Source organism: Lethenteron reissneri, chromosome 9, assembly GCF_015708825.2.
Source record: "Lethenteron reissneri isolate LAM-NWPU_2019-01 chromosome 9, ASM1570882v1, whole genome shotgun sequence".
Classification (NCBI taxonomy): domain Eukaryota; kingdom Metazoa; phylum Chordata; class Hyperoartia; order Petromyzontiformes; family Petromyzontidae; genus Lethenteron; species Lethenteron reissneri.
Window position 1 is genome coordinate 3,964,968 of NC_083787.1, and position 288,358 is coordinate 4,253,325.

Genomic DNA, 288,358 nt, shown 5'->3' on the forward strand with positions numbered 1-288,358 from the left:
TTGGCGTGGTGAGTGAGCGTGGTGAGCGAGCGTGGTGAGCGAGCGTGGTGAGTTGACGTGGTGAGCGAGCGTGGTGAGCGAGCGGTGAGTGAGCGTGGTGAGCGAGCGTGGTGAGTTGGTGTGGTGAGCGAGCGTGGTGAGTGAGCGGTGAGCGAGCGTGGTGAGTGAGCGGGGTGAGTGAGCGTGAGTTGGCGTGGTGAGCGAGCGTGGTGAGTTGGCGTGGTGAGCGAGCGTGGTGAGGGAGCGGTGAGTGAGCGTGGTGAGTTGGCGTGGTGAGCGAGCGTGGTGAGTTGGCGTGGTGAGCGAGCGTGGTGAGGGAGCGGTGAGTGAGCGTGGTGAGTTGGCGTGGTGAGTTAGCGTGGTGAGTGAGCGTGGTGAGTTAGCGGTGAGTGAGCGAGCAGCTATTGATGCCCCAAACGGAGGGGGCCGTTGCGTGGCCTGGCCCCCAAAGTCTACCAACGTGACAACAGCGGGAATGACGACGTCGACGCCGCTTAAAACATCCCAAACCACAGAAATGTTGCCTTTTTTATTTCTTTATTAAGCCTCCAGAGAGACGCGTTTGGTCTTCGCTGCACATACCGCTCGCGTCCAGCCCAGGCGGGCAAGTTCGCAATGCAACGCGATGCACTGCCCGTCACTTGATGGACTGGACTCTTAAAGAGTGCAGCGCGATATCGAATGCTCCGACTCTCTTTCTTGCTTGTGCTCACGATTTCATCGGAGTGAACGGGCGGTGTTGTTGGTTCACGTTGCGTCTGTGTCTGTCCGTCCAATTGCTGAGCAAATATTCTGGACGCCGGCTCCGTTGTTTGCTGGTTTATGGTCTCAAGAATAGCTAAGCGACTGAATGGCAAGGTCGAGGACGTTATACATCACAAGGTAAGAACTCTTAAGCTCGTTTGACGCGTACGTGCCATTGAGTGGAGCAGCGTGGTTGGCACTGAACCTGTGAACTTGATTAATTGAGTTCCATTCCTGGCCACCTGAGTGATACCTGGACCGGTGCTGCCCAGCCTTCAACTTTCACTCACCAGCATGGTGAAGTATAGTCAAAGAACCCTGTTGATTAGTATGGCATGGGAAGGTCTTCACATCTAGCAGGGAATTTACAAAGGGCTGTGAATTATAGGGTTAATTTTGACATTTTACACGACATTTTTCTTCTGCTGAGAGAAGATATTCTTTATGATGCGTTGCTTGTGGTGTGAGTGTGCGTTTGTGCCAGATTTGATTTAACCTCCGATTTTGAATAATTTCTCTGTCACACCGTGGATTACAAGTATTCTTTTTATGATCATGGAAAGCGTCCTTACAATTAATCTGGAGGTATTAGACTAACGAGTATATGTCTGGAGGTATTAGACTCACGAGTTTCTATTTGACCCTATGGACCCTTAATGTCCGAGGCGACTTGGGGCTTAAATTCGAACCTATGAAGCCTAACCATCACCGGTGGCCTTATACAAACGTCGTATATGCGCGTCGCAAATGTGACCGTCGTAAACCGAGTGTAACATTTCCCCAAACTTTAAATCAACATCTTTTTATACTGACATTTAAAAATACCGTACGTAAAATCAGTGCTTAATTGAATATACATTTTTCACAAATGTTATGCGCTCCAAGAATGGGCGTTTTAATAACAACAACAACAAAATCCGGACAGACGAGAAACAAACTCGCACGTGCTCCATTATAGCATCGAAAATGTTGTAATGAATAATAATTCGTGAGACGTGAGATGACATGATGATTCTGCAGACAAGATGAATAAAAACAAATACGGTGTACATATTCCACCGATCGATTGTACTTTCGCGGGGCTAATTGTTGTTTTAAGAAAGGAAGTTACGTTATTTCTCACACAAAAAAAACTTGCGTATAACCAGCGCGTGGCATCGTATCTGGTTCATGTTATGAGCACAGGACACAGAGAGAAGGGGGCGCTTTTCTGGCATGAAGGAAGATCAAACGAACTTGCTTTGCACATTTTTGTGCACTGCCTCTGTACAGCCCATGTGTGGCCAATTGAGATAACATGGAACCCATGGTCCTATCAGATTGGCTTTAATGGATTAGCTCTCGTACATCACACACGGAAACAACAGCGGCAGTACAACAACATCCACACTACGGTAGATAAGACGACGGTGTACAACAAAGCCCAAAGTTAGTGAAGATGTTTTTTTGCATTTCTATTATGGAGCTGAAGCTTTACGTTAAGGCTTTTCTAGTTGTATGGCATTCCAGTGTTTTACTGGTAGGTCAAATTTGATTGCTTAAAGTTAACGGTGTGGCCTAACTTTAAACAAAACTGTGCAAAACCGCTCCCCCCCCCCCCCCCCTCCATAAATACCATGTGGTCTTTCTTTCTAACCATGAACTCAGTTAGTGACAAACAGAAGGGGCACACCGAGCTAATAACGTCGCAGAGCTGAAACTAATACAGTACAGGCAGTCCCCGAGATACGAACACCCAACTCACGAACATCCGCACTTACGAACACATCCGCACTTACGAACGAACCGCCATATCGATGCTATAATTCGTAACCATCCGACTTACGCACCGAACCACGGAACTATTTCGTGGAGTCACCAACTTTCACAAGCGGAGTTCACATTGTGCTCAACCAGGGATGCTCCGCTTGCCTCATTACATCCTCCGCGAGATGTAATGACTGCCAGCCTCCCACGTGATGCACGGTCCTTCTGACAGGTAAGCCAGCATCAGGACTCAAGGGGAAGTGAGAATAAAACAGATACATTTTCTTGGTCCATTTTCAACCATAAACACATTTGTTCAACACTCACCGTACGCACAGTCTATGCAATTACATATTGAATTCCGAGATACGAGCAAAAAAATCGACTTACGAACGGGGTCTCGGAAAACGCGAGCCGTTCGTAAGTAGGAACCTGCCCGTGACTGGTTCAGCAGCTCCACTGCTCGATTATTTTTTCCGCCTGCGCACGACCGCTTCTGTTGCGATCAAAACATCGTGATATATTATTTTTTGCTGCATTTCCTTTTTCTACCCACGTGACTTTACCGAAAAAACCCAAGAGTATGGATTCCTGCAGTCACGAAAGCTTCAACTCAAGATTGCCCGTGACTCTAAAGCGGTCCCACCGCGGACGGTGCTTGACGGTGCAAACATGACCCTTGACACCAGGATGCGCAGCCCAGCAGCGGCGGTGGCTCTCAGATCTCTCGTGGCGCTGGGGGCCGTCGTGCTTCTGCTGCTGCTTCTGCTCGGGGCCACGTGGCTTTGGCGTCCTGCGAGTGACCCGCTGCCGGGCCTCAGCCGGCCCAAGCGGGCCCCCCTCACCGCGCCCGTGCCCATCGCCGATGATGAGCGACGAGCGCTCACCGAGTACCACAACCGCCTGCGAGCCAGCGTGCACCCACAGGCGGCTGACATGGAGCACATGGTAAGCGCGCGCTGCGGAGTGGCAGATGCGGTTAGGCCCTCGAAGCTTCGAGCTCTGTCATTGGCATTACAACAACAGCAAACAAAACAAAAAAAGTAAACCCGTAAAAACAAAGTTTTTCACTATAAATCCTTTATATGCGTGGCGGCTAGAGTCTTCTCGTCCTCTGGCTTAAATTCCCTAAACAGTGTAACATTTTGGAAAAAAAAATTCACGAAACTTTATTGTCACGCACAACGAGTCTGTATGGGTCAGATGATTGTCTGCCAGTATTAAGCAATTGGTAATTAAATATTTAATTTGTTTTCCCTAAACAGTGTAAAATTTTGGAAAAAAAATTTCACGAACATTAATTGTCTTGCACAACGAGTCTGTGTGCAAAATGTCAGCTCGATTGGATCACGGGAAGTGGGTTAAAAAACGACCGAAAGATTTGCACGGTCGTAAGCAAGCAAGCAAGCACGCAAGCAAGCAAGCACGCAAGCAAGCAAGCGAACTTAATATAAAGGATGTAAAAAGCCAACCACTTTTGACGGTATTATCTTATTTGACTTATGATTGGCGCAATTACGACTTGTTTGCAAGAAGAAAAAAAACCGTACTCAATTGGGATTGCTGTGTGCCAGTGTTCTTCATTGCAAGGCCCACGGGGCCACTGGTGGCCTGTAGTGCGGCCACTGACAATACACAAATAGTGAAAACACCCCCACCATCATCGTGCACCCTCGCACTGACGATGTCTTATAGCTCCCCCTTCGAAGAATTCGTGAAGAACGCTGCTCTATACAAAGCAAACATCGCCCCCTATTGGAAAAGCAAACTTGACAGGACCATCCTGAAAGAAAGTCGTCAGCCTCTTGCCTCTCTCGCCTCCTTCTTCCATGGCCCCTTCTTGTCCACTTCCTTACCAATCTTCTGTCTCTCTCTGTCCCTCCTTCTCCCTGTGTCCAATCGCGTTTCTGGCCATCCCCAGTCCTTGCACCCCTCCACTTCCCCTGTACATTGAACAGCACTGCCCACAGACTCAACACTGCCCATAGACTCAATTCTGCCCATAGACTCAATTCTGCCCATAGACTCAACACTGCCCATAGACTCAACACTACCCATAGACTCAACACTGCCCATTGATTCAACACTGCCCATAGACTCAACACAGCCCCTGTCCGTTAAGCGGTCCCCCTCGTTAGCCACCTTCCACTCCTCTCTGAACGCCTCACCTCTTACCCATTGCCAATCTCTCTTCCCTCCCCATCGCCCCTCAATGTCTTCCCTCCCATTGCACCCGTTGCTCACCCCTTGCACGTCCCTCACCCCATCTCCATCATCCTTGCTTATACCGGGTTTTTTGTTTTTAAATCCTTTATATCAAGTTCACTTGCTTGCTTGCTTGCGCGCTTACGACCGTGCAAATCTTTCGGTCGTTTTTAACCCACTTCCCGTGATCCAATCGAGCTGACATTTTGCACACAGACTCGTTGTGCGTGACAATTTATTTTCGTGAAATTTTTTTCAAAAATGTTCCACTTTTTAGGGAAAAAAATATTTCATTTTTTATTTAAAATACCAATGTGATAAAAATGAAACTCTTACTCAAGAAAAACAGAAATGAATAATAAAATAAAACCGATGCCACGCATATAAAGGATTTATAGTGAAAAACGTTGTTTTTACCGTTTTTTTTTTATTGAACGATGTCGGGACCGTGTGTGTGTGTCCTGCAGTCGTGGGACTGGAAGCTCGCCGAGATGGCCGAGGCGTGGGCCAAGCAGTGCAAGTGGGGACACGGGCCCACTGATGAGATCGACGCCATCGGCCAGAATCTCGCCGTCTACGTCGGCAGGTGACCTCGACCTTATCACGGCGGCGCAGAGAGAGAGAGAGAGGGCCCTTTCACAGGGGCCATTTTGGAGTGATCCTCCCCAAAAAACCGTCAACTCACGCACTCAGCATGCTCGTCAGAGCACTGAAACGTAACTCTTTTTTTTGAGAAGCTACTTGGCCACGTCGCATGGAAATGTATAGCGGGCAAACACTCGATACGTGTGTTTCTAAATGTGGAGGGAGGGCCCGGGGAGAACGTGGAAACTCCAAATATCACGGTCGGTTCGAACCCACGACATCCTGCATACCAGGCAAGGGAGCCAGCATCGTCGGGATCCTGGGTCTGATTATCATTTTATTTGAACGGGGTTTTAAAGTGCGGCGAGTTGATGGCCTAAACCCAAACTCAGACGAGGGAACGAGGGAACGAGTTGTAAGTACCCCTTATATAAGCACAGGTTCTGATATAAGTGGCACATCCTCACATTGCACTGGCTACCTGAGTTCGATTCCCGCTCACGGTCAACATTAAGTGACGAATATCTCAACCGGTCCTGCGCCTTACCTGGGTCGATTCAGCCTTAAATGAGTACTTGGTGCTGTGTGTAAACATCACGAATGGGGAGACAAAGGCAGTCGGGCGTGGCATGAGCCACATACCACCTTCATCTACCGTGTTGGTCGTCATAGGTGCTCGCTCACAGCACTTTCCCCAACAGCCCGTGTCGGCTACATGGGTAATCTCTGTCGCAGGTCTACACGTGTTATGCAATTTCACTTGTGTGGGCGTATGTGAAGCAGCATCTTTGACTTAAAAACAGACTCACCACGTGCCGTGGGGGGCCATAGCCTGCTGCTTGAAATGAATTCCGGATTTTTCTCGCTAAGGTCTGGATTTGATAACGATCCCCACTGATGTACAGATACCCACAGCAACTCACATCCCTTTATCTCACCCCCCCCCCCACCCCTCTTCACCACATACACAGCGACCGTCCACTCGCCTACCACGTGCAAGCGTGGTTCGACGAGGAGGAGTGGTACCAGTACCCCGAGGAGAAGGAATGCAGCCCCGAGTGCCCTCACACCTGCAGGGGCCCCATCTGCACTCACTACACGCAGGTGCACGTGGGGGGTTCACGCACATCGCCACTCCGTCTGTTTCATGGGCAGCAACGCCGCAAGTGGTTATCCAGTGGCCGCTGACTCGTGTCTCGCCGGCGTAGCCGCTGAGACGTTGGTGCAAAGTTGTTTCATTCCTCCGCCTCTGTCCATCCGGCAGCATCAACTGGGTTGACCACAGTCAGTCGAGCTGCAGGTCACCAGTGGCGCAGTGGAGTCTGGGTACTCCCAAATCTTCCGGGACGTCTGGCAAACGTGGACGAGTAGGGACACTTTTACCCTCTGACTGTGGCCTTTCTAGAGCTCCCGTCGAGGTGAGGTCCTTCCGCCAAGTGCTTGCATAAAGCAAGCACTTGCAGGGCTTGCACCTTTAACCTTACCTTTTGTGTAATCGCGTGAGAGCCCATTGCTAGATGTACTGTGCCAGACGTGTGTGGTTGTGCACACCTGTAAGGATCCGCAATGCATTGTTGTGGAGGATCACACCGATTGCCGTCATCGTGAGCACGAGATGAACTTCCAACACGCCGGGATATGAGGATGATTCTGGTGGTCACTAATGTCTGCACAAACAAACCCGAGTCTTTTCGTTGTAAGTCAATGATTGTGCTCGTTTTGTCACTGAGAATAGAAACATTCTGTTTGATTGACATGGGAAACGCGCTCTTTGCACGACATATACACAGCGTCTGCTTGCGTTGGGTAAACAGCCTTTCTTTATTGCAGTGCCTTCAGAAGTAGTTCTGTGACGTTACCTTCCCGGGCTGTTTTCTGACACGGGGTGGTCCACTGCTGTCTGCCAGAGTTCTGAATGGAAATGCATTTGTATGAAGACACAGCACCACATGCCCTTGCTGCACTCGTTATTTTCTGTTGTAGTGGGTTTTCTTGTCGTTGACAAATTATAATTTATCGTTGCTTTTAAGATAGCTGTTGGGTCTCCACATTGTAAAGGAAACCCATCTGTATATATTGGGGCTGCTAGCGGCATATGACAGCAGAGAACACGAAAAACGGTAGTGTGCTGATGAGCTCTAGTGAAGACGAAACCGGTCTGCAGTTGTCTCTTTGCCTCGCGAACGCCTGCTGGGAGGGCCACGCTCTTGAGTCGGTGTTCCAGATGACAACAGAAATTGCCACACTCGTTCATTCGCTTCCTTACAGCTGGTGGTCTGAATAAGGCTTTGAGATCTTTTGTACGTGGAATATAATTTGGGAGTGTGCAAAAATATGAAGGAAAAACACACGTTGGCAAGGGATATCCACGTACTATGAATGCATACACGATATCTTAAAGGCAACGATCATTCTAATTTGTAACCGAAAAGAAACCCCATTATAACAGTAAAAAATTAGTGCAAAAAGAAAAAACAAACGGGCGTTGTGTCTTCAGATAAGTGCATCGAGCTATAGACACACGTTCGCTAAGCTTGAAGTTTGCATTATCTGTCAACCCCTTATCAGTGCCCCACCTGATTACAGACCAATTCAGACCTCATCGGTCACCCCGTGTCCCTTATAAACTTTGATTTAAATTTTTATTGAAAGCTTTCGTGACTGCAGGGATTCATCTTCTTGGTTCTTTCGGTATAGTTACGTAGAAGGGAAATAATAAAATAATAAAAGTAAAACATAATAAAATTATTTTCGATTTAAAGCTTTCGTGACTGCAGGGATTCGATCTTCTTGGTTCTTTCGGTATAGTCACGTAGAAGGGAAATAATAAAATAATAAAAATAAAACATTTTAAAATAAAATTCTCACGACGTTTCGGTCACAACGCAAGCAGCCGTCCTCCCTTATAAACTTCAACGTTCATCCTACAAAGTCCCATCACGAGGGAGAAACACAAACAAATAGACAAAAATACATTTTTTGTGCCCCTATTGAAACGGCTGTACGCCGTATGGCCCTGAAAACTCAAATGTCCCCTGTCACAAGAATACGGGGCGGACCGTGCGGGGGTTGACAGCGATGAGTTTCTTCGGCGTCGCTCAGGAGGCCACGAGTGGTTGATGACCGAGTGCTCGTGGCGTGCCGTGGCCAGCTAGTGTGGGCAGAGAGCAGCCGCGTGGGCTGCGCGGCGCACACCTGCCTGGACATCTCCGTGTGGGACGCCGTGTGGCCTTACGCCCTCTACCTCGTCTGCAACTACTCCCCCAAGTGAGTGTCTACTGCCCCCCCCCCCCATCCTCACCTACGATTACGCCGCCAGGCTGTGTCGCACCGATCGTGCGTGTGCTAGGGACCCGGCGAGCACGAGTTTCAGTCAGTTTAACACGTAGGCTTTCGCGACCAATATTATTCATAATCAACGTTTTAGGGTTAGATCGCGTTATTTATAAATGTGTCGTAAGCCTCCACCACCCGACACGGCCAATCAGTAAAAAAGCGTGAAACCACAACATTTACAATTTGAGTACGACGTTTCGCTGGTAATTGCATCATCGGGCAATTCGCCAGAATGGTGAATTGCCCGATGATGCTGGATGCAATTACCAGCGAAACGTCGTACTCAAATTGTAAATGTTGTGGTTTCACGCTTCAACACACCGGTGGGCTAAAGCAGTGAACTATTTGTCTTTAGTCAACGTGACACTTTTTTACTGATTGGCCGTGTCGGGTGGTGGAGGGTTACGACACATTTATAAATAACGCGATCTTAACCCAAAAACGTTGCTTACGAGTTTCAGTGTCAGCGAATAATTGAAGCGGTCCTTGGGGCCCCCTCGAGGTCTACTCGGCCTCGAGATTAATAACCGCGGTGCGATGTCTGAGCGTCGCCAATGGGGAGACAAAGGCGGCCGGGCGTGGTGCTGGCCACTCGTACCCTTACGCCGCGCGTCGTGCCGACCTCCACAGGGTGCGACTCACTCGTGGCACTTTGCCCACGATGGTCTGTCAAGGCTGCGCGGCGCGGCGGCGGGGATGGGATCTTTGTCCTTGTACGAGCGTGGTGGCGTGAACTCGGCTTGTGAGAGTCGTGTCTCTCGATTTAAAGCTTTCGTGACTGCAGGGATTCATCTTCTTGGTTCTTTCGGTAATGCTCCAAGCATGGTGCTGCTTCATTCAGACGCTGTCGCCTCGACAGACCTGGTTTTCACCTGAGGACGGCTGCTTGCGTTGTGGCCGAAACGTCGTGAGAATTATTGTATTGTTTTATTTGTATTATTTTATTACTTCCCTTCTACGTGACTTTACCGAAAGAACCAAGAAGATGAGTCGTGTCTCTGTGTGCCAGGGACGTGCGGTCAGGGGAGGCAGGGGAGGCAGAGCCTCACCTGTTATACTCCAATGAAAACAGCTGTTACGAAAAGTAGAAAAAAGAATAATCAAATAAAAAAATATATTAAGATTTTTTACTGATCGGTGTTATAAATGTCATTTCTGTACGATTCCAATCATTTTTATAGTCAAAATCGCCAAATTTGCGGAGCTCTGCTGCGAATACAGGAAGAGACGAGAGGTGAGGCAGCGACGAGCTCAGCCTCCCTTCTGATTGCGCAACCCCTCAGTAACTGGATGGAGCGCGGGCAACAAGCGCGTGCCTGTTACTATCACAGTATGTCACCAATGTAATGTTTGTAGACCCCTTCATTTCATGTTCTCGCCTTCCATACTCCTGGTAACTTATTTCACGTATGTGTATAAAGATATTTAGGCTCGCTGATCTCGTCATGAAACTGCAATGAAAAAGCACCAGGGGAGGCAGCTATCACATCTGCCTCACTGAGGGGGTGTGTCTAACACGCCCCCCTCAGTGAGGACACGCCCCCCCTCAGTGTGTGAATCTGGCTCTGACGCTAGCCAGTGCCTCCCCAGCCATTGACCTCACCGCACGTCACTGCTGTGTGTGTCTGTGTGTCTCTCCCTACCTCCTACACGCACGCACGCGTGTGTGCGTGATTGTCGCCCACAGGGGCAACTGGATAGGCGAGGCCCCATACCGCCAGGGCACGCCATGCTCCCGGTGTCCGCCGCGGTTTGGCGGCTCCTGCCGTGGCGGCCTCTGCTACCAGGGTACGGGCGATTCTCTCCCGGTGCTGTCTCCACTAACGCGGCACGTCCAATGGGGAATTGGGGGGGGGGGGGCAGTGCCGGATTATCGTCGTAGCAAAAGTAGCTACACGAACTTTGAAGTGCCCCACGCTAAATGCTTTCAAGCTTTCAATACTGAATTTCGATTTAAAGCTTTCGTGACTGCAGGGATTCATCTTCTTGGTTCTTTCGGTAAAGTCACGTACGTGTATAAAGATATGTGACTTTACTTTCAATACTGGTTCAATGATTCTGCACTTGCTCTATTACTATAGTACTATACCGTCTTCAACTTTTATGCACGACAGGGTGTTTTAAGTTATCGATTTGTCGTATTATCTGGCTGTGTAACAAATGAAAAAATACAATCACTTTACTGTGCAAGTTAAACATTAGTGTTTTAATATTTATGCGTTATTTTTTATCTAGGGCCTCTTTATAGCATATGCTACAGGCCCCGCACTAGCTTAATCCGGCACTCTGGGGGTGGTGGGATGAGGTTTGCGGACTCTGAAACGACGGAGAAAGTAGCGGATGTCTCTGACTGTGCCATGTGGCCGAGGAGGTCTCTGCCTGGCGCGTAAGGTGTCAGACAGGGACGACATGCCCAAGCGAACAGTCGTGGGAGGGTGGTCACTACTGTCAACAATGACAATCGCCTTGCGACTCGATGAATTGTCACAATTTGGGGTCGCGATTTTATTCGAGAACCAAAACATTTCCGTGATTGTGGTAAACATAAAGCCTCTCGTGGCCGCAGTGTTTACATGACCCAATTATATACGAGTTGTACAATAACAAACTAAATTGATTCTTCCCTGTGCGATGCAATGCATATATTGCGAGTGTGAGAATCGATTTTAACCTGTTTATCGATGCATCATTACACGCCCATTTTATATGCGCTAATCCCCTTGGTCGAACTGCATGGCCCCCATCAATGGGAGAATGTGTTCAAATCCCAGCCAGAGTCATCTTATCCCTTCGTTGATGTCCGATCATCGCATTCAGGAGCCGTCCATAAATGACGTCACGCGATTTTGGACGATTTTTGACCCTCCCCCCCCTTCGTCACACGGCGAAGTCAGACCCCCCCCTCAAATATGATGTCAAAAAGCTCTACCCCCCCCCCCAAAAAAAAAAAAACCATGCTTCAAATCGCTTTAAACGATTGTCATTGTGATGCGTATTTAATGTGGCGCTGCACTCTGATGTTGTAGGAGAAAACATTTATTTAAAAGTATATTTAATTAAGTAGAACGTGTTGTCTATATTTATTTAAAGTTGCGCATTTTGATGTGACGTCACATTTCTCACCCCCCCCCCCCCTCGTCACACATCGTCACAAATGTCTGACCCCCCCCCCAGGAGGTGCGTGACGTCATTTATGGACGGCCCCTCATCATATCCTACCCTCTGTGTCTCTCATAGCCCCGAATACCACAGCCCAGAACTGGGACCTTGACGAGACTCAACTTGGTGAGAGACGCCCCAAGATCCCGTTGATCGAGACTCCACGAGCCCCTGTCCTGATCCCCGGTCCCAACAGGTCACTGGAGGTCAGAAATCTCGAGCGAACCAAGCCACGGAATCAGGCGATTGCTAAAGCCATAGGTGAGGCCATGGTGGAGAGTGGTCACCCCTCTCCCATGTGGTGTCGACTACAAGTAGAATTCCTGACTGTGCATTAAAAGTTTATACGCTGCAGAGTTAACTATGTATGCATGCATGTTGAACTTCTTTCGCGCCGTACGTAGCCGACCTTGCTGATCGGAGGTCCGGGGGAAGGACAACAAACGTAACACAACAAGTGTAACCCGTAAAAACAAAGTTTTTCACTATAAATCTTTTATATGCGTGGCGGCTAGAGTCCTCTCGTCCTCTGGCTTGAGATGGCTGCCACCTATGGGTCAGATGATTGCATGGCACCATTAAGCAATTGGTAATTAAATATAATATTTTTGTCCTAAAAAGTGTAAAATTTTGGGAAATTTTTTTCACGAACATTAATTGTCACGCACAACGAGTCTGTGTGCAAAATGTCAGCTCGATTGGATCACGGGAAGTGGGTTAAAACACGACCGAAATATTTGCACGGTCGTAAGCAAGCAAGCAAGCGTGCAAGTGAACTTAATATAAAGGATTTAAAAAGCGGTTCCCATCAAATGAGTTCTCGATCTAGAATGTAAAAGTGCTGCGAGCGAGCGCCTATTAACCCCGTCCGTGACATCCACTGACTGCCGTTGAATGTTCCTGCAGGTCGCCGGGTGACGTGCAGAGCGAAGATGCGAGAAGTCTGCAAGGGGTTTGCCTCCTTCAGGTGGGACACGAACTCGCGTATTCCTCCCAAGCGGTGAAGTGATGAATGCCCGATTTCAGGGACACATTTGTACCCGTACACAGTGGTTGGTGCGTGATTCGTGATGATGGTGATTGAGGTGGCAGTGATGATTGTGATGTGCGTGCCTCCAGGTTCTTGTGCCCAGAAAATTGCTCCCAAAGCACAGCGAATGTCATTGGGACGCACGTTTACGATGTGGTAAGCAACGTGTGCGTTAACATACACACACATTGACGCATTTGCTTTTTCTTATTCAGTATTAATATAGTTTTAGCCTTTTTGTATTTACGTATGCACAACTGGGCATACTGGGCCCCGATGTGGTAATGAGGAATTTCCACCATTACGACCACCAACAGAGATGAAAGAGCATCGACCCACTGTGTGAGCCGTGACGTTGACTGTCATTTGTGTAACACTTATCAAGCAGCGGTAGGTGGCAGGCTTTTCTCACTGTCGGGATTCGCGGTGAATGTCTGTTCGCTCGTGATGGATGATGTGAGACCTTAAACAAACGGTCAACTTTTTATTTGGCTGACTCTGCCCTATAAGTGAAACAAATACTATTGCAAGATGCAACTTTCGGAAGCCCAGTTAAAGAAATGTTTTTACCATCTGTCTAGTTATAAGCACACACCTGATTCACCCGTAATGTGTGTGCATATATATTTATTATACACCTGTCGAAGGCCGGAACGGCGCACAAAGGGGTGGGTGGCCAGCACCACACCCGGCTGCCTTTGTCTCCCAAGTGGTGATGATGACACCACACCAGGTACTCATTTGAGGCTGAGTCTACCTAAGGGAGGCCCAGGACGGGTTCAGATCATTGTCACTGGTGCTGGTGGCCATGAGCGGGAATCAAACTCGGGTCGCCGGGTTCATAGAGCAGCGCGCAAACCGCTACACTACCGCTTCCGTTTATACACACGCACACACATATATGTGAATATACCGTTGCCACTTGTGTCTGCAGGAGTCGGGGCTGTGCCGATCAGCTCAACACACAGGGGCCCTGGGTCCTGGGGGCGGCTGGATCGACGTGAAGAGACGGGGTCGCATATATATATGTGAATATACCGTTGCCACTTGTGTCTGCAGGAGTCGGGGCTGTGCCGATCGGCTCAACACACAGGGGCCCTGGGTCCTGGGGGCGGCTGGATCGACGTGAAGAGACGGGGTCGCACACATACCTTCAACGGTTCCGCACGGAATGGGGTTCGATCCCTCGGGTACGGATTGCGTGCGCAGGAGAACTCCTCTTATCGGCGGTGATGTGTCGGATACGTAAATATATTCACGGGTCATTGACCTGGGGCTGATCCAGCTGAAATCCATCGGTCCTGAGAAGGTCTAACGATGAGATGGTTGGAACAGCCCTGGTCAAAAAAAATCTATTCACATTTCCTGGTCCTCTATATCATTCTCCATAGACATTTGATAATTTCTCCATGGTCGATGAGATGAGGGCCACTTTGTGGGAAGGCATTGACCGTTCTCCTACGAGGCCCTCATGAGATAATTCACCTTCAATATTAGACCCGATAAGTATTATTATGATGATTTTGACATGTTGACTGCTGGTGTTGCCTAATTTGTGAAACTCACCCACACACGGGAAAAAGAGCGGTTGATACAGTATTAATGTTCCTTGTTCCACAGGAAGAGGCGCCCAGCCAACTCATTCTCCGTCTCTGCATCACCAGGTCGGCACAGCCGTGCACTGCGCGTATCACACGCTACGTCACCGGCGTGTGCTTGACTCATCAATGTGGCCGATTAGCCCAATGTTTAAACACACGCATTTGGTAACATTTACGAGTGGGCCCATCATAATCTCCATACACATGTGATTCGTGCCATAGCATCATTGGGCCTGGTTGTAGAGTATGTCCGATGCATAGATGGAGCGATGAGTCCAGCTTGTTTGCATTTTCAATGTGATAGATCGTGGCTAATGATGACGATCGATGATGGCTTGGTTATCTTTGTGAGCTGTGTGTGAACAGTGAGGGAGGTGAGCTGTAAAGACACATTGAGGGATATCTGCCCGCTCAAATTCCCACCACCTCCTCGCTGTCCCCGGTGAGATTACCCGGCTCTCCGGCGGACCCCGCGGGGTACCACTCACAGTCTCAAATGTACTTCTATTGAATGTGCCTTGATTGTTCCGTGATTTGTTTCTACGCCAGGTTTGTTTGTCCGCCGAGATGCACGCAAGCCCACGGGATTGTGGTGGGAACGGGCATTTACTCGGACGTAAGTTCATCAACGTCGCCACCGTTTGTGAATGCGTGCATGTTGAATTTATTTCGCACCGTACGTAGCCAACCGTGCTAATCAGAGGTTCGGGGGAAGGACAACAAACTAATCGCAAAAATCAGTTAAAACTAATTTCTGATTATTTATGGCATTGATTCAATGTATTTGTTTTGTATGTTATAGAGTGTACGGTTGCAACAGAAACCTCAACTCCCAAGCTACCCACACCCGCGTGCGCACCACCCCCACCACCCCCCCACAGACTTCCAGCGTGTGCCTGGCGGCCGTGCACGCGGGCGCTGTGACCGCGCACGGCGGTGGCCCCGTGGACGTGGTCCCTGCCCAGCAACGGAAAGTTTTCAACGCCTCCCTGCGGCACGGCTTGCGGTCCTTCGGGTGGGTCTCGGCGTTCGTCAAAGCAGAGGTGGCCGGGAAGGCCCCCACGGTTGACTGTGTGGTGCTGCTAAGGCGGTGCTCGAGGAGAGACGCTGTTTCCGCCACTCCTGATGGGATCCTGGGTTGGCGCTCACGGCCAACACCCAGTGACGATTTATCTGAGCCGGTCCTGGGCGTCCCATTAGGTCGGCTCAGCCTCAAATGGGTAGCTGGTGCAGTGTGTAAACATCGCCACTGGGGAGACGAAGGGTGGTCGGGCGTGGTGCTGGCCACCCAACTCCTCCACCCACCGTGTGCTGTGCCGGCCTTCATCGGTGCTCGCTAACAGCACTTGCCGTAAAAGTCTAGCAGGGCTGTACGTGGGATCTTTGTCTTTGTATGAAGGCTCATTGCCACGGTGTGTCATCCACAGGGGGACCCGGACGGAGGCTGCCCGGGCGTTCTACGTGTTCCGCGTGCTCTGAGGCTGGACAGGTCAAAAACTGCATCGCATTTTATGTTCTTGTTCGAAATCAACCGATTGAAAAAGAAAAACATTTATCGTGACCAAATATTCCTTACGACCAGAACTAAACTATGGAGTATTCTCAGATCCATATGGCAGAGAAGCCTACAACGTAGCTCGTGAATGTATCCTTCATGATTCAGTTTTTTGCCAAACAAATGTGGTGCAGTGGTTATCGCACTGTGCCCTAAATAACAAATATAGCAAAAACCATAACGCAAACTCCGGTCATCCTCGCAGGAGCGGCTTTTGGCTAACCATTGAACAAAGACGGTGACTGCATCGCGCGCTTTCAGATGCGCTTCTGCGGCCGTCTGGAACGCTCTTCCTTCCGATATCAGGAAGCCACTGGAGCTACGCACTTTTAAATCTAGATTGAAGACTCATTTCTTTAGGAACTGCTTCTTGTGTTGAGTTTGTTGTCCTTCCCCCAGACCTCTGATTAGCACGGTTGGCTATACGTAGCTGCTGGTCACTCACCGCATGACCCCATTGCACTGAATCGGGCACGAATCGATGCATCGATGACCATCGATCATTAAGGTCGCAATACTGCACACGCTTCAAATCATGTCCGCAGGAATCGGTTCCTTACATTACATGCAACTTACATGCAATTTACATGTAAGTTGTATGGCATACATTCAATTGATGGGCTGGGGTCAACAAAGTTATTTGGGACCTGGGCATTAATAAAAAAAATGTGGATGTAGCCTGATCCTAGCCATAAGTATTACACTAACGTTTGATGAATTTAGTCAAGTCCACATCCACGGTAACGAACAATTTCGACTTGTAATGCTCTGCACAGTGTCCGCTCACTCTCGAAGACAGCGCACTGCTCGGAGGAGCGAGGGGGAACCGGTGACACGCGGGGGAAGGCAACCACGCCGTGAGCCGGTGCCAACAATTGCCTGAGCTCTGGGGTTCTCTGTCTATTAAGGTGTTGTTGGCCAAATGAATAAGTGTTGATGAATGTGGGAGGAAATCGGAGCACCCAGAGAAGAAAAATAGATTGCAGTTAGACTTTTAACCCTAACCTCGTAGTGGCTGCAGTCCTTACGATTAAATTATGTCACTTGTTTTGTTATGCTACATCGCTCTATCGTATTGAGGAGAGTGCAGCCGTACCGATCCAGCTTTCCATGTTGACCAATATTGTACAATGCTCTTTGAATGCGATACACTTGTCAGATGAACGTAATGTTGTCCCAACACATGCAATATTAAACCTTGTTAAATATATTCATCTCTGAATGAATGGGTGAATATATTCTGCACTTGTACGAACGGCTAAAATCCCTCACTCTGTAAGATTCTGTAAACATCATCAGAAATACATGTCGACAACATAAAATGTATTCCATGTCATTTGCATGCGTTTAGTCCACTGTGTACAGGGACTCCTCTACTTACGAACGAGTTGGGTTCCAGAGGTCTGTTCGTAAGTCGATTTGTTCGTAAGTCCAACTTTACTCCTGTCGATTCCAAACATGTTGTACGGCGTGTACACTTAATACGGGGAATAGCCTTAAACGTTGTATAATCTCCTGTAGATGTAGATGCCACTGGTTCTTCATGTTCTGCAGATGTAGATGCCACTGGTTCTTCACGTTCTGCAGATGTAGATGCCACTGATTCTTCATGTTCTACAGATGTAGATGCCACTGGTTCTTCATGTTCTGCAGACGTAGATGCCACTGGTTCTTCATGTTCTGCAGATGTAGATGCCACGCGTTCTTCATGTTCTGCAGATGTAGATGCCACTGGTTCTTCACGTTCTGCAGATGTAGATGCCACCACCGCCATCTGTTGCGTGGCGGTTGAACTTACGACTCTCGGTCCGAACAGGCAACTCGACATACGGACAGGTTTTTTGTATCTCTGAAAGTTCGTAAATCGAATGTTCGTAAGTAGAGGAGTCCCTTTAACACTTAGGCTTTCGTGACCAATATGATCCATAATACAGTTTTTTGGGGGTTAGATTCCGTAAATATAAATGTGTCGTTAAACCCGCCACCACCCGACACAGCCAATTAGTAAGGTTTGTCACGTAAACAGAACATGCCAATTCGTTACTCGTACAGCAGTATATATTTACGCGATTTAACCCAAAAAACCTGTATTATAGAGGAGTCCCTGTATACTGTACAGTATTACATTGGGCTGCAAGTTTGCCAGATGACAGTATAGCAATGTATTGCATCCAACTCCATGGAGCTCTGTTATTTCTTTGTATGTATGGGCCTTCTCTGGGGACTGAAGTTCACGTGCCTCACTCACGCACTGATTTTAGGCCAAGTTAACCTAGAATAGGCTCAGGCCAGGTTTGTAAGGACATTATATTTACAGTCCTGCACAACGATGCACATACACGATTGATGTGTGGAAATGTGAACAGTTTTATTGAACAAATACCAACTTTTAAACACACTTTCATCTTTCGCGATTTTTCTTTTAAATACCACGTGTACAACCCTTTACCAGTCCACTGCTGGATGAGTGGCTCCCCACGCCCTTCAGGTCGTGAGGGTTATTCGACCATACTTCACCACACTGGTCAGTGCGAGTTGATGGCAAGGAAGCAGATGTGGAAGCATATATGTGCAGTACAACGATGCATTTTCCTGCACTGCCCATGCTGCCGTAGCCTCGAAGCAGCCTATAGCACCTGCAATACGTGTTGGTCACCCCTGCAAGCACTATCCAGGCCATGCACCTGCTTAGCTTCCAAAGTGTGAGAATATTTGGGCACACTGCGAGTACTGTGCCTTTGAATTGTGAATTACTCAAGAAAAATTGAAACCAAACATTTTCACACGTTCCCTCATACGCAGTTGCTTAGCTTGCTAAAGGCGTGTTGCTACTTTTACTTTCTCAGTTTCTGAATATTGTTAAGTACAGTATTGGTGTGTCACCCTATCACCAAAGTGAGTTTAAAATAAAATAAAAAATGTTGTCTTTATCTACAATTTCAAGCCGAGTGTTGTAACCAGTGATGTTTTGAATCGATAGGGCAGGGGTCGGGAACCTTTTTGACTGGGAGAGCCATAAAAGCCAAATATTTATAAATATATTTCATTGAGAGCCATATAGTATTTTTAACGTATAATAAATTAAATATGTCTTACTTTTAATGCGACTTCTGGTGCTGCATGGTTTTGCTGATGGCCTTGTAGTCTGGTTCATACGTGGTGAGGTTGAGCTTCATGCAGGCGTGACCCGTGAAATTTATCTTCAAAACGAATTTCTGTTTACTTTAAAATGACACAGTATTATTAAGCAATATCACAAGTATTTTAAAATCAGTTCCAAACTGATTTTTTTATTATTATTTTTTTCAACTCCAAATTGCCTGGGAGCCATATGCCGTCACCAGAAGAGCCATATATGGCTCGTGAGCCATAGGTTCCCGACTGCTGCGATAGAGAAACCTATCGGTAACCGTCCAACGCAAGAGAGTTCCACGGAAGTGGATATCACTGAAATACTTCTCAAGTGACAAGTTGATTCGCACAGTCGGGCGCAGCGCTCTCCCACATGCCAACGCTTATTACCTGACGGTCAAACCAATATTTCAGCACTTAATTTGAGCGAATGAAATGCGTAACCAACTGTTAATATCCGACCGCAGGTATTGTGGTCAATGCAAACATGACTCCTTGTAAAAAAATAGGTGTCAGTTTTGTTGCCAGATAAAAGGGTAAAAAACGATTATCATATTTTGCTACTGGCAAAGGAGGTTCCAATTGTGTAAATGCTTTACCCCGAGCTCTTATACTCTGATGGTGCATTGTCTTTGAGTTGTGCGCCTTTTGGTGTCATCTGGTCCAACACCATGTGAGACTAGGCTCTAAGGAAAGCTGTCTCGGGTGTGGACCAATCGATCTCAAGGACAGTGCATACATTATCAGAGTTGTGTTTTTTGTTTGCATTCCGACCGCAGGTATTGTGGTCAATGCAAACATGACTCCTTGTAAAAAAAGCTGTCAGTTTTGTTGCCAGATAAAACTGTTAATATGATGAGTGGGGGGGAGAAGAGGGGGAGGTTTGCTGTAGTCATTGGTGACCGGGCTGAGATCGGTAACTCACTCAACTTGAGAACCCCGTTTAACCAGAGGGGCCGGTCATCCGCAATCCCATCCAGGATCTGAGCGTGGCGGGCGGAGTGCTCTGACCTCCGCGCCACCTGTCCACGTCACGAGTGCGCGTCGCGAGCGCTCATCAGCGCCAGCAGGAGGGAGGGCAGCACCAGCAGCAGCTGATGGGCGCCGTGGCCTCGGGATGCACGTGACCTGGAGGGCACCATCTGTGGGTGCCCGTATGCCGTGCGGCACTTTAGCTCGGGCCCCAGCTCATCCACTGGAATCAGATCTTCTTGCACGTTCTCCGAGTGATTGCGGCTCACCTGCATGTGCCACGGTTAAGAGCAGAAGAACGCACACGCTCGTCGATGTTGTTAGTCGTCATGTTCCGTCCACTGCTGGATGAAGGCCACCACACGCTGTCGCCATCGCACACGGTCCCGCGATGATGCCACAGTCCTTAAATTTCGATGTAAAGCTTTCGTGACTGCAGGGATTCATCTTCTTGGTTCTTTCGGTAAAGTCACGTAGAAGGGAAGTAATAAAATAATAAAAATAAAACATAATAAAATAATTCTCACGACGTTTCGGCCACAACGCAAGCAGCCGTCCTCAGGTGAAGAGGACGGCTGCTTGCATTGTGGCCGTCCTCAGGTGAAGAGGACGGCTGCTTGCGTTGTGGCCGAAACGTCGTGAGAATTATTTTATTATGTTTTATTTTTATTATTGTATTACTTCCCTTCTACGTGACTTTACCGAAAGAACCAAGAAGATGAAGCCACAGTCCTTCTCACGCTCGTGCTTATGGACCGATCTCACGGTGCTGCTGCTGCTGTATGTCGGGAGTGTTAATTGAATCAGCTCGGGTGCCAGGTGCCAGGTGCATTACTGCACTGCTGCAGCATTGTGAGAGAAGGCGGAAGCTTGGGGAGGCCCTCATCTAGCAGTGGATTAATCATTGCTGACGATGATGTTTAATTGCAGGACAGTGTTGAAGAACGCTGAGTTACCAAGACTCAAGACGGCCGTTATTATGAATGCAAATCAAATGAATGACAGTTCTAACATTTTAAAATTAATCTTCGTTAGCCTTTTTAATTATTGCATGGCTGGATTTTTTCTGGACCCTCTTGTTTCATCCAAAACACAAAGACATCTCAAAATTACATTTTGAGGACCCACTCTCGCAAAGCCACATTTACATGAAACAATAAAGAGCATTATAGCTCAAATCTTTAACTGAGAAAAAAAGCTATTATCACGAGTTGACGTATTATCTGCTGAGTTTGTTTATAATATGGCTACTGTTTGTGAGACATGAACACTATATTCAATATCATTCTTCAATCTACAGTTTAATAAAATAAAAAGATGGGAAGAAATCAGAGGCCAACCGAAAGTTAACTCTTGAAAGACGTCCACCCCGATTAAACTGTTCACACTTCCTTTATCAATCTAAACAAATCACTTGGTGATGCTGATGCGTTGGCAGTGGGGCACAAGCACAAATAACAAAAACACCCTCAATGCATTTGCCAATTTAGACTTCCAGGCAACATTTGATTTTGGCATCAGTGCATTTTAACCCACTTCCCGTGATCCAATCGAGCTGACATTTTCCACACAGACTCGTAGTGCGTGACAATTAATGTTCGTGAAATTTTTTTTCCAAAATTTTACACTTTTTATGACAAAAATATTATATTTAATTACCAATTGCTTAATGGTGCAATGCAATCATCTGACCCATAGGTGGCAGCCATCTCAAGCCAGAGGACGAGAGGACTCTAGCCGCCACGCATATAAAGGATTTATAGTGAAAAACTTTGTTTTTACGGGTTATACTTAGTCTCATCATTACCTCCTCCACTTGCTCCATCACGCGCAGGAGGTTGCCCCCGAGCGCAGCCTTCAGCTCGGTGTCGTTCCAACGTCTCCGCACGAGTTCGGCCACCAGTAATGGGAAGCCAGAGGGGTCCTTGAGACCATCGGGAAAGCTGGGGGGGGCGGGGTGTGGGGGGGGGGGGCGCACAGGGAGCAAGAAACGAGGGCTGAGTGAGTCGGAGCGAGGTTCTACTTCAACGTCTATCGTGCGACAATCCGCACCGTGAACGTTCTCCCTGATAACAGAAAAGAGACTCCCTGGTCTGCCAAATGGGCCGTTCATAAACACGTTCCTTCGGAGTGCGCAGGTAGGAACTTGGTTGGACAGCGCATTCGTGCACGACAGACAAATAATCCCTGGTGGGCAGTGTGGAAGCTGTTGTTCCTACCTGTGTACAAGATCACGTGACTTGAGGTAGCCAGGCAGCCAGCCAGGTAGCCAGCCACCTTAACTATCGGCCCCTCCCCCTTGCTTAGGCCCCTCCCCTTACCCTCCTCCCTCCCTTAGGCCCCTCCTCTGACCCTCCTCCCTTAGGCCCCTCCCCTCTCCGTACCCGGCAGTAGGTCTCCACCAATCAAAGAGCTGTTTATATAATATATTTATTTATGCACGACAGACAGACAGACAAATAATCCCTGGTGGGCAGTGTGGAACATTGTTCCTACCTGTATCAATGAATGTAACCGCCCATTGTCGGGCCACTTTTAGAAGTCCTCCCCATTCCCCTTTTCGTCACGAGAGTTGTTAGGACCATAATTCACCACGCTGGTCAGAGGCGGGCTGGTGAAGGTGGTGGGATGTTGTTACATAGTGCAGAAACAACAAATTACTTTTCTGCACTGCTCCGTATTAAAAACGTAGCCCCACGCTGCAGCTTACAATGCCTGTATCATGCTTGGTGGTTGCCCATTCCAGGTGATTTGGTCATAAGCCTACCTCCGCACACTGCGTCTCTACATATCTGATTACAATTCTCTGCGACGTATCATCCGTGAGTCGTTGTACCTCATTACTCCATCAAAGTCTGACCCGAATCCCACTGCCGTGTATCCCGCGACGCTCTTGACGTGGTCGAAATGATCTGCGGTGGGTGAAACGCGATGATGACCGTTAGTTCGCACGTAAATCGTTATCATCGCAGACGACTTGAAATCTTTGTTCGTAACGTCGTGTTAAGCCCCGGAAGCGTGGGAAGCGTGGGGGGAAAAATTGTTTCGCCGAATTAAAATGTACCCAATTGTATTCTTAGGTTTTTTCGGTAAAGTCACGTAGGTAAAACATTAAAATTAATAAAAGTAAAATAAAATAAAAATCACGACGTTTCGGAGGCAACACAAGCTTCCGTCTTCAGGTGGAACCGTCACAGCCCGACAGCTGTATCAAGTAAATGAGAGATTACAGGAGATACCACTCCGTATATATAATGGTTGAGGGGGGGGGGAAGGGGCAGGAATGGCCCACTTTTTATTATTATGGTAAGGTGCGGTTTGAGACCATGAATAGACTGCACAACAAAAGACTGTACCCAATTGCTCCTGGTCTTCCACCGGTTTGCAACAGGTCGGGATAGAGATCTACTGGGTGTCCCAAAAAGTCTGGACACACGCAGGGTTAATTCATTTATTTAAAATGTTTTATTTGTTCTTCTTTAAGTTGATACGTAATCTAGTATCATTCTTGACATCTATATTTTTTCTTCCGTTTCAGCTGACATTTTAACTAAAGAAGAACGAGTTCAATTAGTTGTAATCTTTTTAACAAAGTCCTCAATTAATTTTTTTATTCATACGTGCATTAACGTTAATGGCAATCAGTTTGAACATTTGCTAAAAAAAAAACCTTTATAAAAAATATTATAATAATCATCCTACGCGTTCTGACTTTTCCGAAACCCGGCGTAACTACGAGGAATGTACCGATGCAGCGATACACAACTTGAAGCCGATTCTGAAGCTCGCGATGCACGCATCGACTCGTGCTTTGTCGGCTAATTTTAATCAATTTAAGTTGCCCACGATTCATCTTCTTGGTTCTTTCGGTAAAGTCACGTAGAATGGAAATAATAAAGTAATTAAAATAAAACACAACAAAATAATTCTCACAACGTTTCGGCCACAACGCAAGACCAGGTCTGTCGGGGAGACAGCGTCTGAATGATGCCGTCTCCCCGACAGACCTGGTCTTCACCTGAGGACGGCTACTTGCGTTGTGGCCGAAACGTCATGAGAATAATTTCATTATGTTTTATTATTTCCATTCTACGTGACTTTACCGAAAGAACCAAGAAGATGAATCCCTGCAGTCACGAAAGCTTTAAATCGAAATTGCCCACGATTGTTTTCACGTTAACGCTGCAGCGGCTATAGACGCGGCATTCGCCACGTTACCAATCGATGCCCGAATCGAAGCGTGACCTTTAAATCATCCGCTACGTGCTGTTTAACTGCCAACAGGGCGATGATGCTCTTGTCCAAAAGTACTGATGTGCAGACAGTCGTTTAGCGATCCACTGCTGATTGAAAGCCATCCATCCGCACAGCGGAGTAGACGCGAGGGTTGTCTTTTTTTGACCGCACACTTCACGAGGTCAGGTTGGTAAATCTCATGAAGCGCGTGTATTGACTTTGGAGCCAAGCCGAATGTGCGCCGTCGTTTCTGAACGGTCGCTGCACCGCTGATGCCTTACCAGCCACGGTGGCGATGCTGGGCGCGCCTCCGCATGAAGTGAACTTGTTGTAGAAGTTGATCATCACGATGCCTCCGTTGGAGGCCTAGAAGGAGAGGTGTGATCGTTTAGCCAGACCGCTGCGAGTTGTGTGCGAGTGACTGCACAGGTGCTCACGGACAGCGCTTGCTCAAATTGTTTCGAAAGCTAAAAGGGGAGATTTTATTCATGTGTAGTGTTGTGGGCTGGTACTGCAGCCCCTCCCCTGGCGTCTACCACTGCCGGTAAACGCGGCCCATCTACGGCACTACACATGTGTCGGACTTGCAAATCGACGAAATTTTACACGTATAGCAATAGATATACCAGGAATGAGAATGGGTATGATTATGTTCTGACAATGACGATTATGGTGATGGTTATGATGATGACAATGATGGCATTGTTGATGATCATCATGACTCAGGCGATCATTTAATGATGATGAGAGTTGTCATGATGGCACTATTTGTGATGATGATTATGTTGTTTGTAATGATGATGGCAATAGTCATCTTGCCTGTAATGGCGGTGATAATGAAGGTGACACCAATTGTGATGACGATGACATACATTTTATGTTGATAATGAAGATGACAACTTTTGGTGATAACGTGCGTGGCCATGATGATGACAACTTTTGGTGATAACGTGCGTGGCCATGATGATGACAATCGCGGATGAAAATGTCGAATGCGTGACGCCTGCCTGCCTGCCTGCCGGCTGCATTGGCCGTGAACTCGTGCGCACACAGACCAGCGCCTTGAGCAATTCGTCCGGCACGTTGCGCCCGTGGTCACACAGCTGCTTGGCCGCCGAGTGGCTGAAAATGACGGGGGCTTTCGAAACGCCGAGGGCAGCATGCGCGGTGGCCAAGGACGTGTGCGACAGGTCCACCATCATGCCCAGACGATTCATCTCCCGCACCACCGCCTGCAGCAGCGTGCACAGGGGCGGCAATGTGGCACACGCTGACCCAAGACGAAAACTCCCCTGTACAGCATTTGAAAAACTCTTTTCTTTAGAACTGTTTGCTGTGCTCGGTTGTGTTGTCCTTCCCCCGGAACCTCCGATTAGCACGGTTAGGCTATTAAAATTAATAAAAGTAAAATAAAATAAAAATCACGACGTTTCGGAGGCAACACAAGCTTCCGTCTTCAGGTGGAACCGTCACAGCACGATAGCTCTCACTTGATACAGCTATCGTGCTGTGACGGTTCCTCCTGAAGACGCAAGCTTGTGTTGCCTCCGAAACGTTGTGATTTTTATTTTATTTTACTTTTATTTATTTTATTTTTTTACCTACGTGACTTTACCGAGTCACGAAAGCTTCAAATCTAGAACGGTTAGGCTACGTACGGTGCGAAAGAAGTTCAACATACGCAACAGACTGGTTGGGCAAGTGCGGTTAGCGAGCACCTATGAAGACCGCCACGGCATACGATGGGGTGGGTGGCCATCACCACGCTGTATGGGGCCGATATTTACACACAGTACTAGGTACTCACATAAGGCTGAGACAACCTAGGGGAGGCTCACGACCAATTCATATATTCGCCTCTGTTATTGACCGTGAGGGAGAATCGAATTCAGGGTTTGTCACGCTGTGCGCTAACCACGAGAAACTCTCTTCTGCTCCTCACGACATCCACTGAGGACGCAACACACACCGGAATCAACACCTGACATTTGACTTGCGGTTTACTTTGGGGCCGTCCATAAATGACGTCACGCGATTTTTGACCCCCCCCCCTTCGTCACGCGGCGTCACAAAAAGTCAAACCCCCCCTCAAATATGACGTCACAAAGCTCTGTTCCCCCCCCCCAAAACCATATTTCCATTTTGAAAATAAAACACGCTTCAAATCGCTTTAAACTATTGTCATTGTCGTGCGTATTCAATGTGGCGCTGCACTCTGATGTTGTAGGAGTGTTGTTATAACAATTAGTGTTGTTATAACAATTATATATTTATTTAAAGTTGCGAATTTTGATGTGACGTCACACATCGTCACAAATGTCTGACCACCCACCCCCCTAGGTGCGTGACGTCATTTATGGACGGCTCCTTAGGGCTGCAAGAAGGTGGCCAGCAGATGGCATTTGCAGCCATGGATTGCCTCAATCGTCTGAACAACGTAACGTGTTCCTCCAACGCGTGCGTAGCTTTTATCCAGGCACCCTGGTTTACAGGATTTCCTCCCACATGCCAAACGCTCATTGACTAACAATAAAAACAGTGGCCAAACATCCTAAAGCAGGACGCTTTTTAAAAAAAAAAGAGAGTTGATCTTTTATTCGGTGTTGTTGTGATTACAGGGGTCATGGCTGTCAGACCTACCTTTCCAAAAGTTGACAATCCATGGCTCCTTGGCTGCACCTTTCCAACATCCACAAGCCACGTGTCAGCCCTGTAATCAACATCTGCAGGGTTAGTAAGTGGCTCACAGATAAAGACCGCCCGTGTATGCCCTGAACAGACTGTCGGGGCAAGTGCTGTTAACCAGCACCTATGAAGGCCGGCGCGGCACACGAGGGGGTGGGTGGCCAACACCACGCCCGGCCGCCTTTGTCTCCCCAGTGGCGATGTTTACTACACACCGCTACACCAGGTACTCATTTGAAGCTGAGTCCACCTAGGGGAGGCCCGTGACCGGTTCAGATCATCGTCACCGGCCGTGGGCGGGAATCGAACTCGCGTCGCCGGGTTCGTAGCGCAGCGTAGCGCTAACCGCTGCACCACCGCTCCCCCGGTGTGGCAAGTGTGTACACGCACACACACAGAGTGGAAACACGCGCAGTTCCTCCATTGCTGATCTGTTATCACGCACACTGCGTTGCTTCACCATTTTGCGACAATATAATTGTTGATGAATTTTTCAAGAACAACGAGCAGGCAGACAGGGAGGTAGCCGAGCAAAATATTAACACGTAGGAAGCTTTCGCGACCAATATCATCCATAATAGAGGGTTTTTGGGGGGTTAGATCACGTAAATATATAAATGTGTCGTTAAACCCGCCACTACTCAACTGTCTGTCGCCTGATGAAGCTAGTTGTAATTACTGGCGAAACGTCGTGCTCAGATTGTAAATGTTGTGGCTTGGCTCTCCAACACACAACCGGTGTTACTGTACTCGTGACGAATTGGCCACGTTCTCTTTACGTGACAACCCTAACTAGTTGGCTGTGTCGGGCGGTGGCTCGTTTAACGACACATTTACATATTTACGCGACCCCCCACCCCTCTATTAAGCGAACTATTCATCTTCTTGGTTCTTTCGGTAAAGTCACGTAGAAGGGAAGTAATAAAATAATAAAAATAAAACATGATAAAATAAAAAAATAAAACATAATAAAATAAAATAATATTTTATTATGTTTTATTTTTATAATAAAAAAAAAATAAAACATAAAAAAAATAAAAAAATATTTTATTATGTTGTATTTTTATTATTTTATTACTTCCCTTCTACGTGACGTCACGTAGAAGGGAAGTAATAAAATAATAAAAAATGAAACATAATAAAATAAAAAAATATTTTATTATGTTTTATTTTTATATTTTTTTAAAAATAAAACATAATAAAATAAAAACATATTTTATTATGTTGCATTTTTATTATTTTATTACTTCCCTTCTACGTGACTTTACCGAAAGAACCAAGAATATGAATCCCTGCAGTCACGAAAGCTTCACATCGAAATTTAAGCGAGGTATTATTTATCCAAAGTCTTACGCGAGCCCCCATTGAGACTGCGCGCGTATTTGCGCAATGAGGAGCCTGCAGACGCACGGCGGAGTGGCGCGACCCTCACCACTCACCAGGGAGTGTTGCAGTCGTGAGTAAGCGACATGTAACGCGCACCGAGGCGGTGCAGCGTGCGCAGGGCGCCCAGGCTGCTGTCGATGGAGTGGCCGCCCTCGACTCCGATGAGGCTCGACACTTTGCCGGCTCGCCACGCCGCGCGAATGTCTGAGCAGGCGCACAAAGGTCGAGCGGGGCATCACCCCAACACCACCACCACCACCGATACAAGTTCAAGTTCATTTATTAGGTATAGCCCTGTGAGCCATTCGACTCTTGAATCGGGTGCAACCGCAACAAACAAAAACAAAAAACATCTTAAAGTGAATATGTGACTAAGTGCAAACAGAAAATCCAAGAAAAGACAGCAAAATATTGCAGAAAAAAATCAACCCCCACCGACACGCTCCCCCCCCCCCCCCCACTGCACACACGTTGAGCTTCGGCGGTCTGACAAGCACGAGTTGGCGTGCGAACACAGGTTTTTTTTTTTTTAAAGATCGTTCAATAAAATCGCCACAAAACGTCACTTGACGTCAGATTCCACCAAAAATTTGACGGAGAAAATATTTCTGAAATTGTCCTCAAAAGTTTACCCCAACGCCTTTCGTGACTCCCAGCACTTTTTTTTTGTTTATCAGAAGGTCTTCTGCGTTGCACCGCTTTAGATCAATTCCACGTTATAAAAGAGCGTTTGGCTCGTGCGAAGAAACTGGCGCGGTGTTTCGGGAGAACGCCTCCGCACGAGGGGACTTAAAACAACCCCGGCTGTCCCTCTGCCGTGGGTCGAGCGGACCACGCGTAGCCGTGACTCACCTTGTGCGGTCAACGCCAAGCGCAGGATCGCCGAGTTCTCCACCACGCGATGGATGAGGTCGATCTGCTCCAGGGTGAGCCTCACGGCATCCAAGCTCTGCGTGCTGCACATGGTGTATGCTGACCAGAACTGCGGCGGGTATGGACGGCCGCTCAGAATAAAAAAACAGAAGTTATATTTAAAAAAAACTTTTTTTTAAACACGCTTTTATGAAATGTACTAGTAATGGAATAACTCCACGACTCCAGGAAGTGGCCCCGAAGCTTGACACAGCGTAAGGGACCGTGGAGATTTACAGGCAATGGTCAGTTGACCGTGGACAATTACACCCAAGCCGAAGCATCACATATAAAAAATAATGTTTTAAAAATATTTTTTTCTTTTTTATGATGGAATATAGTATTGTCATCAGTATGACGTAAGTATACCAAGTTTGCAGTCGATACCACATTGGGAAGTGGGTTAAAATTGAGTTACAAGATTTGAGGATACAACAACGATGACAACAACAACAGACAGAGTGAGTTAAATGAAAGCGTGTTATAATAATAATAAAAGAAGGCAGCTCGCTCATATTGGGGCCACCGGTTGGCAGAGCGCCGATCGCAGTGGCACAGGTCCGTGATTTGGCATTCGAGAGGCAAGTGGTCAACATTTGGCTGCAGGGTTTTTGGTAGTACATGTTGTTTATGCCATTTATTGTGAAAATTCCGTCACTGTTCCTATGATCACTGTTTCATTGCTTTCATGGATTTATTTTGGTGATTTCGAAAAGTGTATTGGTTTAGCCATATTTGTTTGTTGTAGTACAGAGTTAGACTGATGGCCTTAATCTAAGTTGTCTTGTGGTTGTTGTTAGTTGTTTCACTTGCATCCCACTGGGATTTTTGCACACAGCCTTGGTGTAACGGTGTTTTTTCTGCAATATTTTGCTGTCTTTTCTTGGATTTTCTCTTTGCACTCAGTCACATATTCATTTTAAGATGTTTTTTGTTCATGTTTTTTGTTTGTTGCGGTTGCACCCGATTCAAGAGCCGAATGGCTCACAGAGCTATACCTAATAAATGACCTTGAAATGAACTTGAACTTGATTTCTAAGTGCCCTTTTCTCGCTCGGCGGTCGTTGCTGGCGGAAGCGCAGGTCATCGTATGACAACTGCCTGATGATGCCGGTTGTAATCTCCAGCACGGCGTCGTTGGAGATTACAACCAGCATTGCTTTTCAACATCCCAGTTTTGCTGAAAAAACCCCAAACTAATTGGGGGACATATTATCATTGTCTCGCTCGGTTGGTTGAGGGTTATAACTAAACATTGGCAATGCACCGACACAATCTAACAAGCCCACTCTAAAGAAACGAATAATTAATTGGAATAAACCTGTTTAACGAAACCCACTTACTCTCTCGTGGTCGCTTCACACAATTGCACAAATTCTACGGAGGTGACTTGTTTGGGAGTGGGGCTATCCACCTATGAAGGGCCTTCACCGGCAGGAGCTCCAGAGAGCCCTTCAAGGAAGTATTTGGCCTACTCTTCCACACTGGCCGGGTGTCTTTGAAGAGGTGTGGGAGTATTCACACTTCACCACGTGCGATCTGGTGATTGACTTACTCTGGTGTACCCATTCATGCTACTGGGAAGGCAGAGGTGGGTGGGTGGGGGGGGGGTTAGGAGACTTGCACTATTGTTTCAACTGCCACGCCAAGAGATCGACCTAACAAAAATCCTTACAATTTAATTAGCCATGATGATGAAAGATCATTTTACGTACAGGGGACTTAGTTTAAAGTAAGGCGCCTTTAAAGATGTAACATTCGATGCTCCTCGTTTCGTACGGCTGATGGAGATGCAAAGCAACAAATGCCGAAGCAGCGGAGTGTGTCGCTGCGATGTCTCATTCGTGCATCGAACATTGCGCCGTTTAGATGTTGCACGGTCTCGTTCCAGATGACCGCAGTCGCACACTGGAGAGTTTTTTTTTATATCTCGATTGACATTGAGGGATGCCGTGTGAGGTCATCGTCGACGTGAGTGAGATCCTCCCGCGGTGAGAGATCACTGATTGCCAAGTGTCCTGCAGATGTGAGAGGTGGGTTGGCAGTGGCGCGCGCACGCACGCACCTGGGCTGAGACATTTCCGCGCCGAATTCGCTCCAGGTTGGTCTGCGTCGAGTTGATGGAGGTCAGGTTGACACCGCGAATGCCACCTGGGTGCAGTCGACGCAACTGTAGTGGCCAGTCGTTGTGCCTGTGTGTGTGTGTGGGGAGCGGTTGTGGGGAGCGGTGGTGTAGCGGTTAGCGCGCTGCGCTATGAACCTAGCGACCCGGGTTCGATTCCCGCTCACGGCCAACACCAGTGACGATTATCTGAACCGGTTCTGGACCTCCCCTAGGTCGACTCAGCCTGAAATGAGTACCTGGTGTGGTGTGTAAACATCGCCACTGGGGAGACAAAGAAGGTCGGGCGTGGTGCTGGCCACCCATCCCCTCGTGTACCGTTCCGGCCTTCATAGGTGCTCGCTAACAGCACTTGCCCCTACAGTCTGTTAAGGCTATATGGGGGTTCTGTGTGTGTGTGTAGGGAGCGGTGATGCGACCCGGTTTAACCGAGTTCTATTCATTACCAGCCACGTTTAACGTCAGTGGCGAGTGGTACACGAATCGTCGCTGATTGACAATTGCATATTGTGTAACGTGCGTTTGATTGAGGTTTGGTCCTCCGAGGCTCAAGCGTTTCCAACGAAACGTCACGATATCCTGATAAATGATTTACAAATACTGTATTGCAGATTGTAATACGTAGGAAGTTAAGAGAAAAGGGGCCGTCCATAAATGACGTCACGCGATTTTGGACGATTTTTGACCCCCCTCCCTCGTCACACGGCGTCACAAAATATCAGACCCCCCCTCAAATATGACGTTACAAAGCTAAGCCCCCCCCCCCCCAAAAAAATGCTTCAAATCGCTTTAAACTATTGTCATTGTAGTGCGTATTTAATGTGGCGCTGCACTCTGATGTTGTAGGAGAAAACATTTATTAAAAAGTCTATTTTATTAAGTAGAACGTGTTGTCTATTTTTATAAGTTGCGCATTTTGATGTGACGTCACATTTCTCAACCCCCCCCCCCCCCCCTCGTCACACATCGTCACAAATGTCTGACCCCCCCCCCTCCCCTAGGTGCGTGACGTCATTTATGGACGGCCCCAAAGTGTAAGTTTCTTAAATCCGCTCGCCTCAGTCAACGCAACAGTGGTCACAACTCAGCAGTACACACTACAGGAGGTCGCCAGAACGCGTGCGATGGGCTAAAGTGTGGGGTCGTTCCCAGCTCTCCCCCCAGCGACGTCTGGCCAGCGTAGAAGAATAGGCCAAAACATCCCTCGAGAGGTCCTCAACAAGAGCTCCCCTTTAGTGGAAACCCTTCCGCCTGAAACTGCGGTTGAGGAAACAACTGCAGGCCCTTCGACCCCACGCTATCGTTTCATTGTCATCGTTTCATCAACTCTCAAAAATTAACCCGTAAAAACAAAGTTCTTCACTATGAATCCTTTATATGCGTGGCATCGGGGCGGCTAGAGTCCTCTCGTCCTCTGGCTTGAGATGGCTGCCACCTATGAAGAAACAGAGCTGTCGGAAAGACAGCGTCCCAATGAATTGAGACAATGCTTTTCATGAATTGGGACGCTGTCTTTCCGACAGCTCTGTTTCTTCACCTGAGGACGGCTGCTTGTGTTGTGACTGAAACGTGAGAATTTTTATTTTACTATGTTTTATTTTTATTATTGTATTATTTCCCTTCTACGTGACTTTACCGAAAGAACCAAGAAGATGAATTCCAGAGATGTTAGCGTTGCAGGGTGAAAACTAATGGAAGGTGCAATAAAGGGGTAGAGAAGCGCTCACCCATCTATGAGAGGAGCTTCGCTTAGTATTCTCAGCGCTGTCGCCATCGCGTCGGTGTCTCTGGTAGTTGGCGTTGAATCGGCCCGCTTGACCAGCAAGGTCAGCAGCAAGGCGAGGAGCTTGAGAAGTCGTGCCATGCGTTCACCCACAGGGGTCGCGAGCGAGAACAGCCGCGTCTGCACTGGGATAGCATGGATCAAGCATGGCTATGATATTTTGAATACATGTGCCTATGTGTTCGAGCATGGATCAAGCATGACTATGATATTTTGAATACATGTGCCTATGTGTTCGAGCATGGATCAAGCATGACTATGATATTTTGAATACATGTGCCTATGTGTTCGAGCATGGATCAAGCATGACTATGATATTTTGAATACATGTGCCTATGTGTTCGAGCATGGGTCAAGCATGACTATGATATTTTAATACATGTGCCTATGTGTTCGAGCATGGGTCAAGCATGACTATGATATTTTGAATACATGTGCCTATGTGTTCGGCATGGGTCAAGCATGACTATGATATTTTGAATACATGTGCCTATGTGTTCGAGCATGGATCAAGCATGACTATGATATTTTGAATACATGTGCCTATGTGTTCGAGCATGGATCAAGCATGACTATGCTATTTTGAATACATGTGCCTATGTGTTCGAGCATGGGTCAAGCATGACTATGATATTTTAATACATGTGCCTATGTGTTCGAGCATGGGTCAAGCATGACTATGATATTTTGAATACATGTGCCTATGTGTTCGGCATGGGTCAAGCATGACTATGATATTTTGAATACATGTGCCCATGTGTTCGAGCATGGGTCAAGCATGACGATGATATTTTGAATACATGTGCCTATGTGTTCGAGCATGGGTCAAGCATGACGATGATATTTTGAATACATGTGCCTATGTGTTCGAGCATGGGTCAAGCATGACTATGATATTTTGAATACATGTGCCTATGTGTTCGAGCATGGGTCAAGCATGACTATGCTATTTTGAATACATGTGCCTATGTGTTCGAGCATGGATCAAGCATGACTATGATATTTTGAATACATGTGCCTATGTGTTCGGCATGGGTCAAGCATGACTATGATATTTTGAATACATGTGCCCATGTGTTCGAGCATGGGTCAAGCATGACGATGATATTTTGAATACATGTGCCTATGTGTTCGAGCATAGATCAAGCATGGATCAAGCATGACTATTATATTTTTAATACATGTGCCTATGTGTTCGAGCATGGATCAAGCATGACTATGATATTTTGAATACATGTGCCTATGTGTTCGAGCATGGGTCAAGCATGACTATGCTATTTTGAATACATGTGCCTATGTGTTCGAGCATGGATCAAGCATGACTATTATATTTTTAATACATGTGCCTATGTGTTCGAGCATGGATCAAGCATGACTATGATATTTTGAATACATGTGCCTATGTGTTCGAGCATGGGTCAAGCATGACTATGCTATTTTGAATACATGTGCCTATGTGTTCGAGCATGGATCAAGCATGACTATGATATTTTAATACATGTGCCTATGTGTTCGAGCATAGATCAAGCATGACTATGATATTTTGAATACATGTGCCTATGTGTTCGAGCATGGGTCAAGCATGACTATGATATTTTGAATACATGTGCCTATGTGTTCGAGCATGGATCAAGCATGACTATGATATTTTGAATACATGTGCCTATGTGTTCGAGCATGGATCAAGCATGACTATGATATTTTGAATACATGTGCCTATGTGTTCGAGCATGGGTCAAGCATGACTATGCTATTTTGAATACATGTGCCTATGTGTTCGAGCATGGGTCAAGCATGACGATGATATTTTGAATACATGTGCCCATGTGTTCGAGCATGGGTCAAGCATGACGATGATATTTTGAATACATGTGCCTATGTGTTCGAGCATGGGTCAAGCATGACGATGATATTTTGAATACATGTGCCTATGTGTTCGAGCATGGGTCAAGCATGACGATGATATTTTGAATACATGTGCCTATGTGTTCGAGCATGGACCAAGCATAGATCAAGCTGTGATATTTTGAATACAACATTTTTAATCGTTAAAGTGACTCCTTTCACGTGATTTCAAGATTAAAACCGACGATTTGTGGATCGCACATGATTTCTGCATGTAAAAAGACGATTTGTGGATCGAAAAAACCCATATTAGGCCGCTTCTTGACGCTGATTAACTTCCTTCTAGATTCACACAATTTACCATTCATTCCGTCGCGGATTCATTCGATCCTGTTACAGCGCGAATTGGTTTCCTGGGGAAGCTCCCCCAGCGCGTTCAGCGATGCGCTGACGATCGTGCCGAACAACGCGAGGTAACAGCCCTCGAGTGGACAATCGATGTTTATAATGTGACTCAGTGTGTGCAGTTGTGACGCTGCCTACATAATCCACAACCTTCGTCCAAAAGCGGTTGGCATAAAGGCTGTAAATGTGATAAACCACAACCGGTAAACACTGTAGACTATGTGCAATGACCACGGATTCTTCTTCAACGTTGATATTTTCTCGTCTTTCCCCAACTTTAGTGACATGGTGTTATTTCATAAGCCAAGGTATCCATTCAGAAACTTGCAGAGCAAGCAGTGTTAGATAATATACGCATTGTTTTTTAAACTGATTGGCCTACACTAGAGACAACCTTCTTCAAAGAGAATGCGTATATTATCAGAGCATGTTTGTTTGCATTTTCAACACAATTACGTGTGGTTAATGCAAACTTGATCCCTTGCAAAAGATATCTATTTGGTGTTTGAACATCTTAATACCTGATAATTGTTTTTTTACCCTTATATCTGGCAACAAAACTGACACCTTTTTTACATGTGAGACTAGGCTCTTAGGAAAGCTGTCTCGGGTGTGGACCAATCAACTTCAAGGACAGTGCATACATTATCAAAGTTGTGTTTTTTGTTTGCATTATGTCTGCAGGTATTGTGGTCTATGCAAACATGACTCCTTGTAAAAAAGTGTCAGTTTTGTTGCCATATAGAAGGGTAAAAAAACAATTATCATATTTTTTACTGGCAAATGAGGTTCCAATGGTGTAAATTTTAACACCGATTTTTTTATTGCCAGAAAGGGTAAATCCTATTCTTATTTTTCATACTTTGAAACTGCCAAAAAAAGTTGAGGCTAAGTTTTACATTGCGTCAACTGTTGAGGCAAAGATGAGGAGTTGAAAAGCGCTGAGGATTAAATCACGAGACAATACCGGGCAGTTATTCATGACGGAGGAGACGAGGCAGAGCTGGAGAAAGATCTGGAACTGAGGGGGAGAGTCAATGGGGACCGAGTGAGCGAGAGATTTTCCAGACACCGGTGAAACGTCACGCCAAGGGTGTGTGTGCGAGCCAGAAACTCACTCCACACGTTCATTGCACGCCAACCATCGCCTCGGCCGACACATGACAAAGCCAATGATTGTGGCTCATAATTAGTCTGATATGGGTGATACCGTGTAAGAATGATGTCATCATTCTCGTTATTTTTGTAACCCTCCACCATCCGACAGAGCCAATGAAACCAAGTTGTCACGTGGGCAACAGCGCAGGTCTCGCATGAGAACTGCGCTTTGTTAAACCCTGATGATGCTGGAAATTACAACCAGCATTGCTTTTCAACATCCCAGTTTAGCTGAAAAAAAACCAAACTAATTGGGGGACACACTTTGATTGTCTCGCTCGGTTGGTTGAGGGTTATAAATAAACATTGGCAATGCACCGACACAATCGAACAACTCCACCCTCAATAAACGAATAATTAATTGGAATAAACCTTGATTTTCAAGCTTTCGGTAAAGTCACGTAGGTATAAAATAAAATAAATCACGACGTTTCGGGCGCAACATAAGCGTCCTTCATCAGGTGGGAAAGCATGGTCTGCTGCTGCTGAGGCAGACTGTTTTAAAAGGTTTGAAATGGGTGTAGCTCAAGGGTCATAAAGAAGTGACCGGGGCTGGTGATGTTAATGTGAGAAATTAGCATGTAACTGTAACATAGGAGAGCGGCCTCCTAGACGAGGGCACGTCGTGATTTATTTGATTTTATACCTACGTGACTTTACCGAAAGAACCAAAGAGTATGGAATAAACCTGTTTAACGAAACCCACTTACTCTCTCGTGGTCGCTTCACACAATTGCACAAATTCAACGGAGGTGACTTTTTAAATCCTTTATATTAAGTTCACTTGCTTGCTTGCTTGCGCGCTTACGACCGTGCAAATCTTTCGGTCGTTTTTTAACCCAGTTCCCGTGATCCAATCGAGCTGACATTTTGCACACAGACTCGTTGTGCGTGACAATTTCTTTTCGTGAAATTTTTTTCCCAAAATTTTACACTTTTTAGGTAAAAAAAAATTATATTTAATTACCAATTGCTTAATGGTGGCAGGCAATCATCTGACCCATAGGTGGCAGCCATCTCAAGCCAGAGGACGAGAGGACTCTAGCCGCCCGTTTCAAAGACCAATGTGGGCTGGGTTGTGGCCCATTGAACACGCATATAAAGGATTTATAATGAAAAACTTTGTTTTTACGAGTTAATTTTTTTGGGAGTGGGGCTATCCCCCAGTGCGTCTTGCTGTCATCCATTCCGCGCGACTGTTTTTAAGTATAAATTCACTCACCTGAACGTGGAAGTTGATTGAACGTTCTTGTAGATACCGCCGGTTAATATTAACAGCCCACCCACCCCTTTTTTCTTTTAACGCCGAGCACGGATGGACCTTTGCTCTTTTATAGAAATAAAAAAAATTGAGATGCACTTAGTGACTTATGGCTGGCGTTGCTGCGTCGGCGTGACATCGGCGACAGAAAACAAAAATGCGAGCGCACAATGAAGCAACCGCGCTTGGTGAAGTGAAGTCTTCCACCCGTGCCGATCCGCTTCTTATAACGCCACCTCCCTGGGGGCGGGAGGGGGGATAATGTTGCAACATACCGTGTGGTTTATCGCGAACTGTGCACTTCCTCGTCAACGACTCGTTGAAGTTCCTTGTCCAAAGAAATCGCATGCGTGCAGGAACTGGAAAGATGGGGTCGAGAAGTGCCGGCTCTCGTTTGTTTCATGTCACCCAAAAATGTTGTTGTTGTTGTTTAAATCCCATCCCCTGTAAACATTCGTACGGCTTGGTGAAGAAATTGCGAGGGTACTATACTCACGAAGGCTGTGGAAGGCTCGTCACCCGAAACGTTACGTGTCAGTCAGCCACGTTCACAGTTTGTCTTCCCGTACCCGCTCGTGTGGCTTTCTGTACGCGAAGAGTCGTTCCAGAGCAACCCCATGTATGTGTTTTATCTCGAGTGGCAAGTAACTTGACTCACACGTCAAGTCCGCCTTTCTCTGAAGAGATGCTCCGACGTGCCCGTGTGCATGAACGCGGAGAGAATTATCACGAGGCAGCGATGAGGGGACATGGGTTGTAGGTTGAGCGTTAAGGTGTAACGCGACTATGATTCAGAGTTTTTTTCTATATATATACATTACAGTGTAATAAAGTAATTACCTGTGCATCATTGTGTGAGACAGCCCAGCATGACCCCGCAATTAAGTTGTGTAATTACTGTATTTCCATTTTTTTATGGGATGCAACTCCAGTTTTAGAATAACTGACATCAAAATGCAGCAGTCTCGATGGAAATGTTTGAATAGCAACGGTCGAGTCAAAGTTCACGTTTTTTTTCAACAACAATTTGACCAAATTTGACTCTCCAAGTGCCCTACAAAGAAGAAAATATATAAAATATAGAGGACTATGGGCATTTATGTCATTATACAGCAACATGCATGGTACGAATTGGCGAACACGAGTCAAAGGTGTAATTGAATCACAGAAGTGCATTTTCTGCGATGAATCACAGTGCTGACGTTTACATGCCAGGCATTTTATCCCCGTGCAGTTGAGTTAGAAATAAAGTTTGCGTCACCCGCTGTTAAGTGGCGTTTGTGGAGATGTAATGAGCACAAAGGCGAGCCATTCAGTGACTGGTATATTCACGACCGTGTCGTAGCCCAGACAGGAATAATGCTTTTGTCGTCTCGACGGCGAAACTTGATGTAAAAAAGGAACGACTCAACACGCGTTGGATTCTTTCAACAGATTTGCATTGGGAAATGTGTAGGTTTGTAAGACATGCCAGCAAATGCAGATGTGTGGATTATGACAAAGTCGAAAATATTTTATTTGACTTTTCAAGTAATATTGTATAAATACGTACGGAGATCTTCAGTTCATACATCCTTGGGGAAATACTGTTCATAAGGAAGTAGAGTATTAATACTGATACCATTATGAGGGTGGTGTGGCTAGAACCATGCAAGCCTAGCCACCTTTGTCTCCCCAGTGCTGATGTTGTCACACTGCACTAGGTATATAAGTTACACCAAAGTTTACCGAAGGATAGCCCAACATGGTTTAGGATAAAAAATTGCCATGATATAACAATAATATTCTTGGATTTTTCGGTAAAGTCACGTAGAAGGGAAATAATAAAATAATAAACATAAAACATTATAAAATTCTCACGACGTTTCGGCCACAACACAAGCAGCCGTCCTCAGGTGAAGAAACAGAGCTGTCGGAAAGACAGCGTCCTAATGAACACTGCTAAGCTTGGCAGAGTATTTTAAGCTGGGTGGGAGGAGCAGAGCGCCTTGACAAAGGAGTTTACATATCAACAGAGGAATTAAGCATATAGACGCTAAAGAACTGCAATAAACTGATGTGAAAAAACTAAGTATAAACTAACTCTAGATTTGAAGCTTTCGTGACTGCAAGGATTCATACTCTTAGGTTTATTTTTACCTACGTGACCGAAGAAACCTAATAGTAAGTATAAACTACATCAATATGATCAATGTACTCAATATACTCTCCAATAAGCTGAGCTATCAACATTAAGTATTCGATTTATTGTATGGTAGTAGGGTAGAATCAGTTCTTTAGCGTCAACATTCTAAATTCTTCTGTTGATATGTAAACTCCTTTGTCAAGGCGCTCTGCTCCTCCCACCCAGCTTAAAATACGCTACCAAGCTTAGCAGTGTTCATTGGAGCGCTGTCTTTCCGACAGCTCTGTTCTTTCTAGATTTGAAGCTTTCGTGGCTGCAAGGATTCATATTCTTAGATTTTTTCGGTAAAGTCACGTAGGTAAAAAATTTAAATTAATAATAAAAGTAAAATAAAACAAATTAAAAAATTCACGACGTTTCGGAAGCAACACAAGCCTCCGTCTTCAGGTGGAACCGTCACAGCCACGACAGCTGTATCATGAGGACGGCTGCTTGTGTTGTGGCCGAAACGTCGTGAGAATTTTATTATGTTAAATTTTTATTATTTCATTATTTCCCTTCTACGTGACTTTACCGAAAGATCCAAGAATATGAATCCCTGCAGTCACGAAAGCTTTACATCGAAATGATAATAATAAACAACCATTTGTCAATCTACTACTAGCTGAAGGCCAGGCCATATCAGTCATGGAAATTGATTTGCCACACTTAACCGGGCTGGTCAGTGTGGCTTGGTGAAGAGGTAGGATCAGGGCAGGTTCAGATACCACTTGCCACTCATGTTGACCATGATCAGGAATTGAACTCGGATGACTCGTTTCAAAGCACAACGTGCTAACCACTGTACAAACACCCCCCACCCTCTAATATATACACAATACCCATACAAACTTTGCAATATATATAATTGATGTAAATTTATATATAGTACTGTATCTATTCAATGAAGGCATAAGTGTAACCATAATGTTTAACTGACATTCAAATGATTCCTTTAATACACTTCATTGAGCTGAATAAAGTTCACTAACTTCATATGAGACTGTCTTCTAGGTTTACTCTCTGTGAATTCTACCTTCATTCAATATCTGCCGATTATTTTTTGTAGATCCCAACGCAAAATAGACTCATTCTGAATGTTTACTTAAAATATTTACGACCTACTGTGCTCTTGGTATTATGGAATTTAGGCAAACATAAAAAAACACTAAACAGACAAAATACCATCACATTCAATATATTATCTTACAGCAATCATGACGCCAATTCTGCCTTGCGCACCTCTTAATTTGATCGGGCTGTGTTGTTCGGAGCAACCAAGATACAAACACCGTGCAACAATTTTGATTTAAAGCTTCATGATGATTGCTTGTGTTGCAGTCAAAACGTCGTGATAATTTTATTCTTTTATATTTTTATTATTTCCCTTCTACGTGACTTTACTGAAAGAACCACGAATACTGTGCAACAAGTTTCTCTCACCCCTAAAATCAATATTCACACATTTCTCTTTACAGCAGCCTCCGTTGGGTCTGCCGTGGCCCATATCGTGACCCATATCGTGGCCCATATCGTGACCCATATCGTGGCCCATATCGTGACCCATATCGTGACCCACTTGGGGTGCTTTTCGTATTATCTATCGCCTGACGCCCCCGCTCCTTCCACCGCTGCTACGTGTGGATGAGCCGTGCCCTCAATTGGTGTTGTCTTGCAATGTTTACTGTCGCCTCCCACACAACCACAGACGCTAAATGCACACAGGCATGCTGCATGGGTCCTGCACGGAGTACGGAGGAGGAAGCTTCGGCGTGGTTGGTGTTGTCGTAGAGACGTGCGCTGCAGGGAACGGCGACCTGGGCAGTTCCAGCTGACCGCTGATGGTGAAGACGCTCATGTGCTGAAGGCTGCTCCTTTGGGAGATGTCTTCGATGGAGATGTGGCCTCTCTGCTCTCTCCTCCATGTCACCTCTCTCCCCCAACCCATTTCTCTCTGGGCTCTATGCATGTCCGATTCTACTTGGTACCTGTGGCACAATCGAAGACGGTCACAAGCAAGCATTAGAGGCGGATGTTTTTAAAGTTGAAGTTTGCCGAGTGATCCATTGTATGAGTGTTGTATTTCTCCACATTGCTGACTGCTACTGCAATGAATAAGAGTTTGTTGGCGGTTGTTCTTTGTATTTAGTCATTAATTTAATAAGTTAGAACAACTTGGCATCAGGTATCTAAGAAACATTTCGGACTCCAATTGACACGTGGAGTTCTTATTGACGCATCACAACACGATTCAATATGAGTAATAGTGTGCATTGAATACAAATCCGTGATCATGAAAAACAGTTTTTTAAGGCTTTTAATTCTACACTTGCTGGTTGCAGAGGAGGTAGTGGCCACAGTGGAGATACTTTTTTAACGAGCATAGCTCAGTTTATACACAAGTGGGGATCCACTTTTATTAAAATAATAGCGACAGTCCTCCAATGTGGGTCGATAAATCACACATGGGACTGCGAGGATGACTGTCGTGTCTGCTTTGTGCGCATAAGCCAGGTCGAAAGGTTCACTCAATGTACCTGCTTGATGTACTGATGCTAACTTAGTGCAGTACATTGCACAATTATTAATTCTATTAGTCATTATTACAGTGAGTTTCAAACAACAAATCTACTTGTCAAAGCACTCAGTCTGTGTGCATTATGCAAAACAAATAAGCGAATTCCTGAATAATTGCGCTTGTGGCTCTCACAACGACAACTAATTATGCTATTTGTATGATGGGATCGCAAATTAGGGTAAATAAATATAGTAAACAATGGCAGACCTTGTTTAAACTTGCATGCTATACATGTTAAAAATACGCAATACAAAGAAAAAAGTGTCAATTTCCTTATCTGGCATTTGTGGCGTCAATGGTTACCAAAATGACGAGGGAAAACTGGTATGTGAATGAACCAACATATTAACCGCATGATCCAAATCGAAATGCCATTTCGTCTAATTCCCCCTGTGAGTCACGGGGGGAATGGGAAGGGGGGAAGACAGCGCTCGTGTTGATACTCACGGTGGCGGCGGAGGGCTGAGCAGTGAAGACGGAGGATTTGGTTCGCAGTGAATCGACGCGAAGTCAGGAGAGGATCGTCCAAATCCTGAGATGGTGGTAAAAGTCAGACGTGAAAGGCAGCAGTGTTGTTATTAATACCGACAGAGAACGAGCTTAGAGGCGGGTTGAAGTGACATTCGACGTGAATCCCGAACGGGGTTTAAAGCGTGATCTCCACGATTATGTGCGGTCTTCATTGTTTAAATATATACAGACATCTTCTTGGTTCTTTCGGTAAAGTCACGTAGAAGGGAAATAATAATATAATAATAAATTAATTATAATAAAGAAAACATACATATGTTTAATTTATTTTATTTTATTATTTCCCTTCTACGTGACTTTACCGAAAGAACCAAGAAGATGAATCCCTGCAGTCACGAAAGCTTTAAATCGAAATATACACAGACAGTCCCCCCCCCCCGGCTGTGGAAGACCACGACTTACGGAAAATCGGACCTTACGGGAATGCTCCCGTAAATCGCGTAAAAAAATCAACACCCGGAAATGTTTGCGTTAGTTACGCGAGCGCAAATAGTACAGCGAGGTGAGGTTGCGAGGCGTAAGGTGTTGCACTAGGGTTAAGGTGAATGGAATTTATCGTTGAGTTTAGGAGGAAATTGTTCAGTTTCCGACATACGGAAAATTCGAGTTACGGATCGTTCTCGGGAACATAACCCTTCTGTAACCCGGGGACTGTCTGTATTATAGTCTTATGGTTGTCATTGTTCCAGTTTAGTTGTCTTTTGTAAGCCGCATGAAGATTTACCAAACGTAGCATACAGTGTAACAATTTGGCCTTGTTTTTATGTTCACAAATTTGACGTGCAGATTGACGCAAAATTATTGCAAAACATGTCTTATTGACACACAACGCAGGTGTATACGTTACTCATGGGCAATATGTCAGTAACTTTTACCATGAATTTTACTTATGGAAGGTGGTGATCGAATAGGACTACAGACAGACCTTTTCCACTCATGATGGAATTTTTGCTGATGATACAGATACTGCTGGTAATGATGATGATGGTACTTAAGATGATCAAGAATATGTTGATACAACGAGCATTTATAAGCAAACGCATCTCAAGATGTTGTACAAAGAAGGCATGTAATGTTATTCTTGGTTCTTTCGGTAAAGTCACGTAGAAGGGAAATAATAAATAATAAAAATAAAACATAATAAAATACAATTCTCACGACGTTTCGGCCACAACGCAAGCAGCCGTACTCAGGTGAAGAACAGGGCTGTGTTCGGCCACAACGCAAGCAGCCGTCCTCAGGTGAAGAACAGGGCTGTGTTCTTCACCTGAGGACGGCTGCTTGCGTTGTGGCCGAAACGTCGTGAGAATTGTATTTAATTATGTTTTAGTTTTATTATTGTATTATTTCCCTTCTACTTGACTTTACTGAAAGAACCAAGAAGATGAATCCCTGCAGTCACGAAAGCTTTAAATCGAAACATGTACATGTTGTTGGGGCTATCGCTTGCAAATGACAATTGAATAGTTTCACTCCGAATTCCTTGCAAAAGACATGAGCCATTCTGTTTGAGAGACGATGCTGAGTTCAACCCCAATTAAGAATGGCGAGCTGAATGGAGTTCAAAAGAACTCACAATCAAACCCCTTGTGAAAGACCCGACGCAAAAGATCCCTGGTTTTGATCTTTCATGAAGCTCATAGTCCACCCTGAAATCGCATCCGTAGAAATTATGGCAGATGAAGATACCTGATGCACAAATGGAAAATAAAATGTAAAAACTTTCCAATTTGCAACTGTGGTCATCCAGAACAGGCCGTGCAAACATATAACGATGCAATGCCCGATCCACAAATACAAAGGAGACATCACGGCGATACACTCAGCTGCTCCTGCCTCGGTTATCCAACTTGACCATCTGATTGTGAAATTGTAGTTGTCGCTGCTGCACCTGCATCAGCCGTATTAAAGAAGAAGAACAAGAAGTGAGTGGCTCACGTACCATGTGGCCCCTGATGGGGCATGCCCTCCACCTGCTGCTGCAGGAGCCTCTGGTCCTTGCCCACACCTCCCGCAATCTTGATGGCGCACGACAAGGCGAGCAGCAGCAACAGCACCAGAGTCACCACGGCGATGGCGATGGGTCCGCTCTGCCCGCTGCCCTTGTTCGTCTGCCCCTCGTCCCCGGTAATCGGCACGCGTGGGGTCCAGCTCGGAGCTGTGGCCGTGTCGGCCGCGTCTGCGTGTGCACAGGTCGGCAAGGTCGAATCAGAATCTGTATTTATGATTCTGAAATCCGATGAGCTGTGAAGCGCTTTTTTTCACAGATGTCCAGTAGAGGCGGGTCAGAATGTTACAACAGCAGACAATGCAAGAAATTGTGGCCATGGGTTCTTGCAAGGCTTTAGAATGAATTTGTGGGAGTTACCAAGGTACATTTCACTGTTTTCAATTATATAAATCAGATTTTTCGATTTAAAGCTTTCGTGACTGCAGGGATTCATCTTCTTGGTTCTTTCGGTAAAGTCACGTAGAAGGGAAATAATAAAATAATAAACATAAAACATAATAAAATAATTCTCACGACGTTTCGGCCACAACGCAAGCAGCCGTCCTCAGGTGAAGAACAGGAAACGTCGTGATAATTATTTTATTATGTTTTATTTTTATTATTTTATTATTTCCCTTCTTCGTGACTTTACCGAAAGAACCAAGAAGATATATAAATCTGCTATTCGTGTCAGTATTACTTTTTTGTTTTCCATGAAATTAATAAATCGTGCGTGATTAACACACATAATTTGAGTGTGTTCAGCTCTGGGCCACTACTCCCCTACTTAAATATAATGCTGTTTAATATATATACACACCATACATTAAAACAAGAAAATGTCTTACCTGCTTTAGGGAAAGGCAGTTCATTTGAAAGAGATGGCAAACATAGCAGAGCTGCAACAACACAATGCATAGTTTGATAGTTAGTAGTTAAACAGCAAACAGTTTAATGTTGAGTAAATACGAACACACTATAAAAATGGAACTTAATGGCACCTGTTATGAAATTTAATTCAGTCAGAGGTAACATATGGTGAAAAATGTGTAATACTACATACCGTACAAAGTGTCGAAAATGAATAAGAGACGAAAAGTTGCCATGCTCTTGCCAATTCCTAATTTCAGCGGTCAGATTTTACTATACACCTGCACCCAGAATATGACGAGCAAGCATTAGTGTCCTTATATAATACTTTGCATGTCCATCTATCTATGCACAATTATTAGACACGTAAAACAAAAACAAAGAGAGCTCTGGTGAGGAACGAGATTACTGCAGTAGTAAGACACCTGCCTATGACGATTTCAACTAAGATATGTTCACATGATTCCTTAGTTGCTGTGAAAAGCGATAATCAGTGTCACCGCCCATTATATATAACCTATTAGACCACGTGTCAAACTTGATACACGAGCAAGATTAATTATTTCTGAAAATAGGCAGCCAAACGCGTAAACAGGTCCACATCCCCAACTCTCAATCCAGGAATTTATTTTGATGCAAGCGTTTCTGTTTACTTGTTTATGGCGTGAACATGTCTGTGCCTTAATCTGGTACTTATACACTACTTATCAGGAATTCAGCCTATCATTATTCTTGGGAGTGCGTAAAATGAGTATATCCTTGTAAGAATTTGCGCGCAGGAACATTCCAAACTCGTCTTCCCATTTCCACTGCAGTCATCTTTAAACATCTGCTGTATGTAGCATCATTATTATCATCAATTCGTGAACCGTCGTTATATTTCATAATTCGATTTAATTAATGACAATTAGATTTTTATCTAAATATTTGAAAAAGCCAAGGGTCACGTCATATACATGTAGATGACTGTGATTGAATGACTGACGTATATTATAATTATATTATACAATTAATGGGTAATTTGCCTAAAACTATAAAATCTTCAAAGCAAGTTTTTTAAATGTTGACTCCAAAAATTACAACCCAATGTTTTACTGGTTCTACCCATAGGCACAGAGTCTGCTTAAAAGCCTACATTGCTTTGAGATGTATGTTTAACGCTTCATAAAACATACCCCCCATAATCAGTAAACCAATTAACCTCCTGTGGAGTGTGATGGTAAAAGCTGATAGCAAACAGAATGCGCTTCCGCGTTACTTACAGAGTAGACACTACCGATCCCCTTTCCACATTTCAGAATCTGTATTTAGACGGGAGCAATCAGATGAGCTATGAAGTTCTTTCTTCACAGATGTCCACTATATCTATGAAGCACTGAGCCAAATAGACGCTTGGATAATGATTCCAGGCACCTGACGCCTTACTCTGTAACACACACCAGTGCGTAGCAGGGGGTGTGTCGTTCTAAAGTGCAAAGTCTTAAGTTTTGTTTTAATCTTGACTTGGCTGCTATAGCTTTTCCAACACTACCCCCCGCCCCCATCAAAGTGGTTTTCCACGCAATGTCGTCTCGCAAGGCCACACACCATACACTAGTTACGTATATTCCACATTCCTGTGACGGTGGAAAGTCTTCATCTAGTCCTGCCGTTGTCTTTGCTCGCACAGTGGCACTCGTTTCTATCGTGCCAGGGTGGATGAGGGTTGAACGGACCCCAAACGGCATGTGAATCTGGAACATTCATCTTGCATGCTGCTTGTTCTATAAATTGAGCAGCCCAACTACAAGATTCATCCTTACCAAAGTGTAACATTGAACAGCGTAAAGTGACTTAAAACTAAACATGACAAATTGTAACTTCGAGTGTCTCAGCTGTATGGAAAATTGCTCACTCACAGAAATACAAATAACAACACAGGCATATGTACATATCACAAAGGGTTATGGCATTGTTTTCTGTGCCTGTTAACACCACAAGTGATGTTAGTGTCAAAGTACTGTGATCTCAGTGATATTCTATCATATTACCTGCCCATTCGATTATCTCCGTCCCAAACTGATCTGCCATTCGTGCGCCGATTAATATTTTCCATTATCCACACTTATCTACGGAGAAGATAAATAATTTTGAAGTGGTGTAACATTCTTACTATTAGCATTTAAAGAGTATCTGTGGATAACAGAACAGTGATCTCCAGGAGGTGCTTATCCACAGATAAGGGGTTGATATATATCTAGTAGTGTATAGTAGTGTAGTGTATAGTGTAGTGTATAGTTTAGTGTATAGTGTAATGTATAGTGGAGTGTATAGTAGTGTAATGTATAGTGTAGTGTGTAGTAGTGTAGTGTATAGTGTAGTGTATAGTGTAATGTATTGTGTAGTGTATAGTCGTGTAGTGTATAGTGTAGTGTATAGTGTAGTGTGTAGTGTATAGTGTGTAGTGTATAGTGTAGTGTATAGTGTAGTGTGTAGTGTACAGTGTAGTGTATAGTGTAGTGTATAGTGTAGTGTGTCGTGTATAGTGTAGTGTATAGTGTAGTGTATAGTGTAGTAGTGTAGTGTGTAGTGTAGTGTGTAGTGTAGTGTGTAGTGTAGTGTATAGTAGTGTAATGTATAGTGTAGTGTATAGTTTAGTGTATAGTGTAGTGTATAGTGTAGTGTATAGTATAGTGTATAGTGTAATGTATAGTGGAGTGTATAGTTTAATGTAGTGTATAGTGAAGGGTATAGTAGTGTAATGTATAGTAGTGTAGTGTATAGTAGTGTATAGTAGTGTAGTGTATAGTGTATAGTAGTGTAGTGTATAGTAGTGTAGTGTATAGTGTATAGTTTAGTGTATAGTGTAATGTATAGTGTAGTGTATAGTGTAGTGTAATGTATAGTGTAGTGTATAGTGTAGTGTATAGTGTAGTGTGTAGTGTGTAGTGTAGTGTATAGTGTAGTGTATAGTAGTGTAGAGAATAGTGTATAGTATAATGTATAGTGTAGTGTAATGTATAGTGTAGTGTATAGTGTAGTGTATAGCGTAATGTATAGTGTAGTGTATAGTGTAGTGTATAGTGTAGTGTATAGTGTAGTGTATTGTATAGTTTAGTGTATTGTATAGTTTAGTGTATAGGATGAATGTTGAGATTTATAAGGGCACTGGGGTGACCAACGAGGTCTGAAATGATCTATATCAAGGTAGGGCACTGATCAGGGGTTGATCGATATCTAGTAGTGTATAGTAGTGTAGTGTATAGTAGTGCAGTGTATAGTGTAGTGTTTAGTGTAATGTAGTGTATAGTAGTGTAGTGTATAGTGTAACGTATAGTGTAATGTAGAATGTAGTGTGTAGTGTATAGTGCAGTGTATAGTGTAGTGTATAGTGGTGTAGTGTATAGTGTATGGTAGTATAGTGTATAGTGTAATGTATAGTGTAGTGTATAGTATAGTGTATAGTTGAGTGTAGTGTATAGTATAGTGTATAGTATAAACGTTGCTATTTATAAAGCCTTTGGGGTGACCAACGAGGTCTGAATTGGTCTATAACAAGGTCGGGAGGGCACTGATCAGGGGGGTTGATCGATATCTAGTAGTGTATAGTGTAGTGTATACTAGTGTATAGTGTAGTGTATAGTGTAGTGTATAGGAGTGTAGTGTATAGTGTAGTGTATAATGTAGTGTGTAGTGTAGTGTATAGTAGTGTAGTGTATAGTCTAGTGTATAGTAGTGTAGTGTATAGTGTAATGTATAGTATAGTGTAGAGTATAGTGTAGTGTATAGTGTAGTGTATACTAGTGTATAGTGTAGTGTATAGTGTAGTGTATAGTATAGGAGTGTAGTGTATAATGTAGTGTATAATGTAGTGTGTAGTGTAGTGTATAGTAGTGTATAGTCTAGTGTATAGTAGTGTAGTGTATAGTGTAATGTATAGTATAGTGTAGAGTATAGTGTAGTGTATAGTGTAGTGTATACTAGTGTATAGTGTAGTGTATAGTGTAGTGTATAGTAGTGTAGTGTATAGTAGTGTAGTGTATAATGTAGTGTATAGTGTAGTGTATAGTTTAGTGTATAGTGTAATGTATAGTATAGTGTAGTGTATAGAATGAACGTTGCTATTTATAAAGCCATTGGGGTGACCAACGAGGTATGAATTGGTCTATAACAAGGTCGGGAGGGCATTGATCAGGGGGGTTGATCGATGCGTGGGATCGATCTCACGACCTCCTGCGCACGTGGCGAGGGCGTTGACATCTCGCTCGAGCGCTGTGGGGGTCGTCAACGCAACGTCAACCTTCAAACGTTTCCCACGGGGAGATTACGGACTTTTTATCAACATAATTCGAGTTCACAGCCCGTAATTTAATTAAGGTAATCGATTAAAGTTTGTTTTTGGAGTTAAAAGTTTAATACATTTTGGCGAAGTTTGCCGGTGTTGGCGGGCCCCGTGCGTGGCGGGACGCGGAGTTTTCACGGCAAACATTTTTTACTTGGGCCGCTGACGTTGATATATAAAATAAGCGGTATGTAAAACATATTAAAGCATCTGTAACGTGCGTTTAACGACGTAAAGCCACGACGGGAGTTGTAATAAGATAATTAGTTTAATGCAATTTGTTGGTATTTACCTCAGCGGCAATTGAGGCCTGTGGTTGATGTTGCCGTACCCGCGCGGTCGCTCCGTATTAAAGGTGATCGCACTTTTCTTATTGAAATAAACAAACATATTATTGAATAATTTATATTTATAGACGTATATACTCTGTTCGTGTTAAAATTGTACTTAAATGTGAGATAATTACTGTACAGTACGTTCCTTCGCGGCTACTGTATTGCTGCGACTTTGGATTATTATACAATCTGCTAAATGTAAATATCCCTCCGTAATTTAATACTAATAGTCTACATTTCATCCGAAGTTAATTTAGTGTTAGCGAATGAACTACAATGTTGTAAACTAAAATGTTGGATGTAACAGTATCCTATGAAGTACTGTACCAAACGTACGTATTTGGGTTTTTGTAATGTTATTACAATACAGTAATTGTTATTAAAGTCACAAATATACATTAAAGTATTCGCCTTCATGATCAATATCGTTGGGTGGTCGTCACGTCCAACAGTGTTATGAGTGGACACTCCACATTCTTGTGACGGGGAGGGGAGAGGGCCCATGCCACACACCCAATGCTGGCCACCAAATTCTTTATTGATTCTCTTCTTAAACTACAACTATCCTGACTGTGTACGTGGTGTGCCACTCTGTAGTGTAACCTTTCTTGTTATCACGATGTATAAGGAGGAATCTATGAAATCTGCAGGATTTGGGAACCAAAAAGCCACCCTTGGACATGGACAAACACGGCGGGACCGACGCTGAAAAGACCATACGTAGTGGTGAAAATATCATTTTACACCACAAAGCTGGGCATTTAACCATTTGTTTTTAATAATTCATGATACAGTATACGAAGTGTTGAAGCTGTTGCCAATGCCACGGTCATAAATGATGATTTTCTGCACCGTCTTGTTTAATTGCTTGAATTCTGAAATGTATCACTGATTTTTCCCCATAGAGTATCTGTTTATACGTCCGCGTATACCATGGCATGCGTGCGTCTTTGTAATGTTATGCGACATTTCTATAGTGCAGTGTTAGAGGGTTGTAAATGTTTCCTTAAATTTAACTGCAAAAAAAAGCTCTCAAAATGTTTATGCAATCCATCCCTCCCCCCCCTCATTTTTAAACATTTGAACCATTACAGAATAGATGTATCGTGTAATGTCATGATGTACTTGACAAGTGTTCGTATTTTTCTATTAATTCTCAGAGATGAAGACGGACGTTGACCTTTTGTTGGAGTGTCTCAAGTTTCAGAACGAGGACTCGTCCACGCATAAGCAGGCGGTGATCACTCTTTCTTCCATCTGCTCATACAACGGTTGGTCCTTGGATTATCTTCATTTACTTTTGCACAAGTTTGAAATATATTTGAAAGGAATAACAAAGAAGGCGTATTTATTCTGATTCTGAAAAACTGTGTTTAAACACAGTACAATATTTTATACATTTCAACTATAGCAGAAGTCTTCTTGGTTCTTTCGGTAAAGTCACGTAGAATGGAAATAATAATAAAAAGACAGAGTCAACAGACCTGTTCTCCACCTGAGGACGGCTGCTTGCGTTGTGGCCGAAACGTCTTGAGAATTATTTTATTATGTTTTATTTTTATTATTTTATTATTTCCATTCTACGTGACTTTACCGAAAGAACCAAGAAGATGAATCCCTGCAGTCATGAAAGCTTTAAATAGAAATATAGCAGAAGTCCAATAATTAGCGATCCATTAATCCGCGAATCTCTCTATACGGTTATTGGCGGATTATTGGCAGTTCTGCTCCATCGTAATTTACAGAAGACTGGGGCAGATTGAAAAATACTTTGCGGATCGCAAACCGCGATTTCTGAAGGTGGGCGAGGGCTGGAAAGCAGAACAATACGGAGTATGATGTTGTTTATTTTCTTCGCAATTTAGTTTTTATTGTGCACACCACAGACTGGCTCATCTCACGTGATTATGCATTTTGTGGACTTGGATATCGAGTACATAAAACATGCAAATGTTATAACATATACCCATATGGGAGATTTTCACGCGTTGGGTCTTAGAAAAAGTTGTAGCCTTAAAAACCCCAGATTTATTGTGGATTTCATCACGAGTCATATGCTGCAATTCCCTTCTAATTTGATATTTTTTAACGGATTAATGGATTCACGCAACCATTTGTTTCCACAATCTACAGCACACTACATCAGTCCAAACATTTTTTCACGGATTACAAGTCGTGCGCCACAGATTATAGGATCTGCAATATGGGTCCCCCCATATCAACGCGGATTATTGGATTTCTGCTATACTGTTTGGTGTCACAGTTCCTATGATTACTGTTTTTACATAGTTTTTTATTTTGGTGATTTCGAAAACATGGTTAAGCCATGAAGTGCGGAGTTTGCCTGATTACTTGAATCTAAATTGTCTTATGGTTGTTATTGTTTGACTTGCATCACACTGGGATTTTTGCACACAGCGTTGGAATACGGTTTTTTTTTTCTGAAAGATTTGCTGGTTTATTACGGATGTTTCTGTTGCATGTCGTCGCTTTAAGATGTTCTCTGTTCATATTTTATTTGATGCGGTTGCACCCGACTCAACAGCCGCATGGCTCACAGGGCTATACCTAATAAATTAAAACTTGAAATGAAAACTTGTGTTACAATATGCATATTCATAGCACATGGGAGACTTAATCAGAGTTGTACTTATTTATTCTAGATTTGAAGCTTTCGTGACTGCAAGGATTCATATTCTTAGGTTTTTCGGTAAAGTCACGTAGGTAAAAAATTAAAATTAATAAAAGTACGTGACTTTAACGAAAAAACCTAAGAATTTGTACTTTTTTAGTTTGGATTCTCTGTTTTCCATTGCTGTTTATTATGGATGATTGTCAGTATTGCAGTTTGTTTTATTTATTTTTTATATTAGTTGGTTGTTGTAGCCAACCTATTTCGACGGCCAAATTTGAGAATCAGAATAAGTTGTGTAACAGTAGTGTATACACTAGAAGGGAGAATAAATTCTTGAACTGTAACCCACTTAAGATTAACAGTATTTTTGTAATATCCACTTTTTCAGTATTTCACATGAACCCTGCACAGCCAATTTATGAAACTACATTTCAATGTATTTTTTTTTTACAATATTTGAGGATGACTTTACCAGCTGTGGAACTATTAGTTAAAAATGATCTCTTTGGTAAGCTATAAATAATTACACAGGTGTATTTACTTGTGCAGCTGCAGCATGCAAGTACCTCAAGGAGTGTGGTGGATTATACTTCATACAGCAGCTTGCCTGGTCTAACCCTCACAAAGATGTCACAGAAGTCATCTTGTTTTTTCTGGGGAGGCTGGTGGAGAACAACGGTATGTGTAGAAGTTGATTCGGTCTGATACAACGGGGCCTTATGGCACAAAGTATTGACAAATGCATCAACTAGGCATTTCCTGTATTTGTAACACTGCAAGTTGGAGACGTGAAACCTCAGGAAAGTTGTTTGAATACTCCACGGGCTCATGACCTTTGCATAGTTCTTGTTTTTAGAGTAATTTGGTTTATGGTATGTGTATATGCCCTTTCAGCATCCGCTTTTGTATATATCCTCCAATGTGTTAATATAAGCCACAGGTACTAAAAACAACTTGATGCTCGTATTTTAATGATGTACCCCTACCATACATACGTTGTTGCGATATGACATAGCCATTAAGACAATATGTGGCAGTTTAACACGTAGGCAATTACCAGCGAAACGTTGTAATCAAAAATAGTAAATGTTGTGGTTTCACTCTTCAACACACCGGTGGGCTAAAGTAGTGAACTATTTGTCTTTTGTCAACGTGACACTTTTTGCTGATTGGCCGTGTCGGGTGGTGGAGGGTTACGACACATTTATAAATAACACGATCTAACCCTAAAACGTTTATTATGAACAATATGTGGCATTGAAAAACACTTATTTAGTGCTGCTGAAATGTGTAAAAAAGTTTTTGTGTCATTTAAAGTTTAATTTTCGTTATTAAACTTTAACATTCGTGTTTCTTTCTCCTTCCAGTTTTCTGTAAGCAGTGGCTCTGCACATCCTCTCTGCTCACTCGAGCTAGCTCACTTTTAAAAGACTCGAAATCGTCGAGAATTCTTAAAAAAAGTGCCTCCTATCTACTCCTTGCACTACTCACAAATAATAGTAAGATTACAGGTTTGCTTGTGAGCTCTGTGGTGGCACATCTTTTCATATCTAGTATTTCGGTGGTCATTAATAATTGTGAAAATATGGAGGCTTTTTCGTGACTTTGTTTTTCACATTTACATGCTCTTTTTGGAATTTGGTTCCAAAATTAACCAATATGGAGGGCGAAAGCTGGTTATTTCATGATGTGACCTAAACATTAGATTGTTTTTACTTGTTTAATTTGAGGTGTGTATACAACATTTCCTGTATAATGTTTACCTGATAAAATATTAGTTAAATAAAGTAGTCAACATATTAAACGGGAGTGTATGGTATTATACGTGGCATAATAAATATTAATGAAAGCCCACGTAATATTGAAAATATGCTGAAAGCAAATTCACTGGTGCACTTTTTTGCATGTGTATATCACCTAGGTCTACTTAGTAATGCCATTATTAGGCTCATTGTAAATACTCTAATACTCGTTGATTTGTACAAGCATTTCAATGGAGATATTTGATACAACACAGAGTGGATATCTTTGGCAATTTTATTTTTTATTGAAAACAAAGCATGTTTTTTTGGTGTTCACAGACCGAGGGCAGAGCCTTGCTCGGACATCTAACTGTCTAAACACAATGCTTAGCGTTTTCAGGTAAATGATTAACTACTTTTTAATTCTGCTGCACTCACCTAATTTTACCACCTATTTGGTGTATATGGTAAGAAGCTAAAATATTTTACAAAAATATGATGAACTTGATCAAAAGTACAACTCTTAAATGGAACTTGGGGATATAATTTAGCACTTAAGAATATTGGCCCTGAACATCACTGAGGAACTTTAAATGGTGAATTCAGCATTTTAAAATGCAAGATGGAATGTGTATAAATGTACCTACAATGTTTCCGCTGATGTTGTATTTGTCGTCTTTTTGCTGGTAAAAGAAGTGGTCTCCCAAGTGAAATTCCGAGACATGGCAACAGGGATTCTGAAGAGGAACTCTCACACTGGTCTGATCTTGCCAGGGCCTTATGCGCAAGTGTAAACAATCCTCAGCATGGTATTGAAAATCTTTTAGGAAAAAATATTTTTTTTTTTGAGTCAGGGTTGCACATTTTTTGCAAACACTTGAAGCGGTGTTACAGATAAAAAAAACACATAGGAGGGATATAATTTTGGTCAAAATCATTTGGATATTGGAATCATATTTATATGAAACTGATATTTTTCTTTATTTATGTGAAAAGGTTGAAACGTCACGTAAATCGAAGTTTACACATACGTTCATGTAAATGATGTACAATAACTTACATTTTAAAAAGCTACAGGAAGTAATAAAAATTAGTTTCTTGAGCAATCGTGAGAATGTTCTCTGTTGCAGAGGAAAATCAAAATATGTGTGCATCAGTCTTGCCGAGTGTAGCTGAGAGTCTCACTCTGAGCTCATCGCCTGGTATCGTCGCCTCCCAATGTTCATTTATCACTGGAGTCGTTTCCAACAATGGTAAGCTTACATTTTTCTTGTAAATTTCAATGCAACCACATTCTTACACGTGTGGTACTGTCAACTTAAAAGCGACCATTTCAAATTATTTCTGCTGTTTTTATTTACAATGTCTGGTGGAGTAGACAAACACGTTCTGTTACATTTCGTAAGCCACTCTTGCCATGTTGAAAGTCACATGCCCACTGGTAGATTGTTTTCAAGCCAGTTTCACATTTCAGTTTAGTTGGTGATTTATATGCACACAGAAATATTCTGACAAGTAAGTGGGTCAGCAAATAGGTAACAAAAATTTAACAAAACTGAAAAATGTTTTACAGTATTAAACTATTATGTCACTGTTGAGTTGCTGACATCACATGATTTGTGTACAAGGTTCTTTTTTAGTGGTCACAAGTGGTTAAACTGGCACCAGGAACATTTAAATTGAATTTCTAGTTGAGGAAAGTACTGTATGCTGTTTATATACAATATATTTGGGAGCGGTCTGATATGGCTCTAGATATAGAGAACATTTATTTTGATTCTTCACATTTCACTTGTAACAGTTACCCATCGATTGTGATTTTGGGCCATTGGGTTCTCATTTCCCGATTGAGGCTGCAACCTGTTGATAAAAATATCACTTTTATTTATAACACTGATGTCCTGTACAGTATTGATGAACGTGCGGAGAAACAGAACATAGAAGTGGTGGCTATCTTGTTAAATTATGTTCAGTGGTAAGGCCCAGTGGATCCTGTTAATTTAACCCATGGGTGGGCTGCTGTGCCGAGTGGTGAATGATTAACGGTTAATTGTATGCACATTTGCAATTGCAAAGTCATGTTCGGTTCGCAAAAATGTGAAGGTAAAGTTCGGTTACATTTGTAAAGTAAACTCATGCATGGTAGTGATGGTACACATGGAATGTGTACTTTTTTATTTAGCACAAAGCCAACCTTTTTTAAAAGCAGTTTTAGGGGGAGTGATCTCAGGATTGCAGCCCAGGTTCTCAATAAAACTGTTGTAGTAGATGTTCTTTGTAATTTTTCTACGTGTGCCAGTGATCTGCTCGGTTTGTGTTGTGTGTGTGCGCACTTTGCTGAGTGTGCAGCATTTTGCCAAGAGCAATTTGCACGGAGTGGAGGCCTCAGTGCTCTGGCCCAAGTTCTCTCCAGATTTACACTGGAAAACAACTTTGGCCCCACTAACTTTCCATTGGCAGTGACCATCACGAAGACTATTGACGTCTGTGTTACCGACCAAAGTAAGACTTTTGTCATCCACTGTTTTGGGCCAACTACTTTTAATCATACCAAATAACTTATGATAACTTTCAAGTGTACGCATATATGTAAAGTTCAAAAGAGAGACGATATAGGGGAGAGTGGTGGTGAAGTGGTTAGTGCACTGCACTTTGTACCAGGCAATATGAATTATATTTTCGACCATGGCAAACATCAATGGCAAGTGATATCTGAACTAGTCCTGGTGCCTCTCCTTCATCAACCTACAACGACCAGCATGGAGAAGTATAAGCGTATAATCTCAATGACGGACATATCTTGAGGAGGCCTTCATGCATTGGATTCATAAAGGGATGTGAATTATTATATTTTATATGATGGGAAATGGCCAGGGGCAATTATACTTTAAAAACTGTGTTCTATAATTGACTTATCCACCAAGACAGACATTCATACGGGTAACATTACTGGATGATTAGTGACAACTGTGCAGTGGTGGTTATAATAGACTGAACTACACATAACCGACCAAATGCCTTTGCTTACTACAATTTTAACATTACACTCTCACAAAATACATTACGGTGCAGAGAATATGTACATGAAACTAGTTAACCTTCACATTGTGGTGACAATTCTGTTTCATGCATTTTTCTAGCCAAGTTGGCATTTCAGCTGTCGAAGCACTGCGTGGTGCCCCACATGGTCGCACTGTTGCTGAAGAAACCCCACGATGTGAATAGCAAATTGGCAATCCTGATAACCATTGGGCATGCCACTGAAGAGTGTGGTCAGTAGAAATGTTGGTTTATAGCACAGCGCATTTCTATGAACTTGTTTATTCAACATAAAAAGTACTTTTAAAATATTTTAAGTTAAAAGCTACTTTAAATATTTTAAGTTAAAAGCTACTTTAAATAATTTACTTAATAGGAGCACAACTAAACTTCGATAAATGCCAGTCAAATGAAATGCACATATTTTTTTGTTACAAGGTGACAACAGTTCATTGAGGTCTGTTTTGCCTTTAAATTTCGAGAACAAAACAATGGTTGCTTTATTTTTGTGATGTGTTACTTGTTTGAAGTTACCTTTGTTATTGTGCTTGTAATGGGCAAATGACTGTGAAAGGAGTTGTTGCAGTCGTCTTAGTGTCTTCTCAGAAACATGTTAATGTTTGGTGTTCTTCACTCCCTGGGAATCTCATGTAAATAGTCTCCACGCATACTTTGGGTTTTTACCTTTGTCCTCACAGTGGAGAACCAGAGGCAGCTCCTTGAGAGCCATGGCCTTCCCTTGCTGGTGCAGATGATGGTTGAGGCGCAGGATGAAGAGATAAGCAAGGCCGCCACGTTCATCCTGCAGAGCTGCATTAAACTGAGTGAGCATCGATGCATACGAAACGGGATCATGTGAGAGTGAGCAATTTTAGTGGAGCTCTTACTTTGCCAATTTTTTCCATGCAGTACTGACATTCTGTTTACATTTTCATGGCGTTTGAGCATTTAGGAATAAAAAAATAATGATGCTTTTTAATGTTTATTTAAAATTATCATACTGTAATGTGCATTTTTTTGCTTTATGATGGATAGACTGTATGTGATTTCTGCAGATATACAACATTAAGGAAATGTTGTAGTAGAATTTGTTCTTGAGTGTTGCCTGATTGATGTTCCCACCCAATGGTGGTCTTTTTCTTTAAAAAAAATGCATGTCGCCTTGTGTTTGTATAAAATGTCCACTTCAAATGTGTTCATGTTGTGCCACTCTTTTCAGCAAACACCTATGTGAAGAGTGCCATGAACGAGTTGATTGAACGCAATGTCGCTGGAAATTCACAGCTCAGGACCCATACTATGCCTCATTACATGGTGGACATGCTGAAGGAGATGAAAACGAGGAAAGAGCAAATGTTTCAAGAACAGGTGCAGTATATAGCCTAACTTTTTTAATTGTTGCAAGTATTAGTGAGGCAAACCAATTAACGTGTTTGATGTACTTTATATAAAGTGTTATTAAATGCATTTCAGTAAGTATTTTTTCTTTTGATTGGTTTTTGATAAATGTCTAAGCTTAATGAGTAACTAAGACTCGTTTTAGAAAACTCGTTTTAGTTACTAGAGCAAAATATAATGGAACCAATATGTAATTAATATGTAGCACGACTTAACCAAATATAACAGACTTTGGGATAGTATTCAACATATCTTCTTGGTTCTTTCGGTAAAGTCACGTAGAAGGGAAATAATAAAATATTAAAAATAAAACATAATAAAATATGTATTCAACATAGTTATTATGCAGGTGCTATGACCCATGAGATGTATTCTGAAAGAGGCACTGTGGATTATTTGAAGTTGTATATTCTATCAACTTTTTTGCATCTAGTTTTTACAATTTTTACAAGGATGCAAATATAGCATACAAAGGATAATTATCGATACCACATTATAACATCTTAATTTATTTTATTTGAACAACAATACAAATGCACATGCAGTGAAGTTGTCTCTTGGGCATCTGATCATGTTTCAGGGTTCCAGTGAGGGAGACTTGGCCTCATTGCAAATGGTGAAGGATGTCATTGACTCGAAGTTGCTGCAATGGCAATCCACTCTCACCACAAAGCAGTCACCGACCAGGAACAATATGAAAAAGGTATTGCTATCCGTAAAGAAAATGTCAAATCAACAAGAGCAAAATAAAAATATTGTGTCTTTATTAGGCCAGCAACACCCATGCCAAAGTGAAGAATCGTCTGCGAAAGTTAACCAAACTGCATATGTTGGACAGCCCAATGGTATCGCAGAGCGACGAGGAGCAGTCTTGTTGACTCGGTGGGAAGAGCCCTGCATGGAAGCCCAGCATAAAATACCGGTCGATGGCGTAAAGGCAGCGCTGCCTGTACAACAAGACACTGGTGGGTTTGTGAAGCCCATGCTGCCCTTGAGATCTGTTGGGCAGAGGGCTGAGAGGGAGACGCCTCGTAGGTTACCCCAAAGTGCCTCTTTTAAAAGGAAACTTCAATTTGAGAAACAACACGCGGATGAAGAGAATGTACCTCTTCCTGTGAAGAAACAGAGGTTTGTGCTACTTATTGGGCTTTGTGGTTAAGCTGAGTGGAAGTTTGTCGTTCCTGTTGAATCAAGGATTTAATAATAATTTCAATAGTTCACGAGGAAAACGTATTATGTTTTGTACAATTTCACGTACACACCTGGTATGTACTCATATTAATAAAAACCCCACTTGCTTACAGAGTTGAACAACACCAAGAGAAGGAAGATAACAACTTAAGGGAATACTCTGAATGCTCAAGGAATTACGAGAATGATGTTGAACATTCAAACTCACAACTTGGTAACTTGACAACGTAGATTTTCCCTTTCTCTGTATACTGTTTGCACATTCCTTGTAGAGGTGACACTCACACTTGTTGAAATTAATAGGATTTTAAAATAGATATTTGTAAAAGTACTAGATATGTACCACTAAAAGTAGTAACATTTGTAATCAGTATATTAACAGGCATAACAATTTAGCTTCGTATTTAAATCATCCATGCATTGTTATTTCACATGTAAACTAAAATGCTAAATGTGATAATTTAAAAAAATGTGTTTTAACTTTAACCTGGTAAAAGCTTTGTTTTGCACAATGTAGATGCACTTGCAACCCTTTGTTTGTCTTGTTACAGACCTTATGGCAATTTGTAAGGAAGCCTTTGATGAGGAGATTTCAAGCAAAAATAGAAGCCCCATTCTGTCTTGTAGTCAGCGTTGTGCAGGTTTGTATTAACACAATAAGAAGGCTAGGCCAGAATGACTTTACCGAAAGAACCAAAGAGTATGGATTCCTGCAGTTACGAAAGCTTTCAAATCAAGACCGTAAATGTAGTTTGCTGCACTGACCTCTGCTACCCACAACGTAGCCCTACACTCCACCAGTTAGGCACAGTGATCAGCACTTCCAAGCTCAAGCCAGCTTAACTTACGACATCTGATAAGATCATACTGCATGGCAGGATATACTCTGTCATGTAGTATGTGCGCAGATCGAGTTAGTAAAAAAAAATCTGAAATAATGTATTATTTTTCTACCTAGGTGACTTTACCGAAAGAACCAAATTGTATACATTTACAGTGTTTTTATGCATCCGTGTTTATGCTCCTTTTGCCTACACAAACCCACATTGACCAATGTGGTGAAGTATGGTCAAATAACCCAGAAAGTGTGGAGGCCTAAACGGTAATGTATGTGACAATAGAATACATGCACTGGCATATTCAGCCAGATGGAATGGTGGTACACAATTTTTATACCATTACAGAGCATTTACAAGTATTTCACAAGTTTCAGGCGGTTTCATTATTGTGTAGTTGAAAACTTACTTGGCTAGGTAGATTGTGGTTTAAGTGACTTTGTTGCATAGGAATGTTTATGGTTGTGTGTGTCAGGGTATGTCGGAGTATCACCCGATATATGTATAGTTCGTTTAAACGTTGTGGTATGTTCACCAGCGTATATCTGTGGGCACATTGTGCAATGCGCACGCATGTTTTCCGATGCACGTGTGCATCCAGGGTGCATCACAGACTCCTCTTTGAATAGCAAAAGCTACCATTCAATCGTGCAGAAATGCGGGAGCTTATGCACGCGCCATCACATCACCATGGAGTTGGAGAAGAGATACAAAGTGAACCACAGCAAGGCCTGTGCTATGCATCGATCCAGGCCCTACAACAGTGAGCCTCACAGTAGCCTCACAGTAGACTGACACCAGGATATGTGGCAGGTTAAGTGGCAGATTAGTGACTTAGCTGAAATTGTACGTGTCCGGTTATTGTGTTTCTTTTCTTGTCTGCCATGTTCTCTGCACTGCTGGATGAATGCCGATTTAATCATCAGCTCACGTTGCAAAATCCATCTCGCTGCTGCACACGAGTGATTGTATTACTCATTGTTCCTTGGTAAATGTCCTTTTAGTCCTGTTCCTTGCTTTGGTTGCCATTTAATTATTGTTCGTGATCACCGACCATCCTTTATAGTGACGTGTTCTGCCCAAGCCCACGTATCTTAACAATATATAAGCTTAACAATATATAAGCAGTATTATCCGATCATTGTGTTTCTCTTCATATCTTTCATTGTTATTCCAAGCATGAAGTATGCATTTGGATCTCTCCAGGGTAGTGCGAACCTTCGTGTTAAAGAATGGCCCATCGTAGTAGATATGAGCTAATTCTGAGATCATTTCAGGTGACCTGGTCCATAAAGTAGAAGGCAGAACTTTCCCAGTCACTCAGTCATATGAGAGTTATTGTATTTACATGACAATGGAAATTTTCGTTTTTATTATCACCGATTAATTTATGAAATTTAATGTAATTATTTTTTTGCGTGCAATCATTGATGAATACACTTGGGAACAGATTATATTCACAGGGTGGCTGCCTAAATAATAAAAACCTTAAGAAATGTACTTAAACTAGCTAATTGTGTAATGTAAAAAAAAATACTTTTCTTAAGGAATTAAGATAGTTTTTTTAAAGTCAATATTTCGGTGGAGTGACACCCAAATGCCCCATACAGACCAGGTACAACTGGGTGGCATTAACATTTTACGGACTATGCAACCCCCCATGCCAGATACTGTCCTGTACCATCATCACAGTCCTCTTCACTCGATCAGTACTCCTTATCCCCCGTGCAGAAAAATACAATGAACCCTCATCTTTAAAGTGTGGTTTCATTTAAGTTTGAAGCCAAAAGGGATTCATGGCTGTGCTTTCCATGTTCACAGATATCACATTGACCCCACGCATAAAACGGCCAGAACGATCGGACCTGGTGGTCACACCTCAGAAAACGATTCAAACTGAGAGCAGCTTCCACCAAGTCAAAGCCACGACTGAAGGTATTCTAGAGACTCAATATGCAGGAGCACTTAATTTAATGTTTCATTCACTGCAGTACAGAGTTCCATAGTTGCACGTTCGTTTGTTCGTTACTCAACCCGCTTGTCCTGGTGAGGGTCACGGCGGCAGCATATTGAGTAGGGCGGTCCAGACCTCGCACGTATCAATCGAATTTGCATTCATGTACAGTACTCTTTTTGAAAGTATATAATTTGAAGAACTGCTGATTAGAGACATTTACTGTTAGCATTACAGTTGATGTAGTTTTGATGCAGCTCAGAATTATATAAATGGCATGCGCATCTTTTTCTTGAATGTATATTTTTCCAGTGTAATATTAAATTCACGGATGCATTTAAATAAATAAAAAATGTTTATACCGTAGCATCACTCTAAATTCCTGTACCGTAGGTGGTGTGAAACGGTCACCGAGCAAAAACAAAATGGATGCATATTACTTCAGCTCCAGTGACTCTGTAAGTAGACATCAAGCTGATGAAACGTTACCATACTCTTACACAGAGCGTGGAACAAGTAGAAAATGTATAAAATGCAATGCGCATGTTTTCAAATTTCAAACATGTCATAACTGTATTGTTCCACCATTGACCGAGTTTCATTGTATAAAAGCTCATGCTCAAGTGCCGAGTTTTGATGGTACCCAATGATGGTACTCGTATTTCATGAAATTTCACCAAATGTAGGCTGTTAAGACTTATCTCTACAATTCTGCTTTGTTGCAATACTTCTAAAAATACACCAGTTGCGATAGGAACATACGTTTTTGTAGAAGTGGCCAACAAGATGTAGTTTACCACCAGTCAGTTTTTACAGGAAATGAAAGTATTGTGCAACTTTTTAAAAACTTCCAGTCCACTTTGTGGTAATCGACAGTTACATTTCTTTGAACACATTCTTGCGGAGGGAGCTGATAGGAACGTTGGGTTGCTCGGTCAATGGCCAGGGTCAACGGCGGCGTGGTGTATTCCGCAAATATGCCCGACTGTGAGGGCGGGCACAAGCCGGCGTGAGTAGGTTAAACGTTGAGTTTTATAGGGAAACCACGGGGTGACCAGCCCCACCCCACCCAGCCCCACTCCTCCCACCCCCCCACCCAGCCCCACCCTCCCCACCCAGCCCCTCCCCTCCCTTCCCACCCAGCCCCTCCTTCCCCAACCAGCCCCTCCCTGCACGAAGGACGGACACAATAATCCCCTGTGGGCTGGTGTAACCAGGAGGTTCCTACCAGTATAAAGATTTTCGTAGCACGCATTCTGGCGCACAGCACCATCTGCTGGTGATACTGCTAAGCTACAATTGTGGATTTGGTGAGGTGGTCAACACTACAACAATCCTATCAACTGGATTAATGTATGGTGAAGTGCATTAGTAATGGATTTTTTTACCTGCTATGCTAATTTATAATCAGAATATATAAAGTTTAATCAACACCAGCAAGAAAATAATCAATTATAATATTGTTTATGGTAATATGTTCAGGAGCTGAATGACAACGTCGATTTCTGGTAGCCCACGAGGGCTTTAGGAGAGAGAGTTTGTGTCATTTTGCTGTTTCTCTGTGAATCGTCTTTAATTTTCCATTCATAAAGGATATGTGCGCATCATCCTGTTGATGGTTGATAGCACACCAGTGTCTTGGAGGAATGTCAAGGCCAGCAGGTGTGAAGTTTGGATCTCGAATAGAGAGGCTGTGTAGAGGAAACTGGGAAGATTTAGACACAAGCAATTTTCCAACCACACGTTGTGAGATGAGCGCACCGCACATGCCATGGATTTGTACAGGGACCCTGTTTTGATTACCTTGTGGGTGGGTTTCTCTTTACAGGCTTCTGGAGTTTGCACACATTGTTAGGTAACAGCAGAAGCCTGGATATTATGGCGTGGCTGAGGAGCAAGGGTTGAGCTTGCCTGGTCTATGTTTCACTGCCCCTTTGTATGCTGTACCGACCTTAAGTGCTAAATAATGTGACTTACATTAGATGTTCACACCAAACTATGAAGCTGACCTTTTGCGTGACCGATGTGTGTACATGTTTGTGTAAGCATTCAAAACAGGACATCGACTTTAGCTATGTACTTGACAATTCAGAAGATAAGAAACACAAGCAAAGGTCCAACTTTACAAATCATGAAGTGACGTACCTGCAGCAAGGCGTCGATAAGTTTGGACACTGCTGGAACCAGATCCTTTGGAGCTACCCCTTCCAGAAAGGGCGAACCAATGTTCAGCTAGCAAAAAAATATAAGCAGCTGAAGGTAAGAACATTTTTTTCTTGCCGTCACATATTAATGGATGCAGCAAAAAAGTAAAATATTACAATGATTACAATAACATGTATAACATTTTGTTGACGGCGAGGTTTTATTGTGGGAATTTACATTGGACTTAATTTGCAGATTAATATTTTACATTTTTACATTGTCCAGTGGGATGCTTTAAAGTTTTAACTTCAGTGATGTATGGGATGACTTTTTAATTATCGACCACCCTCGAACTCGCTGCCTCTGCATGTTCAAGACTCTTCACATACATTTAACTCGTCCAGTAGAGAATCCAAGACAGAACTGTTTAATAGAGCTTACAATGTATGAATACTGCACACTCGTGATAACCTAGGTTATAAGAGTTACACGTTTATCAATGTAATTACTTAAAATGTACTTTCCTTCCGTCCTTACTCATTAATTTTGTACAGTAACGTGTTTGTGGATGTCAGCCCACATCACATGCCTGCATGCTTATCACAATTTCAACAAGTACTGTATTGTTGAAGGCCGTAATGGCAGTCACCTTGTCCACGCATTGGCGCTTCAAATGCATTTGTGGTAAATTACAGGTTTTGTTTTTCTTTCTCAGGCTAATTGCCTCCAGTCATCAGCATTATTTTGCGAATTATGAGGGTATAATAGCTGACCAGATGGCACAGTGGTTAGCGTACTTCTCTATAAGCCACAGTTCGATTCCTAGCCATAGACGATTATATCTTGGTCTCCCCCCTCCACACCCTTCTAACGGCATGGAAAGCCTTCAACAATGCATTATAATAAATCAGTTTTTTAAGCAATGTTGCATGTGGTAAATTTTCAATATACAAAACATAATTTATGTTACAATTATAATTAAGTCGAAAATAATCTCAGAGAAGTGTAAACAAAAGCCATTTTTCACTCCACACTTTGCTTTTTTTGCCACAGTTAACGAAGAAGTTCTGAATTTTGACTTAAAACTTTTGTGACTGCAGGAAAAAGAAGTTGTGACTTCAGCGGTGCGCAGTCAGAACCCATGTGCACTGGACAGACACGCGGATGGCTGATTTTTGACGAAAGCTTTCTTTCATTGGATTTTTAAAGAATTAAATGCCTTGCAAGAAGGAAACACTTTTTGGCCACAACTAACTTCGTTGACCTCACACATTTTGCATTTCTATCTTGGCAGTTTAATGATTGTGAAATCTGTATTCACGAGAAATGCCATGTCAAGAATGTGATGACCATTGCAGTCCTGTCAGCGAACCACAAGTTTATTTAAGATATGTATACAATGGAATGTGCAGTCACATATTGGGGACTACAAATTTGTTTACTACAAAACAGTTTTAAAAGTGAAAATATGTTAAAGCCTCTGTAAGTGTTCTATGGATGCATTGAAATAGTTACGTGGTTAAAACAAGTGTTTGTGTTCTAAGTGAGGTCTATACAGAAGGGATAGTGCTTAAATTAGACTTGCTTTGTGTTTTGCTTGTCTCCACTGACCGCTTATATTTATATTCAAAATTAAAATATACTCCACTAACGTCACATTATCAGCCATTGTCTATCCACATTGATATGAAAATGTCCCCATGTCATCTCTCCTGTCTTGCAATACCATGACCCATCTCACTACTGCCCATGAATTTAACTTATCGTTCCATTTCTAATGTTATCATCCCTCTGTCGTGTTTCTCTTTGGCTTTTTTAATATTATAGAACCTCTTTAAGGAAACTTTTAATTTAAGAATAATTGCTTCAGAAGGCAGGCCAGTTTTACAACAACGGTATTCATTCCCTTTGGTGACGGTACACTGTTCATTTGAATGATTCCAACTTGTTCAATGAAATGTATTTTTCCCCATCTGAAATAAACGTGTACTTTCAATTAGCCGTATTTGTCTCCATCACCAACTACAGAAAGCCAGAACCCATGTGCAGTTTACGGAGACAGCTGACCGGCGAAAAACTTAGTTCATTGAGCTTTTGACGAAATAAAAATGCCACGGTCTTGCAACATCGCCCAAAACTGCACGCTTGCACCACCCGCAACGGATCCAGGAAGAAAAAAAATCAATTTCCGTCAGGTGGCCATTCAGTTGACCCGCGCTGACACTCAGTGCGTCGTGACGACATCGCGTACGGATCGCGACCCGACGCTCATTGTACGCGATGACGCGTACCACCTACGGCTCCGTTCCCCAAACGTCAGCGTTGGAGGGGGAAGGTGGGAGGATTTGAGGAGAGAAGCGGCCAACACGAACAAGGCGGAGGCAATCGAAAAGCACGTAGCGGCTCCCTCCCCCATCGACGCATCCTCCCGCACCCGTGCACCACACATTTAGCTTCGTCCAAAACTCGACAGAGCAACGTCGGCGCACGCGGAGACAATTCCAGCGATGTCTGCGAGAAGTGGAAGAGAGGAGGAGGCACCGAGGTTGGTGTCCCTCGATGAGCTGCGGAAGCACTGCACCAGCGAAAGCACGTGGATCGTCTTGCACGACAAAGTCTACGACGTGACCAGTTTCCTGGACAAGGTCTGTTTGCGTGGCCGAGCTCCCAGCTGTGTGTGTGTGCGGGCGTGCCTCTAGGTGGGCTCAGCCTTAAGCGCGTGTAAAACTACTGCACTGCGTGGTACTGTCTCGCCACACCATTGCCTCGGCTGTGGAAGATGTTGGCGAACAGCACTTGTCCCAGCAATGTATTATTTTTTACTACCGTGCCAATGTCTATTGAACGGCATCACCACATGGGGTGGATGTGATTTGTGATGTTGCAGCAGCTGTGTGCAGTTTGTAATCATATAAAGCAAATTGTATCCTTTTCTTGGATGCAAGAAGGTATGTTGTTATCTTCCGTGCTGTATCAACGTTTGCAATGTGATCTAGTTATTAATACTACTGGTAGGAACCTCCTGGTTACACCAGCCCACAGGGGATTATTGTGTCCGTCGTGCAGGGAGGGGCTGGGTGAGGAGGGGCTGGGTGAGGAGGGAGGGGCTGGGTGAGGAGGGAGGGGCTTGGTGGGGAGGGAGGGGCTGGGTGGGGAGGGAGGGGCTGGGTGGGGAGGGGCTGGGTGGGGAAGGGCTGGGTGGGGAAGGGCTGGGAGGGGAGGGGCTGGGTGGGGAGGGGCTGGTCACCCCGTGGTGCCCTTATAAAACTCAACGTTTAACCTACTCACGCCGGCTTGTGCCCGCCCTCACAGTCGGGCATATTTGCGGAATACACCACGCCGCCGTTGACCCTGCAGGCCATTGACCGAGCAACCCAACGTTCCTACACCAGCTCCCTCCGCAGGAATGTGTAAAACATTCCGTCCGGTAACTGCCCTGAGGAGCTTACTTACACATGTACTGTGATGCGTGTTTAAATTTCACAATTGATGAAAATGTATATGCATTGTGTACGTTATATTGCATACATTAACATAGATGTCAACCCATGCGGTTCGCCCCGTATTCTTGTACAGGGAGATTGAGTTTTCAGTTCCATACGGCGAACAGCCGTTTTAATACGGGTAAAGAAGATGTGTTTGTGTTTCTCCCTTGTGATGGAACTTTGTAGGATGAACGTTGCGTTTTATAAGGGCACGGGGTCTGAATTGATCTGTAATAGGAAGGCGCTGATAAGGGGTCGACAGGTATGAATTCAGCCAGTTTCAATCCACTGCTGAATGAAGCTGTATCTTTGCTGGCAATTGTCATGTAGTTGTAACACTCCATATATTGTTAGATCATCCCCGCTTATGAATATCAACCATATACTCCACACAAATTACTGTGTGCACTTACTGCATATATCACGTGACAGTACATTGCTGACCAGCGGTTGTGAAGTATGGTAAAATTATTTTAAAAGTACGCCTTTTGGCGTCATCTGGTCCAACACCAATGGAGAATAGGCTCTAAGAAAAGCTGTCTCGGGTGTGGACCAATCAACTTCAAGGACAATGCATATCATTATCATCATCAGAGTTGTTTCTTTTTGTTTGCATTTTGACTGCTTGTGTTGTGGTTATTGCAAACATCATCCCTTGTATAAAGGTGTCAGTTTTTGTACCATTTAAAAGGGTAAAAACCTATTACTATACTTTATTTTAAAAGGGTTGTAAATGTATTAGTGTGCTTATCACAATAATTGTATGATGTGACATTTAAAGTTAGTTTGTGCAACAAGTTCGGCAGATCTGGTTGATTAAACTGACCGAGTTCCGTAATTTAGATTATTTCACTGCTATAAATGTCCACATGATGATAAGCAACTCTGTTGAGCTGTCATTTGTGGCAAGGTCGCTTCTGAAAAACTCGCCTTTTGTCCGTCCAAGGACTGGTGTATTGCAGTAAATCTGAAACTTGCAATCGAAAAGCAGACCACGACGTGGTATTCATTGCGTCAATTCGTGTGCAATTCGTAAGGGCGCGGTGACAGAGACCTATTTCATTTAAAGATTATCATCCCTTGTTCATTACGACGTCCTTTTTACTTCGATGTCTCAATAGCGTCACGCACATCACGTGACGTGAGGGCTCTGCCTTTGTAGTGAGGGCTGGAAGTTGACGCCCAGAAAGGGGGAGGAGGCGCCACTGCCCCCCACGTGGAGTGACGTCAGCCGCTCATTATTATGAATGGAGGGGGGGGTGCATTTGGAGGACGTCACCTGCTAATGAATATTAATGAGGGGGGCTGGTCGATGTGGAGTGACGTCACGAGCGTTAAGGACAGACACTCCTGGGTGATTATAGTAGGTATAGGTTAATAGCTCGGTGAGCTTTACCTGGTAAGTAAAACATTGTTTCGTTTTATTTGTATACTTTTTTTTAAGTGTTTTAAAAGTGATTTGTTTACTTCTCTTATACTTTGCACTCCTTCCGTGTCTGTGCATTGTTGGCTGTTGTAACGTTCTGCCCCGCGCCTACTGGACATCTGTGAAAACTAGCTTCATGGCTCATCGGATTCCTCCAATGTCAATACATATTTTGAGTCTGGATCGTAACCTCCAAGTATCACTTTCCTGCCGCTCTCGCTGGCCACACTGAAGACATCACACCGCGTATTTAAGGCCCAAGACGGAAGGAAATTTTCACAATTCTGGCAGCTGCCTGATGATGCTGGTTGTAGCTGTCGGTGAAACAGAATGAGAATGTGTATTTATACTGGAGGCATCCGATGAACTATAAAGCTCTTTTTCACAGATGTCCAGTTGGGGCGGGTCAGAACGTTACTTCAACAAACAATCCAAAACACGGCAGCAGTGAAAGGTATAGAAAAGTTAAGCGACTCACTCGCATGTGGAGGGATAAACCGGAGAGACCCGGAGACACACATTCTCGCAATCGTGGGGAGAACGTGCAAAATATACATTCGGCGTCAGGGTCAAGATTGAAACCACGACCTCCTGTGCACCAGGCGAGGTAGTCAACATCTCGCCACCGCAACTGGGCAATCGCATGCCACTCGACGGCCCCTCTCGTGCGTTAGCCCTCTTCCAACTTGAGAGGCAGTGTTTGGAGGGCCGCGTGAAGGTGGGTGTTATTTCCTGTAATGCGCGTGCACGTGGTGATTGGTGGTGGTGGCCTTGGTGATCTGCAGCAGTTGGCCCTCAGATGCCAGCCACTACATCTAGTATTTGCTATCGCTTCCAAGGCTACTGTCTGCCCTTGGGGTGAGATTCTGTTCAAACGGGCAAGGTCTTTTTTCCCTTGCCATTGCTTGGACAGTGTGTTCCGTGTTGCATGAGAAATTGTATTTTTTGTGTTTTTCATATCCACAATCCAGTCATCATCATCATCATCAGCCACGATCTATCCACGACTGGATTGAAGACCTCCTCCCCAAGTCGTCACCACCCCTCGTGGTCTCGCGAAGCAATAATCTGGCGAGCGCAGGGGTCGGCTAGCTGCGCCGCCGTTGCCTCGTGCGGCTCTTTAATGACCACTTTGTGACATTTTTCGATTTAAAGTTTTCGTGACTGCAGGGATTCTCAGGTGGAGAACAGGTCTGTCGAGAAGACAGAGTCTGAATGTCTTCTCGACAGACCTGTTCTCCACCTGAGGACGACTGCTTGTGTTGTGGCCGAAACGTCGTCATAATTATTTTATTGTGTTTTATTTTTATTCCTTTATTATTTCCATTCTACGTGACTTTACCGAAAGAACCAAGAAGATACTTTGTGACAGTTATTTATTAAGGACAACCACCGTATCATGGAAACTTTTTGCCAGTACAGTATCGAAGTGTAGTGACATAAGAAGGGAGGGGCTGCTGTAGGCTCTGGGTTCCCAGGTGGGTCCAGACGCGTAAGCCTCTGGGCGCCAGGCACTGGGTTCCCAGGGGGTCCAGACGCTTTTAAGCCTTTGGGCGCCAGGCGTTGGGTTCCCAGGCGCTTAAGCCTTTTTGGCGCCGCCAACGGGGGGGGAGGCTGTGTGTGCTCTGTGGGATGTCTGGTGGCGCACACGGCCCCACCCCTCGTCGGACCAGGCATAAAAGGAGAGCTCCCTGGACGATCGGGGCCCAGTTGTAACTCAAGACCCAAGACCCACGACCAGCCATCTGAAGACCCTGGGATGCTGTGAGAGCCAGCGCTGGGACTCTGGAACTCCCGACTCTACGACCTTGTGAGGGCGAGCGTAGCCAGAGTAGAGTATCTAGAGTATCTAGGCTGTGTAGCTAGGCTGTGTACCTAGGCTGTAACAGAGTATCAGGACTGTTGGAGTGTTGTATTGTAATAAAGAAGTTACATCTACAAGTGTCTCCGGAACCCGTTACATTTGGTGTTAGAAGTGGCTATGGAGACAAGAAGTAAGCCACGTACCTTCAGTCCTGACGGCGATGAAGAGGAGCAGGCAGCGATGGGGCGGCCAACGCCGGCCGACAGCGACGCTGCACCGCCGGCCGACAACAACGCCGCACCGCCGGCTGAGCAGCTGTCTGCTCCGCCGACCGTCCCCTCTCCAGCGTCGGGAGCAGAGATGGAGGAGGCGCTGCTTCGCCTCGCAGAGCTGCTCTGCGCCACCGCCTCCCTCCTGGGCGAGCTGCGGTGCTCGCGGCCGATGGCGGCGGGAGGGAGAGAGGCGGCGCGGCGCTCGCCCGAGCCCAACGCCGCCGCCATTCCCCCCACGGATGTGAGAGATACTTCCGGGTGTGTCGTCACTTCCACCAGAGGAGCAGTGACCGCTGGGAGCGACGTCACTTCCGGGCCCAGCGTGTGCCAACCCGACGACGCCGCGTCATCAGCGCTGCGTCCCTCACCGCCGGGTGACAGCTGTTGGCAACCTAGCATACCGCGTCATCAGCGCTGCGACCGGACAGTGAGGGCGCCATTCTTACTGTAACCAGCGCCGCAGCCGGCACATGGACCGACTCGCTGCTCGCCGCCCCTGCTGCTCTGGCCAAAGGTTGGAGGTCGGGAGACCAGGCCCCTGACACTTCGTACATTTTACGCGCTCCGGATTAATGATTTTTTTGTTGATATTTTCTTCGTTGTCGTCGGGGAGTCGTGACTGTTGTTGGGTAAACTGTGTGGAGCTTCGCCCGTGAGTGTTGTCAATGTGTGTGCGAAACTTTGCTTGTGATTGTTAACAATGTATGGTTTATATTGAGCTTTGTTCGTGATTGTTAATGTATAGCTTGTGCTGTCATTGTTAACGATGTATATACTGTATGGGGCATTTATCTTGAGATGGTGACATGCTGCCAAGGATTTGGAATTGTCATGCTGGCTCTCAAATATCTTGGGGTGCAGATCCTGACCAGGATGGCCCAGCGGGTGTTGCGTGTCTAACACGAGAGTTGTGGTCCCGTCATGCTATGGCTGACGGCTTGACCTGACAGCCCGGAGATAGAGACACTCCGTGGCATGTCTAGCCTAGTGGGCTGTGTGCTCACATGGCTCGGAGAGTGTGGTCCCGTCATGCTATGGCTGACGGCTTGACCTGACAGCCCGGAGATAGAGACACTCCGTGGCATGTCTAGCCTAGTGGGCTGTGTGCTCACATGGCTCGGAGAGTGTGGTCCCGTCATGCTATGGCTGACGGCTTGACCTGACAGCCCGGAGATTGAAACACTCCGTGGCATGTCTGGCCTAGTGGGCTGTACGCTCACAGGGCTCGGAGAGTGTGGTCCCGTCATGGAATAGCTGACGGCTTGACCTGACGGCCCGGAGATTGAAACACTCCGAGGCGCGTTGAAACAGTGGGCTGGAGATTCGTGGTGTTCAGGTGTAGTTGTCCCGTTACGTTGGGACTGTATCCCTCAGTTGTTAGGGTGCATGTTGTGCAGGGAGTGAACAATGGGTCGTCTCAGATCGGTCGGTACAGCTATATGCTGCGATGCGAGTCTTGGAGAGAGGTTGGGTCTCAGATCGGTCGGTACAGCTATATGCTGCGATGCGAGTCTTGGAGAGAGGTTGGGTCTCAGATCGGTCGGTACAGCTATATGCTGCGATGCGAGTCTTGGAGAGAGGTTGGGTCTCAGATCGGTCGGTACAGCTATATGCTGCGATGCGAGTCTTGGAGAGAGGTTGGGTCTCAGATCGGTCGGTACAGCTATATGCTGCGATGCGAGTCTTGGAGAGAGGTTGGGTCTCAGATCGGTCGGTACAGCTATATACTGCGATGCGAGTCTTGGAGAGAGGTTGGGTCTCAGATCGGTCGGTACAGCTATATGCTGCGATGCGAGTCTTGGAGAGAGACTGGGTTGAAGTCCCCCCCGATATGGCCGACGTGCGCGGTTTTAGGATGGAGACGCCACGTTGGAAACGCGGGGGGTGCAAACGGTTGACATGCAATGTCGGTGGTGGTCTTCATTGAAGGCTGCTGGGACGCAAGCACGGGATGCCTTGGAGATGCGGTTCGCGCGTGCGGCCACCATTTATGGACAGGAGCAGGCAGATTTATTTTGGTTGTGTCATGTAAATTTTATATATTTAAAAATGTAGATACTGGAGCAGCCCTGAAGTGCGACTTCTTTGCCCAGTACATGGGTCGGCCCTGAAGTACGACTTCTCGACCCGGGACGTAGACAGACGTCCGGATAAGTGTGTGTAGAGGGATGCTCAACATGTTGGTCTTCGCCTTCTCTCCACCTGACGGATGGGAGGCTGGCAGAGTGGTGTGGATCCCTGCCATCTATGCGGTGGTTGTGTGATTTCGGTTCGATTACCGGTGTTGGTTGTGCATCCAACGCGTCGGAATCTGTATATTTGTTGTTAATTCCCCGTTTTCTATGCGGATCCCGAGGAGGGCTAGGTGTGCCGCGGGTCGTTTGTTCACGTGTCATTGCTTCACCTTTTTGTTGATTGATGCTTGTATATAGTGTAGAGTTGTACAGGTTGGTTATGTTTTTTATGGTTGCTTTCTTGTTCCCTTTTCTTTTCCTGTTGAGGCTCGCATATTTTTTTCTCTCTCTCCCTTTCGTTAATTTAAACTTTCTAATTATTGACAGCCGGGACGGCTGGAGGCTACGTAGAGGGGGGTAATGTAGTGACATAAGAAGGGAGGGGCTGCTGTAGGCTCTGGGTTCCCAGGTGGGTCCAGACGCGTAAGCCTCTGGGCGCCAGGCACTGGGTTCCCAGGGGGTCCAGACGCTTTTAAGCCTTTGGGCGCCAGGCGTTGGGTTCCCAGGCGCTTAAGCCTTTTTGGCGCCGCCAACGGGGGGGGAGGCTGTGTGTGCTCTGTGGGATGTCTGGTGGCGCACACGGCCCCACCCCTCGTCGGACCAGGCATAAAAGGAGAGCTCCCTGGACGATCGGGGCCCAGTTGTAACTCAAGACCCAAGACCCACGACCAGCCATCTGAAGACCCTGGGATGCTGTGAGAGCCAGCGCTGGGACTCTGGAACTCCCGACTCTACGACCTTGTGAGGGCGAGCGTAGCCAGAGTAGAGTATCTAGAGTATCTAGGCTGTGTAGCTAGGCTGTGTACCTAGGCTGTAACAGAGTATCAGGACTGTTGGAGTGTTGTATTGTAATAAAGAAGTTACATCTACAAGTGTCTCCGGAACCCGTTACAGAAGTATGAAAAAATAGGGATAGGTTTCACCCTTTCTGGCAATAAAGGAGGAGGTGTTAAGATGTTTAAACGCCAAATAGAAACCTTTGCCAAGGAATCAAGTCTGCATTGACCACACGTACTTGTGGTGAACAAACACGTGGCTCTGATAATTATGGATGCATTGTCTTTGAAGCTGATTGGCCTCCGCCAGAGACGGTCTTCTTCATGGTCTTGATTCATCACCAGTGTCAGATCAGAGAACAACGCTAAAAGGCGAACAGTTCAAAGACAATGCACGTATCAGAGCATTTATAGCTCGGGGCTAGGAACTACCTAGTTCCACCAGCCCACAGGGGATTATTGTGTCCGTCCTTCGTGCATCCAAGAATGGGAGGGGTGGGGTTGAGTGGAGAGGGGAGGGTGGGGAGGGGCTGGGTGGGGAGGGTGGGGCTGGGTGGGGGGTGGAAGGGAGGGGTGGGGCTGGTCACCCCATGGTGTCCTTATAAAACTCAACGTTTAACCTACTCACTCCGGCTTGTGCCCGCCCTCACAGTCGGGCATATTTGCGGAATACACCACACCGCCGTTGACCCTGGCCATTGACCGTGCAACCCAACATTCCTACCAGCTCCCTCCGCAGAATGTGTTTAACAGTATAAAAAAAAATAAGAAGAGGTTTTATCCTTTCTGGCAATAAAAAATCAGATGTTAAGATGTTCACCACAGTCTCATATTCACATGCTCTTGAAGTACGGTATTGAGTTGTTTGACTGAATTCTGATCTAGCGGCGAGTTGACCCCGTTGTGCCATCTCTGCGGGGTGGGGGCACGCTCACCCCGGTGGCTACCGTTCCGTCACCAGCCTTGACCACCGGCCATGGTCTCTTCCAGCTCCACGTGCTGCCGAGGCCAACTTGCATTTCCCGTTCACTTTTAACGTCTTCCATTTCATGTTAGTTTTTTTTAGTCCGCATTGTTTAAGTGCGAGATATCAAGGTGCTATACAGGAGAGTGGGGGGAGGGGGGAATAAACTGAAAAATAACTTTGATGGGAGAGTCGGGGTAGCCTTGTGACGAAGATGATGACGGCAAGGCTCCAGCAGAGTAAGAATAGGCGATAAGGCTTTTGTTGGGAAGGAATTCTTAAGCGGAGGAGGAGGAGGTCTCGAAAAGAAGGACAACGTCGATAACGCAGACACAGGCGGCAGGAGTTGCAGACATCAAAGGTGGCAATGGAGGAGGTGCCTACATTAAGTGGAGGTTGCATGTTGAAGAGCCATGTTGTGATAGTGATACACCGATTCACCATTTATCAGTTATTACGTCTACGATGCATGCATCGAATTGATGAAAATGAAATGTATACTCTTCGATTCTTTCGGTAAGGTCACGTAGGTTGAAAAATAATAGATCACGACGTTTCGATAGCAACACAAGCCATCGTCCTCAGGTGAAACAATACAGCAGGCGGACTGCTGTGGCAAGAGGAAATCTCCTCGACCTAGAGGAGGCCCAGGACCGGTTCAGATAATCGTCACCAGTGTCGGCCGTGAGCGGGAATTGAACTCGGTCGACTCAACCTCAAATGAGTGCGATATGGGACCTATCAAATGAGTACCTGGTGTGGTGTGTAATCATCGCCACTGGGGAGACAAAGGCGGCCGGGCGTGTTGTTGGCCACCCACCCCCTCGTGTGCCGTGCCGGACTTCATAGTTGCTCACTAACAGCACTTGCCCCAACACTGTTTAGGCTATGTGGGGGATCTTTGTCTTTATACGTGTACGGTGGTGGCATGGCGTCCTCTCAGCACCCAGGGGGCACGGCCGTCCTGCTGGACCGCGGAGGCCAGGACGCCACCGACGTGTTTGAGGACGAGGGCCACACGCTGGACGCACGCGAGCTCGCCAAGGGATTCGTCGTGGGCAAGGTTCACCCGGTGAGCGACTTGCACGGGCGTCGATGAGTAGTGAAGTGTAAAAAAAAATCAAATCGTTAGATCGAAAATAAATCCACACGCTCGCTCGCTCGTCGGTCTCGACGTGGTCTCGCCCAGCCTCTGCTTCCGTCAAGCTCCCAACGAATGCCCCTGCTACGTCCTAAACTGCGCCAGAAATGAACCCGCAATACCTTGCTGATCTTATCAAAGGAGCACAAACCATCACGCATACTCCGGTCGTCTTCGCAGCCGCGCCTTTTGGGTACACCGTCGAAAAAAGACGGTAACCTCATCGCGCGCTTTCAGATGCGCTTCTGCGACCGTCTGGAACGCTCTTCCTTCCGACATTAGCAAGCCACTGGAGTTATGCACTTTTGAATTTTGATTGAAAACTACAACAGCTTTGTGCTTGGTTTGTTGCCCTTCCCCCGCACCTCTGATTAGCACGGTTGGCTACGTACGGTGCGAAAGAAGTTCAACATACTTGCAACTACAGCGCAGCGCTTAACATTTCATTTTATTTCATTGCAATGTGCGCATCCCATTTGAATTCACTTTCCCCGGTGATTGTTTTGTGTACAGAAAGACCTAAAAATCCTGGAGAAGGACCGAGCCGTCGGTTTAAAAGAATCTAAGGTAAAACCAGCGAGCACCAATTCAGCATTATATATATATCTACTGTATATAATATATGACATTTCTGGCAGTGGCCCTTCTTGATCGCAAATATTTTCATCGAAAGGCCATTGCCCCAAAACATGGCCTATTATATGTATTAAAAAATACTTTTAAGGCAGTGCTATTGACGAATGTGTTTATTTTTTGTTATTTGTGCTTGTGCACCGCTGCCAAAGCAGTGTCACAAAATAACTTATTTAATTCACGAATATAGCCTTCTTATTCGTCTTCGTCAGGCCACCAATCAACCCCACGTCTGATTAATGGAAGCACGAACCCGCCACGCTTGCTTGCTGCAGTGTGCTCAACGTTCTCGGATGCCTTCACGTTTTGGTAGCAGATGAGGCGAATGTTGTCTCGTATTTTAGACAATACATTTACGGAAATTTTGATCGTCGTCATCGTTGAGTACATGCCAGGGTGATCTCATTTGTCTTCAACTGCGTCTGCCCCCCCCCCCCCCACAGGCAGACAATGTTGTACAACAAGAGTCAAGGTATGAGTTTCAAAGACACAATAAGTACTCTTAGTTTTTTCGGTAAAGTCACGTAAGTAAAAAATGAAATAAAAATTAATAAAAATAAAATAATAAAAAATAAAAAATCACGACGTTTCGGAGGCAACACAAGTCTCCGTCGTGATTTATTATTTTATTATTATTTTATTTTTATTAATTTTAATTTCATTTTTTACCTACGTGACTTTACCGAAAAAACTAAGAGTATGAATCCTTGCAGTCACGAAAGCTTCAAATCTAGAACACAATAAGTACTTTTGTTGCCATGTGCGTGACGTGTTAGGCTATAAAGCCCTCCAGTGTACTTACCCAGTGTGTGGTAATAGCGCCATTTCATTGACATCACGTGCTTTGTATAAAAATTAGCGACCCCACTCGCAAATATTCTGACCATCCCTTTCATCTCGTGGGACAGCAACAAGGTTATATAAAAACAAGTTTTTAAACCCTTGATTCCATTGCATGCTGGGACACTTTTTTACGGAATACCCAACTTCGTGTCATCAGTAACTGTTGGTAATTTATAGACGGCGCAATATGGCCAGCTCCTGTCATATGATGTGATTTCTTAATGTCTGCAGGCAAAGACACACGCGCATACTTTCTCTTTGAGGCTTCATCGCGGAAGCGTACGGCATTGTGAAGCGTTATAAACTAACAACCTGAGATCGATTCCTGGCCATGGCTCACGGCAGTGGAGAGTTAAACCCTCAACCGGTCTTGGGCCCCTTGATGAATCCACACTGACCAACGTGGCGTGGGGAGGTCATCATCCAGCAGTGGATTAACTCAGGGCTGTAAGATCAAGTGGCAGTTTTTAAAATCCGTTTTGTACAAAGAATATGGTCGAACACTCGTCATTTTTGTTTGTCATTTCATTCTTCGCCACAATTTACAAAACTGCACAACATATTTCGCACAATTCTTCTCTACGGTAAGGATACATGGCACAATAAGTGTCAGTCCACTGCTGGATGAAGGCCCTTTGCTTCATTGGGATTGTGCCATGTGGGTGGGTGTGTGGTTTGTCAGGATTTATGATTTAAGTATCTGAACCTGCTGTTAGTTACTTGCACTGTACTACCACCTAGTGGAATATTTCAGTATTACAGTTGCTGTTTTTTTAGATAACCTGCTGATGAGACGCCAACATTTCTATTTTCTGCTAAGCTGGGTTGGCATTCGTTCAGATTAAGCTGTTGAAGGACGATACATATCATATGGATAACTCATACGTGGTATTTCGATTCATATATAAACAGGCTGTTAAAATATGACCCCAAAAAGGTCGCATTTACTCAGTCGCTTTCATACTTGGCAGGGTTAACAACACATTGTTTTTATTTTGCCCTCCCCCCAATTTCAAACAACATAACTTTGAGGATCCTCCTCGTGACCCCCACAGGCCTCCGTGATCTTAATGGGAGTAAGGCAACCTCTTCTGAAAGACTTTGTGCCCTTACCATTCTACATTAAATTGTGTCTACATACACAAATACGACTACTACGCAATGCTCGTGCGCATTTTTTGTACATGCATTTTGTTTCTCAGTTCATGCCTAGTTTGCCAAGTGTGCTTTTCTGAGTTAGGCCGCACTACTACGGGCATCTTCCGCAGGCGTGTGACTGCAAACATCTGAGTGTCAATGTGCTTAAATCTGCCAAACAGTTGAATTATCCATACCTTCACCTACCAATCATATCCGCTGTCATGGGAATGTGGAATTTCCCACCACTCGCGTTGCCGGGGGTGGCAATGAGTGGTTACTCATGAGCGAGTTGACGAACGGGTAGGGGAAGTTGGGCAGAGGGATGGTGGAGTTAATGATGGGGAAGGGAGGGGGAAGTGGAGTTGGGGTAAAGCGAGGGATAATCAGTGAGTGAGTTTTAAGGGAAGAACGAAAGATAGACGATGAGGCTGATTGTTTGACGTGCAGGAGGCAGTTTGTTCCAGTGTAGGGGGGTCGGAAGCGAGAAAGAACGGAATCGTGATTGGGCACAGGGAGGAGGAGGAACAGAGACAGCTGGGATTGTTGTGAACGAAGAGGGCGAGAAGGGGCATAGGATCAAACGGAGTAATCGAGATACGTTGGGGCGAGACCACGGGAGAGATTTGTAAACGAGGGGGCCTGCCTGGCGTGACCCTCCCCGCCACCGCTTCTCTCCGTGTGTGGTGCAGGGCATTCCCTGGGTGGGTGATCCCATCGCTGCTGGTGCTCTTCATCTCCATGCTGTTCCTGTGGCTGGTGCCGAACCTCTCCACTTCGGAGTCAGAGCCGGAGCAGCAGTGAATCCTACATCGCTAACTCCCCACGCTCGGTGACCTCCCCAGAAAGTGAAAATCCGCCGCCGTGTCCAGTGCCGGATTAAGCTAGTGTAGGGCCTGTAGCGTATGTTATCAAGGGCCCTAAATAAATAAAAAACACATTTTAAACTTGCACAGTAAAGTAATTGTATTTTTTCATTTGCTATACAGCCAGATAATACGACCAATCGCTAACCTTAAATGCCCAGTCGTTCATAAAAGTTGAAGGCGGTATAGTACTATAGTAATAGAGCAAGTACAGAATCACTGAATCGGAATTGATAGCTTGAAAGCATTTAACGCGGGGCCCTGGAAAGTGCGGGGCCCATAGCCACTAGCTGCTTTTGCTACTAGGATAATCCGGCATTGGCCGTAACATGACATCTGTCTCATCTGTTGAACCACGGCAGCCTCTTGTTACTGAAGTCGTGTGCTCAGAAATGGCCTTAACCGTTGTCGATGCTGTTGTGATTGGGTTATTTTTTATAAGGTGGTTGTGCCATACGGGTGGCAGGATGCCTTCATTAATATCGATTTTCATCATCAAGCGCACGATACATGCATCAAATTGCGTGTATCAAAATCTCTATTTTTAGATTAGAATGTCGTATTAAATGTGTTCACATCTCGGCTGCTGCCACGAGAGGCACTATCATTCACTGCCAGATTAAACAATAGAATGTAATCTATATAAATTCTGAAGTAATTGGTGGCGAGATTCATTATACAACCCGTAGTGCTCTGTATACTAATAACTATTGGGTTGCGGTTGTTCAATTGTTGTTTGCTGTTAAGGAACACACTTACATCTGTTGTGACAGTTTGTCAATTTATAGTGTGAAACATTGCAGTGATGTTGTCCGGTAAAAAATAAGTTGTACCAGAAAAAATGTTGGTGTATTAATCATACTCTTTGGTTTTTTCGGTAAAGTCACGTAGGTAAAAAATAAAATAAAATAAATGAAAACAACTAAATTAAATCACGACGTTTCGGGCTACGTGACTTTACCGAAAAAACCAAAGAGTATGAATCCTTGCAGTCACGAAAGCTTCAAATCTAGAATGTATTAATCATGTTTATGGACGCTTCATGATGACAACAATGCACAATAAATCATTTTGCAATGGAACGTAGAATCAGAATGCGGATAAGTTGATGCATTCATTGTAAAGAAAAAACATGCACCGAATAACAGCGTCGTGGTTTGAACAAATATTCAGTCTGAAGCCAACACAGTTTATTACAAATGGAATGAATGGACAGTGGGGAGGCGTATATGCGGATGGGATACTCGGTGACCTTGAACGTAACGTCTTAATTTGTACTGTTACCATTTATAAAGGTGTAATGCGTGTCCAAGGAAACATGTTGAAGTAAAAAAACATCACTTTTGGAAAGCATTGGAATAAAAACGTCACAAACATCACGATATCAGTGTTATATATTTGTACATATCTAAAAATCCTATACTCAGTTACGAGCTCAAATCCTATGATGTACTAATCACTAATCGGCCTACGTTATGACCGACTCTAGATCGGTTTATTTGCAAAAGTAACATGTTATTGCGATATAGGTCGTGTAAAATAAGATATAAGTAAAGGTGTAGAGTCGGAAAGACAATCTACAGGCCAAGCCAAGAAAGAAACCCCACTTTACTGTGGGATTTATACTGGATGAGAGTACAGATTCAACTAGAGCAGACTAAATGAGGTTAACACTACATCTGCATATTTCATAAAATGTGTGCCATAATTCTGCAGTCCACAGGCAACGTGCGAGAGATTGGAGCAAATGCATATCAGCCGACACAAAATTGGGGGCAATGTTGAACAATTTTTCGTGATAGTTTCAAGATCTCGGGGCCTGATTTACGTTAGCTACTTTATCCACCAACTCTGCCACCTTTTTGGTGGAATTGGCTATCGACTAATCGGAAGCTCTTCCCAATTCGGCAATTCACGGCGGAGGGGGGTGGGGGGGCCAAGGCGATTTCACATCAAAAAGAGCTTATTCTGATATTAATGTGGAAGGGGGAGGGGACCGAAGTGGGTTAGGGTAAGAGCGGAGTTCGGAAGGAGCCGAGTGGAGGTGGAAAGTTTCTGCTGGTGTGCTCGTAATCTCCATCCTGTGACATTTTTGTGGAATTTCGCCGCTAGATTTAGGCGGGGCGCCCCTTTTGCTGCTCTTAAGACTGCGTGAGAAGTGGCAGAATGGAGGCAACGCACGTGGGTGATTGTGATCGTGACCGTCATCACGACGATGTTGATCATCAGCATGACAATGACGATGTTGCCCATGCTGCTGCCGCTAACGATGAAGTCGTAGCAGAAGACGTCGTATCATCGGGAAAGCCTCAATTGAGTTGCACCTCGCCCCTGGTATTATTGGACTACCTCCACCTCGACCTACACCTGCCACACCGGACCCCCCTCCCCTAACTCCCACCCAACAATTCCCGATCCGCGCGCGCCCGCGCATCACACGTCGTACATGCACATGAACAGGTGGCGCCCGTCGCACGAACTGTCCCACCAGGCGCCGTCGCCGATGGTGAATCCCACGCAGTTCTCGGCGCGACCGCCGTTGGGCTGCAGCGCCGGCGGGCCGCGGTGCCAGGGAGCGTAGACGGCGCGCGTCCCGTCGGCCACGTGCAGGTAGACGCCCTCGAGGCGCTCGTCCGTCACGCCGATCCACACCAGCCAGTTGCCGGCGACGGCCGTCTGCGCGTAGCGAGCCAGCGCCTCGTTGGTGCCGGAGTCGCGGGCGGAGGCGAGCTGCCCGCCGCCGGCGCGGCACGCGGCGAGGGCCTCCGGGTGCGAGCGGTACTCGCGGAAGAGGAGGTAGCAGCGGCCGGCCAAGCGGCGTCCTCGCACGCAGCCTGGGGAGAGACGCGTTGGGAGCCGTGACTGTGTGTGTGAGTGCATGGGGAGCGGTCGTGTAGCGGTTAGCGCTGCGCTGCGCTACGAAACCGGCGACCCGAGTTCGATTGCCACTCACGGCTAACACCGGTGACGATTATTTGAACCGGTACTGGGCCTCCCCTAGGTCGACTCAGCCTCAAATGAGTACCTGGTGCGGTGTGTAAACATCGCCACTGGGGAGACAAAGGTGGTTGGGCGTGGTGTCGGCCACCCACCCCCTCGTGTAACGTACCTGCCTTCATAGGTGCTCGCTAACAGCACTTTCCCCTACAGTCTGTTAAGGCTATACGGGGGATCTTTGTCTCTATTGTATTGCTATCCTTCCGTTGAATTGCTATCACCCTCCAAAACCACTGCCTATGTTTTTTTGTGGTAATGCTGCCCCCTACTGTGCAGGTCATAGGTCACTTGATGAGTTGGACTCTTACAACTAATCCGAATGGATACTTCATCTCATGATACCTCACCTGGTATGCAGGAGGTCGTGGGTTCGATCCTGACTTTGACGCCTGTATATATGGAGTTTGAATGTCTCTCTCTCCCCGTGGTCGCGTGGATTTTTCTTTGGGTCTATAAATTTCAGGTTGCTTCGAAAAAAGAGCTAGATGGCTGGGCCTTATGGGCCGTCCATAAATGACGTCACGTGATTTTGGACGATTTTTGACCCTCCCCCATCGTCACACGGTGTCACAAAAAGTCAGACCCTCCCCTCAAATATAACGTCACAAAGCTCTGCCCCCCCCAAATAAATAAAACATGCTTCAAATCGCTTTAAACTAATGTCATTGTAGTGCGTATTTAATGTGCCTCTGCACTCTGATGTTGTAGGAGAAAACATTTATTAAAACGTATATTTAATTAAGTAGAACGTGTTGTCTATATTTATTTAAAGTTGCGCATTTTGATGTGACGTCACATTTCTCAAACCCCCCGCCCCTCGTCACACATCGTCACAAATGTCTGACCCCCCCCCCCCCCCCAGGTGCGTGACGTCATTTATGGACGGCGCCTTACCTGGTACCATAAAAAAAAAGTTTAGTTTAAAGTGTAGGGATCAAATTGGGGGAATGACAATTTTTTGTTATTTATCTATAAATTGTGTATACTTTACAGACTTTTCGGTTTCTTTCTGGACTGTGTGTCCTTTCCGACATATATATCACAAAAAATTTAAGACAACCAATCTAAATTATTCTTACATTGAGCACGTCCACCAAAGCCTTTGACAATTAAGGAGGAGTCAGAAAAAAAATAACCACCAAGCAAAACGATTGTAACTCGTCAAGACACCGTAACAATGTACTGACCCACGAGACGTCCGATCTCGCGCTCGTGCCTGGTGGACAGCGACGTGACGTTGGCGAGGCCGCCGTCGAGTTCGCTCAGCTCGGCGCTGGCTCGCTTGCCGCGCCTCTCCGCGTCCTCCAGGCGCGCCTCGAGGCGCCGCACGACGGCGCTCAGCTTCGGCAGCTCACGCTCCTGATGCTGCAGTCGCTGGTCTGCAAGGCGCGGGCAAAATTCAAGAATAAACTCCTTCAAAAATTGTAAAAAATTAACCCGTAAAAACAAAGTTTTTCACTATAAATCCTTTATATGCGTGGCATCGGGGCGGCTAGAGTCCTCTCGTTCTCTGGCTTGAGATGGCTGCCACCTATGGGTCAGATGAATGGCTGCCACCATTAAGCAATTGGTAATTAAATATAATTTATTTTTTCCTAAAAAGTGTCAAATTTAGGAATTTTTTTCACGAAAATACATTGTCACGCACAACGAGTCTGTGTGCAAAATGTCAGCTCGATTGGATCACGGGAAGTGGGTTAAAAAACGACCGAAAGATTTGCACGGTCGTAAGCGCACAAGCAAGCAAGCAAGTGAACTTAATATAAAGGATTTAAAAAGATCCACAGTACGCCCACGCCACTATTCCAGTTGGTATCTTGTGTAGGCTCTTGCAATGGGTGTGATCTGCGTACGACAAATGTCCGGAATAAAGCTGGGGTTTTTGTTGTTGTTGTTGTTTCTTCTCTCGGGTTAGATTGCGTTAAGTATAAATGCGTCTCGATTTAAAGCTTTCGTGACGGCAGGGATTCATCTTCTTTTATTTATTATTATTTTATTACTTCCCTTCTACGTGACTTTACCGAAAGAACCAAGAAGATATAAATGCGTCGTTAAACTCGCCGTCACCAGCCGACGCAGCCAACCGAGTAAGGTTCGTCACGGAAACGTAACGTGCCACAAGCAGTTACTACTTGAGCACACCGGTGCGTTGGAGAGTAAACCCCACGACATTTACAATTCGAGAACGATGTTTTGCTGGTGATACCAAACCAGCTTCATCAGGCGATGAGCCAAAAAAACATTATGATGGATAATAGTGGTTGCCAAAGCTTACGTGGTAAATATACAACAACGAACTCATGGCAACAACTTTTAATTATTTCTCTAAAACTGTATAGAAGTGTTTTTATTTATTTAATAATGTGATGGCTCTTTGGGTGGCAGATTTGTGACTGGTAGGCGTCACCTGTTAATCAAATATACATTCAGTTGACTTTGACGAATTGAATAGAGAAGTGCATGAGTTGGCCAGGTGGTTTCGAGAAGTCCACTTCAAAGCGCTGAGCCAGTGTAGCTTTGAGACCGAATTTGAGTTCAATACATTTCCGAGGTATACACAATCTTGACTTTAACTGCGTCATAAGGCGCCGTTCAAAGAGGAGCAAATACATTGCGTTTATGTATTTTTAAAAGATGGGACAGTCAGTCATAGGCAGGGGAGAAGAGATCTTAAGGCTGGGCCTCATAAGGGGCAGGAAGTCAAAAGCACGGATGGCTGCTTCGAGAAATGAAAACAGATTATCTCAGCTGCAATGCGTGCTGTGTGCCTTGTGGTGCATACGCGTGTGGCTTCGATAAGGAAAAAAGCACTCCACGTACTTCTACGATTCCCACCTTAAATTCGCACTGACAAGCATTGGTGAAGTACTGTCAAATACAGCGTGCGGAGGCCCTCCACCGGCTGGAGATTGACAAAAGGGCTGTTACGTCTACACTCGCGTTGCACATGCCACATGCCCGTGTTGTACTTCCACCGCGACTTTAGCGAGCGCATTGGCACTGGACAGAGGAAAGTGGAAACATAACGAAATGTGCGGTCGACTCAAATGGGCTTATCTGCCCATGGATCGTGATGACTTCCACCGGTGGCATTGTGTGGTTGGCCATGGCTTATAGTGCAAACAATTAAATGGGAGTTAACCCCCCACCACCCCACCCCCCCTATTATCAAATTTCACCATTTTCATAACTCGGCACCCGGACCTATCCGCAGTTGCTCCAGCACACGAGGGGGTGGGTAGCCAACACCACGCCCGGCCGCCTTTGTCTCCCTAGCGGCGATGTTTACACATCGCACCAGGTACTCATTTGAGGCTGAGTCGACCTAGGGGAGGCCCAGGACCGGTTCAGATAATCGAATCGTCACCGGTGTTGGCCGCGAGCGGCAATCGAACCCACACGCACACACACACACAAACCCATTTTGAGGATGAGCTCCTGAAGCCACTCTGGGACGTTGCCCTCCATGGCCAAGTCCTCCACGTCTCCAGAGCCCAGCCCCAACAGGGAGGGCAGGAGGAGCAGCAGCAGCGCCCCTCTGTGCTGTGCCTGGCCCCACATCCTTGTCTGTCGAGAACCCGCAGGAAAATGAGATTTTGGCATTAATTTGCAGGTCATGCTCATAAATATTGTTCCGCCGTGATGGCGGGGAGGAGGCCGTGATACACTCACTCATCTTACACTGACTCACTCACACATCATACACTGACTCACTCACACATCATACACTGACTCACTCACACATCATACACTGACTCACTCATCATACACTCACTCACACTACCACTGACTCACTCACACATCATACACTGACTCACTCACACATCATACACTGACTCACTCATCATACGCTGACTCACTCAAACATTATACACTCACTCACACTACCACTTACTCACACATCATACACTGACTCACTCATCATACGCTGACTCACTCACACATCATACACTCACTCACACTACCACTGACTCACACATCATACACTGGGAGTATCATGCTGCCAGCTATGGCTGCAAGTTTGGTCGTACATGTTATGTATATCGTTTATTGTTAAATTTGAATCACAGTTCCTATGATTACTGTTGTTACATTGTTTTTATAGATTAATTTTGGCAATTTCGAAAACATATGGTTAAGCCAGCGTTGATAATAATACGGTGGTTTGTTTTTTTTGGAAGATTTGCTGGTTTATCCAGGATGTTTCTGTTCCGCGTCGTCGCTTTAAGATGTTCTCTGGTCATATTTAGTTTGTTGCGGTTGCACCCGACTCAAGAGCCGCATGGCTCACAGGGCCATACCTAATAATTGAAACTTGAAAACACCACAGCAGGAGCAGCGGCGGCCAAATGTCAAGCGTTACTGCAAAGACTTGTGGCTCCAATGGCAGATGATTGATAATACTTCGTTGTAAATGAGTATTAAAGCACCGTGTTTGGAAGCTGCGTCGTGTTCAGCATTGTACGCCTACGCTCCCATTGTCTCAGCTACTGGCCGTCACCAACCTGCAGCACTGACCAGTTTGGTAAAGTACTGAATGGTCACATGACCCGCATGATCTGCGCAGTGGGGAGGCCTTCATCCAGCAGCAGGCTCACACGGGTCTGCACAGGAAATGTTTGCACGCATCAAGTTCGCAACGCTGGTTTTTGTGTTAGCATTGACAGGGCCACGTCTTGAAGGCAAACATCAAGCGTTGCTGCCAAGACTTGTAGCTCAAGTAGCAGATTATAATTGATGTTTGTAAATGCGTATTAAAGCACCGTGTTTGCAAACAGCAGCAGCAATTGTTTTACGACTGCTGATGAGACCCAGCAGGTCGAAACTTGGGGCGGAGCGATATTTATTCTTAAGCTCACGACACTTGCATCGAATTGCGTGTGTTTTTACTTGTGTATGTTGTTTATACAGGAACGAGTTTACGTCATAACAGCTGCCACTAAAGAAGCTGCCATTTACAGCATTCCGAGTATTCCACACCGAGTTGAAGTTAACAAAGAGTTTGCTTGTTGCAATACATTCTACTGGATAACATTGCTTATGTTCATCGAATATGCTGATGGACAAATGTAGCGTAATTCATAGGTGCAACAATGGTAGTATTGGTAAACTAATTTTAATACGCCATGGCTGGGTTTCAATTCTGGGAGAGTGACATGGCTTTCTTTAGCGAGGACATTTATTTTACTTGCTCTGAAGATTGATTCAGTTTTTGCTGGACAAAAAAACCCAACATGTACAACATTGGAAGGCTTTTGGGAGAAATATGGTTCCACTTACACCATCACTTGTGAAAGTAAAATCTTGGCATCTGACTGATACGCTGCGTAAATGTCGAGTTGTTATTTGTGTATTCTACACTCGTGATGAAACACATGTACCAACACAACGTATTAAGATATGCCATATTGTTATTGCCAAAAATGTTAAAACTTTGCACACAATGACTTGCAGTAACTCACTTCCAGTACAGTATAAACATGGCACTGTACTGTAGTTTAAAGGGACGCACGTGGAACTTAACATTGGTTGTGGATGTTCTTTTCTGAGTTTGTACACTCGCTTAAAAGCACCAAATGAGTATTGTTGTGGCATTACAACTTAAATCATCTGATTTGAAAATCCTTTAGCATTTTTTTTATTTAAAGCTTTCGTGACTGCATGGATTCATATTCTTAGTTCTTTCGGTAAAGTCACGTAGAAGGGAAATAGAGCGTCTATCATTATTTAACGATTATCGCCTACTCAGTCATTCCCCGGCTTGCTGATATACAGACCGTCTAGTCTACAGCATACTGGATATATGTGACAAAGAGCTTAATATCTTATCGGATTCGCCCAGTCTAAGTACATAATCTGGTATGCCTACATTATTGGGAATCCTCTATCATTATTATCATCATCAACATCTTTTTATTCTGTTTGTCTTGTTAGGTGTATTGTCGCCTTAAGCTGCTACTCCAACACAAGTCTCATCCATTAGCTGTCATTCCTTCGACTATTGTTTCTCCGATTTTTTTTTATTCGACCAGATAAGGCCCACTGAGCTATGTAGCTTTTTTTCAGAAGCGATTTCGCCACAAATGGTAAGGTCAACGCAATGGCTTTTCACGTTGGACAATTTACAGCAGCCTAAAATACTCGAAACGCATGTTTAAAAATGTGGAGGGAAAAAAACCGGAGGACCCGGAGAAAAATCCACACGAGCATGGGGAGAATATGCAAACTCCAAATATAGAGGCGTCAGGGTGAGAATCCAACCCACGACCTCCTGTATACCAGGCGAGGTAGTTAACATCTCCCCACCATGGCACCGCAAAGCTTGCGTACTTTGTTTAGACATTCAATGGTATGTCTATGATTTGTTTGTTCACCAATCCAGGGTGTGTGTTTTCCCTTTCCTTGGGCAAGAAGTTGAACTTTCGAGAAATGCATTACGTATAAAAACATAGGGTCCGTGAATGATGCCACATTCTTACAGATTTATTATGCTGCAGGTTTACAGTCCTGTATAGTCTACTAAATGTTCACTTCATCCTTGAGCCAACCAGGGGTGCAGAATGTGAAGCACACACACACACATCTGTTTTCACTTGAATGCGCCTGTTTTCAGACTTTTTGGAAAATAAATTTAAGCAGGCCACGGTCGTTCAAAGAAACTCCACAGACATTAGTCACACTTTACAAAAGAACATGCAGGAGTGGTTACATTTACTCCGCTGTTTGAGCGTCTATCAAAACGCTTTCCTAAAATCAACGTCATATATTTTTGAACGAATAGTGCACCCAGTTATGTATAAATACTCTGAGTATTTTTTTTATTTTTCATATGCCCTTTCCGTCATGCAATATGTGGACTCAGGAAATTGCGAGTGCTTGCATTAGGGTTGGATGTAGCATATGCTGCAGTGTTGACCCTGAATGTGATTCTGCTCTGCGTGCTTCATGGAAAATGTCCCATTTCTGCGGCACAGTGGAGGTTTGTCTTGAGATGCCAGAATACACAGCACACCGATGGCTCGCAGTGCTGATACATACTCCGATTCTGTACATTCCTGCACCGTTACACCGCATGAACAATTCGATTGTGTAGGGTACAGACAGTAGGAATAATAACAATTGTTTATAGCCCACACCATGAAACACATCTATACAGCCTCTACTGCCGCCTTGCATTGGTTGAAGGGCCTTAATATTCAACCGTGACACCGATACAACGGGTTGCTTTCTGCTCCCATCCACCTCCCCATGCCTTACGAAAGATCAATAAGAATTGTCAGCCCTTTGTCAAGGTAGGTCATGTGGCTTGTTTGACCATGACTGTTTGACAGTGCTGTTGTGCTTGTTGGTGAACCGGGGAAGAAAGCACCGGTTCGGACATCAATGGGCCAACGATGTTAGCCAGTAATCCCTGGTTCTGTACGCGTCCAATACAAAGGACGGTACAATATGTATAGAGAATGCAACGTTGCATTACTTTTGCTTCACATATTGGCTGACTTCAAGCGAGTTATGGAACCCTTAGTGATACTCTACATATTGCAGGAAACATCTGGATAATTGAAAGCTATACTCCTTAGGCATGTATATTACAAATTCATGTACACTTTAAGTTTAAATACTGCAACGAATATAACACATTACGGTAGAATGTTGCTTTGTTTACAATAGCCAACAATTTCCGCATGCACAATTTGTAAACAGTCAATTACGTGATTATAGGTGGTTAAGTGTAAACATGCAATAATGAGCGCAAATAAACGTAAACAACGGAGTTCAAACAGGCAACAGACACATGCACATATAAACACTATGTGTGTCCTATAGCCCATGCAATATAGTAGTCGTCGGTCCATGCATAAGTCACGATGAGGACATGCATAGTTCACCCAAGCAAAATCTTCCTTGACACTGCCGCTGTTGTCTTGCTGATGTGAATCCTGCTATTCCTCTTGCTGTTATACTCTTGGTGCTGTTGTTGCCAATGCTGCTCTGCTACTAAAGTTTGCTAAGGCTGCTGCTGTCTTCTGCTGCTCCTGCTGCTGCTTCCACTGCTGCTGCTGCTGAATGAATGGGAAATGCTTCCAGCCAGCTCAGTAATCCCACACCCAGCGAGAGACTCCTCCCTCACCAGAGGACAGCCAACGTTGACCGCCCTCAAAGTGGCACCGCTTACAGCAGGAGAAATGATGCCGGGAATAAGCGATTCTTAAAACTGCGGTCGCGTTTTCCGGAACGCTGCCTAGGTCGGCTTGGTGTTGGGGGATTTGCGGCGTAAGGCACTACCACGAGAGTGCACTGTGCTTTAGCATCACTCTCTATCAGGGCTCGGCAACCTGTGGATCCTGGCCGCGTGCGGCTCTTTCTTTGGCCCTTTTGACTTCCCCCTTTGCGGGCAGCCGTTCACAACAACAACAAAAAACCTCTTAAACATAATTTAATGTAAAGATAATACTGGTAGGAACCTCCTGGTTACACCAGCCCACAGGGGATTATTGTGTCCGTCCGTCGTGCAGGGAGGGGCTGGGTGGGGAGGGAGGGGCTGGGTGGGGAGGGTGGGTCTGGGTGGGGGGTGGGAGTGTGGGGAGCGGCTGGGTGGGGAGGGGCTGAGTGGGGCTGGGTGGGGGGTGGGAGGGATGGGGCTGGGTGGGGAGGGGCTGGTCACCCCGTGGTGCCCTTATAAAACTCAAAGTTTAACCTACTCACGCCGGCTTGTGCCCGCCCTCACAATCGGGCATATTTGCGGAATACACCACGCCGCCGTTGACCCTGGCCATTGACCGAGCAACCCAACGTTCCTACCAGCTCCCTCCGCAGGAATGTGTTTTTATTAAATATGGCAGGGAATGGGACACCAGAATGTCTTGGTGACAACAAAATGTTCAGTCAACCTGTATGGTTAAAGAGTAACTAAGGTGGGTCCGGGGATGGAATTCCTTTCCAGCTCAGACCCCGATTACCGTACCTGCCCATCGCCACGTAAATAATAACCTCTTGTTGTAACAGCTCTCTCGCTGGTTTAGCAGCTCCACTGCTGGATTATTTTTTTCCACCTGAGGACGACCGCTTGTGTTGCGATCGAATCGTCGTGATATATTTTTTTTTATTTTTTATTTTTCTACCTACGTGACTTTACCGAAAGAACCAACGCGTATGGATTCCTGCAGTCACGAAAGCTTCAAATCAAGATTCAACTGTGCATTTTCATAACTCCCCGCTGGTTCAAACCAACAATGGTTGGGGTGGTTCTGAAAAATCGACATTCTGACCACCCTTGACATCTTTACATTTTTCTGTTACGCTGCGATTGCGTCAGGCAGTCTCATGGTTTACTCCATAGGGGTGCTTCGTCACTTCGTGTGTAATAAAGTACAGGGTGTTTCAAAGAGATGGACCCAATGTCAACGCAGTATATTTCCCGATGGCAATATGTTACAATTACACTAATAGTGACAAATGGTTTAACGAGTTAACAAGTTTTACTAACCATTTTATAAATTCTCTAGGTGCCCTCCAACTTGCTGTACGGACATCGAGACGATAGTTGAATTTGTCCCAAACGCCTTTCTTCTCACGTTTCCCTCTGAGGTGCGTGCTCGCCCCGTGCTCTTCCCCTTACATCAACAGCCCGTTTCCTCAAATTGTCGGTACCAGCGACGAATACTCTTTGACATTGGCGGATCGATGCCAACACGCCGTTGAAACGCACGCTGCACCGCAATTACGGATTCAGTCTTGCTGAACTGCAGAACGCAAAACGCCTCGGGTTCAGGGGTCACCTTCTTGCGAATGACTGAGGCTAGGGGCTGTTTGTGCGCTGGGAGAGGCATCTTGCGGTCATCATTTTAAACTCCATGCCCAGCCCTTTCAAGTGGTAAGAGTTTCATTCATGGGCGGTTCGTGGTTGCAGAGATTGAGCGATTTCACATCGGGTATATATTTTTTAAACACCAGGAAGCCATTATCTTTATACGTGACTTTACCGAAAGAACCAAAAGAACCAAAGAATAATTCCTGCAGTCACGAAAGCTCCAAAATTAAGATTGAACCAGGACGCCACTGGAGTTTTACACTTTTAAATCGATGTCTTTAGAACTGCCTTTTGTGTTTAGTGTGTTGTCCTTCACCCCCCAACACCTCCGATTAGCGCGGTTGGCTACGTACGGTGCGAAAGAAGTTCAACACACGGACGCCAAAGTTCAAACGAATGATGCAACCGCGTGTCAGGTGTCAATCAAGTGACGTCACAATCACCCCACCCCCTCCAGCCCTCTATATAACCTCCGGGTGCGAGCACAATTTTGTCCGGAATATTTAATTTCGGTGTCGATCTTCGTGAAGCAAATTTTTTTTTTTTTTACAAATAAACAATTAAATAACCAATTCGTTTTTAGTTTTGTTTAAAAAGGCGGCATTCCGTAAGGACACGGAAGCGGAAACTCCGAGCGAGGGGGTCAAAGGTCGCGACAATGGCGGACGTGCATGAGGGTGGCGTGGCCGCAGCGGTGGCAGACGGAGAGAAACTCAGCAAAAAGTGAGGCCATGTCCACCACACCACCACACTCACCACACCATACACCTCAACCACCACACTCACCATACTCACCATACACACACCACCATAGCCACCACACCACCACACTCACCACACCACCATACACACACCACCATGTCCACCACACCACCACACTCACTACACCACCATACACACACCACCATAGCCACCACACCACCACACTCACCACACCACCATAGCCATCACCCCACCGTACTCACCACACCACCATACCACAACCACCATACTCACCACACCACCACACACACCCACCACACACACCAGACTCACCACACCATCACACTCACCATACACACACCACCACACTCACCACACCACCACACTCACCACACCATCATACTAACCACAACCACCATACTCACCACACCACCATACTCACCACACCATCATACTCACCACACCATCATACTCACCACAACCACCATACTCACCACACCATCATACTCACCACACCATCATACCCACCATCAAACCTACCTTCGTACCCATCACACCATCATACACACACCAACATACCCACCACACCTACCACACCAACCACACACACCACCACCCCTACCACACCACCATACCCACCACACCTACCACACCAACCACACACACCACCACCCCTACCACACCACCATACCCACCACACCTACCACACCAACCACACACACCACCACCCCTACCACACCACCATACCCACCACACCTACCACACCAACCACACACACCACCACCCCTACCACACCACCATACCCACCACACCTACCACACCAACCACACACACCACCACCCCTACCACACCACCATACCCACCACACCTACCACACCAACCACACACACCACCACCCCTACCACACCACCATACCCACCACACCTACCACACCAACCACACACACCACCACCCCTACCACACCACCATACCCACCACACCTACCACACCAACCACACACACCACCACCCCTACCACACCACCATACCCACCACACCTACCACACCAACCACACACACCACCACCCCTACCACACCACCATACCCACCACACCTACCACACCAACCACACACACCACCACCCCTACCACACCACCATACCCACCACACCTACCACACCAACCACACACACCACCACCCCTACCACACCACCATACCCACCACACCTACCACACCAACCACACACACCACCACCCCTACCACACCACCATACCCACCACACCTACCACACCAACCACACACACCACCACCCCTACCACACCACCATACCCACCACACCTACCACACCAACCACACACACCACCACCCCTACCACACCACCATACCCACCACACCTACCACACCAACCACACACACCACCACCCCTACCACACCACCATACCCACCACACCTACCACACCAACCACACACACCACCACCCCTACCACCACCACCATACCCACCACACCTACCACACCAACCACACACACCACCACCCCTACCACACCACCATACCCACCACACCTACCACACCAACCACACACACCACCACCCCTACCACACCACCATACCCACCACACCTACCACACCAACCACACACACCACCACCCCTACCACACCACCATACCCACCACACCTACCACACCACCATACTCACCACATCTACCACACCAACCACACACACCACCACCCCTACCACACCACCATACCCACCACACCTACCACACCACCATACTCACCACATCTACCACACCAACCACACACACCACCACCCCTACCACACCACCATACCCACCTCCCCTACCACACCACCATACTCACCACACCTACCACCCCAACCACACACACCACCACCCCTACCACACCACCATACCTACCAGACCACACCACCCTCATAGCCACCAACACCCATCACACCACCAACTCACCACAAACACCGTACCCACCACAACACCACACACACCACACCCTCATAGCCACCATACCCACCACACCACCGTACACACCACACCACCATACACACCACCACACCTACCACACCACCATACCCACCACACTCTCGTACCCACCACACCCTCATAGCCACCATACCCACCACACCCCCGTACACACCACACCACCATACACACCACCACACCTACCACACCACCATACCCACCACACTCGTACCCACCACACCCTCATAGCCACCATACCCACCACCGTACCCACCACACCACCAAAACCACCACACCACCGTTCCCACCATACCCACCACACCACCCGGCCGAGACGTTTGAGCGACGCGCCTTGCAAACTCTCTCTGCATGGCGAGAGTTTGCGAGGCGCTGCGGGTTGCAGCATTCGTTGGAGGGAGCTCCGGCTCCAGGTTGACCAGTTCTAGTTTGCAGTTGTCACACAAAGACAAACTTTCAACCCGTATAGCCTTGCCAGACTGTAGGGCCAAGTGCTGTTAGCGAGAACCTATGAAGGCCGGAACGGTACACGAGGGGGTGACTGGGCCAGCACCACGCCCGACCGCCTTTGTCTCCCCAGTGGCGATGTTTACACGCCGCACCAGGTATTCCATTCCAGGCTGAGTCGACCTCACGAGCGTGAGCGACGGGTGAAGCCCAATTCGAGGGTGGTGGTGGTTAGATTGAACGGTTCATCGTTGGGGGATCCGGCCATGGTAATGTGGAATCGACAACATAAGTTTTCTCTCGGTGGGAAGTGGGGAGACACGTTGCTTTGGCCCGTGAATACGCAGTTTTACATGAAATTGGCCCGTGAGTTGCGATTGAATGAAGTCACGAATGGTTGTCTTATAGAAGACTTCACGCTCGCCATGGGAATGTGGAATTTCCACCCGCGCTACCTCATTGCTGCCTGCCTAGTTGGTGCCACGACATATACTGCCTTGAGCAGGGAGAGAAATGCCTTTGACTTGACCGCGCATATTTACGTCGAATGTCGGGACGTCGTCGAGTGTACACACGCGTTCATGAATTCGTTCTCGCTTTGCATTGACCAGTGACACGACTTCGTTCGGAAGTCAATTATTGGTTCCATGGAAATATTAGCTCCCGCCCTGGGAATGTGGATTTTCCACCACTGGCTCAGATTTGAGCGCCGCATTATCTGGATTGAAAAAGACAACCAAGGCCGAGGCTCATTGGAGATTAGTCATATATATATTTTCTCTATTGATACTTGATTGACCAGGGTTATTCATGGGGACAATGGTATTCGTATTTTAAGAGTTTTCGTCTTATAGGTTTGGGCCATGACACTCGTAGTATCTAGAAGGGGGCGCCACAGTGGCGAGATGTTATCTTCCTCGCCTGGTATGCAGGAGGTCGTGGCTTCGATCCCGACCCTGACGTCTGATTATTTGGAGTTTGCATATTCTCCCCGTGCTGGCGTGAATTGTTAATTGAATTAGCCTCGCTTATCCCTCTCTTTTCTTTGGTATTCGCGTCATGCTTTTTTAAAGTTGCAAATGTCGCGTTGGTATCGTGAAGTTAAATCTTCCCAGAACATCAGCAATAGTACCCACGTATTGTGGTTTGCGAGGAACTGAAACCATTGCTCACAATTGACGAGAGACGCCATGTCATAGAGCCTGACAGAAATGACCCCCCCCCTCTCTCTCTCTCTCTCTTGTTTCTCCTGCACTGGTTTGGTTGATGCCCAGGTAGATAGAGCGTCTGGGTAACGTGGTCGCAATGCTGGCCCGGGCGGTGGGCGGCCTGTTTAGCGGGCGGTCTGGGGAGGCTGCCACCTGGGCGGTGTGGCGAGTGTGCGCTGGCCAGCGGCTGTCACGTACAATGGCCTCACACACGTCTGGAGGCATTAGTAAAACAAGGTGTGTGTGCGCCGTGCTGTTTTATCATTCTGTATGACCTTGTCACCAGAATTACGTTCTGAATGTGGTCAGCTTCCATAAAGGAGCAGTAAATGCGCCCTCTGTATATTTATTTTTAGCAACGATATTGCTCAGGCCCTTCCTGTTGGCGAAGTAGCTAGGTGAGAGTTGCTGGTAGGTATTTATTGTGGCTGGTTGCATATGACATCTTGAAAGTGATTTGTCAGTTTAAGCAATATCATTTTGGGCAACAGGTTTTTTCCAGGTGACTATTCATTGATAAAAAAAATAAGCCAGTTAATGTAGATGTGGGAAATACGAAGTGATTTTTGGTTACATCATACATCCAATAATTTCCATCCTAATATTAAAGATTATTAACGTACGTGTTTTGTACTGGTACCAACAAACCCAAATGGATCTTGTCATTTTCGCCCTCGCAGTGAGCTGAAGAGGCGGCAAAAAGCAGCCCAGAAAGCGGCCGAGAAGGAAGCCAAGGCCCGCGAGGTGGCCGAAAAGCAGCCGGCGGAAGGTCATGGCAAGGCTGATGGGGCGGCCTCTTGTCTGCAGGAGGATGAGGAGATCCTGGACCCCAATGTAAGTTCATGGCACCGCAAAAAAATACCAACCTTGAGTGCCCTCGTCAGTCTGTAATAGCTCTGCGTGTGTGCCCTCTTGGTTGAAAGATAAACCGCATTGGGTGTATTTGAAAGAATTCTGTTTTTAAGTTTTAATTTGTGTATTTTTTAACCGACATTACTGTCGCTTCCTGCGTGAATTCTGCTTACGTTAAACTTAAGTTTACCTTCTCTTTTTGGATTGTAAAATGTTTTTAACTTCCTCTTTGTGTTTGCGTTTATGTTAACGTGTGCAAAACACATTCATGTCTGCTTCCCTTTTGTCACTGTTTCAACAACAACAACAACATGTTCCACTTTAAATAACAACAATTGAAATGATAATGAAAATAAATCTATTTTGTGCAAATCGCAACATCTCTATTGAGTTGCAGCTCGGGAATTGTGTGTATTCACGTTGGTGACGACGGTCATTGCCCGATGTGCCATTTCCACTGCAGCAATACTACAAGATCCGCACGCAGGCCGTTCAGAATATGCAGGCATCTGGAGATGATCCATACCCACACAAGTTCCAGGTGGATCTGTCGCTCACGGAGTTTGTGGAACGCTACTCCAACCTGCAGCCTGGCGATCATCTCACAGACATCAGCCTGACGGTCGCAGGTCAGTCGCCACCCCCCTGAGGTTTAATCACTTGCTTTGTAGACATTGTCGTTATGTCTCAATGTTTAGAATGAGTATGTAATGTTTAAAAAGGATCATCTTTATTTTATAAAGTGCCTTGCATATTGAAATACTGTACATAAATACAAATGTTAACTACACCCCCAAGTATATGTATGGGACCTTTTAGTCAGTATCTTAAGAAAACTAAGAATAGGTTTTACCCTTTCTGGAAATAAAACAGGTGTTAAGATGTTCAAACACCAAATAGTTATATTTTGTAAGGCATCGAGTCTGCGTGAACCACACACACACTTGTGGCAAAACATGCAAACAAGATCTGATGAAAATTTGTCCTGAATTCCCAACTATGGGAATGGGCTTAATTGCAGTACTGTCAATAAGTATGAAAACATTATTACATTTTTAATGCTGATACGAAGAGTCAATTAACATAATCTAAAGCTTTGTAAGATTTTTCAGTTTAATCTATTTTCATATGTTTATTCAGTAACAAAAATTATAGATGACTCTGCTTTATTCATGCAAAATGTGTTGTATTTTCAATAATTGTCCAGTCTACCCAAGTGCCTGAATAAAGTAAAACCTAATATTCAATACCTGAATATCATGCCTTATCCCTGCTTTATTTGGCATCAATATAATGAGCAGAAATTCGGCTGTAGTTTATCCACTTGCTGAACTTGGGAAACATGTTTCACATGAAGGTTTGGGCCTTTTGAGTTTCACGGGGAGTGACAATATTTACGCTGTTGCCCATGCAGGAAGACTCCATGCCAAGCGAGCGTCGGGGGCCAAGCTGCTGTTCTACGACCTCCGTGGCGAAGGGGTGAAACTTCAGGTCATGGCCAATGCCACGTAAGGCCCCCTCCCCTTCTGCACTTCTGCCTGCATGTATGTTGAACATATCTCGCACCGTACCGTACATAGCCAACCGTGATAATCGTTGGTGCTGTATGTATGTTGGATTTCTTTTGCACCGTACGTAGCCAACCGTGTTAATCAGAGGTATGGGGGTAAGGGCGATGAACTAAATGCAAAAAGTAGTCCTAAAGAAATTGGTAAGATATTGCAGCGCATCTTGGTTTTCTATTCGCCACAATATTCCCATAGCAGATGGATAAGCTCCGAAAAGGTTGTTTGTTTATGACATTATCAATAAACATTGTACTTGAGTGCTTGCATGTACCATGCCTTGTGTAACGCTGAAATAGCTGGACTAATTATATTCAATCACTCAAACTGAATAGTTTTGGTGCTAATGCATTTCATCAATAAGAGATTCTAGATGTGCACCTTAAAATTTCTGGAATTTGAATATTTCACCTGAGTTAGCATTGGTATGTTTTGCTATTCTGTTATGTCTTTTTAATTTTAAAACAACTGCCGTGGAAATTAATTAAGTTCTTTAACTCTTAGCATTTAAACAAAAAATCCTGCTTATCTTGAATATCATAGCTCTTGTCATTATATAAATCGTAGGCTCTCAGTTAAATCAAAACTGAATGGTCGCGTTCGCTCGGGCACACTCAGATTCTACAAAACGGAAAATGACTTCTTCCTCACCAACAACAAGCTTCGGCGTGGCGACGTGGTGGGCGTGCGTGGTAGCCCGGGCAAGACCAAGAAGGGGGAGCTGAGCATCGTGCCGTCCGAGATGGTGCTGCTCTCGCCCTGCCTGCACATGCTGCCACACCTGCACTTTGGCCTCAAGGACAAGGTGAGGTGAACCCTCCCCTGAGATATTCGAATAAGTCTTTGGAACGTACCAACGATGATGGCGCAAGCGTGGTTAAAATAACAACGGTAGTGATATTTATCAAAGTGGCGTTTTAAATGCAATAAGTGTCATTCGACATTGTAGAATGCAATTCACAAAACTGCATGCGTACGTTGAAAAGGTGAAACTTTGCTGAAAAGAAAAATAATTGTAGGCAAGTTCGGCAGGAACGTGATTCTCCATCCATGAGTCGTCACAGCCGCCAGGTTTATAGTAATCGCAGCTCTTAATTGAGAACGAGATCTTGCCGCGATGGTCCACTACTTGTTGCTGTCTTCACAGCTTGAAAATTGAGCGGTCAGTGTTATTGGTATAATGAGCCAGGACTTGCTATCGCCATCACAGCTTGCTTTGTACTGACAAATCATTGCCTGTTGAGATGAAATATTACATTTGCAGTTTAAACGTGTAGGATTTTTGCGATTAATAATATTACAATGTTGTGCCATTGGTTGCGCTTACACGTGATCGAATTTGTTAATAAAAATTAACCCGTAAAAACAAAGTTTTTCACTATAAATCCTTTATATGCGTGGCGGCTAGAGTCCTCTCGTCCTCTGGCTTGAGATGGCTGCCACCTATGGGTCAGATGATTGCCTGCCACCATTAAGCAATTGGTAATTAAATATAATTAATTTTTTCCTAAAAAGTGTTACATTTTGGAATTTTTTTTCACGAAAATAAATTGTCACGCACAACGAGTCTGTGTGCAAAATGTCAGCTCGATTGGATCACGGGAAGTGGGTTAAAAAACGACCGAAAGATTTGCACGGTCGTAAGCGCGCAAGAAAGCAAGCAAGTGAATTTAATATAAAGGATTTAAAAAGCACGTGCACTCATGATGTGGGGGGGGGGGGACTTTGTGCCCGCAGGAGACCCGCTATCGCCAGCGATACCTTGATTTGATCCTCAACGACTACGTGCGGCAGAAGTTCATCGTCCGAGCCAAGATCATCAACTACGTCCGTCGCTTTCTGGACAGCCTCGGATTCCTGGAGGTGTTCAATCTACTGTCCGCTGTCATTTGAATAGACGTGACACGTTTTTAGTTTTTGATTAGCTCACTTGCAGAACAGTGGTTATAGTGGCTGGTGAATGGCATTGCCATCTTGGTATTACCACCCTGATCAATTCCTGGACAGTTCCACATACAAACATACATTAAACAAGTGCATGTGTTGCGGTTCACCCTCGGTTTTATTCAGCCTTAAAAGTAGTACCAAATATCTTGGCGAGGCAGTGGCCGATGAGACAAAGGCTGGCTCCACTGTTACCTCTTATGCCACTCGGACTCTCTCATAGGAGCTCGCTAACGGCAATTCCCTTATCCGCTGCAGGGCCAAGAGAGACTCTTTCGCCGTTTTAATCCTGTGTGGGGGTGCATGGGGCAGGTGGAGACGCCCATGATGAACATCATTGCTGGAGGAGCGGCCGCCCGGCCATTCATCACGCACCACAACGATCTCAACATGGACCTGTACATGAGGATTGCTCCGGAGCTTTACCTCAAGGTGGGATCCCACAAGGGCACGACATAGGGTTTGGAAAATTTACGTGGCCAGCAAGACTGCTAATATGATGATGTTGTAAAGCATTGCTCCTGAACATGCTTGGGCTAATAAATGTATAAAATCGTTTAATGTGCTGTAATTATTCCTGGTATACAATATACCTCTACATAATGTATTCTCACACATGGAATTTAATGAGTGTCTCATGAGCAGATTTTTTTTTCTATTATTTAGTCATTGTGTTGTAAAATGTCTACAATTTAGGAATCAAAAAAATTGCCATAAAATTAAAATCCTCACCCGTCCCCTATCGTTCACCCAACGCACCACAGATGCTGGTTGTGGGTGGCATGGACCGCGTATACGAGATCGGGCGGCAGTTCCGTAACGAGGGGATCGACCTGACGCACAACCCCGAGTTCACGACGTGCGAGTTCTACATGGCCTACGCCGACTACAATGACCTCATGGACATCACCGAGAAGCTTTTGTCCGGTCAGCACATCACGACCCCGGGCCCCGTACCCTCGCCGGCTTCACGCCTCCTCACCCTTGGTCTTGCCACGTCAGTGCGTGCGTGCGCGCGCGTCAACGCGTGCTCACATTCTCTGTGGTCTCGCGCGCATGTGATGCAGGCATGGTGAAGCACATCACGGGAGGGTACAAGATCGTGCTGCACCCAGATGGTCCGGAAGGCGAGGGCGTGGAGGTGGATTTCACGCCGCCCTTCCGGCGACTCAGCTTGATCGGCGACCTGGAGCGAGTGCTGGACACCAAGATGCCTGCTGCAGACACGCTGAGCACGGAGGGTGAGCGCAATGAGCCACCGTCGCCGACACGTCTTTGTTGATGGCTTTCATGGCGAACCGTGGGGTCATTTGGTGACGTGAATAATTTGGAGGCGAGTTTTATGTCTAAAAATGAAAGCGAATTGGAAGTTTGGAGGCTGTGGGAGGCAGTCCATGGAAAAGAAGATCGGTATAAGAGGTGACATTGGCATGAGACAAAGGAACTAAGAGTTTGAGAATATGAAATACTTTAAGGAAGAGTAAAGTCATCAAGCTGACACTCGTACAGATTTAGAATGTTACATTTAATTAATCTATGGTTACTACACACGTGTGTATGCAGAGGCACGCCTGGCTGTGGACAAGCTGTGTGTGGAGAAGGGGGTGGAGTGCCCAGCCCCAAGGACCATGGCCAGACTTCTCGATAAGGTGAGAACCACGCAGAAAGATACAGCAAGTTATCTTGGTTGCGAGTCTATGTAATGTGCAATTCACTGTTCATCCACAGGGTTGTGCTCTTTGTTAAAAGAGGATGTTTAGAGCATTTGGCGTTCATTTACTTCCCATGAGAACTGGCAAAGTTTTACACATATTGAAAAAATAGGAATGGGCTTTTCCCTGTCTGGCAATAAAACAGATGTTAAGATGTTCAAACTCCAAATAGATGCCTATTGCAAGGCATCAAGTCTGCATTAACCACACGTACTTGGAGAAAAACCTACGTGCTCTGATAATATTACACATGTTTGATCCTTCTGCGATTTTTAACTGATGGCATACGTTTATTATACACCAACGGTATTAGTTGTCTAGCAAACTTTTTGATTCATTGTTCATGTGTCCTGCTTCCTCTTTGAAGTGCACTTCAGTTGTACTTCTTACGTCCATTGGCGTGCTGGGAGCTGGTTTATTCTTGTGTGGGGTGTGGTATGATATCAGAAAATAAGTGTGATGCATAAAGTTTAAGTATTGCATGACTGACATGCATTCACTACAACTATATGTATTACGATTTGTGATTATCAGTATTTCAGCATGGGGTGTTGGAAACCAATCCTTGGGTTTCTTTTAAAATCTATAGCTGTAGACGGTCTTTTAAATTACCATTTAAATAACTTGCACAACAGTTTTTTAAAGACGTGCACCTTTTCAAAAACTAACATTTATACTTTGTGCTTGTGAAATGGTGGCCATTAGTTTTGTAACTGGACTAACAAAAAGTTTGCTGACTTGTACTCTCTAAAATAATGGATAGCCACTATTGACAATGTTCATTCAGAGTCGTCGTTGTTGAAGTGAAACGCCCTGCACTACCCTAACATCGCCGTCCGCATTCCTGTTTGCCGGTAGCTGGTGGGCGAGTTTCTGGAAGTCACATGCGTCAACCCCACCTTCATCTGTGACCATCCGCAGATCATGAGCCCCCTGGCCAAGTGGTGAGTGCTTTTCCACCCCCCCCCCACCCCCACAACCCAGCAATACTGCACGCTGAGCACTGCACCTCCGCCTGTGTCCAAATCACTGGGGGAGCGTGTGCCATCTTGTCGAATCTCGGGAGCTTTTGAGAGTATAGTTGCGCCTGGATCGTGCTCAGATGGGCTATCGCCATGCTCGCCTGCGGTGTGTGTGTGCGGGTGCAGTGCAGGGGCCATCTATTGTACCGTCTATTCTATACGCCCATGTCTATGCTCTGCACCTTGACCCAACCCATACGGACCAGTGTGGTGAAGTATGGTCAAAATAACCCCCCACGACCTGAATGGCACGTGGAGGCCCTTCGCCCGGCAAGGGTTTAAGGAAAGTGCTGTGTATATCTAGAGCACTCGGAAGGTCGCACGTTATCTTGTAATTCCATGAAATGTCTGGGGTTTTGCGTGCTGTGCGATGGATTGTATATTAATTATAAATATATTACTTTCTCATCTATGTATTACATTTTTGTACAGTTATTTGTTATGTTATATATAAAGTGATGTAATGCTAATATCACACATGTTGACATTAATTACCGTACATGGATTTTCTTTTAAGTAACCAAGTGAGAAATCGATGAGATTATCTTTAGCAAGGGAGATCTGAATCTCCATTTTAAGTGGCATTAATAATCCATTGTACTTAAACTCCAACACATTCAATAACCCTGCATAAATTGTGAAGAAAGTAGATCATCCTTTCTCCATGCTGCCAAGAAGGGCCATTGCCCAAAACGTCACCTATTACGTTCTTTAACAAAACATAAATGAGGGCAGTGTTATTATTGAACGCATTGTGTCTATGATATGCATTTTGAGTGCCGGTGGTGTAATTACCCGCCGCTTTGTCCCCGAGGAATGTTTTTTGAGCTCTGGGTGGACCGCTCTCTTCGTTCTGGGTGTGGTTGACCCCGTCCACCTGACATTGCCGAGTGTCGCCCCTCCCCCCCCAGGCACCGCAAGGTCAAAGGGCTGACGGAGCGCTTCGAGTTGTTCGTGATGAAGAAGGAGGTGGTGAATGCCTACACGGAGCTGAACGATCCGCTGAGGCAGAGGCAGCTGTTCGAGGAGCAGGCCAACGTAAGCTCCCCGGGCCGCGGAGAACGGCAGATGAGTCTGCATTCTCATCGAGAGACGTAGCGCTGCAATGTACATTGGAGGTGCCACCGTGGCGAGATGTTAACTACCTCGCCTGGAATACAGGAGGGCTTGGGTTCGATCCCCACCCTGTGACTCCCTGTATGTTTGGAGTTTGCATGTTCTCTCTCACTCCCGTGGTCGCCTGGATTTTTCTCCAGGTCTTTTTGCTTTTTCCTTACAAATTCAGAATCAACACATGTTTAGAGTATTTGGCTGTATGTTCTTGGTTCTTTCGGTATTTGGCTGCTATACATGTCTGCGTGATAAGCCACTTTGTTGAGCTATCATTTGTGGCCAGGTCGCTTTAAAAAATATATATATAGTAGCTAAGGGCGCCTTACCTGGTAAATAAATTGAATAGGTCTTAGACGAATGGTAACATGTGCTTTGATGGGACGCATAGCTGAGGTACTTGTCTACAAGATAAAAAATATGTAGTTTTTATAACATAGTTTTTTTATCCTATAATAGTTGCTAGACATGCTATAATCCCCCTCAGTAATTTCATGAATTGTTGCACTTCAAGGTCACAAAAAGGTGACCGAATATATTTGCATCGTTCTTATAATCTTTTATTTAACTCACTCTGTCTGTTGTTGTTGTCGTATTTTCTAATTTTGTAACTCAATTTTAACCCACTTTCCAATGTGGTATCGACTGCAAACTTGGTATACTTATGTCATATACTGATGACAATACTATATTTTATATAAAAAAATATTTTAAACATTCTTTTTCATATGTTATGTTGCGGCTTGGGTCTAATTGTCCACGCTCAACTGACGTTGGTTGTAAATCACTACGGTCCCCTTACGTTATGGCAAGCTTTGCGGCCACTTCCTGGAGTCGTGGAGTTCTGCCATTACTCGTACGGTACATTTCATTAAAGCGTGTTTAAAAAAAAAGTATTTTTAAATATTACTTATTATTGTCTCGTTTGTATTCCTTCTCATTTCTTCTCATTCAGTTTTGTTTGCCCCCTTGGGCCGTGCATATATATAATCTACTGAAAGTATGAACAATCTATTCGTTTACGCATCGTTAGCCTTCCCAAATTGTTACTTTCTCGCCGTCGCCGTTTATTGCGTCTTGTAAAAAAATAAAAATCCAAGCATTTCAACAACTGTTGTTCCTCTCTGTGTACAACCTAATTCCCCACTCCATCCCCACCACGACCCCTCCCCCATCGCGCACAGGCGAAGGCAGCCGGTGATGACGAGGCCATGCTTATCGACGAGACATTCTGCACGGCGCTGGAGTACGGGCTGCCCCCCACGGCCGGCTGGGGCATGGGCATCGACCGCCTCACCATGTTCCTCACCAACTCCAACAACATCAAGGTGTGCGGTGGTGGAGCGAGTGCAACTTGACGACGACGATGATGATATGCAATGGATTTAGATAAATTGTACGTTGTGTGTTCGTGCGCTCAATATACCGTTGTGCCAAGACACATCAGGAAATCAAGTTGCTGCATTGAGTTTAACACGTAGGCTTTTGCGACCAATATTATCCATAATAGAGGTTTTTTTTGGGTTAGATCGTTTAAAGAAAGTCTGATCATTGAACAGTGGAAGTAATTGCTGCCTTGTAATTCCAGAATTATTTGTAAAAAAAAGATTATTCCCTGGTAATGTTCCAATATTGCCTTTTGCCAGTTCTTCATTGGCCTGTCATGTCTTCTGTCTTCTCCCTCTACCATCCAGTTCAGTGCTTATTTTGCGCATTTCAACTCAAACATTGTAAGCAAATTTATCCAAAGAACACATGCAACACTTCTCGTTGATGATCCACTTGTGTTGCGATCGAAACGTCGTGACTTATTTGATTTTCTACCTACGTGACTTTACCGAAAGAACCAAAGAGTATGGATTCCTGCGGTCATGAAAGCTTCAAATCAAGATTGAATCTGCATCAGCTGACACCAGAGGTCGCAAACGGGTTTTGATTCCTTACCCGTACCCGGCCGCACCAGGGTCGCAAATAGGTACCCGTTCCCTACCCATACCCTACTCGAAATGAGTGACAAACGGTGACTCACCAGTGACTCACGGCCTACCCGTACCCGGCCGCACCAGGGTCACAAACGGCTACCTGTACCCGGCCGGGTACGGGTAGCTGGGTATCGGGTAGGGTACGGCTATCGGGTACCCGGTTGCGACCTCTGGCTGACACAGAGTATACTCTGCGGTCGATTTCGCTTAAATATATATGTTGATGACTTTACCCTGCTTCGTCCACTAGGAGGTGCTGCTCTTCCCAGCCATGAAGCCCGAGGAGAACAAGAAGGAGGGCCCCGCAGCAGCTGAACCGGCGCCCCAGCAGTGAGGGGCCAAACCGCGGCGGAGGCCCTGGCGTTCCGCCTGCGTGTCGCGACGCTGTTCCATCACCATTTGCTCGGTCGCGTCAACGTCCGTGCGCGACCTTCGGGCCCCCTCTCTCTCTCCCTCCCTCCCTCTTCGCACGACCACTCTTTGGTGCTTGGGCGATTGTGCGACTCTGCACGTGTGTGACGGGATGAGCACTGCGAAGCCGAATGATGTGCCCCACATCAATGGTAATCCTAACAATTTGTGTTTCTGATATTTTGTTTGTTTGTGTAAGCTTTTCACAACGATGTGGGTTTGCTCCGGTAACCTCCCTACTCGCTTATCTTGTGTGGTCCACCACATAATGGAAACATACCTTACATTGTTTTGTCAACAATAGTTTTACAGTTAACTATTTGGACTTTACTTATAAGTATGTTAATTGCAGATTTTACTAGCCTTTCTTGTCTCGGTTCCTACACTGTTGAGTAGCTAAACTTTTGTCTTATAATTAAATCAGGACGAACTTATGTTCGTGATTGACTTGATCAACCTGGGTGTAGTCATCACCGATGTTACGTGGTTAAAATGTCAAATGTGGGTGCTACTTCAGAAAGGAAAGTTTCTGACGTGAAAAAATGCAGTTTACATGCAAGTATTCGGGTGAACGGTCCAATAAAGATCAACGGCAAAGTTATCCATTGCCAGAAGCGGTTGACTTGACGTTGCACAGGTCAATGCCTGGGTATGTGTGTCTCAAGAATGAATGCAATGTTGATCTTGCGTTCATAAAATCCTCAACTCGCCCTTGTACACACGAGGTCACAGCTTTCACACCAACGCAGCTTTGCTTCATGTGTGTTACATTTTAATAAATCACATCTTGTGGATTTTAATGCAGAGGTGTGCGTTGGCAATTTTTATCTTTCTTGCGTGCAATCTTCAACTTGTGTTACTGGGAAGCAAGTGGGGACATGCCGGATGGGATATGGATCTGCTATCAAGCCTTGATTTCATGCAAATGTGCATTTTCGTACGTGTTTGAATGTCAACTGATGTATTATTGCACCGACATTATGGACATCATTTTTACAAGCTATATTGAAAGGTCAGTTTACGTATGAATGGCATGTGTCACCACTACAAGTGTTAAATCACCCGAAGCAGCAGTAGGTGTGATGTGTTTCTATCGACTCGTGAAAGTGCTAATCGTTTATTGTGGAGATAGGCGGACGACTTTTAACGGATTTCCTATGCAGATCGTGCAATAAATTAGGAGTTAAGTTTCAGAGTTAAACATAAAAAAGGTAAAGGTTGCAGACCTGTTAAAACGTGCTGCTACTGGGCAGGTGTGTACTATATAGAAATGCAAACACTGCATGTGATGAATGACCATCATCCAGATCAAATGTGGAATTTTACACTCGTACCTTGAGGCAAAATTGGTTAATTTGTGTTACAATGTCCACGTACCTTTCCTCGTCGTACGACATGAGGTACCACTCATACTACACGGTATTATACTTATTGTTTTAATAGCGTTAAATAAAGTACACGATTGACCATCTGCCCAGGGGCAAGTCCATGGCTCAAGCTCCATCTGATCCACTGCTCCCTCCACCTTCCCCTCGCATCGTCACTCTCCCAAGCTCTCGGTTCCTCGAGCCGTGGCTTGAGCCATATCAATGTTAGTGGCTTCCTCTTGCCCTCCTTAACATTTTTGCCTGTTTATTGGGTGTGACACCATTATCCGATGCCGTATGTATCCTCGTCAGCGGAGGAGAAATGGCAAATCAACACTAAAACCTCATCGTGACTAGCACATTCCTGCGGAGGGAGCTGGTAGGAACGTTGGGTTGCTCGGTCAATGGCCTGCAGGGTCAACGGCGGCGTGGTGTATTCCGCAAATATGCCCGACTGTGAGGGCTGGGCACAAGCCGGCGTGAGTAGGTTAAACGTTGAGTTTTATAAGGGCACCACGGGGTGACCAGCCCCTCCCCTCCCCACCCAGCCCCTCCCTCCCCACCCAGCCCCACCCAGCCCCTCTCCACCCTCCCCACCCTCCCCTCTCCACCCAGCCCCACCCCTCACATTTTTGGATGCACGACGGACGGACGGACACAATAATCCTCTGTGGGCTGGTGTAACCAGGAGGTTCCTACCAATATATTGTATTGCCATGGTCAATAATGCAATACCTGTACAGAATACCGAGGTCGTTTGTGGGTTCCGAGTTAATTCCGAGTCGCTGGTGGAGGTTTTGGCACAGGTGACGCTTCAACTGAACATGGCAGAAGGGTCGCAGACACTGTAGAAGACGTTTTACCGGTTAGGTGGGGCCGTGGAAGTTATGCTTCGGAATTTCCTGCAGTTTTTAGTGCGGTGAGTGTACTTATCGTGCCACTTATTTATATATTTCAAGGTGTCTCTTTGTAACCTATGGCAACTTCCGTATAACTGAAGTTAACAGCACAGGTTTTTTTGTGTGTGCGTGTAAACGTTCCAAACGTTCAACACGCGCTATCCTGACAACCAGCTGCTCGAGCAAGTAAATGGTGAGTTTCTGAAGTCTCGATCTCATCTTGCGTCCTTTATGTACGAGCCCAATTATTTGAGTTTTGCGAGTTTAACGGCGGCTAGTTTTGTTTCACTGGGATCAGCTGCAAACCGTGCTCGACTTTGCGCACCGCGACTCGATGAAGTTTGTGTTTAAATCGATGGAAAGGACGGGATCGTCAGCAGCAGGACCATGATTTCCCACCTTGTGTTGCGCACGAAACGTCGTGATTTATTTTATACCGACGTGACTTTATCGAAAGAACCAAAGAGTAGGGGGTTAGGGGGATCGTCGTTAAGTAACCCACGAAAGTCCGGAGAACAGTAACGTTTGGAAATACTACGTTTTTATCCTTTCCGGCAATAAAGCAGGTGGCAGAAAGGGTAAAAAAAACTATTCTTACTTTCCCATACATTGGTACTGCAAAATAAAGTTCCATTTGGTAACGACGTTGATGTACATTGGGTGATGAAAGTCACTCGCGTTCCAAGACGTTATTTGTAATATCAACAACGGTATGGCATGCTCGTCTTATAAGGATGCGTGTCAGCAGTCGGTCATCAGCATTTGGTACAGGGGGGGAGAGTCGTTAGCACGGACGGACAAGATAATAATAGCGATGCTCTCCATTAGCGACTTTGAGCAACGAGCGGGGCATTCCACGTTCACGCGGCGGGGACAGGTCTAGCCCTACTCGACCTACGAACCAAGTGATGATGCTGCAGCTGCTGCACCAGTAGGTGATTCTCATGTCATCGGCCCAGGCGATGATGTTGATAATGATGATGGTGGTTCATGGGCCGATAGTCAAAATGTCACGACCGGGAATAAAGCCACTGTGGACCCGGCCCGCCTGAGTTCCAATTACAGACCACGGCTAACATCAGTGAAGTCTAAACCCGCAGACCAACATGATGAACAAATATATACATGTGTCGTTAAACCCGCCACCACCCGACACAGCCAACCAGTAAGGGTTGTCACGTAAACAGAACGTGGCCAATTCGTCACGAGTACAGCACTAGTGTGTAGTGTATAGTGTAGTGTACTGGTACAGCACACTGGTGTGTTGGAGAGCCAAGCCACAACATTACCCATCTAATTACGACGTTTCGCCAGTAATTACAACGAGCTTTATCAGGCGACAGCCAGATTTGTGGAGAAGTTCACGTGTTTCGTTCCTTTTTAGAGGCGTAGATGTGGTGACCACGCTTCTGCGCTCTTGCACAATGAGGGGGGGGGATTACTAAGTCAACGTACATGATGCATGTGCATTATGCGCTTTGAACTTGTCCTTCCTGTCTATTGTGTTGATGAAAATAGCAATACCAACTGTAGTCCCTATTGCAGTACGCTGCACCTTTGTAGGCATGCATTTAAATCAGGTATTATTTGTATAGTATATACATGGAGATTATAATTATGGATGCCAGCAAAGGGCAGCAAACTTCAATAGGGACTACAGTTGGTATAGGGCTATGTTAATAAATTCTAGATTTGAAGCTTTCGTGACTGCAAGGATTCATATTCTTAGGTTTTTTCGGTAAAGTCACGTAGGTAAAAAAAAATTTTGTTTTACTTTTATAAATTTTAATTTTTTACCTACGTGACTTTACCGAAAAAAGCTAAGAATATGTTAATAAACACAATAGACAGGAAGGACAAGTTCAAATGCGCATAATGCACATGCATAATGTACGTTGCCTCAGTAATCTCTCTGCCCCCATCATTGTGCAAGAGCGCAGAAGCGTGGTCACCACATCTACGCCTCGAAATAAGGAACGAAACAGTTAAAGACTTCTCCACAAATCTGGCTGTCGCCTGATGAAGCTAGTTGTAATTGTTGGCGAAACGTCGTGCTCAGATTGTAAATGTTGTGGCTTGGCTCTCCAACACACCGGTGTGCTGTACTAGTGACGAATTGGCACGTTCTGTTTACGTGACAAACCTTATTGTGTCAAAGTTCAAAGTTCATTTATTAGGTATAGACCCTGTAAGTGTAAGCCATTCGGCTCTTGAATCGGGTGCAACCGCAACAAACAAAAACCAAAAACATGAACAAGAAAACACCTTAAAGTTACTATGTGCAAACAGAAAATCCAAGAAAAGACAGAAAAATATTGCAGAAAAATCACCGTACACCAACCCTGTGCAAATATCCCAGTGGGATGCAAGTCAAACAACAACAACCACAAGACAACTTAGATTAAGGCCATCAGTCTAACTCTGTACTACAACAAACAAACATGGCCAAACCAAAAAACTTTTCGAAAATCACCAAAATAAAGCCATAAAAGCAATGAAACAGTGGTGATAGGAACTGTGACCGAATTTTCACAATAAATGACGTAAACAACATGTACTACCAAACTCTGCAGACATAGATGGCTGCATTAGTCACTCCACAACAGTAGGAGCATCAGTCGGAGTATCAACATTTTTCAATGCACCTTTAAGATCAGCACACTAAATCAAAACACAGATCATACTTTGCATACTTTGTCGGGTAGTGGCGTGTTAAACGACACACTTAGATTTACGCGATCTAACCCAAAATCAAAAGCTGTATTATGGATGGATTGACAAATGGCTGCACGCAATAATTTGCGTGCCGTAGTCTATGCCCTCCAGCTGAGCGTTGCCAATGAATAGCAGGTAAAGTATCCTCAGGTGTTTGGTTTCCTTGTTCTTACCCTCCTCCCCTACCGCACGCACCTGCGATTAGCGTGGTCGACTACGTACGGTGCGAATGAAGTTCAACATACAGCGCACACGCATCAAGTCCTGCGCGACCTGGTTAGAACAAAAGTTGCGTCGTTATTAATCTACGACGATGCTACGTCCTCTTCTATTTTTTTTTAAACACAAAGCCGCGGTCATCTCTCACGGCCATGCGGTACAACGTCCCATCTCGCTCCTGCACACCGAGCTCATCCACGGTGCTTCGTCTTCAGCGCGGTGATCGTCCTCTGGGGGTGTTCCCTCCTTTAACCGCTACTCCGTCGTTAGTCTCCATCCCCGGGCCGGCGACCCTTCCTCAACGAGCAACTCGTTCCTGTGTGTATAGCAGATTGTATAATAATAAATAGTATAAAAGTGTAATGTTTAATACAATGTATAAGGTAATATAGAGTATCGTAATTGTATAGTGAATATACAGCAGTGTGGTATACAGTAGGGTGGGTAGAATAATACATAGTGTAATATTGCAATGTATAGTCTATAAGCATATTAGTTGCTGCAGCTCCATACTATTAACATTCCTTCCCTTTATTAATGCTAACCTTACTCCCTCCATTTGATGCTGCTAATCCTGCATAATGCACGGGCATAATATGACTTTGAAACCCCCCACCCACCTCCTACGCATTCCACAAGTAATGACTTATCCCATATCTGCATTTCCCATAAATATGCTAAAATCCTATTGATATGATATGCAGATTATTTTGTCAAGGCGCTCTTCCCCCTCCAACCCAGCTTAAATATACGCTGCCAAGCCTGGTGGTGTTCATTCAGACTCTGTCTTCCCGACAGACCTGTTCTTCACCTGAGGACGGCTGCTTGCGTTGTGGCCGAAACGTCGTGAGAATTTTATTTTATTATGTTTTATTTTTATTATTTTATTATTTCCCTTCTACGTGACTGTACCGAAAGAACCAAGAAGACAACTTGTTCCTTCCCACAACCCACGGGTTGGCTTTAATAGTCCTAGTTGATGCCTTATTTGTGCTTTTTTGGGGGGGGTTCGACCACGTGGTTACGTCTTGTGTGTTCTCTGTTCCCGTGAGTTCCCCGTTTTGTCTCTATTATAACTTCAAACATCTCCTCTCTCGCTCTCTCCATGCGTCCATCATTCGCTCTGCCGAGAAGGAAACGCGCCTTTAAACTCGGTGTGACATCGTTGGGGTTGGGGGGGAGGGCTCTATGTTGCGATGAGAACAACTTCACGTAAAGTTTGCCTGCGTCTTACCATCCTCGGGTAAACGCTGCTGCTGCTTGCTGAGACTGTCGTACCGGAGAAGGCAACAACCAGTAGGTAATTGTTATAAAACAACGTTGTTTACCCTCTAGAAGATGTGTCTGCGTGTGCTGTTTATCTCATAAGACAGGTAAGTTGTAAAATCTGCGGGTGTAAGCGAAGCTATGGTAAAATACACACCATAGTCGCCGTTTGTTTGGAGGAGTGGTAAAGTTATTGCGATAGTATTGGGGGCCGTTCATATATGACGTCACGCACCTAGCGGGGGGGGAGGGTCAGACATTTGTGACGATGTGTGACGAGGGGGGGGGGGGAGTTTGAGAAATGTGACGTTACATCAAAATGCGCAACTTTAAATAAATATAGACAACACGTTCTACTTAATCCAATAGACTTTTAATACATGTTTTCTCCTACAACATCAGAGTGCAGCGCCACATTAAATACGCACTACAATGACAATAGTTTAAAGCGAATTGAAGCATGTTTAATTTTTTTTGGGGGGGGGCAGAGCTGTGTCACGTCATATTAAGGGGGGGGGGAGTCTGACTTTTTGTGACGCCGTGTGACGAGGGGAGGCGAGTCAAAATCGTCCAAAATCGCGTGACGTCATTTATGGACGGCCCCTGGACGGTTAATGCCAACGTCTAACTGTGCTGTCGAGAGTTAAAACGAAGAGAGAGAGAGAGAGAGAGCAGTGACTTCAGAGGTTCGAGGAGGAACCACACACGAGTTCAGGCAGCAGCAGCAGTAGCAGCAAGCCACGCGGTGTTGCCGGCGCGCGCGCTACCAACAACAATTCCCCGAGTTCTGCGGTCCTCGATACGTGAAAGGCGCTATCGGCCAATTACTTGAGTGTTCACACGTGGCAGGAAACCCCTTATGCGTGCGAAGGGGCAACGCGATCTCACTCAGACGAAACAGGTGAGAGTCCCGTTTGCTGTACTGCCGGTCCGTGTGGCGGCATGCATGTATGTACGTGTAACCGTATGTTGAACTTCTTTCGAACCGTGCTAATCGGAGGTGCTGCAAGATATAGTTCATTGACTCGGCATGGGGAGGCTTGCATCCTGTCGTGGATTGTCAAAGGGCCGTGATGTATCGTGCGTTGTTATAATGTTATAATTTTACATTAAATATGTCTAGGTAACTGGTATGTCGTAACTTTTGGTGGTGTGATTCACAAGTGTATGTCCGTGTAAATGTGTATGATTGATACCCATGTTATGTATAGTACCCTACAAAGTCGTCACAATTGTCGCCTAATCCTTTTTGCGTGAATATTGACAGTAATCTTCTTGGTTCTTTCGGTAAAGTCACGTAGAATGGAAATAATAAAATAATTCTCACGACGTTTCGGCCACAACGCAAGCAGCCATTCTACGTGACTTTACCGAAAGAACCAAGAAGATGAATCCCTGCAGTCACGAAAGCTTTAAATCGAAATTTATTGACAGTAAATTATATCCCACGCATGCAGTGTCAGGACTTTACGCAACTCGAATTATTTCTGTCGTACGCGCGAGCCATAGAGCTGTCCAAGTCCAGAGGAAAGTTTCTCCATAGCACGGGTGTTTTTTGGTATCTTTTTGTTCAAATGGCTTTGCACAAAATGAACAGATGGAGTGTGACGGAAAGTAACCGAATAGGTGGTGTGCGGGCGTGAGAACTTATTGGGGGAGGCTACTCGGACGAAGCTGCTCATGGCGCTTGACTTACTGCCACGAACCTAGTGGTTGACAAACGCGGCGCGCGTAAGATCGACACGTTAGCAGCGGGACGGGTGAATTCGTTGGGTTGATGGTCCCTGGCCGGCTAAATATTTGTACAAGGGGCTAGCAGCTGAGTGGTGGAGCAGCTCAACAAAGTGGCCGTTCAAAGATATGCCGGCGTCAATCCATCACCCGGGTGGTTGGCCTCTTCTTAAATGTACCCTCATGCTGTGATCATTTTTATAGGATTTACTTGGGACACATTTGAACCCAAAATGTGGAATTCTAGTTCAATAATTAGCACAGTATGCGCGTTGTTTACGTATTTGATAGAATGCGGTGCAATTTGCAAGAGTATCATATTTAGAAACTCTGTTCAATAAGTCACTTGGTGATCTCTAACTAGAGAAGATGCGCTTAATGCAATCAAGGAGAATAATGGTGAATGGTAAAATTTCGTACCGAAAAAAGACTCGCGGATACAAACGGAGACCTTAGGGGCCGTCCATAAATGACGTCACGCACCTAGGGGGGGGGGGGGTCAGACATTTGTGACGATGTGTGACGAGGGGCGTTTGAGAAATGTGACGTCACATCAAAATGCGCAACTTTAAATAAATATAGACAACACGTTCTACTTAATTAAATAGACGTTTTAATAAATGTTTTCTCCTACAACATCAGAGTGCAGCGCCACATTAAATACGCACTACAATGACAATAGTTTAAAGCGATTTGAAGCGTGTTTTATTTTTTGTGGGGAGGGGGGCAGAGCTTTGTGACGTCATATTTGAGGGGGGGTCTGACTTTTTGTGACGCCGTGTGACGAGGGGGGGGGGGGGTCAAAAATCCTCCAAAATCGCGTGACGTCATTTATGGACGGCCCCTTAACAGGAAGGTCAAGTCAGCCATGAGAACTCGATTGAGTTCCAGACTTTGAAGGTCGCAGTGGAGAACACATGATCCCGATGGATACATCCATCTTGTAAGCGCGTGCCAAGTAATACGATGCACCAAATTTCATTGTACCAGCGAAGTTTGTTTGACAGTTCAATATTTGCCAAGTCAAACACATTTCAGTTACCAACCAAGAGCCCCGAGTTCGATTCCCAGCCATGGCGTTCACTGGTGGCGAGTGAACACATTGTCCTGTGGAGGGAGCTGGTGTAGGAACGTCGGGTTGCTCGGTCAATGGCCAGGGTCAACGGCGGCGTGGTGTATTCCGCAAATATGCCCGACTGTGAGGGCGGGCACAAGCCGGCGTGAGTAGGTTAAACATTGAGTTTTATAAGGGCACCACGGGGTGACCAGCCCCTCCACACCCAGCCCCACCCTCCCCACCCAGCCCCTCCCCACCCAGCCTCTCTCCACCCTCCCCACCCAGCCCCTCCCCACCCAGCCCCTCTCCACCCTCCCCTCCCCACCCAGCCCTTCTCTCCCCACCCAGCCCCCTCCCTGCACGACCGACACAATAATCCCCTGTGGGCTTGTGTAACCAGGAGGTTCCTACCAGTATTATCTAAAGCGGTTCTGGCTCCCCACACAATCTCTACCAAGCGCAGCACTGACGCACAGCGTGGTGAAACATCATCGTGGTCAAATAACCTCCATAACCCACACGATGTGGGAGGACTTCATCCAGCAGTGGATTGACAAAGCTCTTTGATTTTTTTAACTTATTTAATTTGCGATGTTCTTGTAAAGTGAGATTTTTGTTGGTGTACATATGATGTGACGTGAATCCATCACAACAGGCAGAGTACTGGCAATTATTTTTAGAGACACGTTTAGCTTATTGCATTACATTTGGTGAGAGTAGAGGAGTAGAGGGTTACCCATGCGTTTTCCTACCTCGAGTACGCAATCAGTTAATAATATTCCGTTTTTTTTATAGCGTAATGTGTGCAACTGCATAACACAACGCTGTGCCTTTCGCAAGCACGGAGGCGCATAGATTCAAAATGATCAGCCAATGACTGGTGTCTATACCGTGTGGAAGTAAAACGGAGTAGCCGTGGAGGTGGTGGGCAACACTCGACTCTTCTAGATTTGAAGCTTTCGTGACTGCAAGGATTCATACTCTTAGTTTTTTCGGTAAAGTCACGTAGGTAAAAAATTAAATTCAAATTAATAAAAATAAAATAATACAATTAACGACGTTTCGGAGGCAACACAAGTCTCCGTTATCAGGTGGGACCGGTCCCTACGTGACTTTAACCGGAAAAAAAACTAAGAGTACAACACTCGACTCCACACAGATTGGACAGAGATGGAGATGAGTCCACATTCTCTGGACCATCTTCTCCTTGACCCCCTACGGGAAGGGAGTTTCACAACATTTTGCGTGGTCCACCAACCCTCGCATACACAGTGGCATGTGTCCCCACCGCATGCCTCGTTTCATGTTCGATTTCACGATCGTTTTTATGTGGAACTTGACTTTTCGGGCAGTTGACTAAAGTTGTCGTTTCGTACAGCTACACTTCTGCATTTCAGTCACAGCGGAAACCAAGCTGGTAACGATATACTGTCATTAAAGAAGCAGATGACTGGAGATATTTTGCTCCTCTGCCATGGTGAGAGATTAGATCATCGTCGTCGTCGGCCATGATTGACCCTCCCCAAGCAGCTGCTGCATCTTACAAAAACACAATAGACAGATGGCATTCATGAGAAATGCATGTTTATGAAATTCATCCCTCATCGATAAGGGATGTTTAAAAAAAAAGTTCATTCTTGTTAATTGATGATGGTTTTGTGATATAAATTATTATGATGTATTGACTGTTGTCTTCTTGGTTCTTTCGGTAAGTCACGTAGAAGGGAAATAATCAAATAATACAAATACAACATAATAAAATAATTCTCACGACGTTTCGGCTACAACGCAAGCAGCCGTCCTCATGTGAAGAATGATTGACCCACCTGAGGACGGCTGCTTGCGTTGTAGCCGAAACGTCGTGAGAATGATTTTATTATGTTTTATTTGTATTATTTTATTATTTCCCTTCTACGTGACTTTACCGAAAGAACCAAGAAGATGAATCCCTGCAGTCACGAAAGCTTTAAATAAAAATATCGACTGTTGGTTTTCATATTTACTGTTTTTGTTTTGGTAACCCGGTCTCCCTTTAAAAGGAGACTTTGTCTCGGTGGACTCCCACCCGGTTTAAACAAACATTGCATTCATAAAATGAGTTAAGCACTTGATAAAATTCTGATTAAGTGGTACTGGTCGCTAGATGTTGCGTGTGGGGTGTAGTTAACATGCAGTTCACATTTGTGCGTATGTGTGATATTGCAGAGTGTAGGGAGCAGTAATGTAGTGGTTAGAATGCTGCGCTACAAACTCAGTGACGTAAGTTCAATTCCCGCTAAAGGACAACACCAATGACGATAATTTAACAGGTTTTGGGCCTCTCTTAGGTCGATTCAGCCTCAAAATGAGTACGATGTGTAAACATTGCCAAGGGGGAGACAAAAGCGGCTAGGTGTGATACTGGCCACCCACTCCCTTGTGTACTATCCCATCCTTCATAGGTGCTCGCTCACAGTGCTTGCCCCAACAGTCTGTTAAGGCTATACGGGGGATCTTTGTCTTTGTATTGATACTGCAGTGAGAAGTGGCGGTGCAGGAAGTAGTGCCCTGTGCTACGAACCCAGAGACCTGAGTTTGATTCCCACCCACTGATAACACCAGTGCCAAGTGATATCAAAACCAGTCCTGGGCTTTCCCTCGGTCGAAAAGAAAAGTGGCTGAATGTGGTCCTGGCCTCACCACCTCCTCGTGTGACGTCTTTGGAATCACACGGGGGATTCTAGATTTGAAGCTTTCGTGACTGCAAGGATTCATACTCTTAGGTATTTTTTTGGGTAAAGTCACGTAGGTAGAACAATAAAATTACAAATTACTAAATGTAATAATAGAAATAAAATATTTTTTTATTACTTTTAGTAAATTTTTATTTTATTGTTCTACCTACGTGACTTTGCACGTGACTTTGCACGGGACTTTACACGGATATCTTTCTCTTTGTGATGCTGCAGTCGTGCCGGTCGCTTCGTCTTCACACGCCGCTCAGGGTAGAGGACTCACAGGCTGGAGCTGCAGCTCAGAACTGACGGGGACGCGATGTCTAAGCGCAATAAGGTACGTCTTCGTTGAACTCAGTATGTGCCTGCATGGTGATGCAATCTCCATTTCTATAAAAGGAAAAAGTTGTGAGTATGTGTGTCTGTTCAAAATGTTTAGCGTACTTCCCGACATGCAACAAACTGGAAATTTGCCATTTAGGGTACTTTCCAGACTGTACACCATGCAAAAATAAAAACTTTTTTGGGGTGGGGGGAGCTCAATAATGCATCTTAGTTTTTGCACAGCAAGTGAGCTGTGACGTCAAATCTGTCACGTGGACCCACGCATGTGGAAGCGTAACGCATCGTAGTGTCGTGGTGAGCGCGACACTGTGCTACGAACCCGGCGACCCGAGTTCGATTCCCGCTCACGGCCACCGCCGGTGACGATTATTTTAACCGCTCCTGGGCCTCCCCTAGGTCGACTCAGCCTCAAACGAGTAACTGCTGTGGTGTGTGAACATCGCCACTGGGGAGACAAAAGCGGCCCGGCGTGGTGAATCCAAGTCCCGGGCGAAGCTGGGTAGTAAAGCTAGTCAATAGGTGACCCAAATATTTTCAGAATATCGGAACATTTATTAACGAGGGGGGTCATTCGATACATCCAGTTCAGTAAGGCAGGAAACCACAGACAAGTTGGAAGGAAATCAGATAACTGCAACAACAATTTCGCGAGCTGTGATTCGCCATTCGGGTGGGGTGGGGGGGTTGGAAACGAGATATCTCGAATGTTCCCATTTAGAAAATGTGAACTGTGAGACTGGCGCACAATGGCCGACTCTTTGCGAAATGCATCGCGGGATCTTTGACGTCCACTGCGATGCAGGTGGCGCATTGATTGTTTTGATTTGATTGCGGTTAATACATCGGCTGTATTAATCAGGGCGGCCGCTGGATTTGAACCGTGCAACGAGCAGTTGAACGCCCAACCGCAGGATGTCGCCACCCGTTTAATCAACAACTGGCTCTAAGATGTTAAAACAATGACCTAATGAGTCGGTAGGGGCCCCACTGCATTGAATTAAAAGGACAAAATGGGACATCTCGGGTGGCACATCTTGCGTATTCGTAAGCAATGAAAGTTATTATCCAATAGCAATCATGATCAGCAACGGTATTCTTATTAAATGTAAGGTGGTTGCTGAGGTGGGAATTCACCACGTGATACTGCCCTCACTCGAATGACTGCTATTCCTCCTCAAAGGAGTGATTTGAGAACTGTTTCGCTGTTCCTGACTAATGGGGCCCTATGTTTGAAAAAAAATGAATACAACAAAAATATGTGCACGTGACACAATTGTTTAAAGTGCATAGTGAGCTCTCCAAAGGAAATCCTTTGATCGAACAAGAAAAAAAGCACGATCGTTTCCGTACAACTCAAACGCCACACGGTCTCATGTGGCCCATTAACTGTGTCCGATGGCTGCCATGATTAAAAACCAAATGGTTACACCGCTCAGTCCAGACCCTGATGTTTGTTTTCTCTCTTTCTCGCCCTGCATTGTAATCAGAGGTCGCAAACGGGTTTTGATTCCTTACCCGTACCCGGCCGCACCAGGGTCGCAAATGGGTACCCGTACCCATACCCGGCCGGGTACCGGTAGCCGTTCCCTACCCATACCCGTACCCTACCCGAAATGAGTGACAAACGGCTACTCACCAGTGACTCACGGCCTACCCGTACCCGTACCCGGCCGCACCAGGGTCGCAAACGGCTACCCGTACCCATACCCGACTGGGTACGGGTAGCCGGGTATCGGGTAGGGTACGGATATCGGGTACCCGGTTGCGACCTCTGATTGTAACTGACACACGTGCATGCTTTTCGCGCGTGTTTTTGTTGTTGTTGTTGTATAGCATCCGCTGAACAACGAGGAACAGATCCAGCTGCTGGAGGCCGTCAAGATGGGGAAGCTGACGGTGGAGGAAGCCGTGCGGATGGCCAACGGCCTGGAGCAGGACAACAAGGCGACTGACATGGTCAACGGGCTTTTGTTGTTGTTGTTGTTGTTTAAACCACGTGGAGACATTCCTCCCCCCCACCTCTTTCGCCTGCTCCCCCCCCATCACTGGTCAATGCATTGTCAAAAATAGCCGCTCTAGAACAGCGAAGCACATCACCAAACTTGGAACCTCGGCACGGCTTCTCCCTCCTGTGGGCATTGATTTAATGGCCATCCAATTCGGGCATTCAGACGCCCCCTTCACCCCCACCACCTTTTATTTTTCCTCCTCCTCCTTCCCCCACCCAGTCCTTCCCCTAGAGGATTATCCGAGTTAAGGAAGTAGACCCCAGTGATGCACAGTTTATTGAAACACATGGCACAGACAGGTTCAAAACATGAACCGTTGGTAAATAATAATTCTAATAATGTTTAACACGTAGGCTTTCACAGCTTATTTCATCCATGATACAGGTTTTTTTTGGGTTAGATCGCGTAAATAAATATGTCGTCAAACCCGCAAAAGCCAACTAGTAAGATTTGTCACGTAAACAGAGCATGCCAATTCGTCACTAGTACAGCACACCGGTGTGTTGGAGAGCCAAGCCACAACATTTACAATCTGAGTACGACGTTTCGCCAGTAATTACAACGAGCTTCATCAGGCGGACAGCCAGATTTGTCAAGTCCTCCCGTTCCTTAATAATAATAATTTCACTTTGCATTGCGTCTTTGCTGGGTGTCAATTCCCACGCGTGGCCTCTCTCTGTGTCTACCTGAACCGTCTGTTCGATTAAATAGTTTTTTTTATTTTTTAAGAGTGGCGGGAGAAGCTTCCCACGCTGTTCCGCATGGGCACGTTGTTTTTTTTTCCCGTCTTCATTGGGGCTTGCGGCAGGTCGGCCGTCGCTTGGTGAAAGCGGTCGCTGCGCTCGCCCCACACCTTTTAATTTTTCCGTCTTAAAGGTCATACAAAAAATTGCACGCCGTTCATTTCCCCAAAGCTGTACCGTACAATTACATTGTGTGTGTTTTTTTTTCTTCCACTCGCTACGGTGTTTCTCACACGCGTGGGTCCTCGTATAATGATCAGGGAGAAAGCATTCTGTCCGTCAACAGTGCCTTCTTCACGTCCACATGTTATCACTATAGGAAATAACAAAACACATATCAACACAGTTACCTACTGTCACTGGCGGAGATAGTGGGGGGGGGGGGGGGGGTGGCACGTGGCCCCCCAATGATCTGATCGAAATCCCTAATTTCGAATGGATCATTGGGGTTTATTGGTAATAAATCGGCATTTTGCGACCGCCACTGCTACTGTGAAACATATTATTAGGTGCCAGGGACTCTATGAGATGATAGGACAATAGTCTGAGTCCACAATTGGTAATAAGTAACGGCAAAGCGGTTATAAGTGACTCGCAGAATTGTGCGCAGTTGCGTACACAGTACACGACTTCCCTGAAGGCATTCACCTTCAGCGAGCGCGATGCCGATCACACAACGCGGTTCGAATTCGACCCTCAATCGATGGCTGCGCCATCGCCGCACACGCATTGAATAAAAATCAAGGGACAAGTCCTTACTTACTAGCTCCTATAATTTTTCATTGCTGGAGGGGTTCATGTCTGTTCATGATCTATGTCTGTGTGTGCGTGTTTATTAACACTTGTACAAAGATCAGCCTTAATAGATGCAGGATTGCAGAGCTTGGGCAGTAGTTGGCGGCGGTTCGTTGCCCGACCTTGCCACTTCGTCCACGGTTCCACCTCGCACCTCTTGAGAGCGAGTGAATACCGTGCGGCAAGTTACAACTTGAAATGACGATGACGATTATGGACGCACATTTTGGCTTTCTCAGGAACTGCCGTGGCAGTGGTGCAGATGCACAGGCCGCAAATACGTCGCTGGCTGTAATCAACAAGCACGCAAACGCTGTCTCGCACCGCCACCACAACCTCGTGTCGTGCCAGTTTCATAAGTTACACTCGCCCACAGCACTTGCCTCAACAGTCTGTGCGGTGGAATGTTGGATCTTATCGAGGATGTTGTCGTACCTTCGCTGTTTTTTCACCCTTGGCCACGCCGGCGTGCTCACCACAGCGAACGTGTCCGTTTTCCCCGCCAGGTGGGAGAAAGTGACGTGTACAACTTCAATGTTTACAAATACAACAAGTTCCGGCAGCGGCAGAAGAGGATCCTACAGGTGGAAGGACGTTCTTTCTCAACGCATTCACGAAGGCGGAGCATCGAATAGCACCGCAACAATGGCATTTGGTATCTGAACCTGACTTGGGCTACCACTAGATCAGCTCAGCCTCAAAATGAGTACACGGTGCAAGTGAGGCGGAGACCAATATGTAAAGCCGTCTCTGGTGCTGGCCACAGCACCTCCGCTTGCACCACGCCGTCATTGATAGGTGCTCGCTAATAGCCTGTTTGCATTTTTGTTTCGATTCGTTATACTTGAAAGCGTCTGTACGTTAGCTCTGTCTGCCTGTCACGTTGCTATTAAGGCTTTACCCGATAGGACACCAACCAAATTGGTCAAGGGGCCTTCTTGAACTTGGAGACACAGACCGACGCAAAAAATAAGTCGTGGCCCTGTCCAGAAGAGCCACGATCTGAGCCCAATTGTCTCATCGCGGCTTACGGCCATACGACGGCTTCTTTTAGCCGCTGGTGCGAGCGCTGTCACTCTCGGGGCTGAATAAATAAATAAATACTCGTGAGAGTCGAGCGCATGTTGGGGGCAGTAATACGTGATCCGAGAGTGTGCGTGGATCGTTCTACCTCGGTAAGATTGAGCTTCGCGTCGATTGTATCGTCAAGGACTGTGTGAATGAAAAGCACTGCAGAAGCATTTATGAATGATGAGCTCCTTTCTGCAGCCATCTGGAACGCTCTTCCGATATTAGGCAGCTATTGGTGCTGTACACTTTTAAATCTTTCTTGAAAACGAATTTCCTTAGAACTGCTTTTGTGTTAAGTTTGTTGCCCTTTCCCCGCATTTCCGATTATCACGGTTGGCTACGTACGGTGCGAAAGAAGTTCAACATACGTACACACGTGTATCCGTGCGCCGTACGCAGCCAACCCGTGCTAAAACATAAAACAGTGACTAAACGACGGCGACGGTTGACGGCGACGTTCTCTCACCGTGGGTGCGACCCGATGCCCCCTCCACCCCAACCCCCGCCCTCCACCCCGCCCCAGGTGGACTTCTCCGAGAAGGTCTTGTGCAACATCTCGAAGGGCGCTGTGCACAAGCGCTTCCCGTTCGCCGAGCTGGAGTCGTGCGAAGGCCAGGAAGGGCTGCGCCTCACGCTGTACTTCACGCAGCACCACGAGTACGAGCTCGAGATCACCTCCGACTTCGACAAGGCCCAGGTACCCGCGTCTCTCTTCTTTAATCCTTTATATTAAGTTCGCTTGCTTGCTTAGGACCGTGCAAATCTTTCGGTTGTTTTTTAACCCACTTCCCGTGATCCAATCGAGCTTACATTTTGCACACAGACTCGTTGTGCGTGACAATTAATGTTCGTGAATTTTTTCCAAAATTTTACACTTTTTAGGACAAAAATATTATATTTAATTACCAATTGCTTAATGGTCCAATGCAATCATCTGACCCATAGGTGGCAGCCATCTCAAGCCAGAGGACGAGAGGACTCTAGCCGCCACGCATATAAAGGATTTATAGTGAAAAACTTTGTTTTTACGGGTTATACTTATTCGGTTGCCACAGGGCTTGATCCCTCCGCCAAGTAATTCCCAGCCATGCCTGGTGGTGGCGGCACTTGGTGGGAAGTGGACTCGATGCTGCTGGGAGTAGAAGGGACTTGAGTAGTAGCCACGGCCGTAGCGAGAGGTAAACTGGACGTTTGTGCGCCGGGTGTGGAAATGTTTTTTCCAGGTCGCTGACCCGGACAGACATGTCTGGAATTTTTAAGCTCTCGGTGGGCGCCGGGTAGGCAGGGGGGTACCGATTCGTGGATTAAAATCGAATTCCTGTGGTCACAATGAATGCGTTGAATAGTGTACGCACGAATCGATAATTCTCTACGATGTATGGAACTGCTATTTTGTGGTCACCTCTCACAGCCCCAGTGCATTTTTGAGTTTTACACAAACTACTTAACCCACCAGCCCTCACCCATAAAGTTCTGGCTCACAGCAACACGCCAGCACACCTTGTGGCCACGTGACAGTTCCATTTGTTAAAACTTGCCGTTGCGCGTCCATCAGATCCTGCGACTCGCCCACCTCATCCTGAACCAGAACAAGGCCCTCTGCCAGGAGCAAGAGGCGACTTTGCCCGGTGCCGAACCCCCGACGAGTGCTAGGGTGGTCAAGGAGGGGGAGGCCCTGCTGAGAAAGGGAGGCTTGGCTTCGGTAAAGTGGGTGAGGTGAGCAGCGTTTACGTCCCGTTCATTTCCAATGCTCGTTTCAATTCTCGCCGAAGGAACTCTGCTGACGTTTTAGCGGCTTTGTGTGAATTGTTTTGAGGTTGGCGGTCGCATATTTGTTGTCAAACTACGTTTTGTGTGAGTTTTTCAACTTTTTTTCTTCTTGGTTCTTTCTTACATGACTTTATCGAAAGAACCAAGAAGATGAATCCCTGCAGTCACGAAAGCTTTAAATCGAAATTTTTAACTTTGTTAAAGGTTTTGTGTTCATTACAGTTCCAAGCGTTTCGTTTATTACACGTAACAATTACCTTTGAACATTGTGAATTTGTGTTTTTCCTCTGGTACCAACCGTTATCACAAGTCTCCCTTGAAATATGAACATTTGCAAGTGTAGGTCATTGTGTGCAGGCATCGTTTGCCTAGCCTTGTCAACTATGAAAACCTACCCACTAATGACTCAATTGGAATATACGTGGCAGTCATCGTCCCCATGCTCTTAGGTTTTTTCGGTAAAGTCACGTAGGTAAAAAACAATATGAATGAAATAATAACAAATGAAAATAAATCAATTAAATCACGACGTTTCGGAGGCAACACAAGTCTCCGTCTTCAGGTGGGACCGTCACAGCTAAATTTACTGTATCAAGATGTATTTTAATTAATTATTATTTTATTTCTATTGTTTTTTTACCTACGTGACTTTACCGAAAAAACCTAAGAGTATGAATCCTTGCAGTCACGAAAGCTTCAAATCTATCGTCCCCATGCTCTGAAAACTTGCCGTCGCGCGCCGCGACCGGGGACAGCTACGCAAAGCCGTGGGCCGATGACGCAATACCCAGTGAGGCTTTCCTGGATCAACAGGCTTGACGCAATGGTGAAATATGTAAACAGTGTTTAAATCACTACATGCGTCAGACGGTAAATTTTTTCAGGGTATTATTGTGTTTTTGCAAATATATATTTACACAATACATTCAGATCGTCAAAACTTTGTCCCATTGACACAGCGGACTGCTGCCACGTATGTACGTACGTAAGCATGTTCATCGGAGGTGCGCGGGAAGGACAACAAAAAGCATCACGCAGACAGACGCCGGAAGCGACGGCAGCAAATGCGATCACGCGGGCCATTTAAAAAAACTAAACTCTGTATCGTTGTCATCGTTTCGATTTAAAGCTTTCGTGACAGCAGGGATTCATCTTCTTGGTTCTTTCGGTAAAGTCATGTAGAAGGGAAGCAATAAAATGATAAAAATAAACCATAATAAAATCATTCTCACGACGTTTCGGCCACAACGCAAGCAGCCGTCCTCAGGTGAAGAATAGGTCTGTTGGAAAGCGTCTTTCCGACAGACCTGTTCTTCACCTGAGGACGTCGTGAGAATTATTTTATTATGTTTTATTTGTATCATTTTATTATTTCCCTTCTACGTGACTTTACCGAAAAAACCAAGACGACGTTGTCATCGTCTTCATTGGGAATGCGTGCAGGGTGTGGCTGGAGCTGTCTCGGTCAGACCTGAGCTTCTACCCGAGCGAAAGGCGGCAGGGAAACCTGGGGAAGCTCGCCGCCTTGACGGGAGAAGCCCCCCCGGAGGTCTGCGTGGCTCCGTGCATCGTGCACCTGTCCACGCCGGGGGTGGAGGCCTACGCGGACAGCCTGGCCGACTCCTTCTGCGTGTCCACCAACAAGAACCTCTACACGTAGGGCAGTGGCGGCGCGCGCGCGTGCATTCCCCGTGTGTTGTAACGTGGGGCGCCGTAGTTGCGAGATGTTAACTCTCTCGCCTGCTCTCTCTCGCCATGGCCGCGTGGATTTTTCTCCATGGTCGTCCGCTTTTTCCCTCCAAGATTAGAATCAACATCACGCGTTCTAGAGTTTTTGGCTGCTATAATTTTCCACGTGATAAGCCACTTCGTTGAGCGATCATTTGTGGCCAGGTTGCTTCTGAAAATAGCTATACAGCTCAAATGGGCCTTACCTGGTAAAGAAAAATGTGTTTAGTGTAGTGTGCCCCCCCCCCCCCCCCCCACTGTTGTGATTGTATACGTGGAGTTAGGAGACTTAGTTTGATTGTCTGTCGATCTATCTCGCCATCCCTTGGTCGCAGCACCTGCTCGAGTAACCTGCCTCACCTCCACAACTGTGGACTGAAATGTACGAACTCTCATTAAATTCCGCTTAAATTCAAGGTTGTAATTTAGTAATCCTATTCTGTGAAATTATTCCAAACCCAGGTAATAAATGGGGGACAAATGGAGTCTTTGGAAGCATGTAAAATCTTGTATAACGCTTCTCGCCTAATGAGGTTATTACTTATTCAAGATGTCATATCTACACAAAATGTACAGCCCATTGTCAATCGCAGCCCTAATTCCCAGCAATGGCACCATGGGTTGTTTTCGAGCGATATTTGAAATGGTCTTGGGTGTGTCCTCGCTTCACCAAGCCACATCGACCCCGATAACTCACATAGTCCTTTATCCCGCGTTCAATCGATAAAGAAGTTTAATGGCGGCAATTTTTATCGTGAAGATTGATTTCTTTTCTGGTGGGGGCAGATTTCGCCTGGCTCTGAACAGCGCGCACCGCGATGACTTTGCCGAGGAGCGCGACCACTGGGTGCGCGAGATCGAGTCCGTGTGCCGGGGCTACAAACGGATGTCTCACACCTCGACAAACGCCTCCGCACAAGACTGCACCCCCGCCTCCGCCCCCGTCTGCGACGACGCCGCCACCGGCAGCACGGTCGCGCCCCCAGCGGCACCGCCCGCAGGGGAAGGTCCCGGAGTTCCGGCGCCCGCCGATCCCGTCCGCGGCAACGAAGACGGCGGCTTGAAGATCCCGGCGGCGGCCGGGAACGCGGCTCCCGAAGCAAGCTCGGCAAACGGCGCGCCAGGCTCGGCTACTCCCGAAGCGCCGAGCTCGGACGACGAGCTGTTGTCCGGCACGCCCGCGGCGTACCGGAGTGACCGCGCTCCGGGCGTCGAGCCGCCGTACGGCGACGGCGGCGGCGGCGCGCGGAGCCAGGACCCGGACGAGCCGGACACGCCGCTCTTCTCCTGCTTCAAGCCAAACGAGCCCCGGGACGCGCCCGCCATCGTCCCGTCGCGCGCCGCGCCCGGGCTGCCCCCGGTCGCGCCGCCGCCTCCGGTGTTCTACGTAAAGCCGCGGGCCGATGACGTGGTGCGGACCAAGGCGCTGCACTGGGACCCCGTGCAGTCCGACAGGGTGAGGGACGCGCGCAGGCCTCGGTGCGAGCGTCGCCGCCCCGTTGCTGTCCCCGGGCAGGAGTTGGACGCCGCCTCCCTGGGGGCCGTTGACCCGCGGCGTGAAACACCGCGTCGCCAACTCCCAGGCCACGACGAAGCCAATTGTCCCCTATAGAGCCTGGACAGACTTTTGGGGCAAGTGATGTTGGCGAGCAGCTATGAAGGCCAGCATAACGATAATAATAGCTTCATTTTATGCAGCGTCATTCATATCAACAGCATGGCGCACGAGATGGTGGGTGGCCAGCACCGTACCCAGCTGCCTTTGTCTCCCATGTGGTGATATTTATACATCGCACCAGGTACTCATTTGAGGCTAAGTCGACCTAGGGGAGGCCCAGGACTGGTTCAGATCATTATCAGTGGTGTTGGCCGTGAGCACGAATCGAATTCAGGTTGCCGGGTTCGTAGTGCAGCGTGCTACCTCTCCCCACCACTGCATACACACAGAGATAAAGATCACCCATATAGCCTGAACAGACTCTTGAGGCAAGTGTTGTTAGCGAGCACCTATGAAGGCCGGCACGGCACATGAGGGGGTGGGTGGCCGACACCACACCTGACCGCCTTTGTCTCCCTAGTGACGATGTTTACACACCGCACCAGGTACTCATTTTAGGCTGAGTTGATTTCGGTGAGGCCGATTGCCGGTTCAGATATGTAATCATCACTGGTTTTTCTGTGAGCGGGAATCGAACTCGGGTCGCCGGGTTGGTAGCGCAGCGCGCTAACCACTACACGACCGCTCCCCACTGCTGTTTGCAACGAAGTGGCGATGACATCACCCATGGTGCTCATGCCATGCTTGGTGAACTTTGATGCCACGTGAAGTGTCCAAGGCTCACTGGCAGGTGGTCACGGAACAAACCCCCCCAGGTGCCATGGGTTGACTGACTGAGATGGCTGGCAGATGCACTTCGTGCGCTCCCAAACAACATACACGCGCACACTCGCTGATACGGACGCGTGTGTCCATACAGATCGCTAAGTCCATGTGGGCTCAGATGCGCGGGGACGTTGGTGCGCTGGACCTGGTCCGCCTTCGGGATGCCTTCCGTCTGGAGACAGTGCAGGTGCCCATCATCTCCACATCCCAGCCAACGGCACAGATCTTGCTGAACTCCAAGGTGGCGCAGAACTTCTGTAAGTGTGGCCGGCGGTGCCAAACTCAAACACAACGGGAACGCCGGGGAGGGGATTCCAAATTCCAGCTCGTGGTGTGTGCGGTGCACACGGTGGTGTGCGGTGCGTGCAGTGTGTGGCTATGCGTGGGGTATGTGTGCGGTGTGTGGTGTTTGTGGTGGTGTGTGGTGTTTTTGGTGTGTGTGCTGCTGCTGCTGCACAGTAGACCCCTGACTTCCGAGAGCAGTCCCAAGAGTGCTGCTCCATCCGTTTAGAGGTCTTCCTCGTGGTCAAAGAATTCGTGGAGACGAGTCCAACGCCTGCCTCGGCAATCGGCCCTCCCCGATCCTGCACACGTCCCACCCAGCGTATCGTTATTGTCTGATCGTATCTGCAACCCCTCACCTGCCATGCTATCTTCTTGACTTCCTCATCGGCTTTCACATCTCGCCACAAATTTCCTCGAATCCGTTGCGGACACCTGTGGCCCAAATTGCCGACGACTTCCTGTTTGAGTTGCTTAGCATCCAACCCTCTCCTCCACGCGGTAAAGCAAATGGCTCTCCTGCCTCCAATACCAGTTTCAATTACACTCAGACTTGTCTCTGCATTATGGACATTACTGCCCGAGTACACAAAGTCTATCACCGCCTCAACCTTATCGCCTCCTATCGTGGCTTGCGAACCGAATGCAAGAGTGCCGTTTCTAACTACTGCCACTCACTTTGTCGAAGCTTGCATCTTAACACCCGATTGCCGGCGTCAGTACCTTAGGCAGCTGAGTAGCTCCAGCCGGAATTCTAGCCAAACAAACCGGTTGCACCGCTGTGCTCTAACCCCGTTGGTGACGTTCATCAAAGATCAAAGATCCCCCTGTGTAGCCTTAACAGACTGTAGTGGCAAGTTCTGTTAGCGAGCACCTATGAAGGCCGGAACGGTACACGAGGGGGTGGGTGGCCAGCACCACGCCCGACCGCCTTTGTCTCCCCAGTGGCGATGTTTACACACCGCACCGGGTACTCATTTGAGGCTGAGTCGACCTAGGGGAGGCCCGGGACCGGTTCAGATAATCGTCACTGGTGTTGACCGTGAGCGGGAATCGAACCCGTGTCGCCGGGTTCATAGCGCAGCGTAGCGCTAACCGCTACACTACCGCTCCCCATGTACACATAATCAAGCACAACATTGAACAACGTGGGAGACAAAATATGAACACCTGCCTTGCCATCAATCAATTCTGATGTCTCGCCTATTTCTCTGCAAGGCACATCATACGCCTTCTTGAGCAAGGGGACTTCTCGCACCTGAGATGCCAAAGCAGCAGAGGGGGTTCCCCTCCGAGCACATACAGCCACAGCCTGAGTTCAAGTCTGCAAATGATAACACTGGTCAACACACTTTTTCTGGCATAAGAAATTCCAATGGGTTTAATGTATCTTCTTGGTTCTTTCGGTAAAGTCGCGTAGAAGGGAAGTAATAAAATAATAAAAATAAAACATAATAAAATAATTCTCACGACGTTTCGGCCACAACACAAGCAGTCGTCCTCAGGTGAAGACCAGGTCTGTTTTTGAGAGATCAAATATAGCTGTATCAAGTAAATGAAAGATTACAAGAGATACTATCCCGTATCTCTTGTAATCGCTCATTTACTTGATACAGCAATCGTGATGTGACGGTGCCACCTGAAGACGGAAGCTTGTGTTGCCTCCGAAACGTCGTGATTTTTATTTTATTTTTATTTTACTTTTATAAAAAAAATTTACCTACGTGACTTTACCGAAAACCTAAGAATATGAATACTTGCAGTCACGAAAGCTTCAAATCTAGAATCAATCACTGACAGGCGGAGGAGTGGCAGCCAGCCGGCGATGCAGCGCAAACATTTGCTCAAGCTCTGCGGCCCTCAGTATTTTAAGACGACGTCGTTTCCAAGCGGCCAACGAGTGTATAATATTCATAATCAACGAATGGCGAATTGCCCGATGATGCTGGATGCAATTACCAGCGAAACGTCGTACTCAAATTGTAAATGTTGTGGTTTCACGCTTCAACACACCGGTGGTGGGCTAAAGCAGTGAACTATTTGTCTTTTGTCAACGTGACACTTTTTTACTGATTGGCCGTGTCGGGTGGTGGAGGGTTATGACACATTTATAAATAACGCGATCTAAACCCAAAAACGTTGATTATGAATAATATTGGTCGCGAAAGCCTACGTGTTAAACTGAGTGTATAATACTCAGGGCGACGGGCGTGTGTGTCTGCGTTGCGCGCGCAGGCATTTTTCTGCGCGGGTTCCGAGTTCAGCCGGCGCAGCTCCGCGAGCAGCTGCTCGTCCTTCGCGGCGACTTGGAAACGGGAATCACGGACGAGCAAATCGCGGAACTGCGGCGGTGAGAGGCTCTCACCACCCTGGTCCTCCTCCGCCCTGGGGCACTGCGAGATGTTGACTGCTTCGTCTGCTATGCAGGAGGTCGTGGGTTCAATCCCGACCCTGACGCCTGCTGTATACGTGGAGTTTGCATGTCTCTCTCCCCGTGGTCGTGTGGATATTTCTCCGGGTCTTCCGGTTTTCCCGAGTACATTTAGAATCAACATCACACGTTTAGAGTATTTGGCTGATATACATTTCTACGTGATGAGCCACTTCGTTGAGCAATTATTTGTGGCCAGGTCGCTTCTAAAAAAGAGCTATATCGCTCAGTGGGCCTTAACTGGTAAAATTAACATCATTTCGTTTAGTGTATTATATACATAACAAAACAATTGTTAGTCATGGAATCAGTTTGTCGGACACGGCACTAGTAATTTTCATTTTAAAGACGCGAGTAACTTTTTGTTTTCAACTAGAGAGAAGCAAAGCGCCATGGTATCGATTATATAAAAGTTACCAGAAATGTCACCATATACATTTCATGGGGTTTCAGAAACTCCCACTGATTTTCTGAGATATGAGTTCAGATTAGTTTCAATAACGATAATTATCTATAATAATCATTTACTTATTAATCCATGGAAGCCACACTGAGTTGTAAGACTCGTTTTAAAGAGGGTCCTTCATGGGGTTGTTTTTTTCATTTTAAGATGGGATTTTTTAGCCAATTAGTGAGCATTTATAAGTGTGGGAAAGAAAACAGCGCAACCGAAATAAAATTACATGAGCAAAGGGGGAAAGGCTTTATCTCCGTACAGATGAAAACAGATGGCGATTAGTCCACTGCCTTCTCCTGGCAAGTCATGGCATGGCACCTCGAAGCTCACGGGAAGGGAGCTTTATGAACTTCTAGATTTGAAGCTTTCGTGACTGCAATGATTCATATTCTTAGGTTTTTTCGGTAAAGTCACATAGGTAAAAACATTAAAAAGTAAAATAAAATAAAAAATCACGACGTCTCGGAGGCAACACAAGCTTCCGGAAGCTTGTGTTGCCTCCGAAACGTCGTGATTTTTTTTTATTTTATTTTACTTTTTAATGTTTTTACCTACGTGAGCTTTATGGACATTTGTTTGATCCACCAACCATTGATTGCAGGCCACGTGATCCATACCAAGGGACTAGATATCCACCCCGTATGGAGTAGGATTGGTTGGTGGCAGATCTGTATTAAAAGTAAATAAGTGTTTGTCTGACCAAGTAAAAAATAAAACAATTAGTCTATCTATAGGCCCTATGGACCAGTATTTTCGAGTCGCATTTGCCAAAGCAAAAAACACCCGGATCTGTTTAAACATTCCGAGTCTCCTGACAGTCGGGTTCATTAAAGGCATTCTGGCGGGTTGCTTGATGTGAAACTGTCGTTCGAAATGGAGAAGTCCGATTTGAATTAACAAACCAAAAAAGCACAATATTACGAACCTAAAATAATATAACAAAGTGAGAAGATAAAAGACTTGAGCGAATGGATACGCCCATCGTGGTCACAGTGGCAAGCAGGTGGCTTGCGATACCTGCGGTCGTACCGATAACCGCGCTGACGGCGGTGCCGCCTGCTGCCGCCCGGTTGCTGGTCACAGATTCGTGCCGACGGCGGAAGACGTGGAGATGTACAAGCCACACGTGAAGCGACGAGCAGCCCTGCACCAGGTGGACCAGTACATGCTGGAGGTTCGCTCGTGACTGCCCTTTTCCGCAACACGAACTGACACGATTGGCTACGTACGGCGCACGGGAACCGCAGGCCCCAGGGGCCGGGCCCATGTGGCCTGTCGGTTTTGTCCCATCCGACGGGCGGAGATGAGCAGCGACGTGGCACAGGACGTTTCCTGGGACCAAAGAAATCCAACGGAAATATTCACTCGTGAAAAATTCATAAGTTGGAGCTTTTATCGGTCAAAATTTGATCAACACGTTGGCGTGACGTTGCAATAATAATATCCGAAACGTGATAATCTTGTTGGGTGGCGGAGGGTGAATGGCAATCATTTTGCCATCAAACGACTTCCACGTAGCCTCACTCACAAACACTCTGCGATGAGCAAGGTTGGCTACGTACGGTGCGAAAGAAGTTCAACGAACAAACATAGACACACACTTGGCTCCCTGCAGGCAGTTGGGGCAAGACTTTTTGTCTCTGCGCATTGTTTCGTGCGTGCGTGTTTGTGCTTTCGACAGATGTGCAGCATCCCCTTCCTTGGCGAGAGACTGGAGCTGCTGATGATCGTTCGTGAGTTCCCGGGACAGATCAGGGAGCTGAAACCGGTACGAGAGCCGGCGAGCACTGTGACCACACACCGACGCCGAGGGGACACTCAATGAGAAGGCTTCGCGCCTCTGGCTAGAGGGAGGAACGCTCAAGGGAGCCACCGGTGTGTCGATCGTAAATCCTTCGGTGACATTTAGCGAGTGAATTTAAACATATTTTAGAACAGGTCGATTGAGCATGTTTTATGACTTACCACTGGGTTTTCATTAAATAGTATGAAAAAGAACAAATTATTAGAATAAAAATTGCCCTGTTTTTTTAATTAAGTTGAGTAAACACACCTTTTCCTAAATGGAATTGTCACGTGATCAATACATTGTGTTTTTTTACAGTAGCCTCCAGATTATCACTTTAATTGAATATAGTTGATCGCGTGCAGCTTATTTTGACTCAAAACATATTCGCTGTGTCCTCAATGCACATATTCAACGACGTTTAAATGCTCATCCTGTTGGTGAGTGCAGAAATCAATGACGTATCAATGTTTGTCCTGTTGGTCAGTCGAGGAACGAATGACCTATCAATGTTCGTCCTGTCGGCGAGTACATGAAAAATACCTGTTACGGACGTATGCATTGGTCATTCGTGCGCATGCTACGCGGATTTAGATTTAAAGCTTTCGTGACTGCAGGGATTCATCTCCTTGGTTCTTTCGGTAAAGTCACGTAGAATGGAAATAATAAAATAATAAAAATAAAACATAATAAAATAATTCTCACGACGTTTCGGCCACAACGCAAGCAGCCGTCCTCAGGTGGAGAACAGGTCTTTTTCGACAGACCTGTTATCCACCTGAGGACGGCTGCTTGCGTTGTGGCCGAAACATCTGTCGAGAAAGACCTGTTCTCCACCTGAGGACGGCTGCTTGCGTTGTGGCCGAAACGTCGTGAGAATTATTTTATTATGTTTTATTATTTTATTATTTCTAGATTTGAAGCTTTCGTGACTGCAAGGATTCATATTCTTAGGTTTTTTCGGTAAAGTCACGTAGGTAAAAAATAAAAATTAATAAAAGTAAAATAAATAAAAAATCACGACGTTTCGGAGGCAACACAAGCTTCTGTCTTCAGGTGGAACCGTCACAGCCACGACAGCTGTATCAAGTACTTGATACAGGTGGAACCGTCACAGCCACGACAGCTGTATCAAGTACTTGATGCAGCATTTACTTGATAGAGTAAATTTACCTGATAAGTAAATTTACTTGATACAGCTGTCGTGGCTGTGACGGTTCCACCTGTATCAAGTACTTGATACAGCTGTCGTGGCTGTGACGGTTCCACCTGAAGACGGAAGCTTGTGTTGCCTCCGAAACGTCGTGATTTTAATTTTATTTTACTTTTATTAATTTAAATTTTTACCTACGTGACTTTACCGAAGAAACCTAAGAATATTTTATTATTTCCATTCTACGTGACTTTACCGAAAGAACCAAGAAGATGTAACGCGGATATTTTCCAAACGACTCGCGGAGTTCGCAACGTGTGCGCGCCCGTCGGCGTGTTTCCCGAACTGCGCAGCTCGTCGCGCACCAGCTCTCGCGCTGCTCCCAGCTGGCGGCCAGCAAGAAGTTCCCGTGCGTGCTCGAGTACGTGTTGCTCGTGGGCAACCGCCTCAACGAGACGGCCGGACGGAGCCCCATCAAGGGCTTCTGCCTCTCGACGCTGCCCAAGGTACGCCCACTCGTACGCGGGTCAGAGGCTGCTGCGATAGTCCTGGACTCGTTCTTGGGCTTTTTTTTGGGGGTGTTTGCAAATCGTTTTGATTGTGAAGCTGACATTCTCTTTGCAAAAGTGCGATCGCCGGAGGGACTTAGTTACTTTTTTTACATTTACGTGATTTCAAATCTTGGACCACTCTCATTGATTCATCGTTCCTGTTCTCCCTTTAAAGGAAATGTTTAGCTTTTTAGCATCGGCAGGCTCTTATCTGGTTTTAAATAAAGTGTCCCTACTCAGTGGCGCTTTGAATGCAGAGTGCGATCGCCGGAGGGACTTACTTACTTTTTTACGTGATTTCAAATCTTGGACCACTCTCATTGATTCATCGTTCCTGTTCTTCCTTTAAAGGAAACTTTTTAGCTTTTTAGCATCGGCAGGCTCTCATCTGGTTTTAAATAAAGTGTCTCTACTCAGTGGCGCTTTGAATGCACTAATAATCATTATTACTATCATCGTCATATCTGCTTGCTAATTCACTTCTCGATGAAGGCTTCCCCCTGCCACTTCACTCACAGGAGCTGTTTGAGCAATATGGAATGACGCTGCTCAGTGCCTGCAACTGTTGTTGCGTCACTCGCCACTGATGGTGTAGCGGTGGCTGAGAATCCAACTTAAGCCGCCTTGCTTTCATAGTGCAGTGTGCTGATGACGGCGCCACCACACCCCACCCTTTAAAATAGCTCGGGCTTTAACGGTGAAAAATAACGCATTATTATGATTAACAATAACAACAAACACTTCCTGCTGTTAAACGTGATTAAAATAATGACCCCCACCCCCCATTCACAAGAGCTAAAGTATCTCGCTTGCTCACATCGTTTAACCAAATGAAGTGGGGGGGGGCACAGACCCCCCCCCTCCCGTTTCCACCACTGTCATGTCACTTATGAATGATCATTATGACGGTTTATGATGATCATGACGATGTTGGTGTTGATAATCAGTGCTTTTAAGACCGGACTCAAAAGATGTATTTTCTGTTGGCCGAAACATGGCATGTTACAAATCTTGAATTGATTGCACGATTGTTGTTGTTGATAATGTTTTTTTTTAATATTGATGGTTTTTGTTGAGTGCAGCTGATGGAAACAAAAGGCCAGAACAGGAAGTACACTCTGCTGTGCTTCCTGGTGGAGCAGATTAAGGTGCATCGCCCAGAGCTCCTGGACTTTGCCCAGGAGCTCCAGAGCCTCAAGTCTGGCTCGACTGGTCAGTGCACGGTGTGCTCGCAACGCGCCCGAGACGAAGGCAGATATCCTGAGTTTAGAGCACAGAGCAAAGGCGGTAGCCAAACGTGCTCGGCTTACCGCAGTCTACAAATATCCGAGAGCCGCAGGTTAAATTTCGATTTAAAGCTTTTGTGACTGCAGGGATTCATCTTCTTGGTTCTTTCGGTAAAGTCACGTAGAAGAGAAATAATAAGATAATAAAATAAAACATAATAAAATAATTCTCACGACTTTTGTCAAGGTGCTCTTCCCCCTCCAACCCAGCTTAAATATACGCTCCAAGCCTGGGGTGTTTCATTCAGACGCTGTCTTCCCGACAGACCTGTTCTTCACCTGAGGACGGCTGCTTGTGTTGTGGCCGAAACGTCGTGAGAATGATTTTATTATGTTTTATTTTATTATTTTATTATTCCCCTTCTTCGTGACTTTACCGAAAGAACCAAGAAGAAGCCGCAGGTCAAATCTCCGTCGCGTGGGATGGTTCTGCGGGGGTGGTAATGTAGGGCGTGGTCACGCAGCCGCCGGTTGGCTGTGGAAATTTTGGCATTTAGAAATCCAAGGGAGCATCCCGTGAGCGCTCGTGTCTGGCTACCGCTACCATAGATGAGTTGTTCCTCTCTTTCAGCTAGCCACGTTGAAGGGTTGCACGTTAGCTGAATCTCCGTCGATTTGCACTTGAGCTGCCTGGGTGCCGCGGTTTGGCCGCCCGTGCTTTAAGACAGACTCTCCGGGATAAACGCTGGGTAGCGAGCAAAAACCGAGGGAGGCTGGGACACACAACACAAGGTGTTTTATTACGAATAAAAAAAAACGCAACCACGCATTGGCCACGAGAATAACGTTCACGTGCAAATGTGCCTCGCCTTTTTGTGCCTGTCTATGCGGTGTCCGTTAATTTGGGCGTGTTGCCCGCGTTAAGGCTTGCGCGTGTTATTTTACGTTTTGCGATCATTCATTTCTTTGCGATCATCTCTCCCACAGCGTCCATTAAGGGGCTCACGGCAGAAATGGACGGTGAGTGAAGAATCGTTACGCAACGCCGCGCTGACAGCGCTCCCTTGGCTGATTTAATCATTCATTGTACTGCCCTGACTCTAGGCTTTCAAAGGCAAACGTGTTAGCACTTGCATAGAGGTGCGTTGTGGGGTTTTTTGTCGCATACTTCTCGGTGTCCTGTGACCAACACAACCGTAGAGATTGTCACTCAGTATAATGAATCGGTCTCACTTATTTCTGAATGTATGATGCAACATTCATCAAATATACAGGACTACTCTACTTACGAACGAGTTAGGTTCCAGAGGTCTTTCATAAGTCGATTTTGTTCGTAAGTCCAACTTTACTCCTGTCGATTCCAAACGTGTTGTACAACGTGTACACTAAACACGGGGAATGGCCTTAAAAGTTGTATAATCTCCTGTAGATGCAACTGGTTCTTCACGTCCTGCAGATGTAGATGCCACTGGTTCACAATGCTTTATAATGTCTACTTTAGTTTCCATCATAATAGTGCATCCCTTCTTCCGACCACCCTCAAAACTTTCACCAGTCTTACGCTGCTTCGGAGACGCGATGGGGGTTGATAATGTTCGTGAAAAGCAGAGAGAATGTTCTAGTGAACCGCACAGCGACAATGCAACAACAACAACAGACAGGTGGAAATGCTGGGAATGCTGGGTAATGACACCGAACAACCACGGCCATCTACTGTGTGGCGGTTGAACTTTTACGACTCTCGGTCTGAACGGGCAACTGGATGACATACGGACAGGCTTGTTCGTATCTCTGAAAGTTGGTAAGTCGAATGTTCACAAAGGAGAGGAGTCCCTTATGTTGTTTATCTATAGCTTTGTTGTTTTTTTACAATGGTCAGAACAAAGGGAGTGCATGTGCCACACTGTAATTAACTTGTGTTTATATCATCACAAGTGAGGTGTGGATATGGCAATTTCACTCTTATTCATATTCTTAGGTTTTTTCGGTAAAGTCACGTAGGTAAAAAATTAAAATTAAAATTAATAAAAGAAAAATAAAAATAAAATAAAAATCACGACGTTTTGGAGGCAACACAAGCTTCCGTCTTCAGGTGGAACCGTCACAGCACGATAGCTGTATCAAGTAAATGAGAGATTACAAGAGATACCACTCCGTAAGAATATGAATCCTTGCAGTCACGAAAGCTTCAAATCTAGAATTCACTCTTATTGTTTGGAGACGGAGGGAGGGTTAGAATGTTTAGTCATTGTGCGTCTTCGCTCCGCCCGCAGTGCTAAAGCAGTCGCTGGTCAAGCTCCAACAGTACCACGGCACACTCAAGAAGTCACTCAAGAGCGAGTCTGAGACCAAGTTTTTGGTGGAGCTCAAGGTAGATTGCCTCCAAGCGCTGCAACGTGCAATCGTTCACACCGGAAGCTGGGGGACATAGATGGATAATTAATTTACAACCGACGATCTTGCCTCGTCAAGATCAGTACACATGGGTCATGTCACATCTCTTATTTCATGCTGTCTATTGTTTTCTCCGATCCCGTCACACATTTTCCAAACAACCTTGTGGTAGCTGGATGGTATCTATGGGACCCTTTTTGTCAGCATCAAGATATTGAATGATAAAAACGGGCTTTACTCCTTCTGCCTTAAGTATGTGTGGTTAATGCAAACTCGATGTCTTGTGACAGGTGTCCATTTGGTGTTTGACCCTCTAAAGACCTCCTGTATTTATGCTATAAATAGCCGGATTGTCTTTCGTAAATTTTTTGTTGCTACGGACAGAACATTGAAATGTCTTCGGCAGTACTGTACATCCAGAAAGCGAGATATCACAAACGCTCGCTCGGCTGTTTTTCTTGCCCGTCATCCAGACTCATTCTCTAGCCACGCGGGGCAAGTGTCAATTTCACCACCTCTGACGCAACGTATGGGCTTTCACAGCTCCGTGTGGCACGACTAAGTTCAGTTATATATATTTCTACATTCCAACTTTTTCGTGCCATCATTGAAGATTGGGCTGAGACCATAAACGCACAAAAGCCCTTTAACACTTAGCAGCTAGAAGTTAATATTTCAGAGGTATTGGCTATACGGTCTAATGTAGGGTTTAGATCCTGCAATGGCATCAACAAAACACGACAAAATATTTTCATTAAAGTTTGGAGGCTGTCCAGGATGATCAAAGATTGTATTCTATGAAGTGGGGCAGTATCTTGCGAGGTGCAAGGCGTCATGGTGCATCACAAAAATTGTGCAAATGCTCCCCACCAGCCCCGCCATCACCATCATCATCATCACCACCGCCACCATCATCACAATAACTACCATCCCCAACACGACCATCGCCAGTAACATCACTGTCCTGAGATTGTGTAACACCATACGGTTATTGTGCAATTGCAATGTGGAAATTTCAGGGATCACGTGGTCATGTGCGCCGGGGATTTTTGTGCTAACGTACAGCAGACAAAGTTAACCACGCAGTGGTGACGTTCATCGCTTTTTTGCAGGTAATGATCAACAAGTTTAAGGGAGAACTCAACGACCTGGGGACGCAGATCAGTGACTTGCGCAGATCGTACACGGCTCTCATGGTGAGACGTCTCTCGTGCTTTTGCACCTGCGGTTATCCCTCGCGGGTTTAATGATACATTTTTATGTATGCGATCTAACCCAAACACCTCTATTATGGATAACAAAATATATATTGGTTTGACAGTGAACTTCCAGCAAACTGGTACTGGAATGGTTTTAATGAAGGTTCTAGCTGGGTGGCTCAGAGGCCAGGGCAACGAGTCAACAACACGGACATCGTGGACTTAAATCCAAGCAGCCGCGTGCAATTAGATAAGCTTCCCAAGACTAGCGAGTTGATGGTCTTGACAAAAAAAAAACACCCTTATTTAATTTGCTTTTGCATTTTGTTTTGCCTATATTCCATCTCGTCAGAATGTAAACCATCGGTCTGTCACGCACTGAATAATTCTGTTTAGCAACGCGGTTGGGGAGGTGTTGCCTCATTGCGTGGATCGTAGATTACTTGAAGGCATCTAAAAAAATAGATCTGTGATATCCGCTCCCAAATGTCGCTGCCTAACACTCCTTGGCACGAGCTCCGAATGGCTATTTTCATCTCGTCACATGACACCAATTGCAAAGTCGGGGTAGAATTGAGGAAAAAAGAGAAATTCATCAACAAAATGTACGAGAGCTAAGCATGTCATATAAAGAGGCATTCACTGTCAACATTCTCCGTTAAAACGTTTGAAATGTGGCACTGTGTTTAACCGTGCAGGTTAGGTTTGGAGAAACGACTGAGCGGGACTCTGAGCAGTTCTTCGGTTGGACGACGGAATTCATGGATGCATTTACCGCTGCGCTCAGGAGCGGAAAGTCTGCGGAGAAAGGGCGACTTTGTGCCTTCTGACCCGGCAGACGGGCCATCTGGAGTGCTGAGTCGACTTCCAACAGGCGTTTGCATGAAGCAGCCACGGGCGATATTTTTGAGCATCTTTTGCCAACATGCATTTCATATTTTTTGGATAATAATTTGAGTTGCACACTGAAGTCTATTCAAGTAGCATTTTAAATTCACTTATTAGACAGAACAAATGATAGCTTGTAATGGATGCAAAAGAAATTCACCCCAGATGAAAGTGAATTTGATTGAAGTGAGTTGGTCAGTGAAAAACAGGCCATGAAATAATTTCTCTAATAGAGGTTGTTTGGGTTAGATCGCATAAATATAAATGTGTCGTTAAACCCGCCACCGCCTGACACAACCAATTAGTAAGATTCGTCACGTTAAGCAAAACATGCCAATCCGTTACTTGTGCAGCACACCAGTTGTGTGTTGGAGAGTAAACCCATTTAAAAGATGTAAAATAATCATCTCCCTTGCTCTTTTGCTGCCCCCCGTTGCAGCGGTATGAACACGCTTATCAGTGTCTTTACACGTGCATCTTGCTCGAGATCGCGCCAAATTGTATGCATTTATTATTGCAGAGCGCTCACGCTAAATCCACATCGCTTACATTTCACTTAAGTTATGTCCTTCGCAAATGCGCGGACAGTGCTGGTTCACGTGAAAAATAAAACAATTTGTACGTTGGGTCACAAGATGCGCTTATTGAAGAAATTGTGGCCTAAATGACGTGTGGCCACGCAATCTTTGGAGCTCTTTGGAATCGGGCATTTGTAATGTGACCAGTAACACGGCGAGTAATTCAGCAGCGATTCCCTGCTCAATTGGGAATTGGACATTGAGGCGTTGCTCATCTCCTTTTAAACAGCCTTGATCCAGTGGTGGGAATTCCACATTTCTATGGCAAGGGTGAGTCATTCCAGAGGACAACCTTCCACAAAGTGGTACCATTTTATGGCACCAAGTGGGATAATGGGCTGAGTGAACCCCCAATCAGGATTTGAAGTCACAACCCCCTGATTGCGAGCAGCTTGCTCTGCCACTGAGCCACAGTCGTTAAACTAAAAACTTTAACGAAACTATTTTTGTTTTACCAGGTAAGGCCCACTGAGCTATATAGGTCTTTTTTAGAAGCGACCTGGCCACAAATGATAGCTCAATGAAGTGGCTTATCACGTGGAAATGTATTGCAGCCAAATACGATGTTGATTCTAAATGTGGTGAAAAACGGAAGACCCAGAAAAAAATCTACGCGACCAGGGGTAGAGAACTCAAATATACAGCAGGCGTCAGGGTTGGGAACGAACCCACTACCTCCTGTATACCAGGACGAGGTCGTTAACATCTCGCCACCGTAATTATCAATGCGAGTGGTTATGAGAAAGTAACGAGTAATGTCCAAGGAACAACTGAAGCTGTGGAAAGAATTGTACACACAATTGCTTACCAAATTAATGAACTGTGCAAAACGAGCAAAGTGCTGTTGGTCCAACCATAAATGTTTAGTTAAATGTGCCTCTTTCGTCATGGCTACATTGTATATTTTTTGTTCATTATTTCCACGAGGTCATCGTTAAAGTGACATGCAAACCGGTCTTCTTTTGTTGGGTTTCGTTGAGCAAATAGCTAGCACTTATATTTCTTTGTTACGAGATTTAAGAAATCTCCATTCGAGGCCGATTTTTTTTAAAACAATCGTGCATCAAATACAACTGTTTGAAGTTTTCTTTTGTGAAACAAACTATTTTATAATTTCAGGAATAGGCTAAGCTTAATCACCTTTTTATACCGTGTGGAATTTTTTAAAATCTGTACACTCCGTGTACATGCAAAATATCTTGAGCATTTTTATAAATGAAATGTTATTTGAAAGTGATTTAATTGTGTTAGGAAATTAAATATAACTCGCTTTTTGCCCGTTCACGTGCGGGTTTATATTTCAATAAATCTGAAACTTGCAAGCGAAAAGCAGATCGCGACGTGATACATTAATTGCATCAATTCGTGTGCAATTTGTAAGGCCGCGGTGACACAGACCTATTTCATTTAAAGGTTATAATCCCTTGTTGATCATGACGTCACTTTTACTCCTATGTCTCAACAGCGTGACGGAGATCGCGTGACGTGAGGGTTCTGCCGTTGTAGTGAGGATTGTAAGTTGACGCCGAGGGGGGAGGAGGGGCCTCGCCCCCCCCCCCCCATGTGGAGTGACGTCACCCGCTAATTATTATTAATGGGGGGGGGTGTGTCCATTTGGAAGACGTCACCTGCTCATGATTATTAATGTGGGGGGCTGTTCGATGTGGAATGACGTCACCTGCTCATGATTTTTAATGAGGGAGAGGGTTACATGTGGAGTGACGTCACCTGTTCATGAGTATTAATGAGGGGGGCTGGCCGACGTGGAGTGACGTCACGCGTGGGACACACAGACATGCTTGGCTTATTATAGTAGTAAATTACAATTACATCCCCGTGTGTCGAAGTCTAGCTGGATGAGGTGCCCTGCCCTTGCCATGTGGAATGTTTAACCATCCTTGACCGCCCTGGTCAAATGTTAGCCATGGTGGGAAATTCCACTCAGGTCACCGGGCCGTCTGCTGCAACGCAACGTAAACATTGGTCCAGAAGGCCCATAAGTTGATGGACTAAAATGTAAAATGTGAGTTATGGGAAATGTTTGTGTTGTAATTTAGGAAATGCCAATGCTCCCATTCAGCTGATTAAGTTGAAAGAAGTTTCTAAATTAAGAGTTTAGAAATTCAGTCGTAGAATTGTAAACAAACTGAATCATACACAAAATACAAGTTATTAATAAGTACAATGAAATAATATTTGCAACAAATACATTTCCATAATTAGAGACTGGCAACAAAACATACCGTCGGTTTATTTTGTGTTCTTATAGTACATGCATTACATACCACATTTAAAAACTTTCAAATGTATTCTCAACAAAACTTACAACCGATCCATTACATTCAAAACCCAGATATGCATCATCACAGATATTTAAAAAAAGTCCTCTATTCTAAGAAGGTTTGTTTCTGACGAAAAGCGAATGCATTCTCATCGACGAGAACTCGATTCACTGTCTTCTCATTTCTACCAAATTCTAAGCAATAGATGTAGACATGCCATCAAATACGCGAAAAAAAATTCTTCATCTATAAAATGATCCCCGAGTTCTGACCATTTACCCTGTTCCTGTTTATTTTCTGCTTTCCACGCATGATACGCATTGGGATCTATGGCTGAAGTGCGCCTTGCAAGTGTAAATTATAACTTTTATTAGTATGTGCCCTGAGCAAAGCAGCAAGGCGTTGTATCCAGCTGCCCAAACTAGTCAGGATATGCATGTCAGGGGGCTGCGAATTTCATACTTCTAAAGCGATGAGAAGCACACACTTATCGCAGAGAAACATGTCACGCACGCAACGGACGAAAGTCCACACGTTGAAGGCGTTTCACAGTGCAGGTTCCATATCGAGGCTTTTGAGGTCTCGTGCTGGTATCGTTGCGAGTGGAGTGCTGGGCGTGGTGGGTCACTGGGCAAGTGGCTCTCGTGAAGGGCCCAGTGTGGTCCGTCGGCTCCATGGGACACGTGTCGCATGGCTGTGGTTCCTTGCAGCAGCTGATCAGGAGTTCGCCGTCGTCAACATATTCCGGCGATGACGACTCTCAGGCTGAACTTGAAGGGCGCAGTTTTCTGCACCAAGCGTTGCAATCTTTTTTTTTTTTTACACCTTTTTGGCATCGTAATTACAATGAATCCTGGCCCTATATATTTTAATATAATACAAGCCAGGATGGCCTACAACAGTTGGAGGTTGAGCTGCTTGGCTGTGCAGCAATGTCCAGTGAGCTCCCAGCAATACAATGCGGCAAAATGGAATTGAGAAGTGAATACAAATGCTGCAGAAGTACGTGGATTTTAATCTTGATTTGAAGCTTTCGTGACTGCAGGAATCCATACTCTTTGGTTCTTTCGGTAAAGTCACGTAGGTAGAAACATTAAATATATCACGACGTTTCGATTGCAACACAAGCAATCATCATCAGGTGGGAAAACCACAGCAAGAACATTTTTTTTACTCTTACCACGGCAGCTCTCTCTCCCACTTCAGCAGAAAAAAATTCTTGCTGTGGATTTCCGACCTGACGATGATTGCTTGTGTTGCAATCGAAACGTCGTGATTTATTTTATTTCATACCTACGTGACTTTACCGAAAGAACCAAAGAGTACGTGGATTTTGCGAACAACAAAAGTCTGCCCACTCGGCATGAATCTTCAGAGCCATACAATGCGAAAGGCAGCAGAGCAGCAGCAGAACGAGGGTCATCAGACCACAGTCCTCGAATGCTATTTAGAAAACGGTTATCGTAACGCTACGGCTGCGAAGACGTACGAGTTACTCAAGCAATCCAACTGAAGGCATGCTAGCAGTGAGAATAAATTCTGTGGAGATAAACTGCCCACTTGGAACGCAACGCTGATGCTGCAGGTTGTTAACTCCCTTGCCGAGTATGCAGGAGGTTGTGGGTTCAATCCCAACCCTGACACCTGCTGTAAATTTTGAATTTGCATGTTCTCCCCGTGGATTTTTCTCCGCGTCCTCCGGTTTTTCCCTCCACATTTAGAAACGTGCGTTTAGAGTATTTGCCTGCTATACATTTCCACGTGGTAGGCTACTAAGTTGGGCTATCGTTTGTGGGCAGTTTGCTTTCGAAAAATAACTATATAGCTCAGTGGGCCTTACCTGGTAAAATTAAAAAAGTTTAGTTTTCCAAGAGTTAGACAATTGGGTTGTTTTTGTACGGCGAAATCTTTCATCCAGCAGCGATTAAAGATCGGACCACGATAAACAAGACTTTAAGGGTGTTACGTCTGCCAGAAGATGTCATCGGTCATCACTTTGGAACTCTTGAGCACCTTCATGAGGGTTGCCCGAGTGGCACTACGGCCTTCCTTTTCACGCCAGCTCCTTAGCATCTGGTAGGTCACCTCGTCCATCCCATAGCAGTGGTAGTTGTGCTCCAGGTTTTCCAGCTGTGCCTCCCTGATGCCAAGGGCTCGGCCAACAGGTTTCCATTTTTTGCCGAGCAGCTCGGCGATTTTTGGCAAATCCTGGTTGGTCACGGTGACGTTGAGTGCGTCGTCCATCGCGACCTCCGGAGTTGCGCCTGGACACGAACGCAGGCAGAGTTTGTCAACGATCGTCACTGTCAACGACGCGTGGACATGCAGCGTGGCATTAATTGTGTGAAGACCGAAAGAACAGACCAACGTGCCTGACGCGATACGTGTGCAGACGGACAGTCGGCCAGTGTGTTAGGGGCCTCTGATTGGTGCTGGGAGGCCGCAAAGGAGGATTGGTTACGGTCAGAGAATTTAACTAATTGGAAGAGCAATTCAATCGTAAAAGGAGGGGGGGGGGAAACGAGGGTTGACTGTCAGGGGTTAAGGGTTGACAACCATGAGGGAAGGAGGACGAAGTTTGGCCGAGGGAAATGGGGGTGAGCGAAACCTTCGAGAAAGGGGGGCTCGATGGATATGAGAGGAGATGAGAGCACGAGGTGAAGGGACGCTTGGAGAGAAGACGTAGTTCGAGCATCAAGAACCGAAGCCCGGTCCTAGGAATAGTGTCGGTGTCCAAAATAAAGGCTCTTAGTGAAGCAAGAACACGTGTCGTCGTCATTGCAATTGCATTGGAAAGGAAAAAATTAACCCGTAAAAACAAAGTTTTTCACTGTAAATCCTTTATATGCGTGGCGGCTAGAGTCCTCTCGTCCTCTGGCTTGAGATGGCTGCCACCTATGGGTCAGAAGATTGCCTGCCACCATTAAGCACTTGGTAATTCAATATAAAAAAAAATTCCTAAAAAGTGTAAAATTTAGGAATTTTTTTTTCACGAAAATACATTGTCACGCACAACGAGTCTGTGTGCAAAATGTCAGCTCGATTGGATCACGGGAAGTGGGTTAAAAAACGACCGAAAGATTTGCACGGTCGTAAGCGCGCAGGCAAGCAAGCAAGTGAACTTAATATAAAGGATTTAAAAATGCAGAGTCTGTGGCTCAACAATACTCGTCACCCCCACCAGGAGTATATCTACATGGCCTTGAATGAGTTTGATCTCGGAAGCTATGTTACGTTGAGCGTGGTGAGGACGTGTATTGTGTGGCTTTGGGCTGCCACACGTCCAGAAGATGGCAGTATAAAACAAAGGGTGGAATCCATCTGTGCGAAGCTTCGAGTGTTATCGCCTCGTATGTGTTGCTTTTCTTTCCATCTGGACACTCCAGTTTAATCCCACATTCCAAACATCTCACGAATGGAACTTAACAAATATAACGATGTTGGATTCTGTTTAAAAATAGTTGTTAGACTCGTATTTTTTTTTAAATACACATCATACGGTGCAAACGTGTACGTTGACTAAATTCTGCAAAAAAACCTCAACTGATCCTCTGACAATGCCTTTATTCCAAACTCCAATAAATATTTGTCAGTTGAATGCTTTATAGAGATACGTAGGTTTTTTTTTTTGTGTATATCCAAAATAGAGAGTAATAAATAAAAAAAGTCAACGAGCTTCCGTCAAAAAATTTGGAAGGTAGGCGGCCAAGTGTTCGGGCACATTCACAAAGTGAGCCATTCTCAAAGGATTTCTCGACGGTTCGCCCCGGCGACGGCCTGATCATTCGCCTCCAACGCTGGCAAATGTACGCGACCAAAAACGGTGGCATCATCCCGCGAGAGGAAGTCACCGCGTGGCAGGTGGCGTGCAGTTCAAGGTTTGCAAAATATACCGTCTAGAGGGGCACTGCGCGTCAGCTTTGTGGAGGACTCCGAGCACGGTGGCTTAGAAGTCTCCTGCACGGGACCTTCGATAAACACACGTGCACGGAAACACACACACACACACACACTTACATACAAGTGTGCCCACAGCATGCGCGCTAGGCTGTTGTGCCCAGTGTAACATCCCGTCGTGGTGGTGAGATGTTATCTGCCTCTTCTGGTATGCGGGAGGTCGTGGGTTCGATCTCGACCCTGACGCCTGTATATTTGGAGTTTACATGCTCTCACCGTGGTCACGTGGATTTTTCTCCGGGCCCTCCGGTTTTTCCCTCCACATTCATAAACGCGCATTTCGTGTATTTGGCTGCAATAAATGTCCACATGATAAGCCACTATCATTTGTGGCCCAGGTCGCTTCTGAAAAAAATCTATATAGCTCAGTGGGCCTTACCTGGCAAAATTAAAAAAAAAGTCTTTTGAGTTTTGGTGCAGTAGAAGATAAGTTATCGCTCTCCCACACAGCACTCACAGCTATATCAACTCTGTACTTGCAGCATCACAATCGGCATGCCCGCTGCCTTCCCTCCCCACGTCAGAGAGTCCATGAGATCACGTGTGAAATGGTGGAATTTCCCGCTGTGTGTGTGTGTGTGTGTACGCGACGGTGTGTTTCACTTGCACGAGACGCGCGCAAGTGTCACTTCGTGGGTACGCACAACTCTGCCGCGACTTACGGAAAATCTTTGTGGTCATGTTTAACTCTCCCCACTCAAGTTGCTCTTGATCAGGTTGTGACAGCTGAAATGAAAGTACAGATTACGCTTCAGAAATGATAGTTTCAGCGCTGCGCAGTGCTGTGTACGTGAGGAACTCGTCCTAAACGTGTACACCGAAAGCGTTTTACCCCGTGGCACACCATGTGGAAGGGAAGCAGAATCAGAGAATCATAATATTTATACTGGCGGAATCTGATGCCGAATAAAACTCTTTTCCACAGATTTCCAGTCGGGGCAGGACAGAACGTTACCACAACAAGCAGTACAAAAACACCATAGGAGTGCAAAGTATAGGAAATAGAAACAAATGTCACGCAGAAAAATTCTCACTGAGATATTAGCTTGGTTTTCAGAAGCGACCTGGCCACAAATGATAGATCAACAAAGTGGCTGAACGCGTAGAAATGTATAGCAAGAGGGCAGGAAGGGGGAAAGTTGACGGCCAGAGAGGGCGCCGTTTAAGATGAGCAGCAGGAAGAAAGTAGCACCGGTCAGGAAGAGGAGGAGTGCGATGACGAGGCCAGGGTGTCGGGGATGAAGGGCAGAGGTCGCAAACGGGTTTTGATTCCTTACCCTACCCGTACCCGGCCGGGTACGGGTAGGGTACGGGTATCGGGTACCTGATTGCGACCTCTGGGATGAAGCCATGTTGCAGGCGCGGGTGGGTTGATTCTAGGAACTTGAATTGTGAGAAGAGACAAGACGTTGGGAAATGAGTGACAAACGGTTACTCACCAGTGGCTCACGGTCTACCCGTACCCGGCCGCACCAGGGTCGCAAACGGCTACCCGTACCCAGCCAGTTACGGGTAGCCGGGTATCGGGTAGGGTACGGGTATCGGGTACCCGGTTGCGACCTCTGATGTAGGGGAGCAAAGAGAGGGAGGGGGAAGGAACAAGGATCTTTGTTTTCCTTCCCCCACACCTCTGACTAGCACGGTAGGGCTATGTACGGCGCAAAAGAAGTTCAATGTACGTACATAGGTGCGGGAACAGAATCAGAATCGTTATTTATTCTAGAGGAATGCTTTACTCGGGGGCACGGGGTCAGAAAGTAAAAATGACAAACGATGCAGGGGGTGGGGGAGCGCGGAGGGATTCAGTGGGAGTGGCCACACAGATGTCACGTGATTTACTGGAGGTTTTTTTTTTAATCTCATTTAGATAATGTTTCTATATTTGTATTCAACTTGCTGTATATAGTGCATATTTGACAAGCCACGCTGAATACAGATGACAAGGCATGCAGGTATATTTAACACGTATGGATGCAGATATATGTTTGTATTTATTTACACATTTGCCATGTGGTACATTGGCAACCATTTTAAATGAGCATATTAACCCGCAAATGGTGTACCGTGACTGTACAAGTGCGGTGAAAATGTAGAAAAAAGCCCATACCATGGCTTGCAGCTCCTGCCTTGCTGTGAGAACATTATCTTTGAAGGAGTTAAATACCGGCTCCGTAACCTTGATACATTCTGTAAGCACACGTGATACGACAATTAAGGGCACTATAACAATACATGTCAGCGCTTTGTAACTTCACTGCTAGATTAAGGTTTCTCCATGCAGTGTCGGTCATCACAGCGGGCAGTAGACCAGCAACACGGATCATCTCACGTGGGAAACAGGCTTCAATTGTACATTCCAGGTGCATCATCATTATCATCATCACGCAAGGTATTCGCGGTAACATTAGAAGTTACATTTCGATTTAAAGCTTTCGTGACTGCAGGGATTCATCTTCTTGGTTCTTTCGGTAAAGTCACGTAAAAGGGAAGTAATAAAATAATGATCCTGCATAATGCATGGGCATAATATGACTTTGAAACCCCCCCGCCCACCTCCTACGCATTTCCCATGAATATGCTAAATTCCTCTTGATATGCACATTATTTTTGTTAAGGCGCTCTTCTTCCACCTCCAACCCAGCTTATATATAAGCTCCTAGCTTGGCAGTGTCTCATTCTTCACCTGAAGACGGCTGCTTGCGTTGTAGCCGAAACGTCGTGAGAATTATTTTATTTTATTATGTTTTATTTTTATTATTTTATTACTTCCCTTCTACGTGACTTTACCGAAAATTTGATTGGTTGAGACAAAGGGATACATATTAACCGTCGCATATTTTCTGACGACACGGTCGTTATAACAACGCACCGGGAATTGATTGGCAAGTAACGTGAGAGACGGCTACAAACTGAGACTCCAGTGTGAACAAAACCAAATTCGTGGACAGCGAGCTGGTTAAACAACTAAATAAATCAGTTGGAGGGATACAACTGGAACACAGAGTATATATATACCGAATAATATATTAATATGAATTAATGTTGTCAAATATTACTAGTTACTAATCGTAATATGATACACGTTACTAAAATCGTAATTAGAACTTACGTTACATTAATAACTTACGTTAAATGATTAACAAGAGTTACTACGAATATTCTTCACAAACGTCTTATATTGTTAGGCGTTGGTGAAGGCAGACTGGGAGCGAAATCATGAAACAAAAACTAAATCTAGACTCAACAATGTTCTATTTTACCAGGTAAGGCCCCGCCTATAGAGAGGACAGGCGCAGTTTGCATTGCTGTTGGAAAACCGCTTTGGATGAAGCCAAAACTTCTTGCCAACGCGCCTGCGAAAGAAGATGGAGTCGCGTGCGACAAAAAAAAAAAAGATCGCTGCTTTCACCGTAAAACGAGGGACGAGCTTTGGGGTTACAATCCCAGCATTTCGTCATGAGGCGGATGAGGCTGTCTGCCTCCCGTGGCCGATCCTCTGGGATGTCGTCGGTGCTGGGCCGTTGGTTTTCCTTCACCACGCACTCGACCACGTGGAGCGAGTTGACAGCGTCTGCAAGTTGGAAGGGGCGGGCGGGCGAACACACTTAAGAGCAGGCGGGAGGCATTTCATGGCCAAGACCTTGTGCAAGCGATAGTTCGTTTTATTTGAGTCAATAATTAACATACTCTTTGGTTCTCTCGGTAAAGTCCTTATCAGGTTGTCCCACCTGATGAGGATTGCTTGTGTTGCGATCGAAACGTCGTGATTTGTTTAATTTAATTTAATTTCTACCTACGTGACTTTACCGAAAGAACAAAAGAGTATGCATTCCTGCAGTCACGAAAGCTTCAAATCAATAATTAACGTAATAAGACTCAGAACAAAGCGTTATTGTAAAATGCCTACATTGTTATGGGCAGCTGTAAAAATGTGAACCGAGATTTGTACTTAATATGTACATCGTATTGTTCATATTTAATCTGAATCTACGTTTTAAATGATAGGTGAATGGATACACAGATATATATATATATATATACAGCTGCATAAGAGAGTATAAATATATTCAAACTGTGATTTACTGCTATAAAAAAAACAACCCAAATGAAAACAAATTTTATTTCATCTATACACTGTACAGTACTTTACTCCAACTCGTACAACTGAGCATGTTTCAAAAGGAACAACCAACGTAGATTTAAAGCCACGTTAAGCGATTAAAATCTACGGTCTTCCTCACTTGCGTAGGGGGTGGTGAGTGTTAAGATCTCCCACACAACGATGGCGAAGCTGGGAAGAAAGCAGACATTCGTGTTGCTTATTTCGTAAGCACCAAACTGAAAAACAAACAACTCAAAAAAAGACACACGTGGCAAGTGCACGTGGGCACAGAATGGCAAATACAAAACGCAGTCAATTGGCATGAGCTGTAATGACCGCTAAGCTGACATGTCTATGATGGTTTCGTCAATGGAGCTTGAACCGTCATCACGCATTAGCGGCTTTTGGCTCCTGCCAGCGAACTATGACGGCGGTGACCGTGTCGCGTGCTTTCAGGTTCCCTTCCGCGGCCGTCTGGAACGCTTCTCCCTTCTGATATTAGGAAGCCGCCGGAGCTATGCACTTTTACATCACCCGAACAGAAAACGCATTTCTTCAGAAGCGCTTTTTGTGTTTAGTTTTTACGCTCTTTCTCCGCACCTCCCATTAGCACGACTGGCTACGTACAGGTGCGAAATAAGTTCAACGTAGGCGCACCACACTGGCCTGCACATCAGCATGCACGTGACGAGGCACCTGTAAACGTCGAATGTGTGGTGAGGTTTCCGGTGAGTGTCCCGTAGGTACTCCGGAGGCACGTAGGGCAGGGTCCCGAACAACTTGGTTGACTCTCCGTCGCTCCACTTACTCTTCGTCTCACGCCACAGCTCCAGCTCGAGGTCTCTTCCCTGCGTCGGCCAGACAAGCCCACGGCGGTAACCGAAGTAAACCCGTAAAGCACGTCGCCTTAACGTCCATAATTGTTTTTTTTTTACCATTCTATCTGGCAACAAAACTGACATCTTTTTTTACAATGAGTCATGTTTGCATTGACCACAATACCTGCAGTCATAATGCAAACAAAAAATATAACTCTGATAATATATTCACTGTCCTTGAAGTTGATTGGTCCACACCCGAGACAGCTTTCCTTAGAGCCTAGTCTCACATGGGTTGGACCAGATGACGCCAAAAGGCGCACAACTCAAAGACAATGCACCATCAGAGTATGAGAGCTCGGGGTAAGCATCTACACCATTGCAACCTCCAGCTCGAGGTCTCTTCCCTGCGTCGGCCAGACAAGCCCACGGCGGTAACCGAAGTAAACCCGTGAAGCACGCCGCCTTAACGTCGATAATTGTTTTTTTAACCTTCTATCTGGCAACAAAACTGACACCTTGGGCATGGTGCTGACCGACCACCCTTTTGTTTGATGTTCATTTCACAATACCGGGTACATGTTTTAGCCCGGTCATTGCTTTTTGAGGGAAGGCAGCAAACTCACTCCATTGCAACACTTGCAAATGTAAACAAACTTTGAAGTCCAGTATGTTTTTATATGTGTTGATACTTTTGATTTAAAGCTTTCGTGACTGCAGGGATTCATATTCTTGGTTCTTTCGGTAAAGAACCAAGAATATGATAATTGGTTTTTTACCTTTCTATCTGGCAACAAAACTGACACCTTTTTTTACAAGGAGTCATGTTTGCATTGACCACAATACCTGCAGTCATAATGCAAACAAAAAACATAACTCTGATAATGTATGCACTGTCCTTGAAGTTGATTGGTCCACACCCGAGACAGCTTTCCTTAAGAGCCTAGTCTCACATGGGTTGGACCAGATGACGCCAAAAGGCGCACAACTTAAAGACAATGCACCATCAGAGTATGAGAGCTCGGGGTAAGCATTTACACCATTGGAACCTCATTTGCCAGTAAAAAATATGATAATTGTTTTTTTACCCTTCTCTCTGGCAACACAACTGACACCTTTTTTACAAGGAGTCATGTTTGCATAGACCACAATACCTGCAGTCATAATGCAAACAAAAAACATGACTCTGATAATGTATGCACTGTCGTTGAAGTTGATTGGTCCACACCCGAGACAGCTTTCCTTAGAGCCTAGTCTCACATGGGTTGGACTAGATCAATATAATACGTCCCAAGTCGCCCTGGCTAAAGAGGTGTTTCCCAATGTGCTATTATCATGTGATTATAAACAAAGGATAGTAATGAAAGAAAATGTTGGTTGTGTTAATAATATGTGTAAAAAAGGCATTTTATCATTTCATAGAATGTAAATTTAGACAAGGAAACATGGGATCTGGGTTGAACAACACTCAAGCTATGCAAAATAACACACATGCCATGGAATTCCTTGTTCATTCAACACAAAACCATGCATCCTTACCGTTTTCACTTGCCCGTGAGGTGACTCATTCAGGCACAAGGACTCGATGTATGTCGGCGATTCGACGTTCCCCGTGACCTCTCGCCACTTTGACAACCCAAAGTCACAGATCTGGGTTCACAACAGCAGCAGTTGCAGGCGAAAGAGGAAACGGATGGACATGTGCGCAATGAGAATTAGGGAAGTCGCATAGTTTGTGCTAATAATTATTATTATCAGCACAAACTATGCGACTAATTATAAAAACTCATTCTAATTAATTAAAGATAATTATGATTCATTATAATTAGTTTTTATGCAGGCATGTACACAAACATCGCTTTCAAAATTCTTTCAAACTGAAATTAAATGCGTTCATATATACATTTTACACGTATGGTCTGTTGTATGAAATGGCACATATTTCAGATAGAAAACCGACACTTGTTCCCGCCACTGCACGCGACCATGACTGGCTTCACGTATCACCACCAAGTTGCACAATTTGCTCAGGGCTTATCAGCACGGCAAATGCAATAGTTTTCATCACTACGCAAGAAATGTGTGAAAACGTGGCACAGAGGTGATCACGCGGCACTGAGAACTCTGGTAAAGTGGGGTTTTTATTCCCGGCAATGATAACCTCGGTAGTGAGCCAGATACGAACAGGCCCTGACAGCCCCCATTTCACCAACCCGTATTTACCAGCATGGTCAAGAATGGCCAACCAACGCAGCATGGGGAGGCTTTCATCCAGCAGTGGATTAACAAAGTGCTATAAATTAAATTTCGATTTAAAGCTTTCGTGACTGCAGGGATTCATCTTCTTGGTTCTTTCGGTAAAGTCACGTAGAAGGGAAATAAAAAAAAAATAATAATAAAAAATAAAACATTATAAAATAAAATTATTTTATTATGTTTCATTTTTATTATTTTATTATTTCCCTTCTACGTGACTTTACCGAAAGAACCAAGACAAAGTGCTATAAATTACTTAACTTATTAAGCCCTGTTCCCCGGAACCGCGAAACGCTTTTATCATTTGGGTCACAGGCAGCGGCCGCTCTCGTCACCACGCACCTTCACGTGGTAGTCATCGTCCAGCAGCACGTTCTGTGGTTTGAGGTCGAGGTGCAGCAGTGGATGCGGCTTGAGCCCGTGCAGGTAGTTCATGCCGTGCGCGATCTGGTCGACGAAGCGGCATCGCAGAGGCCAGGGCAGTGACGACGATTCTCCCGGCGTGTCGCTCGCTTGGCCGCACCTCTGCAGCAGCCCGTGCAGCGAGCCGCGAGGCATGTACGGCATCACCAGCGCGTGGCGGAAGCTAAACTCGGGCTTGATCGCACGCGAAGAGATGCCGCCACTTTGGAGGATTTGGCTGCACAAACCCAGGTCTACCGGGGCCAGGTTCAATTGCGCGCTGCTGATGCCCGGGACGTAGCCCCGCAGAGGCAGGATGAAGTCGAACTGCGCCATTTTCATCTTCTGGGCCTCCTTCAGGAGGTCCGCTTCATGGCTTGGTGCATGGGTTGATTGGAGAGAAGAAAAACATTTATTCATAGTTTTTATTATATTCCACCCGATTTTATTTTAATTGTTGTCGGCATCAAATCATTGCAGGAAACTTCGTTTGGAACACACAGTGAGCAGTGCACCGCTGGAACGCCATGTGCGTATACTGCTTTAACAACAATAGAGGCACGTCTTTTATAAGCACACCAAGGAGTGTCTTCACAAGTGAATCAAACCTAAAATGTTTAATTCACAGCTATGTAATGACCGAAATTAACAAGCACTCACCCCGAGCCAACGTGCAGCCAATCGGTTATTCAAACGTCGGCGAAGGTCTCCGATTGGTGGAAAGAGGCCTCCGCGTGGTGAGGCAGGGCTTTTGAAGCGATTGGAGGAAAAGGTTTGAACGAGAATAGGCGGGAAACAGAGCGGGAAAACCCAGAGGCTATGGCTGGGAGCCGTTACAGGGACAGGGATTGAGGGATTGGCTAGGCGGGGGGGGGGCATCAGTAAGGGAAGATTCGAGAAGGGGGGGCTCGAGCGATGTTAAAGGAGAGGGGAGACCAAGCACGACGCCCGGACCTCGTGTTGTTACCGTGTCATGATAAAAGAGGCTCCTAGTAGTTCGCCGTTCCAGTAATTTCAGTCACAATAAATTCAAAACCAAACCCAGTTGCTTTTTTTTGTGTGCAGATATTTCTGACTGGGCTGAGAACATTCATTCAAAATGGTTTAGTTACAGGTGGCTGCCGGGACTCTAACCTATAATCTAGACAGTGCACTCTGAGTGCCCTGACACGGAAGTAGGCTTCATACTCTTTGGTTTGTAAATGTACAGACGCAAATACCTTCATCTTGGCCATATATCGGGAGCTCCATTTTCATCAAGTTCCACGATAAAATAAGAAAGACAGATTCCACGACAAGCAAACCACACTCTTCATAATCAACGTTTTTGGGTTTAGATCGCGTTATTTATAAATGTGTCGTAACCCTCCACACCCGACACGGCCAATCAGTAAAAAAGTGTCACGCTGACAAAAGACAAATATCGATTTAAAGCTTTCGTGACTGCAGGGATTCATCTTCTTGGTTCTTTACCGAAAGAACCAAGAAAAAAAGACAAATAGTTCACAGCTTTAGCCCACCGGTGTGTTGAAGCGTGAAACCACAACATTTACAATTTGAGTACAACACACTATGATGCGACTATAAAGATGCATCACCTGCGCCCGCTAATAGCCACAGGCCCCCGGGGGATAGGAGACTCACCTTTGTGAGAGGTGTCCACTCGATTTCGCACACTTCAGGGCCACCTGGACACACCAGCGCTTGTGCGTGGCCTTGAACACGATGCCGAACCCGCCGCTGCCGATGAAGCTGATGTCTGTGAGGTCCTCAGGGCTCACTGCCAGGCTCGGTGTCAACGTGGGTTCAGGCAGAGGCAAGGCATCCTTCCTCACATCCATAGCTGCCCAGCTCGCAGAGGCTGTGTGCTTGCTCTGTGAACACGCAACATCAGTTTGGCGTCCAATAAGACTGTGGTGAAGAAGGTTAAAGAAAATGCATTTCACGCCTTTTTTTTCAGTTGCTCAAAAAACATGTGCATTATGCAACTGCAGCTGCCAAAACGGAAGTGTGGAAGTGTGGGAAAAGTGGGTAGATCGTGTCGATGAATCAAGTGCTTCCTCGTTTGTAATGATCATGTGCACACAAAAAAGTCTTACTTTTTCACGTTGCAAAAAAAGCACTTGGGTTTTTCCATTTTTGTTGCCTTAGTTATGAATGAATAAGTGAACCATTTGATCACCCCCAGTGTATTCCAATTGTGTTGTCGGCATTGTGTCATCTCCATATATATAAAAAAGGCAAAGTTGTGAGTATGAGTGTCTGTTCAAAATGTTTAGCGTACTTCCCGACATGCAGCAAACTTGAAATTTGCCATGTGGGTACTTTCCAGACTGTACACCATGCAAAAATAATAAAAATAAACTTTTGTATATTTTTTTTGGGGGGGGGGGGGGCTCAATAATGCATATATTTTTTGCACGGCAAGTGAGCTGTGACGTCACATCTGTCACGTGGTGACCCGCGCTTGTGGAAGCGTAACGCATTGTAGTTCAAGTTCAAGTAAATGTATTAGGTATAGCCCTGTGAGCCATTCGGCTCTTGAATCGGGTGCAAACGCAACAAACAAAAAACATGAACAAAAAACATCTTAAAGTGAATATGTAACTGAGTGCAAACAGAAAATCCAAGAAAATACAGCAAAATATTGCAGAAAAAAACACCGTACACCAACGCTGTGTGCAAAAATCCCAGTGGGATGCAAGTCAAACAACCAACAACAACCACAAGACAACTTAGATTAAGGCCATCAGTCTAACTCTGTACTACAACAAACAAACATGGCTAAACCAATACACTTTTCGAAATCACCAAAATAAAGCCATGAAACCAACGAAACAGTGATCATAGGAACTGTGACGGAATTTTCACAATAAATGGCATAAACAACATGTACTACCAAAACCCTGCAGCCATAGCTGGCTGAATGAGTCACTCCACAACAGTAGGAGCATCAATTGGAGTATTATAATTTAGTAGTGTCGTGGTTAGCGCGCTGCGCTACGAACCCGGCGACCTGAGGTTCGATTCCCGCTCACGGCCACCACCGGTGACGATTATTTTAACCGCTCCTGGGCCTCCCCTAGGTCGACTCAGCCTCAAACAATTAACTGGTGTGGTGTGTGAACATCGCCACTGGGGAGACAAAGGCGGTGGATCCAAGTCTCGGGCAAAGCCGGGTAGTACAGCCAGTGGGGTATATAATTAATGAGAAACCCTCGCAGATCAGTAACATCACCCTGTACGAGAGGAAAAGATTCTTCAAGTTGCCATGTTACCCTCTGTACACTCGGGGTCGCACTTTCCCCCGCACTCTGCTACGAGGTTGTCTCGCGAGAGTCCAACAAATATTATCGGTTTATTCTCAAAGATGGAATTTCGCCAATTTAGGTAACAAAAAAAAACTCATCTTCTTGGTTCTTTCGGTAAAGTCACGTCGAATGGAAATAATAAAATAATAAAAATGAAACATAATAAAAGAATTCTCACGACGTTTCGGCCACAACGCAAGTAGCCGTCCTCAGGTGGAGAACAGGTCTGTCGAGGAGACAGAGTCTGAATGACAAGCCCCAGGCTTGGAGCGACTATTTAAGCTGGGATGGAGGGGGGAAGAGCGCCTTGAGTAAGAATAAACTCATTTGTAAATGCAAATTCTTTTGTCAAGGCGCTGTTCGCCCCTCTAACCCAGCTTAAATAGTCGCTCCAAGCCTGGGGCTTGTCATTCAGACTCTGTCTCCTCGACAGACCTGTTCTCCACCTGAGGACAGCTACTTGCGTTGTGGCCGAAACGTCGTGAGAATTATTTTATTATGTTTTAATTTTATTATTTTATTATTTCCATTCTACGTGACTTTACCGAAAGAACCAAGAAGATGAATCCCTGCAGTCACGAAAGCTTTAAATCGAAAAAAAAACTTATTTAAGATCTATTCGTGCAGTGGTGACCGAACTGAGACCGTATTCTAATGGAGGACATCCACTGGAGGACATAAGCGGTTACCTCTAGACTAAGATGTCAACATGACCAAAGCCGTTGATGCCACCACGTCTCGCCAGACGCGTTATATCTTTCCGACAGATCACGCAACGGCTGCGCAGTAGACATTTGAACGTCCAGATCGGCCCTTTAAACGGTCTCCCACCATTTGTTCTTAGATCTTCACCTCGGTTGCCTCATTCGTGAAAGACCGTTCCAACTTGCGACCCACTTCCCGGTGATTAAGCGGTTCTCTCAATGTGTAATGCAAAGGTTGGCTTCTTGAAAATACACACCCTTGGCTTGGGAGTAAGAATAAACTCGTTAATTAAACATTAACCGGTGCTATCGGTTACAGTATCCCAACGTAAGCTTGCTACCAAGGGGTGTCCTGTTCAAACTTGATAATTCACACAATTGTAATTGTCCGGAAAATCGGACTTTGTTCAAAGTATGCGGAATAATCGGATGGAAAAGGATAATTCATTAGGTTCACTTCTTCATTAAATGGGCTTGCTCCACCACACATCCAGGAGTTGATTCAGCCACACACTCCACTCAGATCTCTGAGATCCACCGATGACGCCCGACTCAGCGTAGCCGGGCTCCAGGCTTCGAACCATGCGGTGACGACCACCGAAGATTTGACTTTCGCACTTGGGAGGTCAGGAACTCGCCGTGAATGAATAATTTCGACGTCCCGGATGAAGATACGACCAGCTGTTTGTCAAGCCCCCCTCCCTCTCTTCGAGTTAGTTCTCTATCCTCGTCTCTTTAGTCTTTCTCTCCCCGGTCCCTTCTCGCTTATTTCCCTTCCTTTGCATGCATGCCGCTCTGAGATACATTGTTTAAGGACGCCTCATTATTCGAAATTATTTTTGTGCAGGCAACCTAATAAGAACCATGCGAAAGCAAACTTTTGCGTGTTACAAGAAAGCATTCTGCTACGTTTAGAACACGGTACACGCGCAATTACGCCGAAGAGAACATTCAAACGTGGCACACAATGTAGGCTAGCAATCTACTTGCTCTACTGTCAATTTTATTTTTACTGCTCCCAGCACTCCCAACGGCGCAATCACACGCTGAACCACCAACCCACGCAACGCTCTTAAGGCGCTCCATTGCAGGCGCCAAGCCCGGACAAACGCATCATCTTTAAGGCACTGCTCGCTCATCAACTTCGTTAGAAAGTCATCCAACTACGAGTTGTCAGTGAGCTGGCAACACGGCCAATGCAGCCTTCGTTTGCTTTATACAACGTCGGCATTGATCCTACGTAGAGCCTTAACAGACTGTTTGGAGGGCAAATTACTGTTCGCCAACACCTATTGAAGGCCGGCACGGCACACAAAGGGGGGTCTTGTGTGCGTCCAGCACCACGCCCGGCCGCCTTTGTTCCCCAAAGCGGCGAAATTTACACATCGCACCATGTGCTCATTTGAGGCTGAGCCGACCTAGGGGCATGATGCCCAGGAGGACTTGTTCAGATAATCGTCACTGGCGTTGTCTGTGAGCGACTCTTCGTTAAAGCGCATCGCACGTATCGTCCCCTATACAATGTGAGTGTCACACACACACACGTGTATCGTCCCCCATACAATGTGAGTGTCACACACACACACACGTGTATCGTCCCCCATACTATGCGAGTGTCACACACACACGTGTATCGTCCCCCATGCAATGTGAGTGTCACACACACACACGCGTGTATCGTCCCCCATACAATGCGAGTGTCACACACACACACACGGACATGCGCGTGTATCGTCCCCCATACAATGCGAGTGTCACACACATACACACACACGGACACACGTAAGTACTTAAACTGCGTTGACTCGAACAAGGCGGGTTCCAGTTGTTGTCGTAGCATCTGTCGTAGCATCTGTCGTAGACACTGGACGCGGGGTCTTGCTTCTTTGACAAGGAAGAGAGAGAGAGCGAGAGACTGAGAAGGGAGTGCGGTGAGTTGGAGGTGGCAGGGGGGGGTTCCTCCTCCGCTGCGCGTGACGTGCGCCGCGACGCTGACGATGCCGTTTCCTGCCACGCGCCTCTGGCGGGATACAGGGGGCGTGTGAGCTGCTCCACACTGCAGAGGCTTGATTGAGTTGGCTGTGCCGTGTGGGTCACGTTTGGGCTGGCTCGTCGTGTAAGCCCGCAACACCCAGCCACCGCATTCCCAAGCCAGCTTTTGTTTGAGCGGCTAAGAGGGGGATAAACGGGCTAGAGAATTGGATCTGGGCTGATGGCGTACAGAAGGATGTGGAGGCTGAGTGGACTTGCCGATGTCTGGTTACAAGCGGTGTAAAATCTGCCTCCGTGGAGGAGGATCGTGAAGGACGCTACCTGGGTCCGTTGGAGACAGTCGCCCTCCAACAACAACGGAGGGCGGAGGAGGAGTGACGCTCACAACAACGAGCAGAGCGCCGGGCGATTAAAGCGCAGCATGTTGGCACAATGGTACAGGTGGTGCATCTGACAGTCATCTCAGTCAGTCAACCTATGGCACCTGAGTCGCTCCCGTGGCCTGCCAGCAACGAGCCTTCGACAGTTCACGTCACTTCAAAGTGCACCTAGCCTGACACAAACAGCAATTGCAGGGCAGTACCTTTATTTTACTTTTTTAATTACTTTTTTTGATTGTCATTAGTACCTTGCTGGGTCCCTCCTGCCAATGTTTGGTTGGCATAGTCATTGCTTAACCACGCAGGTGTGTTTTGACATGATGTGAGGCTGGGCGAGACGCGACGTCAACCTTTTTGGAACCAGAAGTACCAGTTCCAATCTGTGACCAACTCAACCATGCTTGGGACATTGTATACAAAGCACAACACTCGGGCTGTTGTTGTCGATTTTTTTGTCATCTTTGACGCCAATGTATTGGTGCCGTTTTCTCACTATGTGTGGACTCTAATAATCTTAAGATAATCAGAGTGTGTGTATGGTGTGAACACAGGGTTAGTTGAATGAGGGTTCATCTTCTTGGTTCTTTCGGTAAAGTCTTTCGGTAAAGAACAGATCTGTCGAGACCTGTTCTTCACCTGAGGACGGCTGCTTGCGTTGTGGTCAAAACGTCGTGATAATTATTTTATTATGTTTCATTTTTATTATTTTATTCTTTCCATTCTACTTGACTTTACCGAAATAACCAAGAAGATGAATCCCTGCAGTCATGAAAGCTTTAAATCGAAATTGAATAAGGGTTGTTGAGTTAGAATGTGGTGCTTTGTCGTTGGGGTTATCCACGTGTTGGTGTAGTTTGTGTCTGGGGAGCGGTAGCGCAGCGGTTAGCGCGCTACGTTTCGAACCTGGCAAACCGAGTTCGATTCCCGCTCACGACCAACACCAGTGACGATTATTTCAACCGGTCTTGAGCCCCTCCCATAGGTCGACTCAGCCTCAAATCAGTACCCGGTTCCATGTGAAAAATTTCGCCACGGGGGAGGCAAAGGCCGCTTGGTGTGGTGCCGGCCCACCCACCCTCTCGTATGCTGTGCCGGCCTTCATAGGTGCTCGCTAAGAGCATTTGCCCTACCAGTCTGTTAAGGCTATGCAGGGGAGCTTTGTCTTTGTAAGTGCAGATCTGAAGCACCAATGATGTTGTGCGAACTTTATATGCAGTGCTGTTAACTTTTGATGGCATAGTGAACACTAAGTATGTCGCAATGGTCAGACACAGCTAATTTGCTTATGACCAAATCAACTTCAATCTAGAATTATTGTATTACATTTATGGCCTTTGGCCAGGAAAGTCACGAAAACATTTTTTCACACGAACGACGCATTCACGCAAGCACCCGATGCTCCGTTTTGAAGTTTTAAAATGAAACGTCTTTGAATTGTATTATGTTTTGAATTAGAAAATTGTATTTCTTCATTTAAAGCTTATATAATTTAACTTCTGGAAGACTTGATTGAAAACGACATTTCGTGTGAATTTTCTCTCGTCGTTAAGTAGATGGCCTTGCTGGGGGTTCGTTTTCGGTTGTGGACTTTCACCTGTTTGGGATTGCGGGATCGAGATCAGGTGACAGAGAGCTGCTGGCCGTGCGAGAAGACCGCCGTCTGCAGATCGATGGCAACGTAATCGAACGTCTGTCCCTGCGCATCCGTCGTTCAGGCAAGGGGCGCGTAGGTTTGCAGCGCCCCCTGCATGAAAACAACGGAAAGTGCAGCGTTCATCAGATGAAGTTATACGCTTATATCAGAGTATGCTTGTTTACCCAGGAAAGCTTGACTCAATCTCAAGATTATTTTTCAGGAGGGTCCTGTAAAGTTATCGGAGGAGGGGATGATCTTGCTACTGTAATACAATTCACTAATTTGTTGAGCATGTTGTTGGCATTGTTATCTTTTTGGCCAATACTGGTTACATTGTGTGTGTGTGTGGTTTTAAGATATGGAAGAAGCCCCATGCAGAAGAGGGGGAGAATATACAAACTCTACACAGAAAGGCAGCAGACTCAGGAATCAAGCCCAGGCCCTTCTTGCTGTCAGGCACAAGTGTCATCATTGCGCCATCGTGCCTCACCCGATCTTGAAAGCGAAGAAGGCTTGAGGCTAGGTAATAATGGGAAGGGAAACTAGCTGGGGAAATCCCAAGTGATGTAGACCAAGGCTGAGAAGTGGTTAGGAGATGGCAGTGCAGCGAATGTTACGGAGTCTAAATGCAACCACGTCTCAAAATTGGTTTATAAAACAGTGCTAATAGTAAATGCCGAAACGTGAATGTTACCCCGTTGTGTTTGTCGGTTTTGTCGAGATACTTCGCTTTTATCCCACATACCAAACAATTATGATAAAATTAGCCAAACATCCAATGTAAGATCCTTATAGAAACTATGAAGCCTCGGGCTGTCTTCTTTAAATGATATCACCATGTCGCTGGCCGCCTTTGGGGAGGGTGTAAAAAAGAAGAAAGAAAAACAGTGTGAAAGGCCGAAACACCCTAGGAACCAAAGGTACACTACTGACGATGCGCTCCCCAATTTTCACCAGGCTCACTGTTCATGAACTCTTGGAAGTGCTTGCACAAAGGATAGTAACATCTCATCCTGTGTTCTTGGAATCTGGTTCTCACTGGCCGGTGCATATTTTTGTTAAGTGTTTACCCATGAACGCCTAAAAAAAAAACACTCGATCGTCCAAAATTCGCCCCCTAGTGGGCAACTGGGACGATAACTTACAATCAGATCGCAAACAGCTCAGGTTCATTCTAGATTTGAAGCTTTCGTGACTGCAAGGATTCATACTCATTGTTTTTTCGGTAAAGTCACGTAGGTAAAAAATGAAATAAAAATTAAGAAAAATAAAAGAATAAAAATCACGACGTTTCGGAGTTTGTGTTGCCTCCGAAACGTCGTGATTTTTATTCTTTTATTTTTATTAATTTCATTTTTTACCTACGTGACTTTACCGAAAAAACTAAGAGTATAGCTCAGGTTCAGCTCTCCATTTGAAAAAAAACCCCGGTATCTTTATGTCCGTGCATGAGTGGGATCGGGACGCGATGGTGTGGTTTGATGGTGTGTGGCGTGTGATAGTATGATCAGCTACGATGGCCATAAATTTTCCACCTAGATGGTAAAATTGGGTACCAAGCTACAAGCAGAGACAATTCTTAAACAGGGTTGTGGAATGGCTCGTGATACTTTTGAGTACATTTATTTGTCCAAACCTCATCGACGTGTTTACTTATGCATTGACACGTTCCCTCTGAACTTCGTTTCCGTTGATTAGTCATACTTGGTGATGCTTGGTTATTGTGTTCCGTTTACTTTAAGCAACCAAATTTGCTTAAAGTACTTGCTTCTTCCTTGATCATTGCCTTTTGAACTGTGTTATCTGGACAAGGGTACAGCTAATTACACAATGCAGACCATACGTGCATGCCTATCCGTAAAAACCGTTTTTTTTATTAATAACGTCACATGTAACAACGAGAGTGCTGATATCGCAATAAACGTTAAAAAAGAGAGAAGTTTATTCTATCTGTGACATGGATGGTCCCGTTTAGTCAATTTCCCGGTTATTGTACAAGGGAGATGCGTGGTGCGTCAGCACAGCAATAACAACACAACGAACAGAGTAATTGGGCTCCATGCCGAATGTATCCGTACTTTTTACGCTTGTGGCTCCGTTAATTTGTATTTCAGTCGATACATTGGGATGCTTTCTCTAAGCCTTCCTTCATTCATAATTGGCTTAAATAATTTCAATTTAAAGCTTTCGTGACTGCATGGATTCATATTCTTGGTTCTTTTGGTAAAGTCACGTAGAAGGGACATTATAAAATAATAAAAATAAAACATAATAAGATACAATTTACACGACGTTTCGGCCACAACGCAAGCAGCCGTCCTCAGGCGAAGAACAGGGCTGTTGGAAAGACAGCGTCCTAATCGGCAGCCCTGTTCTTTACCTGAGGATGGCTGCTTGCGTTGTGGCCGAAACGTCGTGCGAATTTTATTTTATTATGTTTTATTTTCATTATTTTATTATTTCCCTTCTACGTGATTTTACCGAAAGAACCAAGAATATGGCTTCAATAATGTCGAGTAAAAAATACATATTCAATTGGTAATAAACAAGTGGATAAGATATCGACCACCTCATATTTGGTGCTGAGGATGGTCGGAGCAATCAATGGAATTAACAATTTGTGTCTGCAGCTTGTCAGACCAATTGAATGGTTGTCCTCTCGCAAGGCCCATCGTTGGCACTGTCGTAGTTGCGTCAGCTGTAGAAACAGGCAACGTCAAACTGCTTCTTCTTTCGTACATCTGCTGATGTAGATGCAGAGCGACAAACTACAACGTCACATGCATGTGGTCGAGTCAGACAACTGCATCAGGAGCAGCGGAGTGTATCGCTGTGACGTCTCCTTCGTATTTGTGGATCGGGCAATGCATCGTGATATGTTGTACGCTATGTTCTGGATGACCACAGTCGCACGCTGGAGAGTTTTTACATTTTTATTTGCGGCGTAGGTATCCGCATCTACCATGGTTTGTGTGGATGCGGTTTAGGGTGGACCATGAGCTTCGTGGAAGATCAAAACCAGGGATATTCTGCATGCGTTGGATCTTTCACAAGGTGTTTATTTGTGAGTTCGCTTGAATACAATTGATCTTTGTAAGTTTTATGGGTTTTGTATTGAGTCCGGTTAAGCGCATAGGTCCAAAATGGACTTCAGGTACAACAATAGCCCACGGACACGCGACGACACGTCACTGAAGCCCCCGGATTGACATTCTTCAGAGTGGAGTTTCCAGACAGGAACTATGTGAGAATATAACTAATGAGACCCCTTAAAGGCAGTAACCACGTGTGTCTAGAGTGTATGTCACCGTCTGGCGTAAATTCACCTGCAACCTCAGGGCAAGCGCACCCCCAGTAAGCGTGGGAGATCCTAATAAAGAAAAGGTCGTGCAATTTTTTTTCTACAATCTATTGAAGCCACGGCATTGCTGACTCACCCTTGTACTTTTGGATGGTTTTTTCTTCTAAGGATGGACGCGGTATTGAGACCAGGCTGACAGGGACACGTGGCTGACTTGCCTCCATGCTTAATTCGTCTCGCGTGTTGTACTGCGTGTGCTGGAAAGTCTCGAGTTGTTCAATGAATAAACAGAGGGGAATTCAGTTTAACACGCAGTAGGCTTTCGCGACCAATATCATCCTTAATACAGGGGTTTGGGTTAGATCGCGTACATATGTAAATATGTCGTTAAACCCGCCACCACCCGACACAGCCAACTAAGTAAGGGTTGTCACGTAAACATAACGTAGCCAATTCGTCACTAGTACAGCACACCGGTGTGTTGGAGAGCCAAGCCACAACATTTACAATTTGAGTACGACGCTACGCCAGTAATTACAACTAGCTTCATCAAATCGAGATTGGAAGTCACCTTAACGGAGGAGTTAATTGCAAAACTTCATTAACTCTTAAAGGTTGTATGCGTTAGATAGCGTAAATATAAATGCGTCGTTAATTCACCAAACACAGCCAAATCGTAAAGTTTGTCATGTAAACAGAACGTGCCAATATTCTTGGTTCTTTCGGTAAAGTCACGTAGAAGGGAAATAAAAAATAAAACATAACATAAAATTCTCACGACGTTTCGGCCACGAAAGCTTTAAATCGAAATAGAACGTGCCAATTTGGTTACCACTTCAGCACACCGTTCGTGTGTTGGAGAGCAAACCCACAAAATTGCTGTTGGCTGTGTCTATTGGTGGCGGGTTTAACGACACATTTAAAATAACGCGATCTAACCCATGCATTAAAACCTGTATTAAGACTAATATTGGTCCCGATAGCCTACTACTACACAAACTCTCTCCCCAACGCCCTCTCGTCACAGACGGCTATCCGCGACCACTCTCAACGTGGGTATTTAGCTCCTGGACAGCCCTACCACAGGGCAGCCACCATCACACCGCGCGAGAGAAGTGGAGATTCCACTCGAGAAATTCGATTGCGAGAGACCCCCATCTCGACTAGTAACTGCATACCTGTCAACCCCTTATCAGTGCCCTCCCTACCTTATTACAGATCAAGTCAGACACTATTGGTCATACCGTGGCCTTAAACATTTCAACGTTCATCCTACAAAGGTCCATGATCATCACAAGGAAGAAACACGATTAAATAGGCAAAACATTCATTTGTTTGGACGTATTGAAACGGCTGTATGCCGTATGGACCCGAAAACTCAATTTCTCTGTACAAGAATACGGGTAAACCGAATGGGTTGACAGCGATGCATTCTTGTAGATGGAAATTGAGTTTTCAGGTTCATACGGCGTAAAGTTGTTTCAATACGGGCAAAAAAACAAGTGTCTATTTTAAAACACGCTGCCAAGCTTAGCAATGTTCATTAGGACGCTGTCTTTCCGACAACTCTGTTCTTCACCTGAGGACGGCTGCTTGTGTTGTGGCCGAAACGTCGTGAGAATTGTATTGTTTAATTTGCATTATTTTATTATTTCCCTTCTACGTGACTTTACCGAAAGATCCAAGAATATGTCTATTTTGTGTTTCTCCCTTGTGATTGAGACTTTGCAGGATGAACGTTTAAATTTCTAAGTGCACGGAGTGACCAATACAGGTTGACACGAACGTAACGGGTGCCTTTAAGATCGAGTTAAGGGAGGGGGTTGCTAACTGTGACAATCCGGCGGGGGTCCCTTTAAGGCTGCTGGGATTTACCCCCGTTGCGTCACGCCACGTGGTCGGAGTGAGTGGGCCGCGTTGCGCCCTTCCGATTGGCTGAGCCCAGGGGACGCGTCATCGACTGCGGAAGAGGGGCGGGGCCACAGCGCGCACGCGTTTCCAGTAAGCGACGTGGTGTCAACGAGACCGGTAAGCGAAGCAACGTTTTCGTCTTTTTAACCCCCCCAACTTTGTTTTATTGTTATAATTTTATTTTTTACTATTGTCATCCAAGCGGGTCCTTCGAACGGCGGCAACTCGACGGGGCTCCATTTGCCGGCGAGTCTCCCACGAGTCAAGGGTGAGCGATGCACGGGTTGCACTGGACAGACCCGTTTCGAGGGCTCAACTTTGTTCGTGCTAAATTTTGATGTACAGTAAAGCTTTCGTGACTGCAGGGATTCATATTTGTTCGTACTGTACGAGTTTTTATTTTAAATTTAACGACGCTTAAAATCGGTAGCGAACGCGTGAAAAAAAACGACTCGACCGTGTGATGAATTATTAGGCGACGTTTCGGGCAATGCCCCTTTTTGTCGCACACACGCACATGCCGTACGCACGCTGTGTGTGTGTGTGCGTGATACGAATTTTCGTTTAGCAAAAGCACGTGGTTGTTGATAGGAACAGAGCGCTGCGTGTTGTGTCGGCTGTGCCGACGCAGTGTCACCAAACTCGCTTCTCTCTCGGGGTGGGCTACTGTCTAGCAGTGGGTCCGCAGCGAGGGCACAACGCTGCCCTTCAACAACAACAACAATCATCATCATCATAGCCAGAGCCATCGTTGTTACCGTACCGTGAAACTGCAGCGGCACCAGCGCAGCGAAAACAACAACCACCATCACCACCACCATCACCCCGGGTTGTCCAGCCAGGCCCCCCGGCCATAGGAACGGCGAGTGTATCACAGCCGTTGGCATGGGGAGGTGTACAGGGGGGGGGTGGTACAGGGGGGGGAGGGGTGTACAGGGGGGAGGGTGGTACTGGTACGGGGGGGGGGGTGGTACAGGCGGGGAGGGGTGTACAGGGGGGGGGGTGGTACAGGGGGGGGGGGGGGTGGTACAGGCGGGGAGGGGTGTACAGGGGAGGTGGGTGGTACAAGGGGGGGGGGTGGTGGTACAGGGGGGGGGGTGGTACAGGCGGGGAGGGGTGTACAGGGGAGGGGGGTGGTACAGGGGGGGGGTGGTACAGGCGGGGAGGGGTGTACAGGGGAGGGGGGTGGTACAAGGGGGGGGGGTGGTGGTACAGGGGGGGGGGGGGGTACAGTGGGCGGGTGGTACAGAGGGGGAGGGGTGTACAGGGGGGGGGGTGGTACGGGGGGGGGGTATGGGGGGGTGGTACAGGGGGGGGAGGGGGGTACAGGGGGGGTACAGGGTGGGGGGGGTACAGGGGAGGTAGTGGTAGGGGAGGTACAGGGGGAGGGGGCTTCCTTTTCATTCAGCGGTGGGTTGACGAAAGGGCCACGGGGTCTCGCATCGTGACCCATCTTCCTGTTTAAATGCAAGCCGCTTGAATGATGACGACGGCGCAGAATGCTGCTTCTTGGGGTTATTGTGGCTTGTTTAGTTTATTTTACTTTAAACGTCGGCAGTCCGTACACATTCCCATTGTGTTTTGGCGTTGCCAATTAACTTTCCACGTATTTAAATCCGCCCCATTGTTTTTTTTACACGTTTGGTAGCGTAAGCTAGCGGTGGAAAGAGCATGACTTATAGGGCGGTAAATCGATGTTGATGAAATGTTTTGGCTAGCGTTTGGTTTCAGTTTATTTTTTTTAAATGAGGGTTCAAAGGTCCCCCTCTTTGTACGTGTACACGTTCTCATATTTGCAGGCTTTTAAATCGTGTATTTTGTTTAGGCGCATTAAGTATAGCAATGCTCACGAGTGTAATCCTAGTTTGTCAATGCTACAAGTGATGTACCCGAGGTTTTTTTTCTACTCCAAAGCGGACATGAACTTTGCATAGTAGCGACTCAAATGTTTGTTGCTAAGCGAGCAAACACATTCAAATATCACGTTCAAGATTGTACAATGCACCTCATGCGGACAAATACAGAGCCATTCGCTTCAATGCCACGTAAAAGAAGAACACATTGTCCTGCGGAGGGAGCTGGTGTAGGAACGTTGGATTGCTCGGTCAATGGCCTGCAGGGTCAACGGCGGCGTGGTGTATTCCGCAAATATGCCCGATTGTGAGGGCGGGCACAAGCCGGCGTGAGTAGGTTAAACGTTGAGTTTTATAAGGGCACCACGGGGTGACCAGCCCCTCCCCACCCAGCCCCATCCTCACCACCCAGCCCCACCCAGCCCCTCCCCACCCAGCCCCACCCCTCCCACCCCCCACCCAGTCCCACCCTCCCCACCCAGCCCCTCCCCACCCTCCCCACCCAGCCCCACCCTCCCCACCCAGCCCCACCCTCCCCACCCAGCCCCTCCCCACCCAGCCCCACCCCTCCCACCCCCCACCCAGTCCCACCCTCCCCACCCAGCCCCTCCCCACCCTCCCCACCCAGCCCCACCCTCCCCACCCAGCCCCTCCCTGCACGACGGACACAATAATCCCCTGTGGGCTGGTGTAACCAGGAGGTTTCTACCAGTATTAACTGCTATGCCAGCACTACTGAATGCTGCTATACTGCACAGTATATTCGTCATATGCAAAAGCATGTCCAATGTGGGTTGCATTTAAACGTACTAACTTTTCCCTTAAGACTGTTGTTTGTTTGAGACCTGTTTTTATCAATTCTGCAACAATACAGGGTGGCCCTTGCCATATTGTTCATACTACAGCAGCTATAGATTAGAAGAATAAGAAAAAGTTTTGCTGGCTGCGTGCCAGGCGTGCGTGCAACGTCACCGCGCACATGTGCGTGATGACGTCAGTCGTCACCTGGATTCCACAGCTCCGAGCGTGGTGACGTGACACAGAATCAGAATATTTATTGCTGCAGGAGAAATCCGATGAGCTATGAAGCGCTTATTCACAGATGCCCAGTCGGGTATGGGCAAGAACGTAACATCAATAAAGAGTTACACAAATGACGATAGGAGTGAAACGTATAGGAATGGTAAATAAATCACCAAAAATAGCTCGCTGAGCTATTAAGCATCGTTTTCAGAAGCGACCTGGCCACAAATGAAAGATCATCGTAGTGGCTTAACACGCGAATCGTGAAACTGAATGGCAACGTTTAGACTATAACCTCTAATGCGAGGGGAATATAGCCTTGCATGAATCACTACAAGTCGTAAATCAAAGTCCAATGGACAATTGAAATATCCAGTATTTCGACTTGACCAGGTTCAATGCAATCTATTTTGTTCTGATTTTTTTTTTCTGTTAATGTTTTAGATTTATCTTTCTGCAACCTATACAGTATTAATGAAGTTCCATGTACTTTATTTCTTGAATGTATTTTTTGCAAATGAGACGCGTTACAACAAACTCTTTAGTTCTTACAAATAAATTGGGTCGTCATTAATTACGGTGTGTTGTTCTGACTCGTCTCATTGCAGAGCACATTCAAAACTTTTCGTGCCAGAGTGGTGGCAATATATACATCAACTTGTCACATTTTCAGCAGCTCTGAGACTTAAGCTGAATCACAACAGAGTAAAACATAAAGTATTTGTCAGAGATTAATAATACTGTAATCATTCTCATTGATCTGAGTTTTATTCCAGGCCATGTCTACTTTCAGTGGCGAGTGTTATTTCGACAGGTTCTGGGCATCCCGTATACCGACCTCCAGCGTGGTGAAGTACGGTCAGACAACCCACATGAGCAGCATGGCATGGAGAGAGAGGCCTTTATCGGGCAATGGATTGACAAAGAGCTCCATGAAAAACAACAACATTGCTTGTTGATGGCAATTCAGTAGAGTACTGCCTGGCTACAACAATTCACGGGGTTTACTTCGACTTGCCCGAAAGAACTTTGATGTGTGACGCTAACACGGAGAAGTTACAAAGCTTTAAAATAACGCACGTAACTGTGGTTTACATAGACTGGTGCCGTGCCCAGTTTTATAAATAGCAATGGAATAACTGCATTCAATTCTGTCGGCAGTAATTCATGAGCCCTGGAGCATGTTGCTTTAGTCGAACATGGGCAGATAGATAAGGGAGGAAGTGTCTTTTTGTGAAAGTGTTGAACGTTTTCGTTCGGTTAGTTTTTGCTAGTATGTGTAACTCTACATAGACATTGTAGAGTGCACACTTCCTTTTGCCTATGCACTAGTTTATGAAATATATTCAGGCCCAGACCACCCCACCATCTTGAGTTCTTCAAAAGGATGTTAGTCATGCTTTGGCAATACAGTATTGTGCTCTATAACTTGGCTGGACGTGGAGATAAATGAGAGCCAAAATAGGCAGAACAAATAGTATTCTTTGGCTCTTTCGGTAAAGTCATGTGATCGTTCAAAGAAAATAACATCATCAGGATGACGGTCGCTTGTGTTGTGAACGAAACGTCGTAGTTTTTTGTTATTTTCTTCGAACCTATATACGTGACTTTACCGAAAGACCCAAAAATATGATTTCCTGCAGTCACGAAAGCTTTAAGTCAAGAGGAAGAACAAAGTTTATATGATGGTGGTGTTTACAGGTTTTCTTCTCTTGTGTAATCATTTACCCCAACCCAACGATTTGACAAAAGTCAGGACTGTCATGAGCTTGAAAAAACGTATTTCTTTGGTCTCATTTTAACCATCTTGTTTGCATTGCTTTTAGTTTTGTTCTGTCCTGTTTGTGCAGGCTCATTCACTGCTTTGGGCGAAATGTAGCTTCTAAATGATACATGTTGACTTAAAGCTTTCGTGACTGCAGGAATTCATATTCTTTGGGTCTTTCGGTAAAGCCACGTAGATATAAAAAGTAAAAATAATAATAACAATAATAAGTGTCATGACGTTTCAATCACAACACAAGCAATCGTCATCAGGTGAATGTTATATAATATTTTCATGCACAGTTTGACGCACGTATCATGAGCACAAGAATCTATTTTAACATGCATCGTTGCATGCCTCGTGTTGAGCATTCGCTTGTGAGTTAGGACGCGCACGCACGTGTCACAGCAGCGGAAACTTCTCTCTTCCAGCAGAGCGCCGCGGTATCAGCGAGAGGCTGACCCTGGCGGCATGGCGGTATCGAGTGCGTCGTTAAGCAGTGACCTCTGCAGGGTCAGGTGGGAGGACCTGGAGAACAAGATTAAAATTGGCTCTGGAGGCTTTGGAATTGTCTACAAGGCCAGGCACAAAATCTGGACCATCGACGTGGCGATCAAGTGCCTGCTGCCCAACCAATCCAGCGACAGGTTGGTCATCTTCTTCTTGGTTCTTTCGGTAAAGTCACGTTGAAGGAAAATAATAAAATAATAAAAATAAAACATAATAAAATAATTCTCACGACGTTTCGGCCACAACGCAAACAGACGTCCTCAGGTGAAGAACAGGTCTGTCGGAAAGCAAGCGTCTGAATGAAACACCACCAGGCTTGGCAGCGTATATTTAAGCTGGGTTGGAGGGGGAAGAGTGCTTTGACAAGCGGTTTGTCACCGGCTAATTTCGGCTAATTGCCTTTGCTTGCAAGTGTACCTCGCGTTGGACCATTGCGGATTTGGAATTTTTCCGTGCAAATCTTTAATGTTACGTGGGTATGTGGTGCACGTATGCGCATGTGTCATACCTTGTTTACCCATGGCACAAATGACCCGTGCCCTGCGTCACGCTCAGCAAGCTTGGCTGGAGTGCGGCTCAGGCAGCCAAGGTTTCACCTTTTTATCCCTCCTTGAAAGTCATTACATTTTAAAGCACTCACAACTGTGTATTAGATGATACATTACTGTATTACGTGTAATTAAACCTGTGTAAGTGTACATTGTTTGAATTATATACGTGATGGTACACGTATGTATATGAAGATAAGTAAGTGCAATCTGTTTATGCATTTTATTCAATTTGACCTTTCCACCCCTGCCTTGATGGCACACTATTGCCCTGTAGGTGTCATCGCTGAGCACACACTAGCAGACGATTTGCTAGAAAACCATCAAAGTTTCCATTTACTATAGAGCGCCGCATGCCCCCTCTTACAACACTTCACATTCCTCATTTGTAAGAACTATTGACAGTGCGCTTGCATTGACCCCCCTTTCAGTTTTAGTCGTTACTCACGTGCAGGGGTCAGCAGCGTGTGGCTGAGGAGCCACACGCGACTATTTAAGGAATGCTGCTTCGTGACGTCGTTTATTAAGGGACCACGTCTCGTTTTCACATTGCAGCTCTTGAGACACATTGATGTCAATTTTCGATTTAAAGCTTTCGTGACTGCAGGGATTCATCGTCTCGGTTCTTTCGGTAAAGTCACGTAGAAGGGAAATAATAAAGTAATAAAAATAAAACAGACGGCTGCTTGCGTTGTGGCCGAAACGTCGTGAGAATTTTTTTATTATGTTTTATTTTTTTATTTTTTTATTTCCCTTCTACGTGACTTTACCGAAAGAACCAAGAAGACACATTGATGTGTGTTTTTTTTTTACCGAATTCAGGAAAAAATGTCTCGTTTGCCGACCCCCTGCCCATGAGCGTGAGCTCTCACTTTAGATGCATTGAAAGTAATTTAGCGTTTAAGTCTAGCTTTAGCATGACGAGAGAGCGGAGCATTGGCACAGTGGTATTTGGACAATGCGCTATGAACCAGGCATCCACAGTTACATTTCTGGCCATGGCTAACATCTGCACTGGCCTTTCTCCGACCTGCCCTTTAACCGACAAGGCATGGGGAATTGCAATTAGATCAGTTAACTCATTGTTTTATTTTGCATTTTACTTAACAATAACTTCCTTATAATAAGGCAGCTATTGAACAAAAAAATATTATATATTTAGGCATATTAATTTGATTTTATAATATTTCTATATTTTGTAGTTCTCAGTTGATCAGTGCCATCATAGGTAATGACAATGAACCAATCGTAACCTTTTTAAATAACTTAGTTCGAGAAAATCTGTGAAAGACTGAGTTAATTGGGAGACGTTTTGTTATTTTACTTATTACCTAAGCACTTCAAGTAATACATTGGCAACTAAAACCCTGAAAATATTTGAGTGTTTTTTAAAATCTCCTTTCCAAATTGCAAACACTGTGTTTTTTTGTGAGGGCATTACCTGACCTGCCTTGACGGAAAACTTGTTTCAATGCCTGCATTGATGCATTGTATAGTGCTCACTACGGTCAACTTTCGAGTATACAGCACGATCACGAAAATATACGGGGAGTATTATTTACCTGTTTGCTGCCCGTTCTCATTTCCTGTGCCGGCATTGCAGCCACCTATTTTGTCCCGCATTCCCACTGCAACACAGGAAACCTGCAATGTATGCAGCGACTCATCCTCGTACTATTTTTGGTTCTCGCGTTAATAGCTGGATGATGGATAAACATTTTGAAAACATCAATAGTAGGTAGTGCAGTTAACTCGCTTCTATCCCTGGGTGGGTTATATTATCCATCAGCATTGCGTATTAACCACACTTGCAGAAAAACATCTGACACGTGCTGATTGTATTATTATTAATCGATCTTCACTCGTTGGGGGGGTCCATGACTCGGTGCACACATGACCACAACCATGTCGGCAAGTAAACCGATTGCTTGAATAAGCGACAAAAAAACAGGTGACAGATTTTGCGGTGTTAAACAATGAATACTTTTTATCCAGTGTATTTTCATATGATCTATTTCTATTTGTATCCAGACAATCACTCTCCGCACGCCCGCCCACCTGCGCTCCCCCCCCCCCCCCAATTAAATGTCGAACAATGCGCAGTAATCTTCTTGGTTCTTTCGGTAAAGTCACGTAGAATGGAAATAATAAAATAATAAAAATAAAGCATAATAAAATAATTTTATTATTTCCATTCTACGTGACTTTACCGAAAGAACCAAGAAGATGAATCCCTGCAGTCACGAAAGCTTTAAATCGAAATTTAATGCACAGTAAATAACGCGTTTTCTTTAAAATCCTGTTTCAGTGCCCGAGAGAAGCTTATGGATGAGGCGAAGAAAATGTGGCGCGCACAATTCCAATTTGTGTTGCCCGTGCGCGGGACCTTTCGCGACGAGCACAACTTGGGCGTCGTGATGGAGTTCATGCCGCACGGCTCCATCGCCGGGCTGCTGGAGCGCCTGGAGCCGCCCTGGTCGCTCCGCTTCCGGCTCCTGCACGAAGTGGCGCTCGCCATGAACTTCCTGCACAGCCTGGAGCCCCAGCTGCTGCACCTGGACCTGAAGCCTCAGAACGTGCTGCTCGATGAGGACTTGCACGCCAAGGTTCACACGCGCTCTCCTTCAAGCGGCTCCTTCGTAGTGGTTATCGGCACCTAAATTTCGATTTAAAGCTTTTGTGACTGCAGGGATTCATCTTCTTGGTTCTTTCGGTAAAGTCACGTAGGAGGGAAGTAATAAAATAATAAAAATAAAACATAATAAAATAATTCTCACGACGTTTTGGCCACAACGCGAGCGGCCGTCCTCAGGTGAAGAATGAAACACCACCAAGCTTGGAGCGTATATTTAAGCTGGGTTGGAGGGGGGAAGAAGAGCGCCTTGACAAAAGAATTTGCATATCAAGAGGAATTTAGCATATTTATTGGAAATGCGTAGGAACGTCGTGAGAATTATTTTATTATTATTTTATTACTTCCCTTCTTCCCTTCTACGTGACCTTACCGAAAGAACCAAGAAGATATCGGCACCTCCTCAAGTCCCTCGCGCTTGTCGTCACCATCATCGTCATCGCCCATCAATCATGACTGTCGTCGTCGTCTTCATTAGAGATGCAGATCTAAATAGTTTTTTATCGATTCTCTACGCTCACGATACGCACGTCAAAACTACGCATGTAAAATTCAGTTACGTGTGAATTTTGCAAGTTGTATGATAACTACCCAACAATTATACTTTTAGGCTAATGCAGCAAATAAAGTTGCATACTGCGAGGTTGGAAAACGGTGGAAACAATGCAAACATGATTGTAAAAAAATAAGACAAAAAAAAATACGGGCTGTTTTTCTTGAATCTAAACGTGATGCGTAATTTTGCCTATTTTGGGGAGTGGGGCAGGGGAGTGTGAAGGGTGAATGATCACATGTGTAATCGTCATCGTCTGCTCAAGTGACCGCAGTGGGGTCAAACTCTGCTGTCTGCAGGTCGCTGACTTTGGTTTATCCAAGTTCAGGAAGACTGAGGCCTCCCATCGGAGTGATATGAACGTGTTGGGGACACAGGAGTACATGCCCCCTGAGTCGCTCAGAAACATCAATCACCATCCCAACACAGCCTTTGATGTCTACAGGTCAGAGGCTAGGAACTTGCTCAACCAGATATCTAAGGAGCTTAGATGCGAGGTTCAGTCGTGCGATATTCTTGCAATGACTTTGTGCGTAACAATCTTCTTTTTGTATTACTCCGTTTAACAAAGGGTGAAGCATTTTTTGTCTGCTACACACAGCAAATTTGTTCAAAGTACTCTTTTAATTTTGAATTCTGTTTCTTGGATATATGGGATGACAGAAGCCCCATTATAATACTGTGTGTGTCCAACAGCTATGCGATACTCATCTGGGCTGTGCTTACACGAGAGGTGCCCTATGAATGTAAGAAAACCACTCGCACGCATATCCTACAATATTTTTTATGTTTTTAAAAACAAATTTTAAGGTGCTGGCTTAATTCAGTTTGCTCTTGTTTCTTACATTCTCTCTCTTCATTACTGTTTTTCAACAATATTTGTCTGCATTTAATTCTTATCTAATTCTCTTCTGCCATGGTCTCTCGTCTCGGTTATCCTTTTTATGTTTTGGTTTCTCTCATTTCGTTTTCCTTTGCATCCCATTTTCTGCCTGCCTTGCTGTCCAGTATTTTTACGGTTTTCTGTCGAATCTGTCTGGCCACCTATTAGCATCATGTGATATAATACGCTGTGTTGTGTCTGTCTGTCTATTAGCATCCTAAGTTATAATGTTTAAGTAGTATTGTGTCTGCTATCATCCTACGATACAAATCTACGTTGTGTTGTGTCTGTCTGTCTATTAGCATCCTAAGTTATATGTTTAAGTAGTATTGTGTCTGCTATCATCCTACGATACAAATCTACGTTGTGTTGTGTCTGTCTGTCTATTAGCATCCTAAGTTATGATGTTTAAGTAGTATTGTGTCTGCTATCATCCTACGATACAAATCTACGTTGTGTTGTGTCTGTCTGTCTATTAGTATCCTAAGTTATAATGTTTAAGTAGTATTGTGTCTGCTATCATCCTACGATACAAATCTACGTTGTGTTGTGTCTGTCTGTCTATTAGCATCCTAAGTTATAATGTTTAAGTAGTATTGTGTCTGCTATCATCCTACGATACAAATCTACGTTGTGTTGTGTCTGTCTGTCTATTAGCATCCTAAGTTATAATGTTTAAGTAGTATTGTGTCTGCTATCATCCTACGATACAAATCTACGTTGTGTTGTGTCTGTCTGTCTATTAGCATCCTAAGTTATAATGTTTAAGTAGTATTGTGTCTGCTATCATCCTACGATACAAATCTACGTTGTGTTGTGTCTGTCTGTCCATCTGTCTGTTTCCATCTTCAATACAGATGCACCATCAGACTTGATCTTACTTCTTGTCCCTGAGGGTCAAAGGCCAGACCTGATGAAGATACCAAAGAATGCAAACGTGGCAGGGATCCCAAAATACGAGGATCTCATGAAGCTTTGCTGGGACGGTAACCAGCTTAAGAGGCCATCCTTCAGGGGTCAGTCAAGCAACTCGCTGCTTTTCTACATAACGCCCTTGCGCTGTATAAACAAGTAATAGTGTTTCACTAAGCACGGATTTCAATTAGCTCGAATGAGCACATGTGAAACCGAGCATCACTGTTGGATGGTGTCGTGCACGTGCAACTTCTGTTCATTGAATGTTGCGAATTGTACGAGTTGCCTTTAATTCTGAAACTCTGAACATTTGAAAAGCGAATATTCTCAATATGTTCTCGCGAAAAGGAATTGGCCAACATATGGAACAGAGGCTTCTTGAAAAATTATGAATATTCCATTAGGCTTTCCTGGAGAAATAAATAATTATTTTTGTACATTATCAATTATTTTACGTGTCAAATCACTTGGCATATCTCCTAAGTAATACTTTAGACCATTGTGCTGCGTTATGTTCTAAGCACACTGTGTTGTTATTTGTCAATGAAAAAATACGACTTGTCTCTTTCCTGCTTTCCATTCGTTTACGATGACAGACATTTTAACGGAAACGCAAGTAATTTTGGACACGCACAAGAGTTATTTAGCCTCAGACGTGCTGAAAGTAAGGAACATACTGGTAAGTGAGAATCGATCGTGAATGCATTAGTTGACAAGCAAATAAGCCAATGATCAGTTCTGCCAATCGTGCCTTATGAATACAGATCTTTCCTATCCAGTTAAAGGCCTGACCTCGACTTTGTGATAATGTACTATATATATATGTACAAGGAAACTTAAAAAATACACACCGATTTTGCGGATGCTATTCGCGAATCCTATAATCCACGACAACCCACAAGAAAAATGGAAAAAATGTTTTGTGGATATTTGTGCCAAAACCCACATTTTAGATTTTAACACCTGCAGAATTTAGGAGTTGCTGCAGACGACAGACTTATCGTGAATCTTAGGATTCGTAAAAGTGGAGAGCACAGGTTATTAAAATGTCCTGCCGCTACTCACTGCTGCACCTCAAACTTCAAACCCTTATCCTTAAAAGTCATGCACAAGCTCACCAAAACAATGAAAGCTGTCTCGGAGGAACACAACTGGAAACACGTCAGAGTATGTATACCGAGGGCATTTACTGACAGTGGACTGGAATCGAAATCAAGTAATGAGTCAAACTAGAATAAATTGGGAGTGGTGTTTGAAAAATGCGCTTGATAATGAAAATCAACGTTGTGTTGTGCATTAGAAAGAGTTTTTTTCATCGGTGTATGTTGCCTGCTACGAAGTAAGGATTTGACGTGAGAATTGATGAAGAATAAGTATAACCCATAAAAACTAAGTTTTTCAATCCTTTATATGCGTGGCGGCTAGAGTCCTCTCGTCCTCTGGCTTGAGATGGCTGCCACCTATGGGTCAGATGATTGCATTGCACCATTAAGCAATTGGTAATTAAATATAATATTTTTGTCCTAAAAAGTGTATAATTTTGGAAAAAAAATTTCACGAACATTAATTGTCACGCACAACGAGTCTGTGTGCAAAATGTCAGCTCGATTGGATCACGGGAAGTGGGTTAAAAAACGACCGAAAGATTTGCACGGTCCTAAGCAAGCACGCGAACTTGAAATAAAGGATTTAAAACATTTCACAAGAGCTGAGAGTTTGTAGAAAAAAATCACGGGAGAGGCGCACGCTTGAAATTGTACTGAAAATATGGGGAGCGCGTGGATCGGAGAGCGAACACGAGTTACAGCCACGACATTTGGTTCTTGAGAAAAGCAAAGCGTGGGGGGCCTGGGCAGGTCACATCGCTTGAAGGGGGGGGGGGGGGGCACACGCTGGGATTGTCGAGACTTAACGGTGCAGTGGCAATCTTAATTTTGGAGCTTTCGTGACTGCAGGAATTATTCTTTGGTTCTGTCGGTTAAGTCACGTCTAAAGATACAATAATAAGTTAAATATTAGCATATTACGACGTTTCGATTGCAACACAAGCAATCGTCAGGTATAAAATAAATAGCAACAAAAAATCTAACTAGAAAACTATAGACAGACATACAAGCAGACAGACATCGCAAGGACACACAGAGAGAGAACACATATCGGCACAAAGAGAGAGGTCGTTTCTGTGACGGTGCCTTAAATATAGAGAGGGGGGCGGGGGCGGAGAGGTGCAGTGGCAGCCAGAGCGATGGAGCACGCCAGAAAAGGGGTACGCGTTCACTCCGGAGATGTTGCGAGGAGATCATCTCGTGCGCAGGAGCTGTGAGTCGTCGTTGCATCTTGGGATCATGAGGGCTGAGTTTGGAAGACCTTCATCCAGCAGTGGGACAGCTCATGGCTGTTGATTGATGACAGCCGCTTAATGAAGGATAAATTGTGGCCATGACCATTGGAACAATTCTAATTATCTCAACAATAGTAGTTTGGGAGACTGTTTAAATGCTGCTTGTTACTTTTACAACTTGATGTTATGCCAAAGTATTTCTATTTCCATAAGATATAATAATGTATTCATGAAGGGGAAAGATGACATTTTCTTGTTTAGTAATTGGAGGCTTTTTTTTCCAAATGCAATTAAAAGATTAACATGGTTTAAACTTGAATACAATAATTAAAGTGATTAACAAATAAGATTCAATTAATTTATGCATTTATTCCTTTATTTCATAATCTGTTGCATTAACTCCTAAACTGACTTACTATTTCGATTTGAAGCTTTCGTGACTGCAAGGATTCATCTTCTTGGCTCTTTCAGTAAAGTCACGTAAAATGGAAATAATAAAATAAAAAAACATAATAAAATAATTCTCACGACGTTTCGGCCACAACGCAAGCAGCCGTCAGAGTCTTATCGACAGACCTCAGGATGGCTGCTTGCATTGTGGCCGAAACGTCGTGAGAATTATTTTATTATGTTTTATTTTCATTATTTTATTATTTCCATTCTACGTGACTTTACCGAAAGAACCAAGAAGATGACTATTACTACTCGAATTCATGTAGTGAATTTGTCGTTGTGTGTAAAGCACAATTCTAATTTGGTATTATAGATTGTTTTTTAAAGGTAAAAGTGCAGGCCTGCAATGACTTGCTCGCAACGTCTTCTTCCACGCGTTTCTCCCACTCGTGGTGGGGTCCACTGTCCTTGCCATCATTCTCCACGCTGCCCTGTCCTGCGTCATCTCCCTTTCCGCTCCTCGTGCCATCATGGTCCGATTGCACCACATTGCCCCACCTCTTCTGCCTTCCTCTTGATCTCTTCCCTTCCACTTGCATCACTTGCAACTTCTGACCCACATTTTCCTGTCGTCTCGCAACATGACCGAACCACATCAGCTTTTTCTCTCCCATCCTCTCTGTGATTTCTACCACGTTGAGTCCTTCCTCCGACTTCGTAATTTCTCACCCTGTCCTTGTTAATCCCAACATGCACTGCAACATCCTCATCTCTGTCACTGGCATAGCTTGGTCCTCCCTCTTTCTAGTGCCCCAGCACTCGGCCCCATACCACAGCACCAGCCTCACCACCGTCTTGTACTATACACTACACTATACACTACACTATACACTACTATACACTACACTATACACTACACACTTTTCCCTTCAATCAAACTGGGGGGGGACCCTCTTATCGCACACCACACCGGCCATCTCTCGCCACTTCAGCCGTCCAGCCCTTGTTCTTGTTGCCGACTCTCCTCCTGGTGATCCATCAGCACCACGTCGTTGCACCCAGGCACTTAGACGCTTGCTCGCAACGCTTGAGGCAAAAAGAAAGGCGTCCGTTAAAGGCATCTCTCGAAAGTCCCTCTAGAGCAGGGGTCCCCAACCCCCGGGCCACGGACTGGTACCGGTCCGTGGCCTGTTAGGAACCGGGCCGCACGGCAGGAGGAGAGCAGTGAGTCCGCGCGTGGAACCCGCCCCCATTATTTTATTATTTACCACTTCCGTCCGTGCCTCTTTCCCGCACTGCGCACTGGTCTCAGTCACAGTTTTGGTAAGCCCACAAGCTGCTAACCCCTAGCCACAATGAGTAAAAAACGTCGCTGGAGAGCTGCTTTGAAAAGGGGGAAAGACCCATTGATGAACCCCCCCCCCCCCCCGGTTCGTGAAAAAATTGTTTTCCACGAAACCGGTCCCTGGTGCCAAAAAGGTTGGGGACCGCTGCTCTCGAGGGCATTGTGGCTTCCTCTTCCACACTTCGAGGTGGTGGGAGTACCTTCACTTTATCCCACCACATGGAAATTCGCTGATCTGTATTGTATCAAAATAGATAATCAGACAATGACTCCTTCATATGTCCATCTCTCCACATTTTTTGTTATTTTAATGCACAGCCCATTGGCGCCATGGCCTTATGGGCAGTGCATACTTTCAGCAGCATTGATTCAATTTCGATTTAAAGCTTTCGTGACTGCAGGGATTCATCTTCTTGGTTCTTTCGGTAAAGTCACGTAGAAGGGAAGTAATAAAATAATAAAAATAAAACATAATAAAATAAAATAATTATCACGACGTTTCGGCTACCTGAAGACGGCTGCTTGCGTTGTAGCCGAAACGTCGTGAGAATTATTTTATTTTATTATGTTTTATTTTTATTATTTTATTACTTCCCTTCTACGTGACTTTACCGAAAGAACCAAGAAGAAGCATTGATTCAGTACAAGCAAACTCTGGACCGGTTGTCACCGTATTGCAGGCATTCGCTAATTCTATTTCCTGTCGCCATTACCGTTGCAGGAAAGAATGGTGTCGGGTGACCCGGTTCGTGGGGATTTGCCCCCTTGGCCTGCGTTGGGGCCACAGGACTACAGCTCAGTGGGCCAGGACCTCCCGCTCACCCTCAGACATTGTAGCAGTGGGAGGGAGGAGTTGGACTCTGGCAGGCCCTCAAGAGAGGAGGTCCCACCACAGGTCTCCGACATATTGCAATCTTTCCCATCGTTGTGCATATCTGAGGAGGAAACAATGTTGGCTGTGGGGCGCTCGCAAAACAGAGACATCGGAGTGCCACAGGGTAAGTCATCGCTGATGCACTGATCATTTTCGCAAACAAAAAAATGCGCGATTAATTTGTATCACCCATTTCGAGTGAATGCCGTACTCCCTTTATTACTGACCCGGGCAGCCTCCATTGTCAAAGTACTTTGTACCAAACCAGTTTTTTGTGGATTTGATGGTTTCATTCCATTTATGGATCAGAATTTAATGTCGGGCGTTAGCAGAGTGCACTTGCAGTTATAAAGTGATAAATCCCAAATTAGAAAATTACTCAGTGACAGAAACCTAGAATTTATATTTATAATCATTGCGATTGAAACATCCATATTCAAGTTGGTGAATGTCTTAAAAATAATATAACAAATTAACATCTAAATCTTTACTTAAAGCTTTCGTGTCTGCAGGAATTCATATGCTTTGGGTCTTTCAGTAAAGTCACGTAGATAGGTTCAAAGAAAATAACAAAAATAACAAAAAACTACTGTTGTTTTTGTTATTTTCTTTGAACCTATCTACATGACTTTACCGAAAAGACCCAAAGATAATTCACATCTCTCTCGTGTGCTTTCGGGTTGTACCACGTGCTGTTCAGCATGACGTCCAACGTTCCGATGCTGGTGCTGGGAGCCTTTTTCAGGAACTAAATAGGGCAGCTCACATTCCCCCTCGATCATAGAGGTGTTGGCTACTGCTGGCTTTGAATGTAGGCCAGCCCATGTTACTTAATCGCTTCATCACCTTCACACGGCCCGCTCTGTTAAGTGAGAAATCACGACTAATGCCATCATCAACCCTGCGATCAAACATCGATCAAGAGGCCTTCCCAGTCTCCAGAGCAACAACTCAATCACGTGCGTACGTGGCAGAGAGGGGAGAAGGCTCACCCCAGTGGATACCAGGGTGTGATAGCATTCTGTAACAAAAACACAAAGTCTGCTAAGCAGACACGTTGCCAAACCACTAACCCTACTTCCATATATATATGTCTCTGTTTTTTGTTTTTATATGAGCTTGCCTGCGAGAGTCTGGAAAGGCACTTAAATATTCACACGTATACATATACTCGCATAGAGTCTACAAAGAAATATAAAGACACGGGCATAACAACAGCCAAACTCGTACGTATAGAAATGAAAATACACACACAGCCACACTCGTATAGCCTTAAAAAGAGATCCCCCATATAGCCTGAAAAGACTGTTGGGGCAAGTGCTGTTAGCAAGCACCTAATGAAGGTCGGCACGACACACGAGGGGGTGGGTGGCCAACACCACTCCCGGCCGCCTTTGTCTCCCAAGTGGTGATATTTACACATCGCACGAGGTACTCGTTTAAGGCTGAGTCGACCGAGGTGTTGGCCGTGAGCAGGAATCGAACTTGGGTTGACTGGGTCATAGGGCAGCGTGCTAACCACTGCACTACCACTCTCCACAGACACGCAGACACACGCAGACACTCGTACATACACACAAAGACACATCTATGGAAGTACAGCAAATGGGTTCCTAACGTGTCTGTTTAGCAGACTTTCTTTACAAATGCAATGGTTAGCTTTTTCTGGTTTTCAAAATGTACTCACAAAGGTGTCCCAGTACCAGTTCAGACATCAAAATGAACGTCCACTTATGGTGAGCCATTGCCAGGAATCAAACGTAAGTCGCCGGGATAATATCACAGTAATCTCGCCACCATTTAAAACATAATGGAGGTTGGAATTGAGACTGATGTCTGAACACGTATGGGGAGCTCACCAGGATGATGCTTCTCCACTCGTATGGAAATTAAAATTTGGTTGGAGAAAAGTAATTTTGGTGAGATTTATCCTCCCCCATTATTGTTGAGACGTTAACTCTGAACCACCGCCGCCACCACTGTGCCATTGTCCCCACCACCCCAACACCCCAACAACACAATATATAACTATCCAGCGGTGATACAATTATTGGCAAACTGCACCACGAACCTGGGGACCTGAGTTCGTTTACCAGCCATGGCTTGCATCAGTGGCACTTGATATCCGCACCGGTCCTGGGTTCTGCATTCACCAACCCGCACCGACCAGCGTCGTGAAATCTGGTCAATAACCTCCATGGCTGACTTGGCATGGGCAGGCCTTCGTCCAACAGTGGATAGACAAAGAGCAGTACACAAACATGTTTGGATATTCTTGGTTCTTTCGGTAAAGTGACGTAGATACATTTTTTTTTTAAATTGAGAATAATAAAAGCAAAAACATGTGTTTTTTTTAATCTACGTGACTTTACCGAAAGACCAAGAATATGAATTCCTGCAGTCACGAAAGTTTTAAGTCATATTTGGATATCCAGGTCTACCTCACAATCGGGATAATATAAATTGTTCCTTACCTGCCTCAATAAAAGGGCATGTTGAATAAAAAAGTTTAAAATAATAAGTTTAGAAAACTTTATTCTAAACTTTTGATTAAAAAATGTTCCATCAAAATGCAGTCTTCGAACATTTGTTTCCAGAATCCAACTTTCAATCAACAGGAGAAACAGGTGGCCTATTTTTTTTTTATGCGTGTGGCTGCGAGTAGACAGCACAGCACAGCACTAATCAGAATTTGCTTAATTGGGATAACATTAATTAGGGCGTGCATTTTACTTCATGTAATCCACTGCACATTTAGCAGGGCAGGAGGACTCGTGTAACTCACATTCCTTGTCTGGTTTCTTTAAATAGAATTAGCATTGCAGCATTAAATGCTTTAGGAATAAAACATATAAGCTGCTTAACAAATCACAAAGAATGTAATACAGGTCGTGGGGCATTGCTGTCAGAGGCATAACATTCGTATTGAGTATTATAATGAACGAGAAAAGCAGTAATTTTCATATTATTTCCGTAACAATTACCGTGATTTTTAAACGGCCCATAATGTGAAATAACAGTGTCGTGAAATAATGGAGCTAAAAATGTAATTCCTTGACTGTGCGAGTGCTGCAAATGGTGTAGTACCTTTTTCGTAAATGAACCTTATGGCGGGACCCCGGGGTCCTGAATGAACGGAAGTCAAAATCGCAATTAATAAAATTTTTTGGCGACTCCGTCCCACCGCGCACATAAACGCCGCGACCCACCAGAAATCAATCCTCTTGTTCTTCACCGAGCACCCGTCGTTGCCAAAATTGTCGTAGACGCAAACAAAACTTTTAAATTTTGATTAGCACACCGTGTAGATCTCAGTCAAGAGGAAGATATTGCCGTGTCGTCCGCCTTCAACAAACATAGAATGACGCCGCAAAGCAGTTTATGCGAGAGCCGGGGGCTTATTGGACCCCGAGGTCCCGCCATGAGGTTCAAATGATGACGGGGAACTTACGTTTGTCAAGCCTTCCATTACTTAAACGTTGTATTATAATCCAGAGCACAAGCATAGCAATATGAAAATTCAAATCTTCATGGAATTATTATCAACGTCTTAATTGACTTTCACCATGAATGTCTGTTATATATATAAAAAAACAGCCCATGGGTATTAAACAGATGCATGCGACACAATTTGAAATTTTACATTCGGACCTCTGCTCTTGAGTCTTCGCTATTGTTTCTAACCAATTTTCTAGTAACATCTTATGCTCAATCTAAAAATGGTTTCTGAAATTCTCGATTTATATTTTCATGGGAAATTTTTAGTTTTGGGGGGGGGGGGCCTGGAGTGGCTCTTGTTTCAGGGTGATGGTAATAGATTGAGGGTGAAAGGAAATTCACTTCCAGTTCACCGGTAGGAGCAACATCTGCTTACGGGTTCATATGCCGTATTTTCGCTATCAAGTGCATTTACGATAAATGAGGGCGCTAATGAAGGAAAAGTTGCGTGCAGGCAAAGGGGGGCATTAGGTTGGCAGATTGTACAATGCGAGATTGTGTACCAGCAGGTGGCGATAGCATGACATGCGAAGCCTCTTCACAGTTGATTTCAAATGCTGATGGTGGCGGTGCTGATTGTGACCTTATCAGGAAGGCGGGGGAAAAAAAACTCCACAAATCAACAGAATACATTACAAATCGAATTCCTTAAGCATCTAGAGGCTATGTGACATCTCTGGGTGCTGTAGAAAAAAGCTACACTTTTTTTTTGAATCCTCGGAAAATTTGATTTTGTTTCTCCTGAAACGTTTCTCATTTTCCCAGAGTTTTATCGCGTTTGTTCCGTCGGCATCGTGTGTTTTGAGACGAAGTGTTCGCTTGAATCTCCCGCAGAGCAGTGCGACCCTTCATGTTAGAGGACAGTGCGTGGAAGCACAGATAATAGAGCTGCCTCTTGGGATCATTTCAAGTAACCCGGTGTGAGGTGGAAATCTGTTTAAACAATATGTTTCGATTAAGGGGCAAAGTTAGGAACATCAGGAATGCCGGCAATATAATTGTAGTGCTGATCAAGACATTCGAACAGATGGAAATTGCCAGGCATCGGCAGAGCACAATCCTGGACTTGAAAATGGGGATGGAGCTGGCAGTCAGATTGGCCCAAGGGAGTTCCAGACTGTAGGGGCAGCAGAGGAAACTGAGCCACCACCCATTGGATGGTGGTTTGACTGAGGCCTTTCACAGGAGGCCATGATTGCTGGAGCAAGGAGAGCATCTGGCAGAGAGCAGGGCGAGTTAGGGGTGAATCTGCAGTTAAATCATGTGCAAGGCTGTTGATGGATTATAATATTGGGTAAAAACTGTTGTGATAACAACGCACGACAAATGTTAGTATTTTGACATCTCCTCTCAGGGTCTGATTGCTGTGTCTGCAAGGGCTCTAAACACATTCGCTCCCACACAACATGTTAGACGCAGCTTCGGTTGTCCTGCTTCGTGGGATCGCCACCTCTTGTCAACTTCCAGCCACACCAAAAATCTGCCAGCCCTAATTAGTGCGCTGCTCTTTCGGGAGCCCTCGCAACTACACAAACAAATGTAACACCGCTGCCCCCGCTCAGGGGGGCAGCGGTGCAAGACATTTACCGCAAGAGAGTTCTATTAAAGCGGTGGTGAAAACATGGCCCCGTCTGCCCTCTCTCCTTTCCATATTCGTCATTTTGAGCGCTTCCTTTAGACCAGGTCACATACACCCTCTCCTGTCGTCTTTACCAGCCTCCTCGCCTTTCCTCGTTCGCCCTCTTCCCACGGCGTGTCTGCGCGCCTCTTTGTGGACAAAAGCCGCCGTCTGGCTGCCTTCGCGCTCGCGTAAAGCTTGCGGAGGTTGTTTAAGAGACCTTGAAAATATCATGGGAAGAAGAATGTCTCGCAATATCGGAAGAGGAAATAACCACACGTTAATGCATTGTGTATTATTATGTATTTGACAAAAACTGGAAGGAATTACTAATTTACTAATTTCCCAGGACAGTTGTTCACAAAGGACATCCTGGAAAAACCAGAACAGGTGGCAACCCTGCCGCGAGGTGACTCCGTGTGATCTGTTTGAGGGCTGGTGGCCTCTCTCAGGTCAAGCTACACTTGAAATGAACAGCCGGCGATGACTTCTCCCAAGTTTATTCAATTTCCTTAAAGTTCCGAGGCCTTAGGGAACACATTACAGAGGGCTCTTGAGGTCACACTATGGCACCATGGTTGTGAACAGAAGCCGAGACGGGAGATATGGAAGACGATCTCTCAGACAAGTGGTTATCTTATCCTTCACTTAAACAACTCGGTCGGTGGCATGTGGCCAAGTTTATAGAGCTATGAAACAAGCTAACGTGCATGTACTCTGTGAATTACTATGTCATCAGAGACGTTGGTGGCTTGGGGGGGGGGGGGGTCATTATCCAGCAGTGGATTGGCAATGGCTGCTGTTGCTTCTGCTGCTGATGAGTCGGTTTACTTTTAGAATTCACAAGCAATCACCGGATCCATGGTGTGTACCCTGTGTTGACTGCTGTATAATAATGCGTTGATTACATATTTTTGTTTGTGTGTTTATAAACCTCTGCAGCGGAAACAAGAGGCAACAACGAGACTCATATCGAGGCACCATTTCAGCAGACGAGAGTAGGAGAGAGCTTCGCTCGGCCGGAAACGCAGGTATGGAATATCGTGCAAGTTACTTGCGTCTTGGGTTCTAATCCGGGCGTCTATCTGTGATCAAAGCAGGTTCTAGTGTATAGAAAGTTTGGTAGACTCAGCCCCTGCCACCAGTGTGCTCAAACAATTCCCAACACATGAACTTAAAACGTGTGTTAAATGTGCTGAGGTTCCAGCTCTTAAGAATTACAGATGGTGTTTTTAATTAAACTTTTTTTTGTATTTTAACTGGATAATCCCTTTAACTGGAACATCTCATTTGAAAAAGGTATCCAGGGTGCCAAGTAAGCACGTAGCAAAAAACGTAATTGCAAAAATGCAAACTATTTAATATCAATAAATTGTACGGTACGCATTTATACAATAAACATCACGCAGCAGTCAAATAAAATAAATGTTATTGTGCACACAATGCCATTTCAGTATAGAATATTCTCTCGTGCAGTATAGAATATTCTCTAGCTATAACAGGTGTCTGTCGGTGTTCTGCCAGTTTGTGTTCGGTTAAAGATTTCAAATGAGTTGAGACAGGCAGCACACACTTTTTAGTGCGTCTGGGAGATTTGTTCGATATTCATGGATTTGTTTTGGACTGCAATACGACACACACACACACACAGTCTCATAGTAGAGTGTCTGGCAAACTGGGCCCTGCTAATTTTGTGGTATCTATACTGGAGGGTTTTTTTGGGGGTTAGATCACGTAAATATAAATATGTCGTTTAGCCCGCCACCACCCGACACAGACAATTAGAAAGGTTTGTCACTTAAAAAACAAAATGCCAATTCATTGCTAGTTTGTCAGCGCACCGGTGTGTTGGAGAATAAAACCACAATGTTGTGGGTTTACTTCAAAATGGGGTGGGTTTACGCTCCACAATGGGGTGGGTTTACTTGTAAATGGTGTGGTTTACTCTCCAACACACCGATGTGCTGAACTAGTAATGAATTAGCATGTTCTGTTTACGTGACAAACCTTACTAATTGGCTGTCGGGTGGTGGCAGGTTTTAACGACACATTTATATTTACGCGATCTAACCCAAAAACCTCTGTTATGGGTAATATTGGTCGCGAAAGCATACTTCGTGTTAATCTACTTTGTGGAAATAAAGGGTTTTTTCTAAAGTCCTGTGAAAAAAATGTTTTCTGCAGCTGTCCTCATACAAAAGCACACACCACTCTGAGCTTTGTCCAGTGAAATTCGTTATCTCTTGAAGTGTGATGGTGAGAGTCCAGTTGGTATAAATATAGAGATTCATCAAAAAGTAAAAATAAAAATTCTGACAGTATCACGAGGGACGCAGTGATTCATACCGGCCCTGAATTGGTGAATTGTCACATTGTGATCACTCTTTGGTTAAAACAATGTGTTTGTCTTTGCAGCATAAATGGATAGTATATTGATGTTAAGGTGAGCATAGCTGGTTGATGTTAATGTTAGCTAGACATCTTAATTTTATGAAGTGAAAACCAGCTGAGGCAATCGGTGCCTTTCCCTTTTTGAACTTGTGATTGTTTTTGTGATTTGCGTATTGCGTAGTTAATCCATCCAGTCGTCTATGAGTCATCTTCTGAAGTGCCCTCTTTGCTTTTTGTTTTAAAAAAAAAGTGTGTACTGTGACCAACATTTCAGTGAAAAACAACAAGAAAAAAAATTGATTTATAGAGGCTGCAATATTGTAGTTGCAAATACAGATTCAACTTTAAATATCAAAAGTTAGCAAATCCATGGAAATATGTGTGCGTTGTGGTTGAGAAGGGGAAATAATTATATGTGCTAAATGGTCAATTCAGGGAGGCAATTAAATGGCCAATTAAGTTTTTGTTAGAGTTTTAGACAACTCATTGTAATGCGCGTGAGCCCCATTACGCTTGCACTCTTAATAATTTGTTTGTGGGTAGGTTAGAGTACTTTACATCCTGCATACACATACAGTCTTTTTAAAGTGTTACTTTTAGTGTTAAATTGCTCAGTGAGTTAATTACATCATTTGACCCATTCCTGACCAATACTCTTATTTTTCCACTGTTAAGTTTTGTCCTGTGTGCCCGCGCGCGCGCACGTGTGTATATGTCTCTAAGCGTGAATCAAAAGTATTTTTTTTGTTTTGCTTTGTCAAACAGGGAGTCTTTCCTAGGCACCAGGAAGGAAATATTCCAATTAATTCGGGAGCCGTTCCAGTGCAGCCCCAAGGTAACCGCATATTTTTTGTATACTTTAATCTCATTCCCTCATTGGGTTGTTATTGGGTTTTTTTTTTTCCTCCTTGATTCATGTACTCATCAGTAAATCCAACCGTCCGTCGACTAAACTGTCCTTTCATTCATTTATGCTGTTTGTTTCATTATGCAAAAATCAATCCAGCCCATCTTGCATGGCCGAGCCACTCGCTTTTATTTTTGTAACCTGCTTCCCGGAAGCCACGCGAAGGCTGCCAACCATTCGCCACGCTCAAGATAATGCGCCAACCCTCGCAAAGTCCCGAGTTTTCTTGAATTTCCAATTCAAATCTGATCTTGTAAAACAACCTTGTTAACGTGTGTGTCGTGAAGGAGTCGCGTCCATTTGGCCCGACCTTTGCTTCTGCCGAACCTTTTCATTTTTTGGAGCTTGTTAGGGGGGGTGGCGGGGGCGGTCGTGAATATATTTTTTTGCAAACACTTGCAATGCTGCCATGGTAGTGTTCTGTGCCTGCAAGGCTTAGTTATTTCCAGGGACGCCCCTTGCCACCTTCACACGGGAGACGACATAGCTTCTCGGGAGGAAGCAGCAGGATATAGCTCTACCGGTGGATGGTTTTTATTGTCGTCTACGTTGACTGTGCATCCTGGCTCCGAGGAGTTCCATGTTCTATTTTCTCGAGGTATTGACATGGTTCGTTGTGCGAAGAAGTCTTAACAGGTGGGGGGACAGTGTTCTAATGAAGGTGGGATTTGGGCGGGGTTAAAGACCGTTTGTTCTCTTTTAAAATGTTACATTTCACTTTTTAACTTGGCCCCTTAAAAACGTGAATAGAATCCCAATCTTATTGCATCCGAAGGCCTACACAACCGTCGACCATTGTTCTTATTACACAGTACTTTAACACGAGTAATTAAATATCAGTATACTGACAAGGTTATTGTTAATTAAAGAGGCACGCATACACCATCGTGGAGACAGCGCCAATGCCGCCCCCCGCCGTAAACTATCGTCGCCGCCAGCCGTCATGGCCATCCCCCCCCCCGCACATCCCTACCTGCTTCTAGCGATCCTTCCCAAAAACAAAAAGAAAGGAACGGAAACGACGGAGACGCTCGGCGGTGGGCGCCCACTGTGCGCTGATGGACTTGCGTGTGTGCGTGCGTGCGTGTGTGCGTGCATGTGTGCGTGAGTGGGGAGCGATAGTGTAGCGGTTAGCGCGCTTCGCTATAATCCAGGCGACCCGGGTTCGATTCTCGCTCATGGCCAACATCGGTGACGATTATCTGAACCGGTCCCGGGCCTCCCCTAGGTCGACTCAGCCTCAAATGAGTACCTGGTGCTGTGTGTAAACATTGCCACTAGGGAAACAAAGGCGGTGTGTGCGTGGTGCTGGCCACCCACCCCCTCGTGTGCCGTTTTGGCCTTCATAAGTGCTCGCTAACAGCACTTGCCCCGACAGTCTGTTGAGGCTATATGGGGGATCTTTGTGTGTGTGCGCGCGCTAGGTGCTCGCTAACAGCACTTGCCCCTACAGTCTGGTAAGGCTATACGGGGGATCTTTGTGCGCGCGCGTGCACAGGGCCGGCGGCAGGATCGACGGGAAACCCATTCAACCCCTCCGCTCAACCCTATAACCGTCGGCAAACGCACCCACGCGTGAGTTCACTGCACACCGTCGGCAAACTCCCAAATGTCACCACGTGAATTGTTTAATCAGGATCCAGCGGCATCTTATTTGTGGCTCCGAAAGAACATGAAAACAAAACGTTTTTTGCTCGGGAAACTTGATATTTATTCAGGGTGTTTGTACTATATTAAAAAAAATAACACTACAGATATGTATATACAATGCGATATTGGTACCTTGTCATCAATGATTGGTCTAATTTAGTAACCTATGTATGTTATACATTGCTATAATCGATGGTGGAACAATCCAGCAGCTGTTTTGCTGCCCACGTTGTTGTGTTGGCAGTAGAATCAATGTCACTGCTGTCGTGATGTATTTAATATGGCACAATGTAGAAAATTCAGAGTGTTGGAATAATGCCGTCGATGTGGCCGTGCATTTTACTATCGTCATCTTCACGATAGTCGTTAAGATCTACTGAGCCTGATTGTTCTCAAATCGCAAATGGTGTCTTCCGTGAAATCGGCAGCACTTGGGGTTCGCTTGGAATTTTCTCAAATGCTGTACTGCTGCAGAAACACAATTTCACACAACCATTTAGGCACGTGCCTTCATGTAGAATCCTGCCAATGGTGTAATGTTCCAGCACTGGGCTTGCAATTCAGAGGTCACCCAGTTTGATTCGATCTCATGGGATGGGACAACAGTGGAGACAATGGGGGGCAGATTTATTAAATACCTCCTCCCCCACCTCTGTCCACTCAGCAGTGCAGGTACTCCCACTTATGCCCAGACGTGTGGCTCGCATTGAAGAGTAGGCCAAAAGCGGTGGCTTGAGGGGCGCGTCTATAACTCCCTCCGGTGTGGGGCTCTCTCAGAGAGCTGCTCCCCTTCCCGCCAGCAGCGTGCTCGCGAGAAATTGCAGGGCTGCACCCTTTTTGGCTCTTCCCCAAAGCCGTAGAGAGAGCGCAGTGTCTGTGCCCGTGGAGTGTCACGTGCGATAAAAAATGAGTGTCAATTTAATTGGTAATGATAAAGGCGATTAAAAAATGTGTTTTAATGATTTGTCTATTGCGCAGCGCATTAAAGATACTAAAGCCTGGTTATGTAAATGCATTATTTAGCGTCGTGTCTGGGGTGACATTCACGAGCCGTCGTGGTCTCCTGACGGAATGGTAAAATTTTATTTTCAAAAGCAAACATAATTATCGCCTAATTACTGCCTCCATTGTGCATTCAACCAACGAATTAGCTGGAGAAAGTTTGCAGCTCTGAGTTGCAATCCCACTTTGACGGTTGCATTTGATTTGTTTTATTCAGTCGGTGCACCAAGCGACAGGACAACATCGACACCCATCGACAGGTAAAAAGATGCCTCTTTTTCGATGAAGCCATGCAACCAACCTTTAATGAGAATAGACATTACATTCTGTATGCATTGATATGTCTCATTCCCCTACTTTAACAAGTCATGTATGTGGTTACACGCTGTTCTTTGCCAGATAACGGAACAGCAGGTCATTATGCATCTAGTATTGCAGCACGCACCTGGGCCCAGTAAGATAGGGTTCAACTCCACCATCTGTGCCGTCCGTGATTGTGAATTAAGAGCCAAATCACAGCCCAATTCCACTCAGACCGGTTGAGGGCTTGATTCAAACAGTGAAAGTTGTATTGTTAATCAAACCAATAATAAAAATGTTGCTAGCACATTGCATCGGTAATCGAAGGGTTTGTCCGTTACTCAATAGCTACTTTTAGGCAACTACGCCTTAAACAAAAAAAATTAGAATGTAATTCTCACCGGACCCTGTGGTGTTGTTAAGTGTCATCTCCAATCCTTATCCACTCTGTCTCTCTAGCCTCTCTGTGTGCTACGAAAAAGAGCCATTGCTCAAAACGTCGCCTGATATATATTCTTATACGGCAGTGTTATTTATTAAAATATATATTACATTACTAGATATCATTAACAAAATTGTATTCTTGCATGATGCTTTTGCTAATGGAGTAAATAAAACTGTACAAGACACAAAAATGAGAAGCAATGCAAACGAGACGACGAAAATGAGACGAAAGTATTTGATTGCTCCTTTGATCGAATCAGAAACCTGAATTGGGACGGTTCTTTTTTTGACGACGGTTTGCCGAGCAAAGACCCAGAGGCCCAAAATGCCACAACTGTCCAACAACAATTTCGATTTAAAGCTTTCGTGACTGCAGGGATTCATCTTCTTGGTTCTTTCGGTAAAGTCATGTAGAAGGAAAGTAATACAATAATTAAAATAAAACATAATAAAATAATTCTCACGACGTTTCGGCCACAACGCAAGCAGCCGTCCTCAGGTGAAAACCAGACGCTGTCGCCTCGACAGACCAGACGCTGTCGCCTCGAAAGACCTGGTTTTCACCTGAGGACGGCTGCTTGCGTTGTGGCCGAAACGTCGTGAGAATTATTTTATTATGTTTTATATTTATTTTAATTATTTTATTACTTCTCTTCTATGTGACTTTACCGAAAGAACCAAGAAGATGTCCAACAACAAACAGCACTCTTGTAGTTTTCATTGACAAGGTGTCGTTACGATTCACCAATTGAGCACGATTCTAAGAAATGTAAAGAGAGACGGTGGGGAGTGAATTCCGTCATCGAGCAGTGTGGAGAAAGAAGCTGAGTGATCTGACGTACGCCTGGAAGTAAATCGTTAGATCCTCATCGGTAGCATTGTTGTGTTGGTTCACCACGGTTGAGCAATTCTATGAATTCTCGCGATTTGGCATTAGATTTCGATTACAAAGACGTCGCTGTTTTTGTCTCGGTTCTATTATTTCTCAATAGTTTTGTCTTGTTTGTTCTGCGTCATCGGTCACTGTTATTAGCCTAAATGTAACATTGGTTTAGAATTTTTTTACATTGGAAATAATTGATTATTACAAGCACAAATTGACGCGATAAGAGAATCATCAGAATTATATTTAAATAGCTTTTTGGACACCCTTGTAAACGAGACGTTTGCAAAGAGTGTACATTTAATAAATAAACAAAATATGCCTCTACTTGATGCGGGCCTCGCCTAGACCGACTCCGGGAGACCTTTGCGGTGAACTCGCACACTCGCCAAATATTGTTACATCAAAAGCAACAAAAGTGTGTACCCGTGGTGCTTGCTGCTATGGCCTTTTGATTTCAACCACAGTGATGGAAACCCCTCAGAGTGTTCACCTATTCACACAGAGGTGCTATGAAACACGCTCTCTTCCCTCTTGTTAGATATGACGGAGCTTAGCGTAAACAAGTGACTTACATGTGCACAGCATTTCGGTTCATCAGGCCCACTTTTGTTTCTGTACAAAATGGCACTTGCTAATGTTCCAAAGTGACAGTTTGCAAACGTCATAGGGCAGCGGTCGGGAACCTATGGCTCGCGAGCCATATATGGCTCTTCCGGTGACGGCATATGGCTCCCAGACAAATTTGAGTTGAAAAAATAATAATAAAAAAATAAAAATAAAATCAGTTTGGAACTGATTTTAAAATACTTGTGATATTGCTTAATAATACTGTGTAATTTTAAAGTAAACAGAAATTAGTTTTGAAGATAAAATTTCTCGGGTCACGGGTCCCGTGACCAGAAGTCTCATTAAAAGTAAGACATATTTAATTTATTATACGTTAAAAATACTATATGGCTCTCAATGAAATATATTTAGAAATATTTGGCTTTTATGGCTCTCCCAGTCAAAAAGGTTCCCGACCCCTGTCATAGGGGATTCAATCATCAGTTTTTGAAGTGGATACAAAATCTTTATGGAACAAAAATACGCGCGCACACAAATCTAAATCTATTCGTAACTCCGATGTTTTGTGCTTGTTTGAATATTTGCCTTGAAAGAAATGTGCATTTACATTTGAACATCGCTAAATTTCGGGTTGGCGTGTACTGTTTAGTGATTGAATGCGTGGTAGAGTCAACAAGCCTGTGTAAGCACAATGTGTTCACTTTATCTCCATCCTGGAGTAGACTGGAGAGGCACTGGAGAACCGATGGATGGTCCATCAGGAGCACTGCCAAGTTTTCCCATCCATCCCCCCCACTACCACCCTCCACATGTCCAGCCAGTAAGTTCTTAACTCTACTCCTCAGAGCTTCAACTCCTTGCGGCCAGACATACGACCCGTCATCCTATTCATTGTTTAGCATTCTACAAGAGGGGGCAGTTAACACGACTCTTATAGCAGGCCGGTTAATTGTGGTCCAGGTATATGCATGGACATAGTGTTCACTTTACTACAAGCAGAGGGGAAAGTGATCCTGCAGAAGCTGTGCAGTGTAAATTAACCGGTTCACATTCATGATGACTGTGCTGACGATGTCGTGGCACCTACTTTAGGACCTGGATCAAGAAGCTCTTTCACGCGAGAGCCGAGCTATTGTTCAACACCCGATGGTCCTGGGTGTATTTCCAGTGAAAACATCGTGTAAATAATTGGCATAATGTTGCTTGCTTTTCAATATTCCAGTTTTACTTATGAACCAAATCAATTGGCTGATTTGCCCATGACATGACAACTTGATTTGATTGGCTCTGTTGGGTGGTGGAGGGCTACTTAGAAACATTACATATCTACACAATCTAACCAAATGAATCCAAATTATGCTCAATAAACATGCCTTTTCTTTATCCAAGAAAGCCTCACCGGGTCTGACGACTCTTTTTCAGGAGAGTCCTGATTTGGTGATGTTTGGCCATTTATTATGAACAAATGTTTGGCATGTGGGAGAAAACCTGTAGAAAACCCATGTATAGCACAGAGATAACACAGCTCTGCTGAGATATATTCCATCCACTTGTTATACTGAAACCCTCTGGACATTTCACGGGCCAGAGGGTTTTGGGAATATCACAGATTTTAGGCAGCCACAAACCCAATACCTGCTTAGTACCGGATCACAGGCATGCACCACCAGGGAAACCCAGACTCCTGGAGGCCTCGGGCAGAATGCCACGTGGGCCCCCCTAATTCATTTGTGATAAAAACAAACAAAAAACACAGGGCCATTGTGGGGGGGCCTTCTTTTCTCTACGATCCGGAGTACATTACCTTTTTTGCCGCCGCCCACCCACCCCAACCCCACCCACCCCAACCCCACCCACCCCAACCCCACCCACCCCCACCCCACCCCACCCAACCACTCACACCCCATCCACGCAACCACCCCAACCCCACCCAACCACCCACACCCCACCCAACCACCCACACCCCACACACCCCACCCACACCCCACACACCCCACCCACCAACCCCACCCACCCATACCCCGCCATACCAACCAAACCCACCTCCACCTACTAATGGAACTGTTGTGTTTCTTTGCAGGATCAATTAAACTCCCCTGCTCCGACTCGTAAGTTACTTTTTGTTAACTAAAATCTACAGTTACTATAATATTGCTTCTAATAAACAGTGATTGAGTTTTTTACCTGCACTGAACTTTTTGTCTTTAACATTTATCTTTTAATTTAAAGCTTTCGTGACTGCAGGGATTCATCTTCTTGGTTCTTTCGGTAAAGTCACGTAGAAGGGAAGTAATAAAATAATAAAAATAAAACATAATAAAATTATTCTCACGATGTTTCGGCCACAACGCAAGCAGCCGTCCTCAGGTGAAGAAACAGGTCTGTCGAGAAGACAGATGCTTGCGTTGTGGCCGAAACGTCGTGATAATTATTTTAATATGTTTTATTTTTATTATTTTATTACTTCCCTTCTACGTGACTTTACCGAAAGAATGAAGAAGATTTATCTTTTAGTTTTTTTTTAATAAATCAAACCCAATGCAGTAATGATATTTGTTTTCCTTTCCAGATTCTATCACAATTGTAGGCTCCAACTTGAAAAATACTCAGATTGGTAACAACAACAAGATATACTATACAGATAAGTCCAAAAGACATGCATCTGGAGGCAATACGTATTCAAAACAGGATTCATGAGAGAAGTGTCGATATCTGTAATCATTGGATTAAATTGTTATTTTAAAGTGCACCTCACGAAGCTGCTGCTGCTGCAACAACACACTTTACACATTGGATGGTAACATGAATTGAACATTAGATTAAAACAAAACAAGTTACATTTTGATTTAAAGCTTTCGTGACTGCAGGGATTCATATTCTTGGTTCTTTCGGTAAAGTCACGTAGAAGGGAAACGATAAAATAATCAAAATATAAAACAATAAAATTGTCACGACGTTTCGACTGCAACACAAGCAATCGTCATCAGGTGTGAAATCCACAGCCAGAAAATTTGAAAAAAATGAAAAAACCGCCACTTTTTTTTTCTTGCGGTGGATTTCACACCTGATGATGATTGCTTGTGTTGCAGTCGAAACGTCGTGACAATTTTATTGTTTCATATTTTTATTTTTTTATTATTTCCCTTCTACGTGACTTTACCGAAAGAACCAAGAATAAAAAACAAGTTATTGCAATTTGGATAAAATGTAATAATTAGAGGTGTGGGGGGGGGGGAGTTAAGATATTTGATCAAATTTGCAGCGATAAAATCTGTTTGTATTGTAGATTTTAGTTGAATTATTACATCACATGATTATCTGGCAATCGTTTGAGCATGGATGATGATGATTGTAATGATTACGTCACAAGAGATGATGCATGCACCCTTAGTCTCACTGTGTTCAGTACTTTACAGAAAGGGAAGAGTTTGAGAAATTCACATACTTTTTAAATCCTGTGGTACTTGAGCAATATAACTGAGAAGCCATTAAATATATAAAACTGTAAATTACATTATCTCCTGGAAACAGGTGGGTAATGCCTGAGCTTCTCAGACCATCACGAAGGGCTTTTTAAAAGACGTTATTAGGATCGAGCGGTGGTGCAGTATCCAGCGCACTGCACAGTGAATTTAACCCAATGATATGCGTTCGGTTCCTGCCTATAGCAAACATCAGTGATGAGTGATATCTGAACCAGTCCCGCGCCCTCCACTAACCCACACTTGAACCAACCGGGTGAAGTATGGTCAAACAACCCCCCCTCCCATGACTGACCCGGCATGGCGGGAAGCCTTCATCCTGAACAGCTGTGACTTCTAAAACGATTTATTTTTATTTAACCCTTTTGGGGCGCACATTTCTTAAATGTTCCAGATGCCTGTGATTGTCCGTGCTTAAGCAGGGTGAATAGTTGTTGACTCACCGCGGGGTTGAGTACAGTGACAGTGGCTATCTTTTAGTGAATTCCCAGCTGTGATATCAATGTGGATCAGCGTTACGCAAGCAAGGAGATTCTTTGGCAAACCCAGCAACAGCAAATTTAGCACTGTAAAGCATTGCAATGTAACAATTTTTTACCCCCCCCCCCCCATCATCCCCCCCACCAAGGGACATTGGTTTTTTTTTTTTACTGAATTGTTCCTGATGAAGGGGCTTCTGTTAATGGGTTGATTTGCACTGTCGCTAGGTAATTGATAAAAAACATTGTGGGTGGCAGGGGATGTGATTACGAAGTAGGTGTAAGAGTAAAAAAAAACAAGTCTAAAAAGGGAAGCACGTTTTTAATGGTGGCTACCACTTTCTCGATAATGAATTGAACCAATGACTCCATGTGATCCATACATTTACTGTCATTTGCCATCGCGAATGTTCGCCAAGCTTACACCGCTGACAGTCAAACTCTTCTGTTGATAAGCAAATTAAGGATGTGTAAATATTTTTGCATTTTGAAGCTGTACAATAACTTGACGTTTTTTTTAATTCACCAGTTTATAAAATAGTAGTCGCTTGCAATTTCATACTGTAAATATTTGTATTTTTTTTCAAGGGACGTTGAAATTATTTCTATTTTATTAAAAAAAAGTGTGTGTGTTCTATTTGCCACATATAAAAGTTTGTGCAATTTGTAATGCCTCATTGGCCATATCCTTATGTAATCTTAATGCTAATGTCTTTGTAAATACCCAAAATAAAGAGTCTTCCAGTAAGTCGTACCAAAGGTTTGATTTCTTTGTAAGCGTTATTGTTAATAAAATGTGCACCTGTGGTGATGGTCTCCCTTTACAGTATTTCTAATGAATCGTTGGTTTCTTTTGGGTTAAGTCGCGTGTAAAAATGTGTTCCGTCAACCCTCCTCCACCCGACACAGCCACTTAATGAAAGTGTCACGTGAATCAAACGTGCCAACTTTATAACTGCTTGGAGAGTAACATTCTCACAACATTAAATGGGTGACGACGTTTCGCCGGAGATTACATCCAGCATCAGGTGCTGCTCAGATCTCCGAGATCATCAAAACGGCATTACATATTTGAATGTCACGAGATGTTTACCCTCCAACACCACCACCACTACAGGTGTGCTGAAGCAGTAAAATAATTGTCACGTTTGAGTCGCGTGACACGTTCATTAATTCTCTGTGTCGGACGGAGGAGGGCTTTATGACACATTTTTGTTTGTATGTTGAACTTCTTTCACACTAATCTTGAATTGAAGCTTTTGTGACAGCAGGAATCCATACTCTTTGGTTCTTTCGGTAAAGTCACGTAGATAGAAATAACATAAAATAAATCACGATGTTTCGGGCACAACACAATTATCCATTATCATGCTTTCCCACCTGATGATGGACGCTTGTGTTGTGCCCAAAACGTCGTGATTAATTTTATTTTATACCTCCGTGACTTTACCGAAAGAACCAAAGAGTATAAGTTCCCTCTTAATGCCGAATAGGGGGCGTATTAATGAGATGCTTAATACAGCCACTAAAAACGTATACATATTTAATGGTTTTTATATTTCAATATTTTTAGACGAGGGTTTGATTCTGAGTGGACTTTGATACCATTGTGAAGGAAATATGCCAGCGTTCAAAGGCATCCGTCTCTTATTGCACGCACGGCCTGTTTATAATTACAATCAATTTTGCCTTTTATTTCAAAATTGTTGTCTTGAGCAGTTGCAAACCTCCAGTGGCCGGATTTCTTTTCCTATTTGGCAGACCACACACCTTTGCAAAAAGGTATTTGAGTTAACGTGGAATTTATATATGCCTTCTTCCAAGCAGCATCCTATTACCAGGGCTCTCAAAATAAATAATGAAGCAACAAAGACTTTTCAATGTCGCGTGGTATTATTTTTGGCTAAATAATAATAAATACGTATCTGACCACCTCCCACGTTCTTGTTTTACAACGTAATGGTAATTTAATATAGCTTCCCTACGTGGTCCAGTCAGCTAACGGTAAATTTATGACATTAATTTGTAATTTCTTAAGTGCATTAAAATTGACTTGGAATTTACTGCAAAGTCAGTAGATTCTGAAAAAATTTTGCTCCGCGTCTCCTATACTCTTTACCTCCCACTCTCCGCTCCGTTCTCAGTAACTCTTAATCCCTAAATTCACTAATTCCCTTCTCCCCCCCGCCCGCCCTCACTGCGGTGCCGGCTATTACCCCCAACAGTGGCTCTTAACGCGTTCCAAGACAACGTTGGCACCATTTTTAATGCCACAATTAAAACGTCCGCCTTAAATCACGTGCCTCCTACAGAAACACATTTTCCTCCCTGGGTCCCGATTGTTGATCGTGCAAACGTAAGCAGCAGGACCGAGGCCCAGTGGCCCTGCCGAGACCACAATCCCTGAGTGGATTCTTTCAACGATTTAGGGATTTGCCGTCTGCCGCGTGACTCGAATGCCTGCAGGCAGCCTTATAGGCTGCTCCGCAAAGATCGCCCTTCCCGCTTGGCTGTGGGGGTGCGTGTGGTGATGCAAACTCGTCGTCTGACCACTTGAGGTGGGTGTCTCACTTGGAGGTCAACTCTTCGTGAGTCAACCATTTTTATGGTAACCTAGTTGCGGTACAGCAACCAGAGCACCGTATTTATGCTGGGGTTGTATAGCCTTTCGCGAACGTGGGTTTTCTCAGGATATTCACATTTCCTCTCATCTGAAACAAAAAAATACTCAAAAGGAATGGCCCAAATATGCCAAAACGAGACCTATGTAAAAAGTGCTTCAGCTCAATAAATCATTTGTTAACGGGAACGGTAAAGATGCAGCCCTTCAACTGCTCGTTCGTGCCACTGCTGGCAGAAGAGCTCTGCCAGAGAGCGCCTCTTGCTAAGGTCTTTCAGCCGAATCTTCAACATTTTCCAGGCATCTTGGAAGAGGGTCGGAGAGTACCCCAGTTTTACACCACCACACGCAAGCTGCCGACCGGACTCAACTTTTTAACGAATTTCCCTCTTTAAGTCCAGTGTGCTAACCATTAACATCACCTCGGCGTCTATGGGGTAAAACGAAATATATTACTCGTACTTTAAAAGAGGTTTTAAGCACCACTATGAAAACGTGGTTTCATTATGCAATCAAGGTACTTCGTCCCTGTGCTGTGGAGGTTGTGAGTTCTTCTGATGCCGAGCAGCCAACTGATTTGATATTTTTAAATCCTTTATATTAAGTTCGCTTGCTTGCTTGCTTGCGTGCTTGCGTGCTTGCTTGCTTGCTTACGACCGTGCAAATCTTTCGGTCGTTTTTTAACCCGCTTCCCGTGATCCAATCGAGCTGACATTTTCCACACAGACTCGTTGTGACAATTAATGTTCGTGAAAAATGTTTCCAAAATGTTACACTGTTTAGGGAAAACAAATTAAATATTTAATTACCAATTGCTTAATACTGGCAGACAATCATCTGACCCATAGGTGGCAGCCATCTCAAGCCAGAGGACGAGAGGACTCTAGCCGCCACGCATATAAAGGATTTATAGTGAAAAACTTTGTTTTTACGGATTATACTTATTAAATCATTTATATTAAGTTCGCTTGCTTGCTTAGGACCGTGCAAATCTTTCGGTCGTTTTTTAACCCACTTCCCGTGATCCAATCGAGCTGACATTTTGCACACAGACTCGTTGTGCGTGACAATTAATGTTCGTGAAATTTTTTTTCCAAAATTTTACACTTTTTAGGACAAAAATATTATATTTAACTACCAATTGCTTAATGGTGCAATGCAATCATCTGACCCATAGGTGGCAGCCATCACAAGCCAGAGGACGAGAGGACTCTAGCCGCCACGCATATAAAGGATTTATAGTGAAAAACTTTGTTTTTACGGGTTATACTTATTGTCCATGGGGCTGATTGGGATGCCTTGTTCACATTTGCTTATCCCAGAGCGCGCACATGATGGGACGCCCGCGAATCTGTTAACAGCATCGCGTCTTACCTTCCGATAGGTTAATTGTTGTCCGGTGCTGTATGGCGTTGATGTGGCTATGCGGTAAGCGAATTTCGATGTATTGGCGGTACACCGGTCCTCGTAAAAAACAGTTTTGACGACGTCCGCTGTTGCCTTTCGAGTGAGTTGCAGACTCTGAAAACACATAAGAATATAAATCTGAATGAGAAGTCGCAACTTGGATTCAACAGCCGCTTTCCCATTCGAACGTGCGCGGTGGGGGCCGTCCATAAATGACGTCACGAACCTAGGGGGGGGGGGCGGTCAGACATTTGTGACGATGTGTGCGAGGGTGGGGGGGGTTTGAGAAATGTGACGTCACATCAAAATGCACAACTTTAAATGAATATAGAATTGTTATAACAACACTCCTACAAATTTCGATTTAAAGCTTTCGTGACTGCAGGGATTCATCTTCTTGGTTCTTTCGGTAAAGTCACGTAGAAGGGAAATAATGAAAATAAAACATAATAAAATTATATTTATTTTATTTATTTTTATTATTTTATTATTTCCCTTCTACGTGACTTTACCGAAACAACAAAGAAGAGCATTCATACAACAGAGTGCAGCGCCACATTAAATACGCACTACAATGACAATAGTTTCAAGCGATTTGAAGGACGTTTTATTTTCAAAATGGAAATATGGTTTTGGGGGGGGGGTGGGGGCAGAGCTTTGTGACGTCATATTTGAGGTGGGGTGTGACTTTTTGTGATGCCGTGTGACGAGGGGGGGGGGGGGTCAAAAATCGTCCAAAATCACGTGACGTCATTTATGGACGGCCCCGTGGTAACAACGCGAAGTCGAAATCTGTTGACGCCACCGTCCCGTCAACAAAAATAATTGCGGAAACGAGAATCGAGGAACCGTCCAGTGCACGAGGGGTGAAATCTTCGCCTTTGGAACACGGAGGCATCATCCACTCGTCATCACGGCCGGACGCTTGCTAAATACGGCAGCCGACTGCGAAGCTTCGCGTTCAGCTGCTCGAAAACGTTCGCCTTCCTGACTGTTCTAGATTTGAAGCTTTCGTGACTGCAAGGATTCATACTCTTAGTTTTTTCGGTAAAGTCACGTAGGTAAAAAATGAAATTTAAATTAATAAAAATAAAATAATTAAATCACGACGTTTCGGAGGCAACACAAGTCTCCGTCATCAGGTGGGACCTTCACAGCCAGACGCCACAAGAAGTGGCGTTGACGCACCGCCAACCCCTGCAAGATGTTCTCACCTGGATTGCGAATTGCTGTAAAGTAAATAATTATCGAGATATATATTTTTTTAACACAGCGCAGCACCCACTGGGTGGAAACCGCCAATGCGGCAATTTGCCGCTTGTCGCAGAGGTTCCCCAAGTTCACCGTTCGAGATGGGGCGAAATTAGAAATCGCCATCAATGCTCGCCATCTGCTGCCACAGTTTGACTTTCGAGAGCCTGCAAATGTGTGGTGGAAATGAGCAGGCCACGTGTTGCGGGGGCATCGCGGGTCCGGATTTTTTTTGTTGAAAAAAAATTGAAGAAGAAGAAAAAAAAACGACCCTCAAGATGACCTAACTGGTACAGTTGAAAGGGTAAAAAACTACTACTATATTTTGCCACTGGTAAAGGAGGTCTCATAGTGTAAATGCTTACCCCGAGCTCTCAATTCTCTGAGAGTGCGCTGTATTTGAGTTGTACGCCTTTTGGCGTCATCTGGTCCAACACCAATGGAGACTAGGCTCTAAGGAAAGCTGTCTCGGGTGTGGACCAATCAACTTCAAGGACAGTGCATATCATTATCATCATCAGAGTTGTTTCTTTTTGTTTGCATTTTGACTGCTTGTGTTGCGGTTATTGCAAACATGATGACTTGTATAAAGGTGTCAGTTTTGTACCAGTGGAAAGGGTAACAAACTACTACTATACTGGGTACTGCCACGCCACAACATCGCCGCCTACTGTCAGGCACCACTATTCCGCGAAGCACGGTGCCGCAGGGAGGGCCAGCTGCTCCGTAGATGCGCGTTCTGTATGTTTGGCAGCTTACGCATGGGGGACGAGGAGGAGGAGGAGTGGGGAGGAGTGGGGGTTGCATGTGACATTTCGTTGAAAATGTCAAAAGAAGAAATATGTGCGGGTCATCGTGTTTAATCTTATATCCAGCTACAGCAGTGTTAAGCACTTTAACCTAACACGCTATTTACTTGGTGTGTGTCACGTTGTGATAATCCATGCGAATTATTTTAGTTTTATTATCTCCCCTTGAGCACCGACTTTTCCGCTGCTGGCTCGGACGCACGTAAACAACACGAGGCAGAACCTCGGATCAGTCCATAATAGATAGGACCACATACAATACATAATGCATGAAACTAAAAAATGAATTTCTTTAATAAATGAATTTTAGAAAGAGCAAAATAAGGAGGAAAACTTTTAACCGAAAGTATCTGAACCGTTTTGGTATAATACCCCCCCACGGTGGCAAATGTAAGAAAACTGTTTTCGAAATATATAATCAACAATTTTATAGACGAATGAGGGGAGCGCGCAATGCACACACTTTCCAGCAATGCCTTATAAGGAATTGATTTAGCCGGGCAGTGATTGTGCGTGCATGACTGGACTGTAATCCAGCGCTGTTAGTGGATGGCACAAATGTTGTGAAACAGTCTTTCTGGAGGTGTCGCGCAGGAGCCCATACCCTGGCTCGCCAGGAGAAGGCAGCACAGCAAACATGTGGACTCCGCCTGTTCCGTCTGTATGGGATACAATGTTTCCCCCTCGCACACGTGAGTTTTCTCCGGGTGCTCCGGTTTCCTTAATATGTAGAGAATCGCAGAGCTTGGGCAATTGGTTGCGGCCTTCCAGCTTGGCTGTGGTTCCTTGTGCCTCCGAGTCGTTTTTTTTCTCGACAGCGGCGAGTGAATATTGTGTGGGGCATTTACATTTTGTATTACTAATCCTATAATAATAGCATGCTCTGGAAGTATTGCCCGTGCTATGCAGAGACAGTGGACCGTGCGTGTTTCATAATGCCCATAACCCTCGGCTCAATACACTTTAGCCTACCATTTTTCGCAGTCAATAAAAAATTATGCAATATTCTCATAAAGATTAATGTTGGATACATATGAAGGAATTTGTTGCCCGTTTGGGGGAAACCGCAAGCCATCGGCTCTTATCTTTTGTACCCTCATTCGCTGGTCCTCCTCTTCCTCACGCCCCAACCACTCGCACAAAGCTGAAGCCCACTGAAACACGTTTCTTACGCTGTCCACGATGACCAGAATGCAGTATTCTCAGTCGATTATATCAAGGGAATGAGTCCACCAAATTAGTCCAGCCAGCTTAACAGCAGTTTATAGCAGGCTTAACCAGCTTAGCCTGGAATATAATTGTAAAACCAACCTAATTGACACCATGTAAGTCTCAAACGGCAAAGCCCACAACATTTTGTTGTTGTTCCATTTGTTTACCTAAAAAAAGCCCCGCAGAGTCTCAAGAATGTTTAAGGAGGGTCCTGCCAGGTTTTTTTTCCCAGTAGGAGGCTATGTTGCTATGTGTAATCCTCAATTGAGTAATTTGCATGTAATTGTTCAGCATTGAAATGTTTGACCAATATACGGTTACATTGTGTTTCCTTAAGCTTCATAAATCATCTTAGCCCACAACAGGGCATTCTAAACCAACCTAGTACACAGCAGACAATTATTACAAAACCAACCATTCCAGCTGCTACGTATAATATTGGTCTGTATATCCAGTAGTATCGTGGACTAAAACACATGTTTTACATAGGTACATGTTCGATACAGAACGTAAGTTTTCTCATACTGTTTATGCTTTAACCCACAACGATCCGTGGAAATGCCTAATAAGTTTCTAGGCCACTACAGATAATTCGAAAACAGACTAGGCAACAATAGATCATTGGAACCAGCCTAAGCCACAGCTCAATCTTGCACTGCAAGGCACAGAGAAGATGGCAGCATGCATTCCCGAAACCAGGCCACCCAAGATAAGCTAAAAACCAGCTTAACCCTGGCTATAACCCTGCATTACCCAAACACATCATAGTTGTATACATTATTAAAAACAGCCCCTGCGAAATCAAATTTCCCCAAATTATCCCAGACCAGATAGGGGGCCCGGACCGGTTTGACTGGATAACCAAGCTTTGGGTAACAATACCCGTGCATAATGTTGTTACCCTACAGCAGACTGCCGATTGTGTCATGTCCCTATTTCCTCGGGAGTGCGTTCATGTGCATCGATGCAGAGTGGGCCAACTCAATCGGAATATCAGCAAATTGCCGCTGGCTCCGTGGAACAGCGTAAGAGGATTGGGTTTTTTTGTATGTGTCATTTCTTTCTTTTCTCGTTGTCTTTTTAAAGGAGCCAAGCGCTACCTACAGTGTATTGTTTATGCTTTTGTTTAGGGCGGCATGAATGATTACACGATGTTTTCCCGAACAGATATTCAACCTTAAATTTCAATTTGAAGTTATTCTTAGGTTTTTTTCGGTAAAGTCACGTAGGTAAAAAACATTAAAAAGTAAAATAAAATAAAAATCACGACGTTTCGGAGGCAACACAAGCTTCCGTTTTCAGGTGGTACCGTCACAGCCACGACAGCTGTATCAAATCTAGAATTCAATTTAAAGCTTTCGTGACTGCAGGGATTCATCTTCTTGGTTCTTTCGGTAAAGTCACGTAGAATGGAAATAATAAAATAATAAAAATACAAATAAAACATAATAAAATATATATTATTTTATTATGTCAAAATTTTATTTATTATTTTATTATGTTTTATTTTTTTTTACTGTTATTTCCATTCTACGTGACTTTACCGAAAGAACCAAGACGAAGATATCCAACCTTGTTCGCTCTCTTCCAGCGCAGTAAAATGAACTTGCAATGGCTGAGTGATAGTAACTGAGACTTCCCCCTGCCCCCGCGGCCCAAACGTAGTTTCAATTGAAAGGAATTTGCATTGTCTGCAGAACACTGTAATTATCGCGAGAGAAAATTTGCGTTGTGTTTTTAATGGTGCCGAGATGAAAAGGAGACTGCAGTTTTGTTAAACTCTTGGATGGCCTCATCGACTCAATGTAGCGCCACAAACTCGTGTTTTGACAAAACATCTACCCTTGTGGTTTGTAAGGATGGAAGAAAGGGAAGCAGTAGAGTAGCGGCTAGTGCGCTGTGAACCTGGATACCCGAGTTCGATTAACCCCATGGCCAACACCAGTGACGATTATTTGAACCGGTCCTGTGCATCCCCTCGGTCGACTCAGCCTCAAATGAGTACCTGGTGAGGTGTTTAAACATCGCCACCGGGGAGACAAAGGCGGCCCGGCCGTGGTGCTGTCCACCCATACCCTTGTGTGCCGTGCCGGCCTTCATAGGTGCTCGCTAACCGCACTTGCCCCAACATTCTGTTCAGGCTATACGGGGGTGTTATATATTTGGTTTCATATTTACTTGCACATCGAGATTTTTCAACTTTAGCTTCGCACCATTAATTAAGGATGTCGTCTTCCCGCATTTGTGAAGATGAAAGCACCTCGATTCCATAAATCTCAGGGCTTTACCGCGTGGGCTGGAGCTCCTTGTGACTGTATCTGTATACGCAGTCCATGGATTTAAGTGAATTAAGGCAAATTGATTTCAACCAAGAAGTGATTAAATAAAGAGTGCGGCTACAAAACGCTCAGAAAAAAAAGCAATTCTAGCGTAGGGAAGACAGCCAAGTAGCTCAATACACGGATTATGGAGAAACAAAGAGTGTATTAAAGGGAGCGCTGTTGCAGTCATTATCGTTTGAGAGGTGAGAAAGTTGGGCCAGACAAGGAAGCAAGGCAGAGAGTGTACGTGCAGTTTCACCAGCTGTGATCACAAGCTTGCACAGCGCAAATACCACGCGCACGCAAGATTTCCCGTCGCCTCGACACACTGAGCACTCTGGGTCTTTCGGTTAAGTCACGTAAATAGGTTCAAAGAACATTTAAAAAAAAACACGATGTTTCGATCGCAACACAAGCGGTCGTCATTAGGAAAAGGGGGGTTAGCCTCTAAAGGCAAACTGTTTATAAAGGTTCATATTCTTAGTTCTTTCGGTAAAGTCACGTAGGTAAAAAATAAAATTAAATTTTATAAAAATAAAATAAAAATCACGACGTTTCGGAGGCAACACAAGTCTCCGTCATCAGGTGGGACCGTCACAGCCAGATTTGCTGTATCAAGTGAGGCAGGAATTCAAGATGTAAGCCCTTAAATACAAGTTGAGGGGGGAGGTTACCACATTCTGATAAGCCCCCCCCCCCTCTCCTCCCCCCTCAACTTGTATTTAAGGGCTTACATCTTGAATTCCTGCCTCACTTGATACAGCAAATCTGGCTGTGACGGTCCCACCTGATGACGGAGACTTGTGTTGCCTCCGAAACGTCGTAATTTTTATTTTATTTTTTTATTAATTTTAATTTCATTTTTTACCTACGTGACTTTACCGAAAGAACTAAGAATATGAATCATTGCAGTCACGAAAGCTTCAAATCTAGAATGTTTATAAAGGTTTTAAATGGGTGTAGCCCAAGTGTGAGCAGCATGGGCGGGGCATCTGATGTTAATGTGAGTGATGGTAGTCGAGGCGCAGCAACGGTGCTGGTGGTGGGTTTCCACCAATTAAAGGGCTGCCAGGTAAACATTTGCATGTTAATGTAAGATCGGAGAGCGGCCACCGCGGCGAGCGCGCTGAGGTGGGAGATTTAGCGTGTCAATGTAAGATCGCAGGTGGCTGTGTTGGTGTGAGAAATTTAATCTGTTAATGTAAAATCGGAGAGCCGAAAATAACGGCTAACATCGGAAGGTGGCAGGATGGGAACATCACAGCCAGTTATGACTTAAACTGGTTGATAACGTCCTTCCAATGATTGCTAAGTTTGTACCCATCTTCTTGGTTGAAATTGTGTCGTCTGTGTATATGGGTGGCTTCATGAACGAATCTTTGTTGAAAGCCAGTGGGTTTGCAAAGTACTTTCGTCTTAGAGGAATACATTTCGTGTGAGCCCACCGTATTAAAACAATGATCAGCCACGGCCGAGGTATTGGTCCACCCGTGTTTCAGATCTGCCTTATGTTCACGAATACGGTCCGAGACATGTCGCTTATTTTCTTTGAACCTATCTACATGACTTTACCGAAAGACCCAAAGAATATGAATTCCTGCAGTCACGAAAACTTTATGTCAAGATATTCACACGTGTTTCTTATCGCTTAACCACATTTATTTTCAATAATAAAAAAAAAAAATATTCCTCCTTTAAATAAAAAAGACTGCTAAACTACAGCGTGTAGTGGCGCGGTGTAGATAATTTGTTTTCTCCAATCGAGGAAATTATTCTCGGGATGCTTCCGCAGATGATTGCATTGTCACCGGGTCTCCAGCAGGCGCCAAGTCCGCGAGCGAGAGCTGTCATTACCAGCCAAGAGAAATTGCCCACGTAAATCACGTGGATTTAAAAGAAAAAATAATAATGATGTATGATGACATTTGCATGCAGTTAAGCCATTTAAATTGAACCGTTATTTAAAAAAAAATGCTTCCATTGCACATTCAATCCCGATTTTTTTTTAAACGATTTCATAAATGTATAATCCGGCAACGTAAGTAAATACTGTAAATGATAAACTATTCATCATCACGCCATCACTCGTACGTATCTCAAAGCTTTGCGGGGTAGAAGGGGCGCACTCGGGTCTGCTGAGACAACACACGGGCGACATTTTGTCAGTGGTCTCGGAAAAAAAAAATCATTGCGCGTGCCGGAGCCAAATTTTTCCTCCATTGGCAACGCGGGGCTGATATCAGACGGATGGAGCGGAGGAGTGGCACGAAAACGTGCTGTAATAGAAGGCAGTTGGGTAGAAGGTCATATGGTGGGGAGGCAGAGAGAGAGAGAGGAAGATGTGAGCAATAGAATTGGGGAGCAGGAGGAATTGCTCGCCAGCGATGCGGAGGAGGGTGGATAATAGGCGATGGGAGTTGGGGCAAAAACAAAAATAAATAATGTATTTGAAGAAGGCCAAAGGGATGGGTTGAGAGATGTTAGGTGATGAGAAAGTGGCGACGACGGCAGTGGCAATGAGAGGAAATGTGGGGAGTTTTGGTGTGAGATGGGACGATGATGAGATGTATAATCGCCGGGAAACGGGGTGGTGGACTAATTGAGCGAGTATAGGTGTGGTCGAATTACGGGAAATGAAAGCAAGAAGACATCGTACGGTGAGGGGGAATAGGGAAACGGGAGACACGGACGGACAAACAGAGCAGCAGACAGAGGGAGGACTGCCGGAGAGAGAGAGAGAGAGCCATCTACTAGCGCTTGGCACATCCCTAGTATGGCCCCGTAATTGTAAATCCCGTGCGAGAGCGGTGGCTGTTGATTGTTGCACATCAGGATAACACATTAATCTTAGCTCGCTAGGGATGCGGACGTAATTGCCCTGTTCCGGTGATACAGCTTTCCAGTGTAATTGGCTAAGGGGAGAAATATAAGAAAAAAAATCGGCAGGGATTATTATCTCTGCAGCCGTCAATTTGGTTCCACCACAACTTCGCCTTGGCCTATCACCCTCTCCCGTCTAATTAAACGTTTAATTAGCATTCTGCTTAAAGCTGCTGCGGCGGCGGCGGCGAAGGTGGATTGCCACTTGTTTTTCTTGCAGCAACACGATTGCTCAGCGCAGCCACGCCAAGCCTTTCTCCCCTGCCACAGCGTGCCCCACCTGCCTCCCAAGGAGATGCTGACACGGGCAATTGCGCTCTGGCCGAAAGTTCATAGCGATTTTTTTGTGTGTGTCCGTGAAAGGTCTCAATGCAGGAAATATCTGTTTTGTTTTTAAATCTGGCGGCTCGATTTAGGAAAATGACACGTTGTCATGCGCTCGTCGTAATGTTGAGAGTGCCGGAGAAGGAGGGGACCAGTAGGGCAGTCTAACTCGCACAGATGGATACAATCGAGGCTTGTGTCTTTCCTTCAAATTGCGTTTAAATGTGTAATGACGACTTGGACGCACTTGTTTTGAGATGGTTTATTTTGTTAAGGAGCCACATGCTTACACTCGAACTGGCGGAGACCCGCACTGCAACAGCCCCGAGTCTCCCACGCATCTCCCTTTTATACGGTCCGAGGCCACGCCCCCATTCCCGAACCTTCCTCCCTGGTTCTAGACCGCTCGCTCTACCGGCAGACTCAACCGTCCTCTTCCGTCACGTGGCCACGCTCCTGTTCTCAATCATTCCCGCAGCCACCAGTCCATTCGCACTGCAAGCTGACTCCCCTGTCATTACCTCCCGTGGCCACTAGTCCATTCGCACTGCAGGCTGACTCTACTGTTCCACCATTGGAACCTCCTTTGCCAGTAGCAAAATATGATAACTGGTTTTTTACCCTTTTATCTGGCAACAAAACTGACACCTTTTTTACAAGGACTCTACTGTTATTACAAATGTAACGACCGCATCTGTTTGCGTTCAAGTAACATCCCACTTTTCCTGCCACTGGACGTTGTAAAACAGAGCCTTGGGCTAATGAAATCAAATAATTGTGGTCTCTCGCAGTCAATCCTGTTGTGTTTATGCTGCAAGTTTTAAGCCAAAGATGTGGACTTTGACTTTATACTTGTCAATGGAACCGAAAGGCACTTGTTTTATATCTGAACAATATTTAAGTGACTAAAGGAATGATTCTGCTTTGCGCCTATGAATGTATTCTTTTTCTTCTTGTGTACCCAGGAAAGGCTCACAAAGCCAAACGATAGTTCTAAATCGGAGAGAATCCTGCCAAGTTTTCACAGTCGGGGCGAAATGTCCGCTGTCTGTTATCCCATTCCAGTGATTTTTGCAGGGATTTATTTTTTAAGCATTGGGCCAATATCTGTTGCATTGTACAAAATGGGTTTTGTTTCTTTTAGCTATGGGAGGAAATTGAAAGCCCTGGAGGAAACCCCATGCAAAACAGGGGGTTGGGACACACAGAAAAGCGCGCTGGTCACGAATCGAACCCAGCCAAGGCCCTTCTTGCTGTGAATCACAACTGTTACTGCTACGCCATCCTCCCGCCAATAATAATGTAATACAAATTTAATAATAAAGGAATGGTGTTGTAATTAGCCCCAGTTGAACTCAATTTGATACCCAGTGTCACCCTAACAACGGAGTTCGGGCTCCCACCAGTCAGTCTGAGTAGGCAACCCGAACACTGAACACAGATTACATCTCTTTGTATTGCGAGGAGGGGGGGCGGGTCTGTGAGAGAGGGGGGTGAACGCATTTATTTATCCAGGGTGGGCCAAAAGTCAGGACACATAGCGTTATTTTAACAAATGTTCAATCGGACAACCGTTAACATTCGTGAAGAATGCATGAATTATCGTTTGAAACGAATTTCGGACTTGTTTTTTTTTAAAGATGCCAGGTGTAATATTTGAGCATTCATCAGTGATCAGAATCAGCATTATTTATTCATGGATTTATCCTGGAGGAATCCCATGAGCAGTGAAGCTCTTTACACAGATATCCAGTAGGACATCATTCTCTGGTCTCCATTACAGTTCATTCCGTGTTTAAATGTCATCTGAATAAGAAGAAGAACATTTTATATTTAAATAATATTTATAATGTTTTGCACCGTGCGTAGCCAACCGTGCTAATTGGAGACACAGTCCAACCGTTAACTTAAAGAATAAACAAATAGACGCTCCAAGCCTGGGGTGTGTCATTCAGACTCTGTCTTCTCGACAAACCTGTTCTCCACCTGAGGATGGCTGCTTGCGTTGTGGCCGAAAACGTCGTGATAATTATTTTATTACGTTTTATTTTTATTATTTTATCATTTCCATTCTACGTGACTTTACCGAAAGAACCAAGAAGAAGAATAAACAAAACGTTTCAACGCCAGTGTTAAGATAAATGAGACCATTTCCGACGAGCCCTCACTTTTTGGGCCACTACCTGTACACAAAGGGGGACGTGGGGAGCAGACGGTATTGGGGGAGAAGGGGTCACGGTAGAGGAGTGAGTCGAGGAGATTTGTCTCCGTGGGGGGCGCGCGGGGGGGGGGGGGTCTGCACCCTGAGTGGCCTTCACGCCGCGAGGTGTGTGCTTGCAAGCCATGTCCCAATGATGCGCCGGCCACCGTGCGCGAGAGAGCAGGGGACGCGTGCACCAGGGTTAATGTCAATGCATCAGTGGCAGCATTATTCTTATTAGATAAGCAATGGCTTTGCACCGTGCGTGTGCATTCACGCATGTGTTAATGTGCGCGTATGTGCGCTGCGCGTGCGAACGAGTTGTACGGAAGCTGTGGTGAAGCGGTGTTCGCGCACTGCATTACGACCCAGAGAACCCCAGTTCGATTCCCGCTCGTGGCCAACACCAGTTGACGATTATCTAAACTGCGTCCTGGGCCTCTCCTAGGTCTACTGGGGCTCATGAGTACCTAGTGTGGTGCATAAACATCGCCACGAGGGAGACAAAGGAGGCCGGGCGTTGGTGCTGGCCACCCACCCCCCTCGTGTGCCGTGCCGGCCTTCATAGGTGCTCGCTAACAGCACTTGCCCTGACAGTCTGCCTTTGTCTTTTGGCAGCGAACGGTGGCACAGTGGTTGGCACGCTGTGCTATGATGTAAACCCGGCGACCCGAATGCTCGTCGTTGCAATGGCTAATGTCAGTGGCGCATGGAATCTGATCTCCTCCTGGACCTCTTCTAGATTGACTCAGCCTTCAGTGAGTACCTGGTGTATCGTGTAACGTATTCTCTCTGGGAAACATGAAGGTGGCCTGCAGGCGCGCACGGGGTCTGGCCACACCATCCACTCGTGCGCTGCGTCAGCCTCAATAGACATTCGCTAACATCACTGTTAATCTATTAAGGATGCATACGGAAACATTTTATTTGTTTGTCAATTAGTGTATGTACCACGTGTGTGTGTGTTGGAGTCAGTGCAATGTTTCGTATCGGACGTGTAAAAATAGTTATAAAAGTGGTCAGTCTTCTTGGTTCTTTCGGTAAAGTCACGTAGAAGGGATATAATAAAATAATAAAAATGAAACATAATTAAATATTTTATTATGTATTTTATAATGTTTTGTATTTATTTGTATTTTTATTATTTTATTATTTCCCTTCTACGTGACTTTACCGAAAGAACCAAGAAGATGAATCCCTGCAGTCACGAAAGCTTTAAATCGAAAAGTGGTCAGTGTTGCACTTCGAATATATTTGCTCCACATGCACACTCATGCAGCAATTATACCTGATGTCGAACGGCGCGGATGTCCAGAATAAACACCTCCATTGAGATCCAAACAACACATCTTCTGGCTTCGAAGACATTTGTGTAACCATCAAGCACAACAGCACATCAACAGGCTGATGTGCATATCGCCTTCACAAGTGGGAAATGTCAAGACAGTGGGACTGTGGCTATGCAAACCCAATTATGTACGATATAGTAAACCACTATGGAGCAAGAGAAACACTACAACGAACTCGCTCCTGAAGCCCTCTCGTGACAAGCAGACCTCGACCATTGGCATTCATCTCCTGAACATATTTGCCACGCGCAAGAATTTGACAGAATGGAACCCGACGGTAGCTTAAGGCACCGACTCTGTGGCCACACTTCAATGTCGGCTGTTAAGTTGCGTTTTGATGTGTAAAGTTCTGCAACGGGACACACCACGAGGTAGGCTCTGCCGCATCTCCACGTGTCATTTGGGCCAGATGCGTGCGATGATTTGGCAAAGGCGGTGCTTGCGTGCGAATAATGATGTCGCCTCAAGAGCCGAATGGCTCACAGGGCTATACCTAATAAATGAACTTTGAACTTTGCCTCCCTCGTCACTGGCAGCGATGGTAATCCTGTGGCTGGCGATTTCACATTTGTCGAGACATCCTTCACCTATGCAGGGAGCAATGGACGTGGTGATTCATAGTCGCGTGGATTTGCACCCCAATGATGCTATTTTAAGTAATCGCTCGTCGTGTTTTAACCACTTTGAGGTACTGACGTGGTGTTTAGAATGGGTTGTCAGGGGGGGGGGGTCTGCAAATCCCTGAGAATTTTTATTGCGCCTTTGCTGCTGATTTAAGCTCACGCACAAAAAAAAAACACCACGCACACACACACACAATGGGCAGATGTGCAGTACTTCTGGAGGCAGTTGGTTGGTGCAATGGTAACGGAATTACAGCACAGGACGCAGCCTGATAGTCACAACATTAAAAATATAAGCATCGTTAGAAGGCCCTTTATAGCTGCTGCATGTTCTCTTACACGGCAGAGCGGTGCATCAGGTAACGAGCCAATGTCAACAATGTCCGACACAGCACACGGGGTCGCAGTTATTCTTGTCATGCATTTGCCACAGAATTGGACCGCACACACACCATATCAGATATACACACACACACACGTGTACAATTGTGTTGTGTTAAAGTCTGTGCAGAACACGCTATCGTTAACCTGTTACCATCGTCATCAATTTAACACGTGGGATTTCGCGACCAATATCATCCATAATGTTTTTTTGGGTGAGATCGCGTAAATATAAATCAAACCCGCCACCACCCGACACAGTCAATTGGTGGCGGGTTTAACGACGTATTTATATTTACGCAAATCTAACCCAGAAACCTCCATTCGGGGTGATATTGGTCGCGAAATGCCTATGTGTTAAACTGAGCATCTGAAATGTACAGTGATAGGGATACACTACGCTGCTGCGCCACTTAGATTCGTACGTGTGGAGTCTGGCTGCGGAATTCAAAAACATTCATAATAACTGCACTTTGCAGTTATCTTGAAGTGTTCCCTGCGGAGCGTGTGTTCACACATGCCTCCCGCACCAAAAGCCAGAGACTGCAGGCAAAAAGGGAGCGAAGCCACGGCTTTCAAGTTAAATATTGTCTAATTAAAACTCTGCGAGCAGCCAAGCTTTGCTAATCGCTGGGTAATGCAGGCTTTGCCGCAGGCATTTCTCTTAGAGGGATGAATTTCTCTGCATCTCCTAATGGCTCGAGATTGCTTTAAATATCACATCGTATGGCCATCGTGTGGGTAGCGACGCAGTGTACATTTTGAAAGTTAAAACACTTTGACTGTTTGCAGCTGAAGGTTAATGCCTCTATCTCTTTTCAGTCTAAAATTAGATGGTCACGGGGCGTGATGAGAAGAGACAAATACGAAGGAATTTAAAGGGTATGAAGATGAGAGACCCATCGACTCGCACAGAGACCCACAGACTCAAATAGAGATCCATACTTGCATAGAAAACCATAAACCTACATAGAGACCCACATAATCGCATAGAGACCCATAGACTCACATAGAAACCCATAGTTCCCACTGAGACCCATAGACTCAAAGACCGGTAGACTCACACAGAGATCCAATTTTCCCACATAGAGACCCATAGACTCACGTATAGACCAATGGACTCACATAGATACCTATAGACTCGCACAGGGATCCGTAGACTCACACCAGAGACCCATATACTAGAAGAGAAATGGAGATGGTCAGGGCAGAAGGAGCAGATGGATGCCGAGTGTGAGGTGGGAGAATGTGGTGGGACTATTTCGATTTAAAGCTTTCGTTACTGCAGGGATTCATCTTCTTGGTTCTTTCGGTAAAGTCACGTAGAAGGGAAATAATAAAATAATAAAAATAAAACATAATAAAATAATTCTCACGACGTTTCGGCCACAACGCAAGCAGCCGTCCTCAGGTGAAGAACAGGTCTGTCAGAAAGACAGCGTCTGAATGAAACACCACCAGGCTTGGAGCGTATATTTAAGCTGGGTTGGATATGCAAATGTTTTTGTCAAGGCGCTCTTCCGCCTCCAACCCAGCTTAAATATACGCTCCATGCCGGGTGGTGTTTCATTCAGACGCTGTCTTTCCGACAGACCTGTTCTTCACCTGAGGACGGCTGCTTGCGTTGTGGCCGAAACGTCGTGAGAATGATTTGATTATGTTTTATTTTTATTATTTTATTATTTCCCTTCTACGTGACTTTACCGAAAGAACCAAGAAGGTGGTGGGACTAGCTACACGGACTGGGCCTGTGAGTGAGTAGAGAAGAGATGCAGATTCGAAGTATCAGGAGAGAGCAAAATCTGAGCGGCCAACCCCACGCAATGTAGAATTTTTGAGTAAGAAGTAGTAAAACTTTATTTTCTACAGCAATAATGTAGGGTTGTAAGTTTTTTTTAATGATTCATCAAGCAGGTTAATGTGCTGTGATAGCATTTATATACTTACAATTTTAGTGGTTAGAAAAAATGCCTCCAGTTATTAGTGCGTACGGTACGTTTGAATCCCACTCAGCTATAACGTCATCTGGTTCCATTTTTTCTCATCACTATTTAAAACTTCGCATATGCTGATGGCTGACTTCATTTAAAAATGCGGGAAGAGTGCAGAGGAGTGGACTGCGATGTCGATGAATATATCTGTGTTAAGCCTTGTACCATGCTGCTGCATGCACTGCATTAACTCTCTTAGTGGCAATTTTTATTGTTCAGAGGTGGATGTTGATTCTTGCCCCGAGGGTGGGGGAGTGTGGATATTTATTAATACATTAAATTGATTGTGTATGACTCTATACTGCAATCATCTAATCATACGCAGCGGTTTCATTTGTCTGCACGAAGCCTGTTCATTAGCTCAATTGCCCATGAGCCAAAGGAGTTTGTTGGTACCAATATTGTTGTGGCAATTGCTACCAGGATCCACCATGGGCGGAAATATGTTGCATATACGGTATGTTTATTTAATCTTCTAGAGATGTTTCATATTTAAAAAAATGTATTTCCCCCAACGAACGATATTCTTTATCAAACACACGATGGTACCATTATTAAGAACATTTATCTAATAAAAAGCGACGAGGGTAGCCTTACTCTCATCAATATCCATGATCTTAAGATACAATGCTTAACAAAAATCATTAGTAGCATTTGCCATCTTCAGTGGTACTGATACGCCATTTCTAGGCTGATGGCTCAATGACGTATTAGTGAGGAATTTGACACTATTGCCGACACAAATTTGACCACAACCTCGGGTCATGATGGTCTGGCGTAATGCCTCCATCTGAGAAATGCACACCGATTGGTAGCGTGCTTGACAGGGAGGGCTCATTCTGGTAAACGAGAAATGTCAAGAAAAGCGGTGAATTCTTCACCGTTTAGTCTCACGTGGCACTCGCCACTCATTGAAAAATAATGAGCACTAAGCATTGTGTTAGAGAATGAATTGCAACTCCAAGCAGAATGATACGAATTTGTGATGCAAATGAATCGCTGTTGCTTCGCAGAGCACATGCAGATGAATAACTTCGATGATTAATGAATGATATTTTATGAGGAGAGCAAAAACGATGCCAGTGTGTTGTAAATGAGACGTGAGGAAGAGGATAATGTGTCAGCTAAGAGGCCTTTCTCAAACCCACACTCATTTTCCGAGCTGAAATGTTGACATTCATTTCGCATTCAGTATTTTTTCACCAGTTTCCTTAACAAAGGCCTCCGTTAGAGTTTTACCGTGGCATTATCACTTTAGTGCCTTACCCCACCCCCCCACAAATTCATAAATGCGCAGTATACTCTCTCTCCTTGTAAATGTAGAAAAAAAATATCTACATAAATACCATGGATTAAAATTTCATTGTATTTTTTACGATCGTTTAGTGATTTTTGTGGATTTTTATTTGATAACATTTTGATTATTTTTTGTACTATTTTCAACGTCCTTTTGCTATTTGTACGTTCTGCCCTGTTACATTGTTCGCGAGGTGGCTTGCAACAAAGACTTGTTATCATACTGGGCTGCCACCTGATGTTCAACAAAGGTGATCATGGTGGTGATGGTGATTACTATGGGAGGCGCGGTAGGGTAGCGGTTAGCACGCTGCACCACGAAGCCGGCCTTCTCGAGTTCGACCAACGCCAGTGACGAATATCTGAGCTGGTCCTGGGCCTTGTCTATGTCGACTCAGCCTTAAATTAGTACCTGGTGCAATGTGTAAACATCGCCACTGGGAAGGCAAAGGCGGCCGGGCATGGTGCTGGCCAAACCACCCTATTCGTGTAACGTACCTGCCTTCATAGGTGCTCGCTAACAGCACTTGCCCCAACAGTCTGTTTAAGGCTATATGCGGTGTGGGGGGGGAGGAAATCTTAGTTGTTGTCTTTGATGGCGATTATGGCAAATTATGTATCCACATCACGGGAGGTAAGCGCTGTACCTGCATGGTACATTTCATGTGACATCGCGAGCTTGTCGAGAAAACCCGAGCAACATGCACGTGTGTTCGATATGCACATTTGTGTACACGCTGAAATGATGGAGCAATACAATTTTGAAGCGAATGCTTCTACCCCGGGAGGGGTATATATAAAAAAAAAGGAAATGTCACGGAAAAGTCAGTTAATCTTTATTTTATTATTTTAAAAGGCCAGAAGCGCGTTTTGTGCCATTTGACGCTGTCTTCGTCTATATTGCATTCCTGCCAGCTGCTTTATGACACACCAGCCTCGCTCCAACCGGGTTATCTCTGTGGCTATTGAACGGGCCAAGATGAAGCATTCGCTCCCTGTGGGCATAAGTGTGGGTTTATATTATATATTAAGTTAGCACGTGTTTGCACTATAGCCCTAATGCAGGCGTCTCTCCAGTGTCTTACCTCCTGTAGAAATTAAACATGAAAGCGCTGTGCACTATGCGTGTGTGCGCGTGCACAGTACTGTCATATTATTGTGCATATATAGTGTGTGTACATGCTGCATCCAGAATGACCTAATGCATTCGTTGCAAGCGTGATGCAACGACGCAATTATATTTTAATATGTACGCATATATAATTGAATAGCATTACCCCGGTGCCATTATTCACGTCTCGAATACTATGCTTTGTGCAACAAGTTTAACATCGTCCACCATCGACGGTCATGATTTATCCGCTGCTGGCTGAAGGCCTCCGTAGGCTGTCACCGTCTGTCGCGGTCACGTGATGCAACAATCTGCTCTGCTCCTGCACGTGATCCGTGCCACTTGCTCCATCTCCAGAGTGGTTGTGTTCTCAGCCGTGCAACCCTTCTGCTGGCCAGTCGCTACATTTGTCCGTTCCGACCGATGGTCCGTCATCTTCTCGAGCAGACGTGTCCTGCGCTAGCCAACTTACCTTTTGGAGATCAATGCGGTGGCTATAACCTGCATTTGTTTTCTGATCCACGTTGTTAATGTCGATGGCCGATTAGAAAAAAACAAGGACCAATATGAAAGAAAATGGAACTCGGGATGAAAAATGCGCAAAGTTGCGTGGGAGAGGTACATGCTTAGAATTCCACTGAGAGAATAGACGCCAGGTAGCACTATATCTACCTTACGTTCCATAGCATATCCGTAATAGAAATACAGATGGATATCATTTATATCCTGGTGAGACTCAATTCAAAAGGACATCTCTGACAACCAGGGATTGTGTAGTTCCTTACATGAAACAGCAAGCAAATGTTATTGTGTAGATAAAATGTAGAAAACACAATTTGAAAAGTGTTACAACAAAATAAGAATATATATGTACAATTATTAAGCATTTAACATCATTCACTTTGGGCAATCCACTGCTGGATGGAGGCCTTGCCAAACCACCCCCACAATGCAATAGGCCACCTAGCACCTCCGTATCAACTGACTCCATCGCGCCATTTCTTTATTGGAATTAAACATAGTTGTCGCAAAAAATAAAAATAACTAAATAATTCTAATAAGCCTTGTTATCTACGAGGCTTCTTTCAGATAATTATTTCTGCGATGAATTACCACCGCCGTGTAGACACCGAGAAGCCTGCGACATAGCCTGCAAGAGCGTGCCGTTACGAATCAATGCCACGCTTGGAACGGCCATGGCGAAGGCTACAAATATGCATCAAACCAACTATTAAACTGAACGAAACTATCTCGCTGATAAAAAACAAGTAATTAAACCTGGGTCACGAGTTATCGCGGTCAGTCTTTTGCAAAAGTCCACGAAACATTAATAGATACTTACTTGCCAAAAATAAAGTGCCCTGAATTGTAATACGAATGAAATATGGCACCGGAAGTTTACATACTCATCAAGGCACACACACACACGGCACACTTCTTCCATACAACCGCAAACGAAATTCAGACTGCACAACCTTTACCCCAGCACACCGCCAGCTTATAAAACACCAAAAGAGGTGGAAAGAAGAAGAAAAAACAACACAAGAAAATCGATGCGAGCTCCCTCGACAAGTGAGATTGATGGAGGGCCTCGGAAATGCATGAACGCAATATCAGTGGCACGCGCGCACAGAGAGGGTCTGCTGTGGGTGCGTGGTGGGTGAGATGAAGGCGCGTGCGTGCACGTGAACGCGCGCGCGTGCCTGCGTGCGTGTGTGCACGCGCGTGCGTGTGTGTGCGTGCGTGTGTGTGCGTGCGTGTGTGCGCGCGCGTGCGCGTGTGTGCACGTGCACGCGCGCGTGGGAGCAGCAGCAGTGCGGCGCTTAGCGCTGCGCTCCGAAGCCCGGCGAACCGAGTTCTATTTACGCCCACGGCCAACACCGGTGACGATTATCTGAACCTGTCCTGGGCCTCCCCCTAGGTCGATTCAGCCTCAAATGGGTACCTGGTGCGGTTGTGTGAAAAACATCTCCACTTGGGAGACAAAGGCGGTCGGGCGTGGTTTTGGCCACCCACCCCCTCGCGTGCCGTTTCAGCCTTCATAGGTGCTTCGCTAGCAGCACTTGCCCCAGCAGTCTAGTAGAAGGCTATAGGGGGGAGCTTTGTCTTTGCGCGCGTGTGTGTGCGCATGCGTGTGCGATGGCCAGATCCATTCGTATTTATTCAATTAATGTTCGCCTCACTCTTGAGCGATGAATCCAAGTTTTAAACTTCGCCACGTTTTCTCAAAGTGGTCACCAAATGCCATCTGCTTGGGGGAAATGCCACCCCCCTCCGTGTGACTCTTCATAAGCTCTATATTGCAGAGAGAGATTCACACGTGATTAGAAGTCGTAATATTTTTTTTTGTCTGATACGGTTTAGTATTATTGTGATCATCCAAGGATAACCTTATTGGTTTAAAAGAGAGAGAGAGGAAAAAAAGTGCATTCAGTCCAATCACAACTATAATGCATTAACACAATATTCCCTGATGGTTAATGAACGGCGAAGTGATTTCGTATAAATAATTCAGCTATTCGGAAGGATAATTTAATGCTTATTGTGCGGCTGCATGGAGAGCAGTTTGTTTTTTTCCTTGCAGACAATGAAGTGCTGGTTAATATTGCATTTGGGGTACAAGATCACCGTCGGCACCAATGCAGATGGTGACCACTGAAATTGGAGACGGTGTTTACTTACAGCAGTAGCAAGCGATGCTGGAACCCGTTCTCGGCACAACTTCACTCATCCACACTGGCCAGCATGGTGAAGTATCATAATTGGCTTTTTACCCTTCTATCTGGCAACAAAACTGACACCTTTTTTATACAAGGAGTCATGTTTACATGGACAACAATATCTGCAGTCATAATGCAAATAACTCTGATAATGTGCACTGTCCTTGAAATTGAGAGTTATGTTTTTTGTTTGCATTATGACTGCAGGTATTGTGGTCTATGTAAACATGGCTCCTTGTAAAAAAAGGTGTCAGTTTTGTTGCCAGATAGAAGGGTAAAAAAACAATTATCATATTTTTACTGCCAAATGAGGTTCCAATGATGGCGAAGTATCGTCAACCAAACCCCCCTTGTCGCTGATGGGATGGTAAAAGGCATTCATCCAGCAGTGGATTGACAAGTCCGTGCATTAATACGTTATTACGTTACACCAACATAACTTGCAATAACTGTACAATGCGTTTATTGATAATCTTCACATTGGTTACAACTGCAGGTTTGACAATATTTTAGGACAACATTACCAGCCTTGAAAAGCCACTAAATTCAGGAGCAATCTTTTCGAATTGATACAGGAAGAGTTGATCGACCCGAATGTCGCGTATGGAGGAGTAAACTGGGCACTCCCGACTCTTGGAAGACGTGACTATCTTGCTATAGCAGTGAAGGCCTTTCCACCATCGTGGGGTGTGGGCAAGGAAATGCAGGGATGCACCTATACCCTTAATTGACAACCATAATGCAGGTTTCTCGCTCATTTGTCCGACCGTACGAATGCACACCGCGGGCGATCGGGCGCAGATCTGCACGTACTTTTCTCAATAAATATAACGAAACCTAACCGTTGCCACGCATCGCGAATAATAAAAGTGCAACAAAATATATAAATATAATAATAATACCTCCGGCTCCTCGGAGGCAAATGCAAAATAATATTTTTGTTGCAGCTGTCGGGAACGATGACACCAGGGTTGGCTGGGTTTGCGGGCACGGGGGGGGGGGGGTATAAACAGACATGAGGTTGTTGTTGGCTGCGGGGGGCTGCGGGGGGCTGCAGGAGGTTTGGTGGGGGGGGGCTGGGGGGGATGCGATGGGTTCTGCAAACCTCGTCTCTTGACAGGCGCTGGCCCCAGCAGATGCCCTGTCTCATTAGGTAGAGTTCACCCAACGCATCTGGGCGTGTTCGTGCCATGGCAACGCGAGTGGGGACATCTCAAAAGTTTTATTGAGGTAGAAGAGAGAGAGAGAGCGAGAGAGAGAGTGAGAAAAAAAAACCCCGCCGCATGGTGTGAGAGGTCAGTCTCGGGAGCTTGTTTTTTTTGTCGCCTGGCAAAGATATCGCAGCGTGGTCCATGCAGGTATTGTCCGTTACCAAAGAATGATAATTAGGACGGCGGGTTGAGCTGCGGGCTCGATAAACTACTCCCGCACGCTCGATTGGTAAGAGAGCGAAGATCCGTCCGTCATTAGCGACACTCATCGTCTCGAGATTTGAGTCTCGGTGCGATTGTTTCAAATGTTTCTGTTGCGTTGCACTTGTAGATAATTTAAGGCCTTTTTGTTGTTGTTGTTGTTTATAAAGCGTAAGTATGTGAGGAATCTGTTTGCCAACATTTTAACCCGGTAGGTCTCATTCTTTTTCATTATAATTATTCAATAATGGCTGATATGGACACCCTTTATGGATGTACTGTACACACACATGTCCAATGCCTTAATACGAAATAAAATATCGAAATTATCAAAAGCATGACTAAAGATGGAACAGATATTCCAAGATTACGTGTAAAAAAAAATGTAAATCAAAAGAGGAATTTGTGAAGGGTACACGCTCTCGCCAAGGTTATTCACAGCAACAGGGAGATGTTATTTTCCAAAATTAGGTTGGCAGAAATGAAGACGTGACGCATGAACCATCTCAGACTCGCTGCTAACAATGTACACGAACTGATAGATAAAATTGGTAGTCAAGATAATTACGAGCAAAACAACCAAAAGCTGATTGAAGGGCACAGCTGGAAAACACAGCAGAGTTGTATATCTCTGGAATTATTGAAGGCAGATCTGGATCAAAATGATTGCACAAGTGGGGAGAAATGTCTCACGAGGGAGCATTTTTAATCGATGCATCGTTTCCACGATAACATACGGTGTGGAAACATTAACAATGCAGAGGCAATTGAACAAAAGCCAAAAAGATGCACAAATAGGCATGCAGAGAGTCGATTTCTCTGGACACACACTGGGAGACAGATCGAGGTACACTTAAGGAAAGTTGAGTGGGCTCGGGCAGAACACAACGCTCAACATGGATGATGGCCAATGGATGTAGCTGGTCGTTGAATGGCAGCCAAAATTGGGAACATCCAAAAGAACCACTCACCATGGAGATGGAGCGATGGCACCAGATTATGTGCAAAAGCGAAACGAATGTTTGACCGACAAGACCGTGACGAGTGGCAAAATGATGCGCAGAGCCTTCATCCAGCAGCGGACTACTTTTGGCAGATGATAGCGATGTATAAATGCATCTGCACGCAATTACTCTTGACCACACTGTCAGGGTGTCAACTGTAGACTGCATTTTATGAAGAAGTAAAACGATGAAACTATTTTATGTATTTATTTGACCAGGTATGGCCCACTGAGCTATGTAGCTCTTCTACAGAAGCGACCTGGCCACAAACGATGGCTCAACGAAGTGGCTCATCACGTGGATATTTATAGCAGCCAAATCATCTAAACGCACGTTTCTAAATGTGGAGGGAAAGACCGGAGGACTTGGAAAAAATTCCACACGACCACGGGGAGAACATGCAAATTCCAAATATGCAGGCGCCAGTGTCGGGATCGAACCCACGATCTGTGTTTCGCGTGAAGGAGTTAATATATTGCTACCGTGGCGCCCAAAGAACGTTTCAATTGCAGCAAAATCGTAGTTATCATCGGTTTGATGCAGTCACGTAACATACGGTGTGGAAACATTGCCTACCACTTATTGCCAACGAGATAGCCACACTACAATATATAGGCCTGAATATAGCCACGATGCAACACATGCCAGTGTGTAGCATTTAACTGGAAGGTATTTATAAGAAAATGTATGCATTTGATTTCTTAATGTAATTAAACAAACCTTCTTAATGCATCGTATATATATATTACACCTGCGTTTGTAGGTAATCAAATAAATGGAGTTACAATATTCATTTTTTTGCTACATAAGAACATTCCCTCCTGTGATTGCCTTGCCTAAAGGGGTAATTTAGATACCCTTTTCCCTCTGTGGTATATTATGAAGTGGTCATGCAGAGTAATGTGCATTAAATGTATTTTTGTTTGGCCTAGCCACCACTGATATAAGTGCGTCCGCTTAGTTGCAGAATAAAGGACCTTTCAAGGGTAATCATAATCGTACACTTCTGATTCAAAGGCTGTCCAGCAAGATTAAGATGCACGCCAAAATTAAAGCAATGAAGAATCTATTAATTCAAATATGACCAGACAAAGTAATTAAATAAAATGAATTTGGCATAAAAATCTGAAAAGCCAACATCCCCCAAAAAATCTATATAAAATTAATCTCTAGTTATTGGTAAGGTTTCAGAAGTGACGACAAAATGAATAGGCTTTCTTCGAAGTCGTCTATAGATTTCGATTTAAAGCTTTCGTGACTGCAGGAATTCATCTTCTTGGTTCTTTCGGTAGAGTCACGTAGAAGGGAAGTAACAAAATAATAAAAATAATAAAACATAATACTTATCGTCTATAGATGTCTATAGATGTCACAAGAAAGTTTTGATATACTGTTTTTGGTATGGCTTTCATATGTTGACCTCTTATTAGGTGTAATAAAGTACCGGGTTCACAGTGACATTTGTCTGCAACATTCACTCTGAGTAGAAACATAATATATATCTGAGAAAAGTAATATTGTTTTCACAGACAGGATTTTGCCCTTGTTCCGTGAATAACATTTTTTTAGTTTATGTTTGGAAATGCTCGTGCAAATATGGAGCTAAAGTGCTGTCATTAAAATGCTGGGTTTTTGGACGGCCTCAATTTAACGTGAATATAAACTGAAACAGAAAATGTTCCTCAAGGTGTTCAAGTTGCAAACTCATTACTGAAGTATTTGCAATGAAAAAAATACCATGTAAAGTGCAGTAAAAATGCAATCTACTCGGATGTATAAATGCGAAAAAGGGGATGGGTTATGTTTGCTTAAGGCAAAGAGTTTATGCGATTCCTAAATTCAAATGAATCCACAACGGGGTGTTTATTGTGATTTCAGGAAATACTCATTATAGGTAAAAACCATTCCTTTGCAAATACGCTCAACTTTACAATCAGCCCAAGATAATAACGCAAGCTGCCAAGTCACGCGCAGACGCGGGAGGGGAGAGAGGGGGGGGGGCAGGGAGGAACACGCGGCATGACGCTCCAAAGGGAAACATCCTACCGCCGAGAAATGATGACGCCCGCGATGATTATGAGTCATAAAACCACAATGCAAAACGGAATGCTTTGGAGGAAATGTATTAGCCCTTTGGCGACAAACGGCGTGCCAAGGCACACACGTCAAGTGGTGCGCGCGTGTGCACGTTTACGCACGCGCGCGTGTGCACGTTAACGCACGCGCGCGCGCGCGTGTGCACGTTTACGCACGCGCGCGTGCACGGTTATGAGTAAAACATAACTACGCAGCATCGCGCGCGCGGGTGTGTATGTATGGATATATGCTGTGAGAGGTGGTGTTGCGGTTAACGCGATTCTCTAGGAACCCGGCGACCCCGAGGTCGACTTAGCCTCAAATGAGTACCTGGCGTGGTGTGTAAACATCGCCACTGGGGAGACAAAGGGGGCCGGACGTGGTGCTGGCCACCCACCCCCTCGTGTGCAGTGCCAGCCTCCATAGGTGCTCGCTAACAGCACTTGCCCCAACAGGCTGTTAAGGCTATCGGGGGGATTTTTGTCTATATATGCACACATACATCTTCCCGCTCACGATCAACACCAACACACAGTGACAATTATATGAACGAATTTCTGGGCCTCCCCTAGGTCGACTCGGCCTTAAATGAGTACCTGGTACGATGTGTAAAATATTGCCACGCTAGGGAGACGAATGTGACCAGGCGTGGTGTTGACCACCCACCTCGTCATGGGCCATGTTGGCCTCCATAGGTGCTCGTTAACAGCACTCGGCACGACAATCTGCAGAAGGCTATATAGGGGGTCTTTGTCTTTGTGTGTGTGTGTCTACATTAGAGATATATGTTTAAAGATGCACTGATTTTCCAATATACTGCACAGTTGCTTGATCCATTTTTCTGAAATGCTTTGGAGATGGTACCGGAATTTCCAGCTCAGCCAGAGAATTTTAGTTGTGTGTTTTTCTTAACGACATTAGGATTTGCAAATGGATTTCAAGTTCAACCTAAAGTGACCCCGACACTGACACCCATTGGCCTCCTTTTGGAAATCATCTCACGGATTTTAAACGTCTGCTCTCTTAATAAAGGCGCAGCCCTGCAATGCATTGCCGCCGATACCACTGCTGACGGAATTGTCTCCACTCGAGGGAGCTCCATTGGGCCCTTCTACAATGGTGATGTTGGCTCACTCTTCCACGCGGGCCACATCTCTTGGATAATATACCCACATTCTACCTCGCTGGTGCACTAATTTTATACTGCTGGGCGGAAGGCAGGGGGATTTAATCTTTGGAAATTCTCCCAGTAATGTGGGAGGGTGGGAGGGCGGGGAGTTTGATCTATTTGCAAGCTGCTTCAGTATCTTGCATCCCAAACGCAGCCAATTATCGTATACACATACTCTTAAAAGTAATATATATTTGACAAATTTAGGTTTGTCATTCTGTTGTCTGTAGGACTCCGTTAATAGCTTCTTGATGGCAACGCAGAAGAAAAAAAAATCAAGAAAACTCCAGCTGGTTAATACATTGGTTTTAAAAATCGTTGCAGAGCGCAAATTACAAGGTATGGAGAAAACACGCGCAGAGTGAGATAGCGATGAAACCAGACTACACCCACAAAGGTCCACTCCGTATCGATGGGATGTTGACGTAGAACGGGTTGAATGAATTCAAGATGGTCTTTGGGGGCTGATCTTTGCCTGCTCTTTCTGAAGAACAATTCTCGTGCTGTTATATGCAGCACAAGAGTATGGATGGAGGCAGTGTGGCAGCGATGTGACGAGGGCAGTGATTTAATTTGAGGAATTCACCACCAAGAGCTTTAGCTTCAGGTTGAGTGTACTCACGCGTGGCAGGGCCGGATCCATTCCCAGTGCTCATGTCACCATTTCCACTCCAGGCAAAAAAAATAACAACATCTGATCCTGGAACTTAGTGAAAGATTATATTCGTTGTGATGTGAAGTTGTACTCTGGCACAACGCACAACAACCCCCAGCTTTCTTGTAGCCCTTTTGTCAAGAGGCTGCAATTCGAGGAAGTCGCAATCTGTTAGGTTGCTGCCATGCTTGTAACGGTTAGCACACCGGACTTGCAATCCAGGGGTCACCGGTTTAATCTCCTGACACAGCAGTTGAAATAATGGAAAAGTGACTTAAATCTCCGCGTTTCTGCGCAACCAGCAGTATATATATATATGGGTACACACCAGGTCATGTTGGCCTCCATAGGTGCTTCAAATCTAGAATTACACACCAGGTATTCGCTCGGCGGATCTCGTATCGTCGGGGTAAACGTTACTCCCACCTCTTCCAAGACGTTTGGCCAAAATACCCAACAGATGGCCTTCTCCAGAGCTTTGTGTGGTCATGGCCATTTTGACCGCAGTCGAGTGAGCTTTGGCAGGGTTTCATAGTAACCCTAATGAATACATTATTTGTATTAATCATACTCTTAGTTTTTTTTTCATTTTTGTCGGTAAAGTCACGTAGGTAAAAAAATTAATAAAAATAAAATAATCAAAATCACGACGTTTCGGAGGCAACACAAGTATTCGTCATCAGGTGGGACCGTCACAGCTAGATTTGCTGTATCAAGTGAGGCCTGTATTAATCATGTTTTGCAACAGTCTGGTGCAAAAACATACTTGTATAAATATGCTGCTGGAATATATTTGCACATTTTTTTTTCATGTTGCATTTATACACACTGATACCTGGACTTGTAATGTTAATTTATTACCCACAATTGCGTTGCTTTGCACTAAATATACCCCCACTGTGTTCATGAATCGCTCGTGTCGCCAACATTCGGCAGTTGAACAGCTCTGACGGCTGATGAGACGGTGAAAGTTGAAACGGTCCAGAGTTTGCCCACTTGAACAAACAAAGTTTGCCGGAAAGCCTTGGTCCAGAATGCCTAAAGGCTGCTAGACTTCAACATACATCGCTCGAAGCAACATTGCAAGACTAACTTAGTGCCATTGGAACCTCCTTTGCCAGTAGCAAAATATGATAATTGTTTTTTTACCCTTTTATCTGGCAACAAAACTGACACCTTTTGGCGTCATCTGGTCCAACACCATGTGAGACGAGGCTCTAAGAAAAGCTGTCTCGAGTGTGGACCAATCAATTTCAAGGACAGTGCATACACTATCAGAGTTGTGTTTTTTGTTTGCATTTCGACCGCAGGTATTGTGGCCAATGCAAATATGACTCCTTGTAAAAAAAGGTGTCAGTTTTGTTGCCAGATAAAAGGGTAAAAAAAACAATTATCACTTCACGTGCCAGTCGGAGCGAGTGGCACGTGAAGTGATCCGGCACGCACCTGCACCAACCCCTTGCACTGACCCGCGTGGGGAAGTATGGTCAAAACAACCACCGGGTGGGGGAGGTCTTTATCCAGCAGTTGACAAATGGCCGAATATTACTATTAATTTATACATCACCTATTAATCTGCGCTTGCTAGGAATCAGCACATGCCCTACAGCTCTGTTAGGCTTAACGGGGGAACCTCACTTTTTGTGTAAAATATTCGGGTCATTGCCTGATCATTAACTTTTCATACACGTGTATTACACACATATTTCTATCACCTCATTATGTGTACAGTGTATGAATTAATGTATGTAGGCCTGTGTAATATGATGTAGCATATATTATGCATAAGCGTGCAGTTTCAATGAATGTGTACAGGCCTCTGCAGCTGTTCATGCCTCACCCTCTTCTGTTTAAAGCATTCATCCATGTATTATGTATGATGCATATGCATCCTCCCCATGTATTAATATGTGCATACATGCCCCCATGCATTATTAATTCATGTTCACGTTGCTGTGGTACATATGTATTGTGTGTATATATATATTTACAAGGGAGTGCAGCAGCGGTGCAGTGGTCAGCACACCGAGTTCAATTCCTGACTTTGGCTACTAATGTCGCTGACAGCTGGACCAGCCCTGGGGCGTCCCGCTCAACCAACCCGCACTGACCCACGTGGTGAGGTATGGTCACGTGGTGAGGTATGGTCACGTGGTGAGGTATGGTCACGCGCGGTGCAAAAGAAGTTCAACATACTTGCATGCAAAATGTGCTGAACTCTGAACTCCACACCATTTTAACCAGCAAACTACTGGATCAAAAATGCATGTTCCAAGCACAGCATTAAAACACATTCTGCGGAGGGAGCTGGTAGGAACGTTGGGTTGCTCGGTCAATGGCCAGGGTCAACGGCAGCGTGGTGTATTCCGCAAATATGGCCGGCTGTGAGGGCAGGCACAAGCCGGCGTGAGTAAGTGAAACGTTGAGTTTTATAAGGGCACCACGGGGTGACCAGCCCCTCCCCACCCAGCCCCACCCCTCCCAACCCCCACCCAGCCCCACCATGCCCACCCAGCCCCTCCACACCCTCCCCTCCCCACCCATCCCCTCCCCACCCTCCCCTCTCCACCCAGCCCCACCCTTCCCATTTTTGGATGCACGACGGATGGACGGACAGACACAATAATCCCCTGTGGGCTGGTGGAACCAGGTGGTTCCTACCAGAAACATCCTTCTGTTTAGAACACGCGAAGCGGTACACACACACCTGGGCAGTTTGAACAGGGAAACTGACAGTCAAACAAACAGGAAAAGGAATCCTGCTGTCTCACCAATGATGGGGTTTGGTACAGCGAGATGGCAAGTACCAACGGCTGCTAGTCGCGCCTCCGATTAGCACGGTTGGCTACATACGATGCGAAAGAAGTTCAACATACATACATACATTTCTCCAAGACAGAGGTTCTTTGCAAGCCATTTGGCTACCATGAGAGGTTCGCTCATGAGGCTATTCACATATACAAACACAGAGACAATTTCCACCCAGAAGATGTAATCTGGCTTAGCAATCATTGGAAGGATTTGATAAACAATTTCGGGTCTTAATTGATTGTGTTCACGCTTACTGTGACTTTGAGACCGCATTTCATTGTCTGCTCCCCCATCCTCTTTTCCGAACATAGATGGACTCGTCTATCTGGCGAACTGCCAAATCGCTGTCCGTGGTGCTGACGTTAGGAAAAAACGCCACTTTAAAAAAAAAATGTTTGCTGTGGATTTCACACCTGATGATGATTGCTAGTGCTGCAGTCGAAACGTCGTGAGAATTTTTATTGTTTTATAGTAATATTATTTTATTATTTCCCTCCTACGTGACTTTACCGAAAGAACCAAGAATATGAATCCCTGCAGTCACGAAAGCTTTAAATCAAAATTTAAATACATTAGCTCGTTAGTTCTAGTTAGAAAAAGGGCGAGCATTTGGTAGGCAAGTGTCCTCCGCCCACAAACGACTTGTCCTTCCGGTGCATTGCGACGTGTATATTTCGCCGTGTTGGCCACCGATACATTCTGGTGTTCATGCTGCTAATTTTCTAAACTCTACAAGAGATACGAGGTTGCCGTGCGCAATGGACGCGCGCGCCGTTTACACGTTGCCATGATCTCGATCGAGCGCGGATTAAATTCCTCTCTTTCCCGTTTCCCAGCTGGGGCCCCTAATCGATGCGCCGAGCGCTCTGACCTCGGTAATTAAGGCAGTTACTCAAATCTCAGCGTACGCCTGCGCTGACCGCTGTCTGATGGGGGACAGTCCTGTAGTGTTTGCATCAGGCAGGCTGGTCCCATCCACCTCGCAACAGCTATCCACAAAACCAGCTTTTCCTACACCCGTTCAACCAACAGACCACCCATCTAACCACGCATCCACTCGCCAAACCACCCGTTCTTCCATCCATCCGTACAATAGTAACACACTGAACCACAATCTCCTTCACCCCGCCCCCACCACCACCTATCAACATGGCCATCGATCCACCCAGAAACCCACCCGACAACCCAACCACCCGCCCATAAACCCATCTACACATAGACCCATCATCTACACATAGACCCATCGTCTACACATAGACCCATCGTCTACACATAGACCCATCGTCTACACATAGACCCATCGTCTACACATAGACCCATCATCTACACATAGACCCATCATCTACACATAGACCCATCTACACATAGACCCATCATCTACACATAGACCCATCATCTACACATAGACCCATCTACACACAGACCCATCTACACATAGACCCATCATCTACACATAGACCCATCATCTACACATAGACCCATCTACACATAGACTCATCTACACATAGACCCATCATCTACACATAGACCCATCTACACATAAACCCATCATCTACACATAGACCCATCATTTACACATAGACCCATCATCTACACATAGACCCATCATCTACACATAGACCCATCATCTACACATAGACCCATCATCTACACATAGACCCATCTACACATAGACCCATCATCTACACATAGACCCATCATCTACACATAGACCCATCATCTACACATAGACCCATCATCTACACATAGACCCATCATCTACACATAGACCCATCATCTACACATAGACCCATCTACACACAGACCCATCATTTACACATAGACCCATCATCTACACATAGACCCATCTACACATAGACCCATCCACTCGTGCATCCACCTTACCACTCATCCACGACCCAGCCCGACACGACCACGGCTCTTTATCTCCTTTCCTTCAGCCGCTTCCTCCTTCCCCCTCCCACCCAATCCCCCCCCCCCCCCCGCCAACTCTCCTTCCATTGCTCTCCATCACCCTTATACATTTTTCCATGCGGGAGAACTAAATTAAAAATATAAAGAAGGTCCAGGGCGGGGGGGGGGGAGTCGTCGTTTTGAAGGCTGCAATGGATCATCGCGAGCATTTCACGTGAAAAAGGATATTGGCAATTGACGTCTGGAGAGCACATTAATAACAGAGATTAGGAGGAGCGAGACGGGGCACAGAGGATTTTGTAGCCCCCCCGCCGCAGATGCCGGTCGTATTTCACCAATGGGATTTAAATTTACACACCGAATATAAGCAGGGAGAGTGGTGTTCACGAAGTTTCCTTGGTGCGGAGTATTAAAAGTAAAGAAGGGATCAAGAGTTATTGCTTCATTATTTGGAAGAGAGTGGTCCCCTCACATCAATAACCCCGTTTTTATTACATTATATAATAGGATATAAATAATCCATATAATATAAAGCCCCCGTTGTCATTCCGCTGCTGGATGACGGCCTTCGCATGTGGGTCGTGGTTTGTTTTGAGCATACTTCACCACGCGGGGCATTGCAGGTTGGTGGAAGTTCTTGAGAGGAGGGAGGCGTGGGGGGGGGGGGGGGACTGCTTCATATATCTCCACTTAGCCATGGTAGGGAATCAAACTTTAGTGGGCCAAAATCACAGCTCGGTGCGCTAAGCAGTTGCTCCACCACTGAATATGAGCTTCAAGTAAGCCTGTCGTTCATCCGTGCATAGATCGTTTTGTCCTTCTTATTGTACGCTTTATTTATTTCACGAACTTTGTAATTTTGATCCTCTCGCCGCGTATGAATGCTTGCGACGTTTGAGGGCGACGTTCTTTAAATCGCCGAACTGCCAAAGTTGATCTCCCTCTAACCCCTTGTTCCGAAAGCTCTACGTTGACTAATGTCTTACCGGATAAAGATATTGCGTGCCACGGAAGGGGACGTAAAATATGTAGATTACGATTCTTTTCACACTGTTTCAAAAAAACTTTTATTTCCTAAAATTTTGACGCGCTGTCATGTTGAAGAGCATACATCAAAGCACGGCTGTTATTATTAGATAGTGGTGATGTATCTTAATGCGATTATACACGAGCAGTTTTGTTAAGGAAAAGGTTAATTACGCTGCTAATGGCAATGTGCATAAGAAGACTCGCATCCTTGTATCACAAATTAATGTAATTGGTATGAATCGCATACCCCGTAATTCGCGTGCAAAATAATTGCCAAATGCTTGTGAATTCACCGCGTTTCATTGAGTGTACTTTAAACAGGAGTGTTAGAATTAAAGTGCTTATTATGTACCTGGTCGCTTTCCTAACTGGTTGCGAACCCATTTCAATTGTACGTCTTCATTTGGGGCTCCATTGAAGGTCCTCGTAGATGTTCAGACACTTCTTAAAGGATCCATTCGGCTATCTATTGATAGGTTTTGAAAATTAAACACTATGTGTCCGTCTCTACTATCCATTTTCACATATTTTCATAAAAAACTACAATACTCCGTTGTCAATCACTGTGAAACTGATCACATATTAACCATTACCAGTGCCCAGATCTATGATTGTATTGCCAATGACATACTTCAATCGGAGCATGTGTCCTACTATGTTAGATACAAGTTTTGCTGGCTGGCTGGCATTTTTGGCTGGCTGTCGCACGGGCGGGGAAGTGTGAATGCGTGGTGGTGCTGCCCTATGACGTCACGCCTCCCCCCCACCACTCGTATTCCATGCATATGCGTGGGATACGCTATCATACTATATTCAAAAAACTAGTTTTTTGCTGGTTTCGGACGGACACACGGAAGGATGGAAGAACACGTCCAAATGATATGCGGGCTGCTATTTTATATAAAAGTGCATTTAACTAAAATTATGCTGAGTAAAAGCAATTGCCTCGTGTGTGTGTGTGTTAATGTGTGTGTGGGGAGCAGTAGTGAAAAGGTTAGCGCGCTGCGCTACGAACCCGGCGACCCGAGTTCGATTCCCGCTCATGGTCGATTCAGCCTAAAATGAGTACCTGGTGCGATGTTAAAACAGCGCCACTAGGGAGACAAAGGCGGCCGGGCGTGGTGTTAGCCACCAACCTCTTCGTCTGCCGTACCGGCCTTCATAGGTGCTCGCTAACAGCACTTGCCCCAACAGTATGTTAAGGCTATACGGGGGATCTTTGTCTCGTGTACATGTACCTTCGACCAGTGCGATGGACAGTGAGCAAAGCAGCATTGAGAGAGCTTCATGATGCTCGACATTACACTGAGAGGCGCGATTAGAAACACACAAACCCGATTGAGCCATCACAATGAACGTCAAGGACAGGAAGCGGGCCTGGGCAGGACACGACGTCACTGGGAGGCGATGGTGGGCGATGGACGAAGCTGATGATGGAATTGCAGCCCAACGAGGGCGACGCACAATGAGTGATGAAACCAAGCTCGAGCAGGTGCGAGATTAACTGTTGCATTGCAAGACGGTGAGAGATGGTGAAAGCATGGGATGGTCTTCCAGCGGTGGAGAGAGATGTATGTCTGATAATGATGATGTGCGCACTACCGTGTCGAGTGAAATTCCCGAACAAAATCGAGGCTCCCTTGTTGTTCTGGCTTGCCAGCTTGTTTTATTTTATAGCCATATTGTTGATGCGTGTGCTTGTGAATTATTAACAGCTTGTGGAAGGGAGTTCAAATCGGCTTAATAAGAAGTTCGTCCGCAATGGAAGAGTTTCCAGTAAATCAAATGTCAGAACATTTTAAGATTAAGTAATGGCACATTATGTAATCATCTGCACGATAACATTACTTGTCTGGTACAGCAAGTAAACAGGTAGGAAATTGGTGCAGCTTATTACATTAATTTGGTGGTGTCAGCCAAAATACATTTCCACTATCTGCACTTTTCCTCCGAGGCTGAAATATTGCTGATGTACGTTGAACTTATTTTGCACCGCACGTAGCAAACCACGCTGTTTCTTACCCGCGTTTGTTATTGTACTTGCAAAGTTTTTTTTCCAGCATAGTCTGTGGTGTAATGGTCGGTATTCTGGACATGTAAACCAGACGTCGTCAGTCTGATTCTGACTTGTGGCGCTACAGTTGAAACAACGGTGCCAGTTTGGGTACAACACAGCCAAGCTGGCCAGCAGGTCATGTGGCGGTGTGGTTCAGTGCAGACAAGTCCCTACCCTTTTCCAACACATTTGTTGAACGTGAAGGAATAGGCCAAACAACCTGGGGATTTCACGAGTGGATGCCCTTTCGCGTACGGTGGCGTGATCAACTAATTTCGGAGCACGGACCTTTTTCATAATCATTGTTTTTGGGTTAGATCGCGTAGGTATCAATGTGTCGTAACCCTCCACCACCCGATAGGAGGCCACTAAGGTTTGTCACGTAAACAAACGTGCCAATTAGTTGCTGTTTCAGCCCACCGGTGTCTTCTAGAGTGGTGGAGGGTTACGACACATTTATAAATAACGCGATCTAACCAAAAACCCTTTATTATGAATAATATTGGTCGCGAAAGTCTACATGTTACACGTCCCTTTTTGTTTGTTTCTTTTAAGTCTGTTGTCATGTACATGCTTACCTTTTTATTTGACCCGATTCACCATCACAAGACGTACACCGCCCGGAGAATACTGTACCGTCCGTCAAGGCTGTCCAGTAACAACGGTAACGGGCAGCAGTTTTTGGGAAACCGCTTTAGCAAAGCCCGCGGTATTGATTTCAAAGAAAAGACAAGAAGATTTTTTTGACACGATAATAATAGAAAAACAACTTTTACAGCGCCACTGCCACACAGTTTTCTAAATCCCACGGGTGTGTGTTTTGACCGCTCGACAGATTTTGATGGGGCGCAGTAATGACATGAATAATCGTGCCTCTCCCCCATTGATACGGGATCTCAACCGCCGTGGATAATGCGAGACGGGTAAGAAAAAGCGAGAGACGCTGGCGAGACGTTGAGCACCTCGTCCGGTATACGGGAGGTCGTGGGTTCGATCCCGACCCTGACGACCCTCTGTTTATTTGGAGTTTGCGTGTCTCTCTCTCTTTCTCTCTCTTCCCATGGTCGTGTGGATTTTTTCTTCGGGTCGTCCGGTTTTCCCCTCCACATGTAGAAACATGCGCTTGGAGGATTTGGCTGCTATACATTTCCACATGGTGATAAGCAAACTTCGTTGAGCTATTATCTGTGGCCAGGTAGCTTCTGAAAAAGAGCCATACAGTATAGCTCAGTGGGCCTTACCTGGTCAAATAAAAAAAGTGAATAGTTTATATCACTTTGTCTACTGTGCCAAACCTTCGTATTGTCGACTGTAAACTTTGCCCAGGTGAGTGCCTGTAAAGGTGGTGGGACACTGCAATTCCGCCCATTCCTAAAAGTGGGACTGCGGCGAATTGAGCTCACAGCTCACCGCAGCTCCTCACCGAGCTCACCGCAGCCTCAAAGGTTTGTACACGAAGCCATACAAATATACAAACACAGACATAATTTCAACCGTGATGATGGTTACAAACTGAGTAATCATTGGAAAGATGTGATCAACCATGCAAAAAAGATTTAACTACACTTATTTGGCCAATCTAATTTGACAGACAACTATTACAGGTTTACCATGTTTAGTTTTTTTCTCCTTGTCACAGGTTGAGTCACAAACCGTACCTCTCCATAACAAAGGCTCAGCCTTTGTTATGCAGTATATTCTTAGTCTTAAGCCTCACCTTACCATATGAATAGAAAGTGTGCTGTACTTGCCCCCCCCCCCTCTCCAACCATTATATAAACGGAGTGGTAGCTGCTGCAATCTCTCATTTACTTAATACAGCTGTCGTGGCTGTGACTGTTCCACCTGAAGACGGAAGTTTGTGTTGCCTCCGAAACGTCGTGATTTTTATTTTTTATTTTATTTTACTTTTATTAATTTTAATGTTTTACCTACGTGACTTTACCGAAAAAACCTAGCAATATGAATCATTGAGGGGAGACTGACTGAGTTGGTCTGCAGGGGTCAAGTTAACTAATCGGTTCTCTCTAGCCGCAACTGTTATGCGTTGCATTCCTTCCGTGTGGCGATAATTTCAGGTTTCAGCTTCGCGTTCCTCGTCTCTCACTGCTGGACGTAATAATAATGATGAAAATGATGGTGGAGCGGTGGCGTAGTGGTTAGCACACCGCGCGTTATGCGTTCGAATGCCCGAGTTCCCTGTACATGGCAAACACAAGTTGTGAGTGACATCTGAACTGGTCCTGCATCCCTCGCTCCTCTTCACAAACGTGGAACGATCAGTGGGGGGGTGAACATCACCAACTAAACCCCCATGGGGGTCCTTCATCCAGAACTTCGTGGACAAAGGACAGTAAACTAACTAAAAAATTAACCCGTAAAAACATAGTTTTTCACTATAAATCCTTTATATGCGTAGCGGCTAGAGTCCTCTCGTCCTCTGGCTTGAGATGGCTGCCACCTATGGGTCAGATGATTGCCTGCCACCATTAAGCAATTGGTAATTAAATACAATTTATTTTTTCCTAAAAAGTGTAAAATTTTGGAAAAAATTTTCACTAAAATAAATTGTCACGCACAACGAGTCTGTGTGCAAAATGTCAGCTCGATTGGATCACGGGAAGTGGGTTACAAAACGACTGAAAGATTTGCACGGTCGTAAGCGCGCAAGCAAGCAAGCAAGTGAACTTAATATAAAGGATTTTAAAAATAATGCAAACGCGCACCATGATATTTCCCGTACGTCTCCTTTGCAGTTCATCTCAGAGGTCATTCGTCGGGTTCAATAAAGGAGTCAATTGGTCAACAAATTCCTTGCATTTACACAAGAGGCAATTGAGGCTGTTGTTTATTCACACGGACAGCTTTAACTTCCTTAATGGAGAGCGCTCCCCTTTGAGCGAGCTTTGAGGTCTGTGAGCCGTATACTCTGTGATGGCTAATGCTGCGCTGCGTGCGTAACCCACGTGTTAATTAAGCGCAATTGAATTGATTTTCAGAGAGAGCGAGAGAAAAATAGAACAATCGTAACGTATCGTGGTCAAACAGCCGTTTGATGCATTTCGAAAAACAATCGGGGGACATGCCGTTTGATTTCGTTTTTAGGTTCAACGCACGCGAAACACAAAACGCCCCCAAATATCCGGGGTTGTTCAACCATTTGTTGTTTGTGTATCTTTACATTTATTGGCATTCTTGGACGCAAAAAAAACGCACCGCTACAATACATGCAACAAGCCCTGTTGTACATTCAACAAGAATGCTACCGCTGTAATCGTGTTCATGTTCAGGTGATAGGATTGTGACATTCATAACACCGACTCTTAATTAAAAGGTGTACGCGTGTGTACACAGGACATATATATATATATGCTATGTGTAATATGTCAAATGTGGGGATGGATTTCATATGTACGGGGCCGTAGGAGAGGCTTGCAAATTGTCCCTGCTGTCACAATAAGTGGATGGTAACACGGGCTGTGTGGCTCTCACACTAAACTCTTATTCGATGTTCGCTCACCTCGTTGATATATTTCTCTCTTAAGAGTGAAGGGCTGCCATCTCGCTCATGGTCCACCCTCAACCGCATCCCCATAAACCATGGCTAAAAGATGCGGATACCTGATGCACAAATAGAAACGTGGAAATCTCCAGTGTGCGACTGTGGTCATCCAGAACACACCGTACAAGGCATAAGGACGCAGTGCCCGGTCCACAAATACCTAGGAGACATCACGGTGACGACACTCAGCTACTCCTGACGCGCTTACCTGCTGGCTTGACCACCTGAATATGAAATTGTAGCTGTTGCTCGGCATCTACGTGAGCCATACCAAAGAAGAAGAAGACTAAAATATGTACAATGTCTCCCTACATGCACTTCCCATCCATCATCATCATCATCAGCCATGGACAAGCGAATTCTGGATGAAGGTCTCCTCAAGACGCCTCCATCTCTCTCATTTCTGCAATATAATAATGCACTTAGCACATGCACACGATATGATTTCATCGCTCCATCTCCTCCGTCGAAGTCCTCCCAGATGCATTCCATTCATCGGCTGCCACTTCACTTAGTTTTCCTGGCAGTTTGAACAATGTCTCCAACTGTCATTCTCTCGTACACGTGTCAGTTCCCCCATTTTGTATTTCAACATTATTTGAAGCATGCGATCTCTCCATGCTCATTTGCACAGTTTTCTTTAGTTTTTTTTTTTAATACCCCCTTCCATGTAAAGAAAATAAAACCCTTCCAATTCCCAATGACCACCGGGATGTGACAACACCACAACCCTCCCCCCCACCGCCCTCCTTCGGCGCTGTTCAGCTCCTCCACACAGGCGACAGGCGTTGGTGAATATTTCATGGCAAGAACCTATATGTTTATATATGAGTGCAAATTTGACATTCCGCTCAAGTTTGGACGCGGCAAATGGGACACCCCGTATGTTTGTCGATGTTCGTGTCATGGTTTGCCGGTTCTTAGAAACTGTTCTGGCAATAGCCGAGTAGCTCACTTGCTATATAATTTATAGAAAAACATACAGCTGCCACTTGCCGAATTCTTGAAGTGGACAAATGACGGCGAGCTGAATTCCTCTGAGCCCAAACTGTCACGAGGCAAAACTTGACGCAGGGAATTTGCCAGATGCGTAGTCAATTGACACCCGCAGAAATGCTGCCACATCGAGGCCTACATTTTCACAGATCTGTCTTCGTGAGACAATGCCAGCATTACATAGCTCCCCTGTGCTCTTTGGGTTGATCAGATCTCCAATATTCTTGGTTCTTTCGGTAAAGTCACGTAGAAGGGGAAAAATAAAAAAAAACAATAAAATTCTCGCAACGTTTCGACTGCAACACAAGCAATAAACATCAGGTGTGGATTTCGACTGTTGCAGTCGAAACGTCGTGAGAATTTTTATTGTTTTATATTTTTATTATTTCCCTTCTACGTGACTTTACCGAAAGAACCAAAAATATGAATCCCTGCAGTCACGAAAGCTTTAAATCAGATCTCCGATGTGAGACTAGGCTCTAAAGAAAGCTGTCTCGGGTGTGGACAAATCAATTTCAAGGACAGTGCATACATTATCAGAGTTGTGTTTTTTGTTTGCATTCGGACAGCAGGTATTGTGGTCAATGTAAACATGACTCCTTGTAAAAAAAGGTGGCAGTTTTGTTGCCAGATAAAAGGGTAAAAAACCAATGATCATATTTTGCTACTGGCAAATGAGGCTCCAATGGTGTAAATGCTTACCCCAAGCTCTCATACTCTGGTGCTGCATTGTCCTTGAGTTGTGCGCCTTTTGGCGTCATCTGGTCCAACACCATGTGAGACTAGGCTCTAAAGAAAGCTGTCTCGAGTGTGGACCAATCAATTTCAAGGATAGTGCATACATTATCAGAGTTATGTTTTTTGTTTGCATTCCGACTGCAGGTATTGTGGTCAATGCAAACATGACTCCTTGTAAAAAAAGGTGTCAGTTTTGTTGCCAGATAAAAGGGTAAAAAACCAATCACTAGATCTCCGACGTTTCACTGCACGTGCTAAAGTTCCTAAAGAAGCTCCCCAGCTCGTAGAGCGAAACGTCGGACATCGTACCGCACAACACGTACTGTAGTGGTACGACCCGAAAACAAAGCGCAGATCTGCACAGTACAAAGCGCGTAAATCTACGCAGCGGAAGAGCCAGCGTTATAAAGGAATTGGGTGTTAATTTAGTACAAGAAAAAAAATCACGATTGGACATTTGGACATGTCATTTATAGCCCTCAAATGGTAACAAATATGAAACCTTTCCAATAAATTAACAAGGTTTAGTTGTCAGATTGTTTCAGCATGGTTGTCGCTCCCCCCCCCGCCCCCCACTATACTTGTGAAACATAAAGGTTTGATGATGAAATTCTGAATAAATTTTGGCTCGCACGTCCAATGTGAAGTGCTGTATCGGTTGAAGTGCTGTCTAATTTCACGTACTATATTTCCCTTTAGTCACACGCCTCCCTCGCAAAAGAGAGAGTGCATGCAAGAGTCATTTGAGATACAGTATCTAAATTAAGCGCCAATATATTATAGCCACGGAGCTCATTCTTGCCAAAGCAATGGGATTATTGCATCTTAATAAAGGGCTCTTTGCTACTTTACAAGTGGAGGGAAGAGCTTTTTATTTTTACAAAGGTCTGCCTTAGTAATAGGTTTTTACCCTTTAAACTGGTACAAAAACTGACACCTTTATACAAGGCATCATGTTTGTGAAGTACCGTTGATGACGCTTGGACACCGTTGTAAGGCACACGTGTTTATTCGTACAAATAGTCACACTGCGGACATACAATACTAGAGGGGTGTATCGGCCCCCTCACCCGGATAGCTGGGAATACTCTACTAGCTACCCCTGACCTACCTCCTGGTCCTCCACTAATGGGCTAGGGGAGGCTATCTGGCCCGACACTGGTCAGTCGGGCTACGGTACCCGGAGTCTCAGAGTACTAACTCTGGTTCACGGGACCACGCCACTGGCTCGGTCCTGCGCGGCCCTGACAAGGGCGGCGTCCCAGGGGAGTCCAGGGCTCTAGCTAGTCGATCTTCTGTCTTCCCTCCTTTTACTCTAAACTCGACCCCGAGCTCTCCGGCTCATCCCCATTTATACCCCCCGGAGGATCACAACCCCCCGGGCAGCCCCCCAGGCCGCCCGGGCGGACGTCGTTGCGGGCACCTCCCCGTGTACTCACGGAGCCCCGCCCACTGTGTTTGTTACTCGTGTGATCCTATGCATACAGCCCTACACATACAGCCCCTCTGTAACAGCCCTACATTTGCAATAACCACAACACAAGCAGTCAAAATGCAAACAAAAAGAAACAACTCTGATGATGATATGCACTGTCCTTGAAGTTGATTGGTCCACACCCGAGACAGCTTTTCTTAGAGTCTAGTCTCCATTGGTGTTGGACCAGATGACGCCAAAAGGCGTACAACTCAAATTATTATCATCATATCATTATCATCATCAGAGTTGTTTCTTTTTGTTTGCATTTTGACTGCTTGTGTTGTGGTTATTGCAAACATGATGCCTTGTATAAAGGTGTCAGTTTTTGTACCAGTTGAAAGGGTAAAAACCTATTACTATATTTTGCCACTGGTAAAGGAGGTCTCAGTGTAAAGGTCTGCCTTGTTATTTTATATTTAACCGGTTTCTTCGCATGTTTGTTTTTTATTTTTTTTGGTAATTTAAGTGCACGTTAACTCTTGTGCATTGGCGGCACAGTGGTTAGCACATGGGACGACACGAACCCCTGGAGAGTTTGATTTCCATATTCGTACGTAAATAAAAAATTAAAATGAATAAAAGTAAAATAAAAATAAAAATTACGACGTTTCGGAGGCAACACAAGCCTCCGTCTTCAGGTGGAACAGTCACTTTTATTAATTTAAAAATTTTACCTACGTGACTTTACCGAAAATACCTAAGAATATGAATCCTTGCAGTCACGAAAGCTTCAAATCTAGTTCGATTCTCATCCACGGTTGACATCAGTGGCGAGTGATATGTGAACCGGTCCTGGACCCTACACTTTACCAGCATGATGAAGTATGGTCAGCCAGGCTCCTTGACTTCAAACCAATAGTGGATTAAGACAGGGTGGTAAGTAGATCACAAATTATTCTAAGTAATAAGTGTTATTAAGTATTTTTGCTGCAATCTGCTATTTGTAATGATGATTTTTTTACATGTATTTCCCTAGGCGAGTCTCACTAAATAAGGAGGCCCTGATAGGGGCGTTTGACCAATTCCGATTTGAGAATTCGTACGTTTATTGGCGTTTGTCCACACACCAGGGGCGCCACTCGAAAGCAAAGGACAGGAGGCTCGGGAGTGTCCTTCGATTATCATTAGAAAATTGAGTTCTTTTAGTTTGGTTCATTGCGTTATTTAAACGCACCGGTTGCAATTAAGGCACTGCAGCTGTAACGGAAGCGTTAATGGCAGCAATTACGCCGAAACCGGATGATATAATTAAAGCTGTAGGTAGTTCTAATCACGGGCCAATCACAGCAGGGCGATGCTGATCTCGCAGATCACAATGACAGAACGGTGTCGCGATTTTGGCTAATGGGCGCGGGAGGTTTGATGTTGTCGCTGTCGGCACAAGCTCACGGCGCCTGTCAAGGTTTGCCTGCCTTCTGATGTGTCACTCGCAGCGCCTCGCAAGTGAACGGCACACCTTCTTGGTTCTTTCGGTAAAGTTACGTAGAAGGGAAGTAATAAAATAATAAAAATAATAAATAATAAAATTAATTTTGTTATGTTTTATTTTAATTTTATTATGTTTTATTTTGATTATTTTATTACTTCTCTTCTACGTGACTTTACCGAAAGAACCAAGAAGATGAATCCCTGCAGTCACGAAAGCTTTCAATCAAAATTTGAACGGCACACGCCGAGCTAAAGCGTAATGATTCATGCCTTTCCTGTGTTAGGGGCGCCTCGGTGACGAGATGTTAACTACCTCGCCTGCTATACAGGAGGTTGTGGGTTTGATCCCGACCCTGACGCATGTTCTCCCCGTGGTCGCGTGGATTTTTTTTCTCCGGGTACTCCGAGTTTTCCATCCACATTTAGAATCAACACGCGCGTTTCTTCGAGTATTTGGCTGCTATAATTTTCCACGTGACAAGCCACTCCGTCGAGCGATCATTTGTGGCCGGGTCACTTCTGAAAAAGAGCGTACACAGCTAAGTGGGCTTTTACCTGATGAAATAAAAACGAAATGTTTAACAAAATAGTCACGCATTGTCATCATCCTTTCCGCAAACCGAAAATGAAGGCTGAGCGATGCGTAATCTCTGCAGGAGGTCTTGGCCTCCTGGCAGTCGTTGAAATGCCACAATATCATAGCGGGGGGGGGGGGGGCAAATATTACAATTGGGATCATTGATGTTCACTTTCTGCCCAGTGGGGATGGACCTAATCTTACTGAAGATGGAGCTAAGTTGACCCTGGCCAGGATTTGAACGCGTGCCAAAGACTCTGCGCTGGTCTGCTCGACTGGACTGCAGTCTGTCTCAGCTATTATAGACTCCGTGTGAGCGATATCATGCAAAGATAACATGAACGCTGTAACGTTTATCTCGCGAAAAAAAATGTAGAGGGACGTATGAAAGCCGGAATAACAGACACAAAGAAGTTGTAGAAGCTTTTCCAAACGATTTAAAACTTTCGTGACTGCAGGGATTCATCTTATTGGTTCTTTCGGCAAAGTCACGTAGAATGGAAATAATAAAATAATAATAAAAATTTTACATAATAAAATAATTCTCACGACGTTTCGGCCACAACGCAAAGACGCTCCAAGCCTGGGATGTGTCATTCAGACTCTGTCTTCTCGACAGACCTGTTCTTCACCTGAGGACGGCTGCTTGCGTTGTGGCCGAAACGTCGTGAGAATTATTTTATTATGTTTGATTTTTTAATTATTTTATTATTTCCATTCTACGTGACTTTACCGAAAGAACCAATAAGACCTTTCCAAACACTCACGCGCTTCGCAAAACGCATATCGGGAGAGCAATTTAATTAAATGCGTAAGAGTGTACTGTGTTCAGCTGCTTCTAAACAGGCTGGCAAATTATGCATGGTCTATTTGTAGGCAATAGATGTAACGTCTGTTGTGGCATTTCCCCCCGTCTGATTTAATAATGGTTATTGCATAAACACACAGTTAATGGGTATTACATGGCAAAGATCTTTGTAAACCTACCGCAAAGATCACGAATCAAAATTCTTCCTTATAGGTTATTGTGGGAAAAGCTGTTGAGGGAATACATTTGAACATGAGCCAACCTGGGTAAGGCCCTATCCAGATGCAGATACTTATTTCGGTTAGAGTGCATGATCATGAATCAAACCCCAGGCGACACTACTTCCAAAAATGTATGCGCACGCACGAACGTAAACAACAACGGTTGACATTTGCCGCTTTCAGTCACGGTGACACCACTGCAGCGCTTGTTCCAGGCTAGGTGCACTTTGAGCCCACGTGAAGTGCCATCGGCTCGTTGGCAAAGGGGGGGTCACAGGAGAGAACCCGAGGCTTGTGGAAACAACTGACTGAGATGACCAGCAGGCGCGACACGTAAGCACACACTCGGACACACACACGCGTGTGCACACATATGAGAGATAAAGATGTACCGTATAGCCCTTCAATTGAACATTGGGGCAAGTGCTGTTAAGCGAGAGCCGTGTTGCGCAAGAGGGAATGGTTTGGCCAGAATCACGCCCGGTTGCCTTTAGCTCTCCGCTGTGGTGATGTTTAAACACTGCAACAGGTGCTCATTTATGGCCCAGTCGACCGAAGAGAGACGCGCAACCGATTAAAATTGCACTTGCCACTGATATCAGCCACAGCCAGCTTCGTCGTGCAGTGCGCGAACCACAACGCCCACCACTCTTCTCACACACAAACACACCCGCACACACAAAAAAAACACACGTGCACACGTACAGAAATCGAGCTTATAGAATTTTTAGGATTCATAGCCAGGACTGACAAATGATATGGCTTCCCAATGGGCCATGTGAGGTGACATTAATACACAGGATTCCCAGCATTCTTATAGGATTCCAATGTAAATTCCTTATATACGTGTGCAGGGAGGAATGATGTGAAACCTCACTGGGTCAATTCGCGTGAGAATAGAGAGGAAAGTGGACTCGAAGGGGCCTGCATTTGTTGGGATAAAGGTCGACACATTCGAGCGAATGAGCTCAGCTGTGTAGAGGTATGTATTCAACTAATCACCCGACACTCACTTTACAATTGATCGCGCCTTTAAAGGGATTTCTTGGTCCTACGTGGACCACTTTATTACGCCTGCTCGCTGATTTGAAATTGGCATGGCGTGGGAATGGCTAACTGCTGTGCAATGTATGCTCATAGCAATAGTTGGACGGACGGGCATCGAAGAATATTATGCATGTTCCCACACGGGTGTGACTGCATAAATTAACCCCGCGTGGATTGTAATTGAGGCCACAGATTTTAGGCACGATGGGTCACAGTGGTCACGGAAATTGAGACGTTGAATAGAGTCTTGAGAAATCTTGGAGACTGTGCAAACCGGGCAGCCACATTGTGATTATTTTTCTTAATTGCCAAATAATTAGCCACTTGGTTGAAGAAAAAGGAAATGCTTTTTAAAAATTGAATTTTAACGGTTATTATTAAAATAAATTTAATGTCAGTTTAACGTCGTACTCAAATTGTAAATGTTGTTGCTTCAACACACCGGTGGGCTAAAGCAGTGAACTATTTGTCTTTGTCAACGTGACACATTTTTACTGATTGGCCGTGTCGGGTGGTGGAGGGTTACGACACATGTATAAATAAACGCGATCTAAACCCAAAAATCGTTGATTATGAATAAATTTAATGTGTTTAAATAATAAAAAAACACTTATTTTGGTGGGGCACCACCCATCAAACAATTTGTATACTGTCATTTTAGCTAATGTTGACATGGGAGGGTATTTATCATCCCCTTTACAGAAGATTATGCTGTTTGGTTATTTCTCACCGAGTTCAGATATTTGAATGTATCCGGCTTCTCATTGGCGTCATCTCAATCGACATTTGTTTTGCACGTCCACCGTTTGATGGCCATGTTCTTTCTAAGATCCAGTCCTGTCCTTAGCCTCACCAATTATGACAACATACCACGTACACTGCAACATTAATACCGATCCCTCGCTCTGCACGTGGGTAAGATTGTCTGGCATTGGAAGTTGAGCAGCATGCGACATGACTGCGTAGTAAGACGGAGTGTGCTTTCGCATCTCGCCACCGCGTGACGCCACGGGGTCGAGATCTTAAATCCCTTGCCTGGTATGCAGGAGGTTCGTGGGTTCGATCACGACCCTGACGCCTGCTGTATATTTAGAGTTTGCATGTTCACACCGAGGTCAAGTGAATTTCTCTCCTTGTCCTCCGGTTTAACCCTCCTACGTTTAGAAACATGCGTTCGTGGTATTTTCGCAGCTATAAATTTCCACGTGATCAGCCACTTCGTTCAGCTGTTTTGTGTAGCTAGGTCGCTTCTGAAAATTAGCTCTGTAGCTCAGTGGGCCTTACCTGGTAAAATATAAATAGTTCAGCTTATATCCACGTTTGGAAATTATGGCCAAGTATATTCACAGCTAAGTTGCGTAATATTGTAATGTATTTCAAGTGTCCTTGCCTTATTGTATCTTGCATGCGCGTGCAAAGTAGCGTATCCTTTAACAGGCTTTGCATAACAAATTTTTGTTCAAATGTCATCAAGAGGCAGCGCAGATGAACTGGCCTTTTCCGTGAAGAGCTACACATAAGCCCAAGGGAGAACATAAGTTGAGACTTAATCGCAAAAGTTGAGCTCCGTTTGAGAACAGTTTGGATATCCTGGAGAGTTGAGGAAGGGGGGGTTACACAAACAGACCCCCGCTGATACAAAACACTCTGTGCCTTCCCGAAGATTGAACTTGCGATGAACATAAATGACTCATTCCGCTACTCGGCATGCTAAGCCTCAGTTTGGCTGACAATGACAGGGAGACCTACCTTGGAGAAGTCACGCTTGCTCTAATTAGCGAGGCTTGGTGCGGCTTAGTTTGATTGCGGTAAAAAAAAAATCGTAAAGCAAAAAAACACAAGTGGAGTAATGCAACCCTATCTCATGGGATATGCATATCATGTTTCATACAAACAACTTTTGTACTCATCGTACGGTGATGTATTGCAACATAACAACCGTCGTTCACTACTAAGTTACCATGGCGCTCGTGACACTTTGAGGCCACGTGAAATGTCGAAGGCCTCTTGGCACGAGGTCACGGAACAGACCCGGGTGCCATGGGATCGACTGAGATGACTGGCAGATGCACCAACTGGAGTCCCCACTGTGCCAACTCTCTGCACTTTAACCGCCCGGCGCTCTGCCCGTTGTTGTGAGCCTAACTCCTCTGCTCTCCGCTGTCTCCTCCAACTCCTCCTACAGAGTTCATCTGAAGGCGCCAGTACAACAAATGGGCATTTCAGAGAATTACTCGGTCAGAGGAGTGCTTGCAGACCAAAATACGAATGTTCATCAGAACCAACACGGGATGACGGGGGTGTTGTTATTTTTTTGTGCGTACATTGCAATAGGCGATTCGCTGGTACAGCGGCACTTGCTACAACACTGTGTATATACAGACGGAAAGGGGAGCTTTGCGTACATGTGTGTGTGTGGTTTTATTATGCGTATGATTTGGCTCGCTGCACGGAGCGAGATGGAACCGCTGAGACTCTAACGCTCATGATGATTCACGCTGGGGTCGGGACTCAGCAGGGAGCGTGAAGAAAGCGGCCTCGTGAACGCAAATTGGAAGCAATGTGCACTTCCTCTTCTCGAGGGTCAAACCTGGGGGGGGGGGGGGGGGTTCGTAACCTCTATCCAGCCTCGAACAGCCCAGTACAAACCACAAAGACAGAGATCACCCGTGTAACCTCGACAGACTGTCGGGGCAAGTGCTGTTAGCGAGCACCGGTGAAGGCCGGAGTGGATGGCCAGCACCACGCCCGGCCGCCTTTGTCTCCCCAGTGGCGATGTTTACACACCGCGCCAGGTACTCATTTGAGGCTGAGCCGACCTAGGCGAGGCCCAGGAACGGTTCAGATAATCGTCACTGGTGGTTGGCCATGAGCGGGCAACCCGTTAATCACCGGGAATCAAACCCGTGGTAGTCGTAAATAGAACCCCTGGTCGTCGTAAATAGAACCCAGGGTCGCCGTAAACCGAGCCCCTGGTCGTCGTAAACCGAGCCCCTGGTCGTCGTAAATCGAACCCGTGGTCACCCGGGGTTGGTGGTGCAGCGCTATCTGCAGCGCTTTCCTCTATCCCCGTGTTGAACACGCGCGGACTCGCTCACTCGCGTCCTCGCAAGCCTCCCCTGCAAGGACCCCGTCGTGAAAATGCTATTACCGTTATTGCCAGCTACCCTCATTTATAAAAGGTGGGGCTTGATATAACTATGGGTGTGCAATATATATACCGTATATATGTACACCTTCAGACACACATATATGTTGCACTAAGGGCAGTGGTGCTTAACCTGGGCAGTTGCGAGACATGCCAGGTTTCTTTAGAAGCTAAATAGTCGAAAACAAAAAAAGATTAAGCACGGCCACATAAGTACAACCTCGGGCACGTAAGTAAAATTAAGTATTTATTAGCATTATACATTGTTGTTTTTTTACGATTGAGAACCAGGCTGCAGTGAACGTTTGAGTGGTGTGACGCGGGTGTTTGTCCGCACTGCGCTCTGAACCTGGCGAACTGAGTTCGATCCCCAGCTGTGGATAACATCGGTGGCAGGTGACATCTGAATTCGGTTCTGGACCTCAGCATCACCAATCCACGTTGCTGACCAGAATGGGGAAGTATGGTCAAAGAGTGGTAGAGTTTACAAAGGGCTGTACTCTTTGTTTTTTTTCGGTTAAGTCACGTAGGTAAAAAAAATATAATAAATTAAAATGAAAACAAATAATAAATTGAATCACGGCGTTTCGGAAGCAACACAAGCAACCGTCATCAGGTGTTGACTGCTCCAGCAAAAAATACTGAGGCTGTACTTTATTATATGTACTACGCATAGGGGGTTGTGGGAATTGAGTGGGATTGGTTGGTTAGGGGATAGGATGAGGCTGAAGGCAACGAAACTTGTGAGGTCGATGTCTGTGTAGAGATGTTTATGTTGCCAACGCAGCCAACCCTGGCTGCGTTGGCTGGGTCATGTAGCCCGCATCCCCAGCCACCGCCAAAGCCTAAATAGCTTTTGTTGAGGGGATCGAGGAGGCTAAACGGGCGCGGCACGGGCTGGAGAGGAGATGAAGTGATGTGGTACAAGAGGACGTGGAGCTGAGTGGACTTGCCGATGACTGGTACCAGCGGTGTCAAGATCGGCCTCTGTGGAGGAGGCTCGTGAAGGACACTACTGGGCAGTTGGAGGCAGTCGCCCTCCAACAACAACGGAGGGCGGAGTAGCGACGCTCACAACAACGAGCGGAGCGCCGGGTGGCGAAAGCACAGCAAGTTGGCACAGTAGGGGGCACAGGTGGTGCATCAGCCAGTCATCTCGGTCATCTCAGTCAGTCGACCCGTGGCACTTGGGTCTGCCTCGTGACCTCCTGCCAGCGGGCGTTAGACACTTCACCGCTTCACGTGGTCTCAACGTGCACCTAGCCTGGCACAAGCGCCGTGGTGACGTCACCGCCACTTAGTGGCGAATGGCGGTTGTTGTTGTAGATGTTGTGGGGAACGGTAGTGTAGTTGTTAGCGCCCTGCGCTACGAACCCGGAGACCCGAGTTCGGTTCCCGCTCATGGCCAACACCAGTGACAATTATCTGAACCGGTTCTGGGTCTCCCTTAGGCCAACTCAGCCCCAAATGAGTACCTGGTGCGGTGTGTAAACATCGCCACTGGGGAGACAAAGGCGGCCGGGCGTGGTGCTGGCCACCCACCCCCACGTGTGCCGTGCCGGCCTTCATAGGTGCTTGTTAACAGCACTTGCCCCGACAGCCTGTTCAGGCTACACGGGGGATCTTTGTCTTTTATGTTGTGTAGTGGTCAGCGTACGACGCTACGAACACGGCGACCTGAGTTTGATTCGTGGCCAACACCGGTGATGGACATACCTGAACCGGTTCTGGGGCTCCCTGAAACGAGTACCCGCTGTCCTAAGTAAACACCAGCACTGGGGAGACAAAGGCGGCCGGGCGTGTTGCTGGCCACGTGTGCCGAGCCGGCCTTTATAGGTGCTCTCTAACAGCACTCACCTCAAACAGTCTCTTAAATCTGAGACGGGTACCGCGGGAGTGTTTGTATATACCAGTTACTGTACCAATTTTTGTTTCATTTATTCCACATATATCGGTCTGTACTCCCAAAGGCAGTGCTCATTGTGAGGATGCATTCCAGGAGATGTGAATGAGTTTGTAATGGAGGTGGGGGGGGAATTGAACAGCGAGAGAAAGATGAGAAGTGGCTCAGAGGCTGTGGGACTGGCACAATGGCTGTGTCAAAGCACTGAGCCAGAACAGCTGAGAAGCCCTAGGTTTGAACCAGAGGTCGCAACCGGGTACCCGATACCCGTACCCTACCCGATACCCGGCTACCCGTACCCGGCCAGGTACGGGTACGGGTAGCCGTTTGCGACCCTGGTGCGGCCGGGTACGGGTACGGGTAGGCCGTCAGTCACTGGTGAGTCACCGTTTGTCACTCATTTCGGGTAGGGTACGGGCACGGGTACCCATTTGCGACCCTGGTGCGACAGGGTACGGGTACGGGTAGGCCGTCAGTCACTGGTGAGTCACCGTTTGTCACTCATTTCGGGTAGGGTACGGGCACGGGTACCCATTTGCGACCCTGGTGCGGCCGGGTACGGGTAAGGAATCAAAACCCGTTTGCGACCTCTGGGTTGAACAGAAGTGGCCCACTCGTGATAAAAGCGGCTTCTCGAATGTAATGATTGATTTCAGCAGGGGCGCCACCTCCGGCCGAACCGGCAAAAGGCCGCACAGATGTTCCGTGCACTTTTACACTCTTTTCGTTCGGAAGCCTGAAGGGTAACAAATACAGACCCGCATTCGGGAGATTGTGTGAATGGTTTTTCGTTTCGTCGTTGCTTACAAGGGAGGTTCGCCGGCGAGAGGTGTATTGAAGCAAGTCACGTAGCGTCATCTTCCAGGGTGAACCGCGATCGACAGGATTCCCACAATGACGTCGCCTTTCATCTCGTGACGTGCGCGACTCCACTAACACAGCTGGGAAATGATTGGCGACGCGAATTTTTTTAAAAATAAGTGTTTATAAAGCAAGAAAGCTCGCCTGCCTTGCGCGTACGTGTCCGCACAGTTCTGAATTCTGTTCCCATTATTGCCCTGTCGCGCGATATTTCACCTCGTCGTGCGCTATCTCTGATAGCTTCTTCGCCACATGGGGTGGGGTTATTGCAGTATTGCCTTATCGCTTTATACAACTTCATGTGCTCTTATCGCTGCATCTCGGCAACACTTGTTATGTTTCTATGTTTAGCTCATTCGCGGGCGAGCACTGGCAACATGTCACGCGCGCATTTAATGCGGCATGGGTCCAGAGTAATATACGCAATTATATACACGGTATATATATAAACTGATAATCCAAATTTTGGAAAACTAATGCTAGTCCTCTACATTTTTTAAAATTAAAAAGTGACTCGGAGCCACGTGCGTTACGTTTGCGTTGCTCAGATTGAAATCGGCTGATCGGCAGTTCGTGCACGAGATGGGTAGAGTCGGCGGCTCACCCCTCGTGCCAAGTCGTCGAGTCGGCGTGGAAGATTCGGCGAAAATGCCCTCTCAGAGGAGTCGAGAGCTACCTCGGGTGGAGACGGTTCCACGAGCATTGGCGTAAGAAAGAAATTGCTGGGTTACACCTTTACCTTTAAAACAGGATCATTTTACCGGCAAATGAGGTTCCAATGGTGTAAATGCTTGCCCCGAGCTCTCATACTCTGATGGTGCATTGTCTTTGAGTTGTGCGCCTTTTGGCGTTATCTGGTCCAACCCATGTGAGACTAGGCTCTAAGGAAAGCTGTCTCGGGTGTGGACCAATCGACTTCAAGGACAGTGCATATATTATCAGAGTTATGTTTTTTGTTTGCAAAATGGCTGCAGGTATTGTGGTCTATGCAAACATGACTCTTTGTAAAAAAAAGGTGTCAGTTTTGTTGCCAGATAGAAGGGTAAAAAAACAATTATCAGGATCATAATGTTCATCAATAATCATTTCCAGTGTAAAATTACTGACCAGGTCGTTAATTTTCATTGTTCTTCTACGGTTGAGTGTTGGGTCTGGTTGAGCCTGATGAGTACTTGGATGGGTAAGTACCAGGACTTTGCCAAGTGCTGTCGCCTTAGAGCTGCGATGAAGTAGCTAGGGGGTTGCAGTGCTGAGTTTTATTTTCATGGTAATCTCGTTTCCTCCTCCACGAAGCCAAACACTCACGAGTGATTTTTTTTTCTGCCAAATATCTCGAAACAGGACCATTGTGAAAGAGGCCTGAGACTCAGCGAGGCTCTCCTGGGGTGAATCCTGTAACATGGCATTTTTGTTGTTGCTTAAATTATAATCGTAGTTTACAAGTGACTCTTGTTTGGAGAGATAATTCGATCTGGAGCGATGCACATTGCCCACCAGTAAGCGTAAACGACTCCGCATTACAGCAACAGAATTAGACAAGATCACAGTCAAGTTCATTATGACCGTGACTGTAACTGGATTCACAGCTCGGAATACAAGTGCCACCTCAGAAAGTGTGCGGGACCCTTTGGGGCGTTCTGTACTTGACGCAAACGCCGCTCGTAATAGCACGTGTTGTATTCGTGAATTGTCTGCGCGTGCTGGCGCGTGTGAGTGGTTGTGGTGGTGTATGCGCGCGCATCTAAGTCGTAGAGCACTAAGCTTGGTTGACATGGAAGCTTGAATAAACCATACTCAAACTTGAAATATGGGGGAGAGGAGCGAGTGATCGAGCGTGAGAGGATGCTGCTGTACGTGTAGCGCGTGCATTATACATGTGCTGCGTCCGTATACGGTGAACGGATCGTGGTGATTTTAGGGGGCCTCGCAAAGATGCTTTCGTTTTATTTGTTGTCGTTGTTTTGCAACGCCGATGTGAATGTGTGCAGAGTCGGGTGAGTAGACCGTAACATTTTCATGAACTCTGGAACACCTTGACAACGGCAGTTATTGTGTTGCATACACAGGGCACGGTAGACTTTAATAAAAAAAAGTTTGTTAAAGAAAAAACTAAGCAAGCAATCACGATGTGGAACTATATGGGGTTTTCCCTCTCAATTACCACTCGTGAGTAGGCATTCTGGCTTATGCTGAACCAAATCAACAAGGTCATTTATGGTGCGATGTTTGTGCTGTTTTTCGTAATGTTACGGTTTCAGTTTTGGCTGTGGCTGTTTCGTGCAGGCAATCTCTAATCCAGATGTCATAAAGATAACAATACAAACCACAATGCAAAATTGTAAATGGCGATCCAGAAGCGTATACACATTAATGAGTCGATTGTAACGATGATGCATATCTTGAAAAGAAATGTTTACCAAAATATCTGGACTGATCATTCCTTTACCCAAAACAGCTGCGACATCGTAACAATACACATTTGACCCCACATGTTTTATGGAGTCTTAATATTGTCCACAGAGGATGGATCGGCGGTGCAGTGGCTCAAGCTAAAGGGGCTTAGCACCCTAAAACCCATTCTCAAGCTTGCGTTCAAATCATCTCGTTCTTCTTCTTTCGTACGGCTGATGTAGATGCAGAGGGACAACTGCAATTTCGTATTCAGGTGGTCAATCACAGAAAACCGCGTCAGGATCGGCGGAGTCCATCGCTGTGATTTCTCATTCGTATTTGTGGATCTGGCATTGCGTCGTTATATGGTCTGTTCTGGATGACCACAGTCGCAAACTGGAGAGTTTCAAATTTTCCATTTGTGCATCAGGTATCCGCATCTGCCATGGTTTGTGCGGATGCGATTGAGGGTGGACCATGCGGTCAAATGCAACCGATAGAGTAAAACCTCTCCCGAAGCAGGGCTTGGCGAGGGAGGTCGAGGGAGGGAGGTCACCACGAGCAGAGCACGCGGTAGCCTGGCGCAGTCGGCGTAGCTGTGCCCTTGGGTGGTGCGTCAGTCTGCCGCTCACTGCGTTAGTGGAAACGTTCTGCTCTCTCATTTCACGATTATAATTTTCTTTAAAATATACATACTTCTTCTTGGTTCTTTCGGTAAAGTCACGTAGAAGGGAAGAAATAAAATAATAATTCTCACGACGTTTCGGCCACAACGCAAGCAGCCGTCTGCTTGCGTTGTGGCCGAAACGTCGTGAGAATTATTTCATTATGTTTTATTTTTATTATTTTATTTCTTCCCTTCTACGTGACTTTACCGAAAGAACCAAGAAGATGAATCCCTGCAGTCACGAAAGCTTTCAATCGAAATATACATACTTCTTTTTGGAAATAATTTCTGTCAGCTGAGTAGACCTGCAACAAAAACGATTCTCACCTATTGCCTATGTGAAGAGGTTTGTGCATTTGCATCATGAACTCAATTACATGAGTTTGATTTCCGGCCATGGCTTACATCAGAGGTGAGTGATATCTGAACCGGACCTGCCATGCACTTTCCCTGCCACCCCACACTGACTAAAACAACCCCCGTGCCTACATGACTGACGCAGCATGGGGAGGCCTTGACATTCGGGCTGTAAGCTATTATTAATTCTAATGCTGTTGAAACGCAGTGCTGCCAAATTTCAGAGGGAAACATAACCCATGTCAATATCATTAATAACGCAAGGCTGTGTTCCCCTCCACACCCAAACATGTGTCAGGCTAGCGAGCAATCAATGGGAGAGGGCAAGCTGCCTTGTAATGCTGACTGTGTGCCTTTGAGAGGTTTCAGCACACCAGGCATACTGTCAGTCTAACGTGAAATAGCATTTTGCCATTTGGTCGTAATGACACGTGCGTGTCAAGGGCGTCTGCCTGCCAAAGTGGCTCCATTACTGAGCAATGGACGGTGTTGTCCACAGACCGCTGGGCTCACGTCATCACTTGCGCCGGATGGATTCTGTCATTTCCACGGATTGTAGTCATTCTGGGCCGTAAGCCAGAGCTCCCCTCTTGTGCCATCATGGGGTTCCCCTTCCTTAAGTCCTCAGGTCAATGGTGAACTTGTGTGTATGTGGCATATTAGGAATGGATCACTCTTTTAATTATGTCCTTGTGCAGCAAGGGAGTAAAGTGTGGTTCTGTGAAAGTCCTGATGTGCTGTGCAGTGCATCAATGCATGTGTGTACAGCAGCATGTGATCACTGAGTCGAGCCTGTAGGTGGCTGGCAGGGTTATTGAATGACCGCGCGGATATACCAGTCACATGGTTAATGGCGACTCGGAAGAATTGCTGCGTGTAACACGTGCTGTTGCATTTTACAGAGTGACGGTGCTGTTCTTCACAAGATTGATATTAACCACAATAAATAAATGTGCTTGTCCTCGATTTGGAGCACCTGCCCACCTCCTTCATTTCGAGTATGCAACATGTATGTATATTGAACTACGTAGCCCAACCGTGCTAATCGGAGGTGCGGGAAATCGTCACGTAGGCCCTGTGTAATTTTCTGTTTCACTTATGCATCTGTTCAGCATGGATTTATACATGATTAAAAAAAAACATTAAAATACCAGATTTATCTTGTTTGCGCATCCGCTACTTGGTTTACACATTACTGCTAGTCATTCCCTAGCTACAAAAAATCACACACAATTAAAATTGTACATCTTTTTGTAAATCCACTGTTGGATGAAGGCCTTGCCCCACCGCGTGTTCCATCATGCAAGTTGTTTGAAGGTACGGTAACTTCGCAACATTGGACTGTACCTGCTGGTGACGTGTGGGTGCCAGGACCGCTGATGTTAACCCTGGCCAGGAAGCAAACTTGGGGATGCCAGGTTCATAGTGCACAGTGCACGAACCACTGCACCAGTGGCTGTGCCTTCAGGTCTATGAAGACTGCCCCCCAACCTGATAACGCCTTCCCCAACGTCCGCTTTGGAGAGACTCAAGCAAAAAAAATACCAAGACGAAGATCACAAACTGTTGGGGCAAGTGCTGTTAGCGAGCACCTATGAAGGCCGGCACGGCACACGAGGAGGTGGGTGGACAGCACCACCCCGACCGCCATTGTCTCCCCAGTGGCGAGACACTCATTTGAGGCCGAGTCGACCTAGGGGAGGCCCAGAACTGGTTCAGAAAATTCGTCACTGTTGTTGGCCGCGAGTGGGTATTGAACTCGTGTCACCGGGTGCATAGTGTACACCACGCAAACTGATGCTCTACCGCTTCCCCACAAGGTTGAAGCGCAACCACACACACGCGGCCTTTCTCCACATTCTTGGTGAGGTGGCAGGAGTGGCCTCAGAATTGTGGTGCATACGGCGAGCAAATGTACCGCATCAATAATTGATCACCAAGCCCGTGCATATACATTGCGTTCTAATGCCAGCCGAGGCAGATTGTGTGTTGTGCCGTGCGGGTACAAACGCCGAGCTTTCCCGAGCATGTAATGCTTCACTTGTGTCAAGTCACGCGGTGTCCGTAGTAAAAGCGTAAAGAGAGAACGGTGGTTGCTAAAATGTGAAGGCATTGCTTGTACGGTTTCATTAGTGTCTACCGCTTCTCCTCAATCCTCGGTGAGCTTGACATTTAAGTGGGTCACTCATTTCCCTTTGCGTGGCTTTTTCGTTGTTGTTGTGGTTGTTGTTGTGGTTCTCTATCCAAATAGCATGCTGGTTGTAGTCAACGCATGCGATTGTCACGTTTGCGGAAGAATAAGAAAAAAAAACAGACTGAGAAATATGCAACACATTGGTAAATAATACTATGGCCTTGTGAGAAAAAAAGTATGTAATGGGCGACGTTTCGGGCAATGGCCCTCCTACATGGCACGTAGCACCTCTGTGTGCTGTGAAGAGCCATTGTGTGTAGCGTCACATATTTTACATATTTTTTAAAGCAGTATTATTTTTGAATGTGAGTCATTTTTTTATATTTGTGCTTGTGTACTGCCGCCAATACAGAATCACAAAGCGTTTAATTCGTAGGCAAATAGTGTTGCTTACCATTCAGTTAATCTTAAAAACGTTTCTCTCTGTAAGAACATATTACTCTTGTCGGAAAGTTAATCGGTAATGTCAAATGCACGTACAGTATTCCATTTGTTTAGTTTGCATCATTGCCATGATTGCACACGCATTTGGACAGTGTTTAATTTAAACGTCGCCCGTTATGCTATATACATATGCAAGATAGAGTTGTTTTGCAGGCCATTGTATTGCACTGATCTGAATTCATGGGAGGTGTGGGAGTAAGGAAATGAATAAGTGCGCGCACGCACACACACAATGGAATAAGCAGGCAGAAAAGCGAAGGAAAGTCACGTCGGGAACACTTTAACAATTTATATTTTAGAACAGGACTGGGAAGTACATGTAGTACATACACATCTTTTTCTAGATTTCATGGAAGCTGAGCAGCAGTGTGGGTTTTTGTTTATTGTTCTTCGCTTACGATAAGAACAAAACAATGGAAATAAGTGAATAGAAAAGAGAGCGTTCCAGATTCTGGACTGCGCTGTTACTCATTTTTGATCGCTTTTCACGAAGTGTACAGTAGCACATAATGAAGAATAGATAAACAGTCGGCTTCGGTGAATTTACCGATCGTAATTGTACGTTTGCATTTGTTCAATTTCAGCAGTTTCGTATTTGTCGGGGTTTTTTGGGTATCGTAAAAGAGCTGCTGATATGCGTTTATTGCCTAATTTGTGAGAGTCTTATTGGATTTGTGTTGAGCAAAAGAGAAATACAGAATTATTTCTGCCAATATTTAAGTCAATTAATTTTACTCTCAACAGAACTGCCCTCGGTAGCAGCCGCTTGTATTGAGCGGTGATATGGATGGGTTGCGTTTAAAAGTGAATATCGGCCAGCAGCAATGATGATTATATATATCACGCGAATACAATTTTCAGATTAATAATGTGTGTGTGTGTGATACAAGAGGTCACACCCAGAAAGTGCACGGCAAGCAGGGCTTATCAATTCATGAAAGAAAGCGCAGCACAAAAGGGTTTGTTGCACGCAATATTAGACGGCACTTCGCGAGAATTATCGGATACAATTATACGCGATTAAGTCCCCCTCTTAATCGTTCAGAGTGCAAAGATGATCATTCTAGATTATGGATGGATGGCACGATTTAAAAAAAAAAAAGCATTTCTAGAGGTAGCTATGAATTGACGGCTAGAGAAAGAGGATTCGGAAAGCAGGCCCTACCCAGCGGTGGCATCTCATCGGATCTCAACGGAATTCAAATAGGCGTCTTAACCAAGGCGCTTTACAAAGAAATTAACAACGGTGGATCATGTGCATGCGATGGTGGAGAGGAGCTGAATGATATAGATGAGAGGAAGCAATGGGGAGTGAATTCGTGATGCTTGGATTCGGTGAAAGCGAAATTGCCGCTTGTTGCAGAGGTCCGTGGTTCAAATCTGGCGGTCTGCCCTGGTTAATACCGTATTGACTGTACAATACAAGACGCACCGTCCGATCTTGATTTGAAGCTTTCGTGACTGCAGAAATCCATAAAATAAAATAAATCCGCGTCGTTTCGGGCGCAACACAAGCGTCCGTCATCAGGTGGGCAAAGCGTCTGCTTCACAGCGGACGCTAGGGATCTTGCGACGTCAATCTAAACGAGTAGGTCACCGTGTGTGAGCGTCACGGTGCAGATTTGGAGGAATACCTGCAAGTGACTCAAATTGGATCACACATCGCAACATGACCCCCTACCATGAAACAAACAAACATACCACAGACTGCCGTCCGATGTCGGGGAGGGAGCCAGTGTCGCGCAACAGTTTCGCTCACCGCGCTTCTGAACCTGGCGATCCGGGTTCAATGTCTCGGCAACGGCTGACGTCAGTGGCGAGTAACGCGTGAACAAGTCCTTGCCCCCCCCCCCCCATCGCCCTCTCTTCACCAGACCTGCACTCAGCGGACAGACTGAAGTTGCGTTTCGCTCAAAACATCCCAGGTGGCTGACGAAGGCGTTGTCGGGCAAGCCTTCAACCGGCAGTGGCACGGCAAGGGGCCGTGAACGAAACGTCGTTATTGGTAGGAACCTCCTGGTTACACCTAGCCCACAGGGGATTATTGTGTCCGTCGTGCAGGGAGGGGCTGGGTGGGGAGGGAGGGGAGGGGCTGGGTGGGGATGGTGGGGCTGGGTGGGGAGGGGAGGGTGGGGAGGGGCTGGGTGGGCTGGGTGGGGGGTGGGAGTGGTAGGATGGGTAGGGAGGGGCTGGTCATCCCGTGGTGCCCTTATAAAATTCAACGTTTAACCTACTCACGCCGGCTTGTGCCCGCCCTCACAGTCGGCCATATTTGCGAAATACACCACGCCGCCGTTGACCCTGGCCATTGACCGAGCAACCCAACGTTCCTACACCAGCTCCCTCCGCAGGAGGAATGTGTTTTCGTAGGGCACGTGCGTAGCTAGCTTCGGCTCCTATTAGCGTGTCAGGGAGAGAGATGCGGGTGGCTCAAGTTGCCTTTGTTCGCGGTGTGGAGCTTCTCCCAGGCCGAAGCTGCATAGCAGCTGCGTGTGTTGGCGTGCATCTGCAGGCCCTAGCAGTTTTGATCATTTTTCATTCCCCAAGTAGAGCTACTCATAACGTATGGTGAAAGCGATCATTACGGGTTACAGCTGTGCATATCCAGGCAACGCTTCGGTCCATTGTAAATCAAGGAGCAGGAGTGTGGGACCTCCCGCTGCAGTTGAGCCAACTTGACAGCTGTATAATTGTGTGTTTAGGGAGCACTGCGCACTAAATAAGGGGATGGGGGGTCATTCGGCGCAGCTGAGTGGCCTCTGCGCGTTGTGGAAGCTGGCGGTTTTTTTGGGCGCCTGTAAATCTGGAACCGAGGGCAACAGCTGCGTCCATTTATTATGCGACTGCCGCAGAGGTCAGACAAACTTCTGGCTTTGAAAAATAAAAATTAAAAAAAAAATAAAGCAACGAGCAAACTTCTCTGGCGACTACTCGCGGTTTCGAGTAGCCAAGGAGCTGGATACCACATCGCCGCCGTTGTTATTATTTTCGAGTTATGCGAATTTCTTTCAGCCTGGCTGCTTGTATAATGATTTCACTCGAGCGAGCACAAATTAATGCGTTTTTTTTTAATGTCTCGCCGACTTGCCGGTGGCGCCTCCCGATTGGAGTTCGTCGCTCCCTCCGCTGCTGACGCGCATAATATTTGGCCAGAAGCAGGGACTCCGCTGATAGTTTTGCTAGCGGATGATTGGGCTCCTGATTGTAATGATGCTGGGAAGAAACTAAAGAGGGATTTCATAGTCGGGACCGTACGAAAGCCTAATTGGTCGTCATCTCACCCATCAACGATCGTCATCAGCATCGCTGAATCGTCATCATTGCTGCCATCGTTGGACCGTAATCATGTCGTCTCAATCATCACCAGTGCTGTTTGTGTGGGAAATCAGTATTGTCGTCTCAAGCTTCATAATAACCCATTAGTCATCATCGTTATCCATCCATCAATCATCATCATCGTTTTTGTCAGTCGTCATCATTGTCATCTCAATGATCAGCCATCGCCAGGAGTCACTTCAATACGTCTCTCTCACTCAAAATTAAGGCAGCACTCCTCCGCCCTGTAGCGAGTGATTATCTATATAACACTTACTAAATTCAGATAATCTGAATTAAGTCAATACATATTTATATTCTTGTCATTTGATAACCTGGTCAAACCCCAGGACTGCTGCAGTGCTGGGCTTGGTGATCGTTGAATGGTCATTGAGAGCTTCATGATCTAATTCTAGATTTGAAGCTTTCGTGACTGCAAGGATTCATACTCTTAGGTCTTTTCAGTAAAGTCACGTAGGAAAAAAATAATATAAGAAATAATAGAAATAAAATAATAAATCACGACGTTTCGGAGGCAACACAAGCTTTCGTCTTCAGGTGGAACAGTCACAGCACAATTGCTGTATCAATTGTGCTGTGACTGTTCCACGGAAGCTTGTGTTGACTCCGAAACGTCGTGAATTATTATTTTATTTCTATTATTTCTTATATCATTATTTATTATTTATTTGTATTATTATTATTATTTCCTACGTGACTTTACCGAAAAGACGTCATGAGCTACCTGGTTATATTCCCTTAGTGGTGTTGAGGCTGTCCTCAAACTCAATCCATAACTGCTACCCTCGCAAGGTCCGTCCCCGCAAAAAAAGCCTCGTCATTGCAAGCACGCTTGCCATTCACGTGGCCTACCCCACTCCGTGCAGACGAAAGTTTCTGGATGTCCCCCAATTGGTTGGGATTTGCCACAAAACAACATCGTAATTGCGCAGTTAAACGATGAATTGAAGATGACATTTTGCACAGCTGTTGGAACGTCCGCTTCGTATGGATGCAGCCGTGCGACCTAGTGCGCACAGATAGGTGTGCCCTGCGTGCGCTCACATGATACTATTTTCTACCCAATCATGTGCGTGTGCGTGCGTGTGCGTGCGCACGTGCATGGAATATATATTTGACGCCGAAAAAAATATTTATCGTGGAAGAATCTCCAGGATTAATGTGAAAATGTCTGTGACTCGGACTGCCTGTAGCTAAACGCCTTCTTAATAAAGTAGATTATCAACGGAGCGATGCCATGGTCTTGGAGCTTTGGGAAATGGGCCAAATCAGTGAAAAAGTGGGGGAACTTGTGGGTGGCGTGTCATGTATTCTTAATAATATTGTTCAATCCACTGCTCCACGGATTAATTGTTATTGTGCAGCTGCAATCCGATTTCTCCCTAAAGCATGACTGCACCCTTTCTCCTTTTAGGGTGGTTTTTCACTTCCTATAAATATATGCAATGATCCAATACACACGATAGCCCTCCATAACATGAGCCATGAACACGTGCCAAGCAGTGCATGTACGTGTGTGTTCGAGTTTGAATAATACAATCCATCAAAGCTTCCTTTGAGTGCCTTACTCACGAAACCAGGTCCCCTGATGTAGTTGCTTAGGCTCCAAAATATTTGGAAGGGGGAAAAAAAGGCACTTCCAACATCCTACTTTCACAAAAATGCCTGGTATCCACATCTGCGGATATACAACAATCGTAATGCCATGAGGGTAATAATGGCTTTTATCCAGGGAAGCGTAGCCGTGTCTAAATGCCCTCTTTCAGAAGGTTTCTGCATTCGTCCGTTTGGCCAATTGTATTACTGGGTGGTTGGCATTTGTGATGAAACCGGAGCACCCAGAGAAAACCGATGAATATGGGTAGATTTTTAAAAAATTAACCCGTAAAAACAAAGTTTTTCACTATAAATCCTTTATATGCGTGTTCAATGGGCCACAACCCAGCCCACATTGGTCTTTGAAACGGGCGGCTAGAGTCCTCTCGTCCTCTGGCTTGAGATGGCTGCCACCTATGGGTCAGATGATTGCCTGCCACCATTAAGCAATTGGTAATTAAATATAAAAAAAATTACCTAAAAAGTGTAAAATTTTGGAAAAATATTTTCACGAAAAGAAATTGTCACGCACAACGAGTCTGTGTGCAAAATGTCAGCTCGATTGAATCACGGGAAGTGGGTTAAAAAACGACCGAAATATTTGCCCGGTCGTAAGTGCGCAAGCAAGCAAGTGAACTTAATATAAAGGATTTAAAAAGTACTATATGTAGAGATGTAATGATGAATTGCTGTAATGCCATCTAGTGACTTCGCAGCTCAAGGCGACGTACAACACTCGGTATCTTCTCAAAAAGTACGAACCATCTCAACCATACTTAGCTTTCAAGGTCTTACAAAATCAAACACAGTCAGGGTCATTTAGTCGAGGGCAATATGATGGTAATCTAATTGGTACAGAGTTTATCAAACCCTGCAAGGATGATGGGCTAAATGAACCCTTGCCAGGTTATTAATTCCTACCATCGTGTATGTATGTGCGTATGTGGAACTTATTTCGCACCGTTCGTAGCCAACCCGTGGTAATCGGAGGCGCGGGATCCAATTGTTAGCCTGTGAACGTCAAATAAAACCAGTCTCTACACGTCACTGATGGATGTTGTCCGGGGGAAATGTTTATCGCACTGGAGTTTGCTATTCAGAAGTCGCGTCCTCGATTTGTTTTCCCCTGCATAAAAGTTGAAACAGTGTGAAAGTTTCTTAAACCACCCCCCCCAACCCACCCCCCCTCCCCCGGCTTTGCACACTCAGCGGTGTGAATGAGTACACCGCAGTTTGAGCTCCTGGTCACACGCGCTGGGATAAAGAATCATATTCTTTATTTATCCTGGAGAAATCCGATGAGCTATGAAGCTCTTATTTTTTCCCACAGTAGTCCCGGTTGCGGCGGGTCACAACGTGACAACAACAAAGTATAGGAAAGGTGAGCAGATCACTAAAAGAAATTTAAAAAAAGTTATTTTTTTATTTTTCCAGCTAAGGCCCCTTGTGCTATTCGTTGTATTCAAAAGCAACCTGGCCACGAATGATAATTCAACAACGTGGCTTATCATGTCCACATATATGGCGCTATAGAGCTCCCTACACAACAGACATTCCCACCAGCAACAGCGCTAGCAAACAATTCCATCTTGACCCTTGCCCCCTTTTTGACGAGTCAAACACGTGGACTAGGATGGGTCCCGGCTAAATCCGCCTCGTGCGACAAACAACTGCCCGAATCGCAGCACGGGACACCGCCAGGTGAGTGCGTGCCGTGCGTCTAAGACGGACAGCTCGCAGTGGCCAGCGCGTTCCTCATTGCAAGGCCACCACGGGGCCACTGGCGGCCCCCTGGTGGCCTTTAGTGGGGCCCCTGACATGCGGCTCTCTGCTGTCAAACCCCCGATGGTTTCCAATAACGTGGCGACACCCTCGCACTGACGATGTCTTATCGGCGAAAGTGGCTCGCCCCTCTGAAAATGAGTGAAGAACAGTGAGCTCCACAACAACGGATCGCGCCATCTCCAGTGAAACATCACTTTCACCTGGAATTTAAGTCAACAGCAGGAAGGCACGACGCTAAATCGGTGGCAGAGCTGTCGAGTGCACGACACAGCTCTGCCACTGACAATGCACACACGGTGAAGACAACCCCCACTCATCATCATCATCATCATCGCCGTGCTGCTGTCAAACCCACGATGGTTTCCGATGGCGTGTCGGCCACTCTCGCACTGACGATGTCGTATCGAGTGAAGAAGCACACCGACTCGCGCGCACGGCGTGCACGGCAAGCTGACCCACCGGGCACGCGATTCGTGGGTTCTTTCGCGAGTTCGTCCGTGTATGGATCCGGCAACGATCTGTTGTTTTTGTGTTGGTGCGTGCGTGTGCGTGCACTCTCTTCCCCGGGCAGACGGGGAAGAGAGAGAGATAGGGAGGGGGAGGTGGGTGGTGGGGTGTGCGACCACGAACGTTAAGGGCCCAAATTAACGCGAGGATCGATGACGCCTGCCCCGCAGAGCGAACCGCGTGGCTCTAACAGGTGGCGGAGCGGAGTCGGGGGCATTCGTGATACGTCTCGGCCAGACGCGACGTAATGTAATAGAACATTGCTAGGTGTGTGCTGTGCGGCCGAGCGGTGAGTGCGGAATATATATACTGCTGATGAGCAGGGCTGTTTTTCATCGGTCACGGTGCGTTTATTTGCCTTCATGTGTTTTGCGTGCGCGTCGGTGCGTGTGCGTGCGTGTGTGTGCGTGCGCGTGTGTGTGTGTGCGTGTATGTGTGCGTGTGCTGTGTGTGCGTGTGCGTGCTGTGTGTGCGTGTACGTGTGCGTGCGTGTTGTGGGGGAGCGGTGGTGGAGCAGTTAGAGCGCTGCGCTAGGAACCCGGTGGCCAGAGTTTGCCTCCTGCTCACGGTCACCATCGTCGACGATTATCTGAACGGGTTCTGGACCTCCCGTAGGTCGACTCGGCCTCAAATGAGTAACCTGTTGTGCGGTGTGTAAATATCGCTATTGGGGAGACAAAGGCGGTCGGGCATGGTGTCGGCCACCCTCCCCCTCGTGTACCGTTCCGGCCTTCATAGGAGCTCGCTGACAGCACTTGCCCTATCAATATGCTAAGGCAATGCGGGGGATCTTTGTCTTTGTTTTTTTTTGCTAGTGTGCTTTCTGCCAAAGTCGCCAAAGTGTCGACTTTTATTCTCTCCGACCGGGGCAAAGAAATGTCGGCACGTGCGGTGTTCAAGCCGATTGTTATTCACACGTGCAGCTGCGTGCGTGAACGCGCAAGTGCGTGAACGCGCGCGCGCACGTGCTTTTAATATACGACATCAATTTATGAATCCACTTGAGAGCTCTTGGAGATAAAATACATGCCTCTTTTTTTTGTGCGCGAGAGAAAGAGGTCACGGTAATACATTGAAGGAATGTATAAACCCGTTATTAACCTGATCATACACTGTTAGGCTGGCGCGCTCATCAGCGTCGCATAATCCTCACCAGCCGTGATGTATCCACTGCTCGTTGATGGTCTCCCTACGCCTGATACCATCCCTGACAGTCCTGCGATGCCACAATCCATTTTGCTCCTGCGCACGAGTAGATTTCGTCGCTCCATCTCCCCGGTGGGAATCCTTTTGGGCGCATTCTCTCCTTTAGCTGCCGTTCTCTTACCAGTCGTGTTCCGTTACATTTGTTTTTCATGAAATATCAGGTGACGTGCATTGCTTGAAAGCGTCTTTAAGCACATTGGTATGTGCCGAACACAGACTATGCATATAGCAGTGGCTTTTGGCTGGCCATCGAACAAAGGCGGCCACTGGATCGCGCGCTTTTAGCGAATTCCTGCGGCCGTCTGGAACGCTCTTCTTTCCAATTTTCGGAAGCCACTGAAGCTAAGCACTTTTAAATCTAGATTTGAAGACTCAGTTATTTAGAGCTGCGTTTTGTGTGAGTTTGTTTTCCTTCCCCCGCATCTCTGATGATCACGGTTTGCCTACGTATGGTGCTAAAGAAGTTCAACATACATGCATGCACACGAGAGCTATTGAAGGCAGATAGGGATCAATATTCTGAAATAAAGAGGTGAATTCTAGATTTGAAGCTTTCGTGACTGCAAGGATTCATATTCTTAGGATTTTTCGATAAAGTCACGTAGGTAAAAATTTAAAATTAAAATAAAATAAAAATCACGATTGCTGTGACGGTTCCACCTGAAGACGGAAGCTTGTGTTGCCTCCGAAACGTCGTGATTTTTATTTATTTTTTATCTTACTTTTATGAATTAAATTTTTTACCTACGTGACTTTACCGAAAAAACCCTAAGAATATAAAGACGTGAACACGCAGTATGGAGAGCTTTAAAAATAAACTGAATATAATTATGGAAAAGCAAGTGCTGTTGGCGATCCACCTATTAAGCCTGGTGTCGAGGTTGTGATTGAGTAGGTGGGGACCCGGACCCAGACAGGCTTTTGACAACCTTTGCCTTCCCGTTGCTGTTGATGCTCAGGTACCCTTCAGATGCTCATTTTCCTTTCATCTCAGTCAACGTAAGCGAAACCTGAGCCAAATACAGATCCCGAGTGCGACTAATGCGTGCGGTCTGGAATTGACCCTGGGTTAGGCAACGTAGTGCTGCCCCGCACATAAGTGCCAAACAACCCGAACTGATGGGTCAAAAATAATAATTTGGTAACAGACCAATATCATTCATAATCAACGTTCACTACTTTAGCCCACCGGTGTGTTGAAGCGTGAAACCACAACATTTACAATTTTTTAGTACGACGTTTCGCTGTTAATTGCATCCAGCATCATCGGGCAATTCGCCAGAATGGTGAGGGGCTCTGCTCTTGCTCCCGGTCTTAAATAGAGCAGCAGCAGGGTGACGTCATCATTTAACTCATCAGCAGTGAACTACTTGTCTTTGTCAACGTGACACTTTTTTTGCTGATTGGCCGTGTCGGGTGGTGGAGGGTTACGACGCTTTTATAAATAACGCGATCTAACCCAAAAAGTTTATTATTAATAATATTGGTCGCGAAAGCCTACGTGTTAAATCTTGCATAATTATAAACAGAACAATATCAGTTGCTCTACGGGTTCTCGGATAATACCGTACTGTGATATATAAATACATTTTAATTAAAATTTTTGAGGTTAGATTTTTTTACCATGATGCACAAGACATGATGTGGTCCCACCCCTAGGTTGACTCAACCTGAAACCGAATACTGCATCGAATTCGCCGGTGTGGTCTACGTTGGCACCACGCGGAGAGTCCGTGCGTCCGCGGGCACTGCAGCATTGCATGCTCCCGCCACGTTCCCGTGCCCCCCCACCCCACCCCACCCACCCTCCATGACAATAAACACATTGTCCTGCGGAGGGAGTTGGTAGGAACGTTGGGTTGCTCGGTCAATGGCCAGGGTTAACGGCGGCGTGGTGTATTCCGCAAATATGCCCGACTGTGAGGGCGGGCACAAGCCGGCGTGAGTAGGTTAAACGTTGACTTTTATAAGGGCACCACGGGGTGACCAGCCCCACCCCACCCAGCCCCATCCCCCACCTAGCCCCACCCTACCCTCCCCACCCAGCCCCTCCCGACCCTCCCCTTTCCACCCAGCCCCACCCCTCCCATTTTTGGATGCACGACGGACGGACACAATAATCTCCTGTGGGCTGGTGTAACCAGGAGGTTCCTACCCGTACAATAGGTGCTCGCTAACAGATCCCGCGAGCTCCGAGCATCAGCGGACGTCTAGGGCGGCGGCGTTTTCACGCCGATTGCTGCCACGTGACTTTCTCTCTCGCGCGCGCGCCCGCTGTGCCGTTTGGCGCGCGCGTGATCCGGGCTCTTCTTCTGCTGCTGCGCTGTGCACACGGAGCGTGTTCAGTGGAGATTAAAGAGCGACGCTTCCGCGCAAATGTAATTGCCGACGCTTTCGTGCTGCGCGCCTCTTAATTGAGCAAGCCGCCAGCCAAGGTCGAAGCCATTGGCGCTGCCGACAAACCAAAACAAACAAAATCCTACTCGCGAAACTGCGCAACATTGAATGGCATTGTATCGTCTACGATGAATGCATTAGCTCAGCTTTGTATTAATACACGTCATTTGCGTGTTGTTTTTAACCATGTCTCTCGTGGTTGTTTTCATGGAACTCGGGGGATCGTCACAATACGCATGCGACTTGCAGTAGCATGTTTATCGACACAAATTGCTTGCTATTAATACCGTGACATTTTGACAGGTTTATAAAGGTGTGATGATGTGATGTTGTTCATTGCAGTTGATATATCAATGTAGTTTCTATTTTTAGTATGTTTTAAAACAGCCAGAAGTAGTTGCTTTCAGAGAATATCATAACAATAGTATTGGATGTTTCTTAGGGGTCGTCCATAAATGACGTCACGCGATTTTGGACGATTTTTGACCCCCCCCCCCTTCGTCACACGACGTCACAAAAAGTCAGACCACCCCCTCAAATATGACGTCACAAAGCTCTGCCCCCCCAAAAAAAATATTAAACATTCTTCAAATCGTTTTAAACTATTGTCATTGTGGCACTCTGATGTTGTAGAAGAAAACATGTATTAAAAAGTCTATTTAATTAAGTAGAACTTGTTGTCTATATGTATTTAAAGTTGCGCATTTTGATGTGACGTCACATTTCTCACCACCCCCCCCCCCTCGTCACACATCGTCACAAATGTCTGACCCCCCCCCCCCCAGGTGCGTGATATCATCTATGGACGGCCCCTTACTGCCCTTTGTCAATATCGTGAATGGTCGTGTTCTCATGCTTTTTTAAGAGTGGAGGTTATTTGACCATACTGCACCACGTTGGTCAGTGTGGGCTAGTGAAGGGACGTGTAGAAGTTCGGGGGGGGGGACTTATCCAGATATAAACCCGGACCTGATGTTTGCCGCGCCAGGGAATGGAACTCAAGTTGCTGGGTTTAGAGACATTTGAGCGCAATGCGCTAACCACTGCACCATACATCCTTTCTTGTTTTTTTTTTATTCGTACAATGACTAATCAGTAGATGGCACAGCCCCAACAACGTAAATGGCTGCACCGACGATACTAATAACGTAGTCGATTTTGGTATTTTCGCCATTCGTATAACACAAGCCTAGAACTTACAACTTAGTTCCCAGCTGAGAGTCACGTTTGCCGCGTCTTCACCACTGCCTATCTCGTCGGAGTGGAGGAGTCGGGCGCCTCATCCGGGATCGTGTAGCAACATCAATGTCGTGTGCTCCCCGTGTTTTATTCATCACGATGTTGCGTACACGGTGGCGCAGCAGCTATTGGAGTCGATGTAAACAAAACAAAACCCCCAGCCATTTAGTAAACATTCCCTCTTTTTGTTACCTATTGCCACGTACTTGTTTCCTTGACACAACGCAATTGCTTTGCCTGCAAGAATTGTAAACGAGTCGGCTCTGAGCAACGTGTGGTGTGCTGGGAGGGCTTTTAACAGCACAGTTATGTGCGTGCTCAGGGCACCAGTCACCTAAAAGTCGGTGTTGTCATCAAACTAATTTGGAGCAGTGTGGGTAATAACACGTTAAAAGTATGACTCTGGAGGATGAATGAGTTCCCGTCGTTAAGTTGGAGTGCGCCTGTCAAGAACATCTGGCAACCGAGAAGCTATTGTTTCACAAAAGCCTGAATGTGCTCATGAGATCCATGAACATCATTAGACCTCCTTTGCCAGTACCAAAATATAATAATAGGGGTTTTCCCCCTTTTTTGTGGCAATAAAACTGAATCCTTTTTTCAAGGATTCATGTCTGCATTAACCACAATACTTGCAGTCAAAATGCAAACAAAAAAACATACTATGATAATATCTGCATTGTCCTTGAAACTGATTGGTCCGCACTAAGGGACGGCTTTCTTTTGAGCCTCCACCCAATTGGTGCTCGACCAGAGGACGCCAAAAGGCGTACAGCTCAAAGACAATGCACTATTAAAGTAATGAGGGTTCGGGGTGAGCATCTACATCATTATACCTCCTTTGCCAGTACCAAAATATAATAATAGGGGTTTTCCCCTTTTTTCTACATATATTATCATAGTATGTTTTTTTTTGTATTTTGACTGCAAGTATTGTGGTTAATTCAGACATGAATCCTTGTAAAAAGGTTTCAGTTTTGTTGCCAGAAAAAAGGGGGAAAACCCTATTATTATTGAGATCCATGAAGTCGAAGCCAGTCCAGAATGTGCTTGCTGAAACAAAAGAAATAGCTGCTGGATAATATTGGTATGAAAGTTCAATGGACCAAAGGACGGCAGTATGTTTTTTTTGACGTGATGGAACAGAACGGAGGTTTGCTAATAGATGTCATTATCGAAAATCCCGCATCTTGTTCAATACAATTGGTCCAAGCGGGTTCCATTAAACACACATTTTAATGAAAGCAAAACGTAGTACCCTTAACAGCCACCGGTAGGTAGTCAAATGTCAGCTGCTGTGATTAAACACCAATGCAAGTGATGTACAAAAAGTTTGGGATTTGCAAGCCACGCATGGGTGAGTCCATGTGTGGCTAAATGCATTGGCTCTTTTGTTAATGAGACGTAAGCGCCATCAAATTAACCTCCTCCCTTAAAATGTTCGACAAGAAATTGTTCAAAGATGTGTAAGCTGGAGGATGGAACGTAGCCTTAAGCTGTGTGTACACGTTGTCGGTATATCTGAATTAATGACTTGCTCTGCGGAGATTGTCTAAATGCATTGTTTAATTATCACGATTTCATCTTTGTTCGCTGTGAGACCAGCAATACCCTGTTGTATTTAGTTTTTTTGTAAGCTCCATCAATAGCATATAATTAGGAGAAGAGCACAATAACTGTGATTTGCAGGTAATTAGGCTAAAATACTTTTATCGCATACTAGCGGGAAGTACCCGGCATTGTCCGGGGTAAAAATACATTTAAAAACTTCTCGTTAAAACATAACATACGCTTATACTAAGCTGTTGCGAAAGCCTGGCGTGCCGTTTGTCTGTCCATTTGTCCGTCAACAAAATTATAAGAGGCTTGCAGAAGTTAAAAAATAGTAGAAAGTGGGGGGTAAATAGTTGATCTAAAAGGTTTATGAAAATTGTCAACCCTCCCCCTAAAAATATATTTTTACCTTAGGTTAAATTTCATCTTCTTGGTTCTTTCGGTAAAGTCACGTAGAAGGGAAATAATAAAATAAAAAAAAAACCATAATAAAATAATGTAAGGTGGGTGTGTGGGTGGGTGTGTGTATGGGTGGGGGTGTGGGTGGGTGTGTGGGTGGGTGTGTGTGTGTGGGTGGGTGTGTGGGTGGGTGTGTGGGTGGGTGTGTAGGTGGGTGTGTGTGGGTGGGTGTGTGGGTGGGTGGGTGTGTGGGTGGGTGTGTAGGTGGGTGGGTGGGTGGATGGGTGGGTGTGTGGGTGGGGGTGTGGGTGGGTGGGTGTGTGTGTGGGTGGGTGTGTAGGTGGGTGTGTGTGTCTGTGTGGGTGGGTGTGTGGGTGGGTGTGTGGGTGGGTGAGTGTGTGGGTGGGTGTGTGGGTGGGTGTGTGGGTGGGTGGATGTATCTGCAAGGCGCAGATAACAGCACATGCTCCGAAAGTCTGTTAATACTGTACGGGTAATTTAAAAAATATAATTGTATATGCAATTCGCCAGCTCTTAGACAACGCAATGCATTGCTACATCTTAAGTGAATCTCTGATAGTTGTTCTTTATAGCCCATACCAGATGTCGACACTCCTTGGTTATTGTCACGTGAGTTAGCGATGAAATATACAGGACATCTGTTAAAAAGAACTTCATAGCTCAACGGATTCCTCCAGTCTAAATAAAGGTCCTCATTCCGAAATGGGCCACCGTCCCTTTGGTAATTCCGTTGGATTCGCTTGGATTTTTGGAGACCTACAACGCAACGAATGGCTGTAACCTCAATTCACTCTTAGTGGTTCTCACCAAGTCAATATCACGTCCTTTCATCAGCGGCAGCTCCGTGAGTTTAAATCTGCTGCCAAGTTGTACATTTATTGGGCTCACCAGTGAAGTGTGGCATAAAAATTCGTAGAAGCAAAAAAAACCGCATGCTCCCTCAACCGTACGTCGTTATGTCGCCATGAAAGGCAATTATAAAGTTATTGTCCCTAAATCTTGGGAATGTACAGAATCTGCGCTAATTGCGTGTGATAATCGGACAATTAAATGCAGCGTACACAAACCGTGCATCTTTAGCGACCCGTAGCGTGACGCGGTCAGTGTCAACCAAACGTTAATCGCGTGTGGCACGGGCTCAACGGAATGAGTCAACGATGCAATCTGATTCTTCTTTGTTTTTTTTCGGAAAAGTCACGTAGATAAACAAAATAAAAGTAAATTTCGATGTGAAGCTTTCGTGACTGCAGGGATTCATCTTCTTGGTTCTTTCGGTAAAGTCACGTAGAATGGAAATAATAAAATAATAAAAATAAAACATAATAAAATAATTCTCACGACGTTTCGGCCACAACGCAAGCAGCCGTCCTCAGGTGAAGAACAGGTCTGTCGGAAAGACAGGTCTGCTTGCGCGTCCGATTAGCACGCTTGGCTGCGTACGGTGGGAAAAGTAGTTTAAACGTACGTACGAGCATGCGTGACCGTGTTCTTCCAGACAGTCTCCCGGCTCTCGACGCAGGACGTGTTCCAGGGAAAGGATCTGTTTCTTCTTCACTCTCTCTCTTCTTGAAAGGCTTAAGAAGATGCTCCTCTTCGTAGGCCGTCTCAAGAGAGGAGATTGATTCATTTGTCCCGCAGGTAGTGCGGGGGAATCCTCGGTACGTGGTCCGAGTCCTTTCATCTCGTGTTCCAAGCTGTGCATTTTGACTGCCTCAAGTACGCCTATCGGACACGCGTGCAAAGAGCGCGTGCATTTTTAATTCGCACTCCGCACGTCTGCGTATAACCCCCCCCCCCCCCGCCCAAAATGGATAGGTTGTCAAATGTGGCAGAGCGTGCGTGCGTAATCTGCACAATAAACGGTCGTGTCATTTAACAGGAAGAATAAGAATAAGAAGAAATGGAAACTGTAACAGTTTATGACACATTTCGATTTAAAGCTTTCGTGACTGCAGGGATTCATCTTCTTAGTTCTTTCGGTAAAGTCACGTAGAAGGGAAATAATAAAATAATAAAAATAAAGAGAATTGTATTTTATGATGTTTTATTTGTATTACTTTATTATTTCCCTTCTACGTGACTTTACCGAAAGAACCAAGAAGATGAGTTTATGACACATTTTAGGGGTCTCCAAACCATGGATTGTGAGCAGTTGCGGCTCCATAGAGAGACGCGGCTCGCTGTGTGACGCTCTTGGGAGCAGCGCCAAACGTGCGTACTTTCCATGGCGCTCCCCACAGATTTAAAAAATCCCAAACTCCACCCCCAGGTGACCCGCTCAGCATCTCGCGGCTCTCAGCCGTGTGAAGGCCCAAGGGGTGGTGGGTGTGGGGCTCATAGGGTCGGCAAGTCCAGCCAGCCCTGACGTGTACACTTCTACTGCACGTGGACTCCGTTGCTCGTAATGCCGATATCGCGTGTTCACTGTCAACGTGAGAGGTCGCCTTGTAGAAAGCCAAACAAAAATTATGCCGGCAGACAAGGCAGCCGCTTGCCATCTCACGCCTCTGTTTCTCCCCGATGCCCACTCTTTCTCGGCACCCTCATCACACGCAATGTCTATCCTTCATCACAGCCACGGGAAGTGAGTAGGTCGGGCATGGTGGACGCACGCGTGCAATTTCAGCAATTTTGCGGAAAGGGTTAGCGGATCACGCGAATTTGTGAACCCGCACAAAGCCGCCGGACTAGAAGGTGGATTTCGGGTGGCAGTACAGCAAGCGGGAGCGTTGAGTTCTAGCCCCTCGTATGCGTGCGTTTTCTCCACGAATTCCAGTTTTTCAAATGCTTAGTGGAATTGTCCAAACATCCCAGAATACGACGCTACTGATAGAAACGTCGACATCCTGTTGTGATTCCACTGCTAGATGAAGGCATCCCACGCTTTACAGACCAAGGGATATTTGACCATATTTCACCATGCTGTTCAGTGCAACCAGTTGCGTTTCAGTGAGGCTTCCTGTAAATAAAGGATTTTATCGTCCATCATTGGTGCTGAAGCACTCAACTTCACATAGGTGCGTTTAGAAATGTCAGTGCAATAATTTAACATCGCAAATTAGAAGATATACTTCCATTCTATTTCGACATGCCTTTGGGTAGAATTAGAATAATAAGGGTGGATTTTCACCTCAACATTGATGAGTGAATGGCATGTATAATGAACGTGGAAGTAAATTGTTTAATGAAAGATGACGGAGTACTTGGCAATGTTAGACTCGTGTTGTAAAAAGAAGATATTAAATTCTGACTGAAAATTTTGGTGAAAAAAATATATGTCAAGATAAAAGAAAAGTAATCTGGAACAAAATAGCTCTTGCAAACGGCAAAAAAATTACGTGATAATACGTTTCGGCAATGTTTACATTTGCACGTGCATCGTAAAAAATCGATAATTTTAAAATGTATTTTTAATTTACATTTAACACCGTGAACTCTCGAACAGTAAATATAATTTAGCTGTAATTGTCGTAGTGTGACATTTTAAGTTAATTCATCTTTAAAACACTCATCATTTTAATGCACGATTTTTTTTCTCGCTTAATGGGTGTGCACGCAAGCCTGCAAGCCCTTATTAAAGTCTACAGACTTTGACAGTTTGAATAATATTTCTATAACACGGTGGCTATCTTCCCACTGTTTTCTGACATAAACATCACTTTATAATTGCAGCACGCATCAAAGCATTGTGGTTTTATAATCACGAGCATTGTCTGCTTCTCACACGTGATATCAAAGGGGATTTTCTGTAAAGAATTAAACGTCTAGTGGTGCTAAAATGAAGAATTGGGAGTATTTATTTGAAATCAAATGTGCCACCTACTGCATTTTCAGCCTTGTCTTCTGACAGTCACTTGACAGTTTGTGTATCATATCGTCAAGTCAACACGCCAGTATTTTTTAAACTCGTATTTTCCATGACTGAGGTCTTCACCTGTCAATTGATCAGGAAATGGCGGTAATATATAATGAGATATTTATTAAATCCTTTCTGAGTGTCTCAATTGTCTTTTTTGGCATTATGCTTCTTCTTTGGGACATTTTGGCCACAATCTTAATGCTCATCATTCATTGGAAATTAAACCAAGAACCTGGTGAAATCCCATAGATACGAGGGGATAACGTGTATTGATAGGACAGAGCCAACTTCTGGACTGTCATGTACTGGCCATCTCGTTTGGGAGTCTCGGCCTTATCTAGAAAGTGTTGATTAAAAGCATGTACAACTATGAAACAGAATGACAGACTGATATAATATCCAAAGGCTCACGTTAAAAATCTTAATAGATACAATTCCAAACCTTTTACAGTGTGAAATTAATATTCTTGGTTTGTATTCGCATGGTGGGATACGAATATAAAATGTAATAATGCATTACGTACGTGGCATTGCTGAAATGATCGTTTGAGTGCTCGGTTACTATTACGGCTACCGTTTGCAATATAACATCTGAGAATGCCGTGACACCTGAACCAAACAATGAAAGGCATGGAGATTCCAGAGAAAAGAAAGATCACAGCTGAAAGCCAGACTTTAACACACGTGTGATCGATACCGCGGGTCCTCAAGGGACCCATGATACAAAAAAACCATCGTCGAATAAATCCTCACGATTTCGATTGAAAGCTTTCGTGACTGCAGGGATTCATCGTCTTGGTTCTTTCGGTAAAGTCACGTAGAATGGAAATAATAAAATTATAAAAATAAAACATGATAAAATAATTCTCACGACGTTTCGGCCGCAACGCAAGCAGCCGTCTTCAGGTGAAGAACAGGTCTGTCAGAAAGACAGCGTCTGAATGAACACCTGAGGACGGCTGCTTGCGTTGTGGCCGAAACGTCGTGAGAATTATTTTATTATGTTTTATTTTTCTTATTTTATTATTTCCATTCTACGTGACTTTACCGAAAGAACCAAGAAGATAAATCCTCACGAGTTTACTCGTGAGGGTAATTTTTTTTTTCTAAAACGGGCTTCATAAAAAAAAGTAATTAAGCGTCAGTGTTATTTACTAAATATAAATTAATGCTCAGATTTCACTGACAGCCCAACAAAGGGAGAGGCCAATTTCTGTCTGACACGCTCATCAGAAAACCTGTTAAATAAATCACGCAGGTAAACAATGCCCTCATTCATGACTTTTTATTTGGACCCCTTAGAGTGAGACCTCAAATCATTCGGCGTAAAACCCGTCTGGCAGCGGCTAAATAAAATGCGACGACCGGAAGACGAAAGGGACGGAGAAAATATATCCTCACCAAATTGTAAATTATTTAATGGTGTGGGTGTTTGGCTTCGCCTGGTTTTTTTTACCTTTTCACACATATATATATATAAAACACATTGAGTCACTGCTGACTGCCCGGGCATATTCAATTCAAATACTTAATGTACTGTGCAACTGCGGAAGGAAATGTGGGGTAGATGCACTGCAGCTGAATTCATTCTTGCAGTTAATGCTTTATCTATCCAGAAGTACCGTAGAGACCACGTACTATTGTGTGCTATTGTGTGCTATTGTACACTCTGTACGTGTCGGGCCTTTGTCGCTTCGCAACAAAAAAAGAGAGATCCTTCATGCAACGCCGAGACAGCGATGACAATAGCGAGTGCTCATTCACCTCTTGGCCACGCTGCCTCGCGGGTTGCATTAACCTGATTGCATCGGACGCCAGACTAGCATAACCAAAGATGCGGTCTCATCTATTTCACGAATACAAATATGAAATTGGACAAACATTCCTAGCCGAGCATCGGACGTGGTGGTGGGGGGGGGGTGATGAGAGCGAGGAGGCAGGAACGATGGAGAAGTCGCCAGCGGCGTTTGATCAGAAACGATCCGTGTCCGGAAACTGGCACACACACGCACACACACACACGCACACACGCACACACACACGCACACACACGCGCACATACACACGTACACACACGCACACATGCACACACACATGCGCACATACACACACGCACGCACACACACGCACACACACGCGCACACACGCGCACACAAAAACAAAACAAAGATCCGCCGTACAGCCTTAACAGACTGCAGGGGCAAGTGCTGTTAGCGAGCACCTATGAAGGCCGGAACGGTACACGAGGGGGTGGGTGGCCAGCACCACGCCCGACCGCCTTTGTCTCCCCAGTGGCGATGTTAACACACCGCACCAGGTACTCATTTCAGGCTGAGTCGACCTAAGGGAGGCCCAGGACCGGTTCAGATCATCGTCGCTGGTGTTGGCCGTGAGCGGGAATCGAACCCGGGTCGTCAGGTTCATAGCGCAGCGCGCTAACCGCTACACTACCACTTCCCACGCACACACACACACGCACACACACGCACGCACACACACGCACACAAGCACGCACACACACACACGCGCACACGCGCACACACACGCATGCACACACACGCACGCACACACTCACACACACGCACAGACGCACACACACATACACCTGTGATTGACCGTTGCCCGTGATAGCAGGGCAGGGGCGGTCGTGGTTGTGTGGGTGGACGGGGGGGGTGAGTGAAGGAGGAGGGGGAGTGAGTCTGCGCGCGTGATTGTGCCCCCCCCCATCCTCCTCCCCCCCTCCTCCCCCCTCCCCCTACTCCTCCCCCCCTCCCTCCTTCCCCTACTCCTCCCATCCCTCCCTCTCCTCCCTCTCGTCCCCCTCCTTCCGCCCTCTTCCACCCCTCCTCCTTCCTCCCCCCTCCTCGCCCCCCTCCTCCCCCTCCTACTTCCCTTGCTCCTCCCTCCCCCTTCTCCTCCTCCCCCTCCTCCTCCCCCCTCCTCCCCCTCCTCCTCCCCCTCCTTCTTCCCCCCTCCTTCCTCCTCCTCCCCCCTCCTCCCCCCCTCCTCCCCTCTCCTTCTTCCCCCCTCCTCCTCCTCCCCCCCTCCTCCCCCCTCCTCCCCTCCTCCTCCCCCTCTCCTCCCCCCTCCTTCTTCCCCCTCCTTCCTCCTCCTCCCCCCTCCTCCCCCCCTCCTCCCCTCTCCTTCTTCCCCCTCCTCCTCCTCCCCCCCTCCTCCCCCCTCCTCCCCCTCCTCCTCCCCCTCCTCCTCCCCCCTCTTCTTCCCCCTCCTCCTCCTCCCCCCCTCCTCCCCTTCCTCCTCCCCCTCCTCCTCCCCCCTCCTCCTCCTCCCCTCCTCCTCCCCCTCCTCCTCCCCCCTCCTTCTTCCCCCCCTCCTCCTCCTCCCCCCTCCTCCCCTTCCTCCTCCCCTCTCCTTCTTCCCCCCCCCCTCCTCCTCCCCCCCTCCCCCTCCTCCTCCCCCGCCGAACGAGATCTCAGCTCCGGGCTGTGGGGGGGGGGGGCGGCGTCGCAGGCGGCGCGCGCCACGCGCCACGCGCCGCGGGACCGGGCGATCGCCGTCACTCGGATGGCTTATCGGTTGGTGCCAGGGATGCACACAATTGATAATTCCCTGCCACGCGTTGACCGCGGGTATACATCAAACCCGTGCACACGCGCGCTCACACACACACAGGTCTACAATGTGAGCAACGCGGGCCCAAAGATCTCGCCCGCAATGCTTATAATACGTGAACTTGTCAATGCAATTATATGCACGCTTTACGATTTTCGACTTGTTTTTAATTTGTCTCTCACGCCTTTGGCGCGCTTGTTGCTGGAGATGACCCGGCCGACACGTTAAGACGAACGTGACAGCCATCAAGGACGTTGACCCTTTAATGACTCGAGACATTTGTGTTTGGTGAGTTATATCCTCAATTATCATTATTATTATAACTCTTCTGAACCAAAGAAAGCCTCACTCAATCACAATGGAACTTTTTTTTCAGGAAGATCTTACCAAGTTTGCGTAATAGGGGGATTTTTTGTTGTTGTTAATTATTATTCCAATGTATAATTTCACTGTGTAGATTGCTCTTCGTTTTATGAAAGGACTAGCTGTACTACCCGGCTTCGCCCGGGACTTGTATCTACCACGGCCGGCCGCCTTTGTCTCCCCAGTGGCGATGTTAATACGCTACAGTAGTTAAGTTACTCGTTTGAGGCAGAGTCGACCTAGGGGAGGTTCAAATAATCTTCACCGGTGGTGGCCGTGAGCGGGAATCGAACTGGGTTTGCCGGGTTGGTAGCGCAGCGTAGCGTTAAGCACTACACCCACCGCTCCTCACACACCACACACGCACAGACACACACACAGACACACACACAGACACACGCAGACACACACAGACAGAAACACACACACAGACAGCACGCTAACCACTACACTACCGCTCCCCACACACCACACACGCACACACACAGACACACACACAGACACACACAC

General features: G+C 45.4%; 10 protein-coding genes across 37 annotated transcripts; 6 read left to right on the plus strand and 4 right to left on the minus strand.

Moving 5' to 3' along the window:
* Positions 1-566: 566 nt before the first annotated feature.
* Positions 567-18,891, plus strand: LOC133340454 (cysteine-rich secretory protein LCCL domain-containing 1-like). 2 transcript variants are annotated; one of them, XM_061548716.1, is made up of 16 exons: positions 567-882; positions 3,180-3,438; positions 5,163-5,281; positions 6,252-6,384; positions 8,432-8,547; positions 10,304-10,404; positions 11,854-12,036; positions 12,682-12,742; positions 12,895-12,961; positions 13,865-13,995; positions 14,426-14,469; positions 14,773-14,848; positions 14,956-15,022; positions 15,288-15,421; positions 15,834-15,895; positions 16,738-18,891. In XM_061548716.1, exons 1-15 carry the CDS (start codon positions 851-853, stop codon positions 15,883-15,885), a joined length of 1,575 nt encoding a protein of 524 aa, XP_061404700.1. In that variant the 5' UTR covers positions 567-850; the 3' UTR covers positions 15,886-15,895; positions 16,738-18,891. The 2 variants fall into 2 exon arrangements, with proteins under 2 accessions (XP_061404700.1, XP_061404699.1); XM_061548715.1 differs by having other exon boundaries at positions 15,834-18,891.
* A 43-nt stretch (positions 18,892-18,934) lies between these two features.
* LOC133340455 (dipeptidase 1-like) lies at positions 18,935-38,029 on the minus strand. 5 transcript variants are annotated; one of them, XM_061548717.1, is made up of 12 exons: positions 37,820-38,029; positions 36,407-36,460; positions 33,134-33,309; positions 31,350-31,476; positions 29,225-29,354; positions 28,426-28,576; positions 26,942-27,011; positions 25,357-25,533; positions 24,583-24,667; positions 22,902-22,977; positions 21,873-22,008; positions 18,935-20,334 (listed from the first exon to the last, which is right to left on the minus strand). In XM_061548717.1, the coding sequence occupies exons 2-12, from the start codon at positions 36,419-36,421 to the stop codon at positions 20,125-20,127; spliced, it is 1,353 nt and encodes a 450-aa protein (XP_061404701.1). In that variant the 5' UTR covers positions 36,422-36,460; positions 37,820-38,029; the 3' UTR covers positions 18,935-20,124. The 5 variants fall into 5 exon arrangements, with proteins under 5 accessions (XP_061404701.1, XP_061404704.1, XP_061404702.1 ...); XM_061548720.1 differs by having other exon boundaries at positions 33,134-33,314; XM_061548718.1 differs by lacking the exon at positions 36,407-36,460.
* Positions 38,030-40,438: 2,409 nt separating this feature from the next.
* Positions 40,439-47,430, minus strand: LOC133340326 (uncharacterized). The gene is made up of 6 exons (XM_061548466.1): positions 47,254-47,430; positions 46,185-46,272; positions 45,970-46,020; positions 45,074-45,310; positions 43,048-43,132; positions 40,439-42,010 (listed from the first exon to the last, which is right to left on the minus strand). Exons 2-6 carry the CDS (start codon positions 46,225-46,227, stop codon positions 41,734-41,736), a joined length of 693 nt encoding a protein of 230 aa, XP_061404450.1. The 5' UTR covers positions 46,228-46,272; positions 47,254-47,430; the 3' UTR covers positions 40,439-41,733.
* A 2,787-nt stretch (positions 47,431-50,217) lies between these two features.
* On the plus strand, positions 50,218-67,577 carry TERB1 (telomere repeat binding bouquet formation protein 1). Of its 14 annotated transcripts, none has more exons than XM_061548686.1 (21): positions 50,218-50,347; positions 50,610-50,667; positions 51,298-51,373; positions 51,808-51,918; positions 53,814-53,960; positions 54,650-54,793; positions 55,364-55,424; positions 55,718-55,833; positions 56,155-56,277; positions 57,374-57,526; positions 58,165-58,296; positions 58,762-58,887; positions 59,283-59,431; positions 60,042-60,589; positions 60,766-60,866; positions 61,204-61,293; positions 62,090-62,251; positions 63,310-63,423; positions 63,836-63,900; positions 65,489-65,701; positions 66,688-67,577. In XM_061548686.1, the coding sequence occupies exons 2-21, from the start codon at positions 50,632-50,634 to the stop codon at positions 66,757-66,759; spliced, it is 2,739 nt and encodes a 912-aa protein (XP_061404670.1). In that variant the 5' UTR covers positions 50,218-50,347; positions 50,610-50,631; the 3' UTR covers positions 66,760-67,577. The 14 variants fall into 14 exon arrangements, with proteins under 14 accessions (XP_061404670.1, XP_061404677.1, XP_061404669.1 ...); XM_061548685.1 differs by having other exon boundaries at positions 50,231-50,499; XM_061548697.1 differs by having other exon boundaries at positions 50,232-50,667; positions 60,042-60,164; positions 60,300-60,589.
* Positions 67,578-67,893: 316 nt separating this feature from the next.
* On the plus strand, positions 67,894-82,544 carry LOC133340448 (cytochrome b5-like). The gene is made up of 5 exons (XM_061548700.1): positions 67,894-68,232; positions 77,492-77,620; positions 78,203-78,256; positions 78,766-78,794; positions 80,995-82,544. Exons 1-5 carry the CDS (start codon positions 68,095-68,097, stop codon positions 81,104-81,106), a joined length of 462 nt encoding a protein of 153 aa, XP_061404684.1. The 5' UTR covers positions 67,894-68,094; the 3' UTR covers positions 81,107-82,544.
* Positions 82,337-92,250, minus strand: CLEC11A (C-type lectin domain containing 11A). The gene is made up of 4 exons (XM_061548699.1): positions 92,055-92,250; positions 87,585-87,732; positions 85,353-85,544; positions 82,337-84,002 (listed from the first exon to the last, which is right to left on the minus strand). Exons 2-4 carry the CDS (start codon positions 87,724-87,726, stop codon positions 83,602-83,604), a joined length of 735 nt encoding a protein of 244 aa, XP_061404683.1. The 5' UTR covers positions 87,727-87,732; positions 92,055-92,250; the 3' UTR covers positions 82,337-83,601.
* A 2,289-nt stretch (positions 92,251-94,539) lies between these two features.
* On the plus strand, positions 94,540-109,703 carry KARS1 (lysyl-tRNA synthetase 1). Of its 2 annotated transcripts, XM_061548701.1 has the most exons (15): positions 94,570-94,699; positions 98,372-98,542; positions 98,986-99,139; positions 99,621-99,786; positions 100,572-100,665; positions 101,341-101,527; positions 102,460-102,585; positions 102,979-103,098; positions 103,431-103,593; positions 103,734-103,907; positions 104,230-104,315; positions 105,237-105,322; positions 106,312-106,438; positions 107,695-107,838; positions 108,743-109,703. In XM_061548701.1, the coding sequence occupies exons 2-15, from the start codon at positions 98,403-98,405 to the stop codon at positions 108,824-108,826; spliced, it is 1,851 nt and encodes a 616-aa protein (XP_061404685.1). In that variant the 5' UTR covers positions 94,570-94,699; positions 98,372-98,402; the 3' UTR covers positions 108,827-109,703. The 2 variants fall into 2 exon arrangements, with proteins under 2 accessions (XP_061404686.1, XP_061404685.1); XM_061548702.1 differs by lacking the exon at positions 98,372-98,542 and having other exon boundaries at positions 94,540-94,699.
* A 1,478-nt stretch (positions 109,704-111,181) lies between these two features.
* On the plus strand, positions 111,182-145,706 carry LOC133340450 (formin-A-like). Of its 3 annotated transcripts, none has more exons than XM_061548703.1 (18): positions 111,182-111,362; positions 121,106-121,208; positions 123,050-123,172; positions 125,270-125,347; positions 126,358-126,531; positions 127,390-127,550; positions 129,048-129,260; positions 130,119-130,788; positions 131,810-131,972; positions 134,233-134,347; positions 135,969-136,059; positions 136,567-136,653; positions 138,178-138,330; positions 139,458-139,587; positions 140,589-140,621; positions 141,875-141,972; positions 143,108-143,191; positions 143,893-145,706. In XM_061548703.1, exons 2-18 carry the CDS (start codon positions 121,191-121,193, stop codon positions 144,022-144,024), a joined length of 2,523 nt encoding a protein of 840 aa, XP_061404687.1. In that variant the 5' UTR covers positions 111,182-111,362; positions 121,106-121,190; the 3' UTR covers positions 144,025-145,706. The 3 variants fall into 3 exon arrangements, with proteins under 3 accessions (XP_061404687.1, XP_061404689.1, XP_061404688.1); XM_061548705.1 differs by lacking the exon at positions 111,182-111,362 and adding an exon at positions 115,357-115,403; XM_061548704.1 differs by lacking the exon at positions 111,182-111,362 and adding an exon at positions 116,117-116,270.
* Positions 145,707-146,884: 1,178 nt separating this feature from the next.
* LOC133340452 (receptor-interacting serine/threonine-protein kinase 2-like) lies at positions 146,885-164,444 on the minus strand. 3 transcript variants are annotated; one of them, XM_061548706.1, is made up of 11 exons: positions 164,283-164,444; positions 160,122-160,351; positions 158,418-158,853; positions 157,359-157,469; positions 155,698-155,849; positions 155,141-155,190; positions 154,309-154,470; positions 153,007-153,086; positions 151,562-151,625; positions 150,836-150,910; positions 146,885-149,206 (listed from the first exon to the last, which is right to left on the minus strand). In XM_061548706.1, the coding sequence occupies exons 2-11, from the start codon at positions 160,316-160,318 to the stop codon at positions 148,905-148,907; spliced, it is 1,629 nt and encodes a 542-aa protein (XP_061404690.1). In that variant the 5' UTR covers positions 160,319-160,351; positions 164,283-164,444; the 3' UTR covers positions 146,885-148,904. The 3 variants fall into 3 exon arrangements, with proteins under 3 accessions (XP_061404690.1, XP_061404691.1, XP_061404692.1); XM_061548707.1 differs by having other exon boundaries at positions 164,275-164,444; XM_061548708.1 differs by lacking the exon at positions 150,836-150,910.
* A 7,243-nt stretch (positions 164,445-171,687) lies between these two features.
* Positions 171,688-205,319, plus strand: LOC133340453 (receptor-interacting serine/threonine-protein kinase 3-like). Of its 5 annotated transcripts, none has more exons than XM_061548710.1 (16): positions 171,688-171,829; positions 171,915-171,980; positions 176,785-177,000; positions 179,720-180,017; positions 180,896-181,041; positions 181,293-181,342; positions 182,337-182,495; positions 182,991-183,073; positions 187,195-187,471; positions 193,406-193,494; positions 195,620-195,689; positions 197,260-197,336; positions 198,631-198,673; positions 201,333-201,430; positions 202,691-202,718; positions 203,180-205,319. In XM_061548710.1, the coding sequence occupies exons 3-16, from the start codon at positions 176,825-176,827 to the stop codon at positions 203,305-203,307; spliced, it is 1,722 nt and encodes a 573-aa protein (XP_061404694.1). In that variant the 5' UTR covers positions 171,688-171,829; positions 171,915-171,980; positions 176,785-176,824; the 3' UTR covers positions 203,308-205,319. The 5 variants fall into 5 exon arrangements, with proteins under 5 accessions (XP_061404694.1, XP_061404696.1, XP_061404697.1 ...); XM_061548711.1 differs by having other exon boundaries at positions 171,812-171,829; positions 176,788-177,000; XM_061548712.1 differs by lacking the exon at positions 171,915-171,980.
* The last annotated feature ends 83,039 nt before the right edge of the window (positions 205,320-288,358 follow it).

What these genes read in the sequence shown, in the direction of transcription:
- LOC133340454 (XM_061548715.1), top strand. Translation starts at nt 851, where the DNA reads ATGGCAAGGTCGAGGACGTTATACATCACAAG. An exon ending in CTCGCCGTCTACGTCGGCAG is followed by an intron (nt 5,282 to 6,251) that starts GTGACCTCGACC and finishes CCACATACACAG; the next exon opens with CGACCGTCCACTCGCCTACC. An exon ending in GGACGCACGTTTACGATGTG is followed by an intron (nt 12,962 to 13,864) that starts GTAAGCAACGTG and finishes TTGTGTCTGCAG; the next exon opens with GAGTCGGGGCTGTGCCGATC.
- LOC133340455 (XM_061548717.1), bottom strand. An exon ending in GATTGTCAACTTTTGGAAAG is followed by an intron (nt 25,534 to 26,941) that starts GTAGGTCTGACA and finishes ACGCTGCTGCAG; the next exon opens with GCGGTGGTGCGGGAGATGAA. An exon ending in ACGAATTGCTCAAGGCGCTG is followed by an intron (nt 24,668 to 25,356) that starts GTCTGTGTGCGC and finishes CTCTCCTTCTAG; the next exon opens with GCCTCCAACGGAGGCATCGT.
- LOC133340326 (XM_061548466.1), bottom strand. Translation starts at nt 46,227, where the DNA reads ATGGCAACTTTTCGTCTCTTATTCATTTTCGACACTTTGTACG. An exon ending in GCCCCATCAGGGGCCACATG is followed by an intron (nt 43,133 to 45,073) that starts GTACGTGAGCCA and finishes CCACCATCTCAG; the next exon opens with GATTTGGACGATCCTCTCCT. An exon ending in CTCAGCCCTCCGCCGCCACC is followed by an intron (nt 42,011 to 43,047) that starts GTGAGTATCAAC and finishes ATTGTGCCACAG; the next exon opens with GTACCAAGTAGAATCGGACA.
- TERB1 (XM_061548686.1), top strand. Translation starts at nt 50,632, where the DNA reads ATGTTGCCGTACCCGCGCGGTCGCTCCGTATTAAAG. An exon ending in TGTAAACAATCCTCAGCATG is followed by an intron (nt 55,834 to 56,154) that starts GTATTGAAAATC and finishes TCTCTGTTGCAG; the next exon opens with AGGAAAATCAAAATATGTGT. An exon ending in ACATTCAAACTCACAACTTG is followed by an intron (nt 60,867 to 61,203) that starts GTAACTTGACAA and finishes GTCTTGTTACAG; the next exon opens with ACCTTATGGCAATTTGTAAG.
- LOC133340448 (XM_061548700.1), top strand. Translation starts at nt 68,095, where the DNA reads ATGTCTGCGAGAAGTGGAAGAGAGGAGGAGGCACCGAGGTTGGTGTCC. An exon ending in TGACCAGTTTCCTGGACAAG is followed by an intron (nt 68,233 to 77,491) that starts GTCTGTTTGCGT and finishes GCGTCCTCTCAG; the next exon opens with CACCCAGGGGGCACGGCCGT. An exon ending in TCGGTTTAAAAGAATCTAAG is followed by an intron (nt 78,257 to 78,765) that starts GTAAAACCAGCG and finishes CCCCCCCCACAG; the next exon opens with GCAGACAATGTTGTACAACA.
- CLEC11A (XM_061548699.1), bottom strand. Translation starts at nt 87,726, where the DNA reads ATGTGGGGCCAGGCACAGCACAGAGGGGCGCTGCTGCTGCTCCTCCTG. An exon ending in GGAGCTCATCCTCAAAATGG is followed by an intron (nt 85,545 to 87,584) that starts GTTTGTGTGTGT and finishes CGCGCCTTGCAG; the next exon opens with ACCAGCGACTGCAGCATCAG. An exon ending in CGAGATCGGACGTCTCGTGG is followed by an intron (nt 84,003 to 85,352) that starts GTCAGTACATTG and finishes GTCTCTCCCCAG; the next exon opens with GCTGCGTGCGAGGACGCCGC.
- KARS1 (XM_061548701.1), top strand. Translation starts at nt 98,403, where the DNA reads ATGCTGGCCCGGGCGGTGGGCGGCCTGTTTAGCGGGCGGTCTGGGGAG. An exon ending in ACTTTGGCCTCAAGGACAAG is followed by an intron (nt 101,528 to 102,459) that starts GTGAGGTGAACC and finishes TTGTGCCCGCAG; the next exon opens with GAGACCCGCTATCGCCAGCG. An exon ending in AGACACGCTGAGCACGGAGG is followed by an intron (nt 103,908 to 104,229) that starts GTGAGCGCAATG and finishes GTGTGTATGCAG; the next exon opens with AGGCACGCCTGGCTGTGGAC.
- LOC133340450 (XM_061548703.1), top strand. An exon ending in ACCCCGTGCAGTCCGACAGG is followed by an intron (nt 130,789 to 131,809) that starts GTGAGGGACGCG and finishes GTGTCCATACAG; the next exon opens with ATCGCTAAGTCCATGTGGGC. An exon ending in GCCTCTCGACGCTGCCCAAG is followed by an intron (nt 138,331 to 139,457) that starts GTACGCCCACTC and finishes TGTTGAGTGCAG; the next exon opens with CTGATGGAAACAAAAGGCCA.
- LOC133340452 (XM_061548706.1), bottom strand. Translation starts at nt 160,318, where the DNA reads ATGGATGTGAGGAAGGATGCCTTGCCTCTGCCTGAACCCACGTTGACA. An exon ending in CTCACGGGCAAGTGAAAACG is followed by an intron (nt 155,850 to 157,358) that starts GTAAGGATGCAT and finishes TGGCCGACGCAG; the next exon opens with GGAAGAGACCTCGAGCTGGA. An exon ending in GCGCAGTGCCCCTCTAGACG is followed by an intron (nt 149,207 to 150,835) that starts GTATATTTTGCA and finishes GTTCGTGTCCAG; the next exon opens with GCGCAACTCCGGAGGTCGCG.
- LOC133340453 (XM_061548710.1), top strand. Translation starts at nt 176,825, where the DNA reads ATGGCGGTATCGAGTGCGTCGTTAAGCAGTGACCTCTGCAGGGTCAGG. An exon ending in TAAGAGGCCATCCTTCAGGG is followed by an intron (nt 182,496 to 182,990) that starts GTCAGTCAAGCA and finishes TTACGATGACAG; the next exon opens with ACATTTTAACGGAAACGCAA. An exon ending in TCGCTCGGCCGGAAACGCAG is followed by an intron (nt 193,495 to 195,619) that starts GTATGGAATATC and finishes TTTGTCAAACAG; the next exon opens with GGAGTCTTTCCTAGGCACCA.